This window comes from Rattus norvegicus, chromosome 13, assembly GCF_021556685.1.
Source record: "Rattus norvegicus strain SHRSP/BbbUtx chromosome 13, alternate assembly SHRSP_T2T, whole genome shotgun sequence".
Classification (NCBI taxonomy): domain Eukaryota; kingdom Metazoa; phylum Chordata; class Mammalia; order Rodentia; family Muridae; genus Rattus; species Rattus norvegicus.
The window spans coordinates 71475815-71764172 of record NC_141546.1 but is presented as its reverse complement, the minus strand read 5'-3'; the positions used below and the strand labels follow the sequence as shown (position 1 = coordinate 71764172).

Here is a 288358-nt window from a genome sequence, read left to right as displayed (position 1 = left end):
CACAAAGTCCTGAGGTTCATCTCCAACATCAGCATGGTGGCACCTGCCTGTAATCCCAGTCCTTTGGGAGGCAGGCACAAGAGGACCAGAGATCCAGGGCTCTCCTTGGATATTTTCATTTTGTCAAGAATCTAGATTCATATGAGCTGCTTCTGGGGTCATAGGTCCACCTCAGAGCTAACCAATTAATATCTACTGGGAACAGGATGTGCTGTTTCAGCTGCCTCAGGCCAATAAGAAAACACGGGTGACCTTAGTGAGCAGGACACAGATTGGCCAAACAACTTCAAGGAGGCTTCATAAACAAAGAGTCCATAGGATGTTGGAAAAATAGTATCACATGAGATTTGGGGCCTGGGACAATACAGACAGGGTGAGCCCAATCCAATCAGGCTGGTACCCAAGTACAGGGTACAGGGCATGGTCACAAACCCTAACCACACTGTTGCATGAGCTGGACTGCTATTAAATTTGTCTGTTGTGCTTGGGTTTAGTTTGAGTTTACAGCTGTAAAGAAGTCAAAGCCGGCTGGACGTTCACCAGTTTTATGGGTGTTGTGTTTAACGAAGGATCGTAGGGAAACAATTATGTCAACGCTGGGAATCCTTGAAATACTTGGAAAGATTCCACATGTCACTCAAATCTGAGCCACGTCGGATTCCGTGACCCCTGCTGATCCCTCCTGTAATTATATTTCCATTTTGAAACTTAGAACCTCTCCAAAACCAGTAGCAGGAGCATCCGTGGGTGGCCAGGGCTCCAACACCCTTCTGCCCTTCTGCGGCAGGGACTGTCATCTGACAGAGCCGTTCGATTCATAAAATGGGACGAGTGGCTGGCCAGTTAGCAGAAGCCAGAATGCTAAGAGCATCCTCTCCTGCAGAGAAGTGTGTCTGGATCATGGTACCCAGGCTGAGAACCCCTGATTCTGTGCTCCAACCTCCATTGGAAGACCTACATCAGCTCTTGGTTAATCAGTGGAGACAGGGTTGTCTTTCACAGGTTGCCTTTCTTAACACCTCTTTCCTTCAGCTCAACAGATTAGACCAAACAAGCCCCCAAATCCTTTACCCAGAAAGTCAAGGTTCGAGTTAGGGGTGACATCAAGCCAGTTTCCCTTTCCTTGAGAGGCAGGCTGTCTTGTATCTCAGAGAACTCACTAAGTATTTGAGGATGGTTTTGAACTCTTGATCTTCGTGCCACTTGCCGAGTTTGGGGATTATAGATAGGCAGATGGGTTATTCCGTTTCCAAATTGGATCCAGGGCTTCGTGGATGCTGGGCAAATACTGCCAACTGAGCTGTATCCACAGCCCTGTTTGCTAGTTTGTCTTTTGAAGTGAGCCTATTCCTGGGTCTTCTGTATGTACAGAGGGAATTTTCCTATCTTGTGAATGCATACCTGATGTTTACAGCTGGTCACTTCAATGGATGTTTTCCATGGCCACCAGAATAAACCATCAAAACCATATAAATAGGTATCAGCAAGAGTATCAAGTAGATGAAGGTGCCTTAGAAGAGCTGAAGTCTCTACCAGTCTCTAAAGTTGACCGCAGGCCCACACAGTTATGTTTTCCCAGGAGCTAATGAGCTCTGCTGGGGGATTCTGATTGTCTCTTTGTAACATTCCTCTGTAGTTTCCATGGCGGTGTGCTACTGTGTAACTCTACATTTGTTCCTGAGGATCTTCTGGCCTGTGCTTGGGTCAACTGCATCTCTATCAGATCTGTGAGTCTGAGAACAGCTCCAGTCTTATCTCCTCATGAACAGACAGACCCACCAGCTGACCCAGTACAGCGGCTTGCTCTTCAGGGAGAACGCCTCTGCTGCCGCTGAGTGAAACAGCCCACGATGGTAAAAAATGGCTTCCTACACATACTGTGTTCTCCTGCTCTTCCTCTCCTTCACCAGGACCCAGCCACCAGCAGCGAGCCTCTGTCTTTGAAGCATTCCATAGCTTCTTCCCAATAACAGAACATCCCTCTATCTCCTCAACAACAACAACAGCAGCAGCAGCAGCAACAACAACAACAACAACAACAACAACAACAACAACAACAACAAAAGGTATATTTCGACTCAGTGGCTCAGGGAGAGCTGAAGGCCCCTGGAGTCAGAGATTTGTGTATCTCTCGCTACCCCTCATTACCTGGTACAGTCATGGAGATTTCTCTGGATGAGATTTCATTCACCCTGACAGCCACTGGTATTTGACATCTTAAGACCATGTGTCCAGGACTCCACCACAGCACAGGTCCTGAATTCTGTGTGGAAGAAGAAGGGGGTGGAGGAGGAAGAAGGGAAGGGGGAGAGGAGGAGGAGGAGGAGGAGGAGGAAGAGGAGGATTCTATGCCTTTAGAGCTACACAGATATCATAGAATGTAACAGGACCCCTATTTATTAGCCTGGATTTTGGGTGCTCTTAAGAGTCCACATGCACAACGAGATGGGAGCTGCTGGGGCAGAAAGACCTGAGGTGCAGCCCTGCTCAGCACACACAGCTGCCAACCTGCTCCTCCTCCAAACTTCTGGTTGGTAACACCCAGCCAACATCCCCAGTCTGTGAGGCAGCTTCCTCCTCCAGGTTCTGGGGTCTACATAGCACAATAGAGAACTGTATGAAGTCCTAGGAGCAAGCGTATGGGGTACAGCAGCTCCCTGGAATGAGAGCTCAGAGTGGGACTAAGGAAGAAAACATGACGGAAGGAAGCCTGCCCATGAGAAGCTGGACCAGGGCAGGAAGGGTTAAGTGTGGCTGTTAAGCCTGTAGAATACCAGGTAATGGGATTCCCAGGCTGGGCTGGTACTAATCAGGTCCTGGGCAGGTCTTAGGCCTAGGCTAGAACAACGGAGGAGATCATGTCCTAACATTAAGGTAATTGGGTGAGCCAAACCAAGTGTGGTGACTTGTGCCTAGACTCTCTGCAAAAGGATTGCCATGCATTAAGGTCAGCCTGGGCTACACAGTGAGACCTGCCCCGCCTCCATCCCCACCCCCAAAAGTGAGCAGGTGAGTCTCAAGCAAACCCTCACTCAGATCCACCTTACACACACTTAAACTCCATGACGTTCAGATTTGGTTGGAAGAAGAGGATAAGTATCTGTGGCTATTCTCCAACCTTACCAGACAGCCATACTCTGGAGCTGAACTGATGACCCACCCAAGGGCCAATCTAGACTCCACCCTGCTCTAGCATAAGGCAAGTTTCTGCCGGCCCGTGTGGAGGAAACAGCTAAGTGTGGCCTCTACACTTTCAGTCTAGCCAGAGCCTAACTTTAGCTTATGCAAAACCATGATGGCTGTCTCGTACCGTCTTGCACCTGTGGGTATTTGAATGCCTGTGCTGCCTGCTGGCCAGTTCTGGGGCTGAAAAACCTTTCAGACTCTAGCAACCAACTCCCTCATACCCTCCCACCCCAGAGGCAAAGCTGTTCTTCATTCTGCCCCTGTGGGTGGGCCCCACAACCTGGAGGGGGCTCACAAGGGTTGCAGTTTGGGGGCAAAGTAGAGGTTTGGGAGTTTTTCTGTGGCCCGAGTGGGAAGTTGTAGTCAGGTTAGGAACCTCATTTGGCCCTTATACCCACCCTCCTGACCGCTAGCCTTTTGTTCTTATCACAGCTCATTATTTCTCTAAACAGAGGGTGAACAAGGAAAATGAAAGCAGAAAAAAAAATGGGGGAGGGAGTACTCTAGTAAAAGATCTGGTAGGGAAAGAAGTTAAAACCAACCATCATGAGACTTCAATTATCCCACCCACTGACCTCTTGCTGGTTCATAGCCAGGGACCAGAATTAAATGCTACATGGAGACATGAACACACATTTTATGCCGGGTATTGGTCTTCAATTTGAAAGCATGTGAAGCCAGCTCCAGGATGCTACCCTGGGGCTCGTTCATTGGAGGGGAGCGAACCCTGCCATAGGGATGTCTAGGAGAACCAGGTTGAGTGTGGATCTCTCTGACACCGTGAAGATTTAAAGGGTTTGGGCTGCACAGAGACCATACAAGAGGCAAAGGAGCATCTTTCTGCATCACTCCCTGGAAGACCGCCAGAGTCTTGATGTCTGGGCCAGAGGAATTACAGCGCTTTAGAGGAACATCAAGGAACAGATCTGAGTCGTGGGAAGAGGCCAAGCAGTAAAGCCCCAAGTGCCCCTCTGGCAACAAAGGTGGGCCTGGCTGCCAGGAACATTAGGTGCAGAGTTCCTCTCTGCTCCCCACCTCCTTTGTTCTTTCTCCTCACTGCACTGTCAAAACAAGATGCTAAGGCTCATCATGAGCTGCATCATTCTAGAATCTCAATGACCCACGAAAAAGTGGCCAGGGAATGGGGGAATGCCAGAATGAATGGAGAGAGAGGGAGCCCTGAGATAAGTTCTATCAGCCTGTGCTGCACAGAGTTACCGCCCCTACTAGGGGCCTAGTTCCTACCCTGTCTATAGAGCTCGATCAAGTCCTTGGCCTCTCGAGAAAAGACACTGTCTCTGAAAGAGCTGCTGATCCGTGTGCCTGGAACCCTTCTGATAGAAATCACAGAACATCAGTTCAATTCCTACCTAGAAAATTGTGCCTCTGACTTAACACCACATACATCATTATATTGTTTTACACATAGCAGGCACTCATCCGGGAACATGGAGATACAACTCGAGCCATTTTTGACAGTTCCATAACCCACCCTGAGTTTGGATCCTGGAGCACAAGAATTTGCTGAACCTCCCTCTGGGTCAACAGCACAATTTCAGCAGCCATTACCTTGCGAGATGGACATGGAGTTCTATGTCAAACCCTATCCATAGGGTACCTTCCACACTGACTGTCCCTGGGAAGCTTTCTGGCTTTGCTGATGGGGCCTCCAGAGGAAGGTACTGGAGAAAATTTGTTGTCACAATTTCAGGCTGTTTTCTCTACATGTAAAACACGGCATCAAGTGTTGACCAACAGAACAACTACAGGAACAAAGTTTCCGGGGCACCACCTAGAGAACAGAGTGACATTTCCACCGTATAGAGTGTGTTTGGAAAAGAGGAGGAGATGCTCATTCTTCCCTGTTGAAATGGAAAAGAAAATATGGGGGTTGGGGATTTAGCTCAGTGGTATAGAGTGTTTGCCTAGCAAGCGCAAGGCCCTGGGTTCGGTCCCCAGCTCCGAAAAAAAGAAAAGGAAAAAAAATATGCCTTTGAGATGACTATTTCCAGGCTTGGGATGTGGCTCAGTTCAGAGACTGCTTGCACAAAGCCATGGCTCCAAGTTCCAGCACAGCATAAAAACAGAGTGCAAAGTGCCTTGGATAGGGTGGTGGTGTATGCCATTAGTCCTAGCACTAGGGAGGCAGAAGCAGAAGGGTGATTGTTGGCTACATAGTGAGTTTATGGCCAGCCTAGGCTCTATGTAAGACCTCACTAAAAAACAATTAAGAAGAATATCTATTGTTGCTTCTCTGCCTTTTGGCTAAGATCAAGTGTAAAAGAATATCTATTTCTTCTTGCAAATCATTAAAGCAAGTAGATCAGCTGTTTGAGCTCCAAACCATATGATTTTGTCCCTTAGACCATGGATGAGGAGATGTCATGCAGCTATAACAATGTAGAAAGAGACACTTCCCACTTACATGTATGCTACCTTCCCTCACATGGCTGCCCCCCTCACTCTCGAAGTAGTTCATTTACTAGACAAGAATTAGGATCTTCCTTTCACAGATGAAAAGGCAGCAGATTAGAAAATACACGGCTTCTCAAAAGTCTATCTCTTTCCAATGGTGCAGAACTGGGGTTAGAGCCTGGGTGCTCTGACTTTAAATAATTTTAACAGGGCTCTTCTAGCTATGCCAGGGATTTTTAACTATGTACTTCACAGGAGGTCCTCAGAGAGGAAGGGGATGTCAGCTCCTCTGGCCCCAACTTGGATCAGAGGAGCTAGAATTTTACCTGTTCTGTCTAGGAGAAGTTTCGTTATATATAGATTTTTGTGTATGAGAAGTTTCAATGTGTGTAAGATTTTGTTTAATCATCAGAGAGTTTAAATTGAAAACTCATTGACCTTTGCCATGATCTCCCCAGCCTTCAGTCACCACACAGGGAGCCTCATTTGGACTGAATACAAGGCAAAGAGGGGTGGAGACAGCAGCCCTGACAGCTCAGTCAGTTCCAGGAGAGCTCCCAGCATGTCTCAGCTTGTGTTCCCTAGAGGTATACGCTACAAAGTTTGCCCCACCATGTAGCAGGATTATTAGTTACTGAGGCTGTATTAGTTACTTTGTTCGGTTACCGTGACAAAATACAGAACAAAAGCCACTTAAGGAAGGGAAGGTTTATTCTGGCTCTTGGCTTGAGGATACAATAGATCCTGGCAGGAAAGGCATGGGGGCCAGGGAGTGAGGCAGCTTGTCACACTGTATCTGCTGTCAGAAAGCAGAGAAGGAGGAATACTAAGAAGGGATCCCCATTTACTCCTACAGGATGATGTTGTCTACTGTTGGGGTGGGTTTTTTCCCCCTTGCTTGAACATCTCTGGAGAACCTCTCACTCCTACCAGCATGTATATCTTCTAGGTGATTCCAAAGTCTGTCAAGCTGACAATGAAGATTGAGTATCACAGAAGTAGTGGAGCCTTGAAGAGGCAAGCTTATTGGGCAGTAGTTAGGTCCTGGAGCAGTGTCCTTTTTTTTTTTTTTTTTTTTTGGAGCTGGGGACCGAACCCAGGACCTTGCGCTTGCTAGGTAAGCGCTCTACCACTGAGCTAAATCCCCAACCCCTTGGAGCAGTGTCCTAGGGCAGGATTCGTTGCTCTTGAAGAGTGGGCTAGTTCTCGGGCCAACAGAACGTTGCTCACTGAGGTGATATGAGGTTATGCTATGTTGTTGACACCGTCTGCATATGTGCTTTTCTTTTTCTCTCCTTTCCTCTGTTGAGATGTGCTACATCTGCACATGTCAGAACACCATGTTTGGACCCTCTAGCCACCAGAACCATGAACCCAATAAGCTTTGTTATTTATTAAGTTAATGAGCCCCAGGCATCTCTTTAAAGAAACATAAAATGGACTAATATGACGCTGCCTGCGCCGCCGCCAGTGTGTGAATATCGGGCATAGGTCTGTGGGATTGAAAGAAAACACATACACAGGTCACCCGTTTTCAGAGAGTGCCACCAAGGCTTTACTGAGATCTCCTTATATACCCGAGGCAAGAGCCATGGAAATACAACAAAGCAGGTGAAAATCCCCAAACCAGGAAAACAGGAGAACAGGAAAAATCTGTGTCTTGGAAAGTCCCAGGCCCAATCAGGGGCCGAGAGCAGCTGCCAAGGGTGTAAAGAACTTCTTGCTGTAGCAGGCTAAAAGGCTCAGCGAGGGGGAAGGGAACCACCCCAAGGTAGGGCCCAACACTAATATGGGAAGGAAGAAAAGCCACTCTCTGTTTGAATGAAGGGTCCACAGACTGACATTACAAGGTGCTGTCTGGTCAACTCTGGATTTTTCTCAACTATTTCTAAAGCTTTGGTTCATAATCTGCCCAAATTTAACCAAGTTCTGCAGCCCCCATGCCTGGTGACAGTGCTTCCAAGTTCCTCCAGGCCTGGCCTTCAGTGATATTTATCTTTATTCTAAGAATTACTCTAACACATCAATTTTCCCTGGTGCAAGGACATATAGGGTATTTTAGGGATTATGGTATCAGAGATGATACCCTATTGTAGTAGTTGAAGTTGTAAAGTGTTTGAAGGTTCCCTAATTGGGTCATGTATTAGGAACTTGGTCTCCAAGCACTTAACCATTAAGAAGTAAGGTCTAATGGAGGGTATTTGGGTTACTGGAGGTGCTGCACTCAGAAGAGATCAGCATGTATCTCACAGAGTGGGCTCTTGTAAGAGTGACTTGGTGTACAAGAGCAAGATTAGCCACTTTGTACTGTCCTACCTGGCCCTGGAAGCTCTCATTTTTGGTTGCGCTCTCACACTCACCATGATATGATGTAACCAAGGAGCCCTTACCAGAGGCCAAACACATCTGCTGCCTGATCGTAGACTTTCAGCCTCCAAAATGGTGAGCCAATTATACCTCATTTTGTAGGGGTTTCAGCACTGAAAGACTAAGGTAGCCTGCCCATCCTTGGTATTTCCAGGTACTTTTGTAAGTTCCTGCCTCTTCTCCAGCTGCTATTTTGATTCAGGAGTCCCGTCTTCATGTGCTGATTTCAACTTCCCAGTAGCTCTTTACGAATAGCTTTCTGATCTTGAGCCAGCTCCTAGCTGGCCAAAAGCTGGGTTTCCCTAGGGTCTTCTGTAGGCAGTACACAGGGAAATCATTTAGGGTTTGATTAACCTAGGCAGGCGAGCAGCTGCCCACGGCAGAGAAAAGACCCAACTAACTCGTCCTCTAATTCTGCCCCTGCTGAGTGCCACAGAAGCCTAAATACATCCCTTTGTTCTGATTTTCTGAAGCGGTAGTGATTTGGTTTTTTCATGTGCTTCTGAGGCTTGCACCTTAAACTACGTATGTAGAGAGAGATCAGACATATTGTTTTCTACTGTTGTTTTGCATTTACTTGGACTGGATACCCATCTTTCTGATCCTCATTTTCTTCATTTCTGCGAAGAAACAACATAGAGTGAGAAACAGGTCTGTTGTTGTTAAGTGAAGAATGAACAAGAGTCTTGTTCAGGACCAATGAGACGGCTTCATGGCGAAAGGCACCTGCTGGGCACATGTGGTCACCCAAGTCTGATCCCCGGAACCCACATAAAGGTGGGAGGAGAGAAGCAGCTTCCCAGGATCCTCTTCAGGATACTTTCACGGTCAGGGTCCAGCAGATGCCAGCTTCTCCTTCCCCACAAAGGGCACAGCCCAGACCTTATCCACAGCTGTGTCTCCAAGTTCAACACAAAGGCTCTCACGGAGTATAAAATGCAGAGGTTCCGAACCCAAAGAACAGAAGAAGCTTCCTCCCAAGTCTGACTCCAGAAGGAGTTGCCAAAGCTGGATGAATTCCATAACTCAAGGGATCAATGTTAGCGTTAGAATTTGAGGGTTTGGGCTGGGGTTGTGGGAACCCTGGATTTATTGAAAAGGAGGGAGGAAAAAAAGGAAGGAAGGAAGGAAGGAAAGAAGGAAGGAAGGAAGGAAGGAAAGGAAAGGAAGAGGAACAGGAACAGGAACAGGAACAGGAATTTGGAGACACGACAAGATGAACACACCGAAGCGAACACACAGACATTCAGTGCTGTGCTCGTTGTAATGAAGAAGTTGGAACCCTCTAAATGCCAGAAGGGCTACCTGCTTTGAAAATGTACATTTGGAAATATTTACAAAGACACCTCAAACACACTTTAGAAAGAATGACATATTATAGCATTCCACATCTTTTTTTTTTTTTTTTTTTTTTTTCGGAGCTGGGGACTGAACCCAGGGCCTTGCACTTGCTAGGCAAGCGCTCTACCACTGAGCTAAATCCCCAACCCCCACACCTTTTTCTCTTATAAAATTATCTATTTTTTTTATTATATAAAACAAATGCCCAGGCTAGGTATGATAGTTCGCTCAGGCTAACATAAAATGGAGTTTGAGGCTGGCCAGGACAGCATATATACTAAGTAGGTTCCAGGCTAGCTTGTGGTACAGAATTAGACCCTGTCTCAAACAAAACAAAACAAAACAAAAGAAAACAAAACAAAACGCCTGGTAAAATATGACATGTCAGTGTCTCTATCTGGCTGACAAAGTAACAATAATTTTTCCTTTATACATTATGCTTTTCAATGTCATTTTTTTCCTTAAAGAGCATTTTAGCTTTTTTAATGGATGTGTCTGAGTGTGAGTGTGCACATGAGTGCAGTGCCCCTAAATGCCTGAGACACAGGATCCCCTGGAAACAGGATCATTGGTGTTGTTAGCTGCCCAGTGTGGGTGCTAGGAATCAAACCCAGGTCCTCTGGAAAAGCATTGCCTGTTCTTAACAGTTGAGCAATCTCTTCATTGTTTTGAACTGTTTAAATGAACATCATTCCTAAAATCAGGAAAAGAGAATTTTTCTTTTGGAAAATGAAAACACAACAGAGGTATGAACGAGATCCTGTCTGATGTGTTTTAGTTGTGAATGTCAATGCTACCTTTATATTTATTTACGCTCAAAGGAGAATACACCAGTTACTAGGCTGAGGTGAGCTGGCTGTACCCTACAAGGATTGAAAATGTCCTACAGCTGTCACGGTTCCCCCTCTTTCTGCTTTGACAGGCCTGATCCAACCCTTCTCCAATAAGCCATTTGCTTCGACAGGACCAGAAACGTGCTATCAGATGTCTCTAAGCTGCTAGTCTCCTGGGCACTGTGCTCTGTGTCCCAAGGTCAGAAGTTCCAAGGAAGGATGGTGGGGTGGTCCTTTAATTTGGTCTCTGCTGTAGACAACTGTAATCTAGACTGACCCAGCTTGTGGCCAGTTACACGCTTATGTCCATTCACTATGGCCCAGGAGGCAGGGTCACATAGTAAGGGCTTGATGGGTGGGTTGAGAAAAGGCTGACCACTTCCCTGTATGCTTCTATGAACCCAGAGAACCTTGAAAGTGAGGATGGCAGTGTAGAGGGTTTCAAGTCTGTTTTACATTGAAGAAGACAGACTACAGGAAAGAGATAGGCCAGAATGGCAGGTCCCTAATGAGAATTGCCAATAGGAAATGGGGTCTCAAAGAAGGGACTTGGGAAAGGAAGAGAAAGAGGAGACCTGGGAAGTTATGGACTGTGGGGTAGTGGGGCTGTGAAAGGTACCCTGATTCCTGGTTGAGATAGGTCAAATCCCTGGAGACCCAAAAAGAGACTGCAGATGCATTCCCAGTCTCCCAGAAGATCAAGGCCTCACATAGCTGCACTCCCCACAGACCCCTGTAGAGAGGTTTGAGACAGATCAGCCACATAGTCCCCTCCTCCACAGATGAGGAGGTGACCACAGTAGGCTCAAGACAGCTCAATAGTAGAATCAGGACCACACCCCTGGCTATGTAGATGACTCTTCCCAAGCTCTCAGGCCAAACCAATAGGAAGAATCTGCTGTCAGACCCTGCCCCATCCCCAAACTGTATTTAAGAATCATGTTCAGGGGGCTGGGGATTTAGCTCAGTGGTAGAGCGCTTGCCTAGGAAGCGCAAGGCCCTGGGTTCGGTCCCCAGCTCCGAAAAAAAGAACCAAAAAAAAAAAAAAAAAAAAAAAAGAATCATGTTCAGAAGGATTAAAGGTGTGCAAGAATCACTCCACTGTCTGAGAGCTTCTGTCCTACGAGGTGTAGCACCTCTGCTTGGGGACGAGATCTGCTCTCTCACGAAGCCCTCCTGCACCCCTCACCCGCTAGTCAGTCCTTGCTGGCTAGGGGCTTGTCTGAAATGGAGGCAACACCAGTGGAGGCAGTGAAAGGCGGTTCCCCTCTCTGCCCAGGTTCTCTTCCCTTCTCCTGAACCCACCCACCTAGTCAGACCAGAGATCTCTGTGGAAAACCTCTGGCATGGAGGCTCACAGTGGACTTTCAGCCTGATTCTCCTAGGATGGGTTTCCTTCCATTTTAGTAGCTGGAGCTCCTTCCCAGAAACTTACCCATGATGTCTGAACTCATTGCCTCTCTGGGTTAATTACTCTTTAAGCCTAGCCATAGGCGCTGCTTTTTTGACTTCCAGGAAGTGAATCATAATGAGAAGTGATGAGTAGAGACTGACCTGGGCTGCTGGCTCTGAGAGGATGCGGCTTCTGCAGCTAGAGTAAAAGAGTTCCAGGGGAATCAGAGTCTCAGCTCAGCACCTAAGAGTGATTCCTGCTCTTTCAGAAGACTTGACGGTTCCTAGCACCTATATAAGGCAGTGCACAAGCACAAGCAGGTAGTTCTGGCCTCTGCAAACTCACACTTGCACATAATTAAAAATTAAATAAAATAAACTATTTCTTAAAAAAAAAAAGAGTTGCACATAAGGCCAGGGAGCCACAGCCCAGCCCAGAGCATGTATGCTGAGCCTGCATCCAAAGGCCAGGACAGGGTATCCCTGGCTGGTGGAAAGAGACTGCAAAGTCTGTGACTAACCACGACTTAAAATAGAATTCAGTACTTAAAGAGGGGCTCAACCATAAGCCCCAAAGGGAGATGAACTCACAGGGAGAAAGAAAGACAGGGGAAACAGTATCTGTGTACAATGACCTTACAAGTCAAGGCTAAAATGCATGAAGAGATCTTATAGCAATAAAGATACTCAGTGGGAAGCTGGATGTGATGTCGCAAGCCAAGAATCCCAGCACCTGGTAGGCTGAAGCACTTATGCTCTGTGAGTTCAAGGCCCATATGGGACGCAGAGTTAGACCCTGTGGATAATTGAATATAAGTTTTTTGGGAAAGAAACAAAAGAATAGGAAATGTTCAAGACTTGAAAATGCTTACTTTTATAACCCTCAAAGAGATCAGTGAAGAACAGACACTCTGTGAGAGGATGTATGCTACCCTAGAATAATAGTAACCAGTGAAGAGAATGATCTCTACAGGAAAACTTTAAAACAGTGGGGAAATCGAGGAAGACACTAGAAGATGAAAAGATGCACCAATGCCCATGGATTAGTAGGTGGAATACAGCAAAATGGCTGTTCTATCAAGAGTAACCTACAGATTGAAAAACTATAATAACAATTAAATATGAATGCTATTCTTTATGTGAATAGGATGGAAACCTTAAAATGAATATTAAAACACAAAATATCCTGGATAGCCAAAACGACCCTAGTAAAAACACTAGCTATCACCATGCCTGATTTCACGGTATATCACGGAGCCATAGTGACAAAAACATCATGGTACTGGCTCCCAAACAGATGCGTGCATTGATGGGGCCAACAGAAGTCCAGTCGCTGATAAGACAAGTATCACATTTGGTGTTTCTCATCTGTGGTGCCTACATAGACACATAAACCCTATATGAAAGTCGAAGTAAAACTGCCCAGAAGAACAAAGGGGACTAAAAGGGGGTGTGGGAGAGAAAGGGGAGGGCAGGTGGCACAAAGGGGACATGTTCTGTATACAACACATACATGTACTAAAGCTTAGCATAAGGAAAATAAAGACTGGGAAAGCCCTCTCATGGGAGATGGTGAATCGCTGTGTGTATTTTGTCAATTTAAAATTTTTATACATTTTGAATCAAAATATAATTCCATCACTTTCCACCTTCCCTCTCCTCCCTCCAGCTTTTCCCCATTCTTCTCTCTCCAACTTCTACCGTTATTCCCCACCTCACTCTCAAGTTGATAGCTTCTTCTTTCCCTATTGTTGTTACACACACATGCACATACACACTCGCATACATATATGTATGCACAAATATATAAACACAACCCACTGAGTTCATTTTTTGCTGTTCGTGTGTATACGGCTCCAGGACTGACGACTTTGCACTGGATAACTAACAAGGAGATTATTCCTGGGAGAGTCTGTCTCCCTCTCTCCATAGTCATCATTCCCTGTGTAATTTTAAATAGCTCTCTCTAAGAGTTTTGATTTATAAATGTGTTTTTATGCCCAACTAGAGGAAGGTGAATATAAAGATAGAAATCATGGAAAAGAGAATACGTCCTCTGGATTTGACAGATTCTAAACAAAACACAGTTGAGGAGATTGTTAAACTGGAGTAAGGAATCCATCTGCACTGTAATATTGGGAAAGAGATGATAAAAATGGAGACTGGCTAGTTTTGGGTAATGGGCAGGGGCCTCTAGAAAAGCTGGTCCAAGGAGACATGTGAGCAGTAACCTGACAGAGTCCGAATGGCAGTGCCGTGAATGTACACAGAGAGAAATCCGAGTGCACAGGGTGCTCAGAGCGTTAAACTTCCTAAGTTGCTTCAAGGATTAAGGTGAATAAGGTAAAGCACCAGGCCTCGTCCTGGGGTTGATACATTGTAACAGTTTGAATCTCTTCTACTGCACATAGGATCTAAGTGAACAGAATTCACACTACCTCTGTGTTAGAGTCTGCATGCTACGTACGTGTGTGTGTGTGTGTGTGTGTGTGTGTGTGTGTGTGTGTGTCCAACCCTGCTGGTTGCTGGCATCATACCGAGGGAATTTCAGTTGATTGCTTATCTCTGGATCCAATAACAGTGGTCTTAGTTCTCTGTGACAAAGAGCCTGGCCCACTGTTAACTGTCCCTTGCCTGCTTTTCTGCTCCTGTTTTCTCCCTTGAGAACATACTCTGTTTACCCTGCTAGCATTAAGTAGAGAAGCCAGTCTCCTCCAAATTTTCCAAAATGTAGAGGTGACATTTCGGATATCCAAGCAGCCTGACTAGCAGATTTTATTTTCAAAGCTCAATAGTTCATCCACACAGCACACTAGAACTTCTGGCAGAGACAGGGAGAGATGGGGGAGAAGCACAGTCTTTCTGAGGACTAAGCCCTTTCCACTCCTAGGCCTGATGACGACATTCTCTAAAGAAAAGAACAAACAAGGCTGGCTCCCTGTAAGCAGCAACAAAATGTTCCACTGGGAGTTTGGGAAGAGCAGCTTCCCAGGATTTGGGAATGTGAGAGACTGGATTGCATTCAAAGCTAATTCCTCCAGAGCATAGAGAGTAAGTCCTAGGGGGCTCAGCTGCATTTAAAATTCCATACAATGAAAGAGAGAGTAAGGGTGGGATCCGTGCCAGGGCCAGGGGGTGGCAGCTGGGTATCCTAGAAACTGAGCCAGGAAGGGATGTGCGACAGGCGGCCAAGGACGTGAGTGAGTTGGCAGTTTCTCTCTCCCTTGAGCGAAGCAGATAAAGGAGTCTGTGATGCACTGTGGAGGGGAAGTTTGTGTTTGTTTTTCTAACCAAAGAGAAAACATGTTCCACCCTGGGAGTCCTTGGTCAGGAAACAGTTGTTTGCAGAAGGAAGAAGAAATACCCCTTTGCTGATTGACACTGGCTTCAGCCTTCACCTCCAAGGAGCAATGCAAGCTAACTCTAGGGGACGCTGGGTTGTGTCCAGGCACTACCCGCCCCTATTGTCAATCTTGCCAGCGCAGGCTCCATTTTGCCCTCATCAGCACAATTGTCCCACACTAGGAAATCTATACAACAAGTCTCCCCTCGGTTACTCGGAGTTCTTTCCTTTGTTTTTCTCCCAGAACTGCACATCTCACCAAGTATGATTTATTTAAAAGAAATCCATCAGGAACTGAGCATTCAAACCCCCTCAGGCTCAGAGGGGGTGAATGCTTGTGGCTTTGAATGGGAGAGAGGAAGAGGAATTGTGGGTAAACAGAATTTTCAATGTCATCCCACACCCCATGATGCCTCTTTTCCTAATATCTGAAGGACGCTGTGGAGGGAGTTGGGGGATTTCAGGTCATATACAAATAAGATTTTAAAAGCAGGTGTTTGAGGTGAGGGTAGAGAGGAAACTGTTGCATGCCACCAAAAAAACCAAGAGTGTGCCGTGTCTGCAAGCAAGTCCCTGTGAACTGGGCCATTGTTCTGGGACCTTCACATGTGTTTTACTTTCTCTCTGCTTATCCCATACCCATATGCGACTCAGTAAGATTTCGGTCCATGTGGTAAGCAGGGGAGAAGAGGTCATCAGAGGCTTCACATTGAGAGTGAGTGAGGGCTCTGGTGTTCATTCCTTTAAGCTCAGCCCTCAGGAGGGCTGAGACAGGAGGGACTGTGGGTTTGAGGCCAGCCTGGGTTGCATAAGACATAAGCCCGTCTCCAAAAGAAACCAATATGAAACAAACAACAAAAACCCAGTCGACAGTGGGGCACTGCTTACGAACATGTGTTTAGCTGCCGAGGTCCCTGAGCAGGAGGCTTGTGTGGCTGTTGATTAATGCAGGGTACTAACATAGCAGGTGAAGTGGTCCCTGTTCATAGGGATGGGCATTTTGCCTTAATTCACAGGGACCAACCCGTAGAGACTGCCAGGGTCCATCTAAACAGTGAGTTGGAGTCTCACAGCTAACGCCTTCTGTAGCTGGTCCTGAGGTGTAATTCGAAGCACTGTGCTGGCCTGTGTCCTCCTCGTCTCTGCTACTTTAGAACTTTCGGAACACCTGAGCTTTTTAGCGTCAAACTTTCATTTGACTCTAGCCCATGATCCCTTGTGACCTTCAGAAGACCACCCTGAAGGCAGATGACTTCCAGGCCACTTAGTATCAGAGTCTCTCTCCCTTCTGCCTCCACAGTAAAGATGCTCGCTCTCTGTTTTCACGACTCCCACAGAGAGGGAGAGCTGGCGAATGAGGGTAGAAATCACCTGTTTACCTTGTGCAGGAAAACAGCAATTAAGCCAAATGAGAAATTAGTATTTACTGGCTGCAAGTGGTCTTTTGAAGAAGCACATTTTCTAGTTCAATTAGACTCTACAGAACAGCTGTACACAAGAAGGGATTGTGTCCTGTGCTCATTTGTGTAGGAACACATTGAAAAGGATCGCAGAGAAGATGTGGAACTCCAGGACATCTGCTGAGCGTAACTAGGAATATTTGTTTGACTGGTGAATAGCTTGACTGGGGGCAGGAAGAGGATCCTACTAACATCTTCTTGGATATGGGTCCTGGGCACCACCACCAGCTGCGCACACACTCACACTCACACACACACACTCACATACACACTCACACACATACACACTCACACACACTCACACACACTCACACACACTCACACACACATACACTCACACACATACTCACACTCACACACACTCACACACATACTCACACTCACACACACTCACACATACACACACATACTCATACACACACACTCACATACACACTCACACACACTCACACACTCACACACACTCATACACACATACACTCACACACACATACTCACACTCACACACACTCACACACATACTCACACTCACACACTCACACACATACTCTCACACACACACTCACACATACACACACACACTCACACATACACACACATACTCATACTCACACACTCACACACACATACTCACACACACTCACACATACACACACACATACTCATACTCACAAACTCACACACACATACGCACACACACTCACACATACACACACACATACTCACACTCACACACACTCACACATACTCTCTCACACACACTCACACACACACACACACACACACACTCACACTCTCTCACACACACACACCCGTCTCCTGGGAGCAGCAACCAGCTCAGCAGCTGTTACAATTCAGCTCCTTCATTTCTCGTTTAATCAGAGCAGATTACTTTTGACCAAACCAGCATTTCTGGATACAATCTACATCACCGGACCTCTTTCCATTAATGAGAAATGGTCCCCTCTGTTCTTTCTGCGTTTGTGGGAAGCTCATTTATCCCAGGCCAATATTATTATGCTAATTATGTAAGTGCTGCTGCTCTTCCAGACAACTGTGATTATAAGAACTCTTGAAACGGCAATGAAAGAGAGAACAAAATGGAACAGGCAGGTAATTAGGGAGCTTGAAAAAAAAAATCCATTCCCAGGTAGGAGAAAGAACATTATAAGTGTGAGAATTTGGGTCTTCGTATAACAATGTGTTTTCATCTGGGCCATGGCAATTCTTCAGTTCCTCAGAATAAAATCTCAGGTGACTACGGTGAACAGGAAGACACGTGGGTAAAGAATGGGTGTGGTTCCTGTGCACGCGTGTGAGGACGATGAAAACATGGGTCAGACTGGAGTTTAATCAATTAGTCCTCCTCTGGAGGAGCTACTGCCTCTGTGCCAGTCACTTGATGTCATAAGGGAATAAGGCACAATTTGGCCCAAGAAGACAGAAATCTGAGCTAAATACTCTGTTTTTCAAAGTGGCTTTAATTTTTCATTTAAAAAGTACAAATACCTTTCCCTTAGGGTACTATCTAGGAGAGCACCTAAAAACAGTCTGGAGTTTCTTGCTGCTCAATGCAATACTCTTGGCTCGAGATGGGAGGTCCTTTCCTGTCAAGCAACAGATCCAGCCGATGTTGGCTGTCATTTGATCCAACTCCGTTCTGACACTACCTGGAGATAACCTCAGAGCCCACGGATGGAAGGCTCAGTCCCCAGCCACTGTCACCATTGGTCACCAATGTCCAGTTGCCATCCTCGGGTCCCAAGTTGGGACTTCTACTTCTTACCAGACAGTGATCAAGTTCCCATGGCTGGCTCCCTGTCCTGGCTCCTTTATGTCAACTTGACATAAGCTAGAGTCATCTGAGAGGAGGGAAGCGCAACTAAGAAAATACTCCCGTAAGGCTGGGCTGTGGGCACACCTGTAGGGCATTTTCTTAATTAGTGATTAATGTGGGAAGGCCCAGCCCATTATGGGTGGTGCCATCCCCAGACTGGTGGTCCTGAGTTCTGTGAGCAAACCATGCTGAACAAGCCAGTGAGCAGCGCTCCCCCATGATCTCTGCAATAGCTCCTGCTTCCAGATTCCTGACCTGTTTGAGCTCCTGCCCTGACTTCCTTTGATGATAGACTGTGGTGTGGAAGTGTAAACAGAATAAACCCTTCCCTCCCCAATTTGCTGTTTGGTCATGGTGTGCAGAATAGAAACCCTAGCTATGGCACTCGGAATAAGCTTCAGTTCTCAGAAGGGATTGGTTGGAGGCCTCTCTCAGTTTCTTGCTACATGGATCTTTACAGAAGGCAACTTATAATGTGGTAACAGGCTTCATTAGAATCCAAATGGGAGGGGTTGGGGATTTAGCTCAGTGGTAGAGCAAGGCCCTGGGTTCGGTCCCCAGCTCCGGAAAAAAAGAAAAGAAAAGAAAAAAAAAAAAAAAAGAATCCGAATGGGAGACTTCAGGCCTGCATTTAAGGGTGGCCTTGCAAATTAATATTCTAACAAACTGAAAATATAGTTCTTAACATTGTAAGAGATTTGAGGTCACTGAGAAAATTACTGTCTCTAAAATTGGAGAATGACAGGCAGATACAAGGACTCTCAATTTACCCACCAGGCAGGTACTCATCAGCAGAACTGTCTTCAGGACGCGCAGGGCCACCACGGAGAGATCTGCTGGGTTTGATGAATGTAGGAGAGTCTCGAGAACAAGTCAGAAGAGTCAAACACTCCAGGGGGACTCAGGCATCAGAAGCCCCTGCTTCTGCAAGATTAGATTCTAGGAAGATCTTCCCACACTACACATCAGAGGGAAAAACCCTCAGGCTTCCAGAGGAGGAGAGAGAAAACATTTTGAAATATGACAGAGTATTCTGTTCTTCATGAGGCCTTCCCTCAGGAGAAACTCCAAATAAAGCCTAAAGTGCCAGAGCTTTATCTGTGTTTAACTGATCTCACTGGAAACGCAGCAGCGACTCTGGGCATCCTGACACAGGTCACAGAGAAACTGGTGTCTCTAAAATTGATGAGACAGATACGTAGACACAGAAAATCACAGCTTACTGACCAGGAGGATCAGTGGGAAGGGAGGCACGGAGGGGCTTGTGAGGTTTGCAGTGCAGAGGCACCAACCCTAGAAGTACAGACCCCTCCTCCCTGTGCCTACCTGCACGATACGAAAGGCCCAGTAGCACTGTTTCCCTTACCTAGTATTCCTATCCCAGTACAAGGCACGCTAAAAAGCTTTTTAAAAAAAGTTTGAAAAACAGAACAATCCCCAGAACCAGATATGGGGAAATGATCGCATGCTCAGAATGGTAATTTTAAAGAAGTATTGATCATCTACCGGAGACTCTAATAGACAGAGTAGAGAGCTCACAAAAGTAGATACCAACGCGTAGAGCGGCAGAAATCCTAGGGAGAGTCGAGAAGAAAACTGTGGGAGAGCCATGGAGATTACCTGTGATGGACTCGCTGGGAACCTGAACACAGCCAAAGAAAGGATCCCCGAGTGCTAGAATATCAACAGGAAGAGCATGTGGTGAGGAACAAAGAGAACTAAGAGACAAAGCAAAGAAGAGAATATCCGAGATGCACAGACCACAGCAAAAGGCACAACACACGCATAATGGAGGGTCACATCACACCTCAGACTCAGAGAACTCAGGAAATGCCAAGAAAGTCACCATACCCTTGACTAGCATATTCGGAACCCCTTGGAAACAAAACAGAGCAAGCAAGAGAGAGGCTGGCGTTTTCACTGGTCTTGAAGGTGACAACCCATGGATCTAGCCATTTCTGCAGCCCACACCCCGGGGAGAGGAGTACATTGGTAAGAGTCTCAGGGCGAGGGGTTGGGGATTTAGCTCAGTGGTAGAGCACTTGCCTAGCAAGCGCAAGGCCCTGGGTTCGGTCCCCAGCTCCGAAAAAAAGAAAAAAAAAAAAAAAGAGTCTCAGGGCGAGTTCTTGGGAGCCACTGTAGATGCTGACTAATGTAGATGCCTCCAGGGTCCCCCTAATGCACAGGTTCTAGGAACACAAACCATTCTCTGCTACAAGAGACACCTTCTCTTCTTCACTGCAGTCCCCAGCATTCTCATCCAAGCACACTCATGGCTCTGACCTGTTAAGCACCTGAACATCTCCGACGAAAAGCAACTAGGAAAATCATTATACCCCAAAGAGTCAGATGCTTTGAGGAAGGTCACGCAGCTTCTCTCTTTCCAAAGCACCTGTTCACTAGGTGACCTTGGGGGCAGGACAAGTGTCTTTCCAGGATCGCCTTGGAAAACATGTCTTTGTCTAAATCAAAGAACTCAGTTCTGGCAATGCCCAGAGAGGTGTTTTGGTCCAAAGCCACCCTGAGTTCTCACTCTCTGTAGAATTACTGAGTTAATGGTTGCAGTCTCTGAGGGGCTCAGTTTCCCTGGGTTGGTAGAACTTGGAGACATCTAAAGCATATTTATGTGGTGCCTTAACCGCTCTCAAATGTGGAGACCGTTGCATTAATTGTAGTTGAGACCCTTCCTCCTCCTAGTAAATGGGAAGTAATTTTGCTATGTTTGAAAGCTCATGGGTCCTTTTTAAAAGTCTGTTTTAATCCACTGGAAATCCACATTTCCTTCATGAATGGCCCTCTTAAAATGGTGGCCAGAAGCCCATCACGTCTTCATGCCTATGAGAACTCCTCCATCTTGGAAAGCCTACTATTGCAGACACACAATCTGGCCAAGTGAGCCTCCTGGCCTCTTACGTAGAGATGGCGGCTGGCACCATGTTTCCCCATCTGCTTTCTCATTTTATGAGTTCCTAGGCAACACGCTACGCATAGGATTTTTTTCAACTGATGCCTTTCGATTTTACTTACAGATGCTATGCCTACAAATATTATGACTTAGAACAATCAAAGCTTTTTTTTTTTCCTTTCATTGTCTCAAACTTTATTTTTTAAAATGGCATTTGGTCCTTTCACAAGGTCTGGAGTTCCAGCTGAATGGCAGAACATCTGTTTTACTTACATGAGGCCCTGGGGTAATCTTCAGCAACATGAGTGCGTGCATGAGTGTGCACACACAGACACACAGACACACAGACACACAGACACACAGACACACACACACACACACACACACACACACACACACGTTCTTTCCCATAAAGAAATCCAGTGGACTTTCTATCAGTGATTTAGATTAAAGTCTCAGGCCCATGACCCTACCGTTTAGCATTCAGACTTTGGGTAATTACTAACCTTCCAGGGACCTCATTAATAGAATCCTTATCTGCGATACAGGGTCAAACACTCCTGGATCACAGAATGGCTTCCCACATTAAATTCTAAGCACACATCTCAACAATGTATTTATTGGGGTATAAGGAGTTATTTTTTTTTAATGTCGATTTTCTTAAATCTTACGGAGAAACAAAGGTCTGAAGAGTCTCCAAACGTTCAACTGAACAGGGGGAAATGGAGTCCTTGAGTCTGTCTGGACCATCGACCTCACTGTAGCCCCTTCATTCATCCCATTAGCAATTTGTCATCCAAACATCTGGACTCATCACTTCAGACAGCTTTATGCACTGAGCTGTGAAGTGGCACAAAAGAGACTGTCACTCTGCGCCCTCAGAGGTGAGCATAGCTGCCCCAGGGAGTCAAGAGGAGCATTGCAGGTGGTGCCTATGGAGGCATGACTCAGCCCCTTCCTGAACTCACATTATCATCACATTATGTGTTGTCCCAAAGTCCTTTGCATCTGTATGGATACATAGCAAACACATGGATTGTCATGAAGACTTCTGACAAGTGTCCCCCATGGACAATTCACAGAACGTCCTCTCCTGTTCCTCGAGTTGCCCGAGATAGTCTCAGGCTGTCTATGAGCAAGCTAAAGCATTAGCAACCATGTGGACACACACAGCACCTTTATGTCTGGCCATGAGGAAATAAGCAAGAGGCAGACACGGTCCACCATCAGAAGGAGATGCTCATGCAGTGGAGGTTACTGGCTCTAAGGACCTGGGTCTATGTCTAGAATGCCATGATGGCTTCATTACCTATAGCCTGATAATACACAGAGTGGATGCGCCCAAAGAACCTCTCGGTCACTAGAGGATTGTGAGGTCATTTCTGGCTAGAAGAGTAAAAAAAATGAGCAGAATTGAACGCTCTGTTTGGAAAAGTGAGGTTGGATGTCATTATCAGCCTACCTTTCTTCAGCGTTCTCCTTCCCCGACCTTACCATGTTTTTCCATCCTTAATCCAGAGACCTAGGAAGATGGTTAGTTCTAAAGTGCCCTTCCTACATCCAGTTTCTTCCTCTTCTCTGCCACTGTCACTCCATGCAGCTTCATCTACAACCAGTGTGACACAGCTGGCTGCAGGTGACACAGCTGGCTGCAGGTGACACAGATGGCTGCAGGTGACACAGCTGCAGGTGCTCTGCGGGGAGCATGGAGGTCCTTGTACGAAAGAAAGACACCTTCCAAAGGCCACTCCAAAATTCAACCCTAATCTTGCTAGAGTTTCCTCTGTGGTTATCCAGGATGGTGGTGGTTTTTTCCCCTCCCCTATAAATTCAGGAAATGGATGCTCCTAGATTTATGGTCACAGCTTGCCAAGATTGGCTTTCCACTTAGGTGGGGAATCTTCTACCTTGCCGTTTAAAAGATTTCTATCTTTGTCCCTTGGCATCTGCAATAACCTATGGATAAAAGCTTAAAGAAGCGAGACTCCAATATAAGAAAATCATTTCGAAAATCTTGGGTTTTGTGCCCCCTTCCCCCAATGTCACCTCCAGCCTCTTACCTGTTTTAGTGGTGTGTTTTAGGTTAACAAAATTAAATATAGCTTTTATTTTGCTGTTGTATTTGCCTGTGTGTTGGGAGAGGGGATAGTTGGCTGTACAGGCGGGTGTGCTCCCTCACACACGTCCACATGGAGGCCAGAGGTCAGTGTTGGGTGTATTCTTCAAATGCTTTCCTTTAGTTTTGAGTCAGGTTCTCCACTGGCCTGAAGCTCACCTTCCCGCTAGGCTAGTTGGCCAGCAAGGGCCGGAGTCTGCCTGCTTCAGCCCCTCAGGGGCAGGCTTATAACCTGCACCGTTGCACTCGGTTTTTGTGTTCTTGCCCGGGCTCCAGATTTGGGTCCGCTTGTTCATGTAGCAAACACTGTACTCAGCCACCTCTCTAGCCCCCTAACATGTTGCTCTCGTCTACGTAAATACTGGATATTTTTTTCTTCCTTCCTCCCTTTGTTTCTTTTTATTTGTCTATTTTGATTTTTTTCCCCTCATGTACCCTAGTCTAGCCTCTTACTGTGTAGCTGAGGCTGGCCTTAAAGTTCTGGTGATCTTCACTCCACCCCTCCCCTCTTCCCAAATGCTAGACTTACATGTGTGTGCCATTATGCCTGGGTAAAATGTTCAGCTTTTAGGGTCCTGTCTAAGGATTCAAGAGCTAACTCAACTACAAGAACTATGCCTGGCCACCAGAGCATCAACAAGGCTGCCCCTCCCCCCCAACACCACATATGTCCATGTGCCCATGTATGTATGCATTCAAGGCTGTGTGTTAAGGCATGCATATGTACATACATGGAGGTTAGAGGACAACCCTTGGTGTTCATCCTCAGGTTCCTCTAACCTCTCACTGGCTTGGAACTTCACCAAAAACCCAGGCTCTCTAATAATAGAGCCTCGGGGACCCACATGTCTCTGCCTCCCTAGCACTGGAATTATAGCCCCAAACTACCATGTTGACTTTTTACATGGGTGCTGGGGACAAGAACTCAGGTCTTTATGCTTTTGAGGCAAACATTTTATCAAATGAACTCTGCCCCAGGCTGAGTTTTCTATTTATAAGAAATGGCACTGAAGCAATCTTTCCTGTGTTTCCAACTTCAGAGCTTTCCCCACAGCCCCCATTCCCCAACCGTCCACTCTCCCATGGGTCTCTTGGGTTGTTAATAGAGGCCCAGCCTGGAGGACACAGTGAACTTCTCTAGAAGGCAGGAAGCTACAGGGCTACAGCTAGGACACATTTCCACAGCGCTTGTCTGTGCATGTCACAGACACACAGCAGGTTCCTGGTCCTGAACCTCACTCCAGATTATGAACTCCACGCCTGTCTGCAAAGTTGTCATTTCCACCGAGGCATTCTTCAAAGCCGTCCCTCATGAAGCTCCTTCCCAGCATCCCCCTCCCTCTCTTTCCCTTCCACCTGGCCACAGAAGGCATTTTCTTTTCCTCTTTGAGCACACTGGGGAAATTCTTCAGGGACAGATGCTACCTGATCCATGACCTGCACACATACACATCCTGAGGCAGGAAGGTTGGTTCTCAGCCAGGCCAGGCACAACACCACCACTCTCCAGCTGGTCTACTAATTTTAGAACCCAAGAAGCCATCTTTCTCCCAAGCACTTGGACAGACACATAGCACCCCCATGTGTGAGGTGAATCATTTGGAGCCCCCCTTGCTCTTAGAGCCTGTAATACCTTTGACTTTGGGGGAGCTATACCCACTAAGTGATTAATTTTAAAAAGAAACATCACACACTTAGAGGGCATGAGTCCCTGGGCGGAAGGCAGAGGCAGCAGACTCAGGAGAGGTGGCAATGGCAATGGTGGCAATGGCAGGTAGACTACACAGATTCCCCTCTTCACAATTTGGAAAGCATTTGCCTGCAGCAGTGCCAATCTCATGGTGTCACCGGCACGTGGGTAGGACTGCCTTTCTTTTCATCCTGAAAGCTGACGAAGAGAATGTTGTTGAGTTCAGTAAGCAACTTGCCTGGACACTAACGGGAAGTGCATGAGGTCAATAGATCTTTGAATTCTAAAGCCTGTTCTGGGTCTGTTGCAGCAGGCTGTACAGCAATTGTAAGTTCACACTAAAACCACCTTCAATGACCACATAAGGAGAGACTATTAAGACAGAAAGGACATATGACATGACCCTGAGAGGCAGAAAAATTGACTGTGAAACTTAAGGGGAGCTGGAGAGATGGCTCAGTGGGTAAGGGGGCTTGTCACCAAGGCTGATGATCCGGGTTCGATACCCGGGATTCACATGATGGAAAAGAGAACCAACTCCTGAAAGTTGTCCTCTGACATCCAAACAGGTGTGGCCTTATGCTTGAGATGCATACATGCACACAGATACATACACACAGAGAAACACATGTGTACACACACGAGTACACACATGTACACACGCACACACAGATGCACACACAAAAATATAAAAACAATTTTTTAAAACTATATGAGTGGGCTGAAGATATGGCTCAGTGGTTAAGAGCGCTGACTGCTCTCCCAGGGGTCCTGAGTTCAAATCCTAGCAACCACATGGTGGCTCACAACCATCTGTAATGGGATACAATACCCTCTTCTGTGTGTCTGAAGACAGTGACAGTGTACTCATATACATTAAATAAATAAATAAATAAATAAATAAATAAATAAATAAATCTTTTAAAAACCTATATGAGCATGTGGTACTATTTTTTTAAAGTACACATATGCTAAAAAATATCAGGAATATCACATTGCTGTTAGGTAATTCTTTGTTATTATGCCTTTCTAAGTCTTTTCAAAGTTCTCCCTTAAAATTATATTGCTGTTACATGAAAACAATACATGTTTTACTTATCTATACACTCTTATGGTAGAAATAGCCAAATGATATTCCTGCATAATTTTTCTACAGAGATGGAAGTATAATTCTATTTTTTTTTTTGGTTCTTTTTTTTTTTTCGGAGCTGGGGATCGAACCCAGGGCCTTGCGCTTCCTAGGTAAGCGCTCTGCCACTGAGCTAAATCCCCAGCCCCATATAATTCTATTTTTAAGTCATGAACACTGGCATAAAGCGTGTGCTGTTCTCCATCTAATTTTTTCAATTACTATGCATTGTTAGGACTTCCCTATCAGAACCTTTACTTTAGCCTCGCTCCCAGTAGCAGCCGTACATGGACTCCACTGGCTGTCAACACTCGAGTAGCCAGCCCATTTTTAGATATATTTAAGATGTTCACACTGCACATTATACATGGATAACATCTGCCTAGCAACCCACTAACCATGAGTAAAGTTTTTAAGTTTTTGTCAATTCGATAGAAGAGGGAAATGGGGGTACTTTTTTTTTAAATAAAATATTTATAAAAACCCAAGTGTTATGACACACATGTGAAAAATGTCACAGTGAGACTCATTGTATGCTAACCAAAACATTCATTCAAATGTAAATTTGAAGAGAAAAAAAATTCCCACAGTGACTAATGCAGAAAGTATATGACAACATTTCAAAAGCTATCAAATAACTTGGCAATTCCCTTAAATAAGCTTAACTCTTAAGTGACTGTAACTGAGGGTGACAGTATTTCCCTCTTGGTATTCTCTTATGAAAATGAATGCCTGTTGTTAATTGTTAATGTGCATTAGTAATGAGGCCCAGTCCTATTTACAGCAGGACATGAGGGCTAGCTTGTGATATTAGATATTATTATGGTTCGTAGTACAAGGCTGTCACTAAAATGTTCATCCCTTATTGCAGGAAATATTAAAAGATGGCAGAGCCTTTTATCCCATGCTAATGCCAGCCCCATTGAGCCACATGGCACTTCAGGGTACTTTTATCTCATCAGCTCCACGCTGCCCCCAAGTACTCCCACACCCGGGTGGTCCCTAGACTTAGTTCCAGCACCGAGGGCCATACGGAACTAACCATCATTTATCTCTGGTTAGTATCTCTCCTGGTGGCTCTCTACTAGCCTCGGACTCTCTGGTTCTAGCTACCTGGTAAAATCATGACTCAATAACCTGTAACTTATAAATCAGATTTATATGTTAAATTCTCAATCCACAATACACCCACACAATAAACTCACAACCAATTGATAAAGATATAAACCGCCCACCTTGATAGGATAAATTGACCTATAGAAATCCATCTCTTAAGGAATATTCATAACAACCTGTATCTATGTTGTGCATGGCCAGGATTGTTTATGTCTGCATCCATGTTGTCTCTCTCATTTTTGCTTCTCCTCCTTCTAAAACCTCTATTTCTGCCTACCTTCTTGTCCAATGACAGGCCTCGTTTTATCTTGTGTCTGCCTTCTCCTGCATAATGACATCAACCTACAATCCCTGTAACTGAATGACCACAAGGAATGTACCCTGTTGCAAAGTTATCTGGAAATAAGGAAGGTTTTTGGGGCTGGGCAGTTCTCAGGGGTGGGGCAAAGGCCTATTTATCACATAGTGGACAGTTCAGCCTAGGAGATGGGTGGCATGCTCTAGACAGTCAGTCAGCAGAAGTCCTCCCTGGGGACAACCCCTCCAAGTCACTTCCCTCAACCTCTCTCACAGGACCGTGGTGCAGTTCAGGGAAGCTGGGTGGGCTGCTCTGTTCCGAGCCTCCTCGCTTTATGGTTTTCAGTTACGGGCAGTATCCAGATTTTTCCCATGTGGCCCATCTGCCCATTGGAGATTTGAGATCATCTTACTAATGTGGAAAAGATTGTGAAGGGAAATGACTTCAACGTGAAATGACTTCAATGACTTTAGCCAAGACCTAACTCGAATCAATCCACTATTTAGTTCTTTTAGAATATTCCTTTCAAAATATTTGAACAAAGAAATTTCTGTATTAAAGAGGTTTTTTCCCCCTTAAAGAAACCCAAACCAAGAGCAGTAGAAAAGTCCTTGAAAGCAGAACAAGGCGGGGGTGCCCTTGCTCCCTTTGTGTGTACGTTGGCTGCTGTATTGTGTGTTATAGAGTACAGCGCAAACCCACAAAACATGGTAATGTGCAAAAAAGGAGATTCCATTTTAAAGAGGAAATAAAAAAGCATACATTCTGGAAAGGTGACTGAACTCGGAATAAAAGATACACTATCTTATTCAAAGACATATAAATCACCACAATAGTAATAACAGAGACATTAAAAATGGTCTCAGTGAGCTCCCGCTGAAGAACATTACAGTCAAGATAATCTACACAATTGGTATGTGGATTTTATGCAAAGCAAAGTTGCCCAAAGACGATTTATAACGTGAAACAAAAGAGCTAGGAGTAAAAATCTCTTAAAACCTTCACTTCTGAACACTGTGAGATTTTGAAGCCATATAACAACCATGTCTCTGTAAATCGTGTGGTCCTGACAGAGATACAGGAAGAGGAGAAAAATCACTATCTGAATAAAGCCGGTATTCCACAAACAGATCCAGCTGCTTTTGTGGAAATCTTCTGAGAAACAGAAGTCTGAACATAGCCAGCACAATAGTCATAGAAAAACCAGAATGTCGTGACAAAGTCTGTAGGGCAACCTCGGGGAGAATTTCATGTTTGTCTCTGAAACAGTGATGTGTGGTAATTTTCTATTCCTTCAGATTTCAAAATCCAGAATCAAAATAAGACACAATGAATTACTGACAGAGGGAAAGAGAAAGCACACACTGTTTCCTTGTATTGTCCGTGACTGGGTTTTGGTCTCATTCAACATCGTTAAAACCGAAACTAAAAGAGACAGATGCCATGATTCACACAGGTAATCCCAGGACTAAAAATGAAGGATCGTGAGTCTGAGGTCAGCTCGAGCGACACAGTGACATTCCTTCTAAATCAACCAAACGAAAGTAAATGAGCACGGCATTCCCTTAGTTAACATAATTTACTATGAAGAGAATTCCTATGGACTGAGGAGGCAGTGGATCTAAACCTAAATAATGAGTGTGGACAGATTTGGCACTGTGGTGAGACTGCTGGTGACAGTTGGTATGCTGGCAGTTAATATCCAGATCTTACCTTCTCCTCTCTCCTTCCTTCTCATCCCCAGCCACATCCTCCCTCCTAAGGGAAGGGGAGGCCTCCCATGGATATCAACCTGCCTTGGGTATATACCCAGGAATGGTATAAGGTGTGTGTGTGTGTGTGTGTGTGTGTGTGTGTGTGTGTGTGTGTGTGTGATATGTGTTTATAAAATACATGCAGAGGTCAGAGGACAATCTAGGTGTCAGTCCTTATCTCCCCTCCCCACTTGTGCGAGAGACTTGTGTGTCACTGCTGTGTCTATACATCCAGCTAAGAGTCCAGGGACTCTGTTTTCTCTGTTTCCCACCTTCCCATAGAAGCACAGACCCTCGCAACTGCACCCAGCTTTCTGAGGAGAACTCAGGTTCTTGTGCTTGCAGGGTGGGCATTTTATCCAGTGAGTCCTCTGGCCAGCCCTCTCCCAAGCTTTTGTTGTCTTGGTTGGTTTTGTTTTCTTTTCCCACAAAGGATGCTCCTTCCCGAAGCATCTCTAGCTGTGTCTGTTTATTTTCTTTAGGCAAGAGCCTAAATTTGGATTCTTTATTTGGTAAGTTGGAATGTCATTCAGGAAAATGGCAGGAAGGCCAAGCTCAATGTGGCAAGGTCTGAGCTGCGGCCAAGCGGTCATGTGTGACCTCATAAAGTTGCTAGGCTGCCCAGCACCGAGATCTCCCCAAACAGGATGGGTCTGATGCTCCCATGCTGGTATTCCTCCGGGGCTAATGTGCGGCTCAGGTGAGATAAGACAAAACTGTCTTCATTAACACCGAGTCTATAATCTGCAAGGTATTGATTTTGGCACTTACTAAGACTCTCGGCACTTAAACCCCACAGTGCACTAAACTGCTCAAACTGTCAGGGCCGTTTGGTCTCGTTTTAATTTTTGGTTTAGTTTTAGATAGGGACTTGTCATAGATCCCTGGGGGTCTGAAACAATCTGTGTCCTCCAAACTGGCATCCTACTTGTGTCAATCTTCCTGACTCAGACTTCTGGGTGCTGGGATTACAGAGTAACCCACCATCCCGGGCTGACTTGCTAGTTTAAATGCTCACTAGTAGGCTCTACATCCATAGGGAGGAGTCCGATTATCTGTACCGTCGATTCCTCCCCACCCCCTCTCTCCTGCGGAGTGCTTCAGAAATAAATAATCTTGGGATAATCGTTGGAGAATCACTGGAGTGAAGATGAATGATTTGAGAACTCCAGAAATGGTCCTTGCAAAGAATAAACCAGGTCCTGTTCATTTGGGGTTGAATATTCAAACACACGGCATTGCTTTAATTAATGATGACCTGCTGAAAGTTGGTACCCGAGGTGGTTTCCAAATGAGTTTCCCGCAGAAGAAGATGCCTCTTCTAGGTCTGCTCTTAGAGCTGGCTGGAAATGCAAGGGCCTTTTGCTTTCCATGACTCTCGTTCCTCTATTCCTATTTTGGGCAGCTTCTGCCTTCACTCTCTCTGACACGAATAACCTCCTTCTGGTTGCTCCTTTTCACTTTGGGGAGACTAATGGGACCTTGTCATTCAAACCAGGACATGTGCTGAGCCCTGTGGGTGTGTCACAGGCCAGATGGATGAGAACGAAATAAAACTTAAAAGACGCTGGCAACCAATGGTGCATCCAGGATGGGAAGTAATAGAGACTTTGTCCACCAACAGCCATAGAACCCAGTGAGAGCAACTTGGTCACTCAGGACAGATTGCTACCAGCTAACTCCGAGATAAATTACTAGGTCATTAGAGTTGGCTTGACTTGGATGTTTGCAGGACTTCCTCATCTTCCTTAGGGTCCCTCCTCATACCCTGACAGGAACTCAGCACACTCCCCTAGAAGAGCCAACTCCGCCCTCTCTGATTAACTGGAGTTGGGAACTTTGCTTTTCCAAGATGGAGTCTAAGTGTCTACTGGCCTGTTGCCCCCATAGTAAAGAAGACAGTCAGCTGATAGCGCTTCCTATTAATCTAATCAACAGCTGTGGCTGGGCGTAGGTTGGGCGGGAACTTGTCTTAACATGTATAAGGTCCTGGATTTGATCCTCAGTGCTGTAAGAGACTCGTATGTGCTGGGTTTAATGTATGGCTCCTCGGAAGTTACTGAGGGATCCCCTGGAAGGCTGTTTTACCAGAAATAATTAAATTCCAGGTAGTACAGCCTCCTCAAACAGCTTGAAGCTGGGGGTGGGGAGATAGAGGTTGAGACTGGGCTAAAAAAAAAAACTCGGGGGTTGGGGATTTAGCTCAGTGGTAGAGCGCTTGCCTAGCAAGCGCAAGGCCCTGGGTTCGGTCCCCAGCTCCGAAAAAAAAAAAAAAAAAAAAACTCTTCAGTGGCCGCTCTCCCCGAATCACCTCATTATGAGAATGGGGGTGTGGGGGTGGGAAACTCGATTATTTCCAAAACAAGAGGTTGGCAGCTATATGGAGCCAGTATTTGGAGCTGCTAGTAAAATAACAATAATGACGACAACAATAATTATTATTCATTTATCATATGTACACACTATATTAATATGTGGATATTACTATAATTATTATTTAGCTCACCTGCCTCTTTCTAGTTCCTGGAATAGTTTATTTCACTGAATCTTCTTAGCTAGCACACACGGAAGGTGTGCGGCCCTCACACGGTGAGGACCACTGGGGTCCATTAAGAACAGTGTGAGTCTAAATTCACGCATGTCAGTGACTGACTACCCAGTTTCCAGCTACCCGACCGAGCCCAAGTTCATCAATATAAGTCCTTTGTCCTGAGAGACTGGTTCGGTCAGAATTAAACCAGCCCGCCAGCAATATCTTGACTGCACTCAATTTAATTCAAGGAATGAGAAACTAGGAGAATGAGGCTTTTGGGACAGAGGCCCCAGCACTTTTATGAGAGATCACCTAGACATCATTCTTCCCGTCAGCCATCTTTTTTTGCTGGTGGCCATCTTACCCCACAGAATTAGTCAGTCTTAAGGCAACCTGACACCAAAGGCGGAACAAGGCTCCAGAATGAAATGGATTCCATGGGTAGCTGCAGACTCTTCACTGAAGCTCAGCCAGTCTCTAGGGCAGGTCCTCAACCCTTTAACACAGTTCCTCATATGGTGACCTCCAACCATTAAATTATTGCATCTTAACTGTAAGTTTGCTACTGTTATGAATCATGATGTACATATCTGATATACAGGGTATCTGATATGGAATCCCCAGGAAAAGGTCATTTGATCCCCAAAGGGGTTATGACTTACAGGTTGAGAATAACTGGTATAGAGATTTTAAGGTATAACTTGAATTTTTCAAAACCTATTTTTGGTGAAGGTTCTTAAACATTTTAACCTTCCTTGTAGCCCACCAGACGTAATGGAAAAGAAAGGATACAGGAGGGTGAAGGGAGAGGTGGACTCATTTAGTAAGGTTCCTTGGAGCAATGCCTGTCTGTGATGTCTGGAAAATGGCGGTTCAATCCATATAAGCAGCAGCAGCTCAATCTATTCACAAACACAGACACAGCAGCAGTCCAGGTCGGTAGAGTTGGGATGGCGAACAGGAATCGGCAACAGTGGCACGACTGACAGAGACAACCAGGCCTCAGCCTCCGTACCAGTCAGCAAGAGGAACCAGCAGAAACTCTAGGAGAAGGTTTCAGCTGTGCCGTTCTCAGGGAAGTGAAGATCAGCAAAGACTCAAGACTCACGAGCATCACACAGCTAGCTGCATAACCAAGCCTAGTTCATCCCCTGTCACTGTCCATCGAGCTCTGTCTATACTCCCTCCAAACATCCTATGTCCTCCACGGTTCTTGCCTCAGCACAAGTGTCCGTCTCAGCTGACATCACTTAGTCAATCAGCCTGAGTCAGTGGAAGCAGCAAGGAGCCACCAACTCACTCACCACCAGAAGATTTCGGTGCATTTCTCTCTGTGGAGTCCCAGGGAACTGAGTTCAACTATGCAATGTAAGGCAGCCAATGCATCAGTCATAGCTTCATCACGTGTCCTTTCCCATGCTTGCTTTAGCAGAACATCCTTCCTCTGCTTCAGTGAAACGTTCCTTCACCAGTCTGCCTTAGCCTCTCACCTGTGTCCACTTGAGGAAAACACTCCTTCAAGAGTTCCCAGCAAAACACTATCCGACACAAGTGGCCTTAAGTTTCTACTCCAAGTAGGATTGGATTCAACTGCACAGAACTGAAATAAGTGACAGTGGCTTCGTCAAGTTGGAGGTGTGTTTGGTTTTTGGGTTAGCTTTTATGCAGACCAGAGGTAAGACTGGAGATGGAGCTCAATTGGTAGAGTGCTTGCTTAATGTAGGAGATCCTGTTTTAATTCTCAAGACCCTATCAACCAGCTATGATGGTACACACCTGAGACAGATTTGTACACACCTGTGATAGGATGATACACACCTGTGATATGATGGTTCACACCTGTGATATGATAGTACACACCTGTGATATGTTTATACACATCCATGATATGATGGTACACACCTGTGATATGTTTGTACACACCCATGATATGATGATATACACCTGTCATACGATGGTTCACACCTGTGATATGATGGCTCATACCCATGATATGATGGTTCACACCTGTGATATGATAGTACACACCTTTGATATGTTTATACAAACCCATGATATGATGGTACACATCTGTGATATGTTTGTACACACCCATGATATGATGATATACACCTGTCATACGATGGTTCACACCTGTGATATGATGGTTCACACCCATGATGGTACACACCTGTGATATGATGGTTCACACCTGTGACATGTTTGTACACACCTGTGATATGGTGGTTCACACCCATGATATGATGGTACACACCTGTGGTATGATGGTTCACACCCATGATATGATGGTACACACCTGTGATATGATGGTTCACACCTGTGGTATGTTTGTACACACCCATGATATGATGATATACACCTGTCATAGCAGCATTAGGGGGTTTGGAGGGGTAGTCTGGAGGACCAGAGCTCAATGCCATCCTCAGTTACACATAGAATCCCAGGCTAGTCTGGTCCACATGAGACCCTGCCTTCATTCTAAGGTTAGCCCTTCCATCTGGCAACTCTGCCACCTTAACACATCTTCGTTTCTCTAGTCTAGGGTGTCTTCTCCACCTTCGAATCTGAGTCTCCTCAGCAAAGGGGGCTGGGCAATCGTTGTACACAATACTTCTCCTTCTATACCAGAATCTGTACGCAGCCACCACATTCTGACTGAGAAACGAGGTGTTTTCTTGAAAGCAGTGTGCCTGGCTAGCCATTAGGACTCTGCCACTGACTAGTACAAGAGGGAAATGGGTTGGGATGGAGAAAACAGTCACAGCTATGCTATGTTCTTCCTGTTGCTCAAGGCAGTGTGACTGCTCAAGGCAGAGGTACTTGATAAATATTTGCTGAACTAGATAAAATTAACTAAGAGAATTCAGGCTGATAAAGATTATTCACAGTTGACTTTGTGGTTTGTCAGCTCTGGTCTTGGGTATGACAAAATGAGAAAACCAGCTTCCTTACAGCAACTGGAGAACAGTACCCATATCTAAACATCTTATGTTAGTGATTGTACAAAACTGTTTACCATACAAAGTGGTTAGGTGATTCTAGAAATTACCCTATATACATGCATGTATACACACCATGTATAAGGTTTTTTTTTAAGTTTCGACCATTTTAAGGTAGTTACATTACCTGTGCTGACATAACCCCCGATGTTGATAAAAGAGATTTTTGGCAAATGTTTCAAATGCAGGAAAGTTTGCGGGCCTCTTTATAACTGTAGGGTTCAAAGTAAATAAAACTTTGAAGGGATCCTTTTTTCATTAAAATTCTTCTAAGATCTCAAATCATTGTTTAGTAGCTAGAGTGTGAATGAATGAAATGTGTCGACTTGTCCTGGAGTCCCGGGATGGTAAAATCAAGCTAGAAAAGGCCCCGTGCATTCTTTTGCTGCTCCATAACTAAATCAGAAACAGCCCAATGTTCTTCTGGACCCAAATGACCTTGAACTCAGAAAACTGACCAAATGCAGTAGAACCCTAGGCCACTTTTCAAGGTCTGTACCATCTAATAACATGCAGAATTTAGAATCTATGATCCTTTTTGTTTGCTTTTGTTTTTGTGTTTGCTTGCTTTTGTTTTGTTTTGACTCAGAAACCTCAGGGAGAAAATAGAACTGAAAATGGAAGCCTTGCCCTTGTCGGTCCTGCATCTGTCAAGGTTCGAAACAGATGGGAAGGTCACCTCTGTGAAGATGCTCTCTCATAACAAAGGGCCTCGTGGAGGTAGAGCAGTCGGTTAGTTTTCTACTCAGAGTAGACAGAAAGCCTTTTAAGAAGGCGGGGACTGGTGAGAAGTTGCCAGAATATAAATGAGGGTCAGCTGCTCCAGTCTTCTAGTCTGCAGGTGAGGGAACTACCTCTCAGAGAACTAACAGGCCACAAGAAAGGCCCCCAGAGCAGTAACTGCAAAGTGAACCTCTTGTTTCATAGTCCAGCACACAGTCGGGATAAAACAAATCACCTTGCTGCTCCTTTCACAGAAAAAAGAAACCTGGTCTCATCCCTCGACTTATTGACTCTATGTTGTTTGGGGTTTGGGGTAAGGGCTCCTTTTCAAAATATCTGAAAGTTTTCCAGAGCTTTGTTTATGGGGAGATTGCTGATCAATGCCTTGGGCTTTGACCTGATGGGAAGTAGAAGCGAGTCTGTTGTCTTTCATCCTTGGTCTTGCCCTCTCACTGTCCACTCACCTCCCCAGGGCCCTCATTACCTACACGTGGTGGGCATAGCATATTCTCTGTGGTCCCTTTGGCTGCAACACTCCCAAATCACAAGGCTCTTTCTTTCCAACTCTGCAGGTAGCAACATCACACTGGGATCCTGAAATTACCCATGTAGGAAACATTTGTCCCAGAAAAACTACAAAACAGAATAGACTGAAAATCAGGGTTCTATTTCAGAGTGCCCTTGTTTTTAAGGACATGGACACTGGGTTGATCTGAAGCTTACTATTAATCCAAGGCTGGCTTTGAACTCCTAACCCTGCCACTTCCTCCCAAGTACCAAGATTGCTTTTTGGGGTGGTATGGTGGTACAGGATCTTAGAATATCTTTGACCTAGAAATCTTCCTGCCTTGATAGACTAAATCCTGGTGTTACAGTTGTGTACTCATACACCCAGCTTGAAAAGCCAGTTTTGTATGCATTGACCAGCACACCATGGGCCAGAATTAACTACAGACAAAGCAACAAGAGCCTATCAAGATGACTGTTTTGTCCACCCATGATCTCATAATAATACTGCCCCTGCCTCAAAGAGTAGCAAGAGAGGATTAAAAGATCAGACAAGTTTTAACTGGTATAAAGCATTTCAGCCTTCCTCCTCACAGTAGTTAATACTAGATAATGTTTTAATTATTTGAGTGTATGAGTGTGTCTATGTTCCTGTCTACACTACATGTGTGTGGGGATCCAAGCATGCCTATCTGCATGCATGTGAAGGTCAATGAGTGTCTCCCCCAATCTCTTTCAACCTGTTATTTTTACGTGGAGGAAGGGTTTATTGTAGCTCATGGTTCCTGGTTACAGTCCATCACAGCAGGGAAGACCAAGAGGCTTCAGAGAACTGTCAACATTATTTTTGAGACAAGATCCCTCACTGAATCTGGGGGTTCATGGCCAGCAAGCTCCAGGGATCCTCCTATCTCTGCCTCCCCAGTGTTGGGATTACAGTCAAATGCTGCCATACCAGGCTCTTTGTGCAGATGCTGGCAATCCAAACTCAAATCCTCGTGCTTCTGAGGCAAGCACTTTACTGACTGAGCCATCTTTCTTGGTCCCATGATGGCTAATCTTGATTGGATTTGATTGGACTGAAAGCAACCTGGAGGATAGTGTTTCTCTGGGTGTGCCTGGGTGTGGGTCCAAGTTCTGCTCCACTGCTGGGGTATGGGCATGCCTCTAGGGAGGCAAAATGTAGAGAGGTTGACTGCGCTTCCGCCGCCACACCTCCGCTATTGGGTGCTGGGCTTCAGGGAAGTGTGAGACACTGCTCCTGGGGGTAGGCAAAAGCAGTCCAAGATGTGTGGGGGATTGGGCAGTGAAGCTGGGGTTCCCCGACCCCTGGGCACCCAGTTACTGCTAGGTGTCACACAGAGGAGTCAGAAATGAAGGATCAGGGGTCCACGGGCCCACGAAGGGTCCTGGATTGTTGGGGGGTCCACAGGCTGAGGACGGCACCTAGCCAGAGGCTCTGACTTAGCTCATCAGTGATTTCCTTAGCTGGAAGCGCAGAGAGGCCTTCTGTGGGAGACTAAGGCTGTGGCTCTGTTGGCGAAGACCTTCTCCATGCTCCCCACAGCAGTTTCAATGAAAGAGATAGTCCATGTTTATCCATACCGTTTATTGACTGTTCATCGTGAAAAAAGGATGCGTAACCACTTCTCAGGGTGGACCAGAGATTAAATACCTTGTGCAGAGAGGAATGTCTGGGCAGGGAAGGTTATAGGCTAAACCCTCAGGGTCTCTAGTTCCCTTGTTAGCGTGGAGAACTCTGTTCTGGGTTACTTGGCCCACCTGGGGAGTGTGGCCACCTGTATCCGACCAGGAATCCAGCAGGGCGGTGCCTACCGACTCAGATGTGTACCCGAGTTCCGGCGTCTCAGACCCACTCTCCCTTACCAAGTTTTCTGGCACGGTCCATTGTACCACACCTGGGGGACGTTTTAAGACAAGACTAGATTAGACCTAATGAATGGTTTAATTTTTTGATGAGTTCAAAATCTGAATAGAGGATGGAGCGGTGGTTGAAATAATTATACCACCTCCGGGCAGGAATGCGTTTGAAGGGCATGCGCTGCCTTCCCACTTCCTGGTTGTCATAAGATAAGCAGCCTTTGCAATAGACTCCCGGCTCCATAGTGTTCTGCCAAAACTTAGGCCCAAAGCAATGGATGCAGCCAAATGTGGGTGAACATCTCTAAAACCAAAGCAAACTTTTCCTTGTTTAAACCGTCTCAGGTGTTTGTCACTGTGATGAAAATGTCATCTCCCTCCTTTGAATGTGGATCTTACTGGTTGGTACCACTTTTTGAGGAATGTAGACAAGCGTTTCTGCCATAGTTAATAGTGGTGTTATCTTTTACTTTATTTTAAAAATTATTTTCTGTGTATGAGTGTTTTGCCTGCATGTATATTCATGCACCATGTGTGTACCTGGTACCCACAGAAGCAAGAAGAGGGCATTGGATCCCGGAAACTGAAGTTAGAGATGGTCGTAAGCCACTGTATGGGTTCTAGGAATTCAACCTGGGTCCTCTGGAAGAGGAACAATGCTCTAAACTGCTGAGCCATCTCCCCAGCCCCTCTTATTTTATATATATACACATATGCATACACACATGCATACACACATACACACATATACACAAACATATACACACATACATATGCATATACATACACACATATACTCATACAAATTCACGCATGCATATACACATACAGACATGCATATACACACATACACACATGCATACACACACATACACACATACACACATACACACACATACACATACATATATACATAAACACATACACACATATACAGACACACACGTGCACACACATATACACACATACACATACATACACACATATACACATACACATACACACATGCATACACACATACACACATACACACATACATATATACATAAACACATACACACATATACAGACACACACGTGCACACACATATATACACATACACATACATACACATACACACATGCATACACACATACACACACTTATACATACACACACATATACATATACATACACACATACACACATACACAGATACACACATACATACACATACATACATACACACAGATACACACATACACACACATATACTCACACATACACACACTACACACACACACACAGATACACAATACATACACATACACAGATACACACAGATACACACATACACACACATACACACACATACACACATATACACACATACTCACACATACACACACACACTACACACACACACACACACACACACACACACACACACACAAAACAGTGTTTGTGCCAGGCCTGGTGGTGTGGGCTTGTAATCCCGGCTACTTTCCAAGCTGAGGCTCATAAGGACAAAGTCAAACTGGGTAGCTTGGAGAGAAAACACAGCCCTAGGTTCTACCCTCAGTACCAAAACCAAAGGAGGAAGTGGGAGCCAGGAAGAGGTATATATTAAATTAATTCATTTTCAAAAACAAGCATTTACCCTGAGTAACCAATGCTTGGACGATCACTGTTGGAGCTATAGCATGCCTTCTATTGCTCCTGTGGTACTTCTATGGCTAATTTACCCCAACACACACACACACACACACACACACACACACACACACACACACACTTACTCACACACGGGCTAAATTGTTCTGATCACTCCAGCAGCTAAAGCACCTTTCTTGACTTGATTTGGGGGTGAAAACCCAGCAGGAGTTTCCTGACTCTTTCTCCTCACTCCCTTGGAAGCAGGGGCTCATTTGGAGGCCACATGTTCTGTTTCTCCTTTAGTTCTCGATAGGAGCCTGTGTGCTGCCCAGATGTCACCCTTGACGGCATGGGAAAGACTATCTACTTAGGAGGCTAAGATCCAGGAAACTCATTCGCCTGCAGCCACAAGCCACAGATGTATCTTTGTTTCCTTCTGCTTCAGCCCTTTGTTTTAATTCTTGGGTGGTTCAGGAACCATGAGGCAAAGAGGAATCTATCTCAGGACCTCTTAACCCCATTCCAAGGCAAGGAAGGTGTGGCTCAGAACTCAACCTTCCAACGACTTTACTGAAATGATTCTATGGGTTATCGGGGAAGCTGCCAATCTCTTCCCCTGACGCATTCTTTTTTTTTTTTTTTTTTTTTTTTTGGTTCTTTTTTTCGGAGCTGGGGACCGAACCCAGGGCCTTGCGCTTCCTAGGTAAGCGCTCTACCACTGAGCTAAATCCCCAGCCCCTGACACATTCTTATTAAAAGTGTTAATGTCCCACTCTGTGGAAATTTCACGTGTCAGTGAAGCTCCAGCTTGGGCTGACCCAGCTCCAAAAGGACTTCCTAGGGAAAAAAGAATCCTGGCCCTTCCTCAGATTCCTCCCCCAACACCAGCCGCTCTGCTCCGGGCTGGGTGGGGGGCCTTTGATCTTGACAGGGATCCTCTTCCAGGCCCTTTTAAGTTTCATAACTGAACATTACACCTCCCACGTGCTCACCTGGGTTTCAAAGCAAATGCTTCTGCCTGCAAACATCTAATTTGAGAGTTCAGACCCTCACCAGAGGGGGGAAAAAAAAACCTATGAACTGTTTTGTTCTTTCTGCACCTCTGAAAAATCCAGTTGAGACTATCTTCATTAGGGAAGATACATTAATATTTGCTGTAGGAATGTTTATGGGAAGTTGCTCAGAAAAAAGAGACAAGTGAATTATATATATATATATATATATATATATATATATATATATATATATATATATCACTCTAATCATCTTCTAGAACCTTCTGATTGATGACCTCCATGAGAGGAACCTTGGGTTTTGTACTGGAAAGTTTTGTCTCCTGTGGGGAAGTGACTTACTCCTTCCTGTAGAATGAGAGAATTCAACTTTTCTTTGTCCTGGCTGTCAAGCCAGATCCGTCAACCCGGATTACCTCTGTCACAGCTAGATTTCCACTGGTGTGAAAAAAAAATGCCACAACCAAAGCAACTGTGGAAGGAAGGGCTTGTTTCCTCTTACACTTCCACGGTACCGTCCATCATCAAAGGAAGTGAGGCTGGGGACCAGGCAGGAACTTGGCGGCATGGCACAGCCATGGAGGATCCCCGTTTGCTCTCTTGTTCCTTCTTGTTTATTTCGCCTTTCTTCTACCACCTGCCTGGAAGTGACAGCAAGCTCTATGGACTGAGCCCTCCCACATCAATCACCAAACATTAGAATGCCTACAGGCTTACCCACAGACCTACCTAGAGAGCATTTTTCTCAGTTTGGACTCCCTCCTCCTAAATGACTAGTTTGTATCAATTTGACGAAACAACCAAGACATATACTAACTCTTATTGGCTAAGTTTTATTTTTCTTTTCTGCTCTTCTTCCTTCAACTTTTATTGATTTTGATATACATATGTCCTCTTTTAAGATGAATTTGCAAGTCTTTTAAAATGATTCTACAATTCCTTGAAGTCAGAGAAGGGAATCACGGGGAAAAAAGAGGAATGTTCCTGGGGGAAGAAGGTAACAGAATGTCTGTCTCTTGACTGAGGTAGTGATGACCTGGGGGTGGGGGTGGGGAGCATTTGTAGCAATTCACTGAAGTGAAGGGTTAAAATGTTGCATTTTACTGTAGCTAATGAAACCTCCTTAACTTTCATTTATTCATTTAACTAATATGAAGTTACTATAGCTACCAGGCATCCTGCATGGCACTGGGTAGGAGAATACACACAGTCCTGTGGGTTCTTCACCCACTTAGACAAGGAGCAAAAAGCCTCTGTTCCTCAAGCCACTGCTTAGCAAGGAGTCGGGTCTTCCCAGAGGAAAAAACAGCTTTTCCGTGTCAGAATCAGCATTCCATAGGTTCTTGGAAGTCTGATTCTACAATAGATCAAAAAAAAAAAAGTGATTAATTCCCTGCCATTGTAGAGCTTTGGGGCTGGAGGTGTGGGTATAAGCCAGTAAGGACAGAACATGGTTCTGTGATAATAAGCACTATAAGGAAATAAATATGATGTCATGTGAAGTATCTGGCTCGGCGTGGGGGTGTGTAGTCTAGGTAAGAAGTCAAGGATAGCTTATATGGGAACAGCATTTCAGCTAAGGTCCCAGTGGCAAGAAGAAACCACATTCATAAGTGTGGGAGAAGTGGATCCCAATGGCAGGGACAGGCAGAGTGAATTCTCAAAGTCCTATGGACCGTAGGAGATGAGGAAGGAGGCTGCTGCGGTGTGAACAAGCAGGGCAGAGGCTTGCAGAGGGGTCAAGTGACAACTTACTTCTGAAGGGTTAGAGACGTGGCTCTGAATAACGCTAAGGGCACTGCAGTGCCTTTTGCTCCTTAACAATTTTAGGATTGCAAGAGACCCAGGAGATAAGACAGGCCTTTAGCTTCCTGCAGCGAAAGGAGTAAACAAGTCCCAGAGACCCAGGGGGTTCAGGTACAGATGTGTTAGAACTCAGTTTGGTTTAAATTCAAGTTAAACCAATATTTACAGATTATCACAGTGTCGGGTTCTAGAGCCTCCCAATTGCTCCAGAGGCATTTAGACCTTGCAAGATTTAAAACTCAGAACAACCAGACTGGTAAGACTTCTGGCTGGAAGCAAGAGCTCCTGTAGGAGCTGGAGAAGAAAGAGTTCAAGGCTAGACTCAGCTACATGGGAAGTTCAAAGCCAATGTGCTATATGAGACCTTGTTCAAAACAAAAACAAGGCAAAACAATCAGCATTGAAGCCAGTCTTGACGCAGAGATGCAGAAATGGGAGGATGCACGTGAATGCCGTAGAGAGGAGAGGAGGATTCAGGAGAATCACAGTGCTGTGTCTGTCGGTGCTGAAAGGGGAGGGTAACAATACCAGGAAGCCCAGAGTCCTCTTTGAAATCCAAGAAAAGCAAGACTTGGATGGAAGCTATGCCAGGAAACAACTTCCGCCACCTTAAGCCAGGCCAGAATCTACATGACTCTTCCTTCATGTGATTTCCCCTGTCCAGATGCACTGCTCATTACACAAGTGGGAATATGGACTAGTTTCCTAGTCCCACATCCTGTTAGATCAGTGGTTCTCAGCCTATGGATCGAGATCCCCTCTGGGGTCAAATGACCCTTTCATAGAGGTAGCCTAAGACCATTGGAAAACACAGATATTTACATTATGATTCGTAACAGTAGCAAAATTATAGTTAAGTAGAAATGAAATAGTTTTATGGTCTGGGGGATCAGCACACCATGAGGAACTATATGAAAGGGTTGAAGTGTTGTGGAGGTTGAGAACCAGTGGGTTTGAGGATCTGCTGACCGTAAAACCAAAGCTCTTAATCTCCCTGTCCAGTTAAAGAATCTAGAAACATATGATTACACAGCAGCCGTCCACAGAAACACACCACTAACCCTCTGCTCCCTGCTGTGTATCGGATCCCAAGAGAAGCAGGAATTAAGCTTGTCACCTTATACCCCCACCTAGGCACTCAAGTGGATGACGATGAAATGCTGAGACAAAGGCTACATTTCAGGAGACATTTCCCTTTGCATGGGAGAGTTGTTGGTTTTAGTTTTTGTTTCCTTTTTTTTTTTTTTTTTTTTTTTTTTAGCGATTCTTTCTTTCTTCCCCAAGCTGGCAGAAATTTCCTTAACTGAATTCTGAGTTTGCATTTGTACCCTGAGCAATGGAGGCCACTACACCAGCTGCACCCCTGCCCTCAGCGAAGAATCCGGGTGCTACAACTTTAAGCTGTTGCCAATCTTTCCTTTGCAAGGGATGAATCAGCTTATACCCAGAGGTCAGCAAACTCTTTGTAGTCTGCGACTTCTTCTGCTCAGTCTCTCCTCACATGGGCTCTCTCTGCTGCTCAGGGTGAAGAAGATGGCGGTGTAGAAATTACCCTCTTCAAAGTTAGGGCTCTTTTTTGGTAAGCAGCAGAGTGTCCCAGAAAACAGTGGCAGCATGTAGAATGGGACTCCGGCTCAGGAGGGCCAAGAATTCTGACAGAGTATGGCAGAAGTCTTGCTCAGTTGCTAGTCCCTGTTTCTTCGTACTCAGGTGCAGTATTTTTCTACTACAGAAGAGCTCTCTCTAGTCCCCAAACCCAGTAATGGCCATGCCCCATATCCTTATACTTCTTCACTTCAAGGGAGTATATTCTGAGAATCAGTCCAGTCCTGAGCCTCCAGCGAGGCCTTCTGATTCTCCACTGGGTGTCAGCGTCTTTCTGAAGAAGGCAGGGCCCACTACATGGCTCGACCCATGCATGGCAAGACACAGAACACACTGACCATGCTTGCTGTCAGTTTGCTCTCTACCCCACTCATGTGACAGCTCGGGAAACACCTTCAGCCTTTGCCAAATGGTCCAGCTCAGCTTGTTTCCTTTGCTGTCTGATTCCCAGAAAATTCTGACACTGGTCTTATATCCCTAAACTCCGACGGGGGCTTCTCTCCGAATGAATCCTAATGGGGAGGGGGTCTATAAAACCTTAGACAATGTTTTTATTTCTTGGATTCAGAGTTACCTACCTATGTCTGTTTCTTAAAAACAAACTGTGTTTAGTGTTCGAGCCATGTCTTACTTCTGCCTCCCCGCTCCCTTGTTCTGCTTACACAGTGACATTGTGATGCAATGTGGGAAATGTTTACTTCTTTTTGATCAGATAGCAGAATTAGTAGTCACCATGGCAAATATTTACTTCTGAGCTGGCATCCTCCTTTGGACTCAAACATATAAACACCCATGCACCCCAAATGTTCCTTTTTTAAGCAACCCCAAACTGTGGTGTGGTAGGCTGAGCAGAGAAGGACCCTGCCAACTGACTAAGGCATATTTTTCTTTCATAAAAAAAATCTGCTTTGTCTCTGTCAAATTCTGCCCTTTTCTTCCCATGGCCTTGAGATGGGTTCTCCCTCTCCTCAAGACTGGTTGTATAAATGTGGTCACATTTCTCACACATGTACACCGGAAAGCTCTTAGAGCAGGCAGAAAGAGCAAACATGTCGATTTTAGTGCAGAAGAAAAAAAAACAAATTGTTGCTTTTTAGATAGTACATTCTAGTAAAGGATGGCTTGAAATTCATGGAAATCCTCCTGTCTCAGTCTCCTGATGCTGGGGTTATAGATGTAAGTCACCATGCCCTACTTAAGAAAAAATTTTAAATTGCTGTTGTGACTCAGAAAATATCCAGCACCATAGCCCGAGCTCCATTGGGACAGCTGGTGTGCTCTGCTCTGAATTGGACCCTGCACTGGCTAAGAAAGAGGATAACCATTAAGTTTCTGGCAAATGTTCTTAAATATTCCAACTAGGTTTGGTAGTGTTTACTCTCTGCTTTTTAACATTACTATCCAAAAATGCAAAGTCTGTGTGTGGTTCTCACTTACAACATGCCCGATGTTACTGTTATGTAGACTGGGCTGCAGTATTTTAGTCCTCATAAAATTAATTTTTAGCCATACACTTTTCATATTCGGTGTGTCGTTTTGAAGTGTAGCCACGGGGCAGCACAGCAGTGCCCCGATCAGTCGTGGCACAGGATGCTGACCTTAGAAGGTTCTAAGGAAGCAGAAGACTCCTAATGTCTGAGAGCACTGGAGTCACGCTCAGGCGGCAGCAGAACGCATCGCTCACATGGTTTATGGTGATGCTAGCCTAAACAAACCTACTCGTGCTGCCCATCAGTCATATAAAAGCATAGTACATGCAATTATGCATGGTGCAGAACACTTGATGAGCATGATAAGCAGTCGTTTATTGGTTTGTGTAGTGACTATACTATACTTTAAAAAATATTTATTTTTATTACTTTAAAAGTATGTGTGTGTGAGAGTGTGGCTCATCCACACCAGGGCAGACGCTTGCGGAGTCCGGAAGAGGGTGCTAGATCCCCTGGAGCTGGAATTGTAGGAGGTTGTGAACCTCCCAACACAGATGCTTGGATCATTCACAAGAGCAGGGCGGCAAGTGCTCTTCACTGCTTAGCCATCTCTCGATCCTCTATTTACATGAGTCTGCGTGTGTGTGTGTGTGTGTATGTGTGTGTGTGTGTGTGTAAGTGAGTGTGAGTCTGTGTCTGCTTGTGTGTATATATATGTATATATGTGTGTATGTGTGTACCTGTGTGTGAGTGTGTATGTATATGTGAGCATATGTGTGTGTATGTGTGTGTGTGTGTGTAAGTGAGTGTGAGTCTGTGTCTGCTTGTGTGTATATATATGTATATATGTGTGTATGTGTGTACCTGTGTGTGAGTGTGTATGTATATGTGAGCATATGTGTGAGAGTGTGTGTTTATATATGTGTGTATGTGTGAGTGTGTGTATGACTGTGTGTGAGTGTGTAAGTGTGAGTGTATGAGTGTGAGTGTGTGTGAAAGTGTGTGTGAAAGTGTGTGTGAGTGTGTGAGTGTGTGTATGTGTGTGTGAATATATACAGCCATGTGTGTAGGTGTGGGTGTTGTGCATGCCTCTCTGCACATGTGTATCCCAGAAGAGGGTTTCAGATCTCTCAAAGCTGGAGTTGCTGGAATGTTCTTATGCAGTTGCTGGAATCTGAACTCTGGTCCTCCTGATTACTCAGCAAGCATTCATAGCAACTCAGTCATCTCTCCAGCCTGTATGCTTTTAGTCATCATTTTAAAGAGTACTGTTTATTGTGGAGAGAAATAATTACGGTGAAGCATAATACTGTGCCAACAGTAGCCAAATACATCTCTGATTACAGCATCTCTTGATTGCATCAAGGGGTAATAGTGGGTGAGTGACCTCTACTTTCAAGGTTTGTGTAAGCTGTGCTCAGTGATGTTCAGATACAATTGTGAAACTAACAACTCGTTCCTCACAGTAAGTCTCTTCTGTTAAGCTTCATGTGACTGTACATCAGTCTTGCCTCTGAATGAATGTGATAAGGTAATAACTATTCTGAATTAATAGTTTTGTAAATCACAGTGCCACATGGTAGGAAGAGATTTAACTTAGAGACCGAGACATGAATTCTGGAGTCAAAGAATCTACAAATCTTCCCTGATATGAATCAATGAAGAAGACAAATCAGAAGAGAAATTCTATGTAAAATTTAATGTAAAATTCCTGTAAACAAATGAGAAGAAAAGAATACCATTAAAGTCACCTCCTGATAACAACCACATTCAGAGAAAGCACCAGTGGCTAATGAGACTGGAACAAGAAATGTGTGGAAGAATGGGCCTGCATAGTCTCAAACTCTCTTTACATGTCATTAATTGCAAAATTGATAACTTTATTGTGGAAAAACCCAGCAGATACCATTTTCACCATGAGCTCAACATTCCTGTTGCTGGAAATGGGACAAGGCGACCTCAGGTGCCCACTGTTGTGATATGTGTGTGTGCCCCAAATTCAGAACTTGAGTTTTATCACAAGGAAGCATCATATAAACCTAAATTTCAGGTGGTTCTTTAGGGTAACTGACGTGTACCCCTTAAACCTATCAAGGTCCTGAAAGACAGAGAACAGAGTCAGGGCTGTTTCAGAGTAAAGGAAACCGGTAAGGTGCGACTCAATCGGGCTGATCCCACTAAGGAAAAGTTGCTGAAATTTGAACCAAGTCCATATTGTTTTAATGTTAGTTTCTTCATAATGTAATTTTAGTGTGATCATGACAGAGGATATTCTTGCTTTTAGAGCACTTAGTGAAGTGTTTAGAGCGGAAGGAGAGAGAGGATGAGATTCTTGTCCTAGCTCTGATAACCAAAAGACTCAGGACGAGATACTCATTTAAACAGTGGGCGCATTTCTTCTTCTGTAAGATGGGAGCTTGTGCTAATTAAAATGTCTTCAGATTATTATCCTCCTGAAGCAGCACCAGCTGGGAGGTAGTAAGAAATGTAAATGCTTAAGTTCCATCCCAGATGAGAACCAGAAACTTTAAGAATACTCTGGTGTCCTTGAAACACACTCAGGTTTGAATAGCACCATCGTCACTGATGATGACCACGGGAGAGATGGCTCAGTGGTTAAGAGCACTGACTGCTCTTCCAGAGGTCCTGAGTTCAATTCCCAGCAACCACATGGCGGGGCACAACCATCTGTAATGAGATCTGATGCCCTCTTCTGGTGTGTCTGAAGACAGCTACAGTGTACTTATAAATAAAATAAATAAATCTTTTTAAAAAAAAATCTCTTTAGCCCCAGCCTTAATGTTCTCTGGTCCAAAAGGCACCCTTCTTCCAGTTCATTTGTCATTTTCTTGGTACCAACAAAGGGCTGGCCAGGGACCTGGGAGAGCTGGAACTACGGAAGCATGGTTCTCCTCCCAGGCAGTCAGACTTGGTCTCTGCTTATAGTGGATACAGATTAAACGTAAAGCATTTAATAACCCCACTTGGCTTGAGGACCATAAAAGAAACAGAGTAATGCATAATTAAGTTCCATGTGGTGCCTTATCTGCCTCTTACTAAAACGCCTGAGCCAGCCGTTCCCGGAAGGAGGGCGGAGAATCATCCCTGCACATTTCTATTGAAATGTTCACTCTTTCCTCATCATGGGGCAAACATCCTGGATGGCTCCAGGGATGTGACTCTTTCCTAGCGCCTTCTAAAGATGTTTTACACGTGCAGAGTCTAACCTGTGACCTGAAAAAGTATTTAAGCTTGCTTCTGGTTGGCTGTTATGAGACAGGATTTCTCTGTGTAGCCCTGGCTTTGCAGACCAAACTGGCCTCGAACTCACATACCCGCTTGCCTCTCCCTCCTGAGTGCTTGGATTAAAGAGTGCGCCACCACTGTCCAGCTGGAATTGGTATTTTAGCCTCAAATTTCTTTTACTTCAACTTTTAGTCTTTTTCATTTTGCATTCTTACTTATCGAACTACTATATATTTATATGATCCTAATTCAAATGACATGAAGGTCTCTGTAGAAAAAAAGATCTATATGCACCCCCCATCCTTTCTTCCTCTCATCGCTCCCCCCCCTAGTCCTCCAGGATCAATTTCTAATTGATTAATGATTGATTTTAAGATTAGGTCTCACAAAGTTGCCCAGGCTGGCCTCAAACTTCTGAGAAGCTGAGACTGCAGTCTTGTATCACTGTGCCTGGCTTCAATATACACTTGGCACCTGAAGTTGATTACATCCAAAAACGCACTGATCATCTTCCAACACTGGGCACATTTTATTTAAGCTTCTGTGCCATTGCTTGTGTGGGATCATAGTGAGAGTGACCCTCTCCTCACAGGGCTCTTCCTTCCTCAGAGTGGCACTTGGAAGTGCACAGTTGAGGAACTCGGCACCCAGTAAAAGTTAAATCCTGATGACCCAGTAATAATCATAATCAGAAAAGAAAACTCTTCTTGCATTAAATATCCGGGCATGGTTTTGTCTCTCCCTTTCATCCCCCACTATCTCCATTTCCCCAGTCTTCCAAAATAGCAACCTCTGGGGTCCCCGCCCCCACCCCCGCCATCTTCCCTTCCATTTGGTCTTGTCACAACTCACATTGTTCCATCTTGGAATTTTGGCTGGAGCAAGAAGTCAGAAAATTCCCCGGGGTCCCGTCTGCCTTGTTCTCAAAGGCTCATGGGCCAAGCTTCCGAGAATACTTGTCTGCTGGGTCACACAGCCTGCCACAGATGCCTTCCAACGCTGTCTCCAGTGTCTCTTCCAGAATGTTGCTAGCAACATTAGTGCTTCATTCCTGACATCGCTGTTTCCTCCTGGGCCGAATGACAGAGACGGATATATTTAAACATGTGAGGTTTCCTGGCTGTCTTTGGTGCCGTAAGCCTCCCACCCTCGCTTAGACCTGGCCATTTTGAATCTCACAAATAGACAATCCTCATTTTTGCAAAATGAACATTCGAAAGAATATATCCTTCTATATAGCAAATATCCCAGTGCTTTTTTTTTTTTTTTTTTTTTTTTGGTTCTTTTTTTCGGAGCTGGGGACCGAACCCAGGGCCTTGCGCTTCCTAGGTAAGCGATCTACCACTGAGCTAAATCCCCAGCCCCAAATATCCCAGTCCTTAAACATGAGGGATGGCGTCTTGTCCTTGGAGGCAGGGAGAGGAGCAGGGCATGACTGCCTCACTGCCCTCAGTCAGCATTTTATGGATAGATGGCACCTTGCTCACCTCTGCAGTCCAGTCTGTAGTCTGTCAGTCCTATTGCCCCATTCCCCACCCATAGCAAATGGCTATTCAACACTATTGGCTGTGTTTGAATCTAACTGCATGAACTGTTATGAAGTTTTAAACCCTGAATTAAGAAAATCTTTCTTGGGGTTGGGGATTTGGCTAGTGGTAGAGCACTTGCCTAGCAAGTGCAAGGCCCTGAGTTCGGTTCCCAGATCCGAAAAAAAGAAAAGAAAAAAAAAGAGAAAATCTTTCTCATCTTCACGGTAACTACGGAAGTGATTAGGCTAGTATTATTTTTCTCTGTGTGTGTGTGCACGCATGTGTGGATTCGTGAGCATACGCACATGTCTGTGCGTGCATGTAAAGACCTGAGGTTGACGTTAGAAGTCGTCATCAATTGTTCTCTATCTACTTCATTGGTGCAAGGTTTCTCAGTTCAACCCAGATTTAAGGACAAGGCTAAGCTGAGCAGCCAACTGGCTCCAGAGCTTCTCCATCACCATCACCAAGAGTACTGGGATTACAGGTGGGCGGCCACTCCCACTCAGCATTTGCATGACTTCTGGGGACCCAAATTCCATTCCCTAATGCTTGTATAGCAGGTGACTTAACCACAGATCCATGTCCCCAGACACGGTACCAGAACTTTCAACTGTTCTCTCCGGAACAAGATACCTTTAGAGCAGTACGGTTGGACTCCCCCACTGAAATTACAGTCTAGCGAATGGTTGTAATTTTTGCCAGATAAAGGGGTTGAAAGAGAAATGGTTCATGAACCCAAGCTAAAGTGATCTGTTCTCTGGTTGCAATGTTTTATCATTCATTTCCAGAAGCATTGGGTTTACGGGCTTCTATAACAAAAGGTTCCACTGTGGGGTATGTTGGGGTCGGGCATATCCTTCTCCACCAATCCTGCCTCAACTTTGTCGTGATTCGTGACTTTAGTTCTCTTTCCTGGTGTCCTAGGTAGGGCTCTTAGCGCTGTGTCAAAACCCCATGACCAAAGCAACTTGGGGAGGAAAGAGTTTATTTGGCTTACACTTACACATTACAGTTCATCATCTAAGGAAGTCAGGGCAGGAACTCAAACAGGGCAGGAACTTGGAAGCAGGAGCTGATGCAGAGGCCATGGAAGGGTGCTGGCTTGCTCCCCCCTGACCCTGGCTTGGTCAGTCTTGCTTTCTTATAGAGCCAGGACTGTCAGTCCAAGGATGGCATCATCTACGATGGGCTGGGCCCTCCCCCATCAATCACTAATTAAGAAAATGCCCCACAAGCTGGACTACAGCCTGATCCTATGGAGGCATTTCCCTTCCCCCACCCCTTTTATTCATTCTTCTCTCATATTTTACATCTCAACTGCAGTTTCCTCTCCTTCCCCCCACCCCCACTCCGGCCTTCCAGGGACAGCAACCAAATACAGCATAACAAGCTATAGTAAGACAAGAAAGGTTAGGACACGACTATAGCATATATATAGAGGACCTAGTTCAGACCTGTACAGGCTCCCTGGTCGTAGATTCCATGGAGTTTTGGAGGCATTTTCTTAATTGAGGTTCTCTCCTCTCAGATGACTTTGGCTTGTTCAAGTTGACATAAAGCCAGCCAGCACACCCGGGATCACATAACCTAAAACTAGACACAAGGGAGGCACTGCTTTGGGGCATGTGTTTGTGTGTTTGTTTAGAGGGGTGTTTGTCGTTCGATTATGCCTATATGAATCTCATCGATGTGAAGGTATGTCACACAAGCGCAGGTTCCTGAGGAGGGCACAGGGTGTGCTGGATCTTCTGGGGCGGGAGTTACCAGGAGTCGTGAGCTGCCAGGCGTCTCTGCTGTGGACAAAACCTGGGTTGTTTCCTGACATTGGGTATATTTCCTGATAGAAGGGACTAGACAGGGAATAAGGAAATTAACCTAAATGTGGCCTCTAGCTGCTCATATCCCCACTCCACCCCCAACTTTGTCAAGAGCTGTAACAGAAGGAATGTAGCCTTTGCTGCTTCTGCCCGTAGATAATGCAAATGCATTGCCCACGGAAGGAGGCCCAGGCCAGCTTCTCTACCATCCCTGGAGGGGTTACTTTTCCAGCAGAAGCAGATGGGGCAGACTACCGTAGCTTGGCGAGGAGAGCCATTAAGACCACTTCAAATTCCCTTTGCTATGGTTCCACACTCCCTTTTAATTGTGCTTTGTCTGCAAAGCTTTTATACAGCAAGATAATGAACTGATCAGCTGAAGTGAAGGTTTTTAATCCACTTGACGTTATTTCTTCTTCATAAATTAGTAATTTGGCCTTCTGGTCCACGGTCATTATCTTATGGGCTGTGTATGTATGTGTGAGCAAGCAGAGCTTTCTTAACTCGAAAAGCATGGAGGGGCTTCAAGGAATCCATTAAGCTCTGAGAATGTATGCAAAAGTGTGTGTGTATACATATGTGTGTGCACACAAGTATATGCATGTGTGTGTATGTGCGTGTAGTGCATTTATCAAAGTGTCAATAGCTTTCACAAGGCTCTTGTAAAGATTGTCAGATGCTCTGACAAAACAGAATTTCTGTTCTTGTAAAACCTGAGAACGACCACAATAAAAAAATGCTAACATACCAGTTTTTCTTCTCTTCCCCCTTCTGTCCTTTGTCCTTCTTTCACTCCCTCTTTATATATTTATTACACTACAATACACTAGAAAAATTATTTAATAATATAATTTTACTTACTTAATTTTGCTTTTGAATTTTTTTAAACATTTTTCTTTTATTGGATATTTTTTATTTACATTTCAAATATTATTCCCTTTCCTAGTTTCCCCTCCAGAAACTCGATATCTCCCCACCCCCTGCTTCTATGAGGATGCTCCTCCACCCACCCACCCCCACTCCCTCCTACCTCCCCACCCCGACATTCCCCTACACTGGGGCATTGAGCCTTCACAGGACAAAGGGCCTTTCCTCGCACTGATGCCCAGCAAGGCCATCCTCTGCTACATATGTAGCTGGAGCCGTAGGTCCATCACTGTGTAGTCTTGGGATGATGGTTTAGTCCCTGGAAGCTCTGGGGTGTCTGGATGGTTGATATTGTTGTTCTTATGGGGTTGCAAATCCCTTCAGCTCCTTCAGTCCTTTCTCTAACTGCTCCATTGGAGACCCTGTTCTCAGTGCAATGGTTGGCTTCAAGCATCTGCCTCTGTATTTATCAGGCTCTGGCAGAGCCTCTCAGAAGACAGCTGTATCAGGCTCCTGTCAGCATGTACTTCTTGGCATCCACAATATTGTCTGGGTTTGGTGGCTGTATCCCCAGGTGGGACAGGCTCTGGATGACCTTTCCTTCAGTCTCTGCTCCACACTTTATCTCCATATTTCCTCCTGTGAGTATGAGACTCGGTTCTCAATCCCTAGCCTGGCGTGGTCTAAAACTTTCCATGTGACCAAGCTGACTTCCAGCTCTTGGCAATCATCCTACCTCAGCTCCTGAATGTTAGGATGATACTCATAGCCACCTGGCAATTTTTTATTTGTATTTTATTCTCACAGAACACACTGGGATATCTTCTATTGCAATTACCCTTTGCCATAATTATTGAAACTTCATAAAGATACAATTGCTTAAAAATTCATCTCTTTTGGGGTTGGGGATTTAGCTCAGTGGAAGAGCGCTTGCCTAGCGAGCGCAAGGCCCTGGGTTCGGTCCCCAGCTCCAAAAAAAAAAAAAAAAAAAAAATATTCATCTCTTTTAAACGTTTTCCCTTATACCCTCTGGGAGACTTGAGATTTTAGGTGAAATGTCGACTTGGTTATATCAATAGATGGCCAAATGTGACCATGAGTAAAAGTCATTGTCGCTGACAGCTGACATTTGTGAAGTAACAGCTGTGTGCTCCAGGGTAACTTATGGCGTACCATGTCCTACCCTGAGCCCTTGGAAGTAGGGCTTATTTCCACTTAACAGCTGAGAAAACTGAAATACAGGAAATTGACAAGGACCCGTTGACACAGCTAAATCTGCTGAGCTTGTCCACCGTGATGTCCAATGTTACCCTTTAAGCTTTGCTTGGGCACACGCAACGCTTTATTTCCACCCAAAGTAATCTCTCCCTTCTCGGAATTTTTCTCGTTCTTCAACTGGCTCTGATCCTCCCACATTAACACCGTCAGAAGCCTCCCTCAGAGGTCCAGTAGTCATTTTCGATTTGGGGGCCCACATGGTCTCTGTCACAACTGCTCAGCTCTGCTGCTCACTGTATCGTGAGAGTGGCCGTCAACAATATACAAATTAGCGAGCATGGCCGCATTTCAGTTAAATCCTACTTAGGCATGTTGAGATTTGATGGGGGTGGGGGGCTGGGGAGATAGCTTAGTTGGTAAAATGTTTTCCTTGGGAGCAATAGGACCTCAGTTTGATCCCCAATGGTAGTGCCCGTTTGTAATCCCAGCAATTGGTAGGTGGACCCAGGTGGCTCCCTGGGGCTCAGTGGCTAACCTGATAAGAGAGCTTGTCTCAAAAAAACAATGTGTGGGGTTGGGGATTTAGCTCAGTGTGAAGCGAAAGGCCCTGGGTTCGGTCCTCAGCTCCGAAAAAAAGAACCAAAAAAAAAAAAAAAAACCAATGTGGGTGAGGCCTGAGGAACAACACCTAAGTTACCCTCTGACCTCTACATGAACATACACAGCCCAGCATGTGTCACTCACACTCACATGTTCGTGTACAGCTGCATATTTGCACACATGTGTAGCCACATTCACATGCACATATATACGAAAAGATCCCTGAATGGTGCGTAATTCTCATGTGCCACAAAACACTGTTCTTCTTCTGCTTTCCTTTCTCCAACCATTTAAAAATAATGCATCTGTAGACCCATGAGCTGTACAAAAACAGGTATCAGGCCAGATTTGACATCCGAGCCAAAATCTGCTGCTTGGCCCTATCTTATATGTCTGCCCTCGCCACATCTAAATCGAAAAGAAACAGAGCTTAACAACTGTGTGCTGTTCTCCACGCTCTCTCCACGCAGGTCTCTAACACGAAACACATCCGTTTAAAAGCGGGCGACATCTTTATTTTCTTCACCCTTCAACCTCTCTGATGAGATTCTGCATCTCTAAAAAACGTCCCAGCAGGTTTTCACATCTACGGGCTGAGAAGAAGCATCTATGAGCTTGGCTAACTTAAAGGTCAGGTGGCATCTTGGCTGCTCGCCAAGGCTTACGGCTGCTGAAAATTCAAGTCCTGTGCACGGCTGGCTTCAGTTTCCTAGTTCTTTCCCCGTGGATCTCTAGATCGTTTGTCATAATGGGTTAGCGCATGGGCGGTCATCTTTAAAACCATAATCCCCAACCAGAAGAGAGGTCATGACTTGATGGACTAAATTTAGGAGCGTGAGAATCACACTCTAAGACCAGCTGCCCTACATCTTCTGGGCCTTGCTTTCTTTATCTGTGAGTTTAAGGCAAACGCTCCACCCTCACCCTATGGTCCACATAAAAGCTGGGTGTGAAGTGTCCCTTCGGATAAAGCCCAACAGCTACCAGTGGCTTATTCCATGAACCAACGTTGGTATACAGTTGTATACAGTTGTCTAATATAGGAATGTGCTCCCCCATCTGCCCCCCCCGTGTGTGTGTGTGTGTGTGTGTGTGTGTGTGTGTGTGTGTAAAATGTGTTTTGTTTGCAGGCCATCTCAGCAGGCCATGGAATCAAGCTGGCATTTACTACCAAGGACCACAGTTGGAACTGTTCTAACATAGGCCAGTAAGCTCCTTGGTCCTGTTATTTCAGTGTAAAATCCCTGGGCCCACAATCCTTCTGCTGTCCTGCCATTGGCCAAATGTCACTCCATCGGAAGGCAGAGAGTCATATTGGTTTCAGTAAGGATGACAGTATTCAAGATAAAACTTGTCAACATTGTCCCCTACCCCCACTCCCCAGGTGCTATCTGCTTCACGGGGGTGAGCGACTATTCTGATTTATTTTTAAGTATTAAAAAAAAAAACCACCATACTTTTCCCTGCTAGCATTAGTTTTCACCCACTTTTCAAAAGCCTTAAAATAACCTGGTGTTGAAAAGTCTGCAGACAGCTGCCACCTTACACAGGAGGTGAGGAGGCTGCTCCCCTCCAGGGCAAAACAACAGGTGGTACCAAGCAAATGGTGAAAACTGGCTAAGACAAAGAGAGCTTAACTAGAGCTAACAGTGCCTGTTAACTATAGAAAAAAGGGGCCTTCTCACTTGGAAACCCCTCTACACACTTCAGCAGATGCATGATCCCTTATTTGAAAGAAGACAGCAGTCTCGATACATGGCATATACGTTAAATATAAGTGGGTTAGGGAGGATGCTTTTCAAACACCAGTTGCAATTACTGAGCAGAAGTCTCAGTTGTATTAACTCTGTGTAACCTGAGCCTCCATCACAGTTGAGGGCTGAGGATGACTGACTGCTGCATATCCAGAGGTAGCAGCTGCCTTCTGTGCCCCAAATGCTGTCTCTTGCCACACATGGGCCAGGTGGTGCCTTGCTAGCCAGCTTGTGACATAGACTGGGTGTTTGTGGTGCCAGGATGAAAACTGCTTATCGGAGTGCTGCTGCTTGAAATAGGACTGAGACGGTGGACAGCCTTGGGTAAATACCCTGTTTTGATGTAAGACACTCCCAGTCCCTGATTGGTGGTTAGTGTCATTCTGGTTGGCTGTTACAATCTGCGGTGGCAATTATGGAGCCTTGCCAAACATAACCCCAAAGAGTGGTTCGCAGCTTTCGGAATGCATTAGTCACCGAGTCATTAATCAGACAGGAACTCAGGTTGCTGGTGTGGCAGATGCTGTCTCTTACCTGCTAGGCGTGCTCACCATCTCTCCCTCCAGTTGTACTGATGGCTCCAAGGTAGAGGTGAAATCCCCACCCCCCCCAAATTGAATTCCTCCCGCTTGAAAACGGAAACCCCACAAAATATTTTCATTAGATAAAGCCTTTATTTAGCCTCAGAAAGAAGGAAAGGAGAAGAAGAAACATGATCTGGGGAACTTTCTAGATCCGTTTGATTACTTTAGAAATGATTGAGTCCCCACTGCGGCCAGAGATGCAAGCAGCAGCATTACCTAGGAGACTGCAAGACAGGTTGACAAGTCCATAAAGAGCCACATGTGTGAGTCTGGGGAGATGGCTCGACTGGTAAGGCACTTGATGAACACAAACAAGGAGTTCGGATCCTTAGCACCACATACAAAGCTGAATGCAACACAAGCCTGTAATCTCAGTGTCAGAGGGGCAGGGATAGGTGGCTCCCTAACACTTGCTGACCAGGTAGTCTGGCCAGATCTGTGAACTCTAGATAAAGATCCTGTCTCAAGAAACAAGGCAAGAGAGATTGAAGAAGTTAGCCAACTCTGACCTCTGGCTTCCATACAAACATATATACACACATGTACATACATTACACACACACACACACACACACACACACACACACACACACACACACACACACAGTAGAAGATCACAGTGGTAAACATGGCAGGGCATAAAGGCCAGAAGGACTCTTCTGTCAGCAGGGGAGTGAGCTGACCAACGAGAGAACAGATGGAAGCTTAACCCTTAGAAGCCCCTGAAAAATGGGATGGTGCAGCAGGCTCACAAACCTCCCTGTTGTCAGGGAGCAAGTGTGTGGAGGTGAGAAAGAGGCCAGCCTGGAGAGTAACTGAAAGGAAATCAAAGGCAGAACTCTCCTGGTTCTTTGATCTCCTGACCAATGGCCTCTCCAAACATACCCCCTAGGACACTCACTCATTCCACTCCTGAGGCAGCTCTGTGTGGCACTTCTCTGATGTGCCCATCCCCCCTCCACCCTGCTCCATCTCCATGGCAGCCTTTCTTGGGTCCCTGTAGGGGCATGTGACACCCTAATGACACATCATTCCACAAACACTGGACTTGGTTTAAACCAACCCCGCTCAGTTTGAGTCAGTGTTACTCTGTGGCAGAGACCCACAGTAGAAACTTTCTTCTGGCTTTTCACTTTGAAATTTAAAATACATAGCAAATTTGTACAAATACTACTTGAAACTCTAAGTACTTTCCCTCAACCCTCAAGTGCCCCACGTACCGGTAATTACCCAGAACATAAATTTATTATCACATCTGCTTTGGTCTCTAGACGTACACTGAAGCTGCTTATTTTCCTGAACCATTTGAAAAAAAATGTTATGGGTAGGATTAATCCTACAATGAGTATTTCTTATAAACAAAGATGCTATTTCACACAACAAACCCACAAATGAACGGTATCTATGAGCAACACTGGCTGCCAATACTCTTCCTAATTTACCATATAATTCAGCAGTATTTACCATATAGTACCAACTATACCTTGTGTAGCTTCAAGCTTTTTAAATAGTTAACTTTTTTTTTCATCTTCATTTTGGAACAATGCCTCCATTTTTCCTTCTTCTCTAACCTTGACATTTTCTGATGCACACATGTCCTTTCATGCTTTCTCATATGACTTCCCTTGTGATTTCTGCATTTGGAGCAAGAGTCTCTGAGGTAAAGCTTTGCTCCCCTCACTGCATTGTGCCAGGACGCAAAAGATACCAACTTGTCCCACTTGGTCAAGTCGGTATTTGACAGAGATTTTCACTGAGCGACTCCAGAGTATTTGGTCATGAGATACCTGAAAGCTTCCATTGAAAGACAAAGGTTTTTTTTTCTTTTCTTTTCTTCTATGTGCTCGTTTAATTTTGTATTTGTGTGCAAGGGCTCATGCGTGCGCCTCTGTGTGGAGGCCAAAAGACAACCAACAAGTGTGGTTTCTCAGCATCATCTGAGTTCGTTGTTTTTGTTTTTCAGGGTTTTTTTTTGTTGTTGTTGTTGTTTTTGTTTGTTTTCTTTTTGCTTTATTGTTTTGATTTTTTTTTTTTGCTTTTTTTGTTTGTTTGTTTTTTGTTTTTGTTGTTGTTCGTTTTGGTTTTGAGCTATAGACCTAACACTGGCCTGGAACTAGCCAAGCCAGAGATTGCCCCACAGATCCGTGTGCCTCTGACTGGCAAGGCATACAGGTGCGTGCCTTCACTCCTGGCTTGTCTACAGAATCCTGGGGACTGAATCCATGTCTCTATGTCTGCAAAGCAGGCACTTTGCTTGTGAAACTAGCTCCCCAACCTGTTCATTTCCCCTTAATTAGTACAGACCCATAGATTCCTATTGTACCCTTAGCATTAAAATCAGTAATTTTTGCTGGGTATGGCGACCCACACCTGTAGTTCTAGCTACTCAGGAAGCAGAGGTCTGAGGTTCTCCTGAGCCCAGGAGTCCCAGATCAGCCTCGATCTGTAAGAAGTCCTTAAAAGCAGCTAGCTTCTGGGTGCTCTTGCTATATCCTCAACATGCTTTGAACATCTCCTTACTTCATAGCATAAATGTTCCTGTCCCCTATTTTATTTTCAACACTCGAGTCCCTAGAGCCAACCATTTAAATGGAGAATGATATTTAGAAGCTGAACTCTATCTGGCATGCTTAGTACTATCAAGATAGCTTTGCTTCTAACCTCCTCAGCCCAGAGGACCAGGAAATAAATGCATATGCCTATCTGTGTGTGTGTGTGTGTGTGTGTGTGTGTGTGTGTGTGTGTGTGTGTGTAGGTATGTATATATCTGTATACCCATCTACATATGTATCTCTATCTATCTATCTATCTATCTATCTATCTATCTATCTATCTATGAATTTATGCCTGTGTGTGTGTGCACCCACATACACATGTACATACTCTTACACTATTTCAATACCTACGTCTACTCAAAGCTCTGAGTTTGCACTGGCTCTTCGACCACACGGTGTAGCAACAGAGTTTATCATAGCCTTCCCCTTTCCTCCAGAGAGCAAGAAGCCTGATGCCCCCACCCCCACCCCATCGCCCTCAGGGCATTTACTTATTTCCAACTAATCATCCTTACACAACCTCAGGCCCCAGCTGCAAAGGCCAAGAGGTTGCTGGCTCACCACAGGGCGGCAAACAGCAAGTCCCTCCCTACAATGGGAAGAGGGCTGTGAATGAACAATAACTCACAGTGATCGCTGTGCATGCTGGGAGTGAAATTGCGGGCTCCTGTCGCTGTCCGAACTGAGAACTGGCGGAGACACAGAGTGTGTTTTCCCTGTTGTTGCTTAGCAGAGCGGGTGTTTTTGTTGTTGTTGTTGTTTTGTTTTGTTTTGTTTTTTGGGGTTTGTTTTTGTTTTTGTTGTTGTTGTTGTTGTTGTTGTTTTTTGCCATGGCAGTCACCCCTTTAAACATGATTTAAAACATTCTTTTTTCTCCTCTTTGCTCTGTTTGCCCACGAGACTGACAAGGACTAGCTAGATCCATTCGAAGAGGTGAGGTATACCAGGCTTCCCCCAGCTGGAGGTCAGAGGTCAGCTGATCCCTCCCCACAGCTGCCAGATGGTTGGCTCTTCTGGCACATTCTCAGGGCCACAAGCTTATTTCCTAGAGACCAGTCTTCAAGTCACGCCTGATTCCTCTATCCTTCACCCCCACCCCCACGCCAAACTGCAAACTTGGAAACATCAAGATCCCAGGGCCCTGCAGCTGTCCCTGGGTTTCTCCTTGACTTGCTCACTGTGGCAGTCGGGAAGGGAATCTCACAGGGTTCTCACTGTTCTTCAGGGCAAGGGAAATCCTTTTCTGAATGCTAAATCCTCCCAACTCATCTCGGTGCTTCTTACAGGATTTTAAAAACCAGACAGTTATGCCGTCCGTGTTTACCAAAGGCAGTTGGAAATCCAGTTTCTCAAACGGCTTTCAACTCTCCCACAATCTCTATTGTCAGGGAAACTGATGAAGCCCCTAGACTTTCGGCTCTGAATTGACTTTCGGAGGTGCACAGATTGCTGCCTGGTAACACAGTGCATTGCTGTGCATTGATTTTTATTTACAGCCAAGGCAGGAGTAGAGGAGCAGATGGTGAGAAATCGGATTTAAAGGAGGGACAGATGCGCCCACATGGGAGCTGGGTAAATCTCTTGGCTACCAGCATGCACACAGACGGGAAGCCTAACCACCTCCATGGTTGCACCCCCACTTTACTGTTGCTCTTAACTTGTTTGGCTCTTGTCTCCAAAGATGGTTAATATATCACGTTACAAGCTATTTCTCTCATCCCACCCCGCTAGGGACTGGCTTTTGTGGAAAGTAGCTTCTTGATCATCTGCATGATCATGGATCTAAAATTTCACGGACATTTAAGCTCTTTGCCTGCTTGTCTGGAGGGGACGTATCTATGCTCTCAGAACCATTTACAAGGAGCTCCACAAATTCATAACTGTGTACATAAGCCCCCTCCCTTTCTGCCTCTCTCTCTCTCTCCCTCCCTCCTTCCTTCCTCCTCCTCCTCTTCCTCCTCTTCTTCCTCCCCCCTCCCTCTCTGATGCTTTTCCTGTGAAGGCAAAACAACTTTCAGTTGCTGACCACAGAGTAGAAAATAGCTGTTGTAAATGCAAATGCTGACACTCTCCCAGGCTTACCCCTCCCTCCTAGAGGGAAGTTGAACTTACACACTTCGGTTACAATTTACACTTGCTCCCTTGGGAGGGAAAAGAGGAAGGATACTCGCTTGCTACCCCAGTCATGTACGGTCAGGTCACGAGAAGCCCCAGTTGCTCAATGCTGGATTAAGTCATAAACAGTTATATTCCAAAATGACCCCCATATGCATTTATGGCACCGCTGGGCATGAGGGGCTCATGCCTATAATCTCAACACTCGGAGGCCAAGCCGGGAGGGTTACCAAGAGTTTGAATCCAACCTATACTACATAGGGTGATTCTGCATTAAAGAAAGAAATTATGGCAACTCTGTGGCCTTCATAGTCATCCCTCAGTGACTTTCCTACAGCATTGCACCGTGACAAGAAATTGCACCATTCTCGGGGTTGGGGATTTAGCTCAGTGGTAGAGCGCTTGCCTAGGAACCACAAGGCCCTGGGTTCGGTCCCCAGCTCCGAAAAAAAAAAAAAAAAAAAAAGAACCAAAAAAAAAGAAATTGCACCATTCTCGAAAGTTAGCAGCAGGTCCTCTGAAAGTCACTTTCAAATTAATTATGAGAGAAAGATGGAATTGTTTAAACAGAACAGCTACATGTTATGAAAGGTGCCTTACAAAGTAGCCATGAATTAACAACTCAGAAGCACATCTGGGACAATGAAATTATAACTGGTTCAGCTTGACTTCTTGCTTCTCAGTCTATGTCAGACCAGTTGTTTCTCTTGGACTGGGGTGGAGTTTTCTTTAGTTGTTACCCAGCTTCTCTCTTTAGTGAAACTACAGGCTGGCCTCCCAATTCCTCTCCCTACCCCTGAGGCCATACCCTTGACCTCCTGGGCATCTCTCACATCTGTAAGAGTCTGTGTTCAATGTTTGGAAAGGCTAGATTAGGATAAGGGGCCCATAGCATGGTGATACCCTTTCCTCTCCCAGGGCATTTGCATTCTGGCTTACAGCCTTACTCTAACTGCAGCAATGGGCACAGAGATTTCTTGATCCTGGTAGAAAAAAGCTAAGCCAGGCATGGGATGCCTACCAACAATTTACCACTCTCTGTTAACTGAGTCATAGTCTTTTACCTCACACAACTTCTGAGCCAGCCATGAATTCTCAATTTCTACCTCCAATCTACTGCAGTTAATCAGAGAAGATTTGCTACCAAGAAACCCTAGAATAACCCATGGTGGAAAAACCTGTTCACAAGCTACAAACGATGGACACAGTGGGTGACTCAAGGTCAGTGATGAACGTCTCAATCGGGGACAAGCATCAAGGCTGTGACTCACCCTACCAGAGTTCTTTAATTCACTTTTGTTGTTTAGGGATTGCACTGGCTTCAAGAACATCATTGTTCTTTCGTTCTATGTTCCAGGAAACGTTGACTGATTCAGGTGCCGGCTCTGACCAACAGCAGCCACCAGCCAAGGGCAGACACCAACCACGTGCTTCCCTTGTTCACACTCCTGTCTTTGCCTCACACAAATCCCTGTTCCAGTGGGTACAAACTTCGAAAATAGAATCCCACTTGGGGCATTTTAGTGCAGTTCCTTGGGGTCTCCCTAGCCTCTACCTTTTAGATTCATGAGGTCCAGGATGGAGTGTGGGAACGCATGACCTCAGAGGTGAACCTGATTCGAGGGACAAGGACCCTAAATAATGGCTTTTGTCTCCTTGTCTTTCCCTTGAAATAAGCCCCTTTCCCATCTGCTTTATCTCCAATATGCTAATGACTTCCACATGTATATTAATTTTTATTGCCCTAACTATTGCCCTCTTGAACGGTAGGCCAACAGTGCCCTCTCCTTCACAAAGTCAGTCTTGTAGATTTTCTAAGTGGGTAAAACACTGAAGACATAACAACTAATAAAAGTGATAGGGTCCAGTTGATAGCACTTCAGGAGTAACACATACCACATCTAGGCCAATAATCCCCTAAACATGAGTTCTCAACATGGGCCAGCAGCTCCCAGTGACAGCCCATTTTATCTGTAGTTAGCTCTCATTCTTTGAGAGCACTTGCCTAAACGGTGTCAAGATCTATTTATTCTCCTGCTCTGTCTGTTGACAGGTTTTGGTTTCCTCTTCTAGAATAGCTAAGTTAAACATTCTTACATCTGACCACACTTCAAATATGGGCCAGTCCACACACTCTGCATCCTTCTGCCTGTTTCCCGGCCTCTTTGTTTCTCCTCTTCTTCTACCACAAATACAGGTGAGAGTTGCTTCCTTCTGTTCTCAGAATGCATGCGTGTGCATGCATATGTGTGAATGGATATATGAATATGTATGAACATGTGTGTGCATACATGTGTGTATGTTAATATACATATAAATGTGTGCATGCAGGCATGTGCATATGTGTGCTTGTACATGTTTTCCTCTGTGTGTGTGTGTGTGTGTGTGTGTGTGTGTGTGTGTGTCTGCAAATATGTGCATGTGTGTGGTACCTACCACTTGGTCTCATTTATAGCCCTTCCACCCACTTTGGCCTCATGTTAATGTTTTGACTCTTTGGGAAAATTTTTTTGCATACTTTCTTACTTAATTTTTCCCTCATGTCATGCCTGTTCCTCCTCAGTCTGGGTCTGCCTGTGTTTGTATAGTACTATGTGTGTGTCATGGAGATCAGAATATATTTCTCTCCTATGATGCGGGTTCTGATGACTGAACCCAGGTCAGCAGGTTTGGCAGCCATCTCCCTTACCCACCAACTAAGCCATGGTCCCAACCCTCTGTGCCTGGTTTTTGAATTAGGCTATCACCACTTTGGACAAATTGGAATCAGATAGGTTATGGTGAAGTGATAGTATGAAGGATGTGTTAAGTCTGCTTTCTCTCTCAGGGTCTGTTTTGACTTTGGCAGGGTTGGTTATTTCTTTAGATGGTTACTAGGCAGAAACTGAGTGGTTCAGGGGACCCACTCATGTAGATTACTAAAACAGATGGTAGTGAGGCATATATACCATCAGGCCTTTGTACAGAGAGAGAGCAAGCTGAAGATAGGGCGTGAATGGCCACCAGATGCTTCTATGCCCCTGAGTTCCAGAATCAGCATTGTCCAATTTTAGTGGATTCCAACTGCTACCAAGTGGATCAATAAAATGGATAGTCTTTAAAGCAGAGTAACCCCGCTCCCTTACCATAGCTAGTTTATTAATATGTTTCAGATGTATAAGTCTGACACACTGTGTGACATAATTAGCAAGTGTTTTCTTTGCTGGTGTAGCCGTGGCCTGGTTTCCTCAAGACATCTGTTTTCCAAAAGAGCTCTTTCTCTAACTGAAATTAACAGTCACTATTCAAGTATGGCTGCCAAGCAGAACACTTGACCTTCACTTAAATTAGAATCTTGAAGGGACGGCAAATGATTCTGTAGGAGAAGTGGTGTCAGGCATCGCATGGGATGCGCTTACCCTAAGAAAAACTGTTTACCTGAAGTTATGCCTGGGCATCTATGCTGTCATCAGCCTGTCTGTCACCCTGTCTTCCTTCGTTTCTCTCTCCCCCATGGTCCTTTCTATCCACTCTTTCGTTTGTGTGTGTATAAATGTGTTTATGTGGGGGGGAGGGGGTATATATGCTCCATGGTGTTCACAAAGAGGTCAACGGGCAACCTCAAGTACAAACCCTCACTTTCCAGCTTGAGAGAGGTTCTTTTTGCTTGTTCATTGTATAGTTCAGCCTTGTTGGCCCAAAAGCTTCCAATCTACCTCCCGTAGCTCAAGTGTCTGCCGTACCCAGTTTCAGGGGTGTCTGGGGATTCGAATACAGATCTCCACGCTTGTAAGGCAAGAATGTCACCCACTAAGCCATCCCACAGCCCCATCACTTCTTCCTCTCCTCTTCCCTTTTCTTTCTTCTCTTGTTCTTTATTTTCTGTTCACTCCCCACTTTCACCATTTCTCACTTCCCCACCCCATCCCACCCTCCTCTTTTCCCTCACCCCCTCTCCTAAACCCGACAGTTGACACCCAGGACATATGTCTTGGTAGTTCATTCTGACTGCTCCTGGTCTACTAGTGACCTCCCATATTCCACCTTCCTTCTGTTCCTCTCCACTTTGCTTTTTCCCTTCCTCCCTTATCCCCTCCATCCCTCTTTTTTCTTTCTTCTAAAACAATGTATTCAGCCCATTCCTTAAGAGTGGTCTCTGGGGCTGGAGAGATGGCTCAGTGGTTAAGAGCACTGACTGCTCTTCCAGAGGTCCTGAGTTCAATTCCCAGCAACTACATGGCAGTTCACAACCATCTGTAATGAAATCCGATGCCCTCTTCTGATGTGTCTGGAGACAGCTACAGTGTACTCATATACATAAAATAAGTAAATAAATCTTTTATTAAAAGCTTTAAAAAAAAAAAAAAGGTCTCTCTCGTGTGAATGTTCCTTCTCCCCAGGCCTACGGAATAGTCTCAACTCCATTTCATTTTTTTTTTTTTTTTTTTTTTTTTTTTTGGAGCTGGGGACTGAACCCAGGGCCTTGCACTTGCTAGGCAAGTACTCTACCACTGAGCTAAATCCCCAACCTTCATTTTTATTTTTATTTCAGTCTCAGTAGACAACATATGATAGATGTGTTGCCTTTGTTGGTTTCTGCTATGGGGCTTTAAAATGTTTGCAGGATAAATTGCCCAGGAGAGCTGCTTAAGCAACCTCTGAACCGATGACTAATAGTCCAACGGTTGCAAACAAGTGTAACCAGTCCAGCTGTCCAAATGACACAAACGTCACACGGGTGGAGATCTGTGATAGTTAAGACACAGTTCTCGTCAACAGGAAGCAATGTGCTCAAGTTATCTGCAGGGATCTGAAGGCATGGGTGTTCAACTTGTTCCTTTTTTTTTTTTTTTTTTTAGTATTGCTATGACCCCACTTTACCCCATATCATCCAAAGCCAAGAGAATAATCCACAAAGTGTCTTCTCTGAAGGCCCTGGGTCATCCCGTTTATCACCAGGCTTTATCGATCACTGTCTGTGGAGCACCTAGTTGAGACATGCCTGGGACCATCTCTTCTCAGCTACTGAGGCAAGCAGGCTTTGCTTGCTTGCCATAGCGTTGACCTGCACCCTTGACGTTGTCGTGTTTATGTGCGTGTTTGTGTGTGTGTATGTGTGTATATGCGTGTGTGTGTGTGTGTGTGTGTGTGTGTGTGTGTGCACTTTGAAAGTGCTCTGTCACTGAGCCATATCTCCAACCCCTCTTTCATCATTACTTAAGGCTTTCAGAGGGAAAGCATAAACAGAGGACAAGAAGACACATGCTCGTTAGGAACCGGCTGCGTCAGTGTCCCTGATGTGAGGCTTTAACTCGCCGAGCAGTTACTGCCAGCGCATTGGATGGACGCACGCTGTCTCAGTGTGCAGGCATATGCTTTGTGCCTCTGGAAATTATAACTATGCGATAAGCTGCTGTCTGTGTTTAACATGTCTTATTAAGAGTCATCCATGAAATGAATGCATGCACTAAACCTAGATGCTTAGAAACGTCAAAGAACTTGGTGGAGCAAGGAGACACCTCGGAGCTACAAACCTGAAACCCAGTGAGCCTTTGGCTCTTAAAATTTCATGCACACAAAAATGTTCCAGGGGTTGTTGTAGATACAGGCTGCTCTGTGCCCCTGAGAGAACAGCTCAGGAGCCAGACTCACCAGCTTCCTGCACTCTCTCGGGCCTCAGACTCTTGGTCTGTGGCTATGAGGAGCAGTGCCTATGGTGCAGAGTATAGTGTAGCTGGTAAGTGACCACATGGGAAGCACCATGCAGAGGATGTGCATGTGGTAGCAATTGATTTTTAAGTGGACTGCAGGTGCCCTAGATGCTGGCAATGCTTTATTTCATTCTTTTAATTAATTAAAATAGAACCATCCCACAGTCCTCCTTTCCTTTCCTCCCTCAACCCCTCCCCAACTCCTCCAACCATTTCTTAAACTGATGGCCCCTTTTCTTTCTTTTTTTTTTTTTTTTTTTTTTTGGTTCTTTTTTTCGGGGCTGGGGACCGAACCCAGGGCCTTGCGCTTCCTAGGCAAGCGCTCTACCACTGAGCTAAATCCCCAACCCCTGCCCCTTTTCTTTATTAGTGAATTATTCAATTATTTGCAGAAATATGTAAACGCAATGTGCTAAGTTCATTTAGTGTTGCTTGTTGTTATGTGGTTTCAGGGTTGACCATTTTGTTTTGGATAACTAATTAGAAGGCTCATCTTTGAGAAAGACTAATTCTCCCTCACTCTGTAGTCATCAATTGCCTGTAGTTCTTTGTCTAGGGATAGGACCCCATGAAATTTCCCCTTGTTAGCACGTCTATTGGTATCACCATTGAATTGTTTAGGCAGCTGTGTTGTAGAGACGTCATGGGTAGAGCTTCCTTTCTAGGAGATGCAGTCCCAGCAGATTTCCTGGTCCTCTGCCTCTTAGGGTCTTTCTTCCCCCTTTTCGGAAATGTTCCCCGGTGCAGGAGCCGTATTGTAGACATGTCTATTGGAAGTGGACTTCCCACAGTCAGGTGATCTCTGCATTATGACCAGTTGTGGTTTCCTATAAGGGTCTCTGGGTGCCGCAAAGAAAAGCTTCTTTGATGTGGGATGAGAGCTACACTTATCTGTGGGAATAAGGATGCATTTTTAAACTCAGTTGGGAATTAGGTGGGCCTGGTAGAATGGCAGTCGTAGATTCTCCTCTTAGATCAGCCCGCACCGTAATGAACACTGTGGCCTCGGGCTGGCTTATGACACAGTTGAGTTATGCATAATTTTCTCTGATTTTGATTACTACTAGGTGAGCTACTCTGAGAATTCAACCCTCAAGGATCAGAGGAAGCAGAGGGGTCAGGGATACCACGAGAACAGAGCCCACAGAATTAACTGACCCGGACTGGTAGGAGCTCATAGAGATCATGGAGCCTACAGGAGTCCTCTGCACATGTCATGGTTAAGTGGCTTGCTGTTCCTGTAGGATTTCTAGCAGTGGGAATGGGGGCTGCCACGGAGTCTTTTGCCTATTTGTGGGACCCTGTTCCTCCTACTGGGTTGCCTCATCCAGCTTTGATGTGAGGTCTGTGCCTGGTCTTACTGTAGCTTGTTCTGTTTTGTTGATGTCCCTGGAAAGCCTCCTCTTTCCTGAGAGGAGGCTGGGGATGCCGGGGGTGAGGAGCTGGGGTTGGATCTGAGGGAGAGGAGATGTGGGGGAAAGAGACTGGAGAGAGGAGAGGGAGGGGAAACTGTGATTGGGATACAACATATGAAAGAAGACGATAGATAGATAGATGATAGATAGATGATAGATAGATAGATAGATAGATAGATAGATAGATAGATAGATAGGTAGGTAGGTAGAGCTTGGCAGTGTCTTTCTGCTCTGAGAGTTTGGAACTCTGAGAAGCACATGGCAATCAAGGACCCTACCAAGAACATGTACACGAATGGAACACTGTCAACTCTTAGGGCGCTTTTGTGAAGGAACACAAGGAGTCACAAGAACTTTGCAGCCTTGGTCCTTCCTGACAAATCTAGCACGGAGCTGTCACTATACCGCACATTATGCCTGAATGTGCAGTTCTCAAGAACAGAAGTTCAAGACCCACCTTCTAGTACCTCCTTCCTGACCTCCAGATGCTGCTGGGTCCCAGAGCCCTGGCCTTCTGTCATTTCAACCTACGTTATTTTCTGAAGTTACGTTATGCAGGCTCCTTGCTTTTGATGAGTTTCAAGTTTCTATTATACCTCTTGTTGGGCCACAGATTCTTATGCATCCCATAGTCTGCTCTGCATCTATCCCGGGCTGTCTAAAGGGTTCATATATTTAATGAGTTGGGAAAAGTAAGCTTGTTTAAAGATCCAAGAGCCTCACTGTCTGTCTATACAAACCTGTGCTCACTTTGTTCCCCCAAGTGTTTCCTCCTGGGAATGGGCACCATGCCCCTTGGGGTACCAAACTGAACACTGAGGAAGAGCTCTGGATTCTGCTCCCCACCCATGCCTGGCATCCCTCCCCTCTCTACTCCAACACATTTTCTTCTATGCTCTGTCCCACCTTTTATCTCTCTAGAACATCCATGTCTCAGGAACTTCCTTTTACTTCAAACATTCTTCACTTGTATTAATTGGTAGACAGTTTATTTTAATAACTTAAGTTTCTGTTCAAATAACAAAAGAACTCCTCAAAGAAATCCTCCTTTCCACCACATGGAGAACAGAACTGTTCCCAAGGCCACGCTCCAACCCCTACCTTACCTTTTAAAAAAATTAATTAATTGCCTCATTTATTGTTATTTAACAATGTTTTCCTTATAGCTCATTGGTCAGCCTGAAGTACCTGTTAGTATACTGTCTTCCACACTGCAGTAAAAATCATCAAGAATCTAAAGACTATCTTATTCAACACAGTATCCCAACTTCTAGAACAGTGAGCAACTCACACTGGGCTCTTCCTAAATACTGGTTGCAAGAATGAATGAAGGAAGGATGAGTAAATGAATTGGAAGAATAATTAACATTAGTATATTATATCTTTTAAATTTCTACTTGACTCTGACGGGCTGGAAGGGCCTATCAGATAGGTAACTAAGGAAGAAGAAGAGGAGAAGGAAGAGGAGGAGAGGAAGGAGGAGGAGAGGGAGGAGGAGGACAGACTTAGCAGGTGGGGAAATAACAAAGGGGGGAACATAAAGATCACAAGGTCTGTGTGACAGTAAATACAGAACTGATCTGGCAGAGGGCAAATGACTGACCAAAAAGAAACAGCTAGGAAAGGCACAGTTCTGAGCAAATGCTGAATGTGTCACAGATAGGAGTTCTTTTGTGGCTGTGGTGGTGGTGTTGTATGTGTATGTGTATGTGTGAGTGTGTGTGTGTGTGTGTGTATGTGTGTGTGTGTGCATGTGTGTGTGATGTGTATGTGTATGCATGTGCATGTGTGTATGTGTGTGAGTGTGTGTGCATGTATGTGGTGTGTATGTATATGTGTATGTGCATGTGCATGAGTGTATGTGTGTACATGTGTATGGTGTATATATGTATGGTGTGCATGTGTGTACGTGTATGTGTGCATGTTTGTGTGTGTGCGTGTGTGTGTGTGTGTGTGTATGTGTGCGTGCATGTGCCTGTCTGTGAAATGGGAAGCTAGGAATAAAGGAGAGTTCTGCTACCAACCAAAGATTCGAAGGCTTGGCCAAAGCCTCAGGAAAAGATAAAGAACTCTAACAGTTAGCTTTCCTGTGGCCTCAGTAGATATTCAGGAAGAGGCCCCTTTGCTCTTGAAATGTCAGAAACAAGTGGTTGCAACAGAATCTAACAATGGCCTGTATTCGGTGCTCCTGGAGGAACTGCTTATTGCTGCAAGGTCCGGCAAGTGTTGGGGATTCTTTGTTACTGGTGTTTGTTTGTTTGTTTCCCCTTGAACACCGGAGAATGGGAGTCCTACTTCTCAAAGACACACTGGAAATATTTGGGGGAGAGTGTTGAGTTTTTAATCATCAAAAAATAATCACAGCGGGGTCCCAAGTGGATCACCTCCATGGTTTTTGGTGTGGTTGCTTCAAAGGCCATCCTGCCTTAGGAAGTGAGATTTTTTGTATTTGAAGTTGTACTTGGCAGCCTTACTCTGAAGATGCACATTCAACTTTTTGGGAAATCCGGTTTCCTGCAGACGTCGCAGACTTGTGTCAATGGTGCAGAGTCCACTGACTGTGAAGATTCTGGAAATGACCTAGATAAGTCCAGCAAAGCCCAGAGGATCTGCTCATTTGTTTTGTTTTGTTGTTTTTTTATTAAAATCAAGTGGTTAATTGGAGGACAGGCGAAGCCTGGTACAGTTGCCTGGCTTCCACCTCCCCTCCAGGATGCAAGCAGCAACTCATTATGCTGTGCCAAAGCCACGACTTAATGAAGCCTTCAGCATCACTTCAGCCCTATCCTCTAACTGGGTCATTTGTCTGCTTGGCAAAATCATCCTCCCACTGTGCCTCCCACCAGCTCGCAAACCAGCAGCATCTCCATGGGTGGTAGGAACACTCAGTTTGTGCTGGCCTCTTCCTGACTCCAGAGTGCCCTCCCCATCCCATTTTCTGATAGACTTGGAGAGAAAATCACATTTATGAGGTGTTAAATCATGGGGTACCCACTGTATGCCTTGCATGCTGTCGCTAAGCGAGTCCTCACACAACAAAGAAAGTATCACACCATCACACATGAAGAAAGTAAGACAGCTGTCCTCCATGGTCTGTTTCTTTCAGATAAGGAAAATGTCGACTCTCTTGATGTCTTCCTCTGAGGCCCTGAACAACAGTAGCTCCACCCAGTCACGAAGACATAGATCATTTTACAATAGCATTGCTGTACGGCACAGATACAGTTTGAGCTTGCTTTGTATTGATATTCTTTCTCTAGCTTTGGGTAAGGGGGCAAGGTTGAGACAGGGTTTCTCTGTGTAGCTCTGGCTGTACTGGAATTTGCTCTGTAGATCAGGTTTACCTCAACCTCTAGAGATCCACCTGTCTCCTCCTCCCCTGTGCTGGAATTGTGTGCAACCACCACCTGGTTACTTGGCTTTATTTTCATTGTTGGGTGGTTTTTGTTTATGTTGTTTTTGAGGCAGGGTGTTATTTTTTAGCTCAGGCTGACTTCAAACCAGCAATCCTCATGCCTCTACTTCCCAGGTCTTAAGAACGCACATGCCAGACTTCACTTCTTTTAAGCTACAACTGAGAAGACAAAACCAGGATTCAAAAGGATACAAATCACTCACAATGAAACCTTACCTCTTCCTCCCACCCACAGCGCTGCATATCTTTGTTAATCTAGTCTCAGTGCTTAAAGTAAGGAGAAACTGAGGTAGACTAGAGTGATAACAACCAGTCCTGCATTGTAGACGGTGGCCTAGCTTCTCAATCTTGCTTGAAGAGAAGTCTTGCATGTGTGATCCCAGCCCATGGAAGGTGGAGGCAGGAGGACTGCTAGACTCACTCAAGCCAGACCTCACCTGTCCAGGTGTGTTTACACCCAAGACAAGCAAAACGGGATCCAACCTTCCTCACTAATATCTAAAAAACAATACAGATAGACAGACAACAAAATGGGATTAAAATAAGCACAATCCCATTGGGTTTTTTCTGTCTGTCTGTCTGTCTGTCTTCTTTCTTTAAAAGGCAAGGATCTGTTGGTAGGAGAATTCCTGGATATTCCCCTCAGCTGAGGACAATGCTCCTCTCTCCCATGTTGTAAGAACCAGGCAGAGGGGGTTGGGGATTTAGCTCAGTGGTAGAGCGCTTGCCTAGCAAGCGCAAGGCCCTGGGTTCGGTCCCCAGCTCCGGAAAAAAAAGAAAAGAAAAAAAAAAAGAACCAGGCAGAGGAAGGGTTAATGAAGACAACAAGGCCAGGAACAGGCCCAGAAGAACTGCCTCTGGCAAAGTTCTCTAGTTCCAACAACTCTTTGGAAAAAAGCTGTCACCATCAGTAACAGTCACCTTCACAGTATAGCAGGCAAGGAGTAGATGCTTCCTCCAGTGCCTGATCACTGCCTCAGAGGGCTATTCTTGGCTGTCAATTTGGCTTCCTCTGGAATTAACAGAATCCAAATGGTTGGGCACACCTGTGAGGGATTTTTTTTTCCCTTAATGATACCATTTGAAATGGAAAGACCCACTTTTAATCTAGATCTCTGAGGTGGGAAGCTCCACCTATAATCTGGGCCACATCTTCTGCTGGCAGCTTATACAGGACATGGAAGAAGAAAGCTCGCTCCTTGCCTGCTTGCTCTTGCTAGCAAGTCCATTCCTTCACTGGCTGTAGAGCCTATTTCTTTAGGATTCTGGCATATACTGAAGTCCATCTGAGACTTCCAGCCTCATGAGATGAAGAACTATGGGATTCTTGGACCTTCTACTACAAGCCGTTGTTCGACTAGATGGAGCAGAGCCTGAAAGCCTTTCTAATAAATCACACACATACATACATACATACATACATACATACATACATACATACGGACAGACAGATATACAGATGGACAGACATACACATTCTCTGAATTCTCTTCCTCTAGAGATCCTTGACTAATTCACTGCCTCACATGGCAAGTGTCACCAACAAGCCTGGCTTAATTTCATCATCACCACCATCATCATCATCACCATCATCATCATCATATTTTGTTGTTATTGAAACTGTGTCTCTATGCTGGGAACCCTGCTGATATTGAACTCAAACCCTCCACAATCCTCCTGCTTCAGCCTCCATGTGTTGGGATTACAGGCAGACTAAGCAGACCCATCTTCCTCTAGGAACTGGGCAGATATTGGTTAAAGCATGTTTTAAACTATTAAAATTACTGTTAGTCAGTAGAAATAGGGGCTGTCTCTGACTCAGATGCCTGCCTTTGGAACCCTTTCCTCTGATTGGGCTGCCTTGCCTAGCCTCAATAGGAGAAGATGTGCCTAGTCCTACTGCAACTTGATATGCCAAGGCGGATTGATAACCATGGGCAACCGCTCCTTCTCTGAGGAGAAAAGGAGAGGGGTATGGGAAGAGGGGAGGTGAGAGGGAGAGACAAGGAGGAAAAGCGGGAGGAGAAACTGTAATTGGGATGTAAATGATTTAATTAAAAAACAATTGAAAAGAAAAACATCACTATTAGAGTTAATGGTAAGTTCTTCACGTTTATATTATGAGAATGCCTTCTAAGGTTCATTTTCCCACAAATAAGCAAAAACCTTGCGGATGGGTGGAACTGACTCTCTAATTATCAGCTATTGAACTCTCTTGTTTCCTGAACTGCCTTGGGCCAGAGGACTTTGTCTAAGAAATAGTCAGACTACACTTACATCCCCACCTCCTTTGAGATAAAGGCACCAAGAGCCAGCTGATGGTCCCCAGTCGCCAGAAGGTACAACTCAACTAGAGCTGGTGAGACAGGGAGCACTTTCCTTGGTGAAGGGACTATTGTGATTGGAGACAAAGGGGCTAAGTTTGGTTTACCACACAATCCTTAACGACCATGATTGGTGTTTAGAGGCAAGGCCACAATTGGCTGGAGCAAGGACCACTAATTGACTCAAAATTAATGGCTGTAATTGGTCCAAGGATCTCCTCAAGCTGCTTAGGGTCCGTGGGGGAATCACCTGAAGCTGTGTGTGAAATCTAACGAAGCCTTTGCTCAAGTGGATTTTCAGTAGTGTGACCTGAGCTGGTACAGGAACAAAGAAGCAGCAGAGAGCAAGAAACAAAGAGAAAGCAACAATGTGGCTTGAAAGCTGAGCAGGTGTGGACCTGAAGTCACGTGGGCCAACATCGCTCGCCTTAAGATTCCTAATGCTGGGCTCCAGAACAGCCTAGTTTATGTTGCTGGGCTCGTGGCCTCAGCTTCGAAGCATGTGTATTCTTTCCCAATTCCTAGGGCTGGAATTCGGAACAACCCAACTTGTTACTGGTGCTCAGTTCTTCCTGGACCTCTGTTCCTAGTGCAGAGAACTGGCAACTGCCACTGACCTACGAAGATCTGCCTACAAGCAGCACCCACTCCCACTGCCTTAACCCATGCAGCCACATTAACAACTGCCCAGTGATCCCATTGGCCACTGGGATCCTGCTTGCTGGCCAATGGGAGCAGATGCCTAGGACTGAGTACTCCAACCATGCCCCGCCCCCAGCTCCTGAATGTCCTGTAGGAGCCCCAGCTTTCACCCCACCCAGCTTCCAAACAGTTTTGGCAGAGTAAAGAGATTCCAAATAGGTTGTGACAAAGGCCACTGGATAAGCAAATAAACACATCCAGAGTAACCTTTGACATTGCAACATGACACTGTGGTCCACAAATGTATTCATAGCTGTCCTGGAGCACCTGCAGCCAATGGGTGGCAGCTGGACATGCCTAAAGCTTTCTGTGCCAGGGGCCCTCCATTTCAGACTCTGCATAGCATTGGCCATGCGGCCTTGTGCAAAGAAAGAATGGATGAGGAAGGGCATGAGAGAAAAAGGGAGAAAGAATGAAATTGTTTTCTGCCGCTCAGCCTTCATTTACAATGTCTCTTCCCCAGCCCTACATCTCCCAAATGAACCCTCGTGCCTAGGTGAGATTTGGTGCTTTGCTTTTTCATCACGTTACATCCTCTAACCCCCTAAAACACACCTGCTACTACCACAGCCCGGTCATGAAACACGAGTTACAAAGCTACGGGTCCCTTTCACTTCAAGGTCATCCTGTTCTGTACCACATGGCCCAGTGACCTATAAGAACAGAAGGCCCTCAAGGAGAAGCAGAGAGAGGCTGAGAAACACAAACAGCAGAGCATTCAGAAGCTCACAGCAGCCTCTTCCATTCACAGCGGCGGATGCTGCCCAGCTATGCTGTGATGGATGCTAACCTCAGCCTTCCACTCACTTCATTCCATTCACAGGCCGGTGAGGGCTAGCTCGTCATAGATGCTGCCTCCCCATGAGGCCTGAGCACTATTAGTGACGTTTCTGTCTTCCTTGCTTTCATATATATATATATATATATATATATATATATATATATATATATATATATATATAATCATACAAAGGCTGCAGGCCTGTGACAGGGAACTTGTGTGCCCATTATTTAGAGTCATCAATTTTTACTACTATTTTTCCACATTTCCTTTTCTCTTTCTTGCTTTTTTTTTTTCAAAAGCATTTAAGAGTACCCTGCATATGCTGTGCCCATCTGCCTTCAAATATGGTAAGAAGCATTTTCTAAGACATTTTCATACAGTCTCAGTATAGACATCAAATTCAGGAAATTTTGCATTGAAGGGTTCCTTTAATATGAAAGTTCACATGCATGCCGTTTCTCCCAGCAGAGTTGTTCACGAGAGACAGATTGTAGGAACAACCTAGTGTTGTTCACGAGAGGACAACCTAAATACCCCTGAGGAAATGAATGAAGTCCCAGGCACGTGGCCGACACTCCTAACCCTATACACACCTCGTCCTAGCACACGGAGACTGAGAAGGAGGTCTAAGATCAAGCTAGCCTGTGCTACATAACAAATTCCTCTCAGATTTCTCAGGAATTTTTTGCTTTTTCTGGTGCTAGAGACAGAACACAGGGCCTTGCGCTTTCGAGACAAGTCACTTACCACGCAGCAAACCCTCAACCCCTTGAAGAACAACAAAAGTGAAGACTGGGATATAGGTCAGTAGGTGAATTCTTGGCTTAGCACGTGTGAGAACCTGGGCTCAACTCCCCCTCTGTCACTTAAAAGACAAGCATGTAAACAATAGGCGGGACATGCAGGCATTAGAATATGATCCAGCCTTAAGAGAAAATGAAATTCTGAAGCATGCTACAGCGAACATGAGTTTTGGAAACATTACCCCAGACACAACGGAATACATGCAGTGCTGTGAGTTCACTGGGAAGGGGCTTAGGAAGGGCAAATTCCTAGAAAAGGAATGAATGGTGGGCCAAGAGGTAATGAGGATTAATTGTCTGAGAGACTCTGAGTTTCTATTTCTAGAGATGGGATTGTAATGACAGCTTCACAGAACGGTAAATGTGCTCCCTGCCGCTAGACTGTCCCCGTAAAACAGCTAAGATGGCGATTGTATCCGATGTCTATTTTGCCACATTTTATTAAAGGTTCGTGTTGTGATTACGTGCGGCATTCTGATAACATCTTTTATACTACTTCCCCCTGAAATCTAGAGCCCACACCAGGACCCTGCCTTTCACAGGTTGCTTTTAATTACTGTGTGTCCCTAGCAGGGCTCTCGGCATGTTCTGGTCTGCCTGGACCCTCTTCACGTTAGCACTCAGAGTCCTGAGAGCCAAGCAAATAAGGGCAGCTGCTCGCCCTACCTCTCAGCCTCTTTTAATCACAGTAGCTCCTCAGAATCTCTTTGCTTTCACAATACTTTTTTTTAAAAGAAGTTGAATCAGGGATGAGTGTGGTGGCTCATGTATGTCATCCTAGCACTTGGGACGCTGAGGCAGAGGAATTACTACTAGTTCAAGTCCAGTATAGGCTACATCCTGTAGCCCGGGCAACAGCATGAGACTCAGAAAAAGAAACAGATCCAGTCATTTATCTAATTGACTGTCCCTCAGTTTGTTCTGTCTGATGCTCTCCTAGGTTATTCATTTGGGGCTGGGACGCTATGCTAACAATATGTCAATTTCAGCGTGCAGCCCATTGCCTGGGCTGGCAATGTCGAATTTGACTATGGTCAACCTGTGGGCTGGGCTCATATTCATGTACATATGACTTCTCTCCTTCTCCAGACTTGCTTACAGTAAACTTTTACATGCACACAAACACATGCACACGGACACACACTCCTATTCCTTGTGAACTTCGGAAGCTCAACACTTCATGGGGAACAGTTGATAGCATCCTTACACTTGACAAAAGAAAGCTCCTTTCCCATTGTCATGCACAGTACAATAACTACCCATTTCTTCCCTCACAAGTTCCTTCCTTTGTTACTTTAAATACTTGAAAGAAATCGCAAAAATGCAATTATCTCTTTTAATTGTTTTTATTACATTTACTTGTGTGTATGAGCACGCACAAGAAGCTTGGTGGCAGTCACCTTTACCCACTGAGCCCTCTCACTGGCCTTTTTTTTTTAACCAAACTTAAAATTACAAAAGCACATGTTTCAACTGAGCCTTTTTTTTTTTTTTAAAGTTATGTTACTCATGAACAAGGCATGTTTTTCTGTCTGAATCCAGGGTCTCGATTGCTGTTGAGAAAGTGAAAGTTGTTTAGGGGCAAGCACAGCATTCGTGTGTGGTTGAGACCTTTACACTTTGATATTGACGATCTCCCCTGCCAGTCTGACTCTGTTGGGTATTTAGTAACTAGTGAACGCTCTGCATTTAACCAGTCTTTAGGGGTTGGGCTTAGTGGGGAATGGGTAAGAGATGGCAAAGGTCTGCGGCTATCTGAAGACACAGAGGTCAGCAGATACTGGACACACCGTACCCAAATACTAACAAAGCTTTTATTGCCCGATAACATCCCGCATAATCTATTTATTTCTTATTTCTGCTGCTTATTATTTTCCTCCCTCGGTGCTAAATGAAGGAAGTTCTACAAAGCCATGCAGCGGCTGTGTTTTGTTCCCTAGACATTGGCTCCTGTTACACAGCCTTCCCTCAGATCTATCTGCTGGGTGAACAAGCAGATGTACTTGGTCACCAATGCTGTTAATGTAATGACTGCCATCGGCTTGTTTACTAAATGCGATTAGACAGGAAATGTATATTGCCACATACGCAAAGTTAAAGATACAACCAGTTGCCAGGTGTGGTGTAGCCCATGTCCTTTAATTCCAGCATTTGGAAGGCAGAGGCAGGAGGATCTCTGTGAGTTTGTAGTCAGCCTGGTCTGTACACAAAGTTCCAGGTGAGCTAGAACTTAATAGGGAGACCATGACTCAGACGAGACAAAACAAAACAGCCAAGCAATTGCAGCCAGTTAACATAGGCTGGGCCCGGATTATTTGATATAACCTTTGTCCTCCCTTATCCCAAGGACCAGTGGAAGATCAATCAGCTTCAAAGTCCATTGATTCAAGCAAGTTGGGTTTAAATATGTAGTGTTTCTTGGTGAGGCTGAAGAGTTAGAAAGGTTTAAACTTTTCCTGCCCTGTGCCACTCCCCAGGGCTCTCCCCGGTTCTGCTTTCAGAGATTTAAAGGACGAAGCCTCAAACCCTGAAGTCCCCCAGTGATCATTTTGCTTTCCCACAAGAAAATGGGGCTGGGATAGAGAGGATTTATTGGTCTTTTAGGCCATACTACTGGTCCACCATCCCTACCCGAGTGCTTGGCACTGGGAAACTAGAAATCAGTAGTGACATTAGGTACAGCCCCTGCTCTCAGGCAGGCAGGTCCTCCTGCCTCAGCAGGAGAGTCCATTTCTGCCACTGACAACATAAAAAAAAAAAAAAAAGACAAGGATGACTAGGTAGTGCTCCTGGTGGTGCTCCTGGTGGTGCTCTTGGTGGTGCTCCTGACGGTGCTCCTGGTGGTGCTCCTGGTGGTGCTCTTGGTGGTGCTCCTGACGGTGCTCCTGACGGTGCTCCTGGTGGTGCTCCTGGTGGTGCTCTTGGTGGTGCTCCTGACGGTTCTCCTGGTGGTGCTCTTGGTGGTGCTCCTGGTGGTGCTCCTGGTGGTGCTCCTGACGGTTCTCCTGGTGGTGCTCCTGGTGGTGCTCTTGGTGGTGCTCCTGGTGGTGCTCCTGACGGTGCTCCTGGTGGTGCTCCTGCAAACCTGTTGCCCCAGAACTTAAAAGAATGACGGAAGAATTAAAAGTCTGAGGCCAACCTGGGCTACAATTAGAGACCCTGTTTCCTAAAGAAGGCAGAGTAACAGCTCTAAGACATTGTGTGAGTTCACCTAACAGAAGAGCAGTAGCAACATTTATCATCCACCCCGGGGAACTTCCTGTACCTGTGTGCCCAGCCTTATGCCTCCTGATTGACAGATACAAGCAAAGCCTCTAATAGGCAGAATGTAAAGTCATTATGGATCCAAGCTACTGCGCTTTGCCTTTCAAATGACCTGGTTTGCTTTTTAAGTATGTGAGCATTTTGCACAAGGTAGGACATGAATCTGGACCTATCATGGTCTTTATGAGTAGATCCTGACCTATAAAAAGTCTCCACTCCAACACTGACTCACTCTGAGGCTTGAGGGGAAAAGAGAAGCTTACAGGGGTACAAACTCACAGGAAGCTTCTGGAGTTCACAGGAGGCCTGGCGTATAGTGGTGCCTTAAACCACCAATGCAACCTATTGAACTTAACGTCTAATCCAATGAGTTAGTGCCCGGTGGGAAAACAGCAACACAAGACCATACAGGGCAGAATGGATGAGCACCCATCACTCACAGTCTGCCCTTTGTGCAAACTCAGATTCAGATGAGGATACTACAAACCCTCACACCCAGTGTTCACCATCTTTAGTGTTTCTGTACAGTTTATCTTATTTCACTTACAGCTATAACTACATGGGTCAGAGAATCATGATAGGGCGGCTGTGTGGCTTAGGGGTAGAGCCTGGGTCTGGCTTGCAAAAAACAACAAAACATAAAATAAAACAAAACAAAACAACAACAATAAAAACAACAATCCTTGATTCTGGTTCCCAGGGTATCACTCCCTGTCTGTCTCTCTCTGTCTCTCCCTCTTGGGAAAATGTACTGACTGGTTTTGTGTGTCAATTTGACACAAGCTGGAGTTATCACAGAGAAAGGAGCCTCAGTTGAGGAAATGCCTTTATGATATCCAGCTGTAAGGCATTTTTTCAATTACTGATCAAAGGGTGAGGGCCCCTTGTGGGTGGTACCATCCCTGGGCTGGTAGCCTTGGGTTCCATAAGAAAGCAATCTGAGCAAGCCAGGTGAAGCAAGCCAGTAAGTAACATCCTTCCGTGGCCTCTGCATCAGCTCCTGCTTCCTGACCTTTGTGAGTTCCAGTCCTGACTTCCTTTGGTGAACAGCAATGTGGAAGTGTAAGCTGAGTAAACCCTTTCCTCGCCGACTTACTTCTTGGTTGTGATTTTGTGCAGGAATAGAAACCCTGACTAAGACAAATTGTTACCAGCATAGTGGGGTATTTCCATGACAACATGACCATATTTTGGAGAGGACTGTGGAAGGACTTTGGGACTTTGAGCTAGAAGAGCCATTGGGTGTTAAGAGCTCTGTGGGATGTTCTGTAGGAGCTTGGAAGATAATGTTGAGAACAGTGCAGAAGATGGAGGTCTGGCTTGTGAAATGTCTGGCTTGTGAAATTTTAGACTCTTATCAGGGATGCTGCATTTTGATTGTGATGATTCTGTGACTTTTGTTAGCTGGGGCTGAAGATACCAGAACTACTAAAGCAAAATCTTTGCATTACTGGGACTATTGATGCTGGTCAGCTGGAGCTAAGAAATTAGTGGTGATTAAGAAGAGAACAGTGGGGTTGGGGATTTAGCTCAGTGGTAGAACGCTTGCCTAGCAAGCGCAAGACCCTGGGTTCGGTCCCCAGCTCCGAAAAAGAGAGAGAGAGAGAGAAAAAAAAAAGAAAGAAAGAAAGAAGAGACCAGCATCACTGAGGTGAAATCTTCTGGGCAGTGTTTTCTGAGAGCACAAAGAAGCTGTGTTCCAGAGATAGCCAAGGTTGTACCTTGTACCTCCTGCTGTGGCTGGACTTGGTAGTGTGTAAGAGTCACCAAGGTGGTACTGGTTTTGAAGGCATGAAGAGGTCATGAAGAGCAGCTGAGGCTGTGCACTGTGAGAGGCCATGGTGAAGGTGCAGCCTCAGTTGCAGTTGATGGCCCAGGACTGAAGGGGTCATACAAAGAAGTTGAGGCTTGGCACTATGAAGAAAGCCTGTAGGAGGCTATTGGTGAAGCCTAGTTGCAGTGGAAGACAGCAGTGTGTTGGAGATGCCAGTACCATGAGATGACCACCAAGAGCAGCAGCAGCAGCAGTGGAGTGCAGGCATCTGGAGCCTAGAAGACAAGGTGTGTGCTACAAAGGGCAGAGCTGGAGAAGTGACCTAAGTCCTTGGAGGAGTCCAGAAGATCGTGTGTGGATCCCAGACATTGAACACTGTGCTATATCTTTTATTTAACTTATTTTTTTAGTGGTGCTAGAAATTGAACCTAGAGCCTCAAAGGTGCTAGGACAATGCTCTGTCGTTGAGCTTCAACTCCAGCACAGCGCTAGCTAGAGCGCTTTGAGAGAAACGGCTGGGTGCTCTCTGCTAAGAACCTGCCAACCTCAAAGCTTAGATTTCTATTTCTCACACTCCTAAGAAGAGAAGTGGGGAAAGAGTGCTCCCCCCCCCCCCCCGAGCTGAGGACCGAACCCAGTGCCTTGCACTTGCTAGGCAAGCGCTCTACCACTGAGCTAAATCCCCAACCCCGGAAAGAGTGCTTTTGTGGAAAGACTATGAGGTTAATTTTATCAACTCCAAGCCAATATTATGTAACTATGTTTTATTGTAACTATTCATTTCTGTTAGAATGTCACTACCATATTTAGCTTAATTGCATGCTTTGATTATGGGTTGCAATAAAAATGTTGGGTTTGAACTAGAATTGTCACAGAAGAAAGAAAAGTTGCCAGGGAAAGTCAGGATAAGAATTGTTGCCTCAGCTGAGTGTGATGGTTCTCAACTGTGATCCTAACGTTTGGGAAATGGAAGCAGTAAACTCCGGAGTTCTAGGTCATCTTGGGCTATGTAGTAAGTTCAAGGCTAGCCTGAGCCTGATATCTTGCCTCAGAACCAAAGCAAAATTCAAGGACAAACAACTAACAAAAAGAAAAGAAAACCTTATTGACTCAATTACGTGTGTGTGTGTGTGTGTGTGTGTGTGTGTGTGTGTGCGCGCGCGTGCGCGCGCGCGCACGCGTATGTGTAAGTTTGGGAATATGGCTCATGGCACAAGGCACTAGGTTCAGTCCCCAGAATGAGGATGGGTGGGGGAAGGTGTTAGTAGGAATAGTAATAGTAAAAGGCATCTAAATTGAAAAGGAAGAAATTAAATTGCATTTGTGATGTCAGAGTCTTACATATGTAAACCCTAAAGACTCAACCAACAGTGCTCCAGGAGACAAAGTCAATATATGAAAGTCAGTTCCAATTTCTACACACTATACAGGAACTATCTAAAAGAGAAATTAAAGGAATGGAGGTGTGACTCAGTTGGTAGAGTGCTTGTCAAGCCTGCAGGAGTCCTGGGTTTGGTCTCTAGCACTATATTGACCAGATGTGGCAGTGGACATTTGTAATTCTAGCACTTGTGGGTGGAAAGAAAACCAAACCTTCAAGGTCATTGTCAGCTATGTAGTGAGTTCAAGGCCTCCTAGTCTGGAATACATGAGAACCTGGAATGGGGGTGGGGAAAGTAAATGAAGAACAGAAAGGAAGAGAGAAAAAATTAAGAAAGATCTGATTGGGGATTTAGCTCAGTGGTAGAGCGCTTGCCTAGGAAGCGCAAGGCCCTGGGTTCAGTCTCCAGCTCTGAAAAAAAGAAACAAACAAACAAACAAACAAAAAGAAAGATCTCATTTATAATAGTACCAAAAAGAATAAGATATTTAAGGAATACATTTGAGCAAGGAGATAACAGACTTATGCGGTTTAAAGTCTTGACAGAAGAAACTGACAGAGACACAAATACAAGGCTGTTGTAGATCAGGGCATCGACGTATGCTACGAAAGCATCCATTCCTCTCAAGCAATGCTTACGTTGAATACGATCTCTACCAAAGCTCCTATGGCATAAATGTCATAATGAAACTCACTGTCCTACATACTCAGCATATGCTAACAAAACATTTTAAACATTCATGGACATATTTTACAGATAGAACAGTTCTGATGGGGACCCTGAATAGCCAAAGAAATTCTGAGTATAAGAATAAAGATAATGGAATAGTATTCCCTAATTCTAAATGATGTTAGAATAATCCAAACAGTAGGACACCCGGTACAGAAATAGATACAGAAAAATCAAGGATCTATATGCCTTTAATAAGAGCATTAAGACCACACAGCGGGGAAAGAATGGTCTCTTCAGTAAATGATTCTGGGAGAGATGGATATTATGATACCGTGAAATTTGCTCTTAAATTGTACATGAAAATTCATCCAAAATTGATTAAAGACTTAAATATAAGCTCCAAAGTCTTAAACTATTAAAGGAAAACATGGGGAAGTCCTAAACTTGGCACTCCTGTGTGTCTGCGTGTCCTGGAGCAGCAAAATCAAAAGACGCAGTCAGATTGCATACACTGAGAAGCTTCCGCACTACCAAGAACGCAATCTGCAAAAGGACAAACAGCAAGGCCAGCAGTGAGTTGCTGGCCCATGTCTGGTCAGGGGTTTGATGCAATAGTTAGAACTGATAAAGCAATTATATAAAGAACTCAATGCTCAACCAGCCAAGCAGCAGAATAATTTTTAAATGGGCAGAATATCTTGCATATGGTGGTACATGCCCCAGCACTCAGAAAATGAGATAGTGTGATCGCTGTGTGTTTGAGATCAATATAGACCACACAATGAGTTCAGGACAGCCCGGGCTAGAGAATGAGATCCTGTCTTAACAACAACAACAGCAACAACAACTATTGAGTGAAGGATCTGAGTAAGCGAACATTATCTAAAAGTGATAGCGCATGGCTAGAAGGCATGTTTAAAAGATGTTCAACGTCATTAATCTTCAAGGAAACACAAATCAAAACTGCAGTGAGATATCTATCATCACCACATGTTAGAGTGGCTGTTGTCAAAAAGATAAGTGTTCTCAGGGCTGGGAAGAAAGGAAGCTTGCATGCTGTTGATGGAGCATAAATTGGTGTAATTGCTGTGATGAAAACAGCGGGGGCTCTTCAAAAGGTTAAAAATAGAATTGTTAAATGATCCAGCAATCGCACATCTGGATATGCAGCTCAAGAAATGAAATCAGTCTTGCATCCTGATGCTTATGATAATTATGACATACACAATAGCCAAGATCTGAGGACAACCCCAAAATAAGCAGGTGGATGGATGGATGGATGGATGGATGGATGGATAACAAGAATGTGAGACATAGTCAGACAGACAGACTTAATTCCTATGGGATAGTTAGCCTTTTAGAAGAAGAAACCTGGGCTAGGCGGAGAGCTCAGTCAGTAACATGCCTGCCTCTGTGAGGTGATGGGTGTTAATTAGCTTGATTACAGTAGTAATTACAGATGTGTGTGCATATCAAGTTATCACAGTGCATATCTTAAGTGTATGGGATAGTATTTTTCAATTATATTTTAATAAAACTGGAAAATAGCTGCGGTTTTCCAAAATAGAAATAAATACGATCCATTTGCAAATTCTCATTTTAAAAATCAGCAAGATGGCTCGGTCAGATGGCTCAGTGGGTAGAAGCACTATGGATAAGTCTGATGACCTGTGTCTGCCCAATAAGGGCAAGCCTCCCTCTGACCTCTACAATACATTGCACTCACACATCCAATACTAAAACATTTTTACGTTAAGAAACGAATTCAGGAAAGGGAAACGAAGAGAACAAATAAGGAAAGAAACATTTAAACAGTCATATCATTCTTTTACTGCCAGACATTTGCTCAAACTCGGCTCTCTCTCGGTGACCTTTTTGCAACATCTGCGTTGAAATTGTTGCTCATGGGCTGGGGCTGTCGGTAGGATGCCTGCCCCAGGGCCAACACCAACAATCAACAGATAACTAAAACAATTTCTGCCCATCCATCTCCACACGTGAGCAATGGACAGTCCCTATCTTCAGCACCTCCAGATGTTGGAGCCACCATTTAATCTCTCTGCAAGGAGTTCAGCTGAGTGTGAACAGGAATTCTTCCCATTTTATCCACGGTCCTAACTTAACACCTACATTGTCAACTTTGATAAATGCTTGTTGAGTAAATTTGAATTACTATTAACTATTAACACAGGAATGTGTTTCTTTTAGATGTATATGGTGAGTTTGTTATTATCTTTTGAACATTAAGAAAAAAGTAACATCTTTTAAACATCAGGCACTGTGTAGGGATTTTATTTATTGTATTTAATTTCATCTCTCAATAGCAGTGAGTGGTGTCATCTCTGGTTTGCAGACCAGAAAGCCAAAGGCTCAAAGATATTAAGCAATGTGCTCAAGGCCACTAGTAAAACAGAAACTATATATTCAAATCAAAGTGACTGCAAAGCCTATGGGGTTTCTCTGAGTCTCTGTCCCCTTGCCTTTATTCCTGTCCCTCTTTCCTCAGTCAGCTTTCTAGCCTAAGCATTTATTTTCATACTTCATTGTCCATTTTGAAGTGCAGGCTAACTGTGTAAAGGAGGACCACAGTGGAGAGAGATAAAAGCCATTATGGATCTCTCGTGGTAGTCTTTCGTTATGAGCTTTCCTAATCTCTATGCTTTTATCCAGAAGCCCCTTGCTCGCATCTCTTCACTTTTATGGGTTAGGATTCTCGGGTTCAGCCAAGAGATGGTTTCTGTCGCGGTTCCTTTGGTTTGGTTTGGTTTGGTTTTAGGGAGTTATTTATAAGAGGACACTAGATTTGACACTGAACAGTTAAGCCCTGAAAAGGATGTGTCCACTGGTCCCTGGCCACTGAGGCTTTCTAATCACACACCCCTCCTTTCTGACTGTTGCTGTCAGACTCTCAGTATGGGAGGTGGGGGGGTGGGCAGAGGAGGGGAGGGGACGGGGGAGAGGTGAGAGGGGGAAGGGGAGTTAGGGGTTGGGGTTGGGCTGGGCTTCTCTACCGGAGATATCTAGTTGTCTGTGCATCCTTACAGCTTCCTAAGGAAGAAGGGAAGTAGGGAGAACAGAACAAGCAGGAAGAGGAGAGGAGGAAAAGAAGGAAACAGGAGAGGAAAGGAAGGAAAAAGGGAAGGTGGAAGGGGAGGGAAGAGGGAGAAAAGAGAAAAGAAAAAGGCACGTATATCTTTATTTAGTTTGAAACTTACTGGCAAAAGCACAGATTGGCCTGGCTCGAACCTTGAGCCTAATGTGGATTGGCATGAGCTTCCCGGGAAATGAAGGGCGGGGCAGGGCTCACGTGTCTTGGGTCACGTGTCTTTCCTCTGAAGCATGCCGTGATTAGTCTCTTTCTCCCTACATGGAGCCTGTCCCAGGAAGTGTCTGCAGTAGAAAACCAAATGTTGACTGCTCCTCAGAGGCACACAAACCCTGACTCCTTCCATGACCGTCCGTCGAAGGCAGTAGCCATACCTTAAGAGCAGGAGGCTTTGCTGGGTTCTGCAGACATCCATTCATTAAGTCTGCCTCCTAGAGTCATGCTGAATCATCAGGGACTCAGCAGTGAGGAGGACGGAAGAATGAGTCAGATAAACGTTGTCAAATAAGAACTAGTAGAGGAGTTGGGGATTTAGCTCAGTGGTAGAGCGCTTGCCTAGCAAGCACAAGGCCCTGGGTTCAGTCCCCAGCTCCGAAAAAAAGAAAAAGAAAAAAAAAAAAAAAAGAACTAGTAGATAAATGAAAAGAGCCTGCGTTGTAAAAATCGTCATTCCGGGGTAAGAGAATAATGAGGGTGGGCGTAGGGACTGAGTGTTCTTAATGTGGTGAAGGCCAGTTTCTCTAAAGAACGGACTGTAACGAGCCACCCAACCTACTGGGACCTGCTCAGGGTTCTTCCGTGGGCCCTAGTACAGAGGCTGAGCACGCTAAATGAAAAACAAATATTGAATTCCTTTGCTAAATGAAAAAGGAATATTCAGCTTAGTTTTTTTTTAAAAGAATTAAACTTTTTAATATTTAACTGAGACTTCTTGATTAAAGAAGTTATTTAGGAAGTAGGATCTTGTTTTGTTTTATGGGGAGGGACATTATTGAGCAGTCATTAAGAAAAAATGTGTTCACGAGGTACCGCCAAGCTCACGAGGTCTCAGCACTCGTTTGACACAAGCCTCAGAAATAACAACCACATGTGTCACCGCTGTACGACTCCTTCAAAAGCGAATCCACAAGGGCAGACAGGAAGGAGCACGGCTGTGTGTGGTCCGTGCCCCTGAGCATCAAAGGCGCTCCTCTGAGAACCCAGTCATCTGCTGCTTTGGATCATTTTCTCCCCAGATAATTTTGTGATGATTTATGAACAACAAATAAGAAAAAAATTGTGTTTCAGGATTGCTGTGAACACATGTGTGCTAGCTAGCCACACAGAATCACAAGCATACGCTCATAGCCCATGCATACACCGTAAACACACTCACGAACATAAGGGCGGGGATGTGTAGGAAGGAGTATTAGATATTCACGCCACTCAAGTAGGAAAGGCTCTCCTGCCTGAGGCTCCCTTTGTAAACTTTGTATATTTTGTAAACCCTCAGGGCAGGAAAGTGGCCAGGGCACTGCCTGCTGGGCTCCATCAGCCAGGCCCTCACCCAGACCTCCCTAACTGTCATAATCCTCACAAAGATCATCTTCAGCCCCTCAACGGGACCCTCCCCAATATATGCTAATTTTAGGTGAAAAGTCAGAACAAAATCCACCAATCTCTGGGCACAAAAACCCACCAATCCCTGCATAGGAAAACCCACCAATCCCTGAGCTCCCCCAACTCCAGGACTTGAAATCTCATCAATCCTCACCCTAGAAAACTCCACCCTCCCCCTCCCCAAGGACCCTCTATATAAGTTTTGCCCAGTATTCAATTCCCTACTGCTGTCTGCTCCCTCTTGGGAGCTTAGGCGGCCAATTTTGGATTCATCCCTCCCGAACTCTCCAATAAATCTCTTTCATGCGACTTGTGTCCTGGTGTGACTCTGGAAGAAGAAAAGGAGCAATAAAGAGAAGGGAAGAAGTGAAGAGAAGGAGCGGTCTGAGGCTCCTGAGCTCCTTAGCTCAGCGGGGATACTCTCCCCTGGGAGCTCTAACGCCTCTGCTGAGGCGACTTCCTCTCAGAGCTGTGTGGTTTCTGGGCTCCTGTGTCTCAGGATGCCCTTCTGCTGGGATACCTTCTCTCCTCAGAGCTGTGTGGTTCCTGGGCTTTAAAGTCCCAGGACACTTTGCCATCAGAGCCCAAAGGCCCACACTGGGTTTGGTTAATTCGAACTCTAAATTCTTATTCTGCATCTTCTCGGCTATGGGATTTTGAACACTAGACTTAGGATCTAAATTTCTACCAGTAAACGGAGATAAGATTTTTTCATTAAATGAGATGCGTTAGTGGAATGTAAAACAAACATTAAAGCGTACTTATTACAGACCGAGTATATTAGGCGTGGATCAGACATAATCGTTTAAGTTTATAGTCTATGAAATAGCAAATTTGGGAGTGTGTGTATGTGTATGTCTGTGTGTGTGTGATTCTGATAGAATTATTGGGTGAAAGCAACCATTTGCATACTGAACGTATATTGATGCAGGTCCAGCTGTGACGTCATCGGGAGAGGTTAGATCGGAATAGAGGGAAGTGCGATGATTTATGTAAACAGAACACGGCAAAGCATTCTGTCAATCAGCCTTTCAGCACATCAGAGCATCTGTGAGACGTGGTTACTCCCTGGCTGTTCTGCTCATTCTGACTTCCATGATCTGGTTCAAATGCTCTTCCTTTCACAGGCACTTGAGCCCCCCCCACCCCCACCCCCCATCCATTTAAACCTCATCCTTCTTAGCTACCTACTCACTTCATCTGCCTTGATCACTCAGGTTTTAAGCGAAAAGGGGCTTTAATATGTTTTTCCAGTCATTCTTTTAATTTACATCCTGATCGAAGTTTCCTCTCCCTTCCTCCCAGTCCCTCTCTCTCATCTCTTCCTCCCGCCGTCCCTTTTTCTTCAGAGGAAAGATGGTACCGTGGAGAGCACCCTGAACTGACAAGTTGCAATAGGACTAGGTAGGTGCAGTCTTCTACTGAGGCCAGGCAAGGCAGCCCAGTTAGGGGAAAGGGATCCAAAGGCAGGCAACAGAGTCAGAGAAGCCTTTGCTCCTGCTGTTAGGGGACACACCCACAGGAAGACCAAGCTGCCCACCTCTTATATATGTGTAAGGAGTAGTTTTTGCTTTTTTGTTTTTTGTTGTGTTTTTTTAATTCTATAATGAACAACGGTTACCTTTTTGTTTGTTTTTGTTTTGTGAGACAAGGTCTAGCTATGTAGTCCTGGCTGATCTGGAATTTGCTATGTACATCAGGTGGTGGTGGTGGTGGTGGTGGTGGTGGTGGTGGTGGTGGTGGTGGTGATGGTGGTGGTGATGATGATGGTGATGATAGTGGTGGTGATGGTGGTGGTGATGATGATGGTGGTGGTGGTGATATACAGAACTGTGTGGTTAAATTATAGGTGTGTTATTTTACTTAGCCCTGGTTAATTCTATTGCTTTGTTATTCACAACTTAAAATATGCTGACAGGCACAAGAGATCTGGATCTTTCCCCTGGTTGCCTTCTTCAGACAAACTCTGGTTTGTCGTGACTCCTTCCCCACGTTCTCAGAAGAGAGTCCCCTGGTCAGTAACGACAGGGCACTGCAGGTCATGTGGGTCTTCAGCAGCCTGGATTAGAACGCATTGGTCCACCTGTACTGGGGATTATGCTAGGGTTTGAATATCTCATTTCCAGTGGCCCTCTCAGAAAACCACCCAGTTCTCCAAATTGTTGTCAATACAAGCTCTAAACACCTAGGATCTTTTTCTTTTTCTTTTTTTTTTTTTTTTTCGGAGCTGGGGACCGAACCCAGGGCCTTGCGTTTGCCAGGCAAGCGCTCTACCACTGAGCTAAATCCCTAACCCCAACACCTAGGATCTTAAAGAAGAAAAGTTATGTTTTTAAATATACTTTTGAATAGACTGAGTATATCAGTCCTTTCCTTATCAAAGGGCTCCAGCACTTTGGGTTTGCACTGACTTTCTTGACTCAATGTTGTCACATGTCTTTAATGATCTGCACCTTTTCAAATGTGTGATTACTCTACAGAAACACTATGTTAGAAATAATATTTTGGGCTGGAGAGATGGCTCAACAGTTCAGAACCCTGACTGCTCTTCCAGAGACCCTGAGTTCAATTCCCAGCAACCACATGGTGGCTCACAACCATCTGTAATGGGATCCAATGCCCTCTTCTGGTGTGTCTGAAGACAGTAACAATGTACTCACATGAGATATATAAATAAATCTTTAAAATAAAAAAGCTTAAAAAAATAATATTTTGCTAAACAAAATGGCCATATTCTGCAAACATGTTGAATATTCTTTACCCACAGTGGAGTAATAGAGTCAGGCCTCTTTCAGGCTGCCTGGTCCCACAGGTGGCTCTGGGGTGATCTGTTCCTGGTAACTTTACCCAGGTGCAGGTTCTAGACCTCAGTTGGGCATACCTATAAACTAGGCTTTGAGATGTACCCAGACATGCAAACTCAGTGACCACTGCCCCCCTCCAGTCCCCACAGTGGCGGCTATGAAAACCAATGCCACTACATGTACTCTATGGGAGGGGGCAGATACCATGCATTTCATTCAGCACAGCGACATATGGGAAGCTGAGTTAGTAAGCAAGAGAGTTGTTTGTGAGCATGGAGGACTGTTTCCTCCAGGCCTTTATGACAGTCTGAGAAAATAGATCTTCATACATGGGGACTGGTGGCATGGTCCACACTGCCAAAGTTTTCTTTGCAGAATGGCAAATATTTATGTCTGACTGTGCTTACCATGTGGCCAGTTGCTGTTCCAGATACCTTAACTATAAATCAGCTTCAGTTTATAATGACCTTTTGCAGTTTGGGATATCAACCCTCACCCTGCCCCCATTTTATAGATGGTAACACTGAGACACAAAGGGGATAAGATAGTTGCCCAAGGCTGCATGGTTAGTTCAGTAGTGCAATAGAGATCCCTAGGTATCCTGGCTTTGGACTCTGAGCTAGGCTGCTATGCTATCCTACCCTTGCATGCTGTGTTTTCCAATACTCTCCCTCTCCCTCTCCCTCTCCCTCTCCCTCTCCCTCTCCCTCTCCCTCTCCCTCTCCCTCTCCCTCTCCCTCTCCCTCTCCCTCTCCCTCTCCCTCTCCCTCTCCCTCTCCCTCTCCCTCTCCCTCTCATGCAGAATACATTGGTTGCCTAATATCCTTGGCAACACCTTTTCATAGATCTGACTTCTATTGACATTAACATTGTCGCTGAAATATTTCTCCTTTAAAATGTTATATATAGGGCCTGAGGATTGTAGCTAAGTTGGTAGAGTGCTTGATTAGCATGCAGGAAGCCCTGGGTTGGGACACTATTTAAAAGGCTCAAGGGTGCCTGACTGTAATTCTGTCATTCAGGAGTTCAAATTCAAATTCATACTCTGCAACAAAACCAGTTTGAGGCAAGCTCTGAACTACATGAGGCCTTTTCTCAAACAAATAAACACAATGTTTGTGTGTGTGTGTGTGTGTGTGTGTGTGTGTGTGTGTGTGACAGATATGTATATATACATTTAATTACAAGTTTGTTGACATTGGTCTGTTGCTATGTACTATTATGCTAAATTCTGTATCCCAAGGTCTAGTTGCCTCAGGACTAGTGAATTCCCTTGTATACCAGCTTTTGGTGTGTAAACCTTACTTTTTAATTTAGAACTACTAGTTGAATAAAAATGGCTATAGCCAATTACTGGAGGGAATAGAAGTAGGCGTGTTTTCAGTTACCTGGTTGAGGGGAGGGGTGTCCCAGGTAGAGAGAAGAGAAGTGAGCAGAAGGGTAGAGGAAGCCATCATGAGAGGAGATGGCTCATAAACACATGTCAAGGAGAAACAGCGAGTCTTTGGGGTACACCGCTGGGGAATAGCCAGTCCAGCAGTTAGAAAGGTAGATTACGTGTTACTCCCTCCCCCACAGTAATTGTAAAAGCCAAATAAAATAACGGTAGGATGAGTCTCACTCATTTATAAGCTAGACGGGGTAAGTTTAAATTGGTTCAACTACAAGGTTTTGTGGGCATATACAATCTTTACTGTTGCTTTCACATGTATCACAATACCCCAGCAAGAGTGGGCTGTTGGCCCAAAGAGGAACCTTGCTATATATTGAACGGGACAGCAACCACAGCTGTTAAAACAGGATAGTACCCATACTTAATCCTTCTCCAAAAAAGGAGATACTTTGTTTCAGACAGGATTTAGCAGTTGCCATAGGGAATGAGAAGCATGCATTGGCTTGATGCTCTGGTGAGAGCTGGCTGCTCCCCAACACTGCTCCAGGCAGCACAGGCTTGACCACACCGTCTTCAATCTCTGTAAAAGGTGAAGGTTAGTTCTGGATGACATTAAACTGCTCAGATCCTGTTTCACAAGGATTGGGTTTTTAAGGCACTATAGTCTTAAAGAGTACTTCATTAGTTTCCTTTTTGGAAATTAATTGAAAGAAAAACAGATGGATGCTTCAGGATTCGGATGCTTCAATGTACAGGAGGCCCTGTAGTGCCTTGTGGTGGAGTCAGAGTCTTCCCACCAGACCCAGCAGCCCTTGCTTCTCTCCTGGGAAGCAATTACCAGCTCCTTTCTTTATCTTTCTAGGGTGGTCTGTTACATTCTCTTCCTGTCACCGGTTTTACCCCTGGAGAGCTGAAGTTCGGTCTTTTAATCTTAGTTTGCTGTACTTTCCTTCCTCACCCATCCAGCCAAGACAGAGTCTCTGGGGACTTTGCTCTCAATGCCATCGTGTTGAAAGTGGATTTTTGTCTTACGCCCCCCTCTCAGCTCTCTTCTGTTCTGGCTGCGCATGCCTTTTTACACGACAGCTGGTGGTCCCAGTTACCTTCTGGTGCATGATGGATGGCACCAAGAGGAGCAAGCGTTCTCTGATATCGTTAATTGCAAGAATTTTTGCAAATTCAAAACTCAAAGGAAGGACGGTTGTCTCCAACTGTTAGCAGCTGTTCACTTGGCTGAGGTGGTAGGGACCGAAATGCCCTTCTGCAAACCGTCTGGGGGCAGGCAGGCAGTTAGCTGCTGCCTGGATATGTACCTCTGTCATACTCCATTCTGGTTTTTAAAAATCACACCTTAAACCCAATTTAGAATTCTACTACCTTACCACAAGACCTTGGTGGAATAACTTAACCTTGGTCCCATGCTGTGGTCTATGATGAGCAATCTAGCTGCAATGACCTTGTGGCTTCGACCCTTGAGAATTCTGTAGGGATGGGATCTACTGTTGAGTGGTGAGCGTGGCCCCAGTCCTTTGCCCTTTGCCTCAGAGAACTGAAAGCCCGAAGGACTGGAAATCTATGATCTTGACACCTAGCTTTTATGTTCCTGGGCCATATGAGAACATCTGTAAAAGGGCTTGCTGTCTTTGACCTAGAACTGAGACTCCTTACCAAAGGTGGAAAATCCTGCCCTGTGCTGTGGCTTAAATTTCCCTGTGAAAAATCATGTCAAACTGTAGGTCCCATTTAAGAGACGGAAGTAAGTTTTTGCAGGAAGTAGGATCTGCCCTCAGGAATGGTTTGACCTAGTCATCAATCCGCAGGTTATCCTGATGGTGAATGTGATATGAAGCACCTCTGGGGAGAGGGATATAGTTCAATCAGCAGAGTGCTTGCCTTGTGAACATGAAGAGCTGAGTCTGATCCCAGGAAACCAGGTCAAAGAGACAGGCTTGAGGATGCAGTGCGGGAGAGGTGCAGGTAAGGAACCCTGGGGTTCACTGGTCAGTCAGCCTAAACTGTCCAGCAAGTTCCAGGCCAGTAAGGGACCCTGTCCCCAAACCCAAGGTGGATGGCTTCTGAGGAAAGACACCCGAGGTTGACTCCAGCATACACACACATGTACACACACACACACACACACACACACACACACACACACACCCCACATATACACATACACCATTTTAGTTTTTTTTTTTTTTCCTGGAGCTGAGGGCCTTGCACTTGCTAGGCATGCGCTCTACCACTGAGCTAAATCCCCAACCCCCCCATTTTAGTTTTATATCTTGGTTTTTCTGTTATTGTGTGATATCTTTGACCACCTGCATCCCCAACAGCAAGCAAGTGTTCAGTAGATGTGACCCCTTCACCTGGAAAACATTAAACTGAATAAATGTATAGTGTATGTATGTATGTGTGTATGTATGTATGTATGATCTATCTGTTTATCTATCTACCTACTTATTTTGTGTGTTGTGTATTTGTGATATATGAACCTTTTAACGTGGGTGTGCACATGCGCAGCTACATGTGGAGGCTTGGGGTTAATGTCTGTAGTATTTCTTGGTTGTTCTCCATCTTTATTTTCTGAGACAAAGTCTCTCACTGAACCTAAATCTGCTTACTGATTCAGCTAGAATGGCTGCCCAGGGAGCTTCAGAACCCCTCTCTCTGCCCCCCACCCCCAGGCCTGTGTTATAACCATGGGCCACAGTGCCCAGCTGTCTGCATCGGTTCTGGTGAATCCAAACTCCAGGTCTTCATGCTTGCACTCTAGCAGATGAACCATGGCCCCAGCCCAGCCTTTAATAAGTGAATCACCCAGTGAATGAAATGAGGACTTGATTGCCCCAAGGTGCAGGTGAGGGAAGGTTTTTATTGTAGACATGAGGGAGAGCACAGCAGCAACTGAAAGGGTCCAGAGCAGTACAGGGAGCATAGCCAGCAGACTGAACTGAGTGGGAGGTGGGGCTGGGAGGTGTTCCTTAGGGATAAGAGGAGAAGAGTCAAAGGAGAGGGAGACAAAAGAGGAAGGAGCCAGACAGGGCGCGGCTGAAAGGGCAAGATTGTATAAAAAGGAGCTGTTTGGAGGGAAGTAAGCCCGTGGGCTGGATAGGTTTGGGCTGGAGAGGAGGGGATGGGGTGGGGAGAGCTGAGAGGAACCCAAAAGGCATCATGGGACTCTGTACCTGGTACCTGAGATTCTGAGCAAGCCTAGAGGCCAGCACCTGCTTTGCCTTGTCAACAGGCACCACACTTGGCCATTTGGACCTGACACAGCAGTTGGTGACAGAGAAAATGAATTGACACCCGACATACTGGTAGGTAATAACATTCTTCATCACTTTAACTTATGAAAACATGAACTTTCTTTAAAGCTATGAGGCAACAGAAAAACCTCACCTGTGTAGTGTCTAATTCATCTAAACTGCTCGCCCAATTTTGAGTTATCAGAGTCACAGCTTGGAGGTATGCTTCCTGCATTAGATACAACTCTCTGGGGAAAGGCCTACCAGGCTGTCATGACAAGGCCCATGGGTTACTTTTTAAGAGTGGGCATCGGTGTGTAGTATGTTCTGAAACCGAGTTCTGTCGGGACACATGAAGTACCAAGTTTTAGGATCCAGCTACACAAATGAAAACTCCCAAAAGACTGGTATTCAAATGGGATGGACAATCTATCTTTTTTAATCCCGGTGGGAGGGACCCTGGGTCTACCGTGCAGTCGTGTTCCTCTGTGATGAGGACCCTGCAGTGAATCTGTCGGATCCAGAAGATACGATGAACATGGAATTAGAAAAAGGAATGATACCGACACTGGTAGAGTTTCACAGGAGAGAGGCCCAGATCACAGTGCCTGACATGACGCATCTGCACATTCAGCAAACACTTGTGGAGCCCGAGAGCAGACTTACCGATGTTCGTCTGGTTAGTCAGTTTTGGTTTTTTTTTTTTTTTTTTTTTTTTTTGGTTCTTTTTTTCGGAGCTGGGGACCGAACCCAGGGCCTTGCGCTTCCTAGGTAAGCGCTCTACCACTGAGCTAAATCCCCAGCCCCCAGTTTTGGTTTTATTGAGACAGGATTTCTTTGTTTAATAGCCTTGTCTGTCGTGAACACCTACCTGGCTGTCTTTGTACTCTGAGATCCACCTGCCTCAGCCTCCCAAGTGCTGGGATTAAAGATTGCGCCACCACCAGCCGGCTAGATATACTGAGGTTTTTAAAGCATAAACTTCAGCCACACATGGAGGCACATTCCTGTAATTCAGCCTTTAGGAGTCGGAGTCAAGAGGATTGTGAGTTCAAGGACAGAGTAAGTTAAAGAATAGAACCTGTCTCAAAATTCTAAAGACTGGGGACATAGCTCAAGGTTAGAGCACTTATTTGGCATGACAAAGCCATTGGTTTTACCCCATATGTCATATACAGCAAAAGCTTATGTTTTACGGTCCCTTACAAAAGTCCCTTCCATATCATGGTTAGTGGGATCTTGGTAATATGACCACACATTTATGCATTTAAAAAATCTGCAAAATTAAGATATTCTTAGTGCAATCTGTTAAGACTCTGGTGCAAATCCCTTTTAGTAGAGTGTGATAGAAGTGGTCCAAAGGTCTGGCAAAGGAGGAATTGAGTTTGGGATACAGTCTTCTGGAGTTCCGTGGGCCACAAACAATTCTGTAAATGAATAAGTCACTGGTGAATGCTCTATATCCAATGGCTTCGGGATGCTTCTGCCCTGAGCAGGCTCACCAGGCATTGAGACCCAGGGGGGTTCCAGGCCAGATTCATGTTCCAATATAAACCTGTCCTGGCACATTATGAGAACAATTTACATTTTCCTATTGCAATAAGGTTAAATAGCTCTTCGTGTGTTTGTTGAGCATTTGGGGCTTCCTTTGAAAAATGCTCACTCTAATGTGGCTTTGTTTCTGTTTCTGATTTGCTTTGGAGGAGATAATTTTTTGTATTCTGGCTTAAATTATTTGCCAGTTATGTTTTATAAATATCTTCTCCAAGTTTGCGGGCTCGTCTTTAATAGTCGGTGGTTAAACATTAATCTTATTTATTTTTAATATTTTTAGTTTGTGGTGGGTTTTTGGTTGGTTGGCTGGCTGGCTGGCTGGTTGGTTGGTTGGCTGGCTGGCTGGCTGGTTGGTTGGTTGGTTGGTTGGCTGGCTGGCTGACTGGTTGGTTGGTTGGTTGGCTGGCTGGCTGATTGGTTAGTTGGTTGGCTGGCTGGCTGGCTGGCTGGCTGGCTGGCTGGCTGGCTGGCTGGTTGATTGGTTGGTTGGTTGGTTGGTTGGTTGGTTGGTTGGTTGGTTGGTTGACTGGCTGGCCAGTTGGTTGATTTGTTGGCTGGCCGGTTTGTTGATTTGTTGGTTAGTTGGTTGGTTGGTTGGTTGACTGGTTGGCTGGTTGGTTGATTTGTTGGTTGGTTGGTTGGTTGGTTGGTTGGCTGGTTGGTTGGTTGGTTGGTTGGCTGGTTGGTTGGTTGGTTGGTTGGTTGGCTGGCTGGTTGGTTGGTTGGCTGGCTGGCTGGTTGTTTTTTGTTGTTGCTGCTGTTTTGTTTCCCCTTGAGACAGGGTTTGTCTGTGTATGCCTGGTTATTCTGGACCTTACTTTGCAGACCAGGCTGACCTCGAACTCACAGAGATCTGCCTGCCTCCTTTTTCCAAGTGTTGGAATTAAAGACATGTGCCACCACTGCCTGGCTTAGTTTGTTTTTAAAGACTTGTTCGAGCCAGGTTTGGAGGCCTATACTTATAATCCCTTGTACTTAGAAGCTGAAGCAAGAGGATTGGAGGTTAGAGAGCAGTCTAGAATAAAAAGTGAACTTCTGTCTCAAAAATAAGAAACAAAAATCCAGTCTTGCTAAAGAAATCCTTCTGTAGGCAGGCCATTCTTCCTACCCTGCCTCCTGCTCTCTTTACAGTACACCACATAAACTTGAAACAAAAATAAAACATAAAGGTATTGTGGAAACAGGAGAAAGAAGAGGGGGAGAACGCATAAGAGGAAGAGGAGAAGGAGGAGAATGAGAAAGAAAAGGAAGAGTAGAGGAGGTAGAGGAGGAGGAAGAGGAAAGAACTGTTTCTCTACTTAGAAATTATGACGGTATTACCCTGAGTTATTTTCTAAAAGTTTTATGGTTGGGGCAGGGGATGAGGAAGCTAGAAATATAACTCAGTAAAGTGCTTGTTATACAAGCATGAGAACCTAAGTTCAGTCCCTGGCACATAACAGAACACACATGTACACACACACAAACACACACACACACACACACACATAGACAGACACACACATACACACACATACACACATACACACAGAGACAGACATACAGACACAGACACAGACACACACACATACACACATACACACAGAGACAGACATACAGACACAGACACACACACACATACACACATACACACAGAGACAGACATACAGAAACACACACACACACACACACACACACACACACACACACAGAGGTGAGGCATTTACCTATGGTCCCAGTGTTGGAGAAACAGAGACCTGAGGATCTTGGGAATTTGCTGGCCAACCATTCTAGCCAAATCTGTGAGCTCCTGCTTCAGTGAGACCTTTTCTTAAATATTTATTGTTTTGACTGTTATAACTATTTGGAGTTGATTTGAGTATGTAGACAGACCCTGCACTATTGCCTGTACTTACCACATTGACAGAATTCAACTTTGCATACCTGTGTGGTCTTTTTATGGGCTCTTTATCCTGTTTTATTGGTCAATTTGTCTATTCTTGAACTAACACCACACTCTTAATCACTCTAGCTTTACAGGAAGTTTGGCTAGTTTATAAGGTGCCATGTGCCTATTTTTAAAATAGCTTATCAAATTCCAAAGGGACAGAAATACACCAAACTTTTGGCTGAATTGACACACAGCGAACCTTTAGAACAGTTTGGGTAGAAGTAATATGCTGAGACCGAGATTCGTGAAACCTACAATGATAAGTATCTTTTTATTTGTAGGGATCATCTTTAACGACCAATAAACTTAAAGAACTTTTTATAAATCATGTACTTATTTTGTTACATTTACTTATATAAAGATTGTTTTTAATGTCTATTTTGCTTTCATTTTCTTACTGTTTCCAGCATGTAGGTAGTAGTATAGCTCTTTCTCAATCCATCAACCCTGTGAACCTCTTGATATCTAGCAACTGCAGCTATAGATTCTCTGCAATATTCCTCAGTTTCTTTCCTTCCAATCTTCATGCCTTTGTCTCTGTCTGATTGCTCTGGGAAGACCGCTTTTTGGAGTTAAACAGAGGTTGAGATGGTAACTTGGTAGTGAATCTTAAAGGGAACATTTTCTAGTTTGATATGGGATAGATTTTTTTTTTTTTTTTTACGAACACTATGCCACAGTACATATCATTGTACAAGAAACCATTCCATTAAAAGACTAAAAATGACCAACATTTTATTATTTTCATGATTCAGTGGGGTGGACTAGAGTTACAGCCTCTACTCTAGCTAGTGCCGGAAGAACTGACTGCCGTGTATATAGGAGAGTCCAAGATGACCTTACTGAAGCAGAAGTGCTTAAAATAGTGGGACTTCTGTACCCGAAATCTTGATTCCTTTAGAACCTCCCAGTATTCTCCTGCAGAGGACAGTCAGGAGTTTGTTTGTCTGTCTGTTTGTTCTTGGTTTGTTTTTTGTGAGACAGCTCAAGGGCTCCCAAATGATGTCACAAGCATCAAAGTCCAGGTCTAGAAATTTGTGCGTGGGAATCTGTTCTTCTAGCTGGGCCGCCTTGTCTGGCTAGCAACGGAGGAGGGAGGGCCTAGCCTTGCTGAGACTAGAAGTACCAGAATGGAGGGGGCCCCCACCTGCTTAAAGGAGAAGAGGAGGGAGGATGGGGGAAGGATTGTGGGAAGGGGTAACCTGGAGGGGGTGACCAGGAGGGGAAGCATCAGGATTAAAATAAATGAGTAAAAAAATAAAATAAATCCCACAGCCACTTCCATTGCAACATGGTGGCCACAACAGGCAAAGTCCCCAGTAAAGAGGGAGGAACAGAGTGAAGCTTGCTGGGAGAAGATGTGGGGTGTGAAGGCCATGTTCCCCAGCCCCACACCACAGCCAGCCAAACTTGCTTAGAATTCTGATCATAAACGAACATTGGATGTTAGCTCAGTGTTAGACGCTTGCCTTACCTATGCAAGGCTCTGGGTTCAATCCCCAGTAACCACCACTACCACCAAAAGGAAAGAAAAAAGAAAAGAAAAACAAAAGGACAACCTGCCACACGTGGCCCAAGTGTCATCAGGGAGTCTGTGGAGTCAAAGCGTCTGCCTGTCTGCATACCAAAGCTGGCCCTGAGGAACAGCTGCCCCCAGGACGTGTGTTCTGAGGACCTCAGCATACCACAGACCAGAGCTGACTGTCATTTATCAGCACATTGATGCTATTAGCCTGTCCTCATGTTTCCTGATGCCTTTCTAAGAGCATTATCAACCACTTCTCTTTTTTTGTTTTTGTTTTTAGTTTTGCTTTGTTTTTCAAGATAGGGTTTCTCTGTGTACTCTATGTAACCCAGGAGCTCACTCTGTAGACCAGGCTGCCTTCTAACTCAGAAATTTCACCTGCCTCTGCCTCCTGAGTCTGGGATTAAAGGTGACCGCCACCATGCCTGGCTCAACCATGTGTGACATCTGTATCTGTGCCAAAATTGGGAAGAGAAAGGTAGAATGAAAGAATGAAGGGAATTAGAAGCTGGGTGTGGTAGTATATGCCTTTAATTCCAGCACTCGGGAAGCAGAGACTGCTAGATCTCTGTGAGGTCTACATAGTGACTGATCTCCAGGCCAGCTACCACTACATAGCGAGACCCCGTCTCAACAAAACAAAACAGTCCCTACTCCAGCTTGGCTAGGAACATCTTCACAGGTTGTGCCTGTGGGAAGGAACATGATATAAAATACCAAGGCGAAGCCTGCCCTGCATTTCACCTAACAGTGCCGTGTAAACCTTTGAATTTTCCACAATGGCCTGGTGGCTGCCCAACCCCAGATTTTCTTCCTGAATCTACTGAATGGCTTTCCCTTCTTGATGCTGCCTGAAGTAGACAGATTCCTTCAGCTTGAGAGGCACTCCATTTTTCAAAGTACAGAGCCTCTGGAAAAGTTAGTAAGAGACCACAGCATCACTCTCAGACTGCCTCAGATTCACACCCACCGCCATTACTGAGTGCAGTATAAAGACCAGGTGTAAGTCTTCCCACGATGTTTGCTGGGTTCGTTGCTCCTCTCTCACCGGCTTGTTGAGGAGCTAAAGAGTTGAAGCAGGCTTGAAATGACCCCAGACACCCAGGTAGCTGTCAGCTCTCCCTGGGTTTTACTCTCACAGATAATTTAAGTCAGATTCCCTTCCCCCTAATCTGCTAAAGGCATCTCCTGGGGGAAATGGATGTTTGACGGAAGACAGTCTAGGGGCAGAGTAGGAACCAAAAGTGAGAGAGGTGATAGGTGGACAAGAGGAAGAGGAAGGTGGAGTTTTAAGTACTAAGGAAAGAAAGCTACGGCCTTTGCAGGGTGGAAAAGTCTTGAATGGGTGGGTTCCTATGATTGGAGCCCTTGGGTCCCTCAAGTAAAAGGATGTAGTAAGGTGGGAAAAGGAAACAGACAGAAAATGGAAGAAGGCCCAAAACACAGCACACACACTAACTTTGTCTAGTATTCGCTTGTATCCAGAAAAGGAGAAAGTACTTTCCCTCTCTTTTACTCTCAAATTTAACTGTATTATAAGTGAATAAAATTCCGTGGACAGTATTGAGGTCCTGGCCATCATTTATAACGTTGCTTCAGTAGGGAATAATTCCTGAGCTCCGAATGCCAGGCTTCTGTAGCCTTTTTGAACAGAACTTGTGAGTTGGGGACTGCCTGTTTGCTGAGGAGGGAGGTTACAGCTGAACAGGCCAGAGCTGGTGTTCTGCAATCAGATACTGGAGTGGTGGTTGTAGACTATTTGGGCAAATGACACAGACAGAACTAGGTCACTAGTCTCCAAATTCCAGCATTTCCAGTTCACAGTTTAACCTTCAGAACCAATGATATTCAGTGAAATAAGAAGAGTGATGGGGGAACCCAGGGCGGTGGCACAGGCCTTTAATCCCAGCACTCCGGATGCAGAGGCAGGCAGATCTCTGAGTTCAAGGCCAGCCTGGTTGCTCTACGGAGTGACTTCCAGCAAGGGATACACAGAGAAACCTTCTCTTGAAAACAAACGAAAAAGCGATGTGAATTTAATGTGCCGTACACTACAGAGCGCACACTACAGTACATACAGCGCACACAACACAGTGTGCCCTGAAGTGCTATACAGGTTGAAAGGCAATGGAGTCTCAGTCTGTAAACACTGCCGTCCAGTTAGAAATCGGTAATTGGGAACTGTCCTCTCTGTCCTCACACGAGCTGTTTGGTTGGAGGTTGGAGGAAAGCAGAGGCTCGGTGACACTTTGCTGTTCCTGGTGGATGAATCCAGGATCAGTTGGGAGGCAAGAGGCAAAGAGTACAGGGAACCAAACAGCTCGCTCTGGCTACACTTTAAAGAAGCTGTGATTCACCATGTAGAGATGTAAAGCCAAGGAGTCTGTCCATTAACAGTGTACATTCATGCTGCTTAGTTATGTGTCAGCAAAAGCCTCCCCTGTGAAAGACACTGGGGCTGGGGTCAGAAAGAACTCTGCATTTCAAGACAACCGTGTCTTCAAGGGACTGAGGTCTGTTTCATGGAGTTACCCATAGTTGGGTACGGTGGTACATGCATATAATCCCAGCATTCTGAATCAGAATCAGGGAGAAGAGGAGGCCAGCCTGGGCTGTATGAGAACTCATTTTTAAAACAAAGTCAACAAACAGAAAATAAAATGCAGTATAGAAAGTTCTGTGGAAATGTGACACCAGCTGGCACAACAATGGTTTCTAGAAATTCTATTAAGCACATAGTAAAAGTGGGTTAGTCTTTGGTGTACGAAGAAACCCAGATGCCCAGCGCGAGGGTGGACTTGCAGGGGACGTTGGTCTTTTCACACTTTTCAGGATGAGAAATTACTCAGGTTGCCCAGAGCCTGGTGAGACCACTGACAGAGCAAGGGAGGAACCAGACTGAGGACTTATTAAACAACCAGACTGACCAACGAGACATTTCCTGATTCTCCTCCTCCACCTCTGTCCTTGCTGATAGATCCACTCAGAAAATAAATTCTCTATCAAGAGATTGGCATTTTTCCTCTATAAGAATATTTTGGTGTGTGACCAGTATCTGTCCAGACTATTCTTCTAAGCCTCTCTCTTTGTGTGTCTCTCTTTTTTTTTTTTTTTTTCTTTTTTCTTTTTTTCGGAGCTGGGGACCAAACCCAGGGCCTTGCGCTCGCTAGGCAAGTGCTCTACCGCTGAGCTAAATCCCCAACCCCTTGTGTGTCTCTCTTACGACACTTTTTTGTTTTCATTTAAAAAAAGATGTCTTACATGTTACAGCTTCTCCATTCCCGGCTCATTTTACACCAGCTACAATTCTTGTTCCTTCCTGATGACATTCAGGGAAACTCCGAGTCTCTTACTGATGTATCTGAAATCTTACTATAGGAAGAATTATGTTGAAAGGCTTTCTATCAAAAATAAATACTGGGGGGCTGGAGAGATGGCTCAGCGGTTAAGAGCACGGACTGCTCTTCCAGAGGTCCTGAGTTCAATTCCCAGCAACCACATGGTGGCTCACAACCATCTGTAATGGGATCTGATGCCCTTTTCTGGTGTGTCTGAAGATAGCTACAGTGTACTTACATACATAAAATAAATAAATAAATAAATATTTAAAAATAAATACTGCACTAGTGGTTGAATTTTTTTTTTTCTTTCCCTGGTAGGCAGAGCCCAGTGGCAGAACACTGGCTCTGGGTTCAGTTCCCAGTACCTCAAACAAAGTAATTATTTCTCATCCTGAGGATTCGGTCTTTATCCTTTTTCTCCATTTCTTGCTCTAGATCTTAATTCTTATTTTTTTAGAGGGAGATTATTATTTGCTGATTATACATTTTGTATGGTTAGTTGAATCGGATTCACATCTTACTTAAAACCTTCACAGCTAAGCGTCCATGGGGGCTTATGAAACCTAAGGAACGCATACTGCTGCCCCAGTAGCAGGAACACAGTACGGACCATCAGATTGAACACCAGAGGAAAAGAAGTCAGAAAGAGCTCACAGAAGGATGGGACGCAGCTTTGTCCTCCTGAAAGGGCACAGGTGCCAAAAGATGGTTTTCCTGACACTCTTGCATGGCCAATCTCCCTGAGACTCTGAAGAGACATGGCAGGAAATTCTGCAATGTGAATTTGGAACCTACTTTGGGTTTATCCCATGCACAGCTCGGGAAAGGATGAAGTGTGCTGATTAAATGCCGTCTGAGTGAGCCCAGTTAGATCTGCTTGCTGAGCAATTCTGCCGGTTCCCATCTCCAGGAGTGTAGCTTGAGTGTGGCTGGCATATCGATGGCCAGGGGTTGGTGATGCATGCAGAGGACTGATGTCTGAAAGGCAGTGTCTCCAGCTCAACGTGGGACAAGGCAAATGCAGCCCGGTCCACACAGTTACCCAGGGGTCCTGGGCAGCAATTTGGAATCAGAAGGAAGAAAATGGAGACAGTATAGGTTTGGTACCATCGGGTTAGTAGCCAACATCTAAATTAAGTTTAGTGATTCAAGAAATGCTCAGAAATTGGCATAAGGGCATATTTGCAAGTAACGGTCTCTGATGTTCTAAATTGCTGCTCGAAGTTAATGTCGCTTCTGCGATATTAGCTAATCAGAATAAAGGATATGGAGACTAGGGAGAATACTATCTTAATTGTAAAGTAAGGGATGCTAGCTGTGCAAGGAAGATTGTTGACTGTGGTTTACTAGGGGAATAATGACTAACTCTGAGTTTACCAGGTTTCCGCCATAATATTATTTCTACTGGGATAAACTGTGGGATTATTCATAAATAAAAGATCGGTTCTTAGGAAGGAGGGTCAGAGACAGTATGTACATCATAGTTGACATTCCAGCTAGCAAATGGTCTAGTTAAAGGAAAGGAGTTACACCAGCTTAAGGTACAGGCACAGGGACAGGAGCAAAGAATAGACAAGGCGGGCTGGTGGGCCCAGGAGCCACCCCTCAGGCAGCCTCTGTCCCTTTTCTGTCTTGTATTCTCCACTGGAGATGGACTTGCTCCCCCTGTTAATTTATCTCACTTCTCCCATATATGGAGAGGCGTGGCTCCCAGAGTCAGTGTACTGTTTCAGCTGATTCTGTTCCACATTCCTAGAGAAAGTGGAAAGGGAGTATGGCCTTGGGCGTCTCTGCTGGGAGCAGTGGAAGGGTGTTTACCAGTTCACGGTAACTTGGAGCCATCATTTTAGCCAAGACTACAGTGGTGGCTGAAGTAGGATTATGAGGGCCAGTTCTCCATCTGTGGATGAAGGTTGGTGATACAGAGCTCATTTAGCATTTGTTAAGGTCCTAGGCTCTGTCCTCAGCAATGGAAAACACACACACACACACACACACACACACACACACACACACACACACACACACACGATATAAAAACTGAAAACAGAGGACAGTGTAGCTTCAGAGATGCCAAATGTAGCCACTCCTGTTCGTGCATGTCTTTGCTCCCAGCACTCAGGAGGCAGAGGCAGGTATAAGTCTGTCTGAGGTCAGCCTGGTTTTTGTAGTAAGATCCTGTCTGCCAAATTCAGGAAGAGTAGATTTATGTATGTAAAAATTTATCAGGAGCAGAGTGCCTGGCCAACGACGCCTTATTCCCTGCTTACCACCAGCAAGCTGCAGGTGAGCTGGTGTTCTTGCTTTGGCTTCTCCTTGTCCACAGAACTCACCTCCAGCCAAAGGTAACCATTCAGGCCAGGCCTCAATTGCTCTGAATAGGTATTGCTCATTTAACACAGAAGACCCCTTCAGAAGTAAAGTTCAAGGCTAGCCGCTATCAGAGAGCAGTACACTTTTGAAGTCTACGAACCGAGGTGTAAGATTTAGTCCTCACTTGTGAATAAATGTTTATACATAAGGCAGCACGTCTAGTAAACCTGTCACACAATGTACACGTTTCCTGGGCCAGGTTTTCAGTGGGCATGAAGTGAATGGACATGGCTGGAGGGATGGTTCAGCTTTTAAGCGTGCCTTATCTTCTTACAGACGGCCAGGGATCTGAATTCCCAGAATTCATATCGCACATCTCGCAACTGCCCAGTAACTCTAGTTCTAAGATCCAGTGCTCTCTGACCTCCGAGACAGCTGCAGGCGGTACACATAAACACACAGGCACATACACATGAAATGAAATGAAATGAAATGAAATGAAATAAACACATCTTTAAAAAAAAAACAAGAAAAGGAGAATGTGTATGAGCACTGTTCATTCCTAAGATTCAAACAAAAACTGACTACAACATGAAATGGCCTCTGTTTACAATGGCTGTGACCTCCCCTCCCCTTCCCTCCCCTTTCTTCTTCCTCTCCCCTCCCCTCTACTCCCTTCTTTCCTTCCCCTCCCCCTCCCTTTTCTCCCTCTTTCCCCTTCCCTCCCCTTTCTTCTTCCCCTCCCTTCTTCCCCTCCCTCCCTCTTACCTCCCCTCTCCCCTCCCCTTTCCCTTCCCTTCCCCTCCCCTCCCTTCCCTTCCCCTCCCTCACAACTTTGTTTTGGTTTTGTTGTCAGTGATGTTTGGTTACACATGGCAGGGAAGTGTTGATGAATCATCTTGCAATGCTCTAAAACTGTGGTGGGAACTTAGGTTGGCTTGCCCGTTTCAGGCTGTCGGTTGCTAGATTCTTCCAAGGCCCTCGACCTTCCTAATGCTGCCACCCTTTAATACACTCTTGGAATCTGTTTGTCTCTGGTCTCCAATGCTGGGGTTACAGGATTTCAGTCATGTGGGTGCTGCTGGAGATTCAAAGTCATGGCTTTGTGCTTATAGGAAAAGGGGTTCTTACCCACTTAGCCACCCTCCCAGTCTTCCATTTTAAATTTTCTTTTATTTGAAAGGATTCTGAAAGCAGTTCAATTCTTTGGTATTCTTGAGCTTCCATAACGTAAGTAAATTATAGAAATTACTTTTTAAATTAAACATGTGCTGGGTATCTCATATATTGCATGGTTCATTGTTATCATTCAGTGTTTTGTAAGCCTCATTAACATATATGACATTGTACTATGATCGACAGGAACACGTGAAGCAGTTTATTGGGAACAATATACCATGGGGATATGAGTCAGAATGCCTCAATCTGAGGCCAACTTTGCCACTTCCTAGTGGCATGACCCCGGGCAAGGCATTCAACACTTTTGAGGTGCACTATGAAAATGTATTTTTAAAAGACTGACTTTTCAGGGTCATCATGAGACTTAAAGTGACATTACATAAGGCATTGGCTGTCAGGCCTGTCTATTGTAAGTGCTCAATAAAAAAATGAATCTAAAGAAACTTATACATTATCTTGTCCAAGAACTTATAGTCTACTGGGAGACTTAGGAAATGTATGTTTTTGGCCAGGCATGGTGCCAAATACCTATAATCCCACCAGAAGGACAGAAGCAGGAAGATTCTTGCAAATTCAAGGTCAATCTGGGTGCAAGAGCAAGTTCCAGGATAGCCAATGTTACACAAGGAGATCCTGTGTGAGGGGGACTTTACAAAACTGGAAAGAAATGCACAGTAAACCATTATCTAATAGACTGCCAAAGCCAGAGGACTCCATGTGTGACCTCCACACCTCTGTGAAGGGAGAGATCATGGAAGAAGCAGAAGGTGGCTCTTTAGTTGGATCCTAAGAATCAGAGAGAGAGGGAGGGAGGTGTGTTGTGAGCAATCAGAGTGTTATTTTGTAAGGAGAAACAAGAATTTGCATATTTAAATCAGCCAAAGAACCTGGACTACTTACTGAGTAAACCGGCCAGGAGGTGAATTGGTAGGGTAGACTGACTTATGGCAGTTCCCGAGGTGCTACACGGGGTGTGGGGCGTTGAATTGGGTGGTGCGGGGGTCAGGATTCATGATAGAGCAAAAATGGTGTAGGAGGACCAGCTCATTGTTTACGGTGAGAGACGGCTTACTGCTTAAAGGGGATTGCAGCAAGTCTGACGACCAGAGCTTGGGTACAGACACACATACACAATAGACATGTAATTACATCTTTATTTTTTTCTTTTTAAGAAAATGATGTAGGAAAAAATGTGCGCCAGTTGTCTAAAGCAAGGAGATCTCGTAGAAACACTGCCTTCCTCTCAGGGGCCAGGATTACAGCCCTACGGCCACACCTGGTTCAAATGAGAATTTTCCTGGGTTTTTTTTGTTTGTTTGTTTTTTTTTTTTTTTTTTTTTGGTTCTTTTTTTTCGGAGCTGGGGACCGAACCCAGGGCCTTGCGCTTCCTAGGTAAGCGCTCTACCACTGAGCTAAATCCCCAGCCCCAATTTTCCTGGTTTTTTTTTTTTTTTTTTTTTTTTTTTTTGTTTGTTTGGTTTTTTTTAAAACCTTTGAGTAGGGTGTGGTGGCACAGGCCTGTGATCCCAGAATTTGGGAAGTAGAAGCAGAACAGACAGGAATTTAAGGCCATTCTCTGCAGTATAGTGAACTTGAAGCCAGTCTATACTACATGAAACTCTGTCTCAAAACCAAAAACAATAAAAGATTTTTTATTGGACATAATTCTGAATTTATAGAAAGATTGTAGATGCCCACTCTTTACCCACTCACCTGCTGTTAAAATTTTATCATTACATATATATACATGCATAAATAATAAATGTTTTAAAAATCACATATACGCCTTGGCTTTTTACTTTGGAATGCTTCAGTGTATATTCCTAAGAATGCAACCAGATGTAACCAGTCATTACTAATGTTAGTGTCTTTAGTGAAGAGCAGCAGTCAGTCTACCATTAGCTTCCCTGTTGACCCAGCAACGCCCTTCATTTCTTTCTTCCCGTGGAAGACCCAGCCTAGTAGTCCACGTACTGCTTGGTGTCACACCACGTCCACTCTGGCATTTTCACAGCGTTTGTCTTTCGTGACATTAGTTCAACGGAACCAAATGTTGCTCATGGGGGACCGAGCATCACTGCCCCATTCAGATGCCATCTCCAGAGAATCAGATCTGAAGGCGAGTGACGTCTGTCTGTCCCTCATCTGTGATCCGACTGTGACTAACTGACTTTGCCCTTGTAGCTAATAAATGGACAAACTCCCTATGACTACGCATGCATCTGGCTCCTCAAGTATACTCCCTCCTGAGACTCACCGATGGTTCTCTCCAGGCTTTGCCATTTACTGCATAATGGTCTTTTCCCACCCTATGCTCTATCATAAGAACATTTCTTCTTATTCCTATTTTTTAGTAGGGTTTTTTTTTTTTTTTAAATAGTGGTTGGGGACAAACTCAGGGTCTCATGCATGTTGTCAGTACTCTACTACTGACCTGTATTCCTAGCCAAGCTCGTTATTATTAGTATGGATTTATGAATTCCTTTAAAAATTGAATCTAATTGATATTTTAAAAGGAAATGGAGGTGATATTGGACAATGAACTTCTCTTTCCACCACATCTGAAAAGTTATGCTTAAATTCCTCATAAGGAAACTTGAACAGAATTCACTTACTTGGAAAAAAAGCTATCAGATAAATACAATTATCCAAACTTAAAGACACAACAAAAGGACTTTCTGCTAAATAGATGGCCCCAAGTCAGAGCTGTTCTCGAATTCTTTTTTTCTTTTTTCTTTTTTCTTTTTTTCGGAGCTGGGGACAGAACCCAGGGCCTTGCGCTTGCTAGGCAAGCGCTCCACCACTGAGCTAAATCCCCAACCCCTGTTCTCACATTCTTGTTTCATTTCTTTTTTTTTTTTTTTTAGTTCTTTTTTTTCGGAGCTGGGGACCGAACCCAGGGCCTTGCGCTTCCTAGGTAAGCGCTACTTTTTCCCAGAGTACTCCACATACTATAAGGCAATTCAGAGGTAGGTGTGTGTAGGGGTACAGGTGTGTGTGTGTGTGTGTGTGTGTGTGTGTGTGTGTGTACATGACTATAGCAAGGCAGTGCTACAGTAGCAGGAACAGTACCAGGACAGCAGAAACCTCGGTTTTCAGTGTCAGATCTGTGATGCTGCAGCAAGAGAGTAGCTAAGACTGTCTATTGAATGGTTAAGAAAGTAAATATTCTAGGGGTTGGGGATTTAGCTCAGTGGTAGAGCGCTTACCTAGCAAGCGCAAGGTCCTGGGTTCGGTCCCCAGCTCCGAAAAAAAAGAAAAAGAAAAAAAAAAAAAAGAAAGTAAATATTCTCAGCTCTGGAGGATACCCTATGTCACAGTGGGCATGTCAGGGAAAGGTTCAGTCACACTGTGCTCTGTTTTCTTGTGATACTATGGACCAAACGCAGGGCCTTGAACATGCCAGAAAAGCACGGTACTGCTGAATTACAAGCAGGATGGTATTTTATTAAAGTAAAAAGGTAGTGAAATTTCAAAGAAAAACAATCAATGAAAATGGTTTAAACTGTTTCTAGTACTTCAAGATGAAAACCCAGCTTATCTAGAACAACTAATTATAACCAAATCCCTCAACAGCTTCTTTAATAACCATGTCAGATAAATAATTGTTGAAACTGTCTTTATTCCTTTTAATATTTATTTCATGTGTATGAGTACACTCTCTTCAGACACACCAGAAGACAGCATCGGATTCCATTCCAGATGGTTGTGAGTCACCGTGTGGTTGCTGGGATTTGAACTCAGGTCCTCTGGAAGAGCAGCCAGTGCTCTTAACCACTGAGCCATCTCTCCAGCCCCTGAAATTGTCTTTAATGTTGAAAAGTATTTAAAAACTCAAACACTTACTTATATGCAAACTTGCCCCCAAGAGAATTCCAGGAGAAATGCTAATCATCTTTAAGTAAATAAACCCCTGCTGACTCGTGTCTGACACAGAATTGATATAGAATTTCTCTTGTAAGCAGTGGCTTAATTGTAAATTACTTAATATGGAGCTCAGATTTGAATACTCTGTTGACCAACCTTATTCGGAAGCTACAGCATGTCTTTCTCCACCAGGTGTCTGAGTCCAGCGGACTCTCCTCAAACCATTTTCTGTGGAACCCTTTAAGGTCCTTTCTTATGTCTGTCCCCTCCCAGACAGTTGTGAGTACCCGACTTTGCCTATGTTTTAGATCAGCGCATTGGAACCATGACAGGTTTCTTCAAGACGCCTGTCTGTTTGGTTTTGACAACGAGATGCATTGTTTGTTGATCTGCTTTTTGCTGTCGCAGTGTCTTGCCTTGGAAGTGCTAATTCTCTATCTAAATGGCTCCCTTGGCTTACCCTTTGGAAGTAATGCATAGTGATAAAACTGTTACAGGTGACTCCCCTGGAATGACTTCTAAGCGTATTGGATTGTTATCGATTTCTATTTTATATAATAGCATTTCTGTTAGACCCATTAGCATATTTTTGTTCTCAGACTCTGCATATTTCCTCTCTTTTGGCAAAAGCAAATGAATCTCATAGAGCAACTTATAGAACTGCAAAAAAAAAATATAATGCGCTGGTAAAGAAACTTTGTTGCAAGCAGTCATTGCTTCATTTGCATATGAATGGATGGGGAACAGACCTTGAGAGATAACTCAGTTTATAAACAACAGAAAAGGAGAAGCTGTTTTCTATCCTTTTGGATTTTGGAGCTAGGGTCTTATACTGTAGCCCCGGCTGGCCTGGGATAGAAGACATCCTCCTACCTTAGCCACCTGAGCCCAGAGATTACAAATCGAGTACCACACCCATCCTCTCTGTGTGTGCACACGTGGACACCTTCCACCTGATAGAGGCAGGGCGTCTCTCGTTTCTGCAGACGGGTTGGTTGAACAGTTGCATATTCTAGGCTACCCGGCCCAAGAGCTTCCATCCAAAGTCTGCTGTTTCTACCTCCCATTTCCCTGCAGAATTTCAGGGATTACACGTGCTTGCCACATCTAGCTTTTCACTCACCATGCAGGGACTGAACTCTGACCCTCAGGCCTGCCAGCTTTTCACCTTCGCCTCTTGAGTCATCTTCTCAGCTTCTCCCACTTTATTATTTTTTTTTAAGAATCATTTATGTGAGTACACTGTCGCTGTCTTCAGACACATCAGAAGAGGGCATCAGATCCCATTATAGATGGTTGTGAGCCACCATGTGGTTGCTGGGAATTGAACTCGGGACCTCTGGAAGAGCAGTCAGTGCTCTTAACCACTGAGCCATCTCTCCAGCCCAAGTTGTTTTTTTGTTTTTTGTTTTAAATATATTTTCATACAGAATTTCTCAACTTTATCAAGTTCAGAAAACACTGAACTCTTAAGGTTAATAAAAATGTGTTTTTGTAGGCTGTCGACATGAGCAACCAATTTTGAGTGAGTTATTCCAAATTCAGACATTCCGTAGGCATAGGAATCTATGGTACAAATTCGTGGACTCTTGGGCCTTTTCTCTTCAAAGCTGGAGTGAAAACTTCGGTGATTTTACAGTAAACTGTGAAATTTTACAGTAAACTGGCAGCTGTGGGGACATGGGATCTTTGTTTTCATGAAGCCCCAATTCAAATTTAAAGTAGCTGAAAGACATTTATACTAAATGAAATTACCCGAGGTGCCTTACTTTTTCTATTTTAAAAGCAGTTAATAACATGGGATAATGGTATATATAATATATTTTGTATATATATAATGTATACACATATATTTGAATGTATTTTTGTTGGCATATAGCCATCCACCTTTTCCTTAATCTCTTACTAACTTGGGGAAAGAAAGATCAAACATTTACTCAGTAACTCAAAGGTCCCCCCCCCCAATTGTCACTTCAGTTTGTTGTTTCTTCGGGACTTGTAGGAAATAGCATCTAAGTGAAAACTCATAATTGTCCTGAAGCCTTTTTCTCAATAGTCTGTTTCTTAGCCCCACCCCTTTTCTTTAGCCTATGCTCAGGTGAAATTTTCTTTCTTTCTTTTTTTTCCTTCTTTTTGGTTTCTGTGCATCTATCAATGATTCCATCACTATTGGTGAGACTTCCAATGTAAAATGGAATAAAAACCAGCACTGGGCTTTATTGATTTTCCTTGCTTCGTTTCTGTCTTACACCTACTTTTGCATGCGGGTGATTTAACCAAGAGGATGAATGACCAATCTACATTCTCCACAGAAGGCAGACAAAGGGAACAGTGCTTAACTTTCTTCTGCATAAGAGAACAATCCGTTGTTTTTATTAGTTATTATAGGGAGCAAGGAAATCAAACGAACACTTTTGGTCCCTTCACAATCTACATTCGGTGCTGCTACAGAATCCACCCTTTACTGTACATTGCCTAGAAAAGGACCGCATCTATTCCAGAATGACCAAATGATACACCAAGGTGGCTCACTGAAAACCTTCCACTAAGTCACACTGCATCAAATGGTGCTAAGTTTAAGTAGGCCACCTAGGTGCACCCCGTGAAACAACACCCTTCCATCCCCTTTCATTCGCAGGAAAAAATTTTCGCCTTTTAGAATCACGTTTCCGCAATGACGTGAAAATACAGTTCACCTGGAACTCATCAATCTGGGACTAAGGGGTTGACAAAAATTCTGTTATTTGCTCATTAAACCAGGGGCAGCCACCCTGCTTAACACCTAAAGACGCCGACCCAATACTTCCGGCATGATAATGTGTGAGAGTACTGCCTCCATCATTTAGGATCCCACAGCTGTGGGATGATTCTTTATATTTGCAGCCCCTCCACTTGTCCGCCACGACTCCAAAGGACTCCGCCCGCATGGGCTGGGTATTTGATCTGGGGGCCGAGCGTATCCAGACTTTTGTCCTCTGGCCTGAGCGGTGAGCGGCGCCCGCGTTGCAGGCGCCAAGGAGACCCCGTGCCGGAGCAGCCGCGGGGCCCCACCTGTCCGTCCCGAGCTGTGGCTCGACCGGTCCCTGCGGCCCGCGCTGCGGCTGCGGCTGGGGCACGCGCCGCGGACACCGGTACGGGCGGCAGTTGGCCTCGGCGGGCACAGCCCGGCGCCCGCAGCGTGAGCCGAGACCCCGGCGACCCGGCGTTCCCGGCCGCGCGAGCGCGCTCGGTTGGTGCGCGCGCCGCTCCGCCCCGCCCGCCCGGCGCGCGCCCCCTGCGCGGCCGGGGTGGATCCGGCGCACTCCCCTCCCCCGAGCGCCGGCGGCGGGCGCTGAATGAGAGACGCCGACTGCTCTGCTGGGCGAGCGCTGCCTCGGAGCTGCGGGCGAAGTGGAGGCGACAGCCGCGGCTGCACAGGTCGGCGTGGCGGGCGGCCGTGCGGGGAGGCGCGGGCAATGGCGGCGGCCGCGGTGCTCGGCGCGGGAGGGCGGGCTGCGGGTCGCTCGCGGTCCCGCGGTGGCGGAGGCCCCGGCGTCGCCTCAGCCTTTCAGGTGAGCCGGGGCCGGGCCCCGCCGCGCCAGCCACACCCCCTCTCGGGCCGGGCGCCTGCACCCCTCACGGAGCCGAGGCGGGTGACCTGTTGCGGGGCCGAACCGCCCGCGGAGCGCGGGGTGAGCGGCGCTGCCGCCGCCGCTGAGGCCGCGCGCGGACGGGGGTGGGGGGCTCCCGCACCGCCGCGCTATCTGCCCGCAGCTCCTGGAATTCCTTTGCTGTGTGGGCTTAGGCGGGCTCGTAAACACCGGGCTTGGGAGGCGATGGGGAGCTGACCTGGAAGGGAGCCCGGACCTGTGCGCTGCCGCGGCTCCCCGCCCCCCTCGAAGCGCTTTTCCTGCCGCCGTGTGCGGTGTAGACGCAGGCGGGTTTCAGGGTGCGTGGGCGTGTTTGGGAAGAAGCTGCGAGCTGATAGGAGGTACCTTAGTACGAATGTTAATTTGTTTGAGCTGGGAGGGTTGAGGGAGGTGGAAGAAAGGGGCCTGATGGTGGCTGTGGAGGAGGGGCGTTTGCAACCCAAAATCTCTCTGCAGAAAGCGCTCCACCGAAAGCATCCAGCGCCTATTGTTTAAGATCGGAGGACGAAAGCACGGGCAGCAGTTAATTGAGCCTTTCCCCGTAGGTGCTCTGCATCCCCCCCCCCTCCTCCCCGCCCCTTATAACGCTTAAGTGACTATAGAGCTTTGTTTCGGTGTCGCCGTTTGTTTTATGAATTGACTTTGGTCTTGTTTATGTAATGTTTACCATCCGGTGGACCCGAGGTCGTGTGTCTTTGAAGATGACCATTAGAATTTGGTAGAACTTTTCCCTTGCATGAAGGAGTACCGCAGTGCCACAGTTCGTTAACTTGCAAACTGTACAGCCTGTCCCACCCACATATGATTGTTCAGGCATCACAAGTGTAATACTGTTACTGCAGAAGTGGGATTTATAACCAAACAGAATTACTTTAATAATAATAACCTCTAGTGAACGAGTGTGGTCATGAAGCTTCAAAATGTGGAAAATTACTTGTCTTGGCCATATGTATACATTAAATGTGCTTATTAAAGTTCCCTTGAGTGATTTTAAGTGTAGTTATTTTGAGTTTAAGTTCTGGCATAGTAATTTTGAAATATTAAGATCCAGTCCATCGATCACACCATGCATTGATTTCAGAAATTTGACTTTTTCTGGAAATACTGTTCTCTGTCTTTTTTTCACCAGATTGTAGCAGAAGTTGAAAGATCTGCTTGAGTGTCAAGATCCCAGTATACTTTTCTGATAATACAGTATCAGGGGGGATACACCCAAAAATTCTGAGAGAAATAAAATTTAAAAGCTAACTGTGAACCAGACTTGTGTGGGTAATGCAATTTATATAAAAAAGGGCATAGCTTTTTTAGTTTATTAGGCCCTTACACTTAAAATTGGGGCAGTGGTTGCCTTCAGTGAAAGACGGCTTTGTTGATAATATTAATTTGATTGCAACTTGAAACTTTTTTTTTGTTGTTGTTGTTTTTGTTTTGGGAGACAGAGTCTCACTATGTAGCACTAACTGTCCTGGAATCCACTGCATAGACCAGACTGGCTTAAACTGACTTGAGATCTGACTCTGCCTATGGAGTGCTGGGATTAAAAGCTACTTTCAAGCTTTTGTCCAGAGGCTGGATTATTTATTCTACACACAGAGTTCTCCTGCTTACTTCTGTATCCTGATAGATGTGGAGGGGATGCTGCAGAATAGAATAAAAACACACGTGTGCAGTGATGGAGAGAGAATACGTGGGCAGGTCTGTAAGAGTAAAAGTCAGAGTGAAAACTCAATGCCTTTTGAGTTAGGATATTGTTTGCATTTTTCCTTTTGAGATCAGCTAGTGAATAAAAGCATCAAGACAGTCGTCTTAAACTGTGGGTATGTTTATACACACTAGGTATCTGGTTTCTAAACATACTCTAAATATACTCTACCTGGAGTCAGAGGGCGTGTGGTTTCTAGGTGGCTAAACAATTAATCTGTTGGCTATATGTACTTAAATGAATGTGTGCTGAGAGTCTTCTCTCGCTCTTTACTTGTTTGTAAGAGTCTTCAGAGAAGTAAACTGACACCTTCCCTCCAGGGAAACAGGGAATCTTTCTGTGAGAAATCTTACTGGGTGGGAAAAGTCTGAGGAAAAGAGATTAGTTTATGCTCTGATTAGTGAACACGGTGGCACACATTGGTGTAGATCTTTGCAGATTTCAGAGCTTTTTATGAATATGTCGTTACTTCTTAGGACTGTCAGTAATTAATTTTTACCCTAGGAAGGTTATTATCTCCATTTCCGAGGGGGACCAGCTCTCAGTGACCCCAGACCCAGACCATTCTGTTGCTAGAGTGTGATGTCCCGCCTCTGGAGTGTAGACTTTTTGGCAAGATACACAGCTGAACACTTAGTGTACTACTAGCTTCCAGAAGTTTCCAAGAAGCTTTTAAGGGCTAATCTAGTAGTTGAGATTGCCTTGCTTTCTCTAAAGCCCTGCTTTCCTTTGATCTGGAAAACAAACACACAGAAGGTTTTGAGAACAAAGTGCATTAAAATGGATCTTGGGTTTTGGATATGAGCTTTTGTTTAACGTTTGCATCTGAGGTAGTTACTTCTGCTTGCGTTTCACATGTTTAATAGTTATTTAGTGTTCAATGAAAACATAATTCAGATAGCTTGAAATAGGTCCCCTGGAAAAGAGTGAGTTCATTGCATTACTCTAATTACTTCCTTAAGTGTGTTTTAAATTCCCATTAGTTCCTTTTTAATGAGGGAATGAAGATTGGATATGATAAGACTTCAGTATTTTTAATTAATCTATACTCTTTCCTTTTTCATGCTTTATAGTTTTATTTTCTTTGGTTTCCATGTTTTACTCAAGAACTCATTCTAAATATTCCAGATGAGTTTTAATCATCAGGCTCCTCCTCCCTCCTCCTTTCCCTGTTCCCCTCCTCCCTTCTTAGAAAAGTACCTAACACTTAAAACAGTGTTCAATTATTGGTTAGAGATTACGGCCAGAGAGTAAAATAATTGATATTAAAAGATATGATCACTGTGTTCTTTTTTTTTAAGTTAGTACTTTAATACAGTTGAAAGTTGTCCTACAAGACCTTTCATAAAAACTTAGGTGCCTTGCCTCATCTCTTTATGACCTCCTTCCAAGGTCCTGCTTGATATTATCAGCCGTTTCTTTCGATATTTTGTATCTTGTTTTCTTTCTTCTGGCATGAGTGCATGGCTCTGTAGTTTTATTTTTCAACTTTAGATTTTTTTAAAGAGTATTTATCTATTTATATGAGTACACTGTCACTCTCTTCAGACACAAGAAGAGGACATGGGATCCCATTACAGATGGTTGTGAGCCACCATGTGGTTGCTGGGAATTGAACTCAGGACCTCTAGAATAGTCAGTGCTCTTAACCACTGAGCCATCTCTCCAGCCCCACCTTTAGTTTTGTTTTTTTTTTTGTTGTTGTTGTTGTTGTTTTTCCAGTGGCTTTGCTCTAGGACTCCTGTGGTACCTTGAACTGGTGTATTCCCTGTATTGTGATGTCATGCTTTTGATTACAGGTTCGTTGTTTACATCATCATGGCTCTGTAAATATGTTTAATAGTTGAACATTGCAGTGTACTGTGAATACATTGCTTGGCGTTAGGCTGTTTTCTTCTGTGATTTTACTCACTTTGTTATTTGTCCTTACCTTTTTCTAGAGTCTGTCCAAATCTACAAACACAGAGGTGATAGGTATTCAAACTTTTTAAAAATTGGGAAGGGGGGTTGGGGATTTAGCTCAGTGGTAGAGTGCTTGAAGCACAAGGCCCTGGGTTCGGTCCCCAGCTCTGAAAAAAAGAAAAAAAAATTGGGAAGGGGCCTCCTAAGCCCTCTGTTCTCACTCAGATCTGCAGTGCTCCTCTGCACTGAAGCTGCACAGCTGAATGGCACTTCTGACAGGTGTCCTGTTTGACTGCATTGGAGCCAGTGCTCTCTAGAGTCATGTCTGCTCCCACCCCATCCCCGCCCCCAAACGCCCTTTCAGTTTATTTTCTTGTTTGAATGAGTTGCATCTTTTGTTGACTTTTAGATGTCTCACACTTATAATTCTACCACTTGAAAGCTGAGGCAAGAGGATTTCTGGGAGTTCCAGGCTGGTCTGGGCCAAAGTGTGAGAGAGACTGTTTTATAACAAAGTTATGCATGGCAAGACGAACCTTTTGAATTGTTTATGTTGCTGAAAATACTTTGTTCCAACTTGATCACTGTCTGGGCTAGATTCTGAATTAAGATGATAAATTTTCCTTGAAATTGAAGGGAGCACTGTGAAGTAGAAGGGAGCATTGTGAAGTAGAAGGGGTTGCTATATGATTTTTCTACCTTCAAAAGTTGTTGAAAAGTCTTAGTATCATTCAGAGTTTTCTTCCTTTACATGTGACATGGCCTTAAGATTTTTTTCCTTTGTCATTAGTATGTCTGATGTATTTTACGTGTCCTCATGTCTTCATTTTTTTCTGCACAGAATGTGGGGGGTTGTGTAGCCAGTGTGCTTTAAGGAGCTGGAGTGTGAGCAGTGGTTTGTTCACTAACCCCTAGTTTGCTCTTCTGTAGTGGGAAAGCAGCTGCAGGTGGCTTGCAGGTGGCAAGCTTGTGGTTTGCAGGCCTTGATCTAGCTTTGCATGTGTTTTACCAGCAGAGCATGCTGCTATAGAAATGGAAGAGAAGGTAGAACATGGACAGAGGCATGGTGGTAATCACTTTAAGTACTCTCTTGAGTGCTTCTGTTCACTGTATGGGAATTGGTCATCAGCAGGGAGTAAGGAGAAATGGAGAATGTGTAAGAGATTTGAGAAGAAAATATGACATCATCAGAGTGATAGAGGACTATAGCAGGAACAGTAGTGTGATTGCCAGGCTTCCCTGAAGAGATATTTCTGAATTTTGTAAATTCTCACTCATTCTCATTCTCATTCATATATTCTCTCTCTCTCTCTCTCTCTCTCTCTCTCTCTCTCTCTCTGCCCCTGCCCGTGCCCGTGCCCGTGCCCGTGCCCGTGCCCGTGCCCGTGCGAGATAGATGTGTTGCAAGTACATGCCACATGTGTGTGGAGGTCTTTGTTCTAGTCTTCCCCCTGCTTTAAGACAGTATCTGTTGGCTACAGCCAACTCAGGCTAACTGGCCTGCTTTTAGGGACTCATTCTCCTGTCTCTGCCTCCCATCCTGTCCTGTAGCCCTGTGGTTACAGATGTGCATTGCTGCCTGTGTCCAGCTTTACGTGGGTTCTGAGGACTCAGACTTAGGTCTTCACACTTGCTCTTCAAGTGTTTTACCCACTGAGCTATCTCCACAGCTCCATGGATTTTGTGTTCAGAACTTTACTAGGAAAACTCGTAAAGTTTATAAGGTATCTTACTATTGATTTCTAATATGTAAGGTAAAAGCTCCCTGCTCCCCCAGGTCTATGAAGCCCTGGATCACCTGGAACTTGCTGTCTAGACCAGGCCAACTTGAAACGCTGGCCGTCTTCCGGCCACTCGAATACTGGATCACAGAAGTGCCCCACCATGCCCATAAGCATTTTTTTTTTTTTTTTGTCTTTGATAAAAAAAGATTGAGAAACATTTTGTAGTGTCAGTGTTAGGTTTTGAAGTTTCTAAAACAGAAGTATTGAGCTCATCTAGTTTTTGTGTTATAGGTAATCATAGATACTTTCTTGATTAATAATAGGCTGTGTTGTGCTAATGCTGCTTTCTGTTGAGCTCTTTCTGTTCTGGACTGCACAGCCTCCACTTAACTGTGATGTACTCTTCCCACTCCCCAACCTCCAGCTGGATTCCACTTGCCAGTGTCTTAGAGTTTGCTTTTTAAAATGTTCATTTATAAGATGTATGTGTATGCATTTTGGTTTTCTTCAGTTTTCCTAAGTCCATACACTATAATGTAAAGCATTCTCTCTCTCTCTCTCTCTCTTTTTTTTTTTTTTTTTGTCTCTGAAACAGTTTCCTAGGGGTTATGTACTCTGCTCAGAGGGTGAAGGGTAAACAGAAAGGTTCTAGAACTGAGGTGTGTCCTTGTGATGGGGTACTTAAATGCACCCCACATGTGCACGGTCCTGGGTGTTTTCTCCCTGGTTCCCACTTAAAAGTCCTAGAAGAAAATATGTCTGCATGGCTCTTGTAGGTGCAGGGGTCATTTGTTGTTGTGTTTGTTTGAGTAGAGTACGAAAAGCACTGGTCAGAAGAGTAACGATTGGTAGTGTGCATTAACTGTATCAGTTCATCAAGTAGTAGCATTAAGAGAACAAAAGGGCAAATGGCAAATTAGAAAATGTGCTTGTAGTACTTATCTCTGCCAGAGGGCCTGCATTGAATGTACTTTAAAGATGCATCCTTGGGAAAGCATAGCAACAAACGGGTGGAGGATCTGAAGAGGTGCTTACAAACTGAAACGTCCTAACGGCCAGGGTAACAGATCAGAACGGTGCTGCTCAGAGAGACATTAGACTTGGAGAGTCCGTCAGTAGCATGTGCTAGCACTCTGCACATGCTTTTGGATCCAGCGGTCATCGCAGACTGGATGTAACCTGTCAGCTGCTGGAGTCTCTGCAGATGGAAGTTATGAGTAGGTGAAGAACTGTTGGAATGACCAAACTGAGTGCCTAAGGCCTAGGAGCCAGAGTGGCAGACCCAGCTATAGCCCCAGTCTCTGAGAACTGAGTGCCCGGTACACCAGGTTTAACCACAAGCAATAGTAGTAGCCAGCAGCCACAATGACTACTCCTTAATGTTTCAGCTCCTGTCCAAGCCTCTCGTCGTGCTCTGGGTATTGGACCTATCATCCACCCAGAAGTCAGTGTTACAGCTCTTGGTCCTACCGAGGGTGTCATGACTGTTACCCTTGAGACTTGGCAGGGTCCTGAACTCCAGCACCTGTGCTCCACAGTTCCTCGACTGGGCCGGGCTCCTCACTGCTCGCCCTCCCTCCAGCAGTCTGCACTCTTCAGTTATTTCTGGCTGTCGCTGCTTCCTGCTGCCATTGCTCTGCTGCACCTATTGCTGAGTCCTCTTCGTGTGACAAGCTCACCGTGCTGAAGGTGATAAAGATCACGAGTGGCAAGGACTGAGAAGCCAGGTGTGGGCCTAACGTTGCAGCACTAAGGGGTCAACACAGGAGAATGTCTCTTGGTTGACTCTAATGAGCAGTAGTCTGCTTCTAGGCAGGAAGGAGCGTTTGACAAGGGTGTTTACAGGTGTCATGGTACTGCCGTCATGCAGTCACAGGCCTCCTGCTGAAAGTGTTCCCTCTCTCCTTCCACCTGTTATATTCATAGGGGCTTTCAGGTCAGCCCTGACTAGAATAGAGCTGTAGCGGTCCAGAACTATGCCTGGACAGCAACTGTGCTGTAGTGTAACCTCCAAGGCAAACCTAGAGTGCATAAAGCAGCTGGGTTGCTACTAGGGCAGCCCACTGGCTGCCAAAGGGGCTGTTTGGCTGGCAGTCTTCTGCTCCAGGCAGCCAAGCACCAAGGAAGGCTCTGACAACTGTCAGGGAGTCAGATCGTCCTGCCCTGTCTGAGTTATGTAATAGAAATAAATATTCATGGTGCTTACAATGAAGATCTACCATGGACTTCAGCAGTGCTTTGATATTATTTACCAGTGCTGTGTGGTCTTAGCCAAATATAGGTCAGGTCATTTTATCTGTCTCAGACATAATAGACATCAGACAAATTACAAGTGTGTTACTACAGCAGTTAGACTGCTTGTACATAACATTTCACATCCCTGGAGTAAGTGAAGGATTCTTAGGTATGGCACTAAATGACCCCCAGCGTGTCTGCCATCGAGACTACAAACCATCTGGGTCACAGGACAGTAGTGAAAAGCAGCCTTCTCTCTCTTACCCACACATAGCCAGGTGCTCTCTAGTATTTAATTTGGGTTTAAAAACCAGAATGATTAACCTTCCTTAAAGAAGAAAGAATATTAGCTTAAACTTAGTTTCTTTATTTTCCTTTGCTGCTTCCCAGCCTCCCTGAATTCACTCTCCCGGTTCAGTAGACTTCTGGTGGAGTGTAGAGGGGTTCTGTTGGTTTTGTTTGAACTAGCTTTGGACTTGGTATCCTCCTGCCTCTGCCTCCTAAGTGCTGAGATTGTGGGCATGCGTCTCCTGATCCTGGATTTTGCATGAAAACTAATTGTATATAGTAGTGGAGCTCAGCGTTGGACTCAATTCTTTCATACATCGTGCACCAATCAAATCGATCCCTGTCTATATTCTCCCCCTGCCAAACTCTGCTAACAACTATGCATTCAGGGGGACTTGGGGTGTGTATAGTTTTTAAAAATTTTAAATGCATTTTTCTCTTTCTCTTTTTCTCCCTCCCCTCCCTTCCCCCCTCTCTGGTGTGTGCGTGTGTGTGTGTGTGGTGGGAGCATGGCAACTGTGTGGAGGTCAGGGGACAGTTTCATGGATTCAGCTCTCTTGGACTTGTATGTGGGTCTAGCGATTGAAATGCCAGTCTGCTGTGGCAAGTGCCTAAACCTGGTGAGTGGTCTCACCAGCCTTAACTTCCCTAGTTAATCTTCTGTCATGACTTACTATATCTTATTGATCTGAGTTGCTACTTACTGTACATGTAGGAATAAAGATAAAAGTGACAGCACCCTGACTAGAGATAGTAAAGGGCGAGAAAACGGAGACCTTGAAATCAAATTAAACCTTTTTTTTGTGTGTGTGTCTTAGATTTCCTTTAGTGAGATCTGTTGTTGTTGTTAGTCAGTCATATAAGTTTTAAAATGAATTTGTCTGTGTCTAGAAAGTTGGCTCAGTGGTTAAGAGCACTTGTTGTTCTCTTGGAGGACCCAGGTTCAGTTCCCAGTCTGTCTGTGTCTCCAGTTGCTTTGGTAAAATTAAAAAAGCGTGCACGTCCAACTCTTGAGAGTTCCCACTCCTCAAGGATCCGTGTGCTCTGACTGTTTCTCTGTCAGCCATTTCCACTTACTGTCCCCTCTGCAGGTTGTTACCACGCCTGTTACCACACTAGCCCCAAGCATTCTATAGCCTAGCATGGCTTCCTGTCATGGACTCTGCTCATACTCCCAAATACACAGTGAAGTCATTACTCAGCAAACTGGAATCCAACAGATTTATGTGTTAAATGCTCAATGTACAATACATCCACACAGTTAACTTACAACCAGTTGATAAGGATATAAACCACCCACCTAGATAAGATATAGTTTATCTAGACACAGAAGTCCTGCACACATCCATCCCTTAAGAATAGTCATAACAACCTGTAAATGTGCAGAGAGAAATCTTAACGTCTGCCTCCATGTTCTCTCGGCTGCTCTCCCCTCTCATCTCCTCTCGCTCCAGTCTTCCCCTCCATTAAAACTTTTCTCCCGCCCACCCTTCCTTCTCGTCCAATGATAGACCTCTTTCTGTCCTGTAGCTGCATAATGACATCAACCTACATCCAATTTCAGGAGATATGACACTTCTTAGTGTATACATATACATGCAAATAAAACATACACATAAAATAAAATAATCTTTTGAAAAAGATGATTCTGTGAAAATGCATTGGTGAACTAGATCTCTGGTCCAGTTGCTTGTTACAAACTGGTCATACTGTAGACTCATTGTAAAACTAAATGAAGATTGTAGGGTCAGGTGCTTTTCACTACTGTCCTGTGATCCAGATGTTTTGTGACCTTCGAGGCAGACACGCTGGGTGTCATTTAGTGCCATACCTAAAAATCCTTCACTTACTCCAGGGATGTGAGATCGTATGTTTTCTCCCGATGTACTTGTAGTCTCACTGCTGTAGTAACAGACTTGTAATTGTCTGATTTCCATTATGTCTGAGACAGACAAAATGGCCTGACCTGTATTTGGCTAAGACTACAGCACTGGTAAATAATGTTAAAGCACTGTTGAAATCCGTAGTTTGTCGTCGTCGTTGTAAGCACCATGAATATTTAGACTCATCAGACAGGGCAGTGTTAGTGAAGTACATGGAGAACGCTTCTCTGAATCGCAGAGATTTGATGCAGCTTCTCGTCTCTGAGATCAGTCTGGAGTTTCGGTTTACTCTTCCACTTCTGATATAGAGGGATAGATAAGAATTGATTAGATCTTCCCTCGCCTAGTAATAGTTTAGAATATCTGTGTATATTCTGTGGCACCTCTGTGTGTGTGCCAAAACCTTAGTACACAGTGTAGGGTTTGTAGGTCGGTGATTTCAGGTGTGATCAACAGAACTCTTAGTCCATATGTGACCAGGAGTTGTTGTTTAGCAGTGACTTCTGCTTCTCTCACAGTTTGATATTCCATACATTTGTACTGTCTTTTAAGTCAGAATATGAGTGAGGGTACTGAAACAAGCATCCTGAGGGGTTTAAGATAAGCAACTGGGATATTTTTTTTGTTTAGTGTGTACATAGTACTCGGGAATGCTACACAGCCATCATTGCTTACAACTTGGTGAAAGACAAAACCTTATATGTAAAACTACAGTAAATAACATTAGCTAAGACACAATTATATGTCAGCTTAGAGAGTGCTGGCATTCCATGGGTGGGGCACCCAGGAGGGGAGTGGCCTTAAGGAAAGGGCATACTAAGTACTGAAGATAAGGCAGGAAGACTTAGTCCTTGGCATGGATGGGGTGGGAAGTGCAGTTTCATTAGAGGTAAGGCTAGGCTTTGAAATCCCCAAGGATGAAGCAGAGCTGAGGAGCACTGGGGGACATGCACTTTTAGCTACTGACTCTGAGTTTCTCCCTCCATTTTCTTCTCAAGGCTGAAGAAAGTTGGTGATTGAAGATTGGAGACATCTAAACTGTTCAGAATGTGTCAACAAGAAAGATGTCTCTTATGAATATATTAGACAGCCTTCTTAACAGAAAAGCTTTAAAAACAGTGATAGAAAACAGCACTGCTGGGGCTGGAGAGATGGCCCTGTGGTTAGAGCACTGGCTGCTCTTCCAGAGGTCCTGAGTTCAAATCCCAGCTCACAACCATCTTTAGGGAGATTTGATGCCCTTTTCAGGCAGGCATCTGTATATGCAGCAGAGCATTAAATAAATAAAACATTAAATAAAATAAAATAAAAAAGAAAGTAACAGGGCTAAGTTTTTCTGTTTCTATTAACTAATCTTAGGTAGTTATGTAGTAGAAAAAAATATAAATTTTTATTGCAGTAAAAGAGCTAGAAGGTGGAGGCCAGAACTCATTTGCCAAAGTTTTTTGTTTGTTTGTTTGTTTTATTTTCTTCTTTTGGTTTTTTGGTTCTGGAATTCAAACTCAGGGTCTTACATGTTGTAGGCTAGTATTCTCCCAACTGAACTATATTCTCTACCAGACCAGAGGTGATAAAGATTCCTCTCTGTGTGCTTAGACTTCAGGAGATTCACAGTTGTATTACTGAAAACTTCTTTTGTTGTACTTTTTCTCCAGCCAGTATATATATAGCTAGGAATTGGCTACAATGTTAAAGTCTAGTGTGGTCCAACAGAAGAGCAATGGGAATGAACCTTTCATGTAATTAGAGTGAGGATTGACAGCAGACAATGGGGTTTCCTTCTTTTATTATACAAATACAGCATAGAAACTCAGAACCCAAGGCCTGTATGTAGAAGGACTGATTCCTACTTCTGCAGGTGTCCTCTGACTTTCACATGCACATTGGTTTGTGCACCTGTACATACAAGAACAGATGAATGATAAGGACATAAAATGCCATTTCAAAAATTGAAAAAGCAGTACCCAACCCATGTCTTAAATCTGTGATGCTGCTGTAAGTTACATGATCTCCTTAGTAACAACCCAATGGGTATTTATAGCTGCTTACTTACTATACCTAAACAGATTAGAAAGACTGGCAGGATATTTGAGCTCCAGATTAGTGGTTTATCTGACTCAGTGTCTCAGACATGCTGATTATAATTCTGGGCTGCCTATGTTCCTTTGAAGGGACATCTGCCTTTTCCACGGTACCCTGTAGAACTCCATAACTGTGCTTTATGGCGTATAAAACTGTATCTCAGCAGATGGTTCACAGTGGACATTTGACTTAAAGGTCACTAAAAATGGCTAAAACTCTGTGACAATTTGGGGTTATTTGGTTAGGGAAAGTACAGACAGTTGTAATAAACATGGAGTTAATTTGCTCTCAGGCTGTGTGAACTGAAGTGAAAGGCTGCATTACATTAGAGCCCTGTAAAAACTAGTTTCATGGAATGGAAGTAATTCTAATCAGAAGTTCTGAGTCACAAGAAACTTAAAAGTGAGGAGGAAGCTGTTTGATAAGCAGAACCAACAGCATCTTGGGAAAGAAAGGGCTTATTTCAGTTTACACTTCAGACAACAGTTCCTCACCAAGGGAAGTCGGGACAGGAGCTCAAGCAGGGCAGGAAGCTGGAGGTAGGAGCTGATGCAGAGGCCATGGAGGGGTGCTGCTGACCGGCTCGCTCCTCTGGCCTGCTCCCCCTGCCCATGAATGACACCACCCTCCATGGTCTGGGCTTTCTCCCATCAATCACTGATTAAGAAAAGGCACTACAGGGGCTGGGGATTTAGCTCAGTGGTAGAGCGCTTACCTAGGAAGCGCAAGGCCCTGGGTTCGGTCCCCAGCTCCGAAAAAAAGAACCAAAAAAAAAAAAAAAAAAAAGAAAAGAAAAGAAAGGAAAGGCACTACAAACTTTCCTGGAGGCATATCTTATGGAGTCATTTGTCCATGAAGGTCTCTCTTCTCAAAACAACTCGTCAAGTTGCCATAAAAACAACTGGCGCAACTACTGTTCTTGAGACTCTGAGCTAGAGTTAATTTACCTGTAGTTACTTATTCCAAAAAGAAGTACACAGTGTGACTAGTAGTACTTGGTATTTATTGAGCACTAAATAGATACATGGTGGTGCTCTAAATTTTTTTTTTGGAGTGTTAATTGTATTATTAAGATTTATTCAATACTTTTGTTAAAATGTATTTTTAATTATTTGGGAATCTTACATCATATACCCCAATTGTGCTTACCTCCCAGTCTTTTTATGTCTGCCCCTCTCCCCTGTGACTCCTCCTCCCCCTACCCCCAAAAAGGAAAAATAAGTCTATTCGTGTCGTTCATATACTCACCAGAGGATGGTCAGATTCCCAGTGGCCAGCTCCCCAGGAAGAATGAGTCTTTCTCAGCCTATTTCAGAAGCCAGTAACTGAGAAGAACTTTGTGGTGGTCTGGGAGGGGCAGGGCCAGCTCTCCCACATCCAGCAGCATTAATACGACTTCAGGCAGCAGCCAGACTGCAAACATCTGTGTGGGCTTTGGCAGTAACATGGGCTTCAGACATCAACATGGCCCTTAGCTGGATCAGACCCGCTGACTCACTTAGGGCCCTCAGCAACTGTGCGGGCCAAAGGCCTCAACATTGCCTTCATTGGGTAAACTTGCCACTTATATCCATCAGATGGTTTTCCTGAGGCAGCAGGACCTGAAGACATCACCAAGTCATCAGAGTGTCAATAATGGTCCTTTGAGGAGGTCCAATTCAGAAAGTGAAGCTTTCCTCATCCCTCATTCCTTTGTTGCCCAGAGACGGGGATTTGGTGGCCAGGTGGCAGGTTAGGGGGCTGTGTCTATATAAGCTCCAGGCTGATGCACAGTGCCCGCCAACTGTACTTGGTAATGACAGCATATCCACCAGCTCTCTCACCTGTCACCACCTGATCTGTCACCACCATCAGGTCTCCAGTTCTGTCTCTGTCCCTTGCTCACGCACAGCTGCGTTTTTCTCTTTCCCACCTCCCTGTCACATGTTTGTGTATTGCAGTGACGCCAGCCTGCCCTAGCCTCTCGGCCCAGGGTAGCACTGGGTGTCTTCCACCTGCCCTGCTGGTCTGAGCATTTTATTGGTATAGATCGCTGGATCTTCGAAGTGACTTGGGTTAGCTCCATGGGAGAAGTTGAGGCACAGAATGAGGAATCAATTTGCTCAAAGTTAAATGGTATGTAAATGGCACTGTGGTAAGTTAGTTTTATTAGTTTTATCAGACATAATGTGTGGCATTTTGTTACATGAATGAAAAAATACTGCAGAATGAGAGAGATTAAGTATCTAAGGAGTTGTGTATGAAGAACTCTGAAACTCTCAGGACCAGCCAACAATCTGATTTTTAAACAATGTGCTAAAAGCTTGATAGGCACATCACCAAAAAGATAAACTGTGTATGAAGAGATGCCTTTATATTAATATTGTTACTCACTAGCAAAATGAAAATTAAAATCATAGTAAGCTACCATCATGGAGCACCCTTCATACCAAGTATGTGAGAGAAAATTAGAATTCTATACGTTGAGTTTGGGACTATCATGGTATAACCTCCTTAGGAGAAATTTTCCAGTTATTTCACTCGCGGATATTTGATGGAGATCAGGGCTGTCATGCCGAGTGCTCACAGAAGCCTCATTTATGATAGCTCCCCTGCTCATGGGTATGTAGATGAACGAATAAACTGATGAATTGTGAATGATCCATGGGCTACGGCAGCGTAAAGGCATGAACCAAGGTAGAGCAGCAGAGCTGACTGTCCAGAGCAGTGTTCTCAACTTTCCTAACGCTGCGGCCCTTGGACACAGTTCCTCATGCTGTGATGAACCCCCCCCCCCCATAAATTTTTGTTGTCATTTCATAACTAATTTTGCTATGGTTATGAATTGTAATGTAAATAACTGTTTTCAGTGTGAAGGGGCTGTTTGATGCCCAGGTTGAGAACCACTGCAAGTCCAGACAAACAGGCTAAGTAAATCTTCCTTCCTTCCTTCCTTCCTTCCTTCCTTCCTTCCTTCCTTCCTTCCTTCCTTCCTTCCTGTGGGTTTTTGAGACACAGAAGACCCTCTGTAGCCACCCAGCCCTGGATCCCACTGTGTAACCAGCATGGTCTTGAACTCACAGTAGTCTTTGCATAGCCTCAAGAGTATTGGGATTACAGGCAGAGGCCTCATCACTCCTGCCAGTATAGCGAGTTGTTTTTAAAAAGTTTAAGAAATGATAGAGTAAAGCTACTTCTATGGCTGTGAAATGGTATAAGATTGTACCTTTCACATAATTATTTTAAATACATACAAAGTAGGAAAAACTTGAAATTGTGTTCTTAGAAGAAAGAGTCTGGTGTGAAGGTGCATATTCTTATTGGTGCTCCCAGCTCTCAGGTGGCTGAGGTGAGGGAAGCAGAAGTTTGAAGCCAGCCTGTGCAAACCCTGTTTGCAGTTGGGGCCCTCTGTCTCCCTGGGGACATTTGGCTTTTATAGTTATCACTGGCATCTGGTGGAGAGAGGCATTATGTACTGCCAAACAGCCTACAGTGCATAGCAGATCCCTCAGCAAAGAGTTAACCAGTCCCACCTGCCAGAGTTGAGGCAGAAACCCTGAGGAAGTCAGCTGCTGCTGGTCATCTGACTGCTGTCCTTACACATTCCTGTGCCAAATGTGTTCATTGGCAGAACCAGTTGCAAAGCAAAGCCTTTGGAGAGATTGTGTCTTAGGTCTGTGGGGGAGTGGGGGCGATGTATGGATAATATATTCCTGAGACTTGGATTTATAAAATAACCAGTGTAGCTCCTCCATGCTGCAGTGTTTTCCCATCTAGTGCAAAGCCATCCCTCATGCATGCAGTTCCCCAGCCTTGTCCAACAGAGGCCGGCCAGTACAGCTTAAACTATGGGCTGGGTATAATTTTTTTTTTAAATAATTAGTGACTGTTTAAAGCATGAAATTTATATTTAAGATCAATGAGTCAAAAAGGCCTCTTTGGTCAGGTTTTTGCTGGTATTTCATAAATAGGCCAAGACCTCGATTCCCAGATCGACCTCAGTTTTTTTCTTTTTCATTTAACTGCTCTTTAAAAGCAGAAACTTTTACCTATTTGTTGAGGTCTCCTGGTATTTCAGCAGTGTACACAATGTGTAAATCTGGTTATATCTATCATTTCTTTGTGGTAAAAAATACCCAAACTACTTTGCTCAAACTGTTCGAAATATACGGCACACTATTGTCTTTTACCCATTTAAAGAGCAAGGTAGATGTGAGAGAGAAAGATGAGGGTCCAGCGATGATATGGTTGAGGCACTGAGCCCTAAGGCTTTGCTTATGGGGATAGTCACTCCCAGGAGTTTGAATTCAGTTTGATTGGGATCTTGAATGGAGCTTGCTGCTCCTGCAGACTCCTGTAGCTGCTCCTGGAGGCTCATGGTTGCTTGGTGTTCATGTAGAATAGTGTGTTTGGGCTTGCCTTGTGTGTTCTTCTCTTCTGTCACTCACAACTGTGTTTGTTCCCAGATCTTGCTTTAGACCAGGAGTGGCCGACTCTGTAAAGGTGCAGTACTATCTGATGTGGCCCTCAAAGACTACTCAGTGGCCTGTGGGGTGAAAGCACAAAGGGCTGTGCATGGGTGAATGTTCCACTGAGGCTTCCTGTGCAAAACTGCGACTGCTTGGTTCTGTCAGTTCTGGTTCTGTGTCAGCACTTCCTCTTTGCTGGAGAGTGTTTGGGACTGGCTCCCATGAGGAGGACAGTTGCAGTCGGAAGAGAATGGTTCCTTTCACTGTGCTCATTCTTATCCATGGTGATGTGGAACAAGCAAACAGCATGGACTTTAAGAGCAGAATCATAAGACAGCCTTAGCCCCTTCATTTCTCACACAGCCATGTGCAGAGAGCAAATTCGGGCAAGTTTTCCTTTGAAAATAGCCTTGGAATAAGGCTTTCCCTTCCGCATTTGGAGCAAGGCAGTGAGCTCTCCGCTTTCTCTGCTTTTAAGGTTCCCTCTCTAATCAACTGCAGATGTTGCTTAAATAACTTTCTAAAATAAGATTATTTTAGCTGATTTTTATTAACTTACTTCCTTTAGAAAGTCTTCTACAGTTGTATATTCATGGACATAGGATTTTTTTTTTTCCTTTTTCTGGGGACCAAACCCAGGGCCTTGTGCTTGCTAGGCAAGCGCTCTACCACTGAGCCAAATCCCCAACCCCAGCTTAGGATTTTTTAAAATACGTATTCAGTACACCTTTTTAAACACATTGAACAGTCTAATGGCCTGTTCTTCCTGATCTTTCAGTTAGGATGTGCTTTCTAGAGAAGAGCACATACTTCTTCCCATAGCAGGAGCTTCTCAGCAGTCTCAGCAGTCTGTGAGGTCTGCTGACTATGCTTTATGTACATATATGCATCCTCCTTTCCCTCTCTCCAAATTACACATGCCACTTTATCCATTCTTAAGGCTTTGTAAAAGTATTTCCCCTGGTGGGCGATGGAAAGAGAAAAAGGAGGCCATGACTGACTGCTCTAGGTCTGGTGGAGGAGAAAGTTTGTTGTAGATCTGTGGGAGAGCATTGCCAGAGGCAGAGACATCTGGGAGAGCCCTGAGTGAACAAGATCTTGAGCTGAGCCTTGAGGAGAGGAGGGAGGGGAGAGAGGAGAATTAGGAGACCAAGAGGCGGAAAGGGGAAAAGGATTTAAAGGACTTGCGTAGCCAAAGTGGCTGGGTTATATACAAAAGGGCAGCTGGGAAGGGCAGCCCAGCCCCTGGGCTAGATTAGTTTAGGGTATGGGGCAGGGTATGCCAGCCAGGAGGACCATGTCATAGGAGGGGATTGAGGGATACTAGAACTTGGCAGCCAGTGTCTAATGGACACTTCAGTTAGCCTTGAGTGACAGGTTTGAGACCTCACCCAGGGGTGGCCCATAAGCACAAATTTATACTCTGCACATCTCTGCATGGATTCTGCTTGCTAAGACCCCTCTAAGACGGGAGATTTTTCTGTGAATAACCTGACATTTTCTCTTTGGCAGACAAATATGAGGTTCCAGCAAATGAAATGTGACAGAAGCCGTCCTTTGGTGGGAGGAGGAGGAGACTATGAGAAGTAGGAACTTCCTAGAGACTGTTGACCTTTTCCACCCCGAGGCCCTGTAACTCCACTTCATCATTGGCATGCTAGTATTTACTTTAGAGGGCTATTAGAACCAATAAAGGACAATATTCAGTGTCCAAAACACCTACCTCTCACTTTTTATGCAGTAAACTATCTTTTCTTAGTCATAACATGACCAGGAAGTTGTTCAAAAGTAAACGCATCATCAGAGAGCTGGTTCTCGGTTTTCAATAAAGACAGTCTAGCGGGAAACAGACTAGAGCATCATCTCAAATATTACAGCCATCTAATGTGTTTGTAGGAGTGTCAAATTGAGGTTTAATTTATATTTTCTTTCTTTTTTTTTTTTTTTTTTGGTTCTGTTTTTCGGGGCTGGGGATTGAACCCAGGGCCTTGCGCTTCCTAGGCAAGCGCTCTACCACTGAGCTAAATCCCCAACCCCTAATTTATATTTTCTTAATGACTAATTGATAGACTGTATGTGTGTGCGTATGTATGTGTGTACATGTGTGTGTGCCTGTGCGAGCGTTAGTGCATGTGGAGACTAGATGTCTTCCTCACTTTTTTCCCCTGTGTTTTAAAGACAGGATCTCTCACTGACCTGGAACTCATTGACTGGTTGGTGAACTCCAGAAATCTGCCTGTCTCTGCCCTTCCAGCACTTGTGTTGGGAGCTTGCCTGAGGGCTTTGGAGTGGATGTCAGAGATCAGAACTTAGGTCCTCATACGCCTGTGACAAGCACTTTACCCACCAAGCTAGCTGTCTGCTAAGCGCTAGGAGGAATCCTTCAACTGAGATTAATTAATTTAAGGTGTGTGTGTGTGTGTGTGTGTGTGTGTGTGTGTGTGTGTGTGTGTGTGCACGCGCACCAGCGATAAAAATTTTGTAAACATAGCAATTCCTTCCCTTAGTATTAGTTACCAAAATCTGCAGATCTTCAAGTACCCTAATTTAAACAACAGTGCAGTTGCTGGGGAGATTGTAAATTCAGGGTCATCCTGGCAACATGGGAAGGCTATCAAAAAAATAAAATGTTACAGTATTTTCATATAGCCTGTGTACATCTTCTTTTTTTTTTTTTTTTTTTTTCTTTTCTTTTTTTCGGAGCTGGGGACCGAACCCAGGGCCTTGCGCTTGCTAGGCAAGCGCTCTACCACTGAGCTAAATCCCCAACCCCGAGTGTACATCTTCTTAAGCCCTAGATTATTTGCAATATGTATCTTTTTAGGGAATGGTAAAAAAAAAATACATGTCCGGTGTAGTTTTTCCTCATATTTTATAACTCATTGAATCTGGACCGTAGAAGACACATTTATGTTGCAAACCAGTCACTCCTCCCCCTCCTTCCTTTACCTTCTTTTTTGAGTCTGGGTTTCATACTTGAGCTTATTACACAGCCAAGCCTAGCTCTTGTCTCCCGCCCTGTCTCTCACACACTGGGATTATAGGCATGTGCCAACATACCCAGTTTGATCATTTCAAATTAGTGGAGGGCTTTAGCTGTTGCTCAGTGGTAGAGTGCTTGCCTTGCATACCTGATGCTACAGGTCCACTCCAGAACTGCCAGGAAACAAACGCCCACTCTTAGTTAATGGGATGCTTAACGCTAGAGAGTAGTGTAGTGTTCATTTGGCTAGTTGGATGCTTGTGGAGTAGGTCTCTAGTTTTCACTTACTGGGGTTGTGGTTTTCACCGCTCTGTGAATGGCAAGGAGAGCACAACGTGATAATTTATAGTTTGTGCTGAGCAGAGATTTGAACCCAGTCTATCGCCCAGTAAGGCACAGGCACATTCCAGTATGATTTATTAATATGTTATGCTGTGTAGTAGCCTTTGTTAGACGTAATTCATAGTGACCATAAAGAAATCTAGAAGTAAATATGTGTTATTTCAGACTTCGTTGAATCATTAACTGTTTGTAAAGCTAAAAATAAAATTAATTATACCTTAATGTTTTGTGTACTATTATAATATTTTCAAAGGTGGGGATCTTTCAAGGTGTTTGAGGCAGATCTTGATAGTATCAAGAGTTTATTGTACTTGAAGTTATCATAAAGGTATCCGTTTGTTAGAATGACTGACAGTGTTCTCAGTCTCTTTATCTGTATATTTCAACTTTTTAAGTCAAATTTGCAAGCTTATCAGTTAGCAGTGCATTTATAAGAACTCATTCTTACTGGAGGGCAGGATATAGTCCAGACTTCCATCTCTGTGGCAGACTGTGATCACTCTTTATACCAATTTCTCCACACTTGGTACTCATACTTGAATTTCTTTCTTGAATTTTGCTCTCTATTACACTCAAGCTATTGTCTATCTTATAGAGGTTTTTTTTGCCCCTCTTAGCTTTTGTTTATACTATTAACTATATTGTTTGTTCTTGTAATGAACTGCTGTTAAAAGAGAGTGAGCAAGAGAACAGACAGACAGACAGACAGATTAGTTATTTATCTCCTGCCACTCTGTCATTTTCAGCAGTTGAGCATATCAGAAAGGATTGGTAAGGAAAGATGGTCTGGCAATGCAGAAAGTGCCAAGGATTAGCAAACATACCCGATTAAAACCCTTCTCTGCCGTCAACGGTATAGATTGGCGTACATGGTCTCAGCATTGGGTTGGTGCTCTCTCACAGAAAATCTTGAGAAATGGAGTGAAGCAGTGGGTTAACAGATATGTTTATCTTTTCTTTATTTCTCTTCCGTTCCTTGTAACACATTTGAAAGCTACGGCATTGTTTTCATCATGTTACAGCAAGTTTCTGTCGCTATGATTCTCCATTGGGAGCAGAAGGGTTGAGGAGCATGCCTAGGAATGAGGTGGTATCAAAATGCTGAAAGATCTGGAATTGGAAATACAACCTGAGTTGAGATCTTTAAAATACCTTTATCTTTTCCGTAACGTCCATCTCTATTATTCTTTCCTTTAGCTTCAGGTAAAAGTACTTGTATTTATGTAGCTCAGCCCAGAAAGCCATTCATGAGCACATTCTGACTGGCTCTCCTGTTACCGAACAAGCGAGCTCTATCGCCATCTGTTGGTAAGAGCTGTGCTTTTTATTAGACATGTAGTTTGCTTTAATAACTGAATTTTTCAAGGTGAAGAGTTTTGTAATTCAGGAGAATTTAATTTCCTTTCATATTATGTATTTGGAAATAGTATAAACTAGAAGTAAAATTATAAGAATAGCATACCAGGATTTTTCACGGAAACAACCAAGAAGATAGGTAGGTACATACATACATATATACATACGTACACACACGTGTGTGTGTGTGTATCCCTTTAAAATTATGTATATATTTTACTAGAAGATTTTTTTATAGGTAAAAAAAGCTATTTTAATGCCTTTTATACACATATGTACAACATGTATGCATGTGCATACATTAAGGAGCTGGGCCATAGTTAGAGAGACTGAGAAGTCCCAAGACACATCCATAGCAAGCCGGAGACCTAGAAGAACTGGCCGTAAGTCCGCTTTGTTCCCACGCCATCGTGTTCTCTCATGGTTCCACAGCAGCACGCTTTGCCAGACATTTGAATCTACCTGGGATTCAGTTGGGTTGTTTCCATGCTTTGATTGCTAGTGTTATATAAGCATGCTCAAACAAACCCTCGCTCGGTACACAGTATTGTGAGTCAAGTGGACTTCTAAGAGCCAGTCTTGAGCACAGAATCTGACCAGAATGTATAAACTCCCAGCAAAACTACATAGCAAAACAATGTTTAGAGCACATTTATTTATAGTTAACCTATGTGCATACTTTGGTATAGTAGCGGTTAGAGTTCTTTTCTTTTCTTTTTTGAGATTATAATATAATTGTATTATTTCCCCTTCCTTTTCCTCCCTCCTATGTACTCCTTCTTATTCTTTCATATTTATGGCCTCTTTTTCCACTAATAGCTGATGTTATATATATATATATATATAAATTATATAATTACATGATATTATGAATAAATTATAAACATAAACGTAGACTGCTCATTCTGTATACTTTTTAAAAGAATTCTTTTGTTATCTTAAATTACAACTTCGTGTGGGGGGGGGTGGTATTTATGGGCATGTGCCCACGCTGGTGGTGGGCCGGTGTGCCCCACCCTGGTGGTGGGCCGGTGTGTCAATGTTTTACCTTTAATACCATGTGCTGTGCTCCAGCTCAGGCACTAAATGGCTACAGGATAAAAGGATAAAAGAAGCTGCCTCACCCCCTCCCTTCTAATTTAATATGCTGACTTAGTTTGGAAAACCTTTCTCACACTTCTTAATGTATGCCTTAAGCATTTAGAAACAAACGTAAAGTATAAATAGACGCTTAGCTTAAACAGTCATTGAGCGAGTGAGCAAAGCTTCCTGGGAAGTGGTTGGTGTAGTTGTTCTGACGTGATACTCTGCACATGAAGTAGGTTCACCTAACATCTCCAGCGCTTTCCCCCTTTGCTTCTTGGGTGGTGTGTGAAATTGCTAACCCTGTCATTATGGCTAGCTTCAAGCAATGGGAGTCTGCCCAGAACTCGTTTTCTCACACTTTCAGGGTGTGCTCATGTCCATGTGAACTGCTACCATTGTTTGAAATTCTTGCTACTCTCAGATTTAGAGTTAAGTACAGCTTATATTTTTACCAAGGATAAGTGACATTTTAGTCCTGAACTGAGAATATATTTTATATTTTTGAATAAGCTGATGACATTTATAGATACTAAGTATTCTTAGAAAATCTGAAACACTTCACAATAGGAAGCTATTATTCAACTGGTAGCATCTGCATAAGTCTTCCAAAATCTGAGAAACTCTAAAAGTTTGAACCAGTTAGAGCTGAGCAGGTTCAGCTGACTTAGAAGGCAGCGGTCAACAGTGGAGGTCAGCAACTGCAGGGGATCATCCTTAAAGCTAGTGGTTTAGTATTGCATGGGTATACCACATACTGAAGACTTAGTGTTCCTTAAGTATGTAAATTCATCTCCTTTTGCCTTACTAAATAATTTACCCAGAAAACATACTTGGTTAGACCTAACGTTGAGGCTCCATATCCCTTGTTTTTATACCTTACTGTTTTATTTGACCTTTAAGCAAGGAGAGCAGTGTGAATTATTCATGGATTCAGGTAAATTACATTTTTTCTTTTGATATTATCTGTTAGAGACTGTGACCAAGAATTCTGAATTAGGTGGAGTGAGGAAGGCTGAAATCAAAAGGCTGGAGTGTGAACATGCACAGCCGAGTGTGAACATGCACAGTCGAGTGTGAACATGCGTGGTTTGAAGGAAAAGTGTCTAAAGAAGGGTCCTGAAGAAAAGAGATTGCAGAACATTGATGGGAAAGGGCTGCATGTCAGTTTTGTCTTAAAGACAGGACTGGTTTCCTGAAGTCATTTTCTTACAGACACTGCTGATGATTCCCAGTACCTGTCCGTCCCTGCTAATCTACATTTCTCTGCCGCACGGTTGAGACTTGTATAGTCCTGCTGCTTTGGCTCTGCCCAGAGCTCGTCAGAGTTTGTTCATATGTGGCAGGCCGATGTTCCGTGTCATCTCTTTTCTTCATAACGCCTCTTACATTTGTGTGTTTATAGTCTACTTTTTCCTCTTGGTTTTGACTTCCTCTTACTCCTCGGCTTGTCTTCCTTTATTTTGTGGAAACCATCTGATTCTTGAAACCGAATCACAACACAGTAGTTTCTGGAACTTGGATTTTCTTGCTCCTTTTAGTCCTAGCCATACTTTAAGTTTGATCAGAATAGGAGCAAACTTTTAAGTTCCCCTTCACCTGTCCTTTTTTCTCCCTCTTCAGGCTGTCCATCTCAACATTGTAAACTTGGTCAAGTTGTTAGCCCTCTTTAAAATGGTATTGGTAACCATTTGGTGTATTCTTGCCTGGGGAAGCCAGTTTTTCCCTCTCGTTCCTTTGTTGCCTTTAGCAGTTGTTTGTGTAGAGCCGAGGCCTCCTGTGTTCCCCTCTCCCCTTCACTCGCACATGTCTCTTGTGTCCTGGTTTGTATCGGTGGGACATGGAGTGTAGCTTCTGACATATCCTAGGAGACACAATCTCACGGCAAACTCCCTGACCTGCTGGTCCTTTCTGTCCCCTCTTGCACAAGTTCCTTGAGCCTTAGCTTGGAGTTGTGTTGTAGATGTATCCAATGGGACTGGGTTCCACAGCTGCATTTTGATTGGTTGTCGTATTCTGTAATGGTCTCCATCTGTTGCAAAGTTTCCTTGATGCAAGGTGAGGACTAAACCTCTGTGTAGGTTTAAGGACAAATTGGTTATCCAATACCAAATGGTCAGCCCTGGAGACATATATGCAAGTTATATTAAATAGGCTAAACAGGTTGTATTTATGTATAGACATACATGCATCTATGTAATAAAAATTATGAAGAAAGAGGCTGTCAATTTGGACTAGAGTAAGGAGGGGTGTGGAGGGTTTATGGAGGAGAGGAAAGGGAAGTGTATATTTATTTATACTAACAATAAAATAATTAAAAAAAAAGGACTACCTTGGAGGTTCATTGGGTGTACTAAGGATAAGATACTTAGTGCATGGCCTCCTGGTAGAAAGTACCCCATAAATGTTAGCCTCATTCTTGTATATTATATTGTTGTGTCCAATGTATAAGATGTATGACCAGGCTTTGTATGAAAACAGTTGCTTAGCCTTCCTTATACAAGCAGAATGTTGTTAATGAAAAGGCTAGTATTAGGAGTTGTGAACTTCTAGAACTCTTTGGCAAAGCAGGAAAAACATTAGTAATCTTAAACATGGTTAAAATAGTTATTTCTACTCCAAAGTTTTCTCCCAGTTAGTGTAAACTTAAACAAGAAATAGTTTTTCATGTTTTCTTACTATCTGAACTATTGTGTGGTACACTAATCTTTTGAAAATGTATTTGTCATCCCCCACCCCCTGCTCCAGCTGAAAACCAAACTCAAGGCTGTGTGCTTGGAAGGCAAGAGCTCTACCACTGAGCTCTTGCCAGTGATCCCCCAACCCTTGTTCTCCCTCTCTTAAAAAAGTTTTGACTGTAGTTGTGTGTGCATGTTTGTGTAGTGGGGAGTGGTATGTGCATGTGTGTGCAGATGACGGTGGCAATGATGATGGTGGCTGCTGGAAGTAGAGGCGTGAGGCTGTTGACGGAGGGTGCTGGGCACCAGTCCTCTGCAAGAGCAGCATGGGCTCCTAACCGCTGAGCTAGGTTTCTAAGTTGGTGACTCTTTTCTCTGAGCACTTTGAAGCCCTTACTTCTTATTGGTGGTGATGTGAAATCTTCAGGATTTTGTTGTTGTCCCTACATAAGTAATTTGCCTTTCAATTCATTTGCATTTAAAAGAATTACTTGCTGGTTTAAAGCAGTACATGAAGAATATGGTTCTTTTTGTTTGTCTTGCTTAAGGGTGGTCCCATCTTATGAGTTCTGGAAATTCTTTAGCCTTTGTCTTCAGCGCTTGCCTTCTTCCATCATCTCCTTGGACCTGCTCTCAGGGTGCTTAGGGTTTACTCTGTCTGTCACTTCTTACATGGTGTCCCCATCTGGGCAGGGCTTTGTCTGTTACTTTTCTGTGTGTTTACTTCATGAGTTCCCTCTTGGGTAGAGTTTGGTATGATGCTTCTTATTAATTTTGTCTTAAACTCTTATTTCTCTTTGCCTTCCCTCTTTGAAGGCTAGCGAGTTCAGTCCTTTGTTTGACTGTTATATATTATGTGTTCCTTGCTCAGATTTTGTTTTCACTGTCTGTCTGTATTGTAGAATTACAACTGTTGTGAACTTTATTTTTAAGGCAGGGTCTTACTGTGTAGTCTTGCTGGCCTAGGGCTCTTTATGTAGACCAGGGTGACCTCAAAGTCACAGATATGCCTGGCCATGTGAGCATATTTAATGTGGATTTCTCATGTTGAGGACCTTGGGCCATGATGGTAGTGTAAACTCAGATTCTGTGTACCTGGAATAAGGAAGGGGAGTGGGGTGTCTTCTGACCACAACATTAAACCCAGGCCAGCACAGATGAGTTTACACACCTTCCTCTGCCAAGACACATTTTCCTCCAGAGCATCTTGCCACCGATGGGCCAGGCTTTGACCTCTCTGGCTCTACTTCAGATGGAGATGGGTGGGGATAGGGCTAGAAGGAGAGTGTATGCCCCAGTTCTATTTTTATTCTTTAGTGGCCTAGTCTTCTCTCTTCAACTGGGAGTTAGAATTCAGACTCTTATTCTAAGTTTCTCATGAAGCACAGTATGTTTTTAGATTATTTTGTCAACTGTGTTGCTAGAAATGCTCATCACCCACGGTAATTAAATGACTAAATCTTAGCGTCATCTCGTGGGCTTGTGTAAAATTTGAATACCATTTCCGGCACCTTGACTGCTTGTCTGGCTTGTGTATAATCCTGCCCTGTGTGTGGTTGCTTTATTCAGGCGCTCCCTCATTCTTCCAGCAGGAATGTATTAGGTAGATAATTAGGGGGAATATACTACATGCACATGAATGCAAAGATGAAGGATGGTGCTTTTTAATTTTCTTTTTAAAAATGTCATTCTTTAACGTCAAGAAACTAAAAGATGATTAAGGAAAGATAAAATAAACAGTGTGAAAATGCCACTTTGTGTGAGATGTTAGGCAGGGAACCTTTTATAACCCAGATCTCTATCAGAACCTATTCTTGTGAAATTTGTATCACAGTAAATTGAACTTAGTGACCTATAAAGAGTAAACACGATCACATAGGCTGTCCCTGAAATGGCGGCCAGAGACGGCTGCCCTTCGTACCGAGCTCTGTCCTAAGCAGCTCAGTGTCACTTACACTGAGCATTTTCATGACAAACCATAAAGACAACATGTTAGAACCGCACGTGCACACGTGCACAGGCTGCTCACACCTCTGGGGTGTCCCTGAGTGGCAGAAAGCATAGCTTTAATTGTTACTTAAAATAAATGTTGAAGGAAAACAAGCTGTCCTTCATGATTTAAATACGGAAGAGCGCTGTCCTAAGGGTTGCTTTCTCTTGCTGAACTGACGCCTCACTGTTGCTGCGTTTCCTTTTGTTATTAGTCTGTGTATATGCCACAGCATGCATGGAGGCTGGAGAACAATTGGTTTCTCTCTTGTCTAATGTGGGTTCCAGGCTTGAACTTCTATATCCAGGCTTGTGTGACTGCTGCCTTTCCATGCTGAGCTATCTCACCTGTGCAGTTTTTTTATTTCTTACTTGTTATGATCCATTTGAATATTTAAAATGTAAGGTTTCTTTTTCCTGAAGCTAACACAATATTTTTAAATTATGGGATATCATTTCACATCAATTCCAGTAAAAGCTGAAAGCAGTTTGCTTGACACCAGATGACCTAACAGTATTTGAGTCAAACTGGAATCATGGGACTTTGATGAAGATAATGCAGATGCTTCTGCTGTAAACAGTCACCATGATGGCAGATCATTCTATGAAAAAGCCACCCATATTTTGATCCGATTCATAGATACTCAACATTTCATTGGTTACTGAGTAGTATACATTTATTATTATATACATGAGCAGGATGAGGCTGACAGTTAATGGTGTTGAAGAATAAAAGCCAACAGTACAAAATGAAAGTTTTCTGATAAACTTCAAACTAGAGTAGACTGTATAACTGCAGCTAGAGGAGAGATGGGGAGGCATCGGAAACCTTGTCGTTATAGACTCAAGTCTGGAGACTTCCCTAGTCAGAGTAACGAGTCAAGAAGTAACAGCATAGTGGGATCTGCAAACCCAGCAATGATGACATCTGAGCCTGGCACTAAGTCTCTGCAAGTCATGTTCCCTAGTGGAAGTCTTACAGTATAGTGTTCCACACAGAGAAGGGTGTATTTGTATACATAGACACAGGCGCTAAAGGAAGTGAAGTTTAGTTACATGCAAAGGCCATAGTAGGTAGCTCTGCACTCCGATCAATTGATAGGGAATCTTTTTGTCAACTTTTATCCCTTATTTGCTTTTTTTTTTCTTTTCTTTTTTTTTCGGAGCTGGAGACCGAACCCAGGGCCTTGTGCTCACTAGGCAAGCGCTCTACCACTGAGCTAAATCCCCAACCCCCCTTATTTGCTTATTGAGGGAGAAAAGAAACATCCTTTGTTTGGTATTGGAAGCACCCTGAAAAGATGCTCACTTTAGAGGCTAGCTGGTTGTGTGCAGTTTGAGGATCTAGTTTGTGAACTGAGGCAAGAGTGAGGCAAGAGTCTAAGAGTACACGCTTCAAGGTTTCCTGTCTAAGGACTGATACTGCTTGTTTGAAAGAAAACAGAAGGCAGCCAGAATAAATGTCTTTAGAAGTAGAAAACAGAGTAAGTTGAAATTAGTTGAACTTAATTAAGAAAATGGTTATTGTGATATTTGTAGTCATAAATGAGAACGCTGCTTTATATTCCTTAGGAAAATGAGATAAACTACAATATATATTTGTCTCATTTGATTTGTATTTTTTTATTAGTTTGCCAGGTAATGGATTTAATATAACTTATTCTCATGAAATCTCATGAAATACTTTAATGACAAAAACTGGCAAAACCAGACATGAGGCTAAAGGATTACCATAGATTTGTTGCCAGCCTATGTTCTGTAGTAAGTTAGACACACACACACACACACACACACACACACACAGAGGGGGGTGGGGGAGGAGAGGGGAAAGGGGAGAGGGGAGGAGAGACCAAGCAAAGAAAACCTGATTCAGGTGTATTGATACTTATTCTAACTGTGTATTACCTCTATTCAGTAAATAGTAAATGTAATGTAAAGATTAAGACTAACATTAAGTTATTCTTTTTGCAATTAAATCAAAATATCTTTCTTAACACTAGGGGGCTCCCTAGATTTATGGATTCCTTTTATATGTCACACAGTAGGAAATCATTTGAAAACATTTCACTACAAAATGAGCGTTGTTGCCAGAAAATATCAGAGATCAGCTTGGGCTCTATAGTAAGTTCTAGACCAGTCTGGTCTGCAGAGTAAGGTGCGGTTTCAAAACTACCCCCGTCTACCCCAGGAGTAAAATTGACAGCAGGCAAAGAATACCTGATTGAATTGTATTAATATACAATTCACTATAAACCTGGGTTTTAAAATACTTGTTTAAGATTGGGTCTTACTGAGTAGCCTGGGCTGGCCTGAAACTGGGTAGCCTAGGCTGGTCTTGGGCTTGTGACCTTTGATCTTTGCCTCCCAGGGTCAGGGTTACAGGCATGGCTCAATATACCCAGCACAAGCTGTTGTTTTCCATAGCAGGGCAAGTGTTAGCCTCATCCTAGCCATGGTTTGTGAGGGTAACAAAGCCTGTGTGGTGAGATAGTGTGAGCTAGAAGGAAGTTTCATATTTATTTCCATACTGCCTCTGCAGGTGGATCCTAGATCTGATTAATTCAAATGTATTTATTTTAAAAAATGTAGAATGGTGTTTTGTTCCTCAAAAATACTAAGGCAAATCTGAAGAAATGAAGATAATTTAACATGAGCTTAAAAGCTGCTGTCGGCCGTTATAATTTTGTTTGAAACCCCAGGAGCACGATTTGGTTCATCTGAGAGACATTCTTATTTCTTCTGTGTTAGGATTTTCACGCTGCTCACCAGATGTACTCTGATTGCCTGCAGTGTTTACACAGTCTTGTCTTTTTCCTTTCTTTCCTTACATTCACTGAGTTGATAATGAGAAAGTCCACATCCTCATTGCATTGTCGCAGGACAATGTACCATGCGTAAGGCATCTGTGCTCAGTTTTCTTCACTGCAGCTCTGTGAAGGACATACTCACTGTTGCCCACTTTATACATGAGGAAACAGTACAGAAAAGTTGTTATGTCATATGTAGACTTTAAGCAGTCTTGCTTCAGAGCTCATGATTTCTTTGGGAGTTGGAGGGGAGTCTGCACTGGGAATCGAACTTAGATCCTTAGACTTAGATATTGTACTACCAAGCTGTATCCCCAGCCTCCCCTCCCGCCTCTAGTAAGTTGTCTGGTGCCCTTGAGTTTGTGATCATCCTGCCTCAGACTGCTGCCTAGCTGGGATTTCCAGCTTGCATCACTGGGTCCAGCAGTGCCTGAGCTTTGTAGAGAAAGCGTATAATGGACTTGGTAGAGTATCGTGGACAGTTCAGACTAGGTGTATGGTAAATAGTGTAGAATACTCAACTTACAGTTTCTTTTATGGTAAAAATAGGTATTTAAATTTGGAAATGGACTCAAAGTCTGTTAACCCTGTTATTTTATGGAGAAGAAGAAATTATACTGTGTTATGTAGGAAAGCTAACAGTAAGATCTCAAGGGGACTTTCTGATATCAGTAAGGTAGAAAGAAGTAACGGTCTGAATGGAGAGGATGCCTGCCTGGCTAGCATTTTAGATGAGTCATAGTCCTCTGTCCTCACCTGCCTGCTACTGTCCCAGAGGCTGTTCTCTGTGCTCTAGGGGAATAGTGAAGGCATTTTTGTCAGATTGTGAGTATGGTATTTTCTCTTAATTCGTGTTTTCAGTGGGGTGATGGATTGAGGGTATTCAATAAACCTTATTCTGCTACATAAATGAACATGTCTTGACATGTCCTATAATATTTTTAAGTGTTAGCGGTATCTTGGTGGAGAAATGATGGCAAGTCTCTTCTATATTGTTAATTTAGAGGTTGCATCTAAATCTTGAAAACTGAACTGAGGGATGTATTACTTTGTCACATTTTAAATGCTTATTATTTAGTTTAAACTAAAAATACTATGCAGTCTGATTCTTTCCCTCATGGCATCACTTAGTAAGTGAAGTAATAATTTTATTTCACTTATGCTGACTATAATAGTGAGTACTGACACCATTGTACTTCTGATCCTTGGAACACACTGGTGTCCCTAGTGTGTCATTGGCATGGTTGTTTTCTTGAATTTAGAGAAAGACACACATCTTAATTTCTTCCTCTTTTTTTTTTTTTTTTTCCAACAGGAATGATGTATTTGTGGCCTTGGACATGAAGTAATCAGACCTCTGTTGCTGTTAACATAGGCTCAGGGACTGATGAGGAAAGCATGGACCTAATGAACGGGCAGGCAAGCAGTGTTAATATTGGGGCTACAGTTTCTGAGGTGAGAGGTAGCCTTGTTACAATGTTTCTTACCCTGTTTTCTAAACTTCTAAACGTTACATTTGGTGACATTTAAAAATCACTGTGAGGGAAGGCCTCGTTCACTTCTACAGCTTGTCTTCAGGTACTCTTTCTTAGTCATCAGACAGAATAATAGACTTTATTGTTATGTCTTTGTACCTTGGTCATATCTGTCCCCCTCCCTCTTTTCCCACTTGCTAGTTTCCTTCCCCTTACAAAGAGTGTTCTTTAGCTTTTAACACACACACACACACACACACACACACACACACACACACACACACACTCCCTCCCTCCCTCCCTCCCTAGGTTCTCTATATATGAGAAAGACATGTAGTGGGTTATCTTTCTCCCTCTCATTACCTTCTCTTATTTTCTTCTCCCACCCCACCCCTCCCTCTTGTTGAGACAAGGTTTCTCTCTGTAGCCCTGGCTGTCCTGGAACTTGGTCTAAAGACACTAGTCTTAAATTTGAGATCCACCTGCCTCTGCCTCCCGAGTGCTGGGACTAAAGGTGTGTACCACTACTGCCAAACTCTCCCTTCTATAGATATCTTACTCTCACTTAATAGTCTCCATTCTACTTTCAGGTGCATGTGCATACATGTGTATTTATATTTAAATATAGATTTTTCATAATCCAAGAAGAGCATACAGTATTTGTTTTTCTGAGGACTGTTATTTGTCTGTGTGTATAGTGTATACATATGAATGTACAAAGCTCACATGCGTGTGTGTGTGTGTGTGTGTGTGTGTGTGTGTGTGTGTGTGTAGGCTGGAGCAGGACATTGGATGTCTTTTCTACCATCTTTTGCCTTACTACCTTGAGACAATGCTGGTCACTGGGCTGCTGAACTCAGGGCCTCTTAGAGAGCAAGCTCTCTTACCCACAGTGCCATTTCTAAGGGTTTGTCTTTGTTTATTAATTTGTTTTGAAACAGTTTCACTGTATAATCTTGGCTGGCCTAGAAGTCATTTTGTAGAACGGGCTGACCTTGAACTCACAGCACTCTGCTTGTTTCAACCTCCCAAGTGTTAAGACAAAAAGGACATGAGCTATCATGCCTTTTTTAAATAACTAAATTTTGCCATTCAAATGTTAATTGCATCATACAAAGTAGTTTATCTACTTAAGATACTTGAAAATAATTACAATGATTGCTTAAAACTCTTTATTGGGGTTAGTATTAAAAGAAACTGTTTTGGGATACTCTGTTACACAGGTTCCTTCAGGACCTTGACTTAAAACTGTTGGAGCGCAGAACTGTTTGGGAAGCAATAGGAAGAGTTTGCTTTGCTGTTGTAGTTTAGATTTGAAAGGGACGTTAAGACCCAAGTAGGAAATCAGTTCTTGTATTCATGTATTATGATTTTATTTTTCCTTATCATTCTATTTTATTGCTTTGTATACAGATCTCAAGTACTTTCCTTAAAAATTTAGTTTTCCTACTTTTTTAGTTTTTCTTACAGTGGTAGAAGAGAATGCTGTTTAATTCCTCAGTCCCCTGACTGTCTTGATCTTTCATAGTCTTAACCATCAAGTCTGACAGCCCCTTTCCTTAGTCTGTGAATAGCCAGATAGTTTCGTAGCTTCCTTTGCACAGGTAAATTTTTGCTGTTGTTTTGTTTACTTGGGTGGATTTGGACACCACACCCTTTCGTCAACAGAGTCTGCCAGCAAGCGCAAAATGATAATCTTATATGATGTAATCACGGAAGTCATACCATCCCTTTTCTGCATATTCCCTTGATTAGACGGGAAGTCCAAGATGTTGCCCACACTAGAGGGCGAAATTTGTTCAAGAATGTTTTGTTTTATTTAAGAATGCCACATCTTATGGAGCCCAGGTTCACTACAAGCTCAGTGCATAGTCAGGGATCTTCCTTTCCAATGCTTGCATTGTAGCCGTGTGCTGTTATGCCTGCTCTGAGTTTTCTGTTTTTCCTGATCAGTTTAATTAAAATTTAATGGTAATTAGTATTCTTGCAGTTTAGGAGCTTTTATGTAGTGTGGGCATGTGTGTATTCCATGTGCGTTCAAATATCCTTGGAGGACAGGTCGTCTGGAGGTGCAGGTGCTGGGATCTGAACTCTATCCACGGAAGAGCAAGGAGCATTTTTTTCCTTTTTTTTTTATTAGATATATTTCTTTACTTACATTTCAAATGGTATTCCCTTTCCCAGTTTCCTGTCCATAACCTGTATCCCTGCCCCCTCCTCATACTGGTGTTCCCCCATCCACCTCCCTTACCTCCTACCCTACATTCCCCTGCACTGGGGGTCCAACCTTGGCAGGACCAAGGTCTTCCCCTTCCACTGGTGCCCCAACAAGGCTATTCTCTGCTACCTATGCAGTTGGAGCCCTGGGTCAGTCCATGCATAGTCTTTGGGTAGTGGTTTAGTCCCTGGAAGCTCTGGTTGGTTAGCATTGTTGTTCTTATGGGGTTGCAAGCCCCTTCAGCTCTTTGAATCCTTCCTCTAATTCCCCTAAGGAAGAAGCATTTTTAACTACTGATGTATCTCTTCAGCCCCTAATTAATATTCTTTAAAATACAGCTCTTAAACTTCCATGAACTTCTGGTGATTCTTTGTTGCCTGCTGTTTTAGTTGGGGTTCTCTAGAGTTATAGAATGTCTCTATTAAGGGAAATTTTTGGAATGACTTACAGTCTGCAGACCAGCTAACCCAACAATGGACAGCTCTGAATTGGAAAGCTAAGAATCTATTTGCTCAGTCCCAGGAGGGTGGTGTTTGAGCTGGTCTTCTATATAAGCTGGAATCCTGAAGAAGTAGGTTCTAACAGATGTGCTGACAAGTAAGTGCAAGCAGGAGAAGAAGGACAACCCTTCCTTCCTTCTTGTGTAGGCCTGAGCAGAAGGTATGGCCCAGATTAAAGTTGTGTACCACCACACCTGGACCTAAGCTTGTCTTTACTCGGAACTTGCTCTGTCCCAGGCTGGCCTCGAACTCAGAGAACTGCTTACCCCTGTCTCCTGGGATTAAAGACCTGGGCCTAAGCTTTTATGGCCACTATGTCCCAAGATCTAAATCAGAAGTGTGTGTCATTCCATGTTAAGATCCAGGTCAAAAGCCTGTGTCTTCCAGCTGCAGGATCTGGATCACAGTGTGCCTCCGTTTCTGGATTGTAGTTCAGTCCAGATAGTCAGGTTGACAGCCAGGAGCAGCTGTCACACCTGCTAATTAACTTTAGATGCTTTTACAGCCAGTCTTTGATCCAGGACTAGCCTCAGGCTCCTCCTTGGTACCTTGTTAACCTGTTGTGTGTGCACTGGGGCTCTTGCGTGTAGGCCAAGAGGCAGTGGTGGCTGTTAGTTAGCCTTTGTCTTCTCTGCTTGTTTATGTTTTCAAACAGAGCCTGTCCTAGTTTGCTTTCCTTTGCTATGATAAACAATTTACGAAGACTAACTTGGAATGAAAAGAGTTCCATTTGGTATATAGTCCATCACTGAGAGAAGAGAAGATAGAAGCTTGAAGCAGAAACTATGGAAGAATGCTGCCAAATGCTGCTTACTGGCTTGCTCCCCTTGGCTTTGCACAGTTTGCTTTTTTAGACAGGCCAAGCCCACCTGTCTAGAGATGGTACCAATCTCAGGGTGCTAGGCCCTCCCCCATAAATCATCAGTCAAGACAGTGCTTCACTGCCATGTCCACATCCAGTATGGATGACAGTCCACATCCCGTATGGCACTTCCTTAATTGAGGTTCCCACTTACAGATGATTCTCACTTTTGTCAAATCAGATAGTAGAAGCTGACCAGTAGGGTCTTTCCCTGAATCCTGAGCTCACCGGCTCAGTCAGACCAGCTGGCCAGGACCCCAGGGACGGGATGACCTAAGCTCAGGTCCTCATGCCAGCCCTCTATATTTTCTTTCTACTAGACTTAATTCCCATTAGTACTGTTTAAAATTTAACATTCTGTTCTGAGAATATCCCTCCTATAGATGTTCTGTAGCCATCTGGTGTTTCCCCCTTCTGTTACAACTTGCCTGTGTCAGTTTTTACACATGGGTTTTTTCTTTCTTCCAGTGTTTCCTTTCTTTAACATAGAAATGAAATTTTGTCTTTCAAGATACATTTCAAATACTGTATTTTAACAAATCCTTTTCCTATAAGCAGATGGGAGTTATTTTTGAAATTGTAACTTAAAAAACAACTTACATTTTCTTATATAAATTTGTTCATAGTTTTTCTTCCATGAGACAGATTGTGTTTAATTGTTATATTATAACCATATTTCTTAAATATCGCATGTGTCTTTGGTTAGTGTATTTGTAACTGTATCCAGAGACACCTGCTATAATTCACTGGAAGCAGTGTACAAATATCAGATAAAACAGATCCTTTTACTTGCATTAAAAAATTGTTTCTTCTAAAAGTAAGTGAATTATGTTAGGCTTCAGGCTAATATACTTTCTGTGTGACAGGCAAGGTCATCAAGGTCTATGTTTTAAATAGTTCTAGTGTGGCAAAACAGTATAATTAAAAACACGTACTCTCTGCTTCATTCTGAGTTTTAGATTTGTTAGCATATCCATGCAGATTTCCTCAGAAGTGCTAAGTTTTGGGATACTTAACCTGAACCAATTGACCTCTTTCTTAATACTGTCTGTGGCTTTTAGGCCACTGATTTGTCAAAGAAATTTATTATTTTTAACTTGAGCTTCATTCAGGTTGTAAGGACGTAGACAGAATGCAGTTGTATTCTTTGCTGAGGCATCCTGTCCCCTGTCCATTTCCAGTGAGTGCTCATTCCTTTCCGGAGCCTGCTGGTCTAGGCCTCCACTCTGTTCCTTCCAGAGCTCTTCTCTAGTTAGCCTCCTCTAGAACGCCCACTTAGTTCTGGTGACGGTGCTCATTAGTTTTCCAGGCCAAAGTTCCAAACTCTTTACATTCCATCACCAAAACAGTTACAAAGTCCTAAAAACCACATAGTCAGATTTATCACAGCATCAAACCCACTTTGGTACTGTTTTCTATCTTAGCTTCATTTCCTGTTGCTGTGATAAAACATCTACACAAAAGCCATTTTAAGGAGAAAGGACTTATTTGGCTCACAATTGTAGATTACAGTCTGTCACCGTGGGGGAAATCCAGGCTGTAGAAACTTGAAGCAGCCAGTCTTGTTAGATCCTGAGTCAGGAGCAGAGAGCAGTGAATTCTCTGCCCTGCTGAGCTCAGCTCACTTTCTCCATTCCTGCACAGTCTGGGACTTTCTGCTCCACTGGCCTTTTCAGGCCTCTCACTTCCCAGGCTCCAGCCCTTCTCATGGTGCCAAGCCAAGTTCTCTCTGAGACCCTTGGGTTCTGGGGCTTCTGCTGCAAATGAGGCTGTAACTTTACTAATGCTACTCCTGGATTCTCTGCAGAAACACCATCCTACCATGTGGTGCAAAGCTTCAGCTACTCCATAATCTCTTCATTCCTTCCACTCCCGTGCCATGTAGGGCACTCTTACACGATGTTCAGCTTCCAGCGTGAGATTCAGCCTTACCCCACTGTGGGTGGCCTCAAGGAAACACTTCCCAGAAGACTTTGCGTCAGTGATGCTGGACTCCTAGGAATCCCAGATTGTTCTTCAGACAGGTTTATCCTGTAGGTCCTTAATCCAGAATATTACGTGAACAGCCCCGCTAGTCTATGCTTTGTTGAAACTTTACACCCTAGACTGCCATTATCTACGTTTTCTTTCAGCATCCTTACTGTCTAAGCTGCCATAGAACAGCCCTGTAAGTTCTGAGCATCCAGTGGCTTTTCTAGCCCAAAGATCCAGAATCCTTCCCCATATCAACATGGTCAGGTCTGTCACAGCAACAGCCCTACTCTAATGATATGGTTTTGTTGTAGTTACTTGCTGTTGGGGTGATAGATAAATAATGTGACCAAAAGCAGCTCGTGGAGGAAAGGGTTTATTTTATTTTACAGACTGAGTGAAGTTGGGCAGGAACTCAAGGAAGAAAACTAGAGGCAGGAACTAAAGGTTTCCTACACAGCCCAGATCCATCTGCCCAGGGGTGGTGCCTCCCTCAGTGGTGGGCCCCATATGAATCATCAGTCAAAAATGCTTCACAGACATGCCCACAGGCCAGTCTGATGGAGACAGTTCTTTACTTAAGCTCCCTGTATTAAGTTGATAACCAGGACTAACCATTAACAACAAGTACACTGGCTTATGCCATCATTTAATAAATGGCATCCCTCTTTTCTGATATATGTAACCAGAGTATTTTGTTTCTCCTCATTTTAAAAGTTGCACGTTTAAATGCCTTGCATGATGGCATTTTGCTCAAAGCAACTTCATGAATAAGGATGGTGCCATGATCGTGTTGTAGCCATTGTAGATGTGTGAGTAGATGGTGATACTGATAATTGACAAGATTGTTTAACAGCACTTTGACAGTATCTGAATTGCTAAGTGACGTATAACTTCATTGTACACTGTTTTCTTTACCTCTTGTTAGAATTGCATAAAATCAGAATGTTTGAAGAGATATGCAAAAGAGTGACTTACGTAGGAACCCAGAAAACACAAACTCAATGTTAGTTTTCCAAATTTCTGGCTTTATATAGCATTTCTCTGTGTGTGTGTGTGTGTGTGTGTGTGTGTGTGTACACGTGCATATGTGTATGCATGCATGTTCATGTGGTGTGCCCATGTGCATGTGGACACCACAGGTGTCTTTACTCTCAGCTTATTTTTGAGCGATCCTACCACTGGATCTGGAGTTGATTAAAGTGTAGCTATTTAAATTGGCCAGAAAACTCCATGGATCCTCTTACCCTGTGTCCTGCCTAGCCCTAGGGTTGTGAGTGTACACCCCACCTAGACGTTACATGGATGTTGAGATTCCAAGTTAGATCTGCATGTTTCTCTAGTGGACATTTTACCAGTCAACCAGCCTTTCAGCCCGAGTTCCTGTTTTTAAAGGCCTATCTATTTTCTGTGTCATGGCTGTGAGACAATGTTTAAAGGCTGTGTTTTCTTCCATCTTGTCAGAAAAGTAGCAGCTCTGAGTCATTAAGTGAGAAGGGCTCTGAATTGAAGAAAAGCTTTGATGCTGTGGTATTTGACGTTCTTAAGGTTACGCCAGAAGAATACGCGGTAAGCTTTCTGTCTCTCGATTTCTAGTTTTTGCATGTAATTTACATCCATCATCATCGTCATAATTATTGAATTGGAATTTGTGGCCTCACAGATCTCCTCAGAGGAGGAGATGGATTTTTTAAAAGCTGGATCTAGGAATTGTTGGGGAATAGCACAGGAATGGCACGTGAGGGGTAAGGACAGCTTGCTTTCTGAAGGGTAACTGCTTGTTACTCCGTGACATAGAACAGAGAGGTAAGAACTTGATCACTACTGTGCTGACTCCCAAGCACCTATTATCACAGCCACAGTAGTGTTTTGTTTTTTTGTTTGTTTGTTTGTTTTGTTTTTTACTGATTTGAAATTTAAAAATTGAGAACTGTGATTTCTCAACCATTGGAATATGAGTACTATAAAATTATCTAGAAAATCTTTTTAACTGACATAAGTGTTCATTTATTTAGGTTTTTTGATCTCTTTTTATTAGCTGGTCTTGAACGACTCTTACATTCCAAGAGTATGTTTTTCCTTTCCCTTGTTTGGAGTATGTGTTTCCTTTCCCTGGTTTCTTCTAGTAGCAGTTGTTTATTCCATGCATTACTTAATTTGTGTGAGAAGCGTTCATACACTACGGTGCATATGTACTGGCCTGAGGCCACCTTAGAGCTGGCTCTTTGCCTCTGCCATGGGAAGCAGAGATTAAACTCAGGCTGCCAGTCTTCTGCTGAGAGAGCTGCTGAGCCATCTCATGGATGACAGTGCTAAAGTATGTCCCCTCCCCTGCCTTCCCTAGGAAGGAGATAACTAGGAGTTAAATCTAATGGCAAAAAGACTAAATTGTCTATTTTTTTAAGTCCTTAAAGGTTACGTGTTCAGTAATTTAGTGTAGAGCAGAAAGTTTATCTTATTTTGAATAAATTCTGTTTATTTGTATTTATTTGTATATTACCATTTAACTAAACCAAACCAAACCTTTTTGTCTTTCAGGGTCAGATAACACTAATGGATGTTCCAGTGTTTAAAGCTATTCAGCCAGATGTAAGTAGTTTTAAGAATATTCCTTTGAGGGGCTGGGGATTTGGCTCAGTGGTAGAGCGCTTACCTAGGAAGCGCAAGGCCCTGGGTTCGGTCCCCAGCTCCGAAAAAAAAGAACCAAAAAAAAAAAAAAAAAAAAAAAAAAGGGGTTGGGGATTTAGCTCAGTGGTAGAGCGCTTGCCTAGGAAGCGCAAGGCCCTGGGTTCGGTCCCCAGCTCTGAAAAAAAGAAGCAAAAAAAAAAAAAAAAAAAAAAAAAAGAATATTCCTTTGAAAACAATAAACCATAGTATCCTTTTTGTATTAATTATTGGATGTCTAAAGCTTGTAATGTCAGTTACCTATTGAGTCCTTAGAGACTCAGCTGCCAATCATCAAAGTGCATTCTTCAGTTGTAAATGGGACGTTTGAATCTCTTGGTTACTGAAGAAAGTAATAGCTTTACAGAAGTGTTTGGTGGTGGTGAGACTTTAATGGGAAGGTGAAAATTAGATATAACTTAGTAATCTTTCCATCTACCTTAATTTTGCAATATGACTTATTTTAGCATATTTAACTTTTAAAAATTATTGTGTATGTTCATGTGTTGTAAGTGGTGTGGATGTGTGTGTAGAGGTCAGAGAACAACTTTTATGAGCTCAGTTCTCTCCGCCTTCATGTGCCATTTGAACTCAGGGCCAGGCTAGGTGGTCCCTATGTCGGCACTTTAGAGGAGGACCACAAAACATATTTTTCTCCCAATAAAAAAAGAGACTTAATATTACATATCTACCTCCTCATTATAAGTGGGTGTGTGTGTGTTTATAGCTTATCATTTTTAAGGCCTGTGGATACTAATAATTTTGCTTCATTGATGAGGGAATAGTGAGAGTTAATCCTTTATACACAGCTGTCCTAGTTTATTTTGTATTGCTGTAACAAAATGCCTTGATGCTGGGTACCTTATATAGAGGAGGCTTATTTAGATAACAGTTCTCAGAGGCTGAAAGTTCAGAACCAGGAGGTATTATTTGTTGGGCTTTGAGTGGAGGCCTCTGGCTGCTTCACAATGTGGCAGGAAAGTAGAAAGGGACTGGCATGTGTAGCAGAGCCAAGCTCAGGAGGACGCCCACTCCTGAGAGCCACCTCATCCCTGCGTGCTCCCCTGTGCTATAAGATTTCCCTAAGACTCGGAGAGCCTCCCCCGTCTCCCTCACTGGAGACTCGGCACAGCCCCATACTTCAGAGATACATTGAGGTCCTATCTAAACTATAGTAATAGCTCAGTATTGACAGTGGGCTTAGATTCCGAAGACAGTTCTTGTGCTTAGTGAGTAAGAATATAAACTTGATTCTTGTCTCCCAAACAAAGCCATTTGATAATTCATTATTGGTTCTTTGGGAATAGTATGCAGTATGTGTTGTGTTATATGCAATCCGTAGTGACCCTGAATACTGTAGTAGCTAAGAAGTCCAGTACATCTGAGTGTGAACAGGCTGTGATGTCTTCCCATGTAGGCCACTTGCTGTGTTAGTATCTCAAGTTTGCGGCCCATCAAGGGAAGGGAGGGCTGGCTGCGTGACCTCTGGGCCCTGATTTCCATAAGCCCATGTTGTCCTCCTCTAACAATGCAGAGGGGCTAAAAAATAGAGTTGCTGGATTAATGGGAGACAGAGAAGAACCGTGTACTCTATAAATAACAGTAGATGGAGAATGATTGTTGTATTTAAATGATCAAAACAAAACCCCATTTTTCTTGAGAAGCCCTTCGCGCCCCCCCCACCTTACTTCAGCAGTCTTCTGAGAATCATGAATCATTTTTTCTTTTGAACGAAATATATTTATTATTGCTCTTTCACCTGACTCATAACCCATGGAAATCTGTGGTTGTTTATTTAACCGTATATTATGTAGTAGCCACATTATACAATAAAAAGGAACAGGTGAAATCATTTGGTGATTTATTTAACTTCCAGTAGCCAAAATATTTCAGCTTGAAATCAGAATAAAATTTTTATTGAGTTATTTTATATTTTTCTTCTATGCTAAGTTTGTGGATTCCGAGTTTACCATTAGATGACTGCATTCTTTTACCTGGAGTGCCCTCTTTGAGGTGCTCTGAAATGTATGACTAGGAGCTTGGACATTGTATGCTCCATTGTTATTTTGAAGACATAGACTTCCATTTTAAGAGGATTTTTCCCCCCCTTGGGACATCAAACAACACTTTAAACTGTCAAGCTGATTCCCACTCACCCAGCCTTTTGAGACAGGGTGTTAGGTAGCCCAAACTAGCCTGGAACTTAGCACTGTGGACTCCTGGTCGTCACTGCTCTCCGTCTACGTGCGGTGACTTTAGGTTGTACCCAGTTCTGTTGGTTTTACCTTCATAAATCCCTAGTTCTTGGCTGTCAATCTAAGACGCCATCTTCTCTCCACTAAGTCACGGCGATGCTCTCACTTGATCTGTGTGTGTACTCCCCACTTTTCTGGTCACTGTGCCCAAAACCCAACAGAACCTACTTCCTGGAGGAAAGATTTGGGCTTGTGGTTTGAGAGAGAGTCTAGGCTGGTGGGAAAGCATGGTGGAATAGAGTGGTTAATACTCTGTGGGCCATAGAGCAGAGGAAGGGGTACGCTGGCACTCAGCTGGTCTCCCCCTCAGACCATGGTATGGTGCTCCCCACATTCAGAGTGGGTCTTCCTTTTAGTTAATTACCGTTGGAAAACCCTCACAGACACACCTAGACACATGCCTCAGTTCCCTTTGACAATGCCTGTAAACCATTACAGGGAGCTTCCGATTTTTCTGACCCCTGAGGTCTGTTTTGTCAGGTAGCCATGGTAAGCTACATTGAGATGTGCTCATGTGACCTCTGCTCAAACCACCCCAGTGGTTTCACTTGCTTTGAAGATAAGCAGGATCGGAATCTCTTCATTGTTTTGCCCTCTTCTTGCTTCTAAGCACATTTTCTACTCTTTCTGGTCTAGCAAGATGACCTCCTTTCAGTCCTTCATCCCAAGCTCAGCCTGTCATGCTTAACTCCTTCTTTCACCTTGAGTTGTCTGGTAACGTTAGACTTCTTTGCTTTTCTGCAGACTTCTGACGCCTTTCTGATTTATACTTGTCATCTGACAGAACTGTTTACATTGTGATGTAGTCAGTGTACCAAGTGTCTGTTGTGTGTCAGACGCTGCTTTAGTTGCTGGAGACGCAACAGTAAAACATGCACTGAAATTTGTTCCCAGATTGCATGTTCCAGTGAAGTGAGTTAAACAGTGTTGTGGGAAAAAGAAAGAGGCGGACAGGACAGGAGGTGTAGTGGGTTTCCATGTTGGATGATGTCATCAGGAAGACTCCACTGAGAAGCAGTCTTCAGGGAGGCGAGGCTGCACACTGTTGGTGTGTTTGGGGAAATGTGTTTTGGTGAGGAACCAGTGAGCAAAGGCTAGTGAATTACAACCCTGTAAACTGGGTCAAAGGGCTGTGCACAGACGAGGACTGGAGTGAGGCTGGGTGGGTGTTGCTCCCCTGGAGACGTTTGTCTGATGAAGGTGGTAAGCCCTCAGGGAAGGTGTTTTTAATTATGTGTAAGTTTAATTATGTACCCTCTCTTGCACTAACAAAACAGGTCCTCTCTTCATCCGCAGTTGCTTTTTTATTTCTCCTCTTCTTTAACACTTGCATTGTCAGTTGCTATATGCTTTGCTGCAGCCTTTAATCAGTGTCCAGCACACAGTTCTAAATGCATTCTTTCATTTGTTTATCTTTATTCTTAAAATGGTGCTGGGAAGCAACCTCACGGCCTCACAGTGAGGCACCTCACCCTTATGCTAACGAAGGATATTCCCTCTCTCTCCCCTCCCTGCCCCTTCTCCCAACCCTGCCCCGCTCCACATACCCTGTGTCTTTAAAGGTGAAAGGGTTGGTTTTGTTTTTGTTCAATTTCTGAGGTTTAGTGCACCATGGCAGGGAAGGCATGGTAAAATGAAGTCATTTTTGTCAGGGTTGTCCAGAAAGTAGAGAAAGGGAAATGCCAGCACCTTACAAGTTTTTTTTAAAGATTTATTTTTATTTTTTTTGTGTGTGTTGCCTGCATATGTGTATCTGCAGCATGTCATGCAGTGCCTGTGGAGACGAGGATAGTGTTGGCGCTCCTGCTGCTGTAGATCATGTGGGTGCTGGTATCCAGCTGAGGCCTCTGCAAGAGCAGTAATGCTCTCAGCCACTTAGCCGTCTCTTTAGCCCATCTCGGTGTTTAAGTATTTCATTTCACATACACTTAGAATGACCAGTCAGAGGAGTCGCAGCTTTTGTCAGCTTTGCTGTTCATGAACTGTGCCGCTAATGTATTCATCTTTGACTTAAAAAAAAGTAGCTTAACCTGGCTGGGGGCTGGGAGCTGGGCAGTGGCAGTGGTGGTGGTGGTGGTGGTGGTGGTGGTGGTGGTGGTGGTGGTGGTGGTGGTGGTGGCCGTGGCGGGTGTCGGTGAGTGATGACTTGAAACTGACAAGTCTTTGAGTAAATCTCAGAAGTGGATGATTTGAGAACCAGAGCTCAGGTTATATGTAGATACGGCAGTCAGGAGAGCTTCTGTCAAAGCTACAGCTGTCTTCAGAAGTGGTAACAGTAGAGGGCCCATCACAAGTCACGTGCTTATGGATGGTCACCCATACAAAACTTATCTGGTTTACTGGCAAGAAACTTTGTTTCACTTAGTGGTGAATTGAAGCAGTAATTATTAACTATTTCCAGCTTCTTAAAACATTTGTAGCCATTTTTAGAAGTCTGTTCTTAGTGTTACCTGATTTCTAAAAGTGACATTCTTTCTGTGAGCAGAGACTTTTGTTTTGTTCCCTTCTACTAATGTAGAATATTTTCAAGTTTCTTCCATAACACTAAATTTTCCAATACTGATTAAGGACAAAAAGTTAGCTGAGAGGCTTTATACAGTCATTAATTTTTAATACTTCTGGCACCAAGCTCTTATTAAATTTTTTCTTATATACATGGATCTGGTAGTTCTGACTTCTCTTTGGATCATGAAGAAAACTGATACACATCAAAGGCTCTCTCTCCATGCGTTATCTCAAGCTGAAGCTTTACCTGTACTCTAATAAAAGTTCTCCATTGGGTTGATTCCTGTTCTGTTGCTGTGGTAATATTCCATGACCAAGGCAATTTACAGAAGGAGTTTGTCTGGAACCTCTGGTTCCAGAGGGTCTACTACAGAGAGGGGAGATGGCAGCAGGCAAGGTGTAGCTGTTGGGTGGGAAGCTGAGGGCTCCTTATCTTGAACTGCAGGCACAAAGCCCAGAGAGCAGCCGAGCAGCTGTGAGGCTTTTACTCTCAGAGTGGGCCCCATACCACCTGAATGCCCCCCAGAACGGTACCACCAACTGGGAACCAAATATTCAAGTGCCTGAGGCTGTAGGGGACATTTATTACTGAAACCACCATATCCATCCTACTACATTCATAGGATTGGGGTAGTCTTGTCTGTTGTGATTCTCTGATGTTCGGCAAAGCTTGTGTTCTTCTGAATTCATTGTTGCATTTATTGTGGAGTAGAGTTTCTCTTCAGGGTGAGTTTTGTATTATTTGGTATAGGGTAAGTTATGCCAGAAAGCTGGCTTAGAATCCAGTAGTGACTGTCTAGTATTTCCATAAGCCTTAATTAAGGGTTGAATTGTATTTGAAATCTGCGGTATAGTCATTACCCTGCCTCTTAGAAAGTTTCTGTTGCTGTGATAAAAGAGCATTCTCAAGACCACTTAAGAAAGAAGGGGTTCTGGGGCTTAGGGTTCCAGAGAGAACCCATCACCAGCACGGTAGAAAGCCTGGGGCAAGCCAGCCTGCTGTTGCTGGGAGCTCGCATCCTGATCCACAAATGAAACAGAACACTCACTGGGAATAAATATCTGGAGGCCTTTGAAGCCGTAAACCTTCCCCAGTGACAGGCCACCTCCGAATTCTTACCAAGTAGCCACCAACTAAGGGCCACATATTCAGATGCCCTGTGTGGACATTTCATTCAAACCACCACACAAGCTTCTCATGGATTCTTAAAAAGGACAAGGTTCGCCTAAAAGTTTTCTAACAAACATTACACTCGTGACAAAAACTCTACATTTTAATTCTAAGCAATCACAGAGCAAAACCATTTAGAAAAGGCAGTTCTGTCCCTTATATGCACTGCCCAATTCAGTCCAGTAGCCACAGGCTCAGTAGTCCAATCTGAAGGTCCTAATGAGTTTGGGATATTGTGGATTTTTTTCTATTTTTACATTAGGTACTTTCGGAAATTGGAAAACTTCAAATGTAAAACACTTCTTGCCTAAGCCTTTCATATAAGGCATATATAATTAACCTGTATAAAAATAAGGCATGATCCACTGGTAAAACTTCACTGTCACTGTGAATGTAAATTTATTTAAACCTTTTATAGTAGATTTAATAATATTTACTTTAGTATGGGACAATGCTGGATAGACCTGTTAGGTGCATTGTCTAGGTACAAGTAACCTAGAGGTGTGCTAAAGTATAATGAATGCAGGACTGGGGAGAAGGCTCAGTGGTCAAGAGCACTGGCTGCTCTCTTGCAGGTCCTGATTTCAATTCTTAACAACCACATGGTGGCTCACGACCTTATGTGATCTGGTGCCCTCTTCTGTCTGATATTCTCTTTTGTCATGCAGACATATATGCAAATAGAGTACTTATATATAAATTATAAATCTTTATATAGTGGAGGGCATGCATAAGTCCTATACAAATTAATTATTTTTATGTTTTTAATCGGCGGGAGATCCTAGAACTAGTCTTGTTAGATACTCAAAACTGCCTCAGTCTTGTTATTTACTAGGAGTAAGTATGGCTCATCTGTGTGGTTAGACACTCTGCAGATTGTGGGAAATGCTAGCTAAATTAGGGAAATCTTACTAGTTAATTAAGAATCTTATTAAAGAGAACCTGAAGAGACCTACCGGATAAACAGTTCTCTGTACCCAAATCCCGTGGGAGGGAGAGCTAAACCTTCAGAGAGGCAGACACGCCTGGGAAACCAGAAGAGACTGCACTCTGCACACATCTCTGACTCCAGAGGAAAACACCAAACGCCATCTGGAACCCTGGTGCACGGAAGCTCCCAGAAAGGGCAGCGCAGATCTTCCTAGTTGCTGCCACCACGGAGAGCTCGTAGGCAACACCCCACGAGCAAACTTGAGCCTCGGAACCACAGGTAAGACCAACTTTTCTGCTGCAAGTGACCTGCCTGGTGAACTCCAAACACAGGCCCACAGTAACAGCTGAAGACCTGTAGATAGGAAAAACTACACGCCTGAAAGCAGAACACTCTGTCCCCATAACTGGCTGAAAGAAAACAGGAAAACAGGTCTACAGCACTTCTGACACACAGGCTTATAGGACAGTCTAGCCACTGTCAGAAATAGCAGAACAAAGTAACACTAGAGATAATCTGATGGTGAGAGGCAAGCGCAGGAACCCAAGCAACAGAAACCAAGACTACATGGCATCATCAGAGCCCAATTCTCCCACCAAAGCAAACACGGAATATCCAAACACATCAGAAAAGCAAGATCTAGTTTCAAAATCATATTTGATCATGATGCTGGAGGACTTCAAGAAAGACGTGAAGAACTCCCTTAGAGAAACACAGGAAAACATTAATAAACAAGTAGAAGCCTACAGAGAGGAATCGCAAAAATCCTGAAAGAATTCCAGGAAAACACAATCAAACAGTTGGAGGAATTAGAAATGGAAATAGAAGCAATCAAGAAAGAACACATGGAAACAACCCTGGATATAGAAAACCAAAAGAAGAGACAAGGAGCTGTAGATACAAGCTTCACCAACAGAATACAAGAGATGGAAGAGAGAATCTCAGGAGCAGAAGATTCCATAGAAATAATTGACTCAACTGTCAAAGATAATGTAAAGCGGAAAAAGCTACTGGCCCAAAACATACAGGAAATCCAGGACTCAATGAGAAGATCAAACCTAAGGATAATAGGTATAGAAGAGAATGAAGACTCCCAGCTCAAAGGACCAGTAAATATCTTCAACAAAATCATAGAAGAAAACTTCCCTAACCTAAAAAAGGAGATACCCATAGGCATACAAGAAGCCTACAGAACTCCAAATAGATTGGACCAGAAAAGAAACACCTCCCGTCACATCATAGTCAAAACACCAAACGCACAAAATAAAGAATATTAAAAGCAGTAAGGGAAAAAGGTCAAGTAACGTATAAAGGCAGACCTATCAGAATCACACCAGACTTTTCGCCAGAAACTATGAAGGCCAGAAGATCCTGGACTGATGTCATACAGACCCTAAGAGAACACAAATGCCAGCCCAGATTACTGTATCCTGCAAAACTCTCAATTAACGTAGATGGAGAAACCAAGATATTCCATGACAAAACCAAATTTACACAATATCTTTCTACAAATCCAGCACTACAAAGGATAATAAATGGTAAAGCCCAACATAAGGAGGCAAGCTATACCCTAGAAGAAGCAAGAAACTAATCGTCTTGGCAACAAAACAAAGAGAAGAAAAGCACACAAATATAACCTCATATCCAAATATGAATATAACAGGAAGCAATAATCACTATTCCTTAATATCTCTCAACATCAATGGCTTCAACTCCCCAATAAAAAGACATAGATTAACAAACTGGATACGCAACGAGGACCCTGCATTCTGCTGCCTACAGGAAACACGCCTCAGAGACAAAGACAGACACTACCTCAGAGTGAAAGGCTGGAAAACAACTTTCCAAGCAAATGGTCGGAAGAAGCAAGCTAGAGTAGCCATTCTAATATCAAATAAAATCAATTTTCAACTAAAATTCATCAAAAAAGATAAGGAAGGACACTTCATATCCATCAAAAGAAAAATCCACCAAGATGAACTCTCAATCCTAAATATCTATGCCCCAAATACAAGGGCACCTACATACGTAAAAGAAACCTTACTAAAGCTCAAAACACACATTGCACCTCACACAATAATAGTAGGAGATTTCAACACCCCACTCTCATCAATGGACAGATCATGGAAACAGAAATTAAACAGAGACATAGACAGACTAAGAGAAGTCATGAGCCAAATGGACTTAACAGATATTTATAGAACATTCTATCCTAAAGCAAAAGGATATACCTTCTTCTCAGCTTCTCATGGTACTTTCTCCAAAATTGACCATATAATTGGCCAAAAAACGGGCCTCAACAGGTACAGAAAGATAGAAATAATCCCATGCGTGCTATAAGACCACCACGGCCTAAAACTGGTCTTCAATAACAATAAGGGAAGAATGCCCACATATATGTGGAAATTGCTCTACTCAATGATAACCTGGTCAAGGAAGAAATAAAGAAAGAAATTAAAGACTTTTTAGAATTTAATGAAAATGAAGGTACAACATACCCAAACTTATGGGACACAATGAAAGCCGTGCTAAGAGGAAAACTCATAGCGCTGAGTGCCTGCAGAAAGAAACAGGAAAGAACACATGTCAGCAGCTTGACAGCACACCTAAAAGCGCTAGAAGAAAAAGAAGCAAATACACCCAGGAGGAGTAGAAGGCAGGAAATAATCAAACTCAGAGCTGAAATGAACCAAGTAGAAACAAAAAGGACCATAGAAAGAATCAACAGAACCAAAAGTTGGTTCTTTGAGAAAATCAACAAGATAGATAAACCCTTAGCCAGAGTAACGAGAGGACACAGAAAGTGTGTCCAAATTAACAAAATCAGAAATAAAAAGGGAGACATAACTACAGATTCAGAGGAAATTCAAAAAATCATCAGATCTTACTATAAAAGCCTATATTCAACAAAACTTGAAAATCTGCAGGAAATGGACAATTTCCTAGACAGATACCAGGTATCGAAGTTAAATCAGGAACAGATAAACCAGTTAAACAACGCCATAACTCCTAAGGAAATAGAAGCAGTCATTAAAGATCTCCCAACCAAAAAGAGCCCAGGTCCAGACGGGTTTAGTGCAGAATTCTATCAGACCTTCATAGAAGACCTCATACCAATACTATCCAAACCATTCCACAAAATTGAAACAGATGGAGCACTACTGAATTCCTTCTATGAAGCCACAATTACTCTTATACCTAAACCACACAAAGACACAACAAAGAAAGAGAACTTCAGACCAATTTCCCTTATGAATATCGACGCAAAAATACTCAATAAAATTCTGGCAAACCGAATCCAAGAGCACATCAAAACAATCATCCACCACGATCAAGTAGGCTTCATCCTAGGCATGCAGGGATGGTTTAATATACGGAAAACCATCAACGTGATCCATTATACAAACAAACTGAAAGAACAAAACCACATGATCATTTCATTAGATGCTGAGAAAGCATTTGACAAAATTCAACACCCCTTCATGATAAAAGTCCTGGAAAGTATAGGAATTCAAGGCCCATACGTAAACATAGTAAAAGCCATATACAGCAAACCAGTTGCTAACATTAAACTAAATGGAGAGAAACTTGAAGCAATCCCACTAAAATCAGGGACTAGACAAGGCTGCCCACTCTCTCCCTACTTATTCAATATAGTTCTTGAAGTTCTAGCCAGAGCAATCAGACAACAAAAGGAGGTCAAGGGGATACAGATCGGAAAAGAAGAAGTCAAAATATCACTATTTGCAGATGATATGATAGTATATTTAAGTGAACCCAAAAGTTCCACCAGAGAACTACTAAAGCTGATAAACAACTTCAGCAAAGTGACTGGGTATAAAATTAACTCAAATAAATCAGTAGCCTTCCTCTACACAAAAGAGAAACAAGCCGAGAAAGAAATTAGGGAAACGACACCCTTCATTATAGATCCAAATAATATAAAGTACCTCGGTGTGACTTTAACCAAGCAAGTAAAAGATCTGTACAATAAGAACTTCAACTCAGGTGACAGCAAATGCTGGCGAGGATGCGGAGAAAGAGGAACACTCCTCCATTGTTGGTGGGATTGCAGACTGGTACAACCATTCTGGAAATCAATCTGGAGGTTCCTCAGAAAATTGGACATTGAACTGCCTGAGGATCCAGCTATACCTCTCTTGGGCATATACCCAAAAGATGCCCCAACATATAAAAAAGACACGTGCTCCACTATGTTCATAGCAGCCTTATTTATAATAGCCAGAAGCTGGAAAGAACCCTTCAACAGGTACCCTTCAACAGAGGAATGGATACAGAAAATGTGGTACATCTACACAATGGAATATTACTCAGCTATCAAAAACAATGACTTTATGAAATTCGTAGGCAAATGGTTGGAACTGGAAAATATCATCCTGAGTGAGGTAACCCAATCACAGAAAAACACACATGGTATGCACTCATTGATAAGTGGCTATTAGCCCAAATGCTTGAATTACCCTAGATGCCTAGAACAAATGAAACTCAAGACGGATGATCAAAATGTGAATGCTTCACTCCTTCTTTAAAAGGGGAACAAGAATACCCTTGGCAGGGAATAGAGAGGCAAAGATTAAAACAGACACAGAAGGAACACCCATTCAGAGCCTGCCCCACATGTGCCCCATACATATACAGCCATCCAATTAGACAAGATGGATGAAGCAAAGAAGTGCAGGCCGACAGGAGCCAGATGTAGATCGCTCCTGAGAGACACAGCCAGAATACAGCAAATACAGAGGCGAATGCCAGCAGCAAACCACTGAACTGAGAATAGGACCCCCGTTGAAGGAATCAGAGAAAGAACTGGAAGAGCTCGAAGGGGCTCGAGACCCCATATGTACAACAATGCCAAGGAACCAGAGCTTCCAGGGACTAAGCCACTACCTAAAGACTATACATGGACTGACCCTGGACTCTGACCTCATAGGTAGCAATGAATATCCTAGTAAGAGCACCAGTGGAAGGGGAAGCCCTGGCTCCTGCTAAGACTGAACCCCCAGTGAACTAGATTGTTGGGGGGAGGGCGGCAGTGGGGGGAGGATGGGGAGGGGAACACTCATAAAGAAGGGGAGGGGGGAGGGGGATGTTTGCCCGGAAACCGGGAAAGGGAATAACACTTGAAATGTATATAAGAAATACTCAAGTTAATAAAAAAAAAGAATCTTATTAAAATATTTCTGAAATAGTATTAAAATATTATCCTTTGAGACATTTCTTGTAGGATGTGTAAAAGGCTTTCTCTGCAAATATTTTTATGTCTGCCAAAAGAGTATAATTTTAGCAACACACAAAATTTTAAAAAATCTCCTGTTAGTTAAAATATTCATTGCATTAAAATGTAAGCAGGTCATGGGCTTAGAGAGTGGGAGCTGTTGACTATCGTATGTTAGAATAGCAAGGAGCTCTGTTAGAAGCACGATGCAGCTGTCAGTGTGCGTCTGCTGTGCTTAACATGAGCTTCTTAGGATGGTCAGGTTCCCAATGGGACCAGGAAAGGCAAAGAAGAAAAGTTGTTTTGGCATTTGCTTCTGTGGAAGCAGAAAATAGCTTCTGTCTTTATCCCTCATCTCACTAGCGGGGCAGCACCAACTTCCCAACGTGTTGGGAAGAGGGAGGGAAGGCCTGAGTACATTAGCAAAGAGAGCCTTAACCCTGGTTGGGGTTTTGTCTTTATTTTTATTAAAAATGCAAAGGTGCTGAGTGCAATTGCATCCGTATAACTGGGTACAAGTGGATGTCCTGTCTCTTTAAAGCTTCCACTCACTCTGAACACAGAGCTTCCTCACCAACAGTTAACCTTCTCATGGACCCCCTCTGTCCTAGTCGCTTCCCTCACCCCAGTCTTTGAGATCCCACTGATTCTTTCTTCCCTCGAGCTCTATCTACATGCTGGTCTATATTGGCCTTTTCTCTTCTTCTGTCTATAGGTAACCCTACATCATCACCCTTAGAGCAGTCCTTTTAAGAGTGTTGGAACCTACAAGACGTAAGAGAAGCTGTGACTCCTGTGAATTGAGTCATTCTCTCATAGGGTAGGTAGCCATCAGTTGTGGGGTTTTGCCCTCCCTGTGCTTCTGAAATAAATGCAACTGAAAATTGATCTTGATAGGTAATGATTCACAGTGAGTCCATGCCTGTTCTGAAATTCATTTTGGCATCTATTATGATTGTTTTACATATTTGAAGATTGTCTTTCCTGGCTATGCTTAAGATGGCAAGTTGAGCACACTGGATGGAATGTTGTGTTTCGAGGCTGATGGGGAGGAGGGGGTGCGGGGGTACTTACTTACACGCGAACAGTCCTGTCTGTACAGTCCTGTCTGTTCTTACACTAGACCCTTAAAAAGTGTTGAGTCATTGACTCACTTCAGTTTTGGGGTGTTCGTGTGAGGTACATTAGTACAGGTTTCTGTGTGACCAACGCATCAGTATAAAGATGACAGAGCAAAATACACTTCTTGCGTGATACTATATTAATATTTGTAGGAAGATCCTAGAGTCTGAAACAAAAAGAGAGAAGAGACCAGAGGGAAGTTTTAAATTTTCTGTTTTGCTCCAAGAGCTCAGATAATTGTAGTTTGTAAAGTGAACTAACAGCATCTAGATTAAAGAAAGAACAACCGAGGGAATTGTTGCATGCAGAGTAACCGACCCCGGCTTTCCTGACTGAGCTTCCCTCAACCACCAAGTAGCCTTTGGAATATTTCAGGTTGTTTATTCAGAATAACCCCAGCTGTGTGAGTTATAAGAGTGGTTCTGAAAGGTGTTCTTTTGGAAGGAAGAGAGAGAAGAGAAAGAATGGAAGAAAAGAAAAGAAAACATTTGCAGGTTATTATAGTGCCTGTTTATAATCCTAGCATTTGGAAAGCCGAGGCAGGAGGATTGCAGTGAGTTCAAGGCCAGCCTGGGCTATATATAGCAAGACTTCATCTCACAAATGCTGTTTTTCAAATTGATCTGCATTAACGAAGTAAGTTAGGAAATGCTGTCGGAGCAGAGGCTCCCTGTCTGGGATCCCAGTACTGCCGGGGGGTGGGGGGGGACGACAGACAGACAGAGAGACAGAGAGAGCACGAGCGGGCCAGTACACATGGCTGGAGGCCACAGGTCAATGGTAGATACCCTCCTCTTTGCTCTGCACTTTGTGTTTTGAAGACTTTTTTTTAAATGTGTATGGGTCTTTTGTCTGTGCACCATGTACACGCAGGCCAGAAAGAGGGTGTCCCTGGAACTGACTGTTACCCAGCATGTGGGTGCTGGAAACTGAACCAGGTCCTCCGCAAGATCAGCAAGTGCTATTTTCTGCTGAGCCATCCCTAGCCCTGCACTTTACTACTATTTTTGAATAGGTGCGTCCTGCAGTGCCTACCTGGGAACTGGGCATTGAACTGGGGTCCTCAGGATGGCATGGCATTCGTTTACACTGAGCCATCTTCCCAGCCATGTATCCATTAACAGTGTTCCTCAAAACGAGGGAACTTGTTTTCTCACAGAGAAATTAGGGGGCTGTTGAGAGGTAAGGTAAAGCAGGGCAAAATTGTCTTTCCGTCCAGGCAACTATGAATGCAGGCCAGCATTTAAGAAGAAAGTGGGGAGTCCTGACACAGTTCCAGCTTTGTAGTCCATTAAATAGATTTTTTCCACCTTTTAAACACTGTGGATTTTAGATAACTATAAAACATAGGAAGTTGTAGAAAATAGTACAGATTCTAAAGATTTATAGAAAATTGCAAAACCTGTACAGAGAAATCTTCCGTACCTTTTACCTGGTTTCTCCTGTGATGTTTGTGCCATGTTTGTTCGTGTAGTTCTGTGATGTTTTATTATGCATGCAGATCTGTACTGCCTTACATACTGGAAACGACTCTTCCTCGGAGCCGCCCTCCCCCTGCCCATTTTAAGTCACAGCTGTCGCCCTACCTGCGCCCCCACCCTCATCCTGACTTCTTGACCCTTTTCTCCTCCCTCTTGATATTTCTGACTTCTTCTCTTGGCTCTTCCTAAGATCCCAGGATTACTCTTTACTTTTAATCAGTGGGTTTCCAATTATGGTTTTTTCCTATGGCAGTTTGCTCGGTTGAAGATCTGTTTTTCTTTATTGGCGTTGAGAAATGAACCCAGTGCCTCACTAGTATTAGACATAAGCTCAGCCACCAAGCTACCTCCCTCCCTCTCCCCCCCCCCCCCTCTCTCTCTCTGTATGTGTGTGTGTTGCACATGCACGCACATATAGGTGTGTGAATGCTACGAGCACTTGTGGAGGTCAGAGGACAACTTGCGGGCTCTTCAGATCCTGTGAGATTGAGTTCTGGTCAGGCAGCAAGCAGATTTAGTCACTGTTTTGAGCCTGTGTCTACCACTCTCTGAGAATGAGCACACACAGCAGCACCTCTGAGGGTCGTTCCTGTCTGAAAAGGGTCTCCAGTCTTCCTTATTTTGGTTTTATTTTGCTGATTGTAGAATTCTAGACCTTTGAAGGTGTGGCTTTCAGTTGCCTAATAGCATTCTCTGAAGATAATTTGTACTTTAAAAAAAATGAACATGAGATTTTGTTGTTGTTATTGTTGTTGTTATTGTTTTTAATCTCTTTGTCTACAGGATCCTGCTTTCTTTAATTTAAAACATTTTTTGCTTCTATGCTTTGGCTTCTCTTCCACATACTTCATCTGTGTACTAAGCCATAGGAAGGTCAGTTGTTATCTTTAAGTTCTTGGCCATTTTCTTGTATTGCTATTTTCTTGCATCTCAAGGTTCTTGTTATTTAGATGTTAACACATAAATTCTTACTTAACACCCAGTTAGTATCTTTGTGGATTTTGCCAAGTGGGAACAAAACTGATAGAATGAATCTGTCTGTCCGTCCATCTATCCATTCATCAAATCCATCTACATCTAGAAAAGGCATTTGTCAAAATGACTTACAGGCAGTGGTCCAGTAGCTGTCTACCAACAGAAGTTCCAAGAATCCACTAGTGGTTCAGACCATGAGGCCAGATGTCTCAGCTGGTTTTCAGTAAAACACTGGAATCCTAAAGAAGCAGGCTCTAATGCCACTGAAGGAATGGATTTGCCAGTGGGAGTGAGGGCAAGCAGGAAAGAGCAGACGCTTCCTTCCTCCATGTCCTGAATATAGGCTTCCACCAGAAGGTGTGGCCTGGATTAAAGGTGGATCTTCCCACCTCGGAGATCTGGATTAAAGGTGGGTCTTCCACATCAAATGATTTAATTGGGAAAGTGCCTCATAGGTATACCTAGGTCCTTAGGTTTTAGTTGATTCCAGATGTTGACAACCAAGAATAGACATCATAGATCCTCCCCTTGTCTATTTGACTCACAGACAGCTTATTTCATGCTCCATTTCCAAATTAAAATAACCAGGTAATAATTATGCCTAACATGATATAAATATCCTACATACAACTGCAAATTCTTTATAATTTTAGAATTATGTGGTATTGTCCTTGAGGGGACATTCTTTTAGTATCTCAAAAATTAAATACAGTAAATGCTGATTCTCTCCTAACTGATGCTTACACTGCATGATAAAGAAATCACGGAAAATACAGAATAAGCTGCATAATACGTTTTGAACAGAATATGGCAGGTATAATAAATTTTCTCATCTATTAAAGGGTAATGATGGCCTATTTTTTTCTCAGATTTCTTTTGTTGCCTACTCAAAGGGTTTTCTTTTTTTGTTATGGGTCTTTTCTCTGATGGTTTTTGCTATATTATAGAACCTCTCTGATAGACCTAAAATTTATAGACAGAAACTCTCCTTTAAAATCAGATGAACTCAGTTCTACTAGCACACATGTGACAGAACATTTTGAATGGTGGAGTATACTACCCACAGGGGTGTGCTTCATTTACATCAGTATGATATGGAGATGATAATCATAATTTTGAAGCAGCGAGGCAAAAGTGACATCTTTGAGCTATCTGTACCAGTTGTAAGTGTAGTTTCTTTTGTATCACAAAGAGTACATATATTGTTCCGTACTTTGCAGCCTATGTTTATAATTATGAAGGATTCAGTTATTTTTATTTTATGTGGATGGGTGTTTTGCCTGAAACCACATCTGTGTAGCTTTTGAGTGTGTGGTGCCCACAGAGGCCAGAAGAGGGCACTGGAATTGAATTTACAGACAGCTATGAGCCACCATGGAGGTACTGGTTAATCAAACCCTGGTCCTCTGTAAGATCAACAAGTGTTCAACGGTTGGTTGGTTGGTTGTTTGTTGGTTTAAATACAAGATCTTGAGCCATTTTATTTCTATTCTTTTAGACCATTAAGGTGATCAAGAACTTCCTTATTAGAGGGGCTGGGGATTTAACTCAGTGGTAGAGCGCTTGCCTAGGAAGCACAAGGCCCTGGGTTCGGTCCCCAGCTCCGGGAAAAAAAAAAAAAAAAGAACTTCCTTATTAAACAGGTTTCTTCAAATATCTGAAATCAACAACTGTCAGGTCAAAGAATGAGATGTTTTAAAACGATTAATTGTGGGGCTGAGAGTTGGCTCAGTGAGACCAGACTCTGAATTCCTACCGGTCATGTGAAAGATCAGACTGGACTGTCTGTACACCTGAGCACTTGGTGGGGCATGGCTAAAGGGACAGATGGACCCTGGGGTGGCTGCGGATGGCTGGCTATGGCCAGTTCCAGGTTCAGTGAGAAACCATCTCAAAAACTGAGGTGGAGAGTGACTGAGAAAAGCACCCAATGTTGGCCTCTGCACTATACATCCACCTGTCCATAGCAAGCCCAAAGCACATGCATATGTGTATGTCACACCATATACTGTACAGAGGAAGAAAGAACAAGCTACTTGGAATGGCTCTGATGATTGAATAGGTTTGAGAGTCAGCAGTGTTTATTATGTATTATGAGATAATCAACGAGAGGGCACTACATCATACTCTAAGAAATAAAGGTTTGTTTATATTCTTTTAGATAATAATTTCATGTATATATTTTAATTTGTTTTAGCTTTTACAGAATAATTAGTATTAGGTAGTCCTATTGGCTGTTCCAGAAAAGAATATACACAGGTCGGTGTCCCCCCCCCCCCCCCCCCCCCCCCGGAGCCGAGGACCGAACCCAAGGCCTTGAGCTTGCTAGGCAAGCACTCTACCACTGAGCTAAATCCCCAACCCCTATACACAGTCTTTACTGTTTAAATTCCCTGTTATAAGAAAATGAGCTGTTTCTTACATTTAATTTATACTTAATTTTTGTTTTAATTTTCTAGGAACTTTCAAGTTGTGGATGGAATAAAAAAGAAAAATACAGTTCTGCACCAAATGCAGTTGCTTTCACAAGAAGATTTAATCACGTGAGTTGTGCTTATTGGTGAGGGAGGGCTTGGCTGTCCTTGGCTGTGTATGCACACGTGGAAGCCAGAGAGTGTTGTCTAGTGCCTCCTTGTATTCTCTTCATCACCACCACCCCATCTTAAGACAGAGTCTCTCAGTGAACTTAGAGCATATGGATTGACTGTCCTTGCTGACCAGAATCCTCCTGTCTCTGCAGACCCTCCACCCCAGTCCCAGCCCTGTCTTCCCAGCTTTTTACATGAATGCTTGAGATCCAGACTCCTGTGTGTGCACTTTACCCACTGAGCCGTCTGCCTGCCCCTTCCCTTCTCACTGAGCCAGTGGGTGCAACCTCTGAGCCATCTCTCCAACCCCATCACATAACTTTTAAGTTTTTATTTTGTATTTCATAATATTTTATTTTAGTTGTAAGAAAACCATAGTGAAAGAGAGAAGAAAGTATGTTTCAGAAATAACTATAGCAAATATATCAAGAAGAGTTTAATGCTAATTTTAGTCTTGGAATTTCTTGCCCTTTGGTTATTTTTTAATTTTTCGTTCCAGGTAAGCTTTTGGGTTGTAAGAGAGATTCTCCATGCTCAGACCCTGAAAATAAGAGCAGAAGTTTTGAGCCACTATATCAAAACCGCTAAGGTAAGGAAGTGTGACTTGATCGTTAGGTAACCCATTCAGACATATTTTAAGCGACTCTCTGTTTATTGGTCCTGGAAAATGAGGCCTGATGAGTATATTAAGCGCCTCTTTTCTCTGCCTTTTTCTTTGTGCTTAGTCATCCTCCTGTCCCATTTATGTAGACAGGGGTTAGATTATGGTAAATTACAGTATGTTGCTGGAGAAAGTCAAGGTTTAGGAAATCAGCTAACATTATTGGTGGGGCTGGCAAGTCTGATAACATTGGGGCATAATGACAAGCCGCAGACTCAGGCAGGAGCGGAGGCGGAAGTGTGTCAAGATGTGATTTCTTTTTTCCCTCTAGGTCTGCATGTTTAGGCATCCATCAAGTCTAACGTGGCACTTAGTCTCCAGTAAATGTTTACTGTACGTCGCTTTAGTGACTAGTTTCTCAGCTGCATTTTAGACTTCTGTGAAGGTTATATCTTGTTTCACGTGTATTGTTTTGTCTTTATTTGCTTTCTTTTAATTAAGTGCCTACTGTGGGGCTTATCTGATTGCTTGCAAAAACTGTAAAATGACTAATTTTTTTAATACCACTTTTAGGGTAGAAAGTATTATGTGGTGTGACAGAAATTTTAAGAAACTAACAGCAAATGTAAAGTGGATTTCTTGGGAAATAGTAGAACTTACTGTTGGATGTTTGCATACTGTAAGAACAACATGCTGTCAAGGGTCTTGAGCATGAGGAAGCAGGAAATGGAGGGGAGCACTAAAGACAGCAAGTTGGAACCTAGCCCTGGGATAATAGGAGCACTGGGCAAGAAACCAACCCTAGTAGACCCACAAGATAGATGACCAGTCATATTTCATTGCAAGGGACGCTCACCAGGACCAAGTGCATGGCCGTTACAGTCATGCCAGTTAACCTTGGTACTAAGCCATAACTTCAGCTTTGAAAATATATTACCCATTTAGAGTTGGGCTTATTCCCAGAGCTGGGGTGAAAATGCCAAGGTAGAACATGGATATTATATTATAGGCCAAAAATAATTTACTGGGTACCCTAGAAGACAGTTCTCAATGGTGACAGTAACAATACATAGTTACACCATTCACCGCCTAAACTGTGTTCATCTGTATTTTCCTGCATTCATTTTCTCAACAAACAATCCTTCTCCCCCCTTTTCTTAAATCTTCAGAAACTATATGAACTCAACAACCTTCATGCTCTCATGGCTGTGGTTTCTGGCTTACAGAGTGCGCCAATTTTCAGGTTGACTAAGACGTGGGCGGTGAGTAACCCTGCGTAGTTTAAGGAAACATAGACTTCTGTGCAAAGTAAAGATTTTATTTCTTTTGTAAGTCTTAGTAAGACGAATATAACAGATAAGAATTTGATGACATCACATGTGATATTTACCTGATAATTAGCACTTAATTGGGTTCTATTACTTAGACAAAAACAAAGTAGGATTTTTGGCATTTGTCAGTGTTTATATCCCTGAGTGGTATCATACCATACTCAATAATCTGGGCTGCCTCTTCTTTCCCTTTTCTTTCTTTTATTTCTCATTTTGAAACTGAGACCTTGTTTGAGGTGTCTGGAGTTGTAAGTCTCTATAACACACACACACACACACACACACACACACACACACACACACACACACACCAACTATAGGCCATATACCATGCTGAAAAGATTACTATATTTTTAAAAATATTAATGTGTTTGTTTTGTTTTGTTTTGTTTTTCCAAGATAGGGTTTCTCTGTATAGCTCTGGCTGTCCTGGCTGACCTCGAACTCAGAGATCTACCTGTCTTTGCCTTTTGAGTGCTAGGATTAAAGGCATGTACCTACTTGCCAGACAGATTAATACGTCTTAATGCTCTCATGCTAAAGACATTATTTACTCTATAAATTCCATTAGCCATTTTTTTTCTTTTTCTTTTTTTTTGGGAGCTGCTAGGCAAGTGCTCTACCACTGAGCTAAATCCCCAACCCGCAGCCATTTTTTTTTAAGACAGTATGTTCCTATATAGCCGAGACTGGCCTTGATGTGGGATCTTCTTGTCTCGGCCATTTGAGTGCTAGGACTCTAGGTAAATATTACTACATCCAGCAAAAGCTTTTTTTTTTGTACTATCGTGTGTGTGTGTGTGTGTGTGTGTGTGTGTGTGTGTGTGTGTACATTCTTGCGTGAACGTATGTTTTTTGCACGTTTTCACATGTTTATGTGTTAATGTGTGCATTTTTTTTTTCTGAGACAGGGATGCTCATTGGCCTGGAACTCACCAGTTAGTCTATGTAGACTGGCACTTGAGCCCCGGGGATTCTTTTGCCTCCACCCCTACCTCCCCACCTCCCACCTCCCACCTCCAACCTCCCACCTCCCCACCTCCCCACCTCCCCACCTCCCCACCTTCCACCTCCCCACCTCCCAGGACTGGGATCACTGAACTCGTGGCCTTGTGCATTCGGTGCAAGTACTTTACTTGGTGTCTAAAGATAGGTTTTGTATTAAAGGTAGTTTTTATACTGAAAATTATTAGTGCGGAAGAGCTTATAATCTTTATTTTTCTTTGATAAACACTCGAAGAAAAGATTTTTCTACTTTAAAAATTGCTTTTAATTATAATGGTCTCATACTTTCAAATCTGAACTCCATGGGTGGGGTAGAAATGACTGCAAGTACACAGTTAAGAGCTCCGTCTTTGGTTGGGGATTTAGCTCAGTGGTAGAGCCCTTGCCTAGCAAGCACAAGGCCCTGGGTTCGGTCCCCAGCTCCAAAAAAAAGAAAAAGAAAAAGAAAACAAAAACAAAAACAAGAGCTCCGTCTTTAAATTTTCAAGGAATTAGACTTTATTTATGATATGATTTTGAAGTGGGATATATTCCCTTCAAATTGTTATTTTCCTTGAGAATATTTTTTGTTAGCCCCCATGTAGTTCTGTTAAAACGGGTTTTTTATTTGGTAGCAACTCTACTAATGTATAATGAACTTAATAAACTTTATAAGAATTTCATTCCTGTGAGTGATAGAGATCCCATTCTTACATGGCTGATGGTCTGCTGGAGAAAGGTGAACTGTAATTAAATTGTATGGAAACAAGTTATTAGAAAAAATAGGATGAAAAGGGGGATAGGGCAGAATTGGGGTTAGTAATGTGGGATGAGGTTATTGGAGAGCTGGACACTGTCAGTTCTCCATCACTAGATACCCAGGCAAGGAAGAAAATCACGGACAGGAGAAACAAGTGCTGTAGGAAAGTGGGTCACCCTTGCAAAAATATTTTAATAGGCTGAGTACAGGGAGAGCTTTGACACAAACACTGGATCTGATAGTTGGCACAAGTGGTGTTGGTGTAGTGGTGGGTGACAGACTGATTGGAGGTGAGAGTGGTGGCAAAGGACTAAGTCAGTAAGTGTAGACTGTGCCATTGAGAAAGTCTGTGGTAGCCTGGCAGTAGCTGGAGATAAATAGGAAACTAAAGGTTTGTGGCACATGGGTTTTTTTATTTTGGAGATGGGATCCATGACCTTCAAGTTCTGTGCGCTATATATATGTATATATTAATACTGTTTAAAATAGGTTTACTAAGCCAGCTGAATATATTAATTCACAAAAATCTGTATTTGGGACAATTTCAAAGTATCACGTAAAAACACCATTGGGTTGCAAATATGGTTAAGATGGTAAAGCCTTTTTTTGGATTCCAACACCCATGTGTATGTTAGTAGACGTGTACCTATCTGAATTCCCAGCACATGAGGGGCTGAGGCGGGGGACTCCTGGAGCAAAAAGGCTAGCCAGGCTAGACAGAGCAAGTGAGAGACCCTGTCTCAGTATATAATGTCAGTTGTAATGAAAGATGACATCTGACATCATCTCAGGCCTTGATAATATATTTACATATACACGCATGCACATACATGTGCACATACGTGGCTAGAAAAAAATCAAGGGCCCAGAAATAAATTAATTTGCAGCCATTTTGATAAAGTGCATCAGCACATTAAGAAAGGATAGTATCTTCAAATGATTGAGAAAACTAGATATTAACATTTTAAAAGTTATTTATTTTATTTTATGTGCATTGGTGTTTGAGAGTTCAGATTCCCTGAATGGAAGTTACAGGCATGAGCTTTCATGTGGTTGCTGGAAATTAAACTCAGGACTCTGGGAGAGTAGCCAGTGCTATTAACCACTGAGCTATCTTTCCCACCCCTGCATATTACATTTAAAATGAAATTGAATACTATTTTATAACCAAAGGACAAAAATGAGTGCCAAAAGGATTAAAGAATTAATTGTAAGATCTAAAGCTGTAAAACTACAAGAAGAAAACATAGTTCTAAACAGTTACATTTTGAATAGGACTCCCAAAGTGTTGATAACAAAACTGAAAATGGATAAATGAAGTGATTCTGTCAAGCCAGAAAGCCCTGCCTGCGCAGCAAAGCAGACAATCAACAGAGGGAGGAAGTGCTCTGTGAGACGGGAAGATACTTGCAATTATGTCTGGGAAGAGGTTAATGCCCAAACAATAAGAAATGCAGCCAGTGCAGTAGCAAGAAAATAATTCATTTAAAAATGATCAAAATATCTGTACAGATGCTTTTGGAAAGAATGCACCCAAATAACCAATAAGAGTGTGGGAGACAGCCAACCCCACTAATGATCAGGGTAGTGCAAGCCCAGCCACAGTGAGGAACCACCTCACCTGCTAGGCTGCTTGCTACCAAAAAGATAAGCAGTCACAAATGGTGCGGGAACCAACCAGAAAAGGAATGATGCGTACCAGTGGTGGGAAGGAAGTGGTGCAGCCATGACACAATAGAAGTAGAGCCGAAGCCGAACTGGTCCAACAGAGGGAGCATTTGTCAGGATGGGGTGACTGGAAGATGGTTGTTCAGTGGCAGATGCAGAATATATCTGAGATCAGAAGTACCAGCCTAGTAACTATGGGTCATAATGTTAGATTATATACCAGAAGAAAATCTTAATAGAACCCAGAAATAGATCCTTGCTTTAGATCTCCAATGCAGGACAAAGAAAGTATCATAAGTTAGTGTCAGGGTGTCTACTGTTGTGATAAAAACCATGACCAGAATCCTGGGGAGGAAAGGGTTCACTTCATTGTAGTTTTCAGGTCACGCTTCATCACTGAGGAGCCCCAGGCGGGGATCTGGAGACAGGCACCGAAGCAGAGGCCATGGGGAAATGCTGCTTACCAGCTTGCTGGGCTTGGTCTCTTGACAACTGAAGGCTTCTGCCACATTCCACTCCAACCACACGAATCAGTGATCAAGAAAATGGACTGCACACTTGCATACAGGCCAGAAAATACTGATGGATTAGGTGTCAGAATGGTCCATTATCAGAACCAGTCTCTGAGACCCCAGAAACAGAAACAGAGCATTAATACTTTGTTTTACTAGCCATGTCCCTGACTCTCAGTTTCTGTCAACTCTAAATAAATACACAAACTTTTCTGTTAACCTGACAGGAGAATTAGATGAGAATTTTCTAAGTGAAGCATTTGCTAGTACACAAAGAGCTAATATTTTAAGGTGTAATAAAAAGTCATGTGACAAAATAGTATCTTCAGAGGTTTAAACAACATTTCTTTTTCTTTAAACCTCTGAAAAAAGAAATGTTGTCCATGGTCTTTGGACTGATGACAGAATAGAACCAGACAAACACCCGGAAGCTTGCCTCTTACCTCTTTTGATCATTTGCAGTAATCTCGAGGGCTGCACATTTCCTCTTCAAGCCACTTGACACACTCTTGATTGTGCTACCTATGATAACCTCTGGCCAAGAAGAAAATCCATTGCCAGGAGTTAAAAAGACAAAACAAAAAAACAAAGGCCATAGGAGGATCCCAGGTTCTGTTAAGACCAGCCACAACTTGACTTGTCAAGAAAAGTTGTCACTTATATCACAGAATTGAGGGTTTCTTAGTGATTATGAAAGAATGACTATTGAGGAGGTAGTCAATGAAAATATTTGGGCACTTGAGCTGAATGTATATACATAATTATTTTAAATTAGATAAAAACAACAAAATTGTTTAATTCATAAATTGGAGTTCACCGCTTAGTAGGTTCATTTATGTGCATATAAAGGTGAATTTATAAATACTCTGAGTTATAAATAACATGTGTCTGAATCTGTTTTATTTATGTCCTATCACTGTAAAATTAAGGAAAGTATAATTTTGAAATTAAAGCCCAGATTTAAAGCAAAACAGCTTTCATCTATATCTATATCTATATCTATACGATCAGATGGAACTTGTAATAACCTAAGCTTTTCTGTTTGCTTTTTAGTTATTAAGTCGAAAAGACAAAACTACCTTTGAAAAGTTAGAATATGTAATGAGTAAAGAAGACAACTACAAAAGACTTCGAGACTATATAAGTAGCTTAAAGATGACTCCTTGCATCCCCTACTTAGGTGAGTGATGTCACTGTGTGTCTGTTTCCTGTGGTTGTTGCTTTTCCTCAAACAGTCACTTTTATTAAATGAAAAGTAATTTTTAAAGTACATGTGTCAGATTTCTAAGCTGAAAATAATAAGGTAGAGAAGTATTTCCCTTGTTCCCTGAAACGTTTTTCATAATAACCTAGCCCTTTTCTTCAGGTTTTCCATAGAGTGTAACAGTAACTTAGAAATGGGCTGTGTGGTAAGTGACACGTTTTAGCTATTTTAGTAATGCTTTTAAGGACTGACACAAACGGCACCTTGTCATGAAGCTTAATATTTGAACTGAAGACATTGGTCCGAGCCTTAGGTAGTGGACAGTGTGAACTCTGAGGAGGGTTTCAGTTATTACTGGCTTGGCTGTTTTCCTAATGAATCGTTTAAGTGTGGAGTTTAGCTTAGTACATGGCAGTTCTGTATCTATTTTTTCTTTTTTTTTTTTTTTTTTGGAGCTGGGGACCGAACCCAGGGCCTTGCGCTTGCTAGGCAAGTGCTCTACCACTGAGCTAAATCCCTAGTCCCTCTGTATCTATTATAAGATTAAGAGTCTTATCTTATATAGCTTGAGGTATTAATAAGCCCCCAAAACTATTTAAATATCATAGTTTTTTCAACAAAATATGAATAATGCTTTGTTGAATCTTGAGTTAAAAGAGGCCCCAAATAAACTGTACTTTTAAATTTGTATGTAAATTACAGACGGAAAATGCTGTGGATGACGCATACCTAAGTACAGCACAGTACGCTGGTTTGACTCTCAAGATTCAGCAGATGATGAGCATTTGTTTCTTCTGTCTCGTCTACCTTTCATTAGTTAGCTACGGTAGACTTCAAGAGAGCAGTTTCTGAGAATAACTATGTGCGTTACTTGTTTTGGATACTTCAGTGTCTCCTTTGACGTCTTTGTTAGTGACTAAAAGGCGGGCTGAAAAGGTGGTATATAAGCGTCCATCTGTCAGAGAGAGCACCAGTCTTAGGTCACAGAGAAAACTTAACTAATTACAACATGGTGGGATGTCCCAGGATCCCTCTGGTGTGGGTCTGCATTTTGCCTTGTCACTGGGGTATCATGAAGTCTCTCAGGAAGGCAAAACACAGAGGTGCTAGGCTATGTTTCTTTGGACTCACGGGACACACAAACACGCTGCACGGGGAGACAAACATAGCCTAAGATAGCCACTTTGTCCAGGAGTGGGTGTGTAGGAGGAGGGATGGCACAGGCTGGGACTGAGGCTTGTGGTTCTCAAACTCCTGAGCACCTAGATGCCAGTGGGAACCACAAAGAGTTGAAAACGAGGCTCTTGGGCCTAAGATGAGCCTGGGGTGAGGGGTATTGCGACAATCTGGCTCAGCTCTCGGTAAGTGCCAGGATGCAAGGGGCCTTCTGCAGGAGACTTAGGCATGGCTCTGTATGATGAAGGCTTTCTCAGGGCAAGCCTTGATAGAGGAGACAGACAGTCCTTGCTTGTCCACATTGCTTATTCATGTTGGTAAAGAATGCATAGGACTTACTCAGGGTGAACCAGAGATTAAATACCTCTTGCTGGAGGGGATGCCCAGGAAGGTAAGCTTGTTGGCTAAACTCTGGAGACCCATCTATATACCTCATTAGCAGAGAGAACTCTAGGCTCTGTGCTACATGAACAGTTGTCATGGTCCACTTAAAGGGGTGTCATAGTCAAATGCTCTAGGACAGGAACAGGTCCAGAACAGATTCAAATGCCTACCATTCTCAATTATGAGAATTGCTAGGGTTCCTTAATCAGCTCAACCTTAACCACTTTCCCTGTCTGGTGGCACAGTTCTTCGTGCTCCACTCTCTGGTAGAATAGAGATGCATGTCACACCCTGTTGAAGGCATAAGTAACCCAAAGCACTGATAAGTGGATATTGGCCCAGAAACTTGGATTACCCAAGATACAATCCACAGACCACATGAAGCTCAAGAAGAAGGTCGACCAAAGTGCAGAAGCTTCAGTCCTTCTTAGGAGGGGGAACAAAAATATTCATAGGAGGAGATCTGGAGATAAAATTTGGAACAGAGACTGAAGGAATGGCCATTCAGAGCCTGCCCCACCTGGGGATCCAGCCCATATATATACAGCCACCAAACCTAGACAGTATTGCTGAAGCCAAGAAGTGCATGCTGACAGGAGCCTGATATAGCTGTCTCCTGAGAGACTCAGCCAGAGCATGACAAATATACAGGCGAATGTTAGCAGCCAACCATTGAACTGAGAACAGGGTCCCCGTTTGAGGAGTTAGAGAAAGGATTGAAGGAACTGAAGGGGCTCGCAACCCCATAAGAACAACAATACCAACCAACCAGAGCACCCAGGGACTAAACCACTACCCAAAGAGTACACATGGACAGATCCATGGCTCCAGCTGCATATGTAGCAGAGGATGGCCTTGTTGGGCACCAAAGGGAAGAGAAGCCCTTGGTCCTGCCAAGACTGGACTCCTCCCTTTCCCCCCCCCCCCAGTGTAGGGAAATGAGGGGCGGGGAAGTAGAACACCCTTATAGGAGGAGGAGGGGGATGGGACTTATGGACAGAAAACAGGGAAAAGGAATAACATTTGAAATGTAAATTTAAAAATCCAATAAAAATTTTTTTTAAAAAGTAACCCAAAGTTCTGTGTAGTTAATGACTGTCACTACATTGGTTTTTTGTTTACAGTCATAGCTTAGCTCTGTCCATATTTAGGAATGTAATGTGGGGAAAAGAAAGAATAAAGGAGCTTTTAAAACCTTGCCTTTGTGATCTGTAAGGGCCTTAAGAACCCTTTGTTATATGGGATCATTAGACTGAGAATTGGTGATCCTTGGTTCTAAGAAAGCTCAACTATGATTTTAATCTTCTACAATTAGATTTCAATATATTTCTTTTTGAGTCAGGTGATACCTTTAATCCACCTACTTCAAAATTGAGAACCAAGGGCCCTAGAGTGGAAATCTGACTTACAGTCCTAAGAACTCATCTATACTATCCAGTCTAATGGTTCTGTCTAGCATGCTCCAGTTACACCTGCTCAACTCACTAACTCAGAAAGTTACTGATTCTATGATTGCCTTCTCAGTGAATTGTTTTTCTATATTGAATGCCATAATTAATTATCTTCTGGGGAAATTTTACTTAGGAATGAGAAAGTGACAGATTAATCCTATGCTCTGCTTTCCAGTTCAAGAATCTTTGTTCTACATTGTTTCTTAGTGGAAGCTGAATGTGTGCATATGTGTTTGTGTGTGCACAAAGTTGTGTATATTCATGAGCCTCTGTGTATACAGAGAAAAAGAAGGGAAGTTACTGAGCAAATCTGGAGAGGTTTTCTGATGGAGACAGCCCCCTTTCTCCCTGTCTTAGGACCTGAAGCACTGCCATTCCTTTGGGTTCAGGCAGACAAGGCAAAACTCTGACATGAAGGTGTTAATTTGTAGAACATACCAGGACTGTTTTCTTTTCTCTATGTTCCCTTTCTTTTCATATGCGCTTGTGTCTTGGAGTTTTACTTTCTCTGTAACCATGCTTTTGATTACCTAAGGAGAAGGACCCATTGTTGCTCTCTGCTGCCCATCATGCTGTTGTGACTCCTCACCTACATAACAACGTCCTGTAAGCTTTCTTCTGTGCGCTTCTCAGACTTCATCTTGATTTTGCGATTAAGATGCTAGTTATTTTTGCTCTTGGAAATTCTCCACAGTCACTCTTGGCCCACCTCCGAAACCTCTGGGCTTTGTTTCGTTGACTGTTCATGCTCTCTCTCTCTCTCTCTCTCTCTCTCTCTCTCTCTCTCTCTCTCTCTCATATGACATGTAGTCATATAAAGAAATCTGCATAATTTTTTATACTATACTCTTGAGTACAGTAGAGTTATCTCAGGATTTGAAATATTATTTAATAACTGCTCTAGGTTAGGCCTGTATATCTGTCTACTTAATTTTTAGACACTAAAGTATCGACCTGAGTTACTTACATTGGCTCCTGGTTGAACTGTGCTCTGTGAACTCTTCCCCCTTCCTGCAGAGAGATCCTCATCTCACCTTCTATTTTAGTTCCTCACCGATGCCGTCTGCACACCATTCTTTGCTGCTGCCCATTACAAAAGGAAGCAGTTCAGTACATGTTTTGTTCAGGGGCCTCACCATGTAACTCTGGCTAGCCTGGACCCCATAGAGATCTACCTGCTCTGTCTGGTACAAAAAGTGTGCTCCACCACACCCTGCTCGTACATAGTTGTTTGTTCAGCTAATGACCTGGTCCCTTTCTGACTTTCCCCATTGTTCAGCAGTGTGGTTTTACTTGTGTAGAATATTTACGTGACTCAGCTCTACAGCCTGAAGATTTTGTTCAGTCAACACCAACTTTGACTCAGCCCTGTGCTTGGTGCTAGATGCCTAACAAGAAATAAGGTGGACTTTGTCCCTCCCTTGTGGATTTAATAGGACTTAAACACAAACCTGTAGCTTATTATATTTCACTTCTTCCCCCTCTTCTGTTTCTATATTCTGTAGGAAAATGAGATGCATATGTCTAAGAACTAAAAACCAAAGGGAAGTTGAATCTGGGGATACATGCATGTGAACTCAGCAGTCAGGAGAGAGAGACAAGAGCATCGTGAGTTTGAGGCCAGTCTGGGTTACAGAGCAAGGCCTGCCTTAGTTGGGAATTGGCATGGTTCTGTTGAGACGGTATATTTAAGCCCCTACATAATTTTATGTGTTAGTCCTCTTACAGTTCATCCATACTTTGTTCTGTGGAGAACACCCATTCTGGAGGAGAAGATAGGGTCCGTTTGACATAAATAAACCCTTGGCAGACTTGACAAATGAACTTGTCACATGAAACTTGTCACATAAGCAGTTATGACTCAGTTTACTTTCCGGCTTGAAAATTGTTCTTTGCTGATAGGGACAGTTTTGTTCAGCGTTATCTGTCAAAGTGTAGGTACTTTTCTTTGTTTTGTTTTTTAAGTTTATTTGTGTGTCCATGTGCTTGTGTGTATTCTCTCCTTGAATATAGATGCACATTTGTGAACAACAGTTTGTCAGATCCCTTGGAAGTAAAGTTAGAGATCCTTTCAGATGCCTAGCTTGTCACAGATGCTGGCATCCAAATTCCCATCTGCAGGGTTGTACAGCAAACAGTCTTAACCGCCGTGCCACCTCTCTAGCCCTTGGACTTGGTTCTCTTAAGAAAATACTGAGGTAAACCTCATATGACTTACTGACTGCTTAGTTTACATTATACACAAGTGGTTCAGGTTTTTCATTTCAGATCTGTTGTATTGACGTGTGTTGAAGGAGGATTTACTGCTGATTTCCATTTATACTGGCATTTCATATTTAATTTCATTTTAATTTAATTAGGTCTTGATTTAACGTTCCTTGGTTTTAGAACCCTACTCATGGGAAAATAGACTTAGAACAGCTTCCAAAACAACAAGCTCTTATAAGATTGTGCATTTGATGGGACAGATTCCACTGAAGATGTCTGAAAGCAAATTCTCACTTCACCGTTCTTCTCATACTCAGTTTTCACAATGCTTCCCTTTCTCCCTTTTGTTTGTACAAGTTCTTAGAGAAAGGAGGTCATCAACCAAAAGGATCTGTAGTGCATAGAGAAAGGGTAATTGCTGAATAGCTGTTTCCTAACAGAGGCGTTCTAAACGACTGGTGTTTTGGGGCCATGTTGAGGGCTATCAGTGGTCAGCAAGCTTAGTCCTATCACACAGTCCTGAACCCATATCAAGGTGTAAAAGAAAAACCATGACCTCTGTTCTACAGGAACACATGCATACCAGCACACACATGCTAGTAATGTATTTTTAATGCTAAAAATCATTAAAAGTTAGTAACCAAAACCAATCATTCATTATAAAAATTTTTCTAAAGGAGTGTTAGGGATTTATATAGTAATGAGATTCTTCCATATTGCCAAAAGTAATTCAACATGGACTACATTTCAGGAAGTAGAAAATACTTTCTTGGCACTCCACTCCACTCTTAAAAGTGGTCCCTTCTGTTGGTTTGCATTCAAGGTAAAAAAAAAAAAAAGATGGAAAAGTAGTCAGTTGGACAATATAGTCAAGAAATCTTAAAACAAGGCTGCAGTGTGTGCTGAGAGGAATAGTTTGGCAAATGTCAAGGAAAACTTCATTTTATATGAGAGTTGTTGCTTTGAATCTGAGAACTATTAGCAGCATTCATTTGTCCTTGTCACTGGAGAGCAATCTTAAGGGGCCTGTTGAGGAATTTGGCGTGGAAATTCCACTTTGCCGTGGAGAGAAAACTAGAACATTGCTCAAAAATAATTTAATTTTGTGAAACATGGTAAATACCTTTTCATGTATATTTTCTAAACCTCATTTCTACTTAATCCATGCCACGGGAAAACACAGTAGTATAACCAAATTAGAGTTTGTTCTGAGGAGGCCATACTAGCACTGACAGTAAGTTAGAGAAGCAGCGCACAGAAGATTGGTAAACTCTCCAGCCCCGTGGTAGACATCACATCAACTGTTTTGATATACAGATACAATTCTCCCCATCTTAAAGAGACCGCTCTTCCCATGTCCCCTCTATATTTCAACGGAACTATCAGGTTCATGTGAGGACTCTGTTGGAAGAAATGCACTCGTGGTCTTTTGCCCTGCAGTGTTGGGCTCCTCCACTCCTTGCTCTGTAATACGTTCCTGTTCAACCCATGTTGCAAGGCCTTCATTGTCTTTGGGTTGTTTTGTTGTTGTTTGGCTGGGAGATTTTACCATGTAAATAAAAAGAAATATTTAATAAATATTTGTCAATTCAAAGGGTCCCTATCTGGCCTGTTTAGTTGTTTTAGAAACTTTGAATTAATCTCTGTTGTGATACAGAACTGTATTCATGTGGCATGTTTGCGGTTCTTTAGGTGCCCGTGTGCGTGTGTGTGTGTGTGTGCGTGTGTGTGTGTGTGTGTGTGTTTGTGGGGGAGGTGCTTGCCCAGCTCTGTATTAACACACAGCTGGGACTGTAACAGCCCTGTTCCAGGGTACATGGAACTGAACGTGGCCTTCACAACAAGGACTCTGACAGATCGCTTCACCTCTGAATGGCTGTTTCTTGTGTTAGGAGATGGGTATTATTTCTCATATTGGATTTTTTTTTCCTTTTCTTTTTTTCAGAACTGGGGACCGAACCCAAGGCCTTGCGCTTGCTAGGCAAGCGCTCTACCACTGAGCTAAATCCCCAACCCCCCTCATATTGGATTTTTAATCCATGAAAGTTAATGAAAATTTTAAGGCATACCTAAAATTAAAAGAACCCTCAAGCTATGTGTTTTATTTTTCAGGAGTCGATTTCAGAATATAGTTTTTAGTATAGTGTTGGTGTTAGAAAAGTTTGCTATATGCAATTCTTTTTTTTTCCCCCGGAGCTGGGGACCGAACCCAGGGCCTTGCGCTTGGTAGGCAAGCACTCTACCACTGAGCTAAATCCCCAACCCCTCTATGCAATTCTTATGGTTATAATTCTCAGTAATTTCTATTAAGATATTTCAACAAGGTCCTGCTTCTTGCAGTTACCTTTGTTGTTGTTTTGGGCTTCTTTAAGACCTGGTCTGGTTGTGTACCTATGCTAGCAGGCCTTGAGTTCAGGCTCTTCCTATCTGTTCATGCTGTCTGTCTGTCTGTCCAGTCTTTCCATTCCCCGTCCTCATGCTGAGATTGCACAACATGCATGGCTAATGTATTCCCCTCCTGTTGGAGACTGAACCCAGGTCTTCATACATGCTAGACAATCTACCCCGAGCAGCCAGTCCTGTCCTGTAATTCTTTCTGTAAGAAGCTTGCCTTTTTCCTTTGATAAAGTGTTACACAAAAGTCACTGACAGTGATATCAAAATCTCTAGTGGTGAGAAACATGTAGGTATTTATTTATTTATTTTTATTTATTTATTTATTTTTGGTTTTTTTTTTTTTTTTTTGGTTTTTTTTTGGGGGGAGCTGGGGACCGAACCCAGGGCCTTGCGCTTGCTAGGCAAGCGCTCTACCACTGAGCTAAATCCCCAACCCTAGGTATTTATGTTTTAAGAATTTTACTGCATTTTCATTTCTTTGGTTTAGTAAGAAATATACACTCAGGGTTAATTTTATTTATTTAAATTTTTGTATTTATTCATTCATATTGGGAGGGTATACAGAAGTCAGTGGACAGCTTGCTGGAGTCAGTTCTCTCCTTGTACGTGTGGGTTCTGGAGAATAAACTCAGATCATCAGACTTGGCAGCTGGTGTCCTTAGACACTGAACCATCTTGCTGGCTGTGTTATTTTGACTTTATACCATGTTCTAAACCAACAATAGAGCACATTCAGTCATTTTCTTGTGGATTCTGAGATTGAACTCCTAGCCAGTGGCACATGGCTGTAGGTTTTCCTGTCAGGAGAACTTCGGTCTCCTTCCCCTCCCTCACACCCCTTTTACCCTTGCTCTTGTTAAGTAAGTTTAAATGTCCTTCTGTCTGTTGTGAGGATGGCTGCTCTCAAAGACTTGTGACAGTCGGGGATGAAGTGATATTCTTGTGCTTATGGTTCTTTTTAAGAGGTTATTAAGTTAAAAAAAAAAAAGGCAGATATTCAGAAGTGAATGCTAGCCATAAGCTGAATTCCTCTTGTTGACTCTTGTATACTGTTTAAATAACAACTGGCATTCAACCATATGTGCCTGATACAATTAATGTTTGTCAGTTCTTTAGCTTTGGTGGGTTTCTCTGGGTAGCCCTGGCTGTCCAAAGCTCGCTGTTAAAACTGACAAGGAAAGTGCATGGATCACTGTGACTCATGCAAAGTTGGATTGCTCATCTCGGGGACGGGGGTGGCGTATTGTCATTAATAATGCAGATGGTGCTTCAGTCACCTTTCTACCTGCCCAAGAGTAGACCTGCGTCAGCTGTGCAGTACAGTAGAATCCAGCCATAAGTTGAGGCAGTTTGAAAACTCACCTCTGTTTTCTATTTGTATGCTTGCTTTCGGCTCGTTCTGGTTTTAATTCTGGGACGGTTCTATAGATTTGCCTTTGATGTCAGGTGAGGGTAAGTGGGATGCTGTTGATGACAAAGACGAATACCACTGCAGCCCGGTTAGGACTGTGACCAGCCGTTTTCATTTGCTCTGTGATGTGAGAAAGGCTGCCCTGTGGGCTTGTGTTGTCTGGGTGGCTGTCTGTGTGACTGCCCCTGTGGGCAGGTGGTTCATCTTAGTCCTGGTTGTGTTTTCACTTCACCATTTGTCTCACATCTTTAAAATCTCAGCTTTTCAAGTAAGTTAAGGGTTGGATGATTAGCTGTAAGAAGTGAATAATTATTGGGGCCCCGTAGTGGTGTTGATTGAGACAATGAGTTAGACAAAGTAGGACAAAGGTCTAGTCACACACTGTGAAGTAAAGTAGCAGTTGGAGCCTGCCAAGGCCATGGATTTGGCTCTAAGGCTGTTGTGTTCTCATTGTTAGGAAAATGTATTTAAGTGATTGTTGAACTTGTGTTAGATGTAAATATAATAAAGCTGTCCATTCTTTTTCACAAGTAACAGACAATTTTTTTTCCTGCCATCACTGTAAATCAAACCCAGGCCTTCACTCATGCCAGGCATACACTGTGCCACTGAGCTGTACCCCTAGCCCCCAAGTTAGGTATTTTCTTTTAAGGTAAAGTTCAATAAATTGGATAAGGGAGTAAGGAACACATAATTTAGAATCATAATTCAGATATATTAAAAATTGGTATAGTGGTGATTTTGTGATACCGGTACCCTATTATTTTTGTCATTATATAACATGTATTTATTAGCATATCATGACTGTTAAAAAATTAACTTGTTTTTATGCATTCCCCATTTAAGCAATGAGGGCGTTAGTTATGCATTGTTAAAGTGATATATTTTGTACTTTGTGTCCTAAATTATTAGAGGAAAATCATTACAAGTGATTCAAGCATAAATTCAATTTAAATTTTTATTTTAAAGATTTATTTAGTGGAAAACATTTTCTAGTGGCAAAACTAGACATTTTTTCTCTAGTTTCCTGTCTGTATTTTCATAAATAAAATGCACTAGTTGGCTGAACTCTTAAAATATTTTTTTCAGTGGAAATTAGAGCAGTCTTATATTTTTTTAAATAAATCAAAGTATCTTGCACATGTATTTGGATTTGATTCAGAATAAAGCTAAGATTGTGGCAAATATTTATATTTACCAATATTCAGTCAATATAATTTTTAAAATAACAAGGACTTGAATAATCTTCTGTAGCACGTTGAAGGAAAATGGAACTGTATTCACAGATACATTCTTATAGTAGTACAATGTATTTTACAAACTGTACCTGTAAAAATGAGTTGTGCAAAGTAACATGATGTTTAGACTTGGGGAACCGGACGTGAAGCTCTGTGCCATTTACTTGGAGCCGTCAGTCAATGGGTTTGACCATCATCTGCACTGCTCTCAAGGAGTAGGACCCGCCTCTGTACTCAGCCCAGAAAATTCCATCCTGGTGCTTGCTTCTGTAATGGCCACCTCTATACCATACACCGTTGAGGTTAGAGTGTGCACAGGCATTGTACCACCAGCCTCCTTTATGAAAGTGGGCGCAGTTTCCTGCAGGAGAAATACAGACAGTGAAGTAAAAGTCCTACCTGTGGCACTTGCAAACTGTCAAGGGTATGTGCTTTGCTCGGAGCAGTGTGAACGACTGACTCCAGCAGGGTTTGTCTTGGTTTTTAGGACTTCTAAGGCAACCTCAATGTTCTTTGGGAAGAACAAGTTCTGGGGAAAGCCAAAATAAAACCAAGCTACACCCACTTGGAAATGAAACTCTGACTAACATTCATATACTAGCTGGACACCTACCATGTCAGAAACCATAGATGCTGGAGACTCAGTGGGGAACTAAAACTTTTACCCTTTGGAGGTTAGGAAACAAAATGTTTTATTAGGTGGTGATAAATATTCTTAGAAAAATGAAACCAAGTAACATTTCTTAGTTCCTGTTTCTGCTGCTGTGATAAAACTGTGAGAAAAGCAACTTAAAGGGCAAGGAGAGGCTAAAGGTTCATTTCAGCTCACAGCTCCAAGCTACCGTTCCTCAGAGCAAGGAAGTCATGGCAGCAAGAGCTTGAGGGATTTGGTGACGTCACACCCATAATCTGGAACACAGAACAATGAAGATGTGATGCTAGTGGCTCAGTTTGCTTTTTGTATTCTTTTTTTTTTTTTTTTCTTTTTTTCGGAGCTGGGGACCGAACCCAGGGCCTTGCGCATGCTAGGCAAGCACTCTACCACTGAGCCAAATCCCCAACCCCGCTTTTTGTATTCTTATACAGGTGAGAGGCCTCTGCCTAAGGAATGATACCACCCCACAGCGGCAGATCTTCCTACCCCAATTAACTTAGTCAAGATAGTCCCCCAAGAACATGCCATAGGCCAACACAACCTACACAATTCCCAGTGAGATTCCCTTCCCAGGTGATTGTGGATTATGTCAAACTGGCAGTAACACTAGCAGCCATATTAGGGAACAGACTGTGGCGGGCATAAGGCCCTTGGGTGGGTGCTGTTGTCCAGGGCAGGTTCTTATGAGATGGCATCATCTTGATAAGGGCTTATGGGACCAAAAGAGGTCAACCACTCAGCTCTATGGTCTAAGAGTGTGTCTTAGATGGGAACAGAGGTTGTGAAATGCAGCACATTTCATAACATAATTCAAGAGTGTATAGACTTTTAAATTTAATCTACTATACTTCTGTCTTTTTAAAAACACGTTTCTGTACTGATAAAGAGATACCTACCATGAATACTGACTAAATTTTGTATTCAGCTATTACCTTACCAAGTAGCATGTTGGGCACTATTTTAACTTAATTCCCATTGGCAAAAGAGGAAGGAGAGAGACAGGACTGGAAACCTACCTTCCCTTTGACTGTGTCCAAAATAACCATTTTGAGATTTGAGAAGCATTTAGTACACTTTAGTAGCTTTGTTCTATTTAATGCACAGAGCTTGTTGACTGTACAGCCTTGTTTGTTTGTTTGTTTACCTGTATACATATCTTTATCTCTGTCCAGCGTGGTGAATTGTTTACCATTATGCCACATCATAGAATCCCCAGCATTCCCCTGGTAAGTCCCCAGGCGCAGTCTGTAGTAGTCACTTTCAGGCTCCAGGCGAAAGCTGCTGTATTCCGCATAGACCTTCTTCTCACTCCAGTCTTCTAATTCAATCATCAGCTTATAATTGTCTTGATTACTAAGCTTGTAGATATTATCCAGTCCAAGCCAGTACTCTCCATCAATGTTTCCAAACCCTTTCTGTTGATAGACACAGAAGCATGAACATATTGGTAAGTTTAGATGGTAAATGTTGTTACTGCTACAAATGAAGTTTAAATACTGAGCAGAGTGAGGGGTGTCCATGCAAGGTGGTGTGACTCCATGGTAGGCGGCCTCATTTCTGTTAGTGCGTTTTGGTTCCACAGTGCCACTTTCTTTTGCTTTGCTTTATTTTAATGCCAGTGTTAGTTTTTGTGGCTTCAAATGCTACAAAGAGTAAAAGCAAAAGACAATAAAATGTATTGATAGTTCCTAAAAATACTGACTGAAATACAGTGTGTTGAGAGCATGTGATACTGTACCCATATTATGCAAACAAAGTGTTTCTAAAATCATGATCATTGTTCAGTCAAAATGATACTGTGTGTGTTAAAACAGGTAATCTTTAATTTTATTATAAGTAAAATAGGGGTTGGGGATTTAGCTCAGCGGTAGAGCGCTTGCCTAGCAAGCACAAGGCCCTGGGTTCGGTCCCCAGCTCAAAAATAAATAAATAAATAAATAAAATAACTATTATAGTAATATTTATAGTTTACCCTGTGAAAGTTGTAAATTACTGTCTGAAACAAATGGACTGAATTATTTTAATAAGTATTTGACATTGGACATTTGCAGCAGAATAGATTTAGTAAACTTCATCTTAACACTGAAAGTTTGTCTTCAAAAAGATTGCAAGAAAGTCACACACACACGAATTTGTAGCAGTTACTTGTTTAGAAATTTCTGGATATATTAACATTTTACCCTTAACTGCCAGAAAAATCTCACCTAAGAATGAGTAAGCACATGGTTACTTCACAGTTTTGAGCACAGAAGTTACCCTCTAGAAAATCTGTTCTCTCCTGTCTGCTGTCCTTAACTGATATGTAAATCTCACTCACAAATTACCACATAAACATCAGAGTTACCAGTAGACCAGTTGTTACTTCCTCACACTGGTATCACATGATCTGGTTCTGTCTGGAAATCTATTGTATTCATACCACTACAGTATATGTCATGATACAACTTAAAGCATGGCTATTAAAATTAATTAGTTCAAGAGAAGGAATCAGTTTTAAAAAGTTGTATAATTTGTTATTGCTTAAATACCACACAAATCATAATAAAAAAAAAAAAAGCACTTGCATTAAAAAGTGGAATTGGGGGACTTGGAGATGGCTCAAAAAAAAAGTGGAGATGGCTCAGTGGTTCTGAGCATTTCCTGGGTTGGGTTCCCAGTACCCACATGGCAGCTCACAGCCAGCTGTAAGTCCAGTTCTAAGGGTTCTGACATCCTGGTGTGCACATGTAAATGCAGGCAAAGCACTCACAAATAAATAGATTTTAAAATTCGAAAATGAAATTAAGTTACCTTTCTAAGTTATCCAGACTCAAAAGAACAATTTAAGGTTATCTTTAGTTTTCTTTTCACATTTTAACTTTGGCTCCTCAACTGGAGAAGAAAATAAACCTTTTGCTAAATGATGAAAATCAAATGGAAAAGTTCTGCTTTCTGCAGTCTCGCTTACTCCTGGGGTGGTCGGTATTGTGAGACCTCTCCGGTCTACCTTCCCCAGGTCTGAACTTGCTCATTTACCTTATAGTTTTCCCAGTTTCTGAAGAAATTGACAGAGCCATCTGTTCTTTTCTGAATAACAGTCCAACCCCCAGGGTCCAGACTGTTCTCACACCATAACTGCACCGGACCGTGGCTGTTTTCGGGTTTAATCATGTAAATCCCACTGGCTGAGTGCCCGGCTTCTTTTGCTTGCTGACAGTCTTTGAATGGTCCTGTAATTTAGATATTGATATGTGAGAAATGTAAGAGATAAGTATTAAATAGTTGTGAAATCAGGCTTCTTACCTTCATTTGCTTCTTTACAGATAACTTCACTTATCTGCTGTGTGCATAATGCTCTATCAAAGCTGAGGAAACTAATTAAAATGATAGTGAAGCTGAAGGGAAGGGAAGGGCGGCATCAGGCCCAGGACTCAAAGTATTAGCTTGTCTCATCTCCCACTCTCCTCTGCTCTGTACACTGCAAACGTGCACTTCTGAAACACCGTGTGTCATGTCAGTTGTTTTTAACAAATGTTTTCTCAAGCCCTGGTCTTTATTCTAGCAATGGCTTAGTCCCTCGTGCTTCAGTTTTCTAAGCTGAAGTTTGTTCTGATCTTTGCTATAGTAGGTACTGAGCTGAATGACTATTCTTACCAGCTTTACTTTTTTCTACATTTTTGCAAAATGCCGTGGGATTGACTTGCTGGTATTTACATAGGTATTTTCCTGGTGCCAGGTTTATAGTGTCTGACTTTTTTATTTCGAGGGAACAAAGTTCCTGTGTTGATGGAAGTGGAGCGCAGCCTAGTAACTTCTGACCGTGTTAAGCCTGTGTTCCCTTTTAGGAGCTCAGTAGTATTCGTCTGTGCACTCACTAATTGCTAAGAAGTTCTGAAATAAAGAAAGTAGAATCCTCTAAATTTAAATAATCTTAACTTTCTCTCATATCTATAAAGAATACATGTCAAGCCAGGTGTTACGCCCCCCACTTTTAATCTCAGAACTCAGAGGCTAAGGCCAGATGATTACTGCAAGTGTAAGGTCAGCGTGGGGCATATAGTGAGCTCCAGACAGCCTGGCTGCAGTGGAGACCCTGTCTTAATACTAGAAAGCATGTAGGAATGTTGGTCTCAGTGCCTTCCCAAGAGACTGAATGAGTTATGGCTGAGGGTGATTCTCTCATCAGAGCTGCCCAGTGACCCATGACAGCTTATGCTGTTGCATAGGTAATAGCTAGTTAAGGTCTCCTCCATGCTCACTTCTGCTCCCAGGTAAATTCTGAATCGCTGCGTACTGTCTGCCCTTTTATTTCATAGTATTCGCTGGGCTGTATTGTTAAATTTATTATTCTGTGCAAGAACGTCAAAGACAGCCTGCAGGAGCAGGTTCTCCCCATCAGGTAGGTCCCGGGGATCGATCTCAGGTGTCAAGTTTGGTAGTAGGATCTTACTTCCTGGACATTCTATTTTTAGCCAGCTAAGATGTTTCAACTTCTTAAAAATGACAAAAACATGATGTTAAATCATTTATAGGATCTGATTTGTATACTGTGGGATCTAGAGAAAATATCGTCTCATTCTACGGAACATCCTTACGTTTCATACTACGCCAAGGTTTCAAGATTTTTATTATAAAAGCATACTAAAATTATGACTCAGAAAAAATTTATGCTAAATATAGATCTATTTGAACAAGAGATTTTTAAAGTCATTCATCAAAGATTTTTTACTGAATATTTTAAAATTATGTGTAATTTTTAAGTATCTGAAAATAGTTTAGTCAGTGTTCTTAAAAGAATTTCTTCTGTTCTATAATTTCAGTAGGATGGCTGAAGTTTTAAGAAGTGTTCCATACGTTGTGCTAATAACATAGTGTGGTTCCCATTGGATCTTGCTAAGATAAATTAATTTCATTATGTAAATGTTGTGTCTGTCATTGGAGGAGATGCTTAGGGAATGTGAGCTCTTCCTCCGGGATTGCCCCTTGAGGATGGACGCACTGTGTGTTCCTCCGACTTCATGTCTCCGTGTTATAACTGGGCATCAGGCAAATTTGCTAAGTAAATGAATAAGTCTTTTAATTTTAAATCCAAGGGAATGGAAAGCTATATATAAAAACGGAGTGAGTCAGATTCTCTACTCCATTTTTTTTATTTTCATATATAGCTTTTTCTTTTTTTCTCTTTTCTTTTTTTCCTTTTTTCTTTTTTTCTTTTTTCTTTTTTTTCTTTTTTTCGGAGCTGGGGACCAAAACCACGGCCTTGCGCTTGTTAGGCAAGAGCTCTACCACTGAGCTAAATCCCCAACCCCCTATAGCTTTTTCAAAATTTTAAAATTATCAGTGTCTATCTGTACTATAGATTACTAGTAAAAGCATAACCTGGAAAATGGCATCTTTTAAAAATAACATCACAGGGGCTGGAGAGAGAGCTCAGCACGAACTGCTCTTCCAGAGGTCCTGAATTCAATTCCCAGCAACCACATGGTGGCTCACAACCATCTGTAATGGGATCCGAGGCCCTCTTGTGGTGTGTCTGAAGACAGCTACAGTGTACTCACATACATAAAATAAGTAAATCTTTTTTTAAAGAGGTAACGTTAGATAATTGTGTTTTTGTACTCTCAGTTTCATTGGCTCATTTTCTCTCTTCTGAGATTTCCTTGTATTTGTGTCTATTGTGAAGACCTCCAGAGTAAGTGCTACAAAATAAATATTTTTTAAAATTCTTGTTTTTTTGTATTCCCTAGTTAAAGTTGTTTTTCATTTTGAGATGGGCTCTCACCCTGTAGCCCAGGCTGGCCTGGTACTGGTAGTATAATACAAGCTTTGAAGTCACAGTCACCCGCCTCAGTCCCCAATGCTGGAAGTCCTTTCGCTCTACGTGTTTTGTTTTCCAGAGTTCTCAGTCAAAGTATTCAGAGATTCCCTTTACTATTGAGACAGACTTTGATCTCCAGAACTCCGTGCCTCAGCACCCCGAGTGCTGGGACTGTGGTGTGTGCACTGTGCTTATCTCTGCTCAAAGCTTTCCACACAGTACTTAACAGAACCGCCATCACAGGGACCCTCAGCCCCTCATCTTCACATGCAGAAGCAATGTACTAAATACCTTCAGGACTTTATGTGATCCATACATGCTCATTGAACCGTTTAGGACGGCTAGTTGAAGGTTACAATATAGTCATTTCTGTCACAGAGAAGTAAGACATTACTGAACAGTCACGGTGTGAAGGTTCATACATGAGAGGTAATGGCTGAGTTTAGCCAGTAACATACTTTACACTCGGCTGTGTTACATGCAGCACAAATCATTATTGTGGGGGGGAAAAAACACTGTTACTCATGTCACCCCTTTTCTTTCCCTTAATCACATAAGAATAATTTCACGTTACAGAGCTGTGTCATAGTCAGGCAGAGAAGAATCCTTACGTTGCAGGTAGGATGACAGCTGTAATGTCACATGTGAAGGAGCAGTGGAGAGGAAAGTGAAGTGGCCCCTAGCCCCACCCTCAGGTTTCTCTGCATGTCCTATGATGCCTGACAGGTAAGCAGAATTCACAGGCAGAACTTTTTCTTTGTTGGCCATGAATGGTTTGAGTTCACTTGGGGACTCTCAGATACTAAATTATTTCTGATGGTGGTCATTTTCAGAATGTTTTTGGTTGTATATTGTCAATTAAGAGCCTTTTCTGGAGAGTGGCGAGAAGACTCAGACTAACTTTCCTTCTGTACAGTTACAAGGACTGATTCTGAATGCCAGCATTCACGTAAAAGCTGGACAATGTAAGTTTTCAGCACTGGGTTGGGAGTCAGAGAGAGGAAATCCCAACCAATTTACTCAAATCAGTGAACTTCAAATTTAATGGAAAACCTTCCTATCTCAAAAAAAAAAAGGGCACATGGTGTTGACCTTTGGCCAAGCACAAATGAAAGAATTTTTTTTTAATTTAAAAGAGTTACCTTTTGGGGCTGAGGATTTAGCTCAGTGGTAGAGCGCTTACCTAGGAAGCGCAAGGCCCTGGGTTCGGTCCCCAGCTCCGAAAAAAAGAACCAAAAAAAAAAAAAAAAAAGAGTTACCTTTTTTGAATCTAATGCAGGCTAGACTATTTTCCACATCCAGAGATTGATAAAGAACCTTGAGATTAAGTGGGAGGTGAGAGAAGTGATAAGAAAAGGTTAGTTCTAACACAGCATGGCTAAGCATTCTAATGAGGTTTCAAGCAGAACACATGGTAAGAATGAATTAAGAGCTGAGATAGAACAGGAGTTTGCTGTCTTCCTATCTAAGCTTAGTGAATCAGAGTTGGACCATTGGGAGTTGAGGGGCCTTGTTTAGGCCACATGTGGGCTGCATGCTGAAGTGTGTTTAGTCTTACACAGCTGTTGTACGTTCCTGTGTCTGCAGTATAAATGACAGGATGATGTTTATAGCCTCAGTCATGGGCCTTGCGCTTGCTAGGCAAGTGCTCTACCACTGAGCTAAATATTCCCAACCCCTCTTTTTTTTCTTTTCTATTCTTTTTTCTTTTTTTTTTTTTTTTTTTTTTTTTTTTGGAGCTGAGAACCGAAACCAGGGCCTTGCGCTTACTAGGCAAACTCACTACCACTGAGCTAAATCCCCAACCCCCAGAAACATTTTCTTATTGTTGCTTTCTTTCCTTTTAAAATTTTTGCTCTAGAATTAGAAATAGGTTTTTTTTTTTTATAGAAACTTTTTTCTCTGGATCACATTTAACAAAAATTCTTACAGCTATTAGTACAAACTTATCAGCTTTATTTTTGAAAATTTAAATTTAGCTTGCTGCTTTGCATATTATCAGACAAATTTACCTCTGGTTCAGAAATTTCTTGCTTCAAAGAGTATAGACTCTTTACACTCAGACTTTATCTTGAGTGCAGAACCCTTTTCTTGAATGCAGTAATCTTGAAATAGGATTCATTCATCTCCTATGATACACATTTTAATTCTTCTCTAAAGCAGAAAACTAGTTTTTGTGTGGTGAATTTAACTCTTCCTATTCCTCATATAGATGGAGTTTTTGAGCCAGCTTTTCAGTCCAGCTTAATACCTTCTCTAGGTAGTATGAATCATGTGTCTCTGTCATGCACATAGAGACTCTAGAATGACTACCTACGTGTATAACACTGCAGTGAGCCACTTGGTGCTAGAGCATGTATGAGGACAGTAGCCACCTGTGTCAGAGCATGTGTATGCATAGTAGCGAGCCCTCTCGTCAGAGCCTGTGTGAGTACAGTAGCTGGCTCTGTCAGAGTGAGAGTTGAAGGACTTAGGTTGCTAACTTACCTAATTTTATGATACTCTTGCTGCTCTTAACACTTGTTTTCATGAAGGTCTTTAGATTGACCATGTTAAGAGGCTTTGCGTTATCAAATCATCTAATGTTTCAGCACCAACAGATGAAATGCAGGATCCTTCTGCTGGAAAGACATGTTTTAGAATGCATTTCACTTAGATGGGCCGCGGGTATTTGTAAAGGTGAGATAATTCAGTAAATGTGTGTGTTACAGACAGTAGAGGTATTCGTGGATATAAACACCTACTCTAGGCCTGGGAGGTCAGCAAGGGCATAAGGAGGAAGCCCTTTGCATCATGGATTCATTCGTTTGATTTCATCCTTACCGTTTGAATGGATGGAAGTCCCAGAATTATTAGAAGGGAGTGGATTTCTTTGTTGGAACAAGTGTTTATGAAGGCGGCACATGAAAGGAAAATGAGTCTTTCTTGTAGTGAGAATTCTGGAATTTTGTTTTTTAAAAAAACACAGAACTATTATGAGAATGTTTTCATTTTAAACCCAGGTGTGGGGATGTGAGGCTGCTCTAGCAGAATCACGGCTTTGCCAGCTGCAGACAGTTTCTGCCATTGTGCAACATTTGGAGTTCTGGGAGCGTATATAAATGCTAGGGCCCTGAGAGATGGGGCGCCTAGTTAGTTAGTTGTTGTTGGTGGTCTCAGTTTGTTAAGTACTCATGCACAAAGAAGAAACAAGAAGAGGGAATTAGATATCCTGATATTAGATCAAACTTGCCCCCAAGGAACTCGAGGCCCCTAATCAACAGGAAGTTGTCTAATGATGCCATCACCCCTGTCCCATCCCCGGCTTTAGTCAGGGATCCCTTTCCTTCCTCTCTGTTCCTTTTTCTCTCTTATCTAGTATTAGGGGTTCAAGGGGTGGAAGAACGAAGAACGCACACAGTAGCAAAAGACAACTATACTTTCCTTTTTTTGGAGAAAGTTGATGAGCAGAAGTCTGTCTATGCATACTTTACAAAAGCGGCTCCTTGCCAGTGTATAGAGTGCATTGCAAGGGAGTAACTGTTGGAAGCAGTTAGCAACCAGTTGCACGTTTTCAGTAGGAACCAGTATTTGGTGTCAGGCATGGCTGTGAACACTCAGTACTAACACTGCCATTCCCATTGTAGATAAGGTAAGAGAGGGCACAGGCGCAGCATGGAGTGTGAAACTTGCTCCCTTCCAGCTACTCTTGTGGGCTATCTGGATCTGAATTACTGTTTGGGCTCTGAATGGTAAAAGTGGGGACTTGAGTAGAATTCAGGTGACTCTGTTTATGAAGACAGGTAAGTCTGTCTGAAAGAAATTTGTCTTAAGAATATAATCTTCGGAAAATATACTGATTACCGTGTTTATAAGAGGAAAAAAGAAATGTCTAAAATGTTAACTTTTTATTTCTGCTTCTTAGGCTGTTGAGCATTTTTAAAAAGATGGTTGGTATTTCTGGATTTTTGTTTAAACAAATACACGTTTGTTTTGAAACAGTTTGTCTTGGTAGCCCAAATGACCTCAGTGTTAGGAACTCTGAACTGCCCTCCCAGCCCTTACTGTAGTTAAAGGAATGCACTACCCACGCCTGTGTCCTTTATGTCATGATAATTGTTTCTGTAAGGAAAACGTTGGTAAGAAAATGATTGTTTTAGGGCTTGCTTACTTACTCAAATACAATGAGCACACTATGCCAAACTTGGTTCAGCAGGAATGCAAGCAAACAGATGTCAGTAACTCCAGTATAGTGTGATATAGAAAACAGATAAAAAAGAAAGAGGTAGCCTGGGATTTGGGGAAAGAGTACTGTCTGTCTGATTCTTGGAAGTCTTAGGTGAGCCTAGATCACTCATTTCAGTAGAGGAACCAGTGGCACAGTAAAGAGTCTCTTACACCAGGAGGGGCAGGTAGCCCTTGACATCCTGAGATGTGGGGAGCTCTAAAATACAGAGTCTGGAAGACAACTTGTTCACAGTGGCGATAAGAAGACTGGAGTGTGACTGTATGGAAGCCAGGCGCGGGGGCTGCCACTGATGCACACAGCCTCATGCACTAGTTTCCTAGTGCTGCTTTTACGGTCTCCTTCTGGGCTGCTGAGTCCCCCACCCCTCCCCCACTGTAAGGAAGCAATGCTGTGAAGGGCTCAAGAGAGTGACTGGTGAGACAATGGGTACACATGTGACAGTAGTAAGTGAAGCATAGGACTCGTTCACTGGTTGGTCACCCAGAGGCAAGGCCCAGAGCAAAACAGGGAGAGGAAGGGAGGACACTCAGGATCATTTAGCCTTAGAAAATAGAGTCAAAGGTAGGCTTCGTAAGGTGTTTTGAAGTTGGAAAGGAGGAGGACCTGATTAGACTTGGAGCAGTGTAGGAAGCATACTCTGAGTGGAGATAAGGACATACCATTGCAGGCTTGAGGACAAGGGGGACAAATGTTAAAATGTCTTTTTGAAAAGACAGCAAGAAGGCAAGAGGAATCGGAAAGGGTTCTGAAGGGCGGGGAGGAAGTGGAGCTGGCAGCAGAGCGGGAGGTAGAGTGAGTTCCTTCAGGTAGTCTGTCAGTGGTCATTCTCATTGACAGCAGCCTCTATGGTAAGAACTCGGGTGGCAGAGTCCTTTCTGCCACGGGATGAGGGTGGGGGGTCGGGGGAACTATAAGCACCTAGAAATTTACAGCAGGGAGAAAAGAGATCTTTTATATCAAATCCTAATATTACTTTAGAAAGTGATGTTTTGGTTGAGCGTGACATCAGCACATAAGAACTAGGACGTTCTAAGAGTATTGTCGCATGGATTGTACAGCATGGCAGCTTCGTTCTTCCATTGACCAGGAAACGGTAACTCACCTTCATTGATGAAAGTCACTGCTGGAATCTTGAAAGGGCTTTTTGTGGGAGCTGTTGCCAGATCAGGTGGTGGCATTAAGTCTCTGGGATAACCTGGATCCCTCTGTATCTCATTGCCTGCCAGCAGACCAGGGGTGTCCTGGTGGCTGTTAGGAATGTGTCGTGGTACCACCTGGACAAGAGGGGGAGACACGTGGGGGTCTTGTCGGGAAAATAGCCTCAAGCACTGCTCTTCCAGTACAGTGATCATCACAGACTGGTTATTGACAAGATCAGTCAAGGAAGCATATTTCACCTCTAGCTCCCGGTATCGTGTTGCCATCTTGAGCATTTCTGTGGTGACATTGAGGATTTTGTTTTCCAGCTGGGAAAGTTCGAGTGAGTTATCTCTCTTACGGATGATCTCATGTAGTAGCTGCATATAGAGTTGAGTGACTCTGGAGTTCATGTTCCGGCTCTCCTTTCTCAGCAGCTTCACCTCATTCACAATGTTCCCATCCACATCCACCACCAGCTGCAGGACATCTATCTCTCGTTTCTGCCTAGAGAGCACATCCTTCAGGTTCTCAAGGTCCATCCTGGTGATCATGTCTTTAATAGTGCCCGCATCCTGACCTTTGGTGTTGACACAGATTGGCCCTGTTATTTTCTGTTCGGGTACCAAGAATGTATATGAACATTTCTTTGTTTCCTCTTTACCATCTGTAGCACGGGGATATCTCCTTTGGGTTGTTTTTTTTATTTTGAATTGTCCTCCTTTGCAGTGACCAATGCCCAGTAGGAAGAGTACCACACTTAGGATCCAGACAAAAGTCTTCATTTTGAAGTGAATTCTACCACAGCGTCTTTTGATGTGAAGCAGTAAGTGAAGGGAAAACAAAAAGAATTAATACGAGTTTACATACAAACCAAAATTACATTGAGTTTCTATCTCATCCCTATTAGAATAGCTATTACTAAAAAATATGGCAGATGCTGGCCAGGATGAGTGTGGAGACACATTCTATACACAGGCAGCGGGACTATAAACTAGAACAGTCACTACGGGGGTCCGTGTGGCTCAAACAGGAAGTAGAACCATCGTGCGGCTGAACTGTTCTCCTCTATCTATCTAAAAGGCCCTGAGTCGGCACACTTCAGAGACACGTGCTTACACGTGTTTACTGCAGCACTGTTGACCACGGCCAAGTAATAGCCTAGGTGTCCATCAAGAGAAGAATGAAAAAAATGTCGTACGTATATATGTAATATATACATTTTATATATTCTATATATATACAGTGCCTCAGCCAGAAACAACAGAATCTTGCAGAAAAACAGAATCAAAGTCATCTTACTAAGGAAATAGACCAGACCCAAAAAAGCAAATGTCTTGTATTTTCTCTCTTATACATGGAAACTAGGTTTTCTGTAGACATACATGACACATGACATGAAAACAGGGAATTATGAAAATAGATTATTTGGGGAAAAGACTAGAGTAGAAAATAGAGCATGAACGTGGTCAAGATACATGATATACTTCAACAAAAATACAATAAAACCCAGTGAATATAAAGCTAATAATTTTTAGAGCAGTAATATAAAAAAAAACACCTGTTAGTTATGGTAACATATAGCCAGAAGCCACTTAAGGAGAAAGAGTATGTCTTGGTTTACACTTTTAGAGGGGTAAGAATCTGTTCTGGTGGAGAGGTCTGGCAGCAGTGACAGGAATTGAGACGTCAGACCAGCAAAGACACGGAACTAGACATGAAATGGAGCTCTGAAATCTCCAGCCCAGCACCAGTGATTCTTCCTCCAGCAAGGCCACCAACAGTGCCACCAACTGGGGCCACCTGTTTAAATACACACCTATAGAGGACATTTCTCATTGAGACCACTATAGCATTTAAGGGGAAACTTTTCTAAAAAGGTTTGTATTAGTAAATTAGATTTAGCATGAAGTTGTAAGTTCACTGTTAGGTTTGTATCTCGACATTTGTTTGAAGATTAGACCCTTCTCTTGACACTCTTATAGCTGCCACCTGCCATCTTACATAGTCTCTGTTCCCAGGCTCTCAGGAAATTTGCACGCGTGCCTGTGCTATAAAAGGCACAGTGCAAGACTTATGGGCGCTTTAAGACCCCACTAGGAAGCTCACTGTCTCAGGGCTATGAGAATAGCTCGTGATGTATATCAGATATTAGAGTTTTGTTGGGTTTTTACTGCAGTCTCCACGTGATCTTACTACTCAGGGTTTTAAATTAGAATACTGTAAGATCAGTTAAGTTGGTCGTCTGTAATAAATACTGTGATTTTTTTTTTAACCTACCAAGCCAGACATTTTAGAGCAATAGAAAGTGGAACAGTTTTTATATCATCTGCTTTTGAGACTAGAGACAAGTTTAAGAATGACGGATGTTCACAGTCATTGTGGGTAATTGTGTATCCTAAACTGCAGTCATGTTTATGCTCTAAGTTATAGGTGACTGACTCAGCTGGTGTATTCTGTTAAGAAAATCTAGTGGGTTGTATTTTAGTGAAAAAAGACAAAACCGTAATTTTCAACAAGCATTACCAAATTGGATATAAAGGGCCTTTTTGTACCCATGTGTGCACTAAGGGCCAAAGCCACACTAATATTAGAAACAGGTCTACAACTTTGGTTTCCTGGCCCCAGTTAGTAGCTGTAGCAGCAACAGTTACGCCAGAATGTGTGCTTGGACTGTGCCCTGTGGGCTGGGGCAGGTGAGAAGTCCCTGTTCTTTAGAGTCCGGCACTGGAACTCTTTTCAAGAACCTAGATTTCCTTCTTTCTCTCTAGTCCACTCCCAGGTGAATAGTGCAGTAGACTGGGGAAGTAGACATGGGCAGTGTTCCTGGGCCTACTCAGGTTCACGGGCAAGCTTCCCCAGAGCAGCTCATGCTGTCTGCTGTTTGTAAGGCTAGCAAGGGTGTGTACCCAAGGAGCTTCTCTGAGTGCCCTTTTTACCTCAGCCTTTGTTTCTTGATCCAAGAGGTCGACCCCAAGTTGTGTTTGTGTGGTTCTGACAGCACAGACTAGCACTACTGAGTGCCTGCTGAGTGCTCTGAGGCGTCATTGTCCTCAGTCCTTTACGTGAACATACTGCATCATCCTCACCACAGCTAGGTGAGGCAGGTGATTCTACACTCATCTAACCAGGAAGTGATGCCCTAAAGTGTCTGATCAGTAACCACACAGCTGTTAAAAGGTAGAGACAGAATTTGAACCCAGGTCATCTTCTGGCTGGGTTCATGTTTTTAATTAACTTTCATCATATGGCTCTGCTTTCTAGACTACTTTCTGTTGGGGGTGCATTCTCTGTAGCAGGCTGAAGAAAGAGGCAGCATCACTTTCAAAGGAAACATCCCAGAGGACCAGAAACACTCATAACAGAAGGCACCCTGGCATGGGCTGCTTGTAGCTTTCCCTGGCCTGTTCACTTGTTATGCAAAAGCATGTGCAGGCCATTCTTACATAGTCTAGCCTGTTCTACACCCCTTGTTGCTGCCCATGTGTGCTCGATCAGGTGGCGTTTATGTAATCTGCCTTACAGCATCCCACATGCACACGCACATGTACTTTTCTTAGTGAAACATGGGCTTTCAGCAGCTGTGCAGACTACTGTCGACCTGTGCAGAAAGCCAGGCCCCTTGGCTGGTGTTTCCAGGTTGGTGGAGTGTTCAAGAAGAGAAGTAGTGAAAACAGTGAAGAATGGGAAGAGCTGGGGAGTTACTTGGAGAAATGCCATCATTTACTCAGAGCTTTCTTTGCTGACTGGTGGCAAAGGCACACACGTGAGAACGTTAGCTTCTGTCCTGTGCTGTGCCTTCTGATTCTAGGAAATGCAAACCTGACGAAACATTGTTTATCACAGAACATCTTTTACTCTCCAAGGGTTACCTGTACTAAGACTGATGGCGTGTTTGGAGTCATATTTACAAGGAATTTACCTGTAGTTTTATTAAAATAAACAGAACAGTAAAATAAAATTAAAGCCATTATCCTCTGGGCAAGTACTTATTATTTTTCCTAACTCTCCTTGTATCGTTTTAATAAAAGGACAGAAAGGAAGTGTTAGGGTCACCAAGATTAACAATATGGACTCAGAAAATGTCAGTACTGAAGACTTGACTCAAAATTATCTAAATACTTTCTAGAATGAAATAAGCTTCCAAGACAAGGAAACTTTTACATTAAAACCGTGAGGACTATTTGGGGTTTTGGTCTGTTCTGACTCGAGTCACTCTGGTTGGTAAAATCGATCGTTAGATTTAAGGTGACATTAAGGGCTCCTTATGGTTGCAGTGTTTATTCTGTGCTGCTTCGTTACATCGGCGATGATCTCGTCGTCTCGTAACCTGCAGTTAGGAGACATCTGTAAGTGGTAGACTACATCTACCTCAAGCGAAGAACTGAGTTTTACAATTTATTTACTGTCACATTGTCTAAAAATAATCTCTTATTTAATATTCCCCACATATGTTCAGTTTTAAAAGTGAAAGATCCCATAAATCTGTGTTACCTCATAAAACCTTTCTATTTATGTTATTTTTTCCTAGGTCTCAAGAGAATGTTAAAAATTAGTTTCAGTACACTGAAGTTTGGACTGCGCCTTTGCCTGGTGCCTGTAGAAAAGGAAAAAGTGCGTGTAGTTATGTTCCTATTCTTAGTATTTCTCTCCCCTGTGTGGCCGGCTGTAAGGAGAGTAAACGCCGAGATAGCCAGAGGCAGGGAAGTTAGCTGAGAAGCACTGACTGGCCAGAGGGAAGACCTTCCTGATTGTCTCTGTGTGTAAGGAACTGACCTGAGAATAGCCTGGGAAATGTCCCCAAAATGGACAAATCATTTGTGATTTACACTCACACACACACAAACATGCACGCATGCACACGCACACACGCGCGCGCGCGCACACACACACACACACACACACACACACTCACTCTATTAGATGCCTGTGTAAGGCACGGGAAGATCTGAGGATGAATGAGAGACTGCTTCTCTCATGGCAGCAGCAACAGAGATGACGGTATTTCAAATGGAGTATCACTAGGAATTTTATCAGACTCTGCTGTAAAATGTTTTTAACAGGGCTCACAGTTGAGAGTTTTAATGTTAACCAAAGTTAAAAAACCAAAGTTTTGAACATTACTATTATTTGTTGTATTGAAAACTCCTATCACTAAAGAGTAGAAGTCAGGGAATCCTCCCATGGCTTGCTCAACAGGCTTGCTGTGTTGTGTTAAAGCTTCCTGTTGGTGAGTAGTAATTTCATAATCCTCATATCAGCAGAGCCGGCCCTGTAGAGTGTTGAGGGCTTGCTCCTTCCTCTAAGGGGCAGTTATTTTAAAACAGGCTTTTGGCCTTGCCAGTTTTTCTTCAATACTGACATTTTCTGAATTCATATGGTTAATCCTGGTGACCCTGATACTTCTCAATCCTGACCTTGAAGGAGATCTTAATATTGTTTGTGTCAGTATTATTTTTCCAGGTAATTGCCAGTTTTAATCTGTTGCCAAAATAAAATTTCTGCTGTAGGAAACTCTTTAAAATGATTAACCCTAACATGGGATACCACAGATTAACTTAGAGTCTCAGAAGAGTTTTGTTGGGTTGTAACTGAGATTTTGTTGCAAGCGTTCAGCTGAGCAGCTCTTAGCTTTGTTTTGTTGCCATACTTTGAAAATCGCAGTAGATGTGTACGTCTTTCCACACACACCATCATTCAGAAGAGAAACTCACCGAGCTCACAGTTGTTCTTTATCCTACATCCTCACACCGTATGAGCCTTAGGTAGTTTTTAATGAGTTACTTGTAAAACTTTAATGTCACTAAAGCATTTGTTTTTAGAACCCAGCATGAATGTCTCAATTTATAGTCACATACTAGCTTGAACCTCAAATAACACGGTAACCATCATGAATCACTTCATGGCTATTTTTACAGAAGGATGCAAAACAAAACCTTCAGATACAAATCAACATCTTCTAAAGTTCCCTGGGAACTCTCATACTTTCTAGTACTAAGAACAATGATGCATTTGACATAGAATTTTGAATAAATCTAAGGGAAATATTAAAATACCTTTGGTGTTGAAAAAAGCGTGTCCGTGAGCTTGCGTCCTTGCCGAGCTCTCTGAGATCAGTGTGGAAGTTTGTTCGTCTCTGACTTCAGTGGTAACTGCATTTTTGTTCTGACCGGTGAATCCAGGCAGTAAGGAACGTCTCTTTGCAACACCGATTGACTGAATTGTTGGGCCACCTATGTAATTTGTGACTGTGGACTTTCTCTAATGCAGCCGAGAAGGCATTGTGCCTGTGCTGTCTGCTGCGTGGGGAAAGGCAGTGACCCGCTGCAGCCGACAGACTGTCCACACAGTCCAGAGTGATTCCCTCTCGTTCTCAGAAGACTCTAGTTCAGCCCACATATTACGTCATTAGAAGAGTGCTGGAGCCAGGAGGGGGTGGGACCCTCCTCCTTAGGATTTCCTCTCTGTGGCCCTAAGTGGGGTTGGGGGAGCTGGATCAGCGGGAGGTTGAATAGCTCTGAACAAGGAGAGATTGTGTGCAGGTTGAAGGAAGGGCACCATCTGGAAACAGACTATCGTAGTTCAGCAGGCAATTATAAAATAAACATTTTAGTCTGCCTGCCACAGAGCCTTTGCCTTAGAGGGGGAAAAAGAGAATTCCACTTTAGAAGTAGCTGCAGGCTGTAAGGAGATGGACTTTCCCCGGAAGCAGCCACCAAACAGTGCTGGTCTGACAGCCTCCCGGAACACTTAAAATTATAAGGAATTGTGTAATGTTTCTTAAGAGAAAGTTGCTTTTATAACTTGGCCTTTAATCCCAGCACTCAGAAAGCAGAGGCAGTCAAATCCCTATGAATTTGAGGCCAGCCTAGAATACACAGTGAGCTCCAGTCCAGCCAGAACTAGTAAATGAGACGCTGACTCCTGACTCAAGAAGCACACACACACACACACACACACACACACACACACACAAGTTGTGTGTGTGTGTACACAACTTGTCTTTATATGTAATCACCTAAAACAAGTGAAACTGGTAAATCTAGTGAAAAAATCCCAAATTCTGTATTATGTAATTAATATTTTTTCTGATCTTAAGCTCTGAGATAAGTAATACTTGCCTATAAAGTTACGCCTGTTCCTCACTGTTGCTGTGAAGAAGCACCATGACCAAGACTACTTTGGAAGGAAAGGGTTTGTGTGGCTCACGCTTCCACACCACTGTCCATCATCAAAGGAAGTCCGGGCAGGAACCTGGAGGCAGGAGCTGAGGCAGAGGCCATGGAGGATGCTGCTTACTGGCTTGCTCAGCCTGCTTTCATAGCACCCAGGACCCAGCCCATGGGTGACTGGGCTCTCTCACATCAGTCACTAATTAAGAAAATGTCCTATGGGCTTGCCTGCAGCTGGATCTCATGGAGGCATTTTCTCAATTGAGGCTTCTCCTCTAGCTTGTGTTAAGTTGACAGTAAGCTTGCCAGCACAATGCCACTTGTCAAAATGATGTCATTAGTTGGTTGTTATCATTTAAAAACAAACACAACCCTGAATTAATGGGGGGGAAAAAAGATCCAAAGATCTTTACTCCCCGTTGACTGTGCACTTCAGATGGGTCACCACCTCTTCTGGCCCAGCATTTTCTGCTGTGAAAATAAGTTCCGAAGAGCAAAAGAGTACGGGTTAAATAACTATGACTTTTCATGAAACAAGAAATATTTAGTAATTCAATAGCTAAGGAAACCCAAATTTCAGCATCTCCAATAGCTGGGCTGAGTGCTCAGTGATAAGTAGTGTTGGAGTTTTTAACCCTTACCCTAGAGCATCGTGGTAAGTCAGTCAGTCTTCCTGACTTAGGTAGTTGCTGAACGATGCTTCTGAATGAGCCCCTGGGGCTCCTCCTACGACACATGCTGTGTGCTTTGCCTCCTTACTGCTCCAGCTAGTCCCGTTGTCCTGTAGGACTGCAGACTAGCACATTCACATCTTACTCACTTGGCAAGGTCGTTAACCGCCTTCATAGAAGCACTTCTTAGAACTCCTCTGGCATATTTAAATATCTATAATGGGCTGCAAACTATAAATAATAAATAAGTAAACTAGAACCTAACAGAAAAATGCTGATGACTACTGCTGGTCACTGTGTCAGCAGCGCCTCACTGTGGCCATGGGGGACTATGAGGCTGTACTGTTGCCGTCTATTTTTGTGTTTTGTTTTGTTTTGTTCTTTTAGAGAAAGCAAGTGATCAGTTTCCCAGGACCCTTTTCAGATTTTCATGGGGACAGATAAGATGGTAGCTTCTAACCCCTGGTTTGTGTTCACAGTTGCCGAGTGGGGTTTCGTTGACTACTACATCTCAGATTGAGTGAGATGGGAGATGGTTCCTCTGAACCTTGTAGTTTGGGAATTACTTAGCTTTCTAACTCGAACAATTTCTACTATTAACCAACATTTTTAAAAAATTGGAGTGACAGAATTTAGAAACACATAATACTTGATTTGACTTGTTTCATGGAGATCAGTTCTGTGCAAAATCCTGAAAAGCAGAACTAAGGAAATCTAGAGAACGTGCTATAGAGCGAGGTGGATGACAGGCTGCGGAGAACATTAAAAGGAGCTTCAGAGGACGAGGAGATCGGAAAGCTGAAACTAGGAACAGTCAAGGAGAGTGAGGTAATTACACTGCTGCAAAGAGGGTGGAGACTTAGCTCAGTGGTGAGTGTTTGCCTAGCGTGCAAAGACCCGGTCCGACCGAACACTGCAGAGATGGCAAGGCCAAAAGAGAAGCTGCTGCAGTGGTTAGGTGGTAGGTGAAGGCCAGCGGATGCTTACAGTGTTCCAATGAGGAGTCGTGAATTGTGACATTGACTAAAGATAGTTCTCAGTACTGTGATGTAGGGACTTTGTTTGCTAATGCTAAGACATCTGAATTTAATGGCAAATATACCTAAGAATGTATCTTGATTATACTTTATTTCAACATTGTTTTCATCCTTTTGTGTATTGGTATGTAAAAGTGCACATCATGATCCAAGTGCAAGTCAGAACAGTGAACTCTAGGCGCTGAGACACTGCACTGTTTTATACAGTTAGGAGTGAGAGGGAACCACGGATGGCTGACTAAGGTTTAGCATAACTGAGAAAGTAACATCAGAAGACTCACGATGTCATGATGCAACCTCTCAGAAGCTGTAGAGTGCACCGGCGGTGCCCTAGCATAAGAATGTGCAGCTACTGTCCATCGGGCTGGTCCTGTGCCTCGAAAGCCACTGGGAGCTGGTGGCAGAGCAAAGGTGAATGCTTGCCCATGTGCGGTAAACCCCAGTGCCCTGTGACGAGCAGCCAGGGTTTGTGGCTGACGTGTGCTTTGGGAGTCGGCTTGCCTATCACTCAGCATTCCCGTCTTAGGGCTCCTGCTGCTTGGACCTTAACAAAGAAGGCATGATCTGGAGATGTATGTATTTTGCATGCAGTGAAAGGAATGCCTTTTGAAACAAGATCAGGTAGAGCAGAGCTCCTAACCCACTGGGAACAGCTTGACTATGGAAGACAGTTTACATCTTCTCAGGAGTTGTTCACAATTTCTCCAGTAATTCTCTAGGTGTGGCATGCTGTTGCCACAGAGTTTTGGATAAAGAAACAGACTCAAGCCAGCTGGGGTGGCACATCTTAGTCTCAGTAGTTTGGAGGCAGATGAGTTCGAGGACACCTGGCTTACATAACAGGTTCTAGGCCAGCGAGAGCTACTTGGATCCTATCTCAAATGAGAGGAAAAAGAGACTCAAATTCAGATATATATACCGTAGCAAATAATCTGTCTTATACTGATTAAAAAGACTCATGATATAGATAATGTGCACTTAAAAATAAACTTTGTTCTTTACAAATTTTACCTTTTTATGGTTAATACCAGTAAACATAGTTCTTAAATATCTTTTAATTTTTGTATATAAAATACTTTTAGCATTCCTAAGTTACTTGTTTTTCAGACAACATCATTATTACCATTTTAAATTGCACAGATACTGAGTCCTGGACTCAGGACAAACCACATACATACAAGGTAATGTGCCAAATGCAGTGTTAGGTGAGGAATTAGAGTACAGTGCTGTGTAGGATCAACTATGTATAACATAGGCTGTCAATCATCCTGTTAGAGAAAGCTGCAGAGACTGCATGTGGACCCTGCTTTCTCAGTGATGGCACTGGGAAACATGTCTCATGAACCTAACAGAGTGGAAAGGCTAGGCTGCCTTTAGGAAGTAGTGATGGGCCTTGTTTTACCGGTGTTATGGTAATTCCAAGAATGCTGAAGCTTTTTTGGCCACTTAATGATCATAAATGCTATCTGAGTTGTTTTTCTTTTTAATCTCTGAACAGGGGAATACAAATTTCTAATCTCAAGGGCCTAAGAAGAAAAGAACTGTACCTCTATCATTCTGAGTATAAATTGTCAAGTTGGTAGTTCTCTGCCGTTACTTTCGGTGAGAATGCTGGGTAATGCAGGCTCACTCTTGCCCAGAGAGAATGTCAGCAGCGTGTAGACATGCATTCAGTACCTAGATTTGAGTGCTATTTCTAGTTCCTGGTACATTTGACACAATAATCTAAGTGGTAGTGCCTTAAATTCTGTGTCGTTCATGAGACGTTAAATTACTAGCCTTGATAAGATTGTGATACCCAGCTGATAGTATAGAAAGAGAGTTTGTGTGCATTGAGCTGGTTTATACAATTGGTTTTAACTTGGGACAGTCAGTGACAGAGGTGATGGCTGTGCAAGATGGTACAGGCTGCACTAGATGTGACCACCAGGGCTGACCTTCCAGTTGGGAGTGCACGACTTGTGTCTGCCTGAGTGGTTCACAAGCTAACTCAAGACAGTAACAGAAAAGAAAAACCAAACCAAAGACAGTTTCTCCCAGTGACCTAAAAATAGCTCTGATTTGGGTTGGGATGGCAGAGTGAACCCTCTGACACCAGGAGCTGTGGTTCTATTGAGGCTAATTGTTTGTCTCAGGCATTTGCAGTCTCGAGTTTGTCTCAGGTGTTTTGTTTTTTCATGTTTCTAATATTTTGAGAACTTAGGAGGTGCTTCCTTACAGGAGAGCCAGGGCCTTCTCACTATTTCCTCATGCCTACGGAAACAATAACCACATAAACCCAGCAATACCATTGGCAGATACTGTAAAATGTTTTTCATATTTATTTGATCTTACAATCTTGCGTTTTAGTTGAGGGCTAGACGACCACTGTTCATATATCTTCACATAAGAAAACCTTTGTAACATCACTTTAAAGAAGAAAACAGCTTTGCAGTTACCAGAGTCAGCTGTTGGAAACGTAGACTAAATGTAAATCTATTCGCTAATGATTCACATTGTTACATATTTGCTTATAGAAATCTCAGAAATGTTATTTCAGTAGTATTGTTCTCCTTTTACAGATACAGAGTGATAGATACAGTAATCTATGTAATATGTAATAGATTCAGTACTGGTGTAGTCATTACCTACTTCTCAAGTGACTTCCAACCTTACAGATTGGAACCTCAGCTAGTTTATAACTGCCACATTTACAGAGAAACTTCTGGGCAAAGAATACTGGCGCTGTGTTATGAATAGCGTTCATGTATCATATTTGGGAAGAGTTGTCAAACTTAGGGAAAGAAGGCATGGTCTGTAGACTCAGGGAAGTTCTTTAGATAAAATAAAAACTGGAAAATGGGTAATGCTTGACTACAAGTAAATACTGAGTGTCAGAGATTAAAATGGCCTTCTCTGCCTCTTTGCCTATTGATGTGGACTTTAATTGCAGTCCCAGTCTTTACTTGAAAACAACATGGAGAGACCTGACAAGGACCTTGGGTTTGTATGGTCTGACCCCAACTCTAGAGATCTCAACCCCAAGAGATCATGTTCTATTAATAATGCACTGTAAAGAAAACATACTGGGAAACACACAGGTTGAGTTTCCTTCCCTCTTGTTTACTTGAAGTCGCCTGTCTGGCTTCCGTTGCAGGTATCTATTTGTCTGACTTGACCTACATTGACTCAGCGTACCCGTCCACAGGCAGCATTCTAGAAAATGAGCAAAGATCAAATTTGATGAATAACATTCTTCGAATAATTTCTGACTTACAGCAGTCCTGTGAATATGGTGAGTTAATTTCAGTTTTGGTACCACATGGCCTTAGCTACCTTCAGTGACATTTCTCTCGAGTTTTCAGCTACTCTGTGCTTTCCTTGAATAATGGTTTATCATCTTTTATCTAGATATTCCCATGTTGCCTCATGTCCAAAAATACCTGAACTCTGTTCAGTATATAGAAGAACTACAAAAGTTTGTGGAGGACGATAATTACAAGTAGGTTCTTCTTCAGATTTGCATCCTTTGTCCTTTGAATCCTTTCATCTGACGCTTAGTCATCTAAGTGTGGAGTCTACTCTAGTGCCAGCCAGTGAGCCATTAACGGTTGCAGCAGTAATCACATGGGTTTCTTTTAATCACTTGATACAACTGAACCAGTTTACAAACTTCAGCTGTTTTTTTCTTTTTTTCTTTTAATTTAAAAATAGTGGAGCTTTTGAGCCAGCTGGTGCTCAGCAGGTAAACACGCTTGAGGGCAAGCCTGATCGTCTGCAATTGATTCCATGTCCCACGGGGTGAAAGGTCAGAATCGGCCTGCACAGGTTACCCTCCCTCAAAAAACAAATAAACTTTAAACACATTTTAACATTCTTAAGTTGTGGAGAACAGACATTCAAAATTGGGGGTTTTGTTTTTTGGGTTTTGGGGGGTTTGGTGTTTTGTTTTTTTCTTATAACAGAATGGAACTGTTTTCCTAAGGAAATTTTTATTTTTCTAAGCAGAAAAAAATTATGCCATTTACAAAATACAAAAAAAAATTCCTTCTTAGAGGGTTATTTTTAGGCACATCTTTGAAAGTGTTTCCATGGGGTTGGGGATTTAGCTCAGTGGTAGAGCGCTTGCTTAGGAAGCGCAAGGCCCTGGGTTCGGTCCCAGCTCCGAAAAAAAGAACCAAAAAAAAAAAAAAAAAGAGTTTCCATGATTTGAGGGTCTACTGAGACTTTTTGTCTCTGAGTTGCTGAGGTACCGTGGTAGGACCATATTTAATCTGTAACACAAGGTCCTTTAGGAGGAACCCTTAGGCTGGTAACCATTTCCGCAGCCTTCACATCACAGCTGCCGGGAGAGAGGGCGATGCCTCTTGTTTTCCTTTTGGTTTCATTTGTTGATTTTTTTTTCTTTCTCCCTTCATCTGCGTATTGTTTTTTGGAAAGTTGTAAGGTGTTTTCTTCTGGTATTAAATATATGAAGCTCTTAAAATACTTTTAATGCACCTAAAATTGTATTGCTTAAAACCTTTATTACCATTTTCTTCCCCATATCATATAACTAACACTTTAAATTTCTCCCTTAACTTTTACATAAAATGTTTATAATAACTCACTTGAACATAATAAGAGGTCAGGTTGGCTTTTTAAGGCTGAAGGTTCATAGACCTCCTGCCTGTGTTGTAACTGTTTTGAGTTTGATGGTCTGGGTCTTAATCCTTACCCTGTTTTCCTGTGCATCTAGTTACTAAGGTAGAATTTATATTTGATAAACACATTTTGTCTAGGGAAATGAGATCAATTATCTTGATGTCCTGAAAATTCAAGATACAAGTATTTATTACTCTCTCTCTTCTGGCCAGAGAAGCTGACTGATGTACAAAGAGTTAAAGTATTGTTAAAAGAATAGGCCAAGCTAACTGTACACAGTTACAGAGAGGGGGAAACTTTACTAACTGTAGCAAGATTGCGATAGAGTTTTGATTTGTTTAATTAAAGCTAGTTGTTTTGTTTTTGAGACAGGGTCTGTCTACTAGTTCTAGCTGTCCTGGAACTCACCGTGTAGACCAGACTGGCCTTGAACTCAGAGGTCCACCTGCCTTTACCTTCTTAGTGTTGGGATCAAAGGCACTGGTGTAAATCTAATTTCATTTTCCTGAAGGACATAGATGTAGGTAGACCAGATATTTCCAGAATGACATGCGACAACCTTCATTTTTATAGGCAGGCAGGTGCATCGTACTGACTTGGTTTTCCTCAGTAGTCAGAACCAGAGCAACCTTAGCTGGTATAGAGCAAACTTTTGCCAGTTACCAAGCTAGTCGCTTAGATTAAAGAAGCAAGGAGATAGTGTACTTGTCCCCAAAGAACTCAGTCTGGTACATGACACATGCCTAGTACCGGTGGAGGTCAGAAGAGCCTTAGATGGTAGTGCATCTCCATGTGAGTGCTGGGACTCTAGCCTGGCTCCTCTGGAAATCAGCCAGTGTTTTTAACCACTGAGCCGTCTCTGCCCTCTTCATGTGGTCTTCGTGGTGGGTGAAAAGAAAGTAAGAAACATTTAACTAATAGAAATGGCATTTATCCAAAGGCCTCTCTCTGTTAGGCAACTTCATTTACTATGGCCAGCATAACTGTTACAGACAACATCTGTGACTTCCAACCAGGTTGAAAAAAACCTTCATTTAGTACCTAGTTTTAGTACAGAACAGGTTTCTTCTTGTTTGTAACTTGGCTTCACTCTTAGGAGAAGGAGGTTTGGTACTATTGATACCTGAGGTAGCAGCCGGTCGCTGCCGTGCTTTCATACTGGTCAGTGTTCTAGCTAATCACTGGAATGTAGCCAGCTCCTCTTCTGTTCTGTCCTGCAAGGGTGCAGTGCTAGGAAGAGCAGGCAGGCTGTGTGCTCAACAGAACGAGTGTGCCGGGGGTGCTGTCTGCTAAGTCATTCCCTAAACTGTCAACCACTGAGCCATCTCTCCAGCTACCTATTGAGTTTTTTGTAAGAAAATGTGACTTTGATATTTTTCCATTACTCATTGTTTCTTATGTTTTGCTCTTCTGGAATGTAGGCTCTCCTTAAAGATAGAACCAGGAGCGAGTACACCGCGCTCAGCTGCCTCCAGGGAAGATCTGGCAGGTTAGTGCATAACTGTTGGTCGGTGCACAATTGTTGGGGAGTGAGCTTCCAAAGTGGGTCCATTATCAATGGTAGACCAGGGAACCTGATCCCAGAGGACAAAACTACACTGTAGAGTAAGTGAAGACTTTGCACGGCTTACACTGCTACAAAAAAGTACCTTTTAAAAATTGTCAGTATAGGGGTTGGGGATTTAGCTCAGTGGTAGAGCGCTCGCTAGAAGGCCCTGGGTTCGGTTCCCAGCTCTGAAAAAAAAAGAAGAAAAAATTGTCAGTATAAACCTTCAGCTAAGCTTCTTAGTACAGATTCTAAAAGTACTTGAAGGCCTGGTTGGTCGCTGGAGGATAAGCTACGCGACAGCGTCTACGTGACAGCGTCTAGATGAAGTGCACTGTGAGCAGGCAGAAGTAACTTGGTCTGTGCCTCTCAAACATGCTTCTCATTCCTTTGCTTGTTTGTGTCTTTTTTTAATGGTTTATTTTATGTATATGAGTACACACCAGAAGAGGGCATCTGATCCCATTACAGATGGTTGTGAGCCACCATTTGGTTGCTGGGAATTGAACTCAGGACCTTTGGAAGAGCAGCCAGTGCTCAATAACCTCTGAGCCATCCCTCCAGCCCTACTTGTTTGTTTCTTAAGACAGGCTCTTACTGTATGGTTTGTGCTAGCCCCTAGCTCACCATCCTCCTGTCTCAGCCTTCCCATTGTGGGATTATAAGTGCACACTTCCATGCCCACTTTTTTTAGACATACTGTCACTCACTGTATAGCCCTGGCTGTCCTGGAACTCCCAGAAATTCACCTGCCACTGGCCGCTGTCTCTCGAGTGCTGAGACTAAGGGTGTGTGCCCATTAAGGAGGAATTTTGAAAGCTATACACTGTGAGGTGTTTGTTATTCACATAAATCAATTCCAGTGTCAGACAATGTAGATGATCTCTAACTTGAGCACTTGACTTAGCTTACACATTTCTTTAAGTGAAACTCAAAGCTATGTATAAAAAAGCCTGGTATCAAATTGAAACCACTGAATCTAGGATTCAGAAGACCTAGGTATTTAGTCTAGATTTTGTTTTTGAATTAAGAGACTAACCCTATCACTTTTTCTTCTATATAAAGTAGGGAATTATTTATACTGCCTTTGTTTAATATACATAAGAGAGATAAAAAATTTTGTATAGTCGGATATTTGTTTTAGTACTTGGAAAATAAGTATTTCTTCAAGTCAATTAAATCGAACTAACAGGATCTGAAACTTAGGCACAGTTTTATTATGAGAGAGGTTTTGTTTTTGTTTTTAAGGATCCTTAGAAAGCTTGTGATGATTTTTCTCTGTCTTCTCTAAGGTCCTGACGTAGGAGCCTCGCCACAAGGCGGGAGGAAGAGCAGTGCTGCCGAGGGAGCCTTACTGCCACAGACGCCCCCGTCCCCTCGGCACCTCATTCCACATGGACACAGGAAGTGCCATAGCTTGGGTTACAAGTCAGCAGTTTTTTAAGTTGTTTATAGATGGATTTATTTTATTACTCTGTTAGTAAAACATGCTTCTGTATTCCGTTTACTTTAGAAGTTAGGTGCTTGTGTGATTGCTCTTGTTAATGGTAGCAATCTTCAGAGTCAGTAAAAAACTGCCTTGTTTTCCTAAAGGGATTATTTTTCCTTACACCTGATTTTGGAATTGAGTGTTCTTAGCAATGTCCATATTTGAGGAAGATAAATTAGGAGTTTAGAGAGCTGTAGTAATAATACACTGAAAGTTTCTTGTTAAAACTTTAACCTTTTATCAAGAGCTATAATTGTCATAACAAATACAAATAATAAATTAAGCTATAAAAATCTGTTTATATTCATATTATATATATATATATATATGTAAATGCAGTTCTTAGTATCATTAGGTCTGCACTATGGATTCCTCAAGGAGGTATGCATACTCTCGGCGGACATGGTCCTGTTCCAAAACAAACTCTGGAAACAGTTTTGATTGTCTTCTGTATCCTGAACTAGAAACCTAGGAAGTTATAAAGAATGTTTCTCTTGTTTCTAGTTTCATTCATAAGATGAACACAGCAGAATTTAAGAGTGCAACGTTCCCAAATGCAGGGCCACGGCACCTGCTGGATGATAGCGTCATGGAGCCACACGCACCATCACGAGGCCAAGCCGAGAGCTCTACACTTTCCAGTGGGATATCCATAGGTGAGACACTCAATGGGGCTTCCAGCTGCTGCCCAGTAAAGAGTGAACAAGAAAAATAAAACAAAACCAAAGGAGCTCAGTGCAAAAACATTAACTCTAGCACAGTGGCTCTCAACCTTCCTAATGTGACCTTTAGTACAGTTCCTCATCACAGTAATCCTCCATTGTATATATTTTTGTTGCTATTCCCTAACTGTAATTTTGCTACTGTTATGAATCTTAATGTAGATATCTGATCTGTGACCCCTGCAAAGGGTCGTTAGACACCCTCATCAAAAAGGTGAGACCCACAGATTGAGAATCACTGCCCTAGTATAAGCACACACAAAAATGGTTAAAAACAAAGGTACAATTAAATATAGGGTGGTGGTAAATAGTGATAATTATTTGAAAACTGTTACTAGTTTTAGCTCCGATGAGAAGACTTTTAAGGACTTTGAGAAAAGACTGTAGACTCCTTTAATTGGTTGGTTAGCTGTATGCAGTTTGGATATGGAAGTGAAGAAAAGAAGGAGTCAAGTGGGAATCCAAGTCACTTGGATTAAGCAGCCAGTTGGCTGGTGGTGATCTTACCACACGGGACTGAGAGAACCAATGCTGACTGCCGGCATACATATTGAAAGGGCAGATGAATTTTGCAAGTTGAGAATTTTATTTTGAAATTATTCTGTCGTTTATAGAGACATCAGGTCACTGGATATGTGAATCTGGAGCTCACTTTGGGTAGTGTCAGGCCTGCAGCTATGTAAAGAACAGCAGTCTCTCAGACTGTAAGACTTGTTTACTTGACTCAGATGTAGTATAACAAGTAAGGATGTCCTCACATACAGAAGTTTATAGAAGTTACTTTGAATAGGTGATGGACTAACAAAGGTAGCTGTGAAGGAGAGAAACCAGATGTGCTATTACCGAAGACGGAGTTGTTGGTGCGTGTGTGTGCGTGTGTGCGTGCGGGGGTGAGGCTGTCCTGGGGTGTCCTCCTCTGTGGTTCTTTACCTAAGTTTTGAGGTAGACTCTTTGACTGAACCCGGAACACACTGGCAGCAAACCCTCGGGATCCTCCTGCCTCTTCCTGCTGGTGCTGGGATTACAGGCGTGTGTCGCTCTGCTGACCTGAGTCCTAGGGCTCCAAACGTGGGTTTTCATGCTTGGACAGCAAGTACCTTCCCACTGAGCCATTTCCCCAGTGCAGAAGAGGGAAATTCTACACGTCAGTATGTGGTGTGACACAGAGCTCAGACGTTCTGTTAGTAAGTTTCCTCAGATACCTGAGATGAGCTTTCAGCTGTGATTTTTGAGCCTGCAGCCAGGGAGCCTGTCTTGGTGGAAGCATGCAACAGAGTAAAACCATTCACCTTGAGTTGGAAACGGACAGAGCATGGGCTGGGGTCCTCAGGCCCGCTCTAGAACAGTGCCCTCAGCGCCCCAGCACCCGCCAAGAGGGCCAAGCCTTTAAACAGCATGGCCCTCTGCAGGATAGCCTAGGTCCACACTGTAGCAGATTGGCGCAGCAGTAATCCCAGCACGTTGGAGGGGCTCAATTTGAAGGATAATCTAAGGTATACAGCCAGATTCTTATCTTGGGGTCAGGGGGAGGCAGGCAGTAAAAGATGAAAATGAAAAATTAACCATGTTCACGTGCAACATTGGTAACCGTAAATGAGCATTTTGTGGTAGAACCATAGGTGCGAAGTCCTGAGCAGACAATTTGGTTTAAGGTCTTCTGCTGGTGGTTTATTGTTGTTCTTGTTTGTAATAATTTTTGTAAAAAGTTTGCAAATTAAAAAAAAAAAACAGACCCAAAGTCTATATATCCCAGTGGAATAGCTATTCCAAGCTGTAGAACCTCACACTAAAGTTTACATTTTTTCTGTCACTATTTTTATGCACTTATTCACCATCAAAAAAGAGAAGGAAAACCCATGATAGAGTTGAATGTCTTCTTTCTTGTTTTCTACATGTTACATGTACCCACATGTATATTTTTACATATTAACATACATATAGGCTAGGGTTCACATAGGAGGGAGAAGATACAGGGTTTGTTTACTTTTTTTTCTTTATGAGATTAAATGGCCTCAGTATTACACATTCTAGGTCTGGCCATTCTCCTGAAAACTTGGTAGTTAATTGTATATATGTGCTAGATTTTCATTGTCGGTTCATCTGTTGATTAATAGGTTGGTTCCATGTCCTTGTTGTCATGAATAAAGCATCAGTAAACGGGGGTACAGATGCCTCTGTGGTAGGATGTGGCATTCTCTGGGTATATGCCCAGGAGTGCAGTAGCTGGGTCATACCCAAACAGCTGTCCACAGTGGCTATAACTTGTAACCCCACCAGCAATGAATGAGGGCTCGCACATCCTCTCCAGCATTCTGCTGGCTGAGGGGATCTCGAAGTTTTAATCTGAGGAGAGGCTTTTGGTTACAGCTTCAATCTCCTTGCTTGTAATAGGTATGTGAGTTGTTTATATCTTCTGAGTTTAGTTTTGGTAGATTGTAGGCATTTAGAAATTCTAAGTTTCTCTGCTTTTTACAGAGTATAAATCTCCAATAATGTTTGTTATATGTTGTAATGAAACCTTTGAGCTCTAATTTTGTTAATTTATGTGTTTAACCTCCTTCAAATTGCCTGTCAATCTCACTGTTCTCAAAGAACCAACTGATTTTGTTTATTGCTCCCTTAACCTATTTCATTAATTTTTTTCTTTATCCTTTATTGCCATTTACTGTGTTTGGGGTTGGCTGCTTGTCATTGAGAGCCTTGGCGCTTTTTGTTAACTCTTTTCTAATGATTTATTTTTTCTTTTCTTTTTTATGTGCATTGGTGTTTTACTTACATGTATGTCTGTGAGGGTCTCAGATCCCCTGAAACTGGAGATACAGATAGTTTTAAACTGCCATGTGGATGCTTGGAATTAAACCTGAAAGAATAGTCAATGCTATTAACTGCTGCGCCATCTCTCCAGCCCTACCTCTTAGAGTTTTTAATACGAGCACTTAATAGCTATCAGTTTTCCTTTTGGGACTGCCTTGGCTGCATCTCAGAGGTTCTGATAGGTTGTGTTTTCATTATTGTTCGTCCGTAGGCATTTTTCTTTTTAAACTGTTCATTCAAAACTGTTTGATTTTTTTTTTTACTTCTTTATTTTAAAACTTTTATAAATCATGAATGTGTATGTGCTGTGCAGAGGTGTGTGCCTTTCTGAGTGCATGGCCAGCAGATCACAGAATCAGAATATGAAGTCAGATATTGTGCAGGTAGAGTTACAGATGGTTGTGACCCTCTGAACATGAATGCTGAAAACTCAACTCAGGTCCTCTGAAAGAGCAGGACAGTTTTAATTTTAAACCTTGAGACATCTTTCCAGCCTGTTTTTACTTTGTTTTTAATTGTGTATATATGTGTGTCAGTTTATGAGTACATGATGCTTGTGCAGACAAATGCCCCAGAAAGCCAGAGGCAGCACCTCAGCTAGACCTGGAGCTGGAGTCACAGGCACTTGTGAGCTGCCCAGCACACATATTCAGGGAACACAGCTCAGGACCTCTGCAAGCGCAGTTTAAGGTCATAACTGCTGAGCCATTTCTCCAGCCCCCATTTTTTTCTTCTTAAACTGTGTTTTATTATCTGGTCACTAATTCTTTTTATAATTAAAAGGTATACCCATGGTATGCTCAGTTGTGGTTCAGTTTGTCACATTGCTCAAGGGCTGAGCTATATTGAAATAGCCCCTCAGTGTCAGTAGAGATTTACCATCTGAGCGCCTGACTCTTTTACCTGAGAATTCCAAACCGTGACCACAGACCTGCTTCTGAGCCTCCAGCCCAGTTAAAAAGTTTGTTATTCCAGTGGAATCTGGTGTGCTACTTGAGAAAAGGATTCTGAAGCATATTTGTCTTCTCCCTCTGTGTGTTAAAGTTATCCTCTAGCTTAGCTGCAGTTTTTATTTTTGTTGTGAGCGTGTCTTGTCAGAAATGTAGATGAAACATTTATGAATCTCCATGGAGTGGGGAGGGGGATTTATTGAACATTGGTTTCACGGGTATTGATTGCAGTTTTGTGGCAGCTGTTTGCCAGATGTTGATACTTTTCTTGGTACACTCAGCCAAGACAAACGCAGGGTCTCTTATTCCACATCAGATACTACATGTGACACAGGTGGGTTGTGGAATGGCTACAGAGGATCAAGGAGGCGAGGAGTCTCAGCTGGGAAACCAGAAGTGACCAGCAGGGGTTCTGTGGTGAGAGGCTACACACAATCAGACCTGAGCTATAGAGCCGAGTCCAGGGACAAAGGACAAGGCAGGACCAAATCCAGATGAACGAGTGAGCAGACAGATGGCCGGACATCCAGATAGAGAAGCAGGGGACAGGCAGACAGTGAGTAGAGTAAGTCATCTCAGCAGTAAGAACAGAGGTGAACCGACACCTCGAGAGTCAGGGTTGTCCTCTCCCTGTCTGCCCCTCAAGGCATACCCCAGTGGTCAGGTAGTTGGTGGGAGCTGGGGCCATCAAAGGGGCTATAATCTCTGCATGAAATCAGGGTAGGAAGCCGCCCCTCCTTGATCTACTGTCGCCATTAAGTTCTTGGGCCTGGTTTTCCTTATGAGGTCTGAGTATGCCCATGTATGCTCCTAGTCCCAATACACACTGGTAGATTTACAGGGTGGCACCATTTCTACTCCATGACACTTCCCTAAAACGCCCAAGGCATTTGAATCCCAGCACTGAAAAAGAGTCCTGAGAGGAAATGACTGAAGTGTGACGTTCTCAATTTGAAGTAAAGACTCAATACCCCATGACTATTTGCCCAGGAGACGTGAGAAAATAATACAAAGGCAGACCTAGAAGAACACTGTGGGAAGTTCTTGGACTCAGCTGTGTCCTGCTACTTACCTGTGTTGTAACACAGTGGTGTTCCAGATTATGCTATGCCCTGGGGAACTCCATTTCAAATCTCATTAGACTGTTTATCCTCATCATGGTATATTGGTTTCAAAACAGGAAATTAGTATGCCATGAACTTCTTTCAATTTCAGTTAGGGTAAACTTAGTAAGAAAGAGTCTTTGCTCTGTACACTCTGGTGGAAGATTGAGCATCTGATTGGGGGTAGACCAGCTCTCTTCACTAGGCTCATCTGATTGGGGGTAGACCAGCTCTCTTCACTAGGCTCATCTGATTGGGGGTAGACCAGCTCTCTTCACTAGGCTCATCTGATTGGGGGTAGACAGCTCTCTTCACTAGGCTCATCTGATTGGGGGTAGACCAGCTCTCTTCACTAGGCTCATCTGATTGGGGGTAGACCAGCTCTCTTCACTAAGCTCATCTCCAGCCCTTGTATCTTGTTGTCATTCTTTGTTTTTGTTTTCAGACAAATAATATTTGACCCAAGCTGTCTTTGAATTTAATAACCTCATGTCTCCACCTTTGAAGCATAGAATTATTATTAGTATTATTAACAATATTGATGTGTGCCACCAGAAATTTTATTTTTGAAATATAATTTTATTTATGGAAAAATCACTTATATAACAATAATAGAACAACTTCTGGTTTTAGGGAGCAGTGATGGTTCTGAACTAAGCGAAGAAACCTCATGGCCAGCTTTTGAAAGGTAGGGGAAATGATTCACTAAAACTGCTTCGAACGTATTTGGTCTGTCTTAAAGAACACATGGCTTTGAATTTGAAGAAGTGCATGTTACATATCACTAAGTAACTAAGTGTTTTACTGGTCAGAAAAATTGACAAGTTGACATTCAAGTCTGGAATTGTACCTGGGAATGGCCATTGGGAATCTTTACATGTGTTTATTTGGTGTTTTTACATGTGTTTTTGAATTTTTGAAATTGTAATGTAGATTTTTAATAAAAATTTTTAAATAACCATAATTAACTTCCATATTGCAAAATGAGATTATTTCCTTAGGTCTGGGTAATTTAATGATAAGACATTTATTTATCACTTTGTCGCTTTCCTAAGGACAAAATGACAGCTAACTTACAATTACAAGACTGATGTTTGACATAAAAGTCTGTGTAGTACAGTGCTGTACTTACCTGCAGTGAGGCCATGTTGCCTTCTCCTTCCTTACCTTTAAGCTATAAACTGTGTCATCTGGGTGGGTATGAAATAGAAGATCTCCCTGAGGCTAATGAAAAGTTATTCCAATAGTTGTTTGCCTAACACCCATTTGAAGTCTTGTGCCAGTACCTCAGTATCCTGGGGCTCTAGACATTTGACGTAGCAGAAAGAGTTGTTCCACTTTTATGTGTAAACCAAGATCTGAACTTGTAAGCAGGGAGTGCAGTGAGGAGATGGGGGCAGGGGGAGTTGGTATTTGTTATGTAGTACTAAGGATTGGACCTAGGGCCTTAGACTGAGCCCTTAGATCATTGTTTAGATTAAATACTACTCATGTTTAAAAAGAACATTTGAAATTATGTTTGAGTCATTTTAATTTCAGACTGCTTATTGGAAACTTGCTCTTTAAAGATGTCTCACGAGTATGTTATGAAGATTTCACTTTTAAACACTCTACTTTTTGATCTTGTATACACTGAGTGTCCCATTTTGTTGTGTCTGTTGGGGAATTTGTAACAACTTGGTTTTATGTGTTCTCTTCTGAAGTTTTACTTTCACTCTTTCTTATTTTTTTAAGATTTGTTTTTATTTTGTGTGGATAAGTATTTTTGCCTGTCTGTATATCTGTACCCTTTCCAGGTCTGGCACCCACAGAGATCAGAGAGGTGTCCGATCACCTACAAGTGCATTGCAGATGGTTGTGAGCCACCATGTGGGTGCTGGGAATTGAACCTAGGTCCTCTGCAAGAGCAGACAATGCTCTTAACACTGAGCCATCTCTCCAGCTCCCACTTACTTTCTTTTAATTTGAGTTTACCTGAAACGGAGAAAACATAACAATTACATTGGGCTTGTTCTCTGAATTTGTAAAAAGTGTCTTTCCCTCAGGAAAAAGCATAGCATAAGTCTTGCTTAAGATGTCTATTATAATTTCTAGGCTAACAGTATTAGCTAGCAGTTGTTTCTTAGGGTGCTCAAACTATATATACACGGCTCAGTATGCTGTTGCATTAGTGTGCTCTCATCCCCCCAGGGACCTGGGAAGGCAGTTTCTAAGGTCTTAACGCTCATACCTCAAAACAGTGATTTTCTTGTATAATAGTTTGTTTTACACACATTTGCCACTAACGTGTCTGTACTTGTGCCAATTTAAAGCAGTGGCTCCTCATCTGAAACATTTTGAAAACAGCTAAAAAATGCAGCCCAGAAAGATGTCGACAGTAGTATTGAGATAGGCACACACACACACACACACACACACACACACACACACACAGTAACATGAGCTATACCTTTAGTCTCTGAATCGTTCTCTGTATTTTAACCACAGTTTTCTCCTCTTATTCCCTAGAGACACATCAAATTCCATAGTAGTTTTTACTTCAAGTATCATATATCACATGCCTTTGACTTCCCAACTTTACCATTGTTTCTGGATATATTTCCTGTATCAAGTACGCCATGACCTGGGATGAATGCTGGTTCATACCGTTCTTATCATTTATTGGCCTTGTCAGTTGATAGGAAATTAAAAACTACCTAGATTTACTCCTTAGTTTGTCTCTACTAGTTTACTTTGAGTTATAATAAGAGCTTATCCTCATTTACTTTAAGTTTATAAGCCACACTACTTTTAGGTGTCTTCAGAGGGACATATAATAAAATGAATTACTTATATGTGTCTATATGTCATATTTAAACTGGAATCCAAGAAGAGCAAAGGGCTTAGGAGCACTCTTCAGGGTTCCATGTTATTTGGCCATAAATAGTTCTTAGCCTTTTGACAGATGTATGAAAACGAGTGCATGTGTAACCGTATAATAGAGCATGTACTTTAGACCTGTGTTTCTAGAAGCAATGGAAAAATTTAAATGTGTTGCATGTCTTACAAAAGAACCCTGTCTTGCTCTTTTTAAGGATTAATGTAGAAAACTAGATGACATAGGAAACTAGAATACTATACTAGGTATTGATGATATCCTATGAATAAAAATATGTGTAATGTATACAATTTATAATGGAATCCAACAGGAACAGATTATACCATTCTCTCGGCCCGGTGACAAGAATGCCACGAAATGGCTATCGAAGCCACATGAAGGCCAGCAGGTACAATCCCCTGCATCAGGGGCCATAGAACTCCCTTCTGCTGTTGGTGGCTGGCTCATATGGGTGTGGTCTGACATTTTTTCTCTTCTTCCTCAGCTAATTGGTTTTAAAACTAAACAAATTGCCCACAAAAACTTTCTTTCCAAGATCTAATGCAGTTTAAATCTGAAGTATCCTTTCTCAGTCACGGGGCTAATTATTAAAAAGTGCATTTTATGTCACATTTTAAAATGCTGCAAAGTTGTTCGTTCTTTAATGACACACCTTCTAATGCTGCTAATTATGGCTGAGCTATGTAAAAAATCAATTTTTCAATCAGTTGAAATCAAAGCATTTATTTTACTGAGTTCTCTATTTAGCTGGGCCTCTCTGAGCTATTCTAGCTGTGGGTAGCATGCTGGTATCTAGCTGATGGTAGATGCATTGGGGCGGGGACAGTAGTAACAAAAAGCCACCTCAGAACAGCAGCATAGGAACTCTGAGAAGCAAGCCCTGTCAGCTTGATGGTATCTCATCTCGAGTGTCCCCTCCCTATAAACAGCTGGAGCATGAAATTTCTAGGTTGTCACTTTGAAGACACCTAAATAATCATAAAGAAAAGTGAGCTTCTACATTCTTGGCTGTTTTAAGAGTTGTACATCTCACAACACATCACCGGAGATTCGCATTTAAATCATGTTTTAAATATAGGCTCTTAAATCAACTGAGGAAAGACATTAAAATGATTCCTAACATATGAAAAGGGAATCCTGAGTGTGAGGTTTTTCTCTGTTAGAGATAGACCATAATCAAACACTAAGCACTGGTAGCTTCTGAATGTCGCTAAAAATTTCCTAGAGAAAGCCAGTTTCTAAAGCAGGTGATTGGCACAGTTAGTTTTATTTCAATGCTTTAAAAGGAAGTGTGAGTTTTCTGGGGTTTTTTGGGGAGGTTGTTTTTGCTTTTGTTTGTTTTAGCTTGTTATTTTTCTGTTTTGTATATTTAAATACTTGTAACAAAACCCTTGTCTCTCTTGCCAATAGTTTCTGATGGTTTACCACAGTGATGTACTGTGGCATATTAACAAAAAAAATTACCTTAAAATTTTAACTAATCAAAGTAAATTGCTGCCTTCTCTCTTAATTGCATTTGTTGAAATATGTGATGTATTGAAGTGTGTTTAAACATCTGCTGGCCTTAATAACTTCCTAATTAACCTTTATGACAGCTTAAAACTTTCAAATCAGTAAGTCTTTAAGATCCTCAGTATCTTACCAGCTCTCAATAAAGTCCTAGAGTTTAAACATGAGAATGATTGGATTATTTATGGGCCCTCTGGGTAACCGAGGCAGACACACTCTCACCACTTTGTGTTGGTCTCGTTGTTACAGTTCTGCAGAGTCGGAAGACTTGGCGGTGCACCTGTACCCAGGGGCTGTTACTATTCAAGGCGTTCTCAGGAGGAAAACTTTGTTAAAAGAAGGCAAAAAACCCACAGTAAGATTGATTTCTTGAGTCATTTAACCGGTACATTTTCCTTTTTCTTCTCTCCAGTCCCCCCTCACCCCCCCCCCCCCCGCTTTAATCCTGGACAAGGGAAACAGGAGGGTGAGCACATAGACAGGAAGTGTACTTGGTTGTCATTGGGGGTATTCAGGAAAGAAGACTGCTTGGATATGGGTTTCATCCAACAGAAAGCCTGAGTGATATTCCACCATGGAGTCAATTGTGCTAAGTTCTGCGGCCCTGTTACAGTTTTTATTCTGACCCAGGTGGTTACTGTCTTTTTCCCTGTTGACTTGGGCCAACCTCAAAGTGTTTTTTAAACTATTGGCTCACAGGAAATGAAGACAAAAGGCAGAGGGGCCAGGGCTCCAAGCTTCCAGATTCCCTTGCTCTGTTTCTTAAAGTACTAAATATGCCATATAGGTTGCAGCTAAATCACATTTTAAGCATACTTAAACCAAATAATCCTTCACTTCTCTTAAACTTCTAAGGTTATTCTTATCCAAAATTATTTTTTAATGAACCATGTTATTAAGAAATAACAGCAGGGTTGGGGATTTAGCTCAGCGGTAGAGCGCTTGCCTAGGGAGCGCAAGGCCCTGGGTTCGGTCCCCAGCTCCGAAGAAAAGAACCAAAAAAGAAAGAAAGAAAGAAAGAAAGAAAGAAAGAAAGAAAGAAAGAAAGAAAGAAAGAAAGAAAGAAAGAAAGAAATGTGTGTAGAAAAATTGAAAGTTGAGAAATGATATTTAACCAATTTTGTTCCATCAGTTCATTTAAATTTTGTAATGTATTTTTTCATGTAAAACAGATTATTGTTTGCTTCCAAACAATAATCATATTATAAACAAAAAGTTTATGGGGGTAGAGCCTTTACTATAGAGCAAAAAAAAGTTTCCTCAACACCATAGTTTGAGTTCTAAGAAAAGTTTTTACCACAAATGACTGATAGGTGAAGAGATTCGCTGAGGTGAAAACCAGAAACTGTTTTTACCTCAGCAAACCTCTTTGAATAAAATACGAATGACATTAGGTTTACTCCTAAAAAAAGTCTTTCATATTGGGCAGTGGTGACGCATGCCTTTAATCCCAGCACGTGGGAGGCAAAGACAGGAGGATCTCTGAGTTCGAGCCCAGCCTGGTCTGCAGAATTGAGTTTCCAGACAGCCAGGGCTACACAGAGAAATCCTAGCTCAGAAGAAAGAAAAAGAGAGAGAGAAGAGAGAAAAAGAAAAGAAAAAATTGAGTTTGTCTTTAAATAGATTAGGATTGCTGAGATTCTCGTAACAAGAGAAAAAGGCCGATTTTGTGGTTTTGTGAGGCAGAGAGTGTGTGCTGGGAACATGAGCTTTTCCTTTAAGCCAGACTTTATTGTGTGCAGGAATTATAGAGTGACATTGAAGGGAGTGTAATAAAACTTTGAGGAGTGAGTGTCTTAATAGTTGTCTGTAGAGAAAGAATACAATGTCTTAAGTAAAAGAGTAAAAAAATAAAAAAAAAAAAAAACATTAAGAAACTGGTAGACACACTCTTACCAGTTGGCATAACTGTGCTTCCCCCCACGATACTCTGCTCTTATGTGGTGCCAAGTAACCAGATACAGTTAGAGGTTCGAATTTCATCAGGAGAAGGTGAGGGTGTGGGACTAGATAGAGCGCTTGCCTGTGGGATGTAGGCTGGGTGGGAAATATGTCTGTGTATGTATATGGTTCATGAGTTTGTACTTTTTCGTACTCGTGTGCATACAGATGCACAATTCTGCATGCAGGTGGCCAATATTAGGCTGTTCCCCATCACTCCCCCTTATTTTTTGAGACAGGGCTCACTGGACTACAAGGTCACTGCTAAACTGGATGGCCAGCAATCTGCTTCCCTGTGTCTGCCACCAGATACACCCAGCTTTTACATGCTAGGGTTCTGACTCAGGTCCTCATGTGTGCACACAAGCAAGCACTTTACTGTCTCCCTAAAGGTTACAGAGTCTTGAAGAATCAATCACTGGATCTACCACTAAAGTTTGCTCACTGAACACAATGGGGATATCTGAGGTGCAGACATTAGAAGTGTTGTAACCTGCCTCTGAACCCACAACTCCAGTAGCTAAAGCAAAAGTATAGTGTTGTCCCAAAGAAGGGGAAGTCAAACCCTCTCAGTAGTTACCTGTGTGTTTATCCTCCCCAGGTAGCATCTTGGACAAAGTATTGGGCAGCCTTGTGTGGAACACAGCTTTTTTACTATCCTGCCAAATCTCTGAAGGCTACAGAAAGAAAGCATGTAAGTATTCCTCCTCAAAATCCTGAGCTTTGTTTCACAACCTCTTCCTGGTTATACAGAAAACACCACTAATAGGACATAGGACCACATTTCTCACCTACCAGCTCTCATGCTTCCTCCTGGCACGCAATATTGGAGTTGGAAATGTGCTTACTGGGGCTGGAACATGGTCACCCTTGTTTATTTCCAGCTTTCTGCTTTCCAACTCCCTCACTGCCTAGGCTTGGCTGACTTGGGACTTGCTCTGTAGATTGACCTTGAACTCAGAGATCTGCATGCCTCTGTCTCCTGGGATTAAAGGCATGTATCACCACACCTAGACTCAAGCTTTTCTTCACCTACAACTTGGTCTGTCCCAGGCTGGCCTTGAACTCAAGAGATCTGCTTAGTTTTCTCACCTGGAATTAAGGGTATGTAGCTCCATGCCTGGACCTAAACTTAGCTGGGTGGGGTCTTGCCCCAAAGTCCCGCTCCCTTAATCTATTGTCTCCTAGAACACAGGACTCAGTTCAATTCTACTTCCTGCTGCCCCTTTAATATTTGAACCATACATTTTATGTTTTTCCTTGTAAGCTTACTACACTTGTTCAAAACGCCCTTCATGAGACTTAACCAGAGAACGAAGTCTCTGATGGGCATTTCTGAGATTTCTTTTGTCAATGCAATTAACATAAATCTCTTTACCTTAGACTCAGGTAGACTCTTCAGACAAGGGCAGAAAGCAGCCATGTTCTTCACCAAAATACCACAAAAAACAGTCTCTAGGCCAAATACTGAAATTCTTCTTTACTGAAATCTCTTTGAGTCAGGACTGCACAGTTCAAATCATTCTCAGCAACAAAGTCTTCTACATTCCTACTAGGATAGCCCACTAAGCACCAGGTAAAGCATTCCACCTCTTTCCAAATTCAAAGTCTCCAAATCCACATTCTTCCAAACAAAAGCTTGGTCAGGCCTATCACAAAATACCCCAGTCCCTGGTACCGACTTCTGTCTTAGTTAGGGTTTTACTTCTAAGAACAGACACCATGACCAAGACAACTAAGGACAACATTTAATTGGCTTATGGGTTCAGAGGTTCAGTCCATTATCATCAAAGCGAGAACATGGCAGCATCCAGGCAGGCATGTGCAGGAGGAGCTGAGAGTTCTACATCTTGTTTCAAAGGCAAACAGAAGAAGACTGGCTTCCAGGCATCTAGGATGAGGGTCTTAAAGCCCACACCCACAGTGACACACAAGGCCACACCTCCTAATAGTGCCACTCCCTGGTCCAAGCTTATACAAACCATCACAGTGTGTAAGGGGCCACATTGCAATGCCTTGGAATCATTTGTATGTTTTTGAGTTTTTTGAATGCTGTTTTTCATTGCAAGTGTGAAAATGACAGATTACAACTATCTACCATGGCATCAGACCTTTCTCAGCCCTGAGTTTGGGTTAGAACATGGCTCAAAACCTTTGCCTTATAGCCTCAGTTCCTGGTATGTAAATTGGAAATGAAAACAATACCTAAAATTCTACCCCATATCTGGGCATGGTGGCACATGCCTTTAATCCTAGCACTCGAAGGCAGAGGAATTACGACCTCTGAGTTTGAGGTCACCCTGGTGAGTCCCAGGACAGCCAGGGCTCCATTGGGAGACTTTGTCTCAGCAAGAACAAAGAGAGCAAGCTGTCTCAGACTCTGAGACATGGCAGTGAGGAGTGAGGTACAGTGTGAGTGGGCACAGTGGGCACTGCAGTCTGCTTCCCTACTACCTTCCATGTTTCTCTAGAAGTCTCTTGGTGCTCCTTCTCTGGATATAGTCTTTAATTATGGAATGATTACTTTTTACTTAGTATACCAACTATTAGCTTTCATTATGACACTTCAAACATAAGTTTTGTTTTGTTGATTATCCTTCCCCCAACTCTCCCCAGTCTGCCCCATTCTTCCCACAGAAACCCCCTTTTCCCACTGGCTTTTGAAAATTTCATATACAAGTACACTGTCTATGAATTATTTCTGTCCCAACTCCTCTTGTGTCTCTCCTCTTGAATCCTGACATTTTCTTTTGTATATACACATATACACCCTACCCTTGATATGCAACCTTCCAAGTCAGTCAGTGGTGGTCTTATTTATCTGTATTTAGAGATGACCACTAGGCCTTGTCCCTGGGACCTTGGGGGGTACTGAAAAGAAGATCGCCATGGGTTCAAGACCAATGTGGGCTACTCTGTGAGGCCTAGTCTCACAAATGAAGGAGGGGAGAAGAAAAATAGTTATTTTTTGGCCTGGGAAGAGTAAACTTGGGAAGGAAGAAGGGATGCTGTTTTGTATATCTCTGTTGTTGAAGTTTAAAAGTGGAAGCATAGGGGCTGGGGATTTAGCTCAGTGGTAGAGCGCTTGCCTAGGAAGCGCAAGGCCCTGGGTTCAGTCCCCAGCTCCGAAAAAAAGAACCAAAAAAAAAAAAGTGGAAGCATACTGATGATACTAAAAGATTTAGGTAAAGTGTAGTCATTGCAAAAAAATTACAGCTATATTTAAATCTGTCACTACATGGTAATGATTGAACAAATGTGTTTGATTGGTTAAAAATTAGAAACCAAACCGGCATGTGTAAAAAAGAAAAGTTGTGTATTTATAAAGTAAGAATAAACCAGAACAGTAGAACAGGAAGTGACTGGAAGGTAAAATGCACTAACCTTAGTTAGATTAGTTAGATGGTCCCCTTAGTTAGACGGTCCCCTTAGTTAGACCGTCCCTTAGTTAGACGGTCCCCTTAGTTAGATGCTCGCTCATTAGGAACAATATAAAGACTGTTGAGCCTGCATCAGATGTGAGGTAAAGTTACATGTGTGCAGTAGGCAGGCCCTGTCAGTGCTTCCGTCAATACCACAATTCCTCATCTAAGGAAAACTTCTTCGTTATCTTTGAATACGTGAACAAAGATGTTGGTAGAAGAATATTTCTATAATGGTTACAATAGCAGAAATCTGAAAATACACAAAATAATTAACAGTAATTGTCTTAGGATTTTATTGCTGCTAAGAGACACCAGGACCATGGCAACTCTTATAAAGGAAATTGTTTAGTTGGGCCTGGTTTAGAGCTCAGAGGTCTGTTATCATGGCAGGAAGCAGGGCGACACAGAAGTAGGCAGGTGCTGGAGAGGTAGATCTGCATCTGAGACCTCAAAGCCCATCCCCAGTGACACAGTTTCTCCAACAAGGACACACCTCCTAATAGTGCCAGGTCCTATGAGCCTGTGGTGTCATGTTCATTTAAAACTACCACAGCGAGGGGCCTGGAGAGATAGCTCAGTGGTTAAGAGCATTGACTGCTCTTCCAAAGGTTCTGAGTTCAAATCCCAGCAACCACATGGTGGCTCACAACCATCTGTAATGGGATCCGATGCCCTCTTCTGGTGTGTCTGAAGACATTGACAGTGTACCCACATGCATGAAATAAATAAATTAAAAAAAAAAAAAAAACTGGGGTTGGGGATTTGGCTCAGTGGTAGAGCACTTGCCTAGGGAGCGCAGGGCCCTGGGTTCGGTCCCCAGCTCCGAAAAAAAGAAAACTACCACAGTGAGGAAAATTATTGATCAGTTTTTAAAAAAACACAAATCAGTATAAATATACCCAGATAGCATGAAACTGTCAGTACCAGCACATAAAAGACTCTGTTTCCAAGCATAGGAAGGAGTTTGCGAGGCATCACTCCCCAAACGTGACTGACTCCTGTGGGGTTCAGTGTCTTAGGAACATCACTATTTATAGCTCGGTTTTCTTTACTGTGGGCTTGCCGGTGCAGCGGAAGTTAGGTAGCTAATATTACTGTCAGGTGTGCCATTCTGTGGTGTTTTCGATGTCAATTTTATAGCTTCCTGGTTTTATTTTTTAATGTTTGTGCTACTAACATTACTTTTGTATTGTAGATATTCCTTTTCCAGTAATTTTAGCAGTAAAAGATAGTAGGCAGACATGTTTACCCTCTTGGAGTAAGAAATAGCACATTGCCCGACCTGTCAAGGCCTGGGCTGTCCTTGGTCTGGTGCATCTTGCATTTATTTCACTGTGGTCAGTGCTCTGCTTCCCTTAACTTGAGGGGTTGCATGTGCACATGTGCACTCTCCCTTTTTTAAGACAGGGTCTCACTATATCATCCTGGCTGACCTAAAACTCACGTAAACTAGGCAGGGATTAAAGTATGCAGCACCACAAGCAGCTGCGTGCGCACTCCTGGGAGCCAGTTCCTCTGCTTTACAGCCGACAGTCACTGTTGGTGCCTGACGTTGTCGTCTATTCCTCTTCATAGTTGAATAGGCCTGTGTTCTGTGAGCTATCGTAATGCATCCAGTCCAGTGTGTTGTGGGTACTGTTATGTACAGACTCTCGGAGGAGGGTAAATACCAAGCTTTTCCAGAAAGGACAGACTAAGTTTCCTGGTCACTGGGAATGACGAGGCTCCCTTTGGTCTTTGTTGCCTATGTGCATAAAGCCTATTATTCTGTACTGATGTCCCCTTCTTTTTTTAAATATTTATTTATTTTATTTATATGAACACACTGTCGCTGTCTTCAGACACACCAGAAGAGGGCATCAGATCTCATTACAGATGGTTGTGAGCCACCATGTGGTTGCTGGGGATTGAACTCAGGACCTCTGGAAGAACAGTCAATGCTCTTAACCACTGAGCCATCTCTCCAGCCCCTGTTGTCCCCTTCTTGTGCTTTTTCTTCTACATAATGCCTGAGTCGACTGCTGCATGTTCTTATTCTAATTAATAAAGTTCAGTTCACCAAGGCACACTGCACTAGTAATTACATGGTAGAAGTGTTGCTAATTGTTTTACTGTGTACTGTGACTTCTGGCAGTTTTGTTTTGTTTTGTTTTGTTTTGTTTTGTTTTAAACATGCTGCTAGGATTGAGTTGCCAATACTGAAACACTGTTTTTTTTTTTTATTTCTGTTACTAAGATTCACCTTATTTTCTGCTCTTCATAGCACCCCTTTCTCAATAGAAAAATAGTTAACTGTGAAAGTAGCCAGCATTCTTAAAGTACCTCCTGTTTTGTTTCATTTTTTAAAATCTGTCTTGCTTTTGCAAAATGCAAGTAGGAATTGTCTGATAGGCTCCCTGGCACATGAGACATTCTGGCAGAAAGTGTTGGGGTGCAGCTTCTCTCCGTGATAATGCTGTACTAGAGGAACACAGAATCCCAGCATGCCTATTGCAGAGTGGAACCAGTTGGGTATAATGAAAGTTGACTCTGGAGATGACTGGACTGAGACGGGCTACCTAACAGGGCGTGCTGAGCTGAGCTGAGCCGAGCCAGCCGTCAGTCACAGCTTGTCTCTCCTGTGGACACTGAAAGTAAACTGCCCGACAGTTTTAACTTTGAGAACTGGTCATAAAGTCACTGGTCATCTGTTTTCTCTGCTTATCTCTCATCTCAGTTCAAATCAACGTCAAATAAGAATGTGTCTGTGGTGGGCTGGATGGTGATGATGGCCGATGATCCAGAGCATCCAGACCTCTTTCTGCTGACTGACTCCGAGAAAGGTGACTGTTAGACTGGGGTCAAAAGTACTGCAGACTCTAGCTCCTGGTCCTGCTTCTGCTCCTGCTCCTGCTCCTGCTCCTGGTCCTGGTCCTGGTCCTGGTCCTGGTCTGCTGTATTACCAGCAGAGAAGTAGTTGAGGAACTGTATCTATTGGAAGGACTTTTATCCCATGTTGTGTTTTAAGCTTTAATTAAAAGCCCAAGGAATCCACATCATGCCGTCTATGCAGCATACTTTGGACAAAGGCTCACCATGCGTAAATGCAGAGTACCGGTCATCTGTGCCCAGCAGTGACATCATTCTCTAGTTGCCCTTACATAGCTCTCACTGTTACTTGATTTGCTTGCTGAGCTCAGACCCTTTCCTAAAGTAAAGTGCCTGACGTAAAGTGTATAGAAACGTGTAAGAATCGACCTTAAGAGTTTGAGAAGTGGAGAAGAATGGGAGCCTGCGCGTGTCAGAATTATGCTGCCGGGTGTGCTGGCCCTTGGTGGCTGTCCCAGGGTCCATCCAAAGATCCTGAGAACTTGCTCTCTTCCTTCACAACAACTGCCAGCTGTTGTTGACAGCTACCACATAGGAGTCCAGCCGGAAATTCTTGTACATCTGTTCCAAATCGTCCACTTAGCAACTCTTACCAAAATAGATTACCTACCTTTAATTAACTTCACAACTGAATGTTTACATCTGTTCAGGTGTGGTTTTTGTATGAAAAAATAGCTTTTCATGTATTATAATTTTAAATTAAAAATTAAATTTGTATGTTAGACGCAAGAAAAAAATCACCCAAATTTCTTAGTAGCTGTAAATGGACTTACAGAGTGAGTGCCTTATTCTCAGCTTTCTAACCAAAGCCTCGGTCCCTTAGAGTCTCATGGGTATTCATCATAAACCATTTGTAAAGTGGGGTCACTCGTATCGAGTGTTGCTAACAAAGTCTTTGGTTTCCTTCCATCTTCTTAGCATACTTCATTGAATTATTTCAGAATACACAGATTTTTATGGTCTGTACTAGCAACAGTATTTACTAGTGTAAATTGTAGCCTTGACCAGTGCACTTGAAGACGTTTTTGTTCAGATTAAATAGTAATACTTATCTGAATTCAGCAAACAAAACAGGGCTCAGATGGCTTATGAGCCTTCCATGGAGACGAGACAGAGCTTCTGAAGGTGGGCAGTTCTTACTGAATAAATACTGCTGAGTGGAGGCTCTAGAGGGTGAGAGGGGGATTCAGCAAGAACCTAGATCTCTGACAAAAGAAGAGACAGCTGGGCTCAGCATCCTGCAGTTCCCAAATCAGCGCTCGACTTACGCCTTACTCATTTAATACATGGAACTGTACAAAATGCCCTCATCACGTTCCGGTCTTGTCATTCACTGAATGAGATGACACACAGGACCTGCCAGGTTCACACAGGGAGGGATACTTTCCAGAAGAGAGATACTTCCTGTCTTCCCAGGGCTGGAGATTTGAAGCTCACTGGTAGAGCACTTAGCAAGTCAGAAGCCCTGGCTTCCAGTTTCCAAGAGAACCCCCCAGAAGATCTAAAAGTCTGCAGTAACCCTGGCATATGTCTTAACAATATTTATGTGATATAACTGGCCATTTAATGTAGTTAGGAATGAATGTTTAAGTGGTAGATGTGTAGAATCAGTGACAGGTGAAAACTCCGTTCTACTTGTAGAGGAAACATTGGATGTTACTATCAAGAACCAGGGTTGAGGTCTAAGGACATGAACAAAGTCACAGATTCAGAACACAGAGAGGTGTGGGGTGACAGTATCACAGAAATATCTAGAGAAGCAGTTATTTTAATGGACATTTAGGGTACCTTAATCACCTTTACTGTGTGCACAGTAGAAAGGTGGGTCTGAAGAGCACATGGCATACATAAAGAGGCCTCCATCAGGAAATTCTGAAACTGAGCTCTGTAGCCATATTTCATTCAGTCTTATGTATTTGGCAGGAATATTATATGCTACAGTCTTTAAATTTATTATTTTCTCCTTGCTTTTGGCAATTATAGGAAATTCATACAAGTTTCAAGCTGGCAGCAGGATGAATGCAATGCTGTGGTTTAAACACTTGAGCGCGGCCTGCCAGAGTAACCGGCAACAGGTGAGCACTCCTCCTCCTCCTCCCCTTCCTCCTCTTCCCCTTCCTCTTCCTCCCCTTCCTCTTTCTTCTCCTCTTCCTCCTCTTCCCCTTCCTCTTTCTCCTCCTCTTCCTCCTCTTCCCCTTCCTCTTTCTCCTCCTCTTCCTCCTCCTCCCCTTCCTCTTTCTCCTCTTCCTCTTCTTCCTCCTCCTCCTCTTCCTTTCTCCTCTTCCTCCTCCTCCTCTCCTCTTCTTCCTCCTCCTCCCCTTCCTCTTTCTCTTCTTCCTCCCCTTCCTCTTTCTCCTCTTCCTCTTCTTCCTCCTCCTCCTCCTCTTCCTCCTCTTTCTCCTCCTCTTCCTCTTCTTCCTCCTCCTCCGCCACCACCGCCCCGCCGCCGTACCTGTGACCTTTAAACTTCCATTTGTTTATTTAAGAGACAGATTCATGACATGCTAGCCCAAGCTGTCCTGGAACTCACTAGTTAGCCCAGGCTAGCCTCAGACTTGTGATCCTCCTGCCTTAGCACTAGTATAGCTGAATAATGTTCTTAATATTTTTTATTATTCATTGTTCATAGCAGACAGTATGACATGAAGTCCACGATTTAGAAAGATATAAGTAAACAAAACTATGTAATACAGACTAAAGAGAGAGACACAGGTAGGTAACGTGACTGAGCCTTCTCAGAGACAGCGGTGCTGGGGAGCTGGTAGGAAGGAGCAGGCTTCGTAAGAACGGGGTGAGGGAGGGCCAGTTCAGGGACAGCCAGTACAGATAAACGAGAGCCTTCATGATACCTGTGTCTGGGGCAGAGGCAGCTCAGAAGGTGATGCTTGCACAGGGCTCTGGTTTATCTTTGAGAACAACTTGAATTGGGTTCTTGTGTTGCAGTGGGGCCATTTCAGCTTTATTAGTTTTATTATACTGAGACCATGGTGATCCAGTGGAAAGGCTTGTCACAAAGGAGCGCCGTCTAATGTGCTGCCTTCCCAGCGCCTTCTTAAGAGATGTCCTGGACCACAGATTAACCCAGAAAACCCACCTGTACTTGTGGACACCACTGCGAGCTTTTCTGGTTATACGTATTTGGAAATCACAACTTCACATTTACAGTATTCCTTTGTATCGTCAGTGCCTATCAGCAGATAATTGGAAGTAACATTATGCACTACAATTTTAGAAGGCTTAATATTGCTTTGATTTTTATCCTGTTATATCAGGCTATCTGTCATGACTCTTGATAAATAAGGAAACAGGCTCAAAGACACTAAATGACTTTGCATTTCCACAGGTCAGCAGGCACAGATACATTTGCTTTTCCTTTATGTCATTGGGATGGGCTTTTTAGTCACAATTATTTCAATGATGTATGGGGGAAAGTTTGGTTTAGCGTTTAACAACCTCCTTGTAGGACTTAAAATGCAAAGGATTTTGCCCATATGAAGTTAGTTTCTAGGGCAGAATTAAAGACAGACCTAATTTTGCCTATGATAAATGAGCCTTTATCATTCTCTTCATGCTCCATTTTTTAAAAATATAGTCAGGGGTATTAATTCATTTATAAGAACATCAGGTTCCACAACTAATCTAGATGTGTATGTAGACCAACATAGAGAAAGGCTCAGACTTTTTACTGTGTTAGTAAACCTTCCTACTATCACACAGATGTGCAGAATGGTTTTGTTTCTTGAGTGTTAGCAACTTTATAAATAGAACCTGTGAAGTTTGAAAATTATTTGAATACCCTAACTCAAAGGCAAAAATACCTTAAGACACATTTGGGCAATTTAAACATGAGGCTCACTTTGTTAAAATAAAGATTTCTTACCATCTAAAGATCTAAGAGCTTAAACACATGAGCATTTGAGTTATAATTCAATTGTGGTGTTGTCTAGTAGAATTCTTCATGCAAAAGCTAGCATGTCGGGCTAGAGAGATGGCTCAGTGGCCAAGAATGCTTGCTGCTCTTGTAGAGGACCAGAGTTCAAGTCTCATCACCCACATCTAGTGACCCAAGTACCTATGACTCCAGCTGCAGAGGGTAACAGGTTTCAGAGAGAGTCTGCTGGCCTGTGAGAGCCACTGAGCTACTTTGAGGATGAGGAGGGGACAGCAGACCTTCCAGCTCTGCCAGCTCCTAGGAAGCCTGGGCTAACTCCATGGAACTCTCAGTAGCCCTTAGGTTGGGAATCCTTGAGTTTGGGAGACTGGAATTGTGTCCCATGGTCAGACACTTGACCAGACATACAAGGAATCAAATACAGTGTAATCTCAAAAGTGTTAAACTGTTACATATATGACCTGTTTATTTTTAAATCAGAAAGTGTGAGATAATTTTGCCTAATAGATCTGACTCTTTATTATTTCTGAGGTCCTTCATGATTGCTATAAAACTGTCCGTGTAGCTTTTTTTAATGTACACAGGAAAATTGATGGTAATGTATGGAATTCTGTTCTACAAGATTTGCCATATTTCTTTGATTCATTTATTTATTTTGGGAAACACCCAGTAGGCCCCTGTAATGCACAAAAGTCTGTGACATCCAGGCACATCAACTTGGAAAAGCGTATTAACCGTGATTTTCCAACATGTGACACACTAGACTCCATGTCACAAACCACACAGAGCATCTTCTATCACAGTCCCTTTAAAGGACCTTTAAACTGTGTGGTAGCTCGTGCTTACATGCCCAGCACTCACAAGTTCAAGGCTGGCCTAGGCAAAAAGTTTGAGACTGTCTCAAGAAAGATACATAGGTCAGAGTGATTTGGCTTGGCAAAGTAACAAGGCAAAATACATGCTAAATTTGGTTTATTCAATTTTTATATAAATTGTTAAACACAGATTGTTTAACAGGAAACTCTATTTTATGTATAATATTACCATTAATGTGTTACATTTCAAGTCACAGAGCCCTCAGCCCAGAGGGCATTTGGGGAGAAGAGTCACTTGAGAACGTTGGGACAGGTGTCAGTGACTGGTAGAAGCGGCTAGGCAGTCAGTTTGGAGTGCTGCAGTCAGTGTGGCTGCTTGTATTTTTTAGGTTCCTACAAACTTGATGACTTTTGAGTAAAAGCCTGAGAAAGAAGAGGAGCGCTGTTCCCGTGTAGAGCCAGGACCTGCCGAGAGCCCCAGCCGCACCATCCCGTGCCAGGAAGAGCCCCCAGGCTCCAGCCCAGCCTCCGGAGCTCAGAACCAAAAGCACTAATTTCAGGGAATGAAGTGAGATGTTCCCAGAGAAAAACAATGGAGTTGCAAAACAAACTGCCATGAACTACGCTCACCTCCGAACTGACCTGTGGAAACCACTGCCTTAACAGAGTGCGAGGAGAACCGACGCCAAATAGTGTGTGTGCGCGTCTTCTGGCGGTGCTGTGCTTGGAATAAATCGTAGCTAATTTGCATTTCTTTTAACTTTGTACTAATTCTGGAGGGGAAACCATCTTTTTTAGATACACTTTAAAACGGAAAAACATTTCTTACGGATTCCATCAGGAGCTGTTTAGGTGCAGTGAGAAGTCCTTGTGAGGAACGGGCCCACAGGGTCTGCTCAGCCTCTGCTAGTGGCTCCCTCACTCCTACAGCAGGACCCAGGAGTGACACGGTGCGGGAGCTGTGGGTGCTGTCTGGGCTAGGGCACACTTTACTCTGGATGAGGGATGCGTTTAAACACTACAGTTTGGAATTCAGTGCTAGAAGGAGAATATGATTCCTGCAGGAGGTACAATGGCCGAGTGTTCACATGCCAGCAGGCACAGTAAACACGGATGTTTCTAACCACGGTTAAAGTTTAACTTTCTGTATGAATTCATTGTTGGGCCCAAATCCACCTAGGAGCATGGTGATCCCGTGCTGCGGTTTCTGTAGCCTTTTCTTGAGTCAAGTGGATTCTCCAGCCACAGGCATCATCGCCACGGGGAAGACCCTGGTGCTCCCCGGGTGTTGCCCTTTGCAGTGTTTAATGTGCAGTATGCCAGACTTATTTCTTATTGAATTTGTTTTTGTTCAGTATGAGGTTCAAAAGCATTCGTGTTTAAAAGACTCTTCATGTATATGTATGTATTTTATTGTAAGACAAAACAGTTTTAAGAAGAATAAAGGCAAAGTTTGCAGTTCTAGGAATTAAAAATATAAAACCTTTTCTCGTATGACTTCACACAATGTACCAGAACATTTTTCAGAAAGTTATTCTCGCTCCCCAATCTGAAAACCATGTTTTGTTAGTAACTGACCAAGTTTGAGAGAGCTGTCCCAAGCAATTACACATTTAACTTTTAAAAGGAATGCTGGATTTGACATAGCTTAGAATTTTAACCAGAAGTAGCACTTGACTGCTGTGGGGTTGGTTCCCACTTTCATAGTGGCCCGTGTGGAAAGGCCCTGACTGATGGACACCTCCTAGCAAACTGCTCACTCTGTCAGTCTCATGTAGTCTCACATTTGTGTCCTTCAAGAACTGAATACTTAACCGGAAGTATTTTATCACCACATCCCCGGAGCTTCATTAGAAAATACTGTCTGCCGTAATTAGCTAAAAAAGAAGTTAGTCCAAGAGAAAGGGAAGACTGAGGATTTCTGATTTGAATAATTCAAATATGTTTGTCATGTGACAGAAATACCATATTTGGGGTTTCATTGACAAGCAGAGGAAGGCAAATGTTGCCGATTTTTCCGATAATGGGGTCTAAGTTAACCCAGTTGGGTATCCACAGACAGAGTCTGAGTGGCCGGCTTTCTTTTCTTTTTCTAATCCCTTAGTTTATTTTGATCCAGAGTAATTTTTAAATAATATGCACGCCGTCTTTGAGGTACTGTGAATGAGAACCCTGTGGCTGTTGTATTACTACTTCGTCATGAAAAAGCTAAAGCCGTCACATTGTAGGTGATCACAGTGGTGAAGATAGGTAGCCAGCAGAGTCCAGCCTCACAGAGAAAGGGCGAAATGGAAGCTGTGTTCAGTACATCCAGCTCTGGACACTTATGGATGGGTAGAGAAAGAACCGAATTCAGATTTGATTAGCCAGGCTCCTGGCTGAAACTAAAACTTTTTCTACCTTCAGATTTGCTCTAAGGATCAACCATTGATTTTTAGGATGGTTTTAGAACCCGTGAGGAGGAGATAGAATAGGTGAGGTTTATCTGTAGTTCACCAAATAGTATTAGATTATAATTGAAGCAAAGAAAACATTGCCAAAGTATAGTGAATATTTGAGTATTTTATTTATTGGAGAATGAATCCTATCACGCTCACCCTCGGTTGTAAATTAATGATTAACTGGGTCATTTCCCATGAACATTAAAGCCCGTTTGCTTCTCTCATAGCCAAGGAGAACTTTTAGAGAAATTCAATTAAAATCTAAACTTTATAAACAGACTGAATGGAATATTGTATGGCCTGGTGCAATAGTGTGTAGCACTGGCCATATCTCATCTGACAATGAATTCAAACACAGAGGCTTATTTTTCTGTCTTTAAAGTGCACCTGTGACAGTGACTGCATGATGTCCCCAGGCACTGCTTTGGGCTTCATGTGCTTGCTTTTCAGAATATTGCAATATGCTGTCTAAAACTGTAAGGATCAGAAGACTTGATGGAATACATCTTTCAGTTTGGTTTCATTCAGTGTGTACTTGTGTTAACAGTTCAAAAAGAATCCAACTTGGGACTGTATTTTTCTGTCTTCGTAGACATGTTTCAGTGGCAATTATTTTTTCTGTGTCATCAGTACCATCTGCCATTGTGCCCCCTTCTGCAGTCTCTTGCTCTTGACATCGAGTCAGTTACAATGTTCATAACTGCAGACTTGTTTTAGTCTTGGAGATTTATAAGAAGCCCAACAAGCAACATTGTAATCCAGGAGGAATGTAGCCGTGCTTAGACGCCTCCCTGCATGGTTGAAGCATGGGTGAGCACAGCCTCATCAGTCTGTGGGGCTGCATTTACCCATCCAGATGACCTCAACATAAAGTCTTTCTTCATGAAGTTAAACCTGTAAAGTTTCTGTGTTTAAAACTGAGGCATTATATTGATTGGAAATCAGTGCTAATTAGACTTACTAACTCATTGGCTTTTTAGAATAACGTACCCTTCCCTTTTATTGATGGACGTTTCTTTCCAGCTGGGTTTAAGCCATCCTATTACCTTCCACAGACGAGACTTGCTGGTATTGCTTCATGGAAGATTGGCTTTAATCAAAAGAAATCCTATGCCTCCGGCGCTTGTAAAAGAATTGGATCCTTTTGAAATGGATGCTGAAGTGCACTGTGCTGACCAACAGCGGTGAACACCGCCACTGCTCAGAGGGTGACAAAGCAAGCAGTGGTTGGAGCGTGTCTGACTTGGGCCTCCTTTTAGGGCTTGTGTTCATTTTCTTTTATATCATTTCTTAGAAATATAGTACCATCCTAGTTTTGTAGCCAGGAGGGTATTGCTTCTTCAAGCCTCTGAGGTACAAGAATTGCTATTAAACAGTACTGATGATAAATTCCGTGCGAACCTTTCCAAAATGATTTAAGTACCTTTTGGATTTGCTTCCCTAAAAATGGCTTGTGTCTAAATTGACTTTTCAATTTGAGAATCTACTGAAGAGATGTATAGACACCAGTTCCTCAGCCCAGTGAAAGCATTGCTTTTTACCTATCTCCAGCCGGAGTGTGGGGAAAATTGGGTCAGTATCTTAGCAATTTGAAGGCCAGTTTTAGGGTATTGAGAGTGACTAAAACCACCTGCCCGCTTAACCCTCTGATGTGAGGGGCGTGCTGTCCCTCTCTCCACCCACCAAATCTAAACAGTCGTAAAGAAGACTCTAGACATCTAGATACTCACAGTCCTCTGCTCTTAGATCTTAATTCTTTTTCAAATAAGCTTGCCTCCCTGTTGCTGTCCTGTCCAGGAATGTGAGAAATAGATCCACTCAGATCAACCTTCTGATGAGCTCTCAATGTTGGCTTTGAAGAGCCTCCGTCTAGCTGAGTGTACCTTTATTTTGTGTGGTTTTGAGCTTAGGTTTAATGATAAGACCTGTTGGGGAAACCCTAAAGGAATAAAATACACACAGAAGGAGTTGTTGAGATTTTCTAAAATACCATGATGGCCGTCTGTTGAGCCAGAAATGAAACTTATTTCAGTTTCCTACTTAAGACAGAATGAGCAAGCAGTCACTTCTCCTGCTTGTTACTACTAACTTGAACATATGCGGGAACGGTGCCACACTAATAATAAATCAGGGGGAGACTCAGCCAGGGCAGTTTGAAAACATTGTGCTTAAGACATTGAAAGTCCAGGAGATACCGTCATCTGAGTAGGAATGCTGTTTTCAGGGTCCTTCGTGAACAGACATATACATACACATAGTCTCTGGACACAAGGAAGGGCTAGCTGCTCCTTGGGGGCTGTTAGCAAAACTTAAAGTCTGACAGCCAGTTGGTCTGCAAAATAGAGTTAAGGGAGTCCATGGAGAGCTTGGGGATAGGAAGACAGAAAACACCAAATATTAGCAGAATATTTCAAATGTTCATGCCAAGTAAAAAATGTCAGGTCCCTGAAGATGTCACTTGAAAGAACTACTCAAAATAGGATTCCAAGAAGTACTAACTTAACAGGTGTGACAAAGGGAGATAATGGGACACGGAAGTCTCTAGTGTTTCTGTACCTTGACTGCTGACTCTCTTCATTCTCCAACAGCCTACTGAAGGAGCTGGAAGGAGGAACTCAGACATCTTAGGGATAATTACCCAAAACTAATAATACAAAAAAAAAAATCACAAGCCATTTTATTCTCTGTTCCAGTTAACTTGAGGTACTTAATGATGAAGTATTTGCTTGCACTATGACCTCCTCCTCGGGTGACGTGCAACTTGGTTCCTCTCTGGTTTTGTTTCTTTTTAATATGCAGAAGTGAGTGTGTGATCTTCAGTGTGTTTGCATAAGCTAACTTAAATTGAATTTAAGAACAGTTTTCTGAACTATTTCTATTGAAATAAATGACTTAAAAGTGTAGATTGTGTGATTATTTTTATTACCATATTTGCACTTAAAATGCAGTCAGCAGGGGTTGGGGATTTAGCTCAGTGGTAGAGCGCTTGCCTAGCAAGCACAAGGCCCTGGGTTCAATCCCCAGCTCCGGAAAAAAAAAAAAAATGCAGTCAGTTTGGTAGGTTCGGTTTGGGTTTTATAACCTTTCAAGAGAAATTAATAAGGACAGTTGCTGCAGAGAAGATTCTGCCCAGAACGAGATTGTGCTCCAGCATGCAGTATAGACGGAGGGATCTTCTCTCCCCTTCAACCATGAGCAGTGCCCCCGAAGGCCTCATTGCTGAAACTCTATCCTGTAGCTTAAGGCACAGCTTTCTGCCTCCAGTACTAAATACTGAAGCTTGAACATTATGTATGCTTGGCAAACATTCTGTCACAGAGGTATAGTCCTTGACTCTAAGACATGAATTTCGGTTGGTTGGGCTGGCTTTTTAAAGTGGGCCTTGAATTTAACATCTTCCTGTATGACCCTCTGACCCTCTCAAGTAGCTGGGATTACAGGACCATACCACCACCACCAGTGTGTCCAGGCAACACTGTGTGTGTGTGTGTGTGTGTGAGACACAGACTCCATTGCCCCACCTGTGGAGCTTTCAATTGATATAGGTATACATATGTGTGTGTGTGTGTATTTATGTGCCATATATATGACTTCATTTCCAATAATTTTCTCCCCTCTTTAGTGACCTTTGAAAACTCAGCCTTTTTCACAGAAGCCCAAAGAGTGTGACAGCTCTCTAGAGGGTCAGCCTGTCCTGCCACCTTGATCATGCATCATTTCCCTCAAATGCATAGGTGGGTCTTCAGGTTTGGTTTACTGTATAATTCACTCGTCACTAAGCCAATACCACATTGCTTAAGTACTGTATGACTATCTTTTTCATCTTCAAAATCCCCTAACTGTTCCCAAGTTCTATCTCCAGGATCAGCTTGTCCAGTGTAATGAAGTCATTGCTGTCACTGGTTGTAACTGCTTTGGTCTATAGAGTACTTTGAGAATTAGCAGGTTTTTAAAGTTAATCTGTTCATCTAAGACATGAAATGGCTGGCTGGCTGTTCAGGGCTTTTACTGCCCCTCCAATATTATTTCAGTTTTCTTGTTAGTGGTCTTGTATATCTTTTATTAGCTTAAATGTAGGTAACTTTGTCTTTTCTTTGACTTTTTTGTTCATTTTCTCTTACTTTCTCTCTTAGAATGCTATTATAAGGTGCTTATGCCCAGCAACTTTTTTTGAAAGTCAATTCTAGTAGCTTGTCCATAGATTTTTGGTGGAATCTAACTACAAACAGAACAGTTGTCTCTTACGTCCTCTCTTTAGATCTGTGTGTGTCTTTCTGTCCGACTTGCCACATTTGGCTTAGACTAGCATACAGTGCCAGGTCAGATGCAGTGATGACATTTCAAAAGTGTAACTACCCAGTGCTCAGTGGACATCAAGAGTGGGTGAGACAGAGATGGAGAGGTTGATACTCAGGCAGAAAAATGAGTCGCTGTTAACTCTGAGCTGCCACGGGTCACTCATACTAAGTAGGATGCTGGGCCATGGGGTATGACAGAGTCTGTGGAATCAACACGCAGTTTATACTACCGTTTCTGAATTGGGAGCAGCTTTGTCCCCCGGGAGATACTTGCCAGGATAAACTTGGCATGGCTGGCAAAAGGGCTCTTTGGACACTGAGCAGGTAGAGAGGCAAGGGCTGCTGTGAACTACAGATGATCACTGGCTCAATGTCCGTGATGCCCAGACTCAACCCCTGGGCTGCGTGGTGTCAGACCTCATAAACACAATTATGTTGACCTTGCTTGTGGGAAAAGTTCAGCTTGTATCCACTTTCCTTTCCTCTTAGAAGTTCAGCATACTGTGTTCAGAAAGCAGTGACCTGCGCTAACACCGCAAGAACGTATTCATAGCCTGAGCTGTAATGTTAAGGTATTCAGTGAGGGCCAGTGAGCAAAGAGCTGGAGTTCTGAGGCAGTTCAAAGTTCAGACACGCAAGGAAGTCACCCTTTGTCACTTACATAGTCAAGGTGTTTATTCTGTTCAACAGCAGCAACAACAAAAAACATGAGCTGAAAGCTAAATACATCAACCTGAGGCAAATTGAATTGAGGACCTTCTAAATGATCACGTCTGCTAACACATCTTCCTCTCCAGTCCTTCTAAGTCTAGAAAAGACTCTCCTGCTTACAGGATGGCATTGGCCATCAGTGTTAGACCAGCTTGTCTATTAAGCTAACCTTTGAGATAAATCAGACACTCTCCCCCTCCCCCATGTTGTGCAAGTATTATAAAAGCTTATCCTCCTTGAAAAAAACCCAAGCAATACAAAAAGTCACAGGACGGAAGTTGGCTGTCCCACCTGCCAGGCTTCCCCTCCATAGTTAATAAAACCATTATCCTTGAGTCAGTTCCTAGGATCATTTCTTTCTGACGCAGGCTCTGGGAACATTTTCTACCTCTCTCAATCAAATGTCTATCTTGGGACCCTCTCCTGTGTTCTAGTTCACTGCCATCTGAAAGGGAAAGTGATGCAGATTTGCTGATTTGCTCTAATCGTACAGGATCAGAGGCAGCATCCTAATGTGGCATCAAAGGGCGTTCTTGCACGAAACAGGTTACATAAAGAGTCTGAAAGCTGACTAAGTGAGCTGGCATTTTCCACTTTCCTATAACAGATAAGCAGCTCCAGATGTCGGACGCCTCAGCCCACGCATCCCCTAGATGAGACATGAAATTGTCTGTAGTAACCATTTGGGGCCTATAAGATGGTGATTTCATGTGCCTTTTCCTGGTACTTTTCTTAAAAGTAAGTCAAACCTCACAAATTATTTCAGGTCTTTAAAAGGCAATCAGTACTGGAAAGGGTTGGTCACATAAACACAAGTGGGCGTGACCCTTCGGTAAACGTTTTTCTGGTGGTGAAGAAAGTTTTTAATAGACATTATTAGAAACTAAAAGCAGCTGTGCATAGCGGCACCCATCTTTAATCCCAGCACTCAGGAGATGGAGACAGGCAGATCTCTGTGAGTTCCAAGCCAGCCCTGTCTACAAAGTAAGTCCAGGACAGCCAGGACTATACAGAGAAACCTATCAAGAGAGAGAGGAGGTGGGAGAGAGAGGGAGAGAGAAAGAGGGAGGAAAGCAAAGTGATTCATCTTTTAAAGATACATTTATTTTTATTTGTATATATGTATGAGCCTGGGTGAGTTTATGTGCATCACGTGAGTACAGTGTCCACGAAGGTCACAAGAGGATATCATAACCCCTGAAGTTGGAGTTACAGATGTTTGTGAGCCACTGTGTGCTGAGAACCGAAACTGGGTTGCCCGCAAGAGCAGTGAGTGTTCTTATCCCCCAGGCCATCTCTGCAGCCCCCTGGCGGTAGCTCACTGCTACCCTTCAGTTCTAATTTTAAGATACTCCATTCCTACCTCATCTCCATTCTGTCGTCTTTGAATTTGTTCATTTGTTCACATAAGAGGCATGTGTTCTATGGTGGTTCTGATTTGATTCCTTGAAATATAATATAATAATAAATGTATTAAAATGTCCGAGTTAAGCAGGCGTGGAACAGGACCTGGGAAGAAGCAGCAGGAAGCACCAGCCGTGTGTGGCCCAACTAGATAAGTGATACATCTTACGGCTTCACAGTCAAATGTAGTTGGGAAACATTAAATGGAAAGTCAGAAGTTTCATGCCAGTCTGAGTTCAATAATGAAGTCAGGCATAATCTCTCTCCATTCTGCCCAGAATGTTAATCATCCTTCTGTGTAATGGGTCCATGCTGGGTACACTATTTGCCCAGTAGTCATTTGTTACTGCCTTGGGGGGGGGTGTATATATATATCATATGATCTCATATCATATCTCAGCCCCTTTGTTCATGTAACCTGTTTCACTATAAAGGCCCAGAAATGGGAGAGTAATGACAGTAACAGTTCAGATAAGCCAACGAGGTAAAGTGGAGGACAGAAAGAAACAAGATGGCAGTGTCACTGAGCTCCACAGTAAGAACGTGCTCTTGAAATCGTGAAAAAAAAAATTGTGCAAATTTTGGTACCAAGCCAATCAGCAAAAGTCATGGCCATTGTGCAAGATATCAGGAGCAATACACGTCTTCCTAGTAATAACTGAATATTAATCCCAACACTTGAGAGGCAGGTGGTCCTCTGTAAGTTTGAGACTAGCCTGGTCTAGCGAGTGAGTTCTACGACAGCCAGGGCTACATTGAAAATAAAAAACCTTAGAGAGAGATGGGGGAGTATGAAGAGGGGGAGATGGAGAGACCGGCCAGATAGGTTAGAAAACAATCCCACTTTTTGCTGTCTTCAACAAAACAAAACCAAACAGAAAACCCAAAAGAACTCACCAGCGAAGATAAACACTATCTCAGGATAAACGGATAAAAGAAGGTATTCAAGCCACTGGGGCTAGGAAGCAAGCAGGCATACCTTGCTTCTAATATTTGACAAACTTTAAAACTGGTCAGAACAAAATGAAGCCACTTGATACTTATCAAGGTAACAGTCCACCAAGAGAAAATTAAAACATGTGTACCAAAAACAGGCTCATTCAATTTCATAAAAGCAAGAATTAATCACAGATTAATCCCCAAATAGTAACTTCAATACCTTCCTGTCATTATGACACAAATCAGCTGGACACCCCCCCCCAAAAAAAGAATAAACATTGGATTTAAAGACACCACAGATCAAGTGGACCTAACATGTATGGAACAGTCACCCAAGTCCAAAAGAATGCACATCTTAGCAGCCCAGGGAGCCTCTCAATACAGCACATTCGAGGGCATGAAATAAGTCTCAATAAATATATGAAAACTGGAGCACCATCCTGTATTCTGACCACAGTGGGATAAAGCTGGAAATCAATAGCAAGAAAAACAGCAGAAAATAGACCAACTCTCAGAGGTTAAACAACACTATTAAATGATAAAGGAAGGAGCCCCAAATTAATAAGAAATGAAAAGGGAGAGATAACAGGCAGGTAGGACTTTCCGAGTCATAAGGCCATACTTTAAAATTGTATACTCCACCAAATGGGAAAATCTGAAAGAAATGCATGAATTTCTAGATGCATATGACCTCCAAAGTTCAACCAAGAAGATTAAGTAATTCAGGTATACCTATTATAAGCATCAAGATAGAAGTACTTTAAAATCTAACTTTAAAAGAAGCTCAGGGACAGATGGGATCAACACAAACTTCCACCTTCAAAGAACTGATTAGTCAGTCTGAACAGGAACACTGCCAAACTATTTTCCACAACCAGTACTATCCTGATACTAAAGTTAAATAAAGCCTCGGCAAGAGGGAGAGGGAAAGGAAGAAGTACAGACTAATCTCCATGGTGAAAACAGACATAGTAATAATAAAATAAAAACCAAATTTTAAGGGATGGTTTGACTCCCATAAACCCAAATGTAAAGTCTATATTAATGGACTCAAGGGCAAAAATTTATGTTGTCGCCTCAACAGATCTTTGAAAAGATCTTTGACAAAATTCAACATCAAAAATCCCAGAGATTGGGGCTGGGGATTTAGCTCAGTGGTAGAGCACTTACCTAGGAAGCGCAAGGCCCTGGGTTCGGTCCCCAGCTCCGAAAAAAAAAAAGAACCCAAAAAAAAAAAATCCCAGAGACTAGATAAACATATCTTGGCATGATAAAGGCTATCTATGACAAACATAGCCACCACTGTGTTCATAGAGAAAAATGCAAAGTGTTCCAACTAAGATCAGGACAAAGGTGTCTACTCTTCCACTATTCAGTATAGTCCCTAGAACCCTAGCAAGAACAATGGGGCAAGAGGAAGGGTTAAGGGGATACAATTCAGAAAGAAGTCAGAGCATCCCTAATTTCAAATGACATGATGTCAACACTTTCCTCAAAGTGACAGATTGGCAGGTTCGATTTAACACACTCAAAATCAGTAGCCTTTTTTTTTTTTTTTTTTTTTTTGGTTCTTTTTTTTCCCGGAGCTGGGGACCGAACCCAGGGCCTTGCGCTTCCTAGGTAAGCGCTCTACCACTGAGCTAAATCCCCAGCCCCAATCAGTAGCCTTTTAATATACAAAGACAAACATACTGAGAAAGAAACCATTCACGATAGCAAAACAACAACACAACTCATAACCTATCCTAGGAAGTGAACTATTTATACAAAGAAAACATGGAAGGAAAAAGAAAATGGAGCGATACCCCTCCTCCATGCTCATGGATTGGTAGAAAATGACAATTCTACCAAAAACAATCTACAGAGTCTATGAAATTCCCACCAAAATTTCAATGCAGATTTTCACAGAAATTAAAATGTTTTAATTTATATGGAAGCTTGAAAGATTCCATATAGCCAAAAAATTCTGAACAATAAAAATATCACTGGGGGTATCCCGAGTCATGGTTTCCATGACACCACAAAACCTTGGTAAGTAAAAACTGCACGGCTCTATCAGAATTCTATGTACCTATACCTACCTGAGATTTTACAAAATAAAAGAAGAGTCTCTTTAACAAACATGCTTAGACCTGCATTCACATGTAGGATGAACATCTCTTACCCTGCACAAAAACCAGTTCCTACTGGATCAGAGGGTTGAAGTTTATGCTTAAAACTCTGAAATTTCTGAAAGGAGCAATAGGGAAACACTTCCAGAGAGAGCTCAGAGAGGGACGTTCTGAGCAGGATCCCAGGAAACAGGACCAATAGTTCAAACAGGCCAAGTGTGGTAGGTCATGCCTTTAATAGTAGTATTTGAAAGGCAGGGAGGGGCAGGCCTCTGTGAGTTCAAAGCCAGCCTGGTCTACACAGTACAATTCAGGCCAGGAAGAGTTACCCAATAAAACTCTGTCTTAAAAGAAAAAGTAGAAATATGTCTGCCAAATGACTAGCTGGCATCTCCTGGGGGTTTGTATCATCAGGACTCTAGCCTTTGGCAGAGAGATCTGCATGTCCATCCATGTTCACTGCTTCACTATTTACAGTGGATGGAAATGGAAGCAGCTAGATACCTAGCAACTGACATAAATAGGTAACAACATGTACTACATGTACAGTGTAACAACATGTGCTACATGTACACAGTGTAACAACATGTGCTACATGTACACAGTGTAACAAAAATGTGCTCCATGTACACAGTGTAACAACATGTGCTACATGTACACAGTGTAACCAGAATGTGCTACATGTACACAGTGTAACCAGAATGTGCTACATGTACACAGTGTAACCAGAATGTGCTACATGTACACAGTGTAACCAGAATGTGCTACATGTACACAGTGTAACCAGAATGTGCTACATGTACACAGTGTAATAAGAATGTGCTGCATATACACAGTGGAATTTTACTCAGCTGTGAAAAACAATGAAATCATGAACTTTGCAGGTAAAGGATAATGCTAGAAAAAAAATTGTACTGAGTCAGGTAATGTAGACTCAGAAAGACAAATGCTACAAGTTCTATCTCATGTGGATCCCAGCTCTGAATCTTCAGATTCAAAGCAGCTCTCAGTCCTCATCAGAGAAGATTCTTCTGGCAGTAGATAGTGTTTAAGTCAGAGACTCCCAACAGGTCAAAGTGCAGAGACTATGTGTCTGTGGAGTGTTCAGCCATAAATGAGATGTCTGTCTCACACGCCCACGAGTACACACACACACACACACACACACACACACACACACACACCCCACAGAACTTTCACTTGTTAAAATGAACAGTTCACCCACCTGGATTAGAATGGGCTGCTTACGGCTTCATGCCACCCGGGTTCAGCTGAAGCAGGAGCTGGGGACAGCCCAATGTACACGGAAAGCACAGTGTCCACGTATCTGCTCTCAGCTCATGTCCAGTGACCGCCATGGCTGAATTATCTCAGACTCAGCCTGATCTTCAAAGCCAAGCTGGTCAACCATTCAGGTTCCAAAACCAACATCTGCTGTAGAAGAAACACAAACAAGTCAGAAGCTATTTTTGGTGTCTGGAACCAGTCTGAGATGTTAATGTGAAAACAGGACCCTTTACCTTCAGATGTGGAAGAAACGAGGATTGGCAACCAATGCTTTGTAGGTCGAGTCAGTGACCCTCTGCCAGCCGTGGTTCTCTGGGGGCCATGTGTTACGGCTTATGTAACTTGAGTCATGTTCAGTCACACAAACATGAGGTTATAATCTCCATTCATGTCCAAAAGACTGTGCTCGTGTGATCATGTCTGCCTGGAACTTTCTTTTGAGTTCAGAATCAGTCCAGAGTATAGCTGCTGTAACTTGAATTGAAGCCTGAATCTAGGCTGATCTGCATTTTCAAGTGTGGTAATGGGCTACATCTGAGATGTATACCATCTACAAAGCTCCTTGAATGTACACACACATGCGCCCATTTTGGGGCTGCATGTACACAGTGTCTCCATCACTTCTGCATCTTATTTTTATTTATTTATTTATCTATTTACTTTATGGAGGGGATTGCATGTGCCACGGTTCAAGTGTGGAGGTCAGAGAACTACTTCTAGGAGTTGGTTTTCTCAGATTCCAGCACACAGGTCTTAGAGAGCAAGCTGATGTAGTCAGGCTGGGTGAGAAGCACCTTTACCTCTGAGACAACTTGCTGAGCCTGCGTCTTACTTGTCTCTCACTGAACCTGGAGCACACTGATTGGCTTGACTGGCAGGCCAGCCAGTACCAGGCATCTGGCTATCTCTACAGCTGCGGCTCTGGGATTGTATGGGTAGTGGGAACCTGAACTCAGGTCTTCATGCTTGCATGCCAAGCACTTTAATGAGCCAACTCTCCTGCCCCTCCTTGATTTTCCCTCAATTAAAATGGCCTCTGGGGTTGGGGATTTAGCTCAGTGGTAGAGCGCTTGCCTAGCAAGCGCAAGGCCCTGGGTTCGGTCCCCAGCTCCGAAAAAAAAAGAAAAAGAAAAAGAAAAAAAAATAAAAATAAAATGGCCTCCTTTCTAATATTATGTTAACAAAAAAGTGAACAAAACAAAAACCAAAACAAACCAAACAAACGAACAAAAAACGTTAGGCTGATATTCTATTTCCACTGTTAGCTAAAATGGCCCTTAATTAAAGATTATTTCTTTAATCTGGTAACAGGAAGGCCTCTCTCCATTCCAGAGACTTCCATGGGACTCGTGCCGCTTCTGCCTGTGACAGTTCAAGGCTTCTGCCTGCTTCTGAACTCCAGAAGGGGAAAGGACAGTGAAGGAGACATACCCACAATGAGGGTGTTACATGGGGAGGATTTTTCCAGGGATGACAACATACACAAGTTTAGATGTCTGTTCCCAAAGGAGGTGAAGGGGTTTGCAGCTTCATGTAAATCGTGAGAGGTAGCTATTTCCCCAAGTATCTAATCCAAAGAAACACATCTGTTTCCACTGTTAGACCACATTCTATTAGCACTGCCCCCTTTCCCATTCTGTATTATCGTGCCGCTACTTGATACAATTCTCTCCTTGGGGATTCATTCACATCAGCGGTTCTCAGCTTCAGTTTACCGTCACCTGGGGGAACTGTTCAAGCTCCCAGGTGCACAGTGGACCACGAACATCAGATGTTGGGAGCCAGGATATCATCCAGGCATCACTCTCTTTTACAAACACGCTGTGGGACTTAAAGGAATATCTGGGAGGAGAATCCTCCATTGCGGGTCTCTACACATTCTAGTGCTTCATATAAGACATGATGTAAGGTTCTCAAACTTCTGAAGGCTACAGAAGCCCTGGAGGTCTGCTGAACGCTGTTTGCTGGGTCTCACGCACAGGCTCTGATTTCCTAGTAGGTTTGGGGGTACAATCTAGAGATTAATTTTCCTAACAAGTTGATGTCACTGCGGACACTTGGAGAATTGCTGGAGATCAGAAATGAGTCGCCCTGCTGAGTGAATGTTAGCCGGGGACACACACACACACACACACACACACACACACACACACACACACACACAGGGACGGACACGACACAACCATCGTGTGAGCTGGAGAAGCCAGCAGCCCAACCTACAGTCAACCCGGGACTTGGCTGCCTTGACAGAGCTGAAGGCTGGGCTGGGGCAAACTGCCCCAGTAGTAATGAAAACCAAGGGGAGGCTGGAATTGAGAACCCCTGTTGAACCTGTGTTCTCCCTGATGCACCCTTCCGACTTAAAGGAAAGCAAAGCTTCAACTGTTTGCAACAACAGATGTACAGGAATCCTCTCAGAGCCACAGTGACTCCTGCAAGCTGGCTTCTGACAAAACCTGAATGTTTTGAAGCAAAGGGGGACGGGGAATGTTTCTATTTGAATGCCTTGGGCACAGTAGTGCCAACTTACCAGTCACTGCCACTGATTCCTTGCCAAACTAGGTGCTGTCACACCGTACTAAGAACCAAGACTCCATTTATAGACAGGGATCCTGTCTGTGGTCACAAGAGAAAAAGCTGGAAGGACCCCAGATCCTCTAGGACTCCCTGAGCTGCTAAATGAGTCACGGAGGAGGAGCTTCTCTCTGGCCCTTCAGGTGTCATATTCTTTTTTCAAAGAGGAAGAGAAAAGAAAACTAGGGAGAGGGTGGGGGTGGGAGAGAAGGGAAAAGAAAAAAGAAACAGGCAAGAAAGAGAAAAGGGAGGGAGAAGAGAGCAGAAGAAAAGGAGGGAAATAACAAGAAGGCCATTTTAAAGACAGCCCAATGGATAAAAGAGACAGAGGTCAGAGGTCAGGGAGGACTGCTACCAAAAATGAAACAAAACAACAACAGTTACCTTCCAGCAACAACAGGAACTACCGTATACACGAGCTACTGAGACTACACTCAGAAGATCTGCAACAAGCGGGTTAAGATCCAAGCGTGGAGAGGGGCGGAGCTCACGAAGTCCCGCCCCTAGCTGAGGAGCTCTTGGAAACAGGTGGCACAGGGAGTGGGGAGAGCCAGTTTTCCTTAGGGATTCAGATCCTGAGAGGGGGTGGAGGGGTGGGGTGGGGGGGTATCCATGCTTCAGTGGATGTACGTACAGCCATGAGCACTCCGTGGACTCGGTGAGGAGCAGGAGGAGGAGGAGAGGGAGCGGTGGGGAGGAGGAGGAGGAGTGGGGGAGGAGGAGGAGGGGGAAAGGGAGGAGAGGGACTGGAGTTTGGACAGGACCAAAACACATTATATTATTCGCAAATGAAATCCTCAGGTAAAACCGAATCAACAAAAGGGAAAATAACCATTTACAAATGTTGATGCTGGCAAGCTGGCTGGGGGTAGGGGTGGGGGGTTAAAACACTTGCTTTGCAAGCCTGACTTCCTGAGTTTGATTCCTGGAACCCCTGTGAAGGTCAAAAGAAAGACCAAGTCTGACAGTGAAATGGGAGGTAGAGACAGCAGACACAAGAGACCCTGCTATCTCAATAACGTATAAGGGGAGACCTAACTCGTGCAGGTCCTAACACCTGTCATGACGTGTGTTTATCTATCCTCGCTCACACACACGCCCACACAGTAGTAACTTAAAGATACTTTTAAACATACTTTTATAAATCCTGGTAAGGAATTATATGATTGCAAAAAAAAAAAGGAAAATATTTCAGAGCTGGACAAGTAGAACACACTCACAATCCCAGCATTTGAGTGACCAGAGCCAGTGGAGGAATCATAAGTTCAAGGCCAGCTTTGGTTATATAGGAGGTTTGAAGCCAGCTAGCCCCTGCCCAGAAATCTCTCATGCAATTTCTGCCTCTACACCCCAATTTATTAATTTTGGAAAGCATAACAAAGTGGTGTTGGTTATTGGGCATAAAATAGGGGAAAGAAATATCTATTCCTTATGATCTGGTATTGATATTATTACTTATTCTTAAGCCTATGGACCTGAGGGTCAAGGGGGGGAGAAAAGAAGGAGACCAAGCAAGGTTCTGTTGTCAAGGTCTCGTTTATTGAGAGGAATGTACAGCATTTAAAGCTCTGAGGCAGGAATTGAAGCAGGAACTGAAGCTTAGGGTGGGGGAGTATTAGGAAGTGCCCAAGGATATAAGGTGAATCACTAAACTGCAAGATATCTTCCTTAAACAAAGAGGCAACAGTCTTCCGGGGATATGTTCTTTGAAAAGGTCGAACCCTTCTCAGGAATCTGCTCAGGGACATCCGGTGTTTGCTCAGGCTGAAACATCCTGTGCTTGCTCCCGGAATCTTCCTGGGAGAGGCTTTTGTCCAACAATCTCATAATCTTACAGCAGCCACTGTGGGGGTGAGCATCTGTGGCCATATAGCCCAGAGTCACGTAGCCACCTTGAGCTATACAGTCACAAAGCGGCCAGGCCCAAATCCAATACGGCTCCCTACAGATAGATAGATTATAGGTAGATAGATGATAGGTAGGTAGGTAGATAGATAGATAGATAGATAGATAGATAGATGGATGGATGCTTGGATGCATGGGTGCATGGGTGGATAAATGAGAAGACTGGCAAAGTAGCTCAGTGAGAAAATGTGTTTGCTACCCAGCCTGAGAGCCGGAGCCCCTCATGGTGGAAGGAGAGAACTGACTCCCACAAGTTGCCTTCTGGCCCTGTACATGTGCCATGGTACTACACATACTACACATAAATAAATAAAATAGAAATATTTTTAAAGTAAAAAGATGAGACCTTTGCAGAACATGGGAGTAGAATTTCCCAAACCAAACAGATACACTAGAAAAAAAAAATGGGACCCTAGCCAGACTGTCTCCTTTGTCACCTGGAGGGGGCCTGGGGAGCCCCGGTCTACCTTCTGCCCCAGGGCCTGTCTGTGGAAACTCAGCTAGAAAAAGGAACTTGGTGTTTACTCACTCTGGTAAGTCAGACCAGGCTACCTGGTTTCTGAGTCACCTGGGAGATAGATGTGCTGCCTCTAGGGGTCAGTGAGGGGTCATAGGTGCCCTAGGACAACAGCCGGCCCCTGTCTATGTTCACTTGCTAACAGCTCAGCTTGTTCTTAAGCTACCTTCTCCCAAATGGTTAGCACCAGATTGTTTCCCTCTTCGCTTTTGTTTTGAAGTGCCTTAGAATAATTATGCTTTTACCACAAGTATTTACATTCTGTTACAGACTGAGCGGCCCCTCTCCCATAGTACACCAGGGCAAGGCACTGCCAGGCTATGCAGTAAATAGTTACCAAGCGAAGCCAGTGCTGCTTAATTAAGTAAGCCCTCCTTTGTGCTTGCCCTCCCTCCTATACTATGAGCTACCTCAGCATCCCTGCAGGGATTGACACAAAGCAGCCCCTCACCCCACTGCCAAGAACGTCTTTGCAGCATTTTAATTATCCATTTGCTGGTTAGAACATCCACCTAGATCAGTTGTTCTCGGCCTTCCTAATGCTGAACACAGTTCCTCACACTGTGGTGGCCTCCAACCATAAAATTATTTCACTGCTACTTCATAACTGTAATGTTGCTACTGTTATTAATTTTAATGTGAATATCTGATATGCAGGATATCTGGTCGGGAACTGCTATTCTAAAAAGAAACCTGCATCTTTCATTCTCAGGAAGTGTACACTTAGAATGTCTAATAAAACCAAGATTTAGAGGCTGGGAAGATAGCTCAGTGGGTAAAGTGCTTGCTGCACAAGCCTGAAGACCTGAGTTCGACTCACCAGCACCCCTGGAGAAGAAAAAAGGGCAGTTGACTGATAGTGCGAGTCTGTAACTCCAGTGCTGGGAGTAGACAGAAACAAGAGAATGAAGACACTCGACCCTGACCTCTGGCCTCTAAGAGTATAGAGTGGGAAGGCACACCCATGAACCATGAGTGCACGCACAGAGAGAGAGAGAGAGAGAGAGAGAGAGAGAGAGAGAGAGAGAGAGAGAGAGAGAGAAAGAGAAAGAGAAAGAGAAAGTGCTGAATTCTGGCCTTATGGCAGATTCTGGGAAATTTGAAGTTAGAATCTCAGTCTTGGGGCGATGAAGCAGCAAGCAGGGAGTGGGCGTGGCCAAGCCAGGGAGTGGGCATGGCTGAGCTCCCAGTAAGTGCCCACGTGCATGAGGTAGGCATAGTTAAGAAGATGGGGAAGGAACGAGAGAATTTGAAAGATAGGAGAAGGTGGAAAGAATTCAGTAGAGAGGCACAGACAGTTTAAGTGGATGCTTATTTAGCAGAACAAAGCAAGCTCTCTGGACAGAAGTTGGAGTGGACTATCACAGAGTGGGAACACTGTGTTCTTTGTTGTGGGTTTTAAAGAAACTTTGATGAATTTTAATGAGCTGGATATCATATTCATGGGATAAGATGAGCTTCCCTCCTAAATCACGATGGACTAGATTCACCTGTAGGGAGTCCCCCTCCCATGATCCTCTAGAAAAGGCCACACATTAGTAGGCACACATATGGCAAAGTGCCCAGGCCCTTCAGCTTTTGGCAGAGCAAGAACAACTGGCCTACAGCCTCAAGGCTGTTTAACCACAAAGCGGGTGTCTTGGCTGTCAGGAGACAAGGCTGGGGTTTTCTTGGTTAACTCGTATCTAACTCCTTATGGAGACTGCTCAAGGTCCCATGTTGATTTCATGGTTATCAGGAGAGAAACCTGAGACTGTCCTGAAAGCTGGAGCCCAGGTTTTACATCAAACTGGTGTGCTGCACAAACAGAGCAGGACAGAGGCCGTTCGAAGGGCTCCCTTGCCCCAGCTCCACAGCTCAGATAGCTCCTTGGCTCAGTGAAGCATCTGCTCTCCTGCCCACCTGACCTCTAGGTCCCTCCAGAAGCATTTAATGAAACTTAACCAGTTTAACTCAGTACAGTCACTGAGGCTGGCTCTGGCTCTAATCTTACTCATCTTCTGCACAATATATCCACTCTTCCTTCCAATGACCTTTTGAAGGTATCATTTCTTCTTGTAACTCAAGAAGTGTTGCTCCAAGGCTCAGAGAAGTCTAGGAATTCACCTCTAGCCACCCAGCAGACAGATAGAGCTAGGATGCGAGCCCTAGTTTCTCAGCCTCAGATAGTTGTCACTTGCATGCGACCCATGTCCAGTGCCACAAAGCCTGGGCAGGCAGAGCCAGCCAGAGTCATCACTAGCAGTTTTAGTGCCCAGAGCTAGTAGCTCAGAAGTCCTTATGATAAATTGCATAACACAAGTGGCAGCCCAGAAGCTTCCTAAGCATGAGTTCTCACCAAAAGACAATGTGGACGCTGTCAACATGTCTGACTGAACTCTGTTTTTCTGTCTGTGCTGGGGCACTGCCTCCCTGTGGGCCTCAAACCATGCTGCGTCTGTTCCCTGGCGTTTGACAAGTTCACCACCAGCACAAAGCACGGAGTGTGCAGCACAGACACTCCCAGGCTGCCTGAGTGTGCTACTGCCCATATTAGACAAGGAAGTTCCGAGCATGCTTACTCAGGCCAAATGCTATGGCCTAAAGAGTCGTCGTCTGGGGAAGTTGGAAGGAAGAGGGGAGATTTGAAGCTCGTGGCCAAGGTTTAGGACCACAGGAGGATGGAGCGCAGGGAGTAGAAGGGTGTAGTTGAGGCTGGGAAGAGTTTGCACTGATGTGCCAGGGCGTGAGGTGAGGTGGGGACTTCAGTCGCTTAGGACTTCAGCTGCCGGGATGAGGGCTCAGAGAGAGGATGCTGAAGACCAGGCTGAAAGAGGTTGTGGTCCAATGGAGAGATACGTGACTTGTCTGGACATGAGATTAGGGCTAGAAGCTTCTCAATGTCTTTCCTCTCCCCTCATAGCTGTTAGAAAGAAACTACAGGATCCCTACGGTGGCTGTCTGTGTATAACCCTCACTTCCTCAAAGGACCATGACTCAGCCCCTTAAGCAATTGCAGTTACAGGTGGCATAGGCCTTAATCTAGACACACATGAGCTAAAGGACTGAATCTTTCTCCTCTCATCCTGCTGCCTGGGATGCAGAGGCAACCTGATTGCTAGCCCTTGATTCAGGCTACTCATCAACTACATGGTCTGGACTACTCCAGCCTCTCTGGAACCTGAGAGAGAAGATTCCTGCTTTGTTTTGGGGACCCAGACTCTTCAGAACCCCCAACATGCATCTATGGCATCAAGATTCCCCCCTAAAAAATCTGTTACCCACAAGAACAATTTGCTCCAACATTCCTCTTGAGCCACTAAACTTGAAAACTTACAAGCGGTATTTTGCAAGAAGAACCCACATGCCCAGGCAGCACTGCTCCTGCCAATTAGCCCATCTGTTGTCAGGATGCCCAGGTCCTTGCAGATTACACAGTGCCCAGTTTGGAGGAAGAGTGGGACAGTCCCACCCCCATATCCCCAGTAGCCCCGTGTTCAGCATCCATGACACTAAAATTCGTCACCTCCACTGGCCTGTTTTTTCATCTATAGAAAATGCACCACGCAAGACAGTTTCTCCTTCCAGAGGTGACTGAGGCCAAACGAGATAACAGACAGGTGCCCCGGGCCTAGTGAGGGAACCCCGCAGCAGATGGCAGACACAAGCCTGAGAAGTCGGCTTCTGTGTCAGCGGGAACTGACATCCACAGAACCCTCAGTGTGTTTGTGAGGACCTCCCATGATTAAACGTGGCTACTCTGCTCTGACAAATGGCTGAAGGAGAAATCCAGCAAGTCTGAGGTGGGGTCATTCTCAGGGGAGGTAAGTCAGATGCTTTTCCAACAGAAGGCTCCACTCTGACAGCAAAGAGTGACTCATAGCTCCTTAAGGTTATAACCTTGCTGTCACAGAGCGTTCTTCTGCGGTGTTCATACCCTGGCGCCCTGCATCCGTGCTGGGAGGTCCAGGTGGGAATGTGGGGTACCATTGGGTCCCTTCAGTAAGAACTAATAGCTGGGAACACTAGAAGAACCCTCCCACAAACGATCCGTCCTCCCATCCCCCTGTGCCCTGGGCACAGAGAGCAGAAACTTTACCATTTCCACATGTGCCTGACAGCTGTGCGTTTTGACATACACTGCAGTCTCCAACCCTCACACCCATCCCATAAACAAGGAGTGGCTGTCCACATACTTATGATAATGAGAAAATGGAGTCTTGGTTTAAGAACCTTGCCCAAGCTCGTGCATTTAGCCAGCACTTGAATGGAAAGTGGTGCTTGGCTGTGTCTCCTACACACACCCCTCCTACAGCCTTGAGGTAAGCCCGCTCACTGCTGGCTGCTCTTACACCGCCTTCCAAGATCAGCATTTTTTTCCACAATGTGATTAAAGGTGTGTAGCCCTATATGGTGATTGGCTATAAAAATTACCTTTAACTGTGTAATTGGGAATAAATTTAAGCACCACAAGCCCTAATCAACCTGGAATGACATGTTTAGCAGCAAGTAGAGGACAGTTAAGTATAAACAAAGGCATAGGAAGGCACAGCCAGCGGTGGTGTTTTGTGCTTGTTGCTAAAGAAAGTACAATGGGACGGCGAGTCCAAAGTTATACAACACAACAGCTTCTGTTTTAATTTTTTACAGTTAGGGCTCTCTTTGGTGTCTACAGAACCCTCTTTCCTTCCATCGCAGCGATCCAACTGCCAGAAGTTCACCATGTCTATTCTCAGGATCTATGCCAGGGAGAGATCTTTGACTCTTCAGGGAATCTGGTGTATCTCTACACTGCAAAAGGTCTCTTCAAAGCTGCAGTGCCCAGCGTTGCATCCACCGGCATCTACGTGGCCCTAGAACTCCAAGACAATGATAAGACCTGCTTCCTGGGGAAGGGTGTCTCAAAGGCTGTTGGGCACATCAGTAACACTATCGCACCTGCTCTGGTTAGCAGGAAACTGAATGTTGTGGAGCAAGAGGAGATTGACCAGGTGCTGATCGAGATGGATGGTACAGAGACTAAATCTAAATGTGGTGCAAACACCATCCTGGGAGTGTCCCGGCTGTCTGCAGAGTTGGTGCTGTGGAAAAGGGGTGCCCTTTACCATCGCATTGCTGACTTGGCCGGCAACCCTGAAGTCATCCCGCCAGTCCCAGCTTTCAATGTATTCAACAGTGGTTCTCATACTGGCAACAAGCTGGCCACGCAACAAGAGTTCATGATCCTGCCTGTGAGGGGCATCCTGTTTCCGGGAAGCCATGCACATTGGAGCAGAGGTTTACCACAACCTGAAGAATATCATCAAGGAGAAGACGCCACCAATATGGGTGATGAGGGTGGATTTGCACCTAACAAGCTAGAGAATGTAGAAGCCCTAGAGCTGCTCAAGACTGCAATGGCAAAGGCGTGCTCCACTGACCAGGTTGTCATCGGCATGGATGTGGCTGCCTCCGAGTTCTACAGAGCTGACAAGTATGACCTGGATTTCAAGTCTCCAGATGACTCCAGCTGGTACATCACACCCGACCAGCTGGCTGCCTGTACAAGTCCTTCATCAAGGGGTGTCCATTGAAGACCCCTTTGACCAGAACAACTGGGATGCTTGGCAGAAGTTCACAGCTAGTGCCGGCATCCAGGTGGTGGGGGATGACCTCACAGTGACCAACTCTAAGTGGATTGCCAAGGCTACGGGCAAGAAGTCCTACAACTGCCTCCTGCTCAAAATGAGCCAGATTGGCTCTGTGACTGAGTTTCTGCAGGCGTGTAAGCTGACCTAGTCCAATGGCTGGGGTATCATGGTGTCCCATAGATCTGGGAAGACTGAGGACACTTTCATTGCCGACCTCGTGGTGGGGCTCTGCACTGGGCAGATCAAGACTGGTGTCCAATCTGAGCACCTGGCCAAGTACAATCAGATCCTTAGAGTTGAGGAAGAGCTGGGCAGGTCCTTCAGGAACCCACTGACCAAGTAAGGCATGGACTGGAGATCCCTGGAGCTACCGGATCCTCTGTCCCTGATGTCATCCAGGTAGCTCAAGGCTGGCCCAGTGCTTACCCCTCCCATGTCACTGCTTCCTTAGATGTCCACCCTGACCACCTGGAGCCCTGCTGGAGACCCCAGCTTTGTAATCACGTGACTGGTCTGAATCATTGTTTCTGTCACCTGACTTCCCAGCTAGTGTCTGGAGCCCTCAGGACTCCAGTAATCTCTAGGGTGCCCATACCGTCAAGACTCCCCCAATGGTTTACATGCAAAAATATAAGCCACAGAAGCCCAGAAAAAAAATTTTTTTAGAGTTAGGAAGGTAAATGAACTTTACCAGCACTGTCCACCATTGCAGATACCATTGTTTACAGTGTTATTTCAGTCACTGAGTTATCCTGTGGTTGAGATGCTGCTCAATTAATGCATAGAGGGAGGGAGTGCCCTGCAGCCAAATCACCTTCCGAAGGGGAAAAGGGCAGTGTATAGGAAAGGCTCAACATGTGCAAAGTCATTTCTCAGCAGTGGGAACCATGGTAACTGTGGGGATGGGATCACAGGGTGATTGATGGCCTCTGGCTAGTGTTGCAGATCAAGGGAGTTCAAAGGGCATCTGTGTCATCCGTGGTGCAGGTCTGGAGCCAGGCCTGGCTGTTAGCAGGCAAGTTTCAGAAATCCCATGCAGTCAGTCCTTACAAGATGAACCAGGCTGCAACTAATAAGATTCTCGGCTGACCCAACTCATACAGCAGGATCCTGGGAAAACAAGAATGCCCTTGAACCAATGGACAGTGGGGACATACCTTTCCAAAGCTGCTATCTTGGACTCTCTTTCCAGTGTGTTCCAGACAGAGTAGATTCTGCTTGGGAAGCAGCAATCAGAGGAAAGGTATTGAAGGAGGGATGTCACCCCCAGATCACCACCTTCCTCTTCACCTCTCCAAGGTCTCCACAGGGTCTTCTAGGCCCCTTTAACTCATATCAGGTCACGTGGTTTATACAACTCACACCTCATCTCTAGCTCTTTATCTTAATCTCTGTCTCTTGGTCTCTCGGTAGACTTGGTGCCATCTAATCTTGATGAAGTAACCCATGGAATCTTCAACACTGCATCCCAAGCCTCTACAAAGGTGGAGTGTGTCTTGATCTCAATTCTACTGGGAGGACCCCTCTTGTGTCCTTTCTCTCTCCAAAGACAGACACCCTTCCCCCTTGTCCCCAAATGCTAAAGGTGCTGTCAACTGCCCATACAGGGAACACATGATAGAGATTCCACAAGGACTAGAAAAATGTGGAAGGAAAAAGAAATTAAATTCCTATTGGTGCGAAGTAGAATGTGCCCACACAGTGGAGCTCACCTGTACAGGTATCTCATTCTCTAGTACCTGTGGTGAAGAGGGTCCCCTAGCCCACTTTACTATGGTCTTAATCATCTGAGGCCACTAATACAAAATACCCGAGGCTGGTTGCTTAAACAACAAAGGAAGTTCTTGTGGTCCTGAGAGTTGCAAAGTCCCAAGTTCAAGATACAAGCAGGTTCTATTCAGCTAAGCATTTATTTCATGGCTTCTAGGCAGCCATCTTCTCTGTGTCTTTACACGACATGGACAGAGAATTCTGGACACTTCTTTAACAAATAAGGACACCAACTGGGACCATGGAGAGGCCCCATCTTTGTAACTTCATCTAAACCAAAGGCTCTACCTCCTCCAGTACCATTTGGGCTTCAGCAGTTGAGCTCACTGGGTCATGAACTCAATATCAACCACTGACGTCCTTCACTGGGTCATGAACTCAATAGTTCACACCTGAGACTCTGTGCTAGTGGGGAAAGTGAGCCGTGTACCTTCAACCCCAATGGCAGAACCAGGAGGGTTTTGTTTTTGTTTTTCGAGACAGAGTTTCTCTGTGTGTAGCCCTGGCTGTCCTAGAATCCAGTCTATAGACCAGGCTAGCCTCAAACTCATAGGGATCAGCCTGCCTTTGCCTTTCAAGGGCTGGGATCAAAGGCATGCACCACCATGCCTGGCCCGATCAGGACCGCTTATCTGAGCTTCTAGTAAGGAGTAAAGAGGGGGTGAGATCCCTATATGGGGACAGTTTTATAAGGACTGTCCAGGGTCCTTTCAGGCCACAATTATACATAAGACCAGACCTTTCCATCTCTCATCTGCTCTGCTGGACTCTGAAGCGCTGGCCTTCTCCAAAAAGGAAAAATTAAAAACAAATTCTCAAGTGGGTTGCTAGTATTTCAGCCCAGCAAATTTTACTTTCCGTTAAAAGTCACCAGCTGTCATGTGTTTGGCTCTGAATGGAAATTACTTGCTCTCAAAGAACCTTTTTTCAGTTGACGCCACTTACGAGTTTTATTTTCTTCTAATGAAAAATGGATTTGCGTTAGTGTCTCTGTAATGTCAGGAAGCCCATGGACACACGCCTGCCTGTCTTGATGAGCTGCCCTGCCCTGAGGAAAACTAATTGCTCTGGCAGCCAGCTTGGAAGATTGACACTGTGGTCAAGATGGGGCATGGAGGGACGGAGGGAGGGAGCCCCACAGAGCTTCTCCCCATCAAGGAAAAAAAGGTTTCTTTCAATAAACAATGCTTTTAAGTGCTAAGGAGGAGGTCTTGGAAAAGGGAGTGAATAGTTTAATGTGATTAACGACTTCCAAGGAGGCAATTCTTCAGAGCCTCGGACACACATGTCCACAAAGCCTACTGCTGAAGGCTAGATCCCCACCAGACCTCTGCTCAAAACAGTGGCCCCACTGTGCGAGTAATCTAGGGCCTTGTCTGTGGTGATTAGGATGCTCTCTTCATGACTCTCAGAAACAAAACAAACCATCTGGTAATTCTCCTCCTGAGAGGTTTAAACAGAAGGACTGAGAGATCAAAGCCAGCTTGACCTAGACTCCCCCTTCACCACAAAATAAAATAAAATAAACCAAAGCGAGAACAGTAAGACACAACAAACTGCGTTAAAACAGCAGAAAGACAAAGGCAAAGCAAGTGGCAGGGACTGGGAGCAGGTTGCTCACCAGACCAGCCGGCAGCCGGGAGGACCCTGGTGCCCCTGACAACAGACACTGACTCCTGACTGAGCCCCAAACCCAGAGCCTGCATAGAAACTTTAAACAGAACTCAGAAGGGCTCTCGCCCCCACTGGTCTCTCCATACACGCAACCAAGGCACACCCGTGTCTTAAGAGATTTTCATGGAAATGGTGGCCTTCAAACCCAGGCTGTACAGAAGCCCCAGGCAGGCCCAGGCAAAAAGCTCTCAGCCCCACCCCACCCCCATTCCTCTCTCCAGCACGCAGCAAGGGCTTAGACGTGTCCAAGATTTTGTGAATAATGTTTCTGACAGACACTACAGCCTTTTCCTCCTCCTGCGTGTGGAGAGCTCAGGCCGCCCCCAGGGAAGACTCCCCAGCCAAGCAGCTGGCTTCGGCTCTGGGAACACTAAATTCTGCCTGCATTTCTAGCCAGGCCTGGTTACTTTAGAATCCCTCTCCTCCCCGTCTTTTCGAGCGGGACCAGCCAAGGTATTCGTCATCTTTCTGAGCTACCCTGCTGGTTGATTTATGTAGACGCAGGGCAGAGGCCAGGAGTCAGGAGCTGGAGTGATGGGTTCTTCCATCACCCCAGGGGTCACCAAAAGGGTGACCCTCGGGATCAAACCTCCACTCAGCTCAGACTGAGGATAGCACAGCCTCCACAGCCTCGGGGAGCAGAGACGAGCTCTCGACTTCGTCCTGGATGTAAGGCATCCGTTAAAGAAGAGCGGCTGCATGTGTCTTTCACTGGACTCCACCTTAAAAAAAAACCCTTCTGAAAAAAAAAAAAAAAATCCAGCCTTCTCCTTCAGGACGCTGGATGCTGTCTTTTTGGCCAAGGAGAAAACAAGCAACAGATGATGCCCTCGTGGACACACGAGGAGGCCAAACCTGAATGTTAATCATCTCCAAATATGTGCAGCTCCTTCCAGCCTCTCTGGCTCTCCCCAGAAGATCCATGATTGGAGCGCTCTCCCAGAGGCTGGGGACTGGCTGCAGATACTCAGGAACTCATCAGAAGGTCTAATTGCACTGACAGGGTAATTGCTGGGCGGTGTGTTTAATACGCCTGCGGGTGATTTTGACTGGCTAAAACTGGCTGCTGCTCTAAGTTCGACTCCCACTTCAGCACTCCCAAAAGATCGACTGATGCTGTCATCCAAAATGGAAAAAAAAAAAAGAGAGAGAGAGAGAGAGAGACTCTTTTTAATTCCATTGCATATTAAAGTATGAGCTCATTGGAATATATTTGGAGAGACTTGGCAGCCCGTGTGTGTTTACAATTCCTGGACGCAGGGCTCTGGTGTGTATCAGAAACACTCTTACCTCCTCACCTTCCCTACGAAGGTGAACCAGTTCCAAAAGTCTAAAGTTGCTTTCTTGTTAGGTAGTACCCAACATTGACTTGGTTTGGCGACTGACTGCATCCTCAAGACCAATGGCCAGCAAGAAAGCAAGGTCTCTGGGTGTTCTGGTAACTGTGTGAATGCTAGAGGGGCTCCCCACCAAGAATCATCAAGGCTGAGGCAGCCACTGGGCTGGAGCAGACATCAGAAGTTCCGAATTCACACCACTCTTTCCTCAGATCCCATTTCTACTCAGTGCGATCTTCTGGGTAGAAGACTAAACTACTTATGGTCCCTGACTTACTTTTACTAACCTGGGACTCTTTCTAAGGCCTTCCGGAGCAGTATGGAACCGACATGGGCTGCCTGGACTCCCTTCCCGACACTGTCCCATTCCTGTGGCACTGGTTCTCAGGACCATGGGGGAAGCTTTAAAACACGCCAATGCCTGGTCTCCAGCCCCCAGGGATTCCGTCTAAACCAAGCTGAGGTCGAGCCAAGTAGCAGAAGCCATACAAAGAATCAGGATTGATTCCTTTTTTTTTTTTTTTGGTTCTTTTTTTGGAGCTGGGGACCGAACCCAGGGCCTTGCGCTTGCTAGGCAAGCGCTCTACCACTGAGCTAAATCCCCAACCCCTGATTCCTATTTTTTTTTTAAATTACATTTACACTTTTAAAATGGGGAGCATGTTCACGAATACATTCATGGACTGTCTCTGAGTGACAGAACTAAGGGGGATCTTAATTCACTTGCACATTTCCCTTCATGCCCTCAATCTTCTCCAACAACGCAAATTGCAATGAAGTAAGTTAGTGCGTGGAAGGGCCGGGGCCGGGTGTGAAGTTACCGCCCGCTAGACAGACACCCAGAGCGGAACTCCACCTTCCTCTCCACCTGATCTTTGCCCTGCACCCTCAGTTCTGAAAAGGGCATGGCAAGCAACCCACACTCCTGCCCGCACACAGCAGAGGCCTGGCCTTCTCCCACCTCCCTGAGTTCATTCATCCCGTCGCTCGGTCACCGAGTTTGGCTTTGTAATATTCTCCACGGTCTCTCTGCCCGACCCTGCAGGCACCCGCTCTCTGCTCTCCCGTTTTGGGCTCCCTATTTGCCTGCTCTGTTACATACAGGTGGAAGTGGTTCTTCCTCAAGTTCTGTGGAGGCTGAGGCATGCACAGGGCCCCACACCAGGCACCCTGTTCATCTCGGCTCCGCAAGCTGCTGCAGTCAATCACCTGCTTTAAAAAACCCCTCCACTGGCAACTTCTCATCCCAGAGCTCACCCCAAGCAACAGCAGGAGTCAAGCCATGCTCTAACTGAGTCTCTGCTTGCACAGCCCCTCACCCTGCACCTCTTCCTGTCAAGGCCCTGAGGCCAGGCGTGTCCCGGTCTCTCTGCCTCTGGACCGCAGCCTGGGATACTCCTGATGTGGCAATACCATCCGTGCTACCTGTTTTCCTCAGCATGACCCCTGCCTTGCCAGAGTCCTTTGGATCCTCCTCCTTGGGTGCCTTCAACGCCGGACCCTCAACATCCAGTCTCCACTCTGTTCCCACAGACTTTATGGCTGTTGTCAGCTCATGCGAGTTACTCTGCTGTCTGTCTGTCTGACCACTGTTGTTTTACCTGCCAGTCGGAGCCTAAATTCTTGCACCATCTACACTGCCTACCATTTCCCAAGCATTCTGTCCTTGAGTTAAACAGTGAATCAATCATTTTGAGTCTTTACAAATATGCAGCTCTGTATAACTCTCCAAAGTGTGTGTGTGTGTGTGTGTGTGTGTGTGTATTTTTTTTGGGGGGGGGGAGCCCGAACCCAGGGCCTTGCGCTTGCTAGGCAAGCGTTCTACCACTGAGCTAAATCCCCAACCCCCCAAAGTATTTTGTATGTGTATTTGGGGTTGTATTATGTACACACACACACTCACATGCACACACACACACACACGCACACACCCCACAGTTGCTTTCAGAAGCATGCCTGCACCATCTGCTTTTTCAGAGCAGGGCGTCAGGAGAGATGGTGAAGATATTGTACAGAGTGATCAGGGGACCCTGATCTCACAGGCATGTGGGGAAATCTCAGCAGGCCTGAGCCGTGAGCTCCCTCCACCTCACTTCTGTGAGTGTGTGCTGGGCTGTGGCCCACAAAGAATGGGGATTGCCAACCCCTTCAAGTCCTGCTGTTCTCCATTCTCTGCATACATTTGCAAGCCAGGAGATATGAAGTGGAAGCCATGGCCCTTTGAGGATCGGCTGCTCTGGGCCATACAGTTGTCTAAACTATTGTTTCTAAAGAGGTCACAGACTCAGTCCATGTAGGGCTCCAGCCTCTGCAGCCTCTGAAGAGACCAGAAACCTATTGATCCTTTCTACTTTAATTAAGCCTTGGAGGGGAGGGCAGCCCAGGGAGCAGAATGTAATCAGCTGAAAGCACAAAGCCACGTGCCTTCTGACTCCTGGGCCAGTGGGTCTTCCAATGACTAAACCCGTGGCTCTGGTCTCTACTGATCAATCCTTGTCTGAGGGACATTTCTCTTCAGTCAAATGTCTTGAAAAGAGCTCCCTCCCTGTTCATCTGTTGCCCATCCTCATTGAATTCTTCCACTCAGTCTGACTTAAAGAGGACCCCTGCTACCATCCCCACCCAATCAGGAGAGAGATATCCTTATCACCCCTTTCCAGAATGTGCCAGGGTAGGGCTATGAAGGTTTGAGAATTCCCTGCCCACCCCACTCAGATTCTTCTACAAGCTAGACTCAATTCCTGGCAGACACTGCCCTCCAAGAATCAGGAAGTCACAGCGGAGCTAGAAAGGCTTTTAATTAGCACCTACACCTGTGCTAAGAGCTGGTCAGGTAAACAAACATTCAACATGGCTCCCTGACCAGACAGAAGCATTTGCAAGAGTGTGACCCGAAATATAGATGAAGTAATATTCAGAAATATTGTTTCCAGTCGGAAAGCCAGCTGGCATCTTGGAGAAGATGGTGGTTCCAAGCTGAAACTTGAGCGTAAGGTCTGGACAAGAAAAACTGCTGATCAGGTGAGAAGTGTAATCAAGGCAGGAAAGGTAGCGTAAGCGGCAATGACTTGCACGAAACTGCCGAGAGTTTGCTGGTCTGGGCTTTGTGCTGGATAGCTTTATGTCAACTTGACAGAAACTAAAGTCTTCTGAAAGGAGGGGCCTCAATTAAGATAATGCTTCCATAAGATCCAGCTGTAGGCAAGCCAGTAGGGCGTTTTCTTAGGGATTCATGGGGGAGGGCGCAGCCCATTGTGGGTGCGGCCATCCCTGGTCTGGTTGGTCCTGGGTTCTGTAAGAAAGCAGGCTGAACAAGTCATGAAGAGCAAATCAGTAAGCAGTACTCCCTCATGGCCTCTGCCTCCGGGTTCCTGCCTCCGGGTTCCTGCCCTGCTTACACGTATCTACCCTCACCGCTTCTGATGATGAACTGTTCTGTGGAACTGTGAGTGAAATAACCCTTTCCTTCCCACGTTGCTTTGGTTTCATCATAGCAATAGTAACCCTAAGACAGACCCGTGATAAGGAAGAGTCAACACTTAGCAGCTGCAGTGGGGTTGGGGGATACAGGCTGCAGAGAGAAGACCAGGAGAAGGGGCCTCAACTTGTCAGTAGCTGGTGTGTGTTACACTGGGCTTATCCTTTAGGTGACAGAATGAAGGATGTTTCCTAGGAATGACGTCTCCTACTTTGGGTAAGGAACAATACTACATCTGTGTCTTGTCCACAGATAGCCCAAGTTAGACTTTGGGTTTTACAGGCACACAGACGGTCAGACAAATTGCGCTTTATGATTACAGAAAGGCCGGATCACACCTGCACTCTGAGAGATGTGTTTACATTTCAGCTCCAGCACTTTCAAGCTCGGTCACTGCCTCCATAAATCTTCGAGTCTCACTTCCCCTAGGGAAGATGATTTCCATGATAATTCTCCCAGCTGGGTATGGTGCGCGGGCCTGTAATCACCAGCGCTCACTCGAAAGGCAGAGGCAGGAGGATCACCGCTCGTTTGATCGAGGGGTCTGTGAGCTGTCTCCGCACCTGCTCCGTTCATCAGCAGAAGCGGGAAGAAGCTATGGCTGAGCGTGTGGCGCGTGGGTTTCTCCAGCCAGAACAAGGCTAATAGGAAGCCCAGCGTGATCCTCGTAAACCACGGGCTGCTCTCAGCCCTGGCCTGGACCACTAAGGAGTTCCGCAGGAGCTGGTCTGTCCTGGCAGCTGAGCCTGGCTGTGAGATGGAATCTTTCTGCTACCTAGTCACCACAGCAAAGTGGTTCCCAGGAAAGCCTTGGTCAACCGGCAGTGAATACCAGAGGCTCAGGAAACACACAGGCCCGTGGGTTTTCCAGGAACTGAAATCTTGGCCAAGCCTAGAAAACCTAAAACCTGAGAGGTAAGCAAGTCTGCTGACAGTGCCAGTCCTGACCCAGAAGTCTAGGCTGTTTCTAGAATCTAGAGGCTAGATTCTAGATCAATGGTTCTCAATCTGTGGGTCTCAACCCCTTTGAGAGCCAACCAACCGTTTCACAGGGGTTGTGTAAGACCATTAGAAAACACAGATATTTATGTTACAATTCATAACAGTAGCAAAGTTACAATTATGAGGTAGCACTGAAAATAATTTTATGGTGTGGGGGTCACCACAACGTGAGGAACTGTATTAAAGGCTCACAGCATTAGGAAGGTTGAGAACCACGGATCCAGATGAATAAGGAGTTTATTCTTCACAAAGCACTTTCCTGCTGGAGTTGGGGACAACGTCCTACACCACTGTTAGCAAGACTGGCTTCGGTGGTTTTAAGACATCGTCGGTAAGAAAGTTTAGACTCATTTAGAGTCTAAGGAAACAGGATTTGTGGTGTGTGCTATTTGAGTAAGAAACAATCAGGGAATAGTCCCCGTTCTCTTTCTCCTGTCTCTTCATCTTCATGGAAGAAACTGAGATGGGGGGTGAGGGGGCAGGCTAAAGAGCCTGGGCCAGCATCAGAGTGAGGAAGGAGAGAGCCTTGAAAAAGCCTCCCAAGCAGCTGGCCTCACTCCTCCCCTAAAGATGAGTCCTCCCGTTCCAACTTTCTGTTTAAGGAGCCATTTCTAGTCTTAGTGACAAGGTGGAAAGCAGCTCCACCCCGGGGACAACAGCAGCTGGTGGCTGAGGCTTGTCTGCTGTGTGGACACCTAGGGACTGGTGCACACTGTGGGGTTGGTTACCCACTCCTCAACAGACCTGGCCACTGGCCAGAGCTCTTGCCTTGTGGAGGGAGGATTCAGGGAGTAGGAAGTCCTCTTCAGTCCTGTCCTTGTCACAAGCCAGTCACATGACCTCGCCGCAGGAGTTCCCAAAGCTCTTCCTAAGCTCTGATCTGTGATGTTACCACCATTGACCTTGCAGCACTAAACCCACCACTCTTCCTCACTGAGCCTTTTCCACCATCTTGACTTTGGGCTTCTGCTTTGAACCTACGCTCTCCAACCTCGGTTGATCTCCCTCATCCCCTTTACATGCCTCTGGAAATCCTTTTATTCTAGGGGCTGGGAAGATAGCTCCATTGTTAAAGTGCTTTCTATGAAAGCCTGAAGACCTGGACTCAATCTCCAGCACCCACATTAAAAACAACTGAGTGTGGCAGTACAAGCTTATAACCCCAACATAGGGAGGCAGAGGCTGGTGAGCTCTGGGGTTCCCTGGCCAGGCAGCTCAGCCCTAATGAGTGAACCCCAGTGGAAGCCTGTCTCAAAATTCAAGGTGGATAGCACCTGAGAAATGACCCTTGAGAGCAATCTCTGACCTCCACATACATGCATACACTCCTTCCCCATGAGTATGCTCATGTGTGTGCACGCATGTGTGTTTCTGTGTATGTGTGTGGCTTGGAGGGGTTGTGGGGAGATGTTGTTGTTTTGTGTTTTGTTTTTGAGACAGAGTCTCACAGTGGAGCCCTGACTAGCCTAGAGCTTGCTGGGTAGATCAGACTGGTCTCAAACATTTACCAATTCCCCTCCCTCTACCATGAGCATGCTGGGATCACATACACAACTACATCGAACTCCTAATTATTAGTCATACCTGTCAGAACCCTTGGCTCTCCACCAATCAACCCTCCTCTAAATATTTATATACATAACTAATAAGATAAAATTTTACTCCAAACTCCAACTCATACCTCTTAGAATGGACAGAACCTAAACCACCCAGTGGCAGTAAAGGTGTGAAACATCAGGGACCTGTGGTCATCACTTGGGGAATGACAAATGCCACGGCCATGTTGGAACATAGCTTGAAGTTCTTGCAAAGCTAAACGTACTTGTTCAAAGGACCCATCAGGCATGCTCCTGAGATTTGCCCACATGAACTAAAAACTTTTATAGACACCCCCCCAAACCTGACAAAGGATGTTTATAGCCATTTGTACAGATTTATGCAGAACTGTCAAAACTTAGAAGCAGCCACCATACCCTTTAGATAATAAGTAAACACCCACACCATGAGCTGAATAGAAATGAACTGTAAGCCGTGAAACTACATACACAGTGGTTTGAATGGGAATGACCCCCATAGGCTTAATATTTGATTGCTTGCTCCCCAGTTGGTGGACCTGTTTGGGAAGAATTAGGAGGTGTGGCCTTGTTGCAGGAGGTGTGTCACTGGGAGTAGCTTTGAGGTTTCAAAAGCCCACACAATTAGTTCTCTCTGCCTCGTGCTTGTAGATCGGGAGGTGAGCCCTTATGTACTGCTCCAGCACCGTGGCGCCCTTACTGTTAACCACTCTTAGTAACCACTCTAACTAACATCATAGTCACGAACTCTAGCCCTCTGGAACCATAAGCCAGAAATAAGTGACTTATTTTATGGGTCATCATATCTTATCACTGCAATAGGAAAGTAGCTAACATGGAGGAAGCTTACACGGATATTCCTAAGAGAAAGAATTCAACCTGAAAAGGCTTCATGCTGCCAGACGGAGCTGTGTGTAACAGTCTGGGAAAAGCGAAAAGATTAGCCAAGTTAAAGAAGATCGGGGGATGGGGTTGGGGATTTAACTCAGTGGTAGCGCACTTGCCTAGCAAATGCAAGGCCCTGGGTTCAGTCCCCAGCTCCGAAAAAAAAAAGAATAAAAAAAAGAAGATCGGGGGCCAGTGTGGGGAAGGGGCCAGGAGGGGGTCTATCTGAACAGCGTCTTTCAGGCATGGGAATCATTTTGTAGGATACTATGTGGAGGACACATGTCATCAAACGTTTGTCTTTTTTTTTTTTAAAGATTTATTTATTTATGTGTAAGTACACTGTAGCTGTCTTCAGACACACCAGAAGAGGGCATCAGATCTCATTACAGATGGTTGTGAGCCACCATGTGGTTGCTGGGAATTGAACTCAGGACCTCTGGAAGAGCAGTCAGTGCTCTTAACCACTGAGCCATCTCTCCAGCCCCAAACGTTTGTCTTGATCTACAGAATACACTCCAATAATTGACCTCTGTGTAGACTATGGACTCTGGGAGATGAGGATGCTTTGGTCTGGGTACCACTGTGGTAGGGAATTGTGGGAGATGTCATGAGCATATGATGGAGGGGCATTTATAGCCACTCCCCTACTCTGCTTCACTTTATTATGAACCTAAAACTCTTCTACTTAATTGTTGGGAAATCTTTTATTTGTTCTGTTTGTTCTGTTAAGACACAGAGTTTCAGTGCATGCCTCTAGCTGGTCCGGAACTCCATGCATAGACCAAGCTGGCTTTGAACTTGCAGCACCACTGCATGCTGAGACTACAGATGCGTGCTACCACACAAATGCTCTTAAAACTGCTCTACACTATAATCCCTACCAGGCCTGGAGGCACATGACTAGAATCTACCACTCAGGAGGTTAGGCAGAAGGATCAGAAGTTCATAGTCAGCCTGGGCTACATAGAGAGATGGAAAAAAGAGGGAGGGAAAGGAAACCTATTAAAAATGCCGTATGTTTAGTAAATCAAATTTTCACAAATATTTAACATTTATTGCAAATTAAACACCTCCAAGCGTTTAATTAAATTTATAAATAGTCGTTTCTCTTAAAGAGTTGAAATATATTAAACATATAAACAAAACACCGTGATTCATCCCAAGCTGTTTAATACCCTTGTGCCAAAACCAACCATAAAACTCCCAAGACTGTGTATATTTCACTCTTTCTTATCCTAAATTCCACACCTTCCCAGGGTGCCAATTTTAACACCTTCCTAGGATTTCAGCGACTTTTTACCAAATACTATTTTTTGCCTTCTTAGGGATTTTTAACAACCTTACCAGACCACAAGAAGAAAAAAGAGCCACCCTGAACTGTCAGGGATGCACACGTCTGGGACTCTGCACTGCTGGTTCTGGGTCAGGATACTAAGCTGGGCTGCAGCGTCCACAGATAGTCCACCTGAGGGAGCTTCCTGTATGCAAGTAACCGACTTAATACCCCTGACTTTAAGGAAGGTGTTGGTAGCCCTGACCATCCCCGGGGAGATGAAGTTAGTAGGATCTGGTTTGGCCACCATCTTCCATCCATTGGTCCACATTCATGATGGACTTGGGGGCTGATAGCATAATTACAGCGGAGTGTCTCCTTACTGGGGTTGAATCAATTTACAGAGCTACTGTGAAGTCTAACTGACCAGGGGAGGAGGCAGAGCATCCATCTGGGTCATGGGTAGGCCCCTGGAAATACATGAAGAGCTTTCTTTAGTCAGCAAACTCCCAAGGTTAAGATTCGAGATTGCTATTTTCTCCTGTCTGCAGACAGAAATAAGCATCTATCCTTTACAAAGAAGAATATATTAGATTAGAAAAAAAAAAAAGGTCCTGTTTCTATTCAATGTCCCACGTAGCAAAGTCAGAACAAATATATCCACACCCCTTTTAACCAGTCCCAATTTCTCTGTATAGGGTTTGGGTGTTTTAATGAATCTACCCTCTTTCTATGTAGTAACCTGTCCAACTGTTGAAGTTTGACATGGATGGGGCGTCTTGTTAGCTCCTCTGTCCTGCAAGACTGGCCCTGACATTTTCTTTTGAGAGAGAAGCGGGGGAAGAGAGAGGGAAAGAGAGAGGGAAGGAGGGAGAGAGGGAGGGAGGGAGGGAGAGAGAGAGAGAGGGGGGGGGAGGAGAAAAGCATTATATATTTTATTTGTTCCTACCATTGTATGTATATGCCTACATATATTCGTGTGCACCGTGTGCATGAAGTAAGAGGGTCCCCTGGAACTGGAGTTAGAGGTGGTTGTGAGCCACTGTGCAGGCGCTGGGGTAGGACCTGTGTTCTCTGCAAAAGCAGCAAGTGCTCTTAACACTCAGCCATCTCTCTAGTCCCATTGCCCCTGACATTCTAAAAACCACTTTGACCAGCAAAAAGAACACATTCCAGGCTCATCCTGTCCCCCGCCCCCAACACACACACACACACCCTAACACATACAATCAGCCATCCTACAAGGACTCTTCCTGGGAGCTGGGAGATGGTTCAGTGGTCAAGTGCTTGCTATACACGAGCACCTGAGTTCAGACCCCAGCACCTATGTAAAATGTAGCACGTGAGAGTAACTCCGGCACTAGGGTGAGGAGGTGTGGAAACAGACAGACCTTGCAGGGTCACTGGCCAGACGAGCTAACTGAAGCAGCAAGCTCCAGGCTCAACGAGATGTCTTGTCTGAAAAAGTAAGATGGAGACCGATAGAGCGAGACACCCAACGTCTACCTCTGCCTTCATGTATGCACATATGGGCACACGCATATATACGCACAAATGCACATATGTGCGTAGAACACACACCCCGTAAAAACCAAAGCTGGACATTCTGACTACATGGTGCTATTGTGAGCCCATGGGACAATGTGGAGATGGATACTGATTGGCTGGTGACAGAGACAAAAGGCCAAGATCACGGTTCGTACTCTTATCAATGAACACACTGTAGCTTCTATCTACTTTCCTTACCCATGAGCCTTCAGTGACCTCTGCTGCTTTCTCTACACTGACCTATGCAATCCACCACAGACCTATACAATGCCTCTTTTTCCCCATCCTTTGTTGTGGGGAAAGGAGCTCCCCACACCTACCTCCCAACCAGAGTCTCAGTCCTCTCAGGAGGACACGCCCTGCAAAGCTCTGGCTTCCAACTGCCCCCTCCAGCACACGCTGAGAGGAGGGAAGAGGCAGTGCTCCCGGGAAGAGTCTCCTGATGGAATGGCCTTGAGGATGGGTGAGGTGTATGTAGGAAGATCATGGAAGTCCTTTGTGAGTCTCCTGAACTATAGCTCTGAACTCTGGAAGCAGCGACAGGTTAGGGAGGAGGACTAGAACCCAGGAGCACTCAGCATCTGGATTACAGAGTCTCAGCAGCCTGGTTCTGTCCCCGCCCGCCCTCCTTACCCCCACCCCGAGTGCCATGGTACTGGAAATTCTGACTTGCATGGGGCTTGGGGAAAGTTTGCATTTGACCCGTTGAGTGTGAAGTGTTTCCTTTCAGATGGAAACATCTAGAGACTGTTGTGCGCATCAGTTAGCATCTCTAACACGAAGCACAGGCAGAGGAAGCTTCCCAAGTTGGGCAGGTGGTGAGGGCTGCCTGCTGCCAGAGGATGCTCTCAGAGGCTTCCAAGGCTTGGGCCGCTGGCTTATACTGCTTGGGAAGACTTGGAGACTCTTCTGTTTTCCTAATTCTCATTTTGTCTGAGTCATTGCCAGGTTTCCCTGATGTTTTTACTTAATATCAGAATTCCAACCAAAATTAGGCTGGGCCCCAGAGTAGGGGCTGACCACTTCTCTCTGTTGCCAGCCCTAGAGAGCAGGAAAAAGTGGTGGATACCTGGAGCCTAGGCTACAGAGGCTCTTGAGAAAGTCCTAACCATTCCAGAAGATTCTCTACCCTTCCCCCAGCTTTTTTTTTTTTTTTTCTGGTAGACTCTAGAGTCCTTGGACAGAGAGCAGAGGCCAGCAAAAGAGGAAGGTTCCCAAGGAAAGCCACTTCTCCCGCCTCACAGCACCTTAAGTGTCTGAGGGGCAGAGTCTGACCTGATCATCACGTGCCACTAGGAGTCAACCTCACCTCAGGCAGTGACCAGCGCCATCCTCAGAGAGGACGCTGCTGTGGTCCTTCTGGACCCGCTGCCCGGGTCCTTTCTCATCTGGGGTGACACACTTGCGTCAGACAGTGAGGCCGTCTGTTTTCACTCAGTCTGGACCACAGCAGCTTGGGTCTTGTTTGTTTACCTAATTTGGTGTTGGGTTATTTTTCTTCCTCCTTTCTTGATTGCAAGAAAGTGCCAAGTGCAATCAGCCCCTTCCACAACACCGCTGTTCCCTGTGCGGAGCCAAAGTCAGCCTGGAAAAAAGATCACTCCCCCAGGCTTGGGCTGTGCCAGAGGCCCGGTCCGAAGCCTTGTTTCTCATGGTTCTGGACCATGGACCCCACCCACTTCGTTTGGGCTTCTGACACACTCCGTCCCTTCTCATATGCAGCTTGAGTTCTATCATCTCTGTCTGGGTGTACTTCCTGTGTGTCTATACCAACCGGGGTCTCAGAGCTGAGGTAGGCTGCCATGGTTTCTAGCCCGCAGCAATGGGGTACTTCTCATAATTCTCAAGACAAAAGGAAAATGTGGCCAGATGCTGCCTCCCAGCAGCCGCTTACACAAACGGAGTCAGAAGATGTGCATTAAAAAGACAATTACCTCACCGTGAAGGAATGATGGACACCAGGAACAGGACACATTTACTTTGATCTGAACCTTACAAAGAGTGACGTGGATGTTGGGGGTTGGTCTGGTGCTGCTTATATGTATATGCTAAGTTCTGTACCCCAAGATCTGGTTGCCCCCAAGACGAACAAATTCCTACATACACAGGCCTTTGCTGTGCAAACCTTACTCTCCAGTTTAAAACCTATTGGTTCAATGAAACTGGCAACAGCCAATGACCAGGGGGAATAGAAGTGGAGTTTGAGTTGCTGGTCTCAGAGTCACAGGTAGGGACCACGAGGAGAAAGAGAAAGGAGAGGGGAGGAGGAGGAAGGGGAGGAGACAACAGAAGTCTCCATTAGTCATGATAGGCCATCAGCACATGCCCCAGTGAATATCTCCACAGGTCACCAGAGTGCTGGAGCAGAAATAACTGAGGAAGATTCAAACAGCGTGTACTGGGGAGCACAGTTGGGGAAGTGGCCAGTCTAGGGTTAGAGAATTAGATTAGAGGCAGTCCTCCAGTAACTGCACAGACCTAATAAATAAATCAGTATGAGTCTCGTTCACTTGAAGCTGGTTGAGGATAAGCAGAATTCACATTAATTTACACATGGGCACATTTACTTTGATCAGAGATTCACGTAATGAATTCACAAGACGAAACTTCGCACTACCCATATAATTTTTATGTACAATTTTATGTATGTATGAAAATAAAGAGAACTTTGGGAGGAGAAAAATCCTGAGTATGTAAAGGAAGTACTCCCGTGAGAGGCCCTTGGCCCCCTCAGTTCTCCTAAGAGCATGTGCGTGTCACTTGACCACTGCCTTGCTGCTCTAGTGTCTTTCAACCCTGTCTGGGATATGAATCCCAGTTGACCCCACTGTGCTAACTGGTTCCTTGGGTTGCCCAGAAATGAGACTTTTGCTGTGTCATCACTCTCACTAGGTCAGGATGACCTGCCAATCATCCACACAGATACCTAGGACACAGCCTTCAAGCCTCAGCTTGGGCTCCACCAGCGAGCTTGGCCTTTTCTAGTCTGCTTCAATGTGACGTACTCCTCACTGCCTGTGGGGCAGCCCACCGTAGCAAGCACAGCTGTAAGTACACCACCTTCCCTGCAGCAGCCAGTATGGGTTTGGCAGACTGCTTGATGGGTATTGGTGGGAGGTGTGTATAAAGTAAATAGACTATAGCACTCCGAGGTATAGATCTGAGGAGGCCTAAGATAGCATACCACTCCCACGTTTACTTCAGCCCTTGTCACAGTAGCCAAGTTACAGAATCTGCCAAATGCCCATTATCAAATGGATGGGCAAAGAAGGCGTGATGTGCATATGCAGTGGAGTCAGACTCAGCCATATGGAAGAATGGAATTACGTCATTCGCTGAAAATGGATGCAACTGGGGAGCATCATATTAAGTCATCGAAGCCAGACTTCGAGAGACAAATGTCATGTTTTCTCTCACTCGTGGTGTCTTAGGGTTTTACAGCTGTGAACAGACACCATGACCAATGCAACACTTATAAAGGACATTTCACTGGTACTGGCTCACAGGTTCAGAGGTTCAGCCCATTATCATCAAGGCAGGAACATGGCAGCATCCAGGCAGACGTGGTGCAGGCAGAGCTGAGAGTTCTACATCTTCATCAGAGGCTGCTAGTGGAAGACTGACTCCCACGCAGCAAGGACAAGGGTGTAAAAACCCAAACCCACAAGGCCATACCTACTCCAAGAAGGCCACACCTCCCAACGGTGCCACTCCCTGGGCCAAGCATATACAAACCATCACATGTGGGTTCTAGATTTTATATAGAGACATAAAATCATATATATGAGATCATATATATTTACACATACACGCACGCGCACGCACACACACACACACACGCACACACATCATAAAAATAAAAGGCTGTGTGAAGGGAATAGATCAGTTGGGGCACAGAGTAGAAAGGGGAGAAAGTAAAAGAGTGAATATATTTACAGAACCCACCACTCACTGCACAATAAATATGCACCAATTGAACACAGTGGCCCACACCTGGAAGGCTGAGGAAAGAGACTCCCTGCATATCTGAGGCCACAATGCTATGCAGCACTAAGATAGGGCTGGAGCGATGGTCAGTGGTCGGAGAGGACCGGTGTTCTATCTTCGACACCCACAAGACAACTCACAACTCTTTCTTTTTCTTCTTTTTTCTTTTTTTTCTGAGCTGGGGACAGAACCCAGGGCCTTGCGCTTGCTAGGCAAGCGCTCTACCACTGAGCTAAATCCCCAACCCCAACTCACAACTCTTAACTCCAGGTCCAGTAGATATGGCGCCCTCTTCTGGTCTCCAAGAGCACTGCATACACGGACAAACATTGCTGGCAGAAAACACCCATACACACAAAATAATGAAGTCTTCTCTAAAGCAAAATAAAAATAAAAAGTAAAGTAAGTTGAAAGAGGAGGAGGGACCTCCTCAGGATTCCTCAGCGTCAGAGTCAGCAGATGAGCAAAGCTTCAGGTCTTTGGCGTTTCTGTGCTGCTACAAAAGGGATAAGGACCCAGGCATAGACCCAGCAAAACGCTCTGCCGCTCATTCTGTCTCAGGCGGGCAGGGCAAAGGCACTCAGCGTGCTTCACTACAGACAGTCCCACCGATTAAATTTAGTGGAGTTTACTTAGCAAAACAGAAGTGATTTGGGGAAATGGGATAGACAGGTAGGTTCTGAGGACTCCGGGCAATGGTGTCTTCTGTCGGCATCTATGGGATAACAGGAAGGAGATGCAGAATATGACTTATCTTTCCATAGCTTAGCTAGCCTATCAGTTATGTCACATACATGTCTCTTGCTTTCATGCCATACATACAAGCATACACACATACATGCATACATGCATGCATACATATATATACATACGTACACACACATACACACACACACACACACACACACACACACACACACACACCAGTAACATCTTAGCAATCTACAGTGCCTCCTGCAGCTACCCATAGCTTAATCATGATTAAACTCCATATTGGCTTTGCCAGCTAAGTCTTGTGTGCCAGTAGCTGGTTCATTCTGATGGCCTCTGGACATTCATTTCACAGAGGACACTCATGGAGCCTCTAGCTGAGCATTTATTTCACAAGTCAGGCATTGGGTTAGCCTGTTTAGTCAAGAGGTGGGACAGTCTCCCTCGGCTTTATCATGAAGTTGAGGCTCTTTTCCTTGACATCGGCCATCCGCTCCCAACGGTCCTTTGGAGAGATAGTCCTGGATGCTGAGGGGACAGACTTAGAGTTCCTGTGGCACAGATCACAATATGACAATGATAAAGCATGAACTTGTAAGAGGTTCTGGGCTGCACACCCTTCTAGGACCCTCTCTCTGGGGTTCCTATGCTTTTTTCTTCTTGTGGCAATGGGCTCAAACCCAGGGCCTTGGACATGCTAGGCAAGTGCTCTCTATCTGGGCCACATTCCCAGCTCCTCTGTGCCTCTTGCCATGATTCATGCTGCCCTTCTCCCTGTGGTTTCCCTGGAACATCATGGACTTGGAGAGAGTCTGCCTGGGTTTCCTTCCAGCCCTACCAAAAAGACATATTGGAAACAATGGCCATGCCTCTTATGAGCGGCGCTGTACTTTGAGGTTCTTGACTACTTCTTCTTTTTTTTTTTTTTCTTTTTTTCGGAGCTGGGGACCGAACCCAGGGCCTTGAGCTTGCTAGGCGAGCGCTCAACCATTGAGCTAAATCCCCAACCCCTTGACTACTTCTTATAGTCAGGAGGGAGTCATTAAATGTCCATTTTACAGGAGGGAAAACTAAGGCTGGAAGGGCAAATGATTTGTTCTGAGACACCTGGCTAATACGTGGTGTGACTGCAAACTCCGTTACTCCTCTGCTGGAGTACACTGACTCCCAGCCTGGGTCACACCTGGGTGACCTCTGTCACTTCTCGACCCTTCTCTCTCAAGATCTCGTGCCTCTTCCCCTGCTCTTGTAACCTGGACTGAGACTGGGCTGAGCCTGAGCTGTCTACTGCTTCATGCTGCTTGGCATCCAGAAACAGAAGAGCACTGCCATAGCCCATTGGAAGTAGGTCCCTGGAGTAAGCCAAGAAAAATGTGATGGTTTGTTTCTTCATCTACTGGAGTCTGTGAGGAAACAAGGCAGGAGCTGGCTCGCACCACACCATCTGTCTAAGACCCCATCTCCTAGAGTTTTCTCTGCCCTAAAGGAGGCCTCTTTGGGCTGAAAAGGTGGCATGATGGTTAAGAGCACTTGCTGCCCTTGCAGAGGACCCAAATTCACTTCCCAACCATCCATAACTCCAGTTTCAGGGGATCTGATGCACACATATGGTGCACATACGTATGTGCAGGCAAAACACACATATAAGACACTTAAAAGTGGGGAGGTCTCCTTCCCAGGAGCCTCCTTCCTGTTCCAAGTAGACAACCAGGAGAAAGTAACCGTGACATATTTGACGTGAACTTTCTTGGAATGGGACAGTAGTGTGTTACTTTTAATTTTATATGACATTTTTATTGACATGGTTTTTACAATAACATTAGAAGGGCTTAAAGGAAAACAGCCAATGTGTAATCCTACCTGTTCCTCTTACACAACCATTTCCATGTCTCTCTGCCCCTTTGTCATTTGTAGCTAGAAACACTTTTTCTTACTTAGTTTTAATCATAGTGTTTATACATAATTTTGTATCCTGTTTATTTTACTTAGAACTAGATTGTAAACATGTTTCCACACTCCTGAGGGTTCATGTTGGTCCCTCCTGACATCTGTAATCTATTTAATGCTTTGGTATTGGGGTGTGCGTATGTGTCTGTCTGTCTCTCTGTGTCTCTTTCTTTGCTTGTGTGTATGTGTGTGTGTGTGTATCTGTGTGTGTGTGCACGCATGTGCGCACATACATGCACTCATGCACATGCCTGTAGGACATAGTTGTTTCCTAATAACTGAAAATTGAAGTTCCTCTCATAAACAATTGTGCTATGAACATCTTTGTGCAAATAGTGTTCCTTTCCTGGGATTATCTTTTGGAGCAGGTCAGGCTCTTTTAAGCACTGAGATTTAAGCATTGAATGAGCCTCGTCCACAACAGCAGGAGTGGCTGTCAGCCCTGTAGAGTGTCAGTGGCACTGTCTCATGAGACTTGACAGTGACACCTTGAAGGTACCACCCTCCTTGTCACAGATGAACGGACGGAGACTTGGAGAGATGAGACCATTAGTCGAGCTTGTGGATCTGGGACAAAGAAACTGAATCCAAATTTCCTGGTCCAGAAAACCATTGGCTACATCCAGCCACTGACAGCATTTCTCAAACTATGAAGTGCTCTGCAAAAGCCAGGCATTAAAATGATCATTACCTCCACCTCCCGGAGCTTGGCATGAAGCCCTGTGCCGAGACACCTCAGATCCGCCACATTGCACACTCAGTCATCACGAAGGGCCTTGTTGGGAACAATTGTGAGAGCCCTGGGCCCACTCTCCAGTTTCTAACAAAACGTGAGCCTGATTAGATTCCACTGGATGCCCTCACCCTGTGTGTACAAAGAGACAGCTGCAAACTGTTCCAACGCAACCCTCCTGGAGTAGGACAGTCCTGGGATAGACAGGAGCTTCCAGCTTTTCCCACCTGGGACCATGGTTCAGGACCACTCAGGACTGTCGGGTGATAGTATTACCCTGGAGCTTTGCTTATGCAAGCATGAACTCCTAGTTTTAATGTGCTGGGAGAGAGGAGATGAGGAGGAGACAGGGAGGAATGTGGGGGGAGCGGGGGGGGGGGGAGAGAGAAGGATCTAAACTTTCTGGAAGTCAAATACTCCCCAAGAAACATTTCAATGTATAAAAAGCTGAGAAACATATGGATTGAATTTTCCCAAAGAATACATATGGATTCAAAAATTTAAGGGTGAGGGCGGGGGTTGGGTTCTTGTTTGGGGATTGGGTATTTTACCCCCAAAGCACATTGCAGGAGAATTTTACTGGCCACCAAACAGCTTAAGACATCCGGAGATGTTAACCAGCCGTGGGATCATTCAGGTGACCCAGCACCCAGCTTGCTGTGTGTTGTGGGCTATCTAGCCTGACTCTGTGTATTCTCTGTCCCGAGACACATGTAGCCCCAGGGGATGGCCGTGCCCTACCAATGCCACAGTGGCTTCCAGAGGCTGCTTGCCTGAACTTACCACTATAAGTTGCAGGCTGTTGGTTAAACTTAAATGGAGTCCAGCTCTGACATTAACCTCTTTGATTCTTTGGATCATGACTTCCTCACGTGGAGAATGGGATTGATTGCTGCACCGATCCCCTAGGGTTGAGAGAGTTAAATGGGCGAGAACTTGTAACATGCCCTGAGCCGCACCTTGCAAACCTCTAAGTACATGGCATTAATCATGCTGAGGGGCCAGCGAGATGGCTCAGCAGATCAAGGCACTCGATGTGCAAGTCTGGAGACCTCACTTCACTCCCCAGACTCCACACAGAGGTGACTGGAGAGGACCAACTTCACGTGTTGTCTCTGACCTCCACGGGCATGCAACATCCATGCCTAATACATACACACACAATAACAGTAAACAACTTCAATAGGACTCGAGGCTAGGCATCGAGGTGCACGCCTTTAACCCCAGCACTTGGGAGGCCAAGGCAAGTGGATCTCTGTGAGTTCGAAGCT

General features: G+C 43.7%; 3 protein-coding genes, 1 long non-coding RNA gene and 1 pseudogene across 49 annotated transcripts in view; 2 read left to right on the top strand and 3 right to left on the bottom strand.

Moving 5' to 3' along the window:
- The window catches only part of LOC148001709 (uncharacterized), a 5507-nt gene extending 2283 nt beyond the window's left edge, over positions 1–3224 (bottom strand). Inside the window, exon 1 of the long non-coding RNA XR_015635560.1 lies at positions 2149–3224. This is a non-coding gene — a long non-coding RNA (uncharacterized LOC148001709). The remainder of the gene's footprint in view (positions 1–2148) is intronic.
- Positions 3225–66466: 63242 nt separating this feature from the next.
- Positions 66467–246713, top strand: Ralgps2 (Ral GEF with PH domain and SH3 binding motif 2). 46 transcript variants are annotated; one of them, XM_087580879.1, is made up of 23 exons: positions 66467–66612; positions 94551–94707; positions 95978–96050; positions 129073–129247; positions 146134–146273; positions 153309–153413; positions 154383–154433; positions 172644–172727; positions 173272–173361; positions 174543–174635; positions 179682–179808; positions 213931–214068; positions 214185–214275; positions 216839–216906; positions 218256–218391; positions 218957–219108; positions 224675–224729; positions 227230–227307; positions 228678–228783; positions 230971–231063; positions 236511–236616; positions 238646–238737; positions 241759–246713. In XM_087580879.1, the coding sequence occupies exons 5-23, from the start codon at positions 146217–146219 to the stop codon at positions 241786–241788; spliced, it is 1752 nt and encodes a 583-aa protein (XP_087437005.1). In that variant the 5' UTR covers positions 66467–66612; positions 94551–94707; positions 95978–96050; positions 129073–129247; positions 146134–146216; the 3' UTR covers positions 241789–246713.
- On the bottom strand, positions 113885–116025 carry LOC148001708 (uncharacterized). The gene is made up of 2 exons (XM_087581927.1): positions 115984–116025; positions 113885–115293 (listed from the first exon to the last, which is right to left on the bottom strand). Exons 1-2 carry the CDS (start codon positions 116023–116025, stop codon positions 114559–114561), a joined length of 777 nt encoding a protein of 258 aa, XP_087438053.1. The 3' UTR covers positions 113885–114558.
- On the bottom strand, positions 189804–208272 carry Angptl1 (angiopoietin-like 1). Its single transcript, NM_001402356.1, is given in 5 exon segments — positions 189804–190458; positions 191897–192167; positions 193768–193961; positions 201880–202724; positions 207971–208272. Coding segments are annotated over 4 exon segments (1473 nt in total). The 5' UTR covers positions 202700–202724; positions 207971–208272; the 3' UTR covers positions 189804–190270.
- Positions 246714–264176: 17463 nt separating the features above from the next.
- Positions 264177–265595, top strand: LOC148001707 (alpha-enolase pseudogene; annotated as a pseudogene).
- Positions 265596–288358: the final 22763 nt, after the last annotated feature.

Bases quoted from the DNA above. Each gene is read 5' to 3' on its own strand.
- LOC148001708 (XM_087581927.1), bottom strand. From the start codon at position 116,025: ATGGTCATCTTCAAAGACACACGACCTCGGGTCCACCGGATG. The intron at 115,294-115,983 runs GTAAACATTACA...TGAGGGGTGCAG, and splicing joins GACCTCGGGTCCACCGGATG to GCGCCCGGCCCGAGAGGGGG.
- Ralgps2 (XM_087580881.1), top strand. From the start codon at position 146,217: ATGGACCTAATGAACGGGCAGGCAAGCAGTGTTAATATTGGGGCTACA. The intron at 146,274-153,308 runs GTGAGAGGTAGC...CCATCTTGTCAG, and splicing joins TTGGGGCTACAGTTTCTGAG to AAAAGTAGCAGCTCTGAGTC. The intron at 154,434-172,643 runs GTAAGTAGTTTT...TTAATTTTCTAG, and splicing joins TTAAAGCTATTCAGCCAGAT to GAACTTTCAAGTTGTGGATG.